The sequence below is a fragment of the Pseudorca crassidens genome, chromosome 3, assembly GCF_039906515.1.
Source record: "Pseudorca crassidens isolate mPseCra1 chromosome 3, mPseCra1.hap1, whole genome shotgun sequence".
NCBI classification, from domain to species: Eukaryota; Metazoa; Chordata; class Mammalia; order Artiodactyla; family Delphinidae; genus Pseudorca; species Pseudorca crassidens.
The window spans coordinates 28,787,909-29,031,300 of NC_090298.1; the positions used below are offsets into that span (position 1 = coordinate 28,787,909).

Below are 243,392 nucleotides of genomic sequence, written 5' to 3' on the forward strand. Positions count from 1 at the left end.
TATCTTATTTCAAAAAAGGAAAAGAAAAGAAACCTCTTTTCTACCTCCGCAGATTGTATCAAGCCCTGATGCATACAAGCAGCTACACAGAAGAGGTTCTCGGTGAGAGAGGACAAGTCGGCACAGACCCTCTCCTACATCCCTGTCGTTGGCTCACTCAACAGTAACAAAGACTCAGGAGCAACAACCTCATCATATCCGTTTGTTATTTTTTACCTTCCTTTTTGGGGTTATGGATGGAAACTATTAGAGTTAGGGAAATGACTGAAATATTTTTCCCCAGTCATGAAATTATTGTCCATATGAAAGTTCCAAGAACATTCAACGGCCTCAAAGCTCACCACGGTGGTGAGCCAGAACTTACTTGCTTTTGAAACATAAACAAGGATGGTTCTTTAAATGTAACTTCTCACTGTGCCCAGAAATGAAAAATTCCAGCTTGTCACTGATCTCTTACAAAATTTGGAAGAAGCTGCTTCTTTTGTAGGCAGGAGTCACATAAAACCGCCCAACTCAGCTCTCATTCCTTCGTTCGCTCCATGTTTGGTTATAATTAAGTGTTTCATTCTAGAAGTCCTGTATCCACAGAGCCTCCCTGTAGAAGAGTTATCAGAGGCTTATTTCTGCCTTTGCAAAGCAGGGGAGAGGGCACCCCTCCGCCCACCTCTGTCTGAACATTAAATCAACAGGAGCTAGAAGTTGGAAGGGGCCCCACTTTCCAATCCTTTGATATTCCTTCCAGTAACCCAATGTCCAAGACACCAAACCCAGGAAAACTGTATGTAATTTTTTGAATCACTGTTGTTTATTTAATTGGTACCTATAAGTAGTACTTCCTTCTTCAACTTTCCTCATTTATGTTAGACCTCGGACAGTCGAGCAATGTGTGGAAGAAAGAGCATTGTGAGAAAATCAAATATCAGAAGTAACTTTTATTTTTGGAAGTTTTGAAAATAAATAGAGGAGAATGAGATACACCCAGGATGGAGATCAAGAAGGAAGATCTGGAAGAGATTGAGTATTTTCCTCATTTAGGGAGAACAGTGTATCATCATGACTTGAGTTGGGTGTTGTGACTCTTGTCTGGGAGATGATGGAACATGGTTGACTTAGTCAAGCAAGTGGGTCACCCTGTGGAGAAGAGGAAACTTGGTTTCTTCCAGTGGCCTCCCTTACAGGTCCTCCCTCAGGAGTGCTGGTCCCACTGTCCAACCCAATCCCATAAAAATGGAAGAAAGGGTCCCAGAGCAGGAGATTGAAATGCAGAGATGAGAGATGCAGAGATGAGAATATCACTACTATATCATGGTCCAAAATTAGGTTATGAAGTGAACTCAGGCAACCATTTAAGTGGTACGATCGTAGGGACTCAGAAAAACAGCCTGTCCTCACATCAGCCCAAAATTCTTACCAAGATTCTCTTCTGTGACTTAGCTCATTCTAACTTCCTGGCAAAAGGTATGAGCTGTCTTGGAGGAGTAAGCATGATGCTATCATTGCTCATCAGAATTTTAGTATGACTTGGTTTCCCACACGAAGGCCATGGGAGAGAGTGTAAGCAAGAGGACAGTGGACTCTGGCATTTTGATAATAACAAGTAGGGATGGTCAGGGGTGGTTTGCTGCAGGAGAGGACCTGGGACAGACAGGGACTGTCCTACTCAGAACTTTGCATGCTGCTGGCCTGAAAGATGAGCCCTCTCTCCTAGGATTCACAAATCAGTCATTAAGCACTTCCTGGGGGCCTCTTATGTGTCAGACACTCTACTGTGCACCCGAAGAGTATTGAAGCTACATTCCTCAGGTTAACAGATATTTAGGACACCACGTGTCTGCCTAACTCTGCATTCGGTGACACCATGATAGGCAGGTAAGTGCAAAAGCAGAGCTGTATGCAGGGTACCATGGGGACCCAAGGAAGGGTGCTTAGCCCAGCTCCAAGAGAGAAAGAGAAGATGGTTGGAAAGGCATCTATTTCCGAGGAGGATGGAGGAGGTGATAGCTGAGCCAACAGGCTTTCTGTAGCGGAGATGATTCTAAGATGCGCTGTTTTCCACATTGTAACATCTCCCAAATTGAGATCTGTCTCATAATCGATGGAGGCATAGTAGCTATAGACCAGGCAAGCTGTCATAACATAATTGTCATTACCGCACAAGAACAACCTTGGTCATTTTGTCATCAGTTTGTCTGAGTTATTTGCAACATTTAACGTGGAGTTTAATTGCCATTTAAAATGTCTTCTAGAAATTACATGTGATTTGGTATTACAGCAAGAAGCTATTGTCTACATAGAAGAGTATGGGAACAGAGTAAAAGACCATACATTGGACACAAAGAAAGCAGATATGTATCATTGGAAGAATGACCACAGTTCTATATTTTCTCCCAAAAAAGCAAGTGTTTTATAGGACTCAAGAAAAAGAGATACAAGTAAATGAAGCTCTGTTACATTTTGTTACTAAGATACCAAACAAAGAATCATCTATCACACACCAAGCAACACAGCTAAAGGCAGGATAAATTGCTAAAACCGGAGAAATAGATACAAGAAATTGTCAAAAGAGCAAAGGCTGGTGGTCCTGATTCATGCATGGCACAGGACAGCCCTTAAAGCCTCATGGCATAGTATTAAAAGTAGAGTGTTCTTTTCTTTATTGATGATAAATAAACTAGCCGATAAATGATGTCTTCATCTGATATAATATAGAATTCGGTTGCAAGGAATGGGAACCCACCTACTTTAGCTTAAGCCCAAGGCAATAGTGAGCTAGAGCCAGCTTATACAAGCTCACAAAAGGCACACCTCCCCCACTCTGCATTCAGAGACATCATGGTAGCTTGAAATAGTCCACGGTGGGAGTATTTACACCTTGGAAATTGGCAATCGCTATAAATCAGGACTTTGTTGTTTGCTTTTTAAGAGCTGGTTGACCAGCATCTCACTGCCAAAGTGGGGATTTGTGGATTATACAGGAGTATCTTGTGGAAGCTTTGCTAGGGTTTGGAGCCAGGTAATGTAAAGTTACCAAGAACAGAGATCATTTCTGTGTTTTCATCAGTCTTTCCAGAGCCATGTGGCCTCCTATTTCTCCTTAGGCCCACACATCTCTTCATTTTTCTCTCTCTCTCTGGATTTCATGGTCACCTCTGGTACGATCAGGCTCAGGGGAAGTCAGGTAGTGTGTAGACCTGCCTTTTTGAGAACTATGGCTAAGGTAAGTTCTCAGGAAGGGTATATGGGGGCAGGACAAAAATGATGAGCATCTCAGGCTCATTCTTAAAGGAAGTTGGTTTGGATGAAACCACTAAGATGGAAGGATATGAGAAGAAGTAACTGCTTTTAGAGTTGCTGGAACAAAAAGTGGAACCCAGGCATGGTAGAAGACGATGCTGAAGAGATGTACAAAGGCCAGGCGTGGGGGACCTCGTGTATTCATGCTAGGCGGGGGGGTTGGGGTTAGTTCTACACATGGCAGAGTTTCAAAGTCCAAAAGTATCCAGCCTGGGAGAACTGAAGTCTAGACAGTCCTGTAGGCATGCAGAGTCCTGAGTGGCATCCAGCTCGTTGGTGGGAAGAGTATCGACAAGGCAGTGGAAAGCTGGAGCTGTAGATGTGTCCTTTGACTGACACCTTCCATAGCTTGGGCAAGTCACTCATCCTTCCAAAGCCTCCGTTTCTTTATCTACAAAGTGGAGATAAATAAACCTACCCTCTGACTACCTCAAAGGGTTGCTGGAAAGGCAAATGATACAGCTATATCATTTCCCTAGGAGGGGAAACCCTCCTAGGACTGTAAAACAAGGTCCAAGCATATGGTATTTACTCATCTGTAAAATGAGGGGGTTGGCCTAGATGGGATCTAATGTTCTACTTTTAAAGTTCTACAACTCTGTTATTATCTTTATTATCTGACGATTATGCTAAAATTATAGGTTTTATGGGCATGAAACACCCTTCTCTCATCTTGCCAAGAAAACTTAAGGCGAAGCTCTTAGGCTGAGAAATACCACTTCCTAGGTGGTTGTTTCCACAGAAACACCAATAACCATAAACTTATGCAGGAATGTGAACTGTTTGGGTTTAAATAGGAAGAGGAAATTGATTTATAAATAGAACCAAACCCCTAAAAAAGAATAGAGTTTCTTTCTGTACATTATATGTAATTTAATCCCCCATTTTAAAAATACTGCTTTTTAAACATCTGCTTTTTAAAATATTGCATATTATTACGCTACTACTGAAATGCCAAATGATTTAAAAGTGGTTTTAGAAAACTGTGGATAAAACTTAGAGGTTTAAAATGATGAGGTCTGGAGATATTTTTCATTCCTAAATAGCCCTTCAGCCACAGTGTTTAGTGTTCAATAACTCTCTTGTGTTTTAGAAAGGAAAGAGGAAACGTCATCTTCTTTCTGGAAATATATCACCAAAAGCGGTGCAGTTAATGACCGATAATAGATTAGAACCCCTGCTGACACTCACAGAGGGTTTCCTATGTGTCAGGCGCTGGGCTGAACAATTTACTTGCACCTTCTCATTGAATCCTCACAAAATCTCTGGTGAGGCAGGCACTCTTTTTAGTCCCATTATACAGATGAGAAACCAAGGCACAGGGAGACAAATTGCCTTGCTCAGGGTCCCACAGCCAGCAAGCGGTGGTCCTGGGATTCAAAGCCGTAGACCCTAGCTCCAGCCCTTACCCTTGCTATCACTTGTGCTAGCTTGCATCTGACTACTTAATATGATTTTTTAAAAATGGTTTTCCCAAAGCAAAAGATAGCCTCATTCTATATATTGAGGGGTGATTAGAAAGAATCTCATCTGAAATAGAGGCTTGGTGATACTTCATTTATAAGAGTTAAGAGTGAGTAGTATGAGGCCACTAAAAAAAAGAACAAAATTTTGCCATTTGCAGCAACGTGGATGGACTTGGAGGACATTATGCTAAGTGAAATAAGTCAGACAGAGAAAGATAATTTACTGCATGATACCACTTATATGTGGAATCTAAAAAATACAACAAACTAGTGAATATAACATAAAAGAAGCAGACTCACAGGGCTTCCCTGGTGGCGCTGTGGCTGAGAATCCGCCTGCCAGTGCAGGGGACACGGGTTCGAGCCCTGGTCCGGGAAGATCCCACGTGCCGTGGAGCAGCTAAGCCCGTGCGCCACAACTACTGAGCCTGCGCTCTAGAGCCCATGAGCCACAACTACTGAGCCCACATGCCACAACTACTGAAGCCTGCACGCCTAGAGCCCACGCTCCGCAACAAGAGAAGCCGGTGCACCACAACGAAGAGTAGCCCCTGCTCGCCACCTCAACTAGAGAGAAAGCCCACGCACAGCAACGAAGACCCAACACAGCCAGAAACAATAAATAGATTAAATAAAATAATAAAATAAATAAATTTATTAAAAAAAAAAGAAGAAGCAGACTCACAGGTATAGAGAACAAATTAGTGGTTACCAGTTGTGGGGGGAGGGGCACTTTTGGTGGGGGGAATGGGAGGTTCAAACTATTGGGTGTAAGATAGTCTCAGAGATGTATTATACAACATGGGGACTATAGTCAATATTTTATAATAACTGTAGATGGAAAGTAATGTTTAATAATGTTATTAAACTTTTTTAAATTTTTTTAAAAGAATGAGTAGTATGTTCAGTGTTCTCAGAACATACAAACAGTCCATGTTTTCCAGAATGGCCAGCCTAAAGCATTAGAGGCATCATGTCTCAGGAAAGGCTCAGACTTTCAAAATGCCTTTTGTCCCATAAATAAATGGGAGGATTCCTTATCTCAACCAGCAGGGATTTGGAGAGAAGGCAGGAATTCTTCATCCAAAACTTGGCCTCTCCTTAGCAGTTGACCAAATCATCAATTGCAGCTCTTTCTTCCTATAGTTCGGAATTGGTAAAACTTGTTGAAAGTGAAGGAGACCCTGTGGAAAAGATTCTGTCCCCATTTTCCAAGCAAAATTCTTCAATCAAGTATCTTTCTGCACATGCATTCAGACTTTAAAAATCCACTTAGAGAAAACCAAAAAATTGCATTCCACTCTCCTTTTCTTAGGTTAACCATAAATGTTTGTGAGGCACAAAAGTGCATAGTGGGGAGGAAAATAATAATCCAGCTCAGTAATAGACTTCTATTTCTAGAACATAATTACCAAGGAGAGCGATCAAGGGGCAGGCATTTATTGAGCATTTACTAAGTGCCTCAATGCGTGGGATTGAAAATAAGAGCAGTAAGATCTTAATTAAAAGATCCCTGGGAACTAAACATTGTAAAAACAAAAAGCACACAAAGTTTCCATATAAACTGTGCAAGCAAAGTTGCCTAAGGGAAGGAAAAAACATTAGAGGGATGAGGAATCATGAAGCTGATCGTTTTTTGCCAGGTCTCTGGGGCTCCTTTCCCCCTCAGGGGAGAAATATCTTCTCTCAAATCTCTTCACGTTCTCTTCCACTCAACACACCGGTGGGCTCCCTGCATCTCTGGCTAGAAGCTAGGGATGCAAAGAGGAACTAGATCCCACGAAGAAGTTACGATTCTAGCCAGGATTTACACAAAGCCTCTCACTCTCTGCCTCTCCCCACCTCTCCAGACAAAACAGAGTATGATCATCACTCACACTGATACTTGGATTGGCCAATGACAGTTCAAACAAAGCTCATTCACACTAAAATGTGACCTCCATCGTGCTTTTGCATTTTAAGTCTGTTTCTTCCAATTGTGGATAAGGAGTTTCAGATACGACTACAGAGGTTTTAAGAGGAAGAAGGGAAACTACTTAAATGTCCATCGACAGATGAATGGATAAAGAGGATATGGTATATTTATACAAAGGAAGACTTATGGCTGCATCTTAATTCATCAGGATGAGGATGTATAACCCTCTCAATATTTGTGGGAACTTTATAATTACCTATAATTATTCTGTAAGTACTTGTGTTAAGAGGAAAAGTAGTGGATTAGGATCAGGGCCGTGGGTACTAATCCCAAGGAGAATTGGATCCACAGGACTTAAAGCCAGAATGAGTGGCCTCTTTCCTGAGTTCTACCCACTGAGGTACTCTGGGAAACGACAGGCTCCAAGTACCATTGTTTTTAAAAAACCAATGGAATCTGAGATAGGCTGCAATATTCTATCAGATATGTAACTAACTTTAACATTTAAAACTCTATTGAGACAAAAATAATCTAGCAAATGATATCAAAACAATACTCAGGAATTTAGAACTTTCTGAGTTGCTTAACATGGGTCTGTAGCTCTCAAGGCTAAAAACGCTCTCCCCAGGTCCAGCTGCAGCGGGAGCGCTCTGCATTCCTTCCTGGATGGCAGCAGGCCTCTGGTGCAGAGCAGAAGAAATGTTTGTCTCCCAAAGTTTCCATATCTGGGGTGGGGAATTGTCCGGCCTGGGCTTTCAGCGTCTTATTCATCTCACTTCTAGAAATCAACACAAGCCCTAGAGCCAACAAACTGAGCATCTGGGGTGTAGTTGGGGCAGAGAGCAGCATCATGGCACAGCTGGGGAAAATCAGTCTTTTGCTCTTTGGGAGTCCTGGGTGAGAAAAAGAGCACAAGGAGGAATTCTATGGAAAGAGAGGAGGAAGATCTTCAAGGATCTCACTCGGGCCCAGGACTGAACTACTTGCTGGTGCAGAGCAGCGCATGGGCATCCTAGGGGAGAAAGAAGGGAGTATACTTTCTGTCACTTACCCAGAAGATGAATTTTGACCCAGAAAAGTGAAAATTTCATGTCCAGTGACAAAAAGCAGAGCCTGTTGATGAGTGTTACCAACGGAGGGAAGGCATGCACCGAAAAGAAAAAAGTGGGCTGTCTTAGTTTGCTAGGGTTGTCATAACAAAATACCATAGGCTGAGTGACTTAAACAACAGAAATTTATTTTCTTGCAGTTCTGGAGGCTGGAAGGCCAAATTCAAGGTGCTGGCAGGATTGGTTTCCTCTGAGGCCTCTCTCCTTAGCATTCAGGTAGTCACCACCTTCCTGCCTCTTCACGTGGTTGTCATGAAGTGCATACACACCACTGGTGTTTCTCTGTGATGAGGACCCACCCTAATGTCCTTATTTCAACTTAATTACCCATTTAAAGTCCCTTTCTCAAAAAATAGTCACATTTTGAAGTACTGGGAGTTTAAGACTTCAACATATGAATTTAGGGGAGACAGTTCAGCCCACAATGTGGACTCTTAGCAGGTATATTAAAAATACCTGAAACTCCTCACCCTGCTCAGATCGATAATGGATATTGAGTATGACTGCCCTGAACTTCCTGCCTTTCACTAAATCTCCTCTGGCAGAACCTCCCCAACACTGTGTGTGTATACATATGTGTGTATATGTGTATCTGTGTGCAACTCAGATGTATTCTCAAAAACAAAACAAAAAAGAGGGGTATGCAGAATGAATGGCTAGAATCTCAAGATAAGCACAGTGTCATCTAACATAAGGAACCTATCAGCCTGAATACTTTTTAAAATGTTACCAATGTGATAAAATGTAGGTACAGCACTGTCCATACTTTTTATGACCATGGAGATTTGAATGATATAGAGACAGGCATAGAGAATCCCCTGAAGAGGCTTAAGAGTTCCCAGCGTATGAGGCTATCCTCCCACATTCTTCTGAAAATGTCTTTTTTTGCCTCATGTCCTAGATGATAGTTTAGCAGGGTATACAATTCTAGGGGCAATTATTTTCTTTCCGTACTTTGAATTGTCCCCCTGGATTCTGAATTCTCTTGTTGCTGTTGAGAAGACTGGTATCTAATTATTTTTCCTTTTTGGGTAATCTCTTCTTTATCTCTCGTTCTTTTTATGATTTTTTTCTTCCTTTTGTCATTTTGTTTTGTTTTTAGTTTTCTAAAGGTTCATTATGATGCTTGTAGTAATGGGTTCATTTTTATTTATCTTGCTTCAGATTTGATATATTTCTCCAATCTAAGAATTCAGGTCTCTCACCAATTCAGGCTTTTCATTATTGTTTTGAATATTGCCTTTCTTCCATTTGTCTATTGTCTCCTTCTGGAACTCCAGCTAGATATATTTTGAACATCTGTTTTTTTCCTCCACATCTCTTAGCCTCAATTTCATAGTTTCCATGTCTTTCTCTCTCTGTACAGCATTATGAAGTGATTCTTCATCCCTCTCTTCCAGTTTAGTAATTCTCTTTAGCTGTGATATACCTGTCATTTAATCCACCCATTACATTTTAAATTTCAATCATTATATTTTACATTTCTAGAAATTCTATTTGGTTCTTTTCAAAACTGCCCATTTATCCTTTTTTTTAAATTTGAAATTAACATTAATTTACTTTTTATAAGCATTTTATTTTTAAAAATTTTTATTGGAATATAGTGGCTTTACAATGTTGTGTGTTAGTTTCTCCTGTACATCAAAATGAATCAGCTATACGTATACATATATGCCCTCTTTTTTGGACTTCCTTCCCATTTAGGTCACCACAGTGCCCATTTATTCTTGATGGTCTTTTGTTCAATTCTTATGGTTACAATTCCCTCTGTTACTTCATAAATATGTTAAGCACACTTATTTTACATTTTGTATTAGATAATCCTATGCCCAAAGTTCTTGCAGGCTAATTCTGTTCTCCATTGTTTCTGCTGAGCCCAGTTTGTGGTGGCTCTTTTTTCATGTGTCTCTTATTTTTACTGTCAGTTCAAATAAGGCTCCTCTTAAATGTAAGAATCCTGAAGACTCTGGGTTGAAGCTGCGTCCCTCCTAATACCAGGTGCCTTGGGGTGTTATGAACTAGATGTATTCTTTAAATAATTTTTCTACCTGGAGTTTCCTGGACCATGCAAGTAGAGTAAATACTAAATCACCATGATGTCAGGCTTGGGATTATAAATTCACAGCCAAGACCTACTTTGTTTTCATTTTTCATGCCTTTTACCAAGGCTGAAATAAAGACATTTCCTGGTTGGCTTTCTTTCTGCTAGAGGATGGATTTTTTTTCCCTAACCCAACTTTTGACTTGAGAATGTAGATGTTTGAGACCCTAGCTTTCTCCAGGGTCTCAGTTCTCATCCCAACAGGCCTGTAGTCCCCCCACAGAGAACCAAGCTCCCTGGATCAGCAGATGCCCCAAGCAGCCCCATTCTTCAGGGTCTGCTAGCCACTCTGGTTTCAACTTTTTTTCTTGCTGCCTGTGAATCTCACTTTCTTACAAGTTTAACTGTGCTTTTTAAACCAAATGCTTGGTGTATAGTACCCGGTGTTTCTACGTGTTTGTAGGGAAATTTTTTTCAGAATTTCCCATCAGCCATGTTGCTGGAGGCCAGAGTCCATTCCCCAGCTCTGTAAGCTGGGGCTTCCGCAACCACCTAGGCCTTTCTCAGTTATGCCTGAAGAAATTGTGCTCTTGCTTCAGTTTAGTGGGACGGAGTGCCCTTATCCTTTGGGTGTCTATGAGATTCCAATAATCCATGGAAATATTGTAGTGTAGCAAACAGATCAAGGGGTCAGGCCTCAGAGAACTGGGGCTCTAGCTTTTTTTTTTTTTTTTTACTCCAAGGAAGGTTCAATTTAATGGGAAACTGCAACATGGACAACATAATGCCTTCACGTACATATGCTACAATTTTGTTCTCTTGCGGTTTAAAGAGACAGTGTAATTATCTTAAATTTACACAAAACATTATGAAACATGGTAGTTGTTCATGATTAAAATAAAGCAGCAATGTCAATTAAGTTAACAGTGTTAAATATATTCACATGATCACCACTGTAATTCAAAGTGGCCACGAGAGAAGTTACACAGCGATCTATGCACACAACATCTGCCACAACGGTGCTTGCCAGTCTGACTGCTTTGCAGACCAGGTAATTTTACGAGACAAATAATCTTGCATTGATTCTTTCATATGTTGAAAGCAATTAAATGTTGTAAGTAGTTTCATTCCTCTGGGGGAGGGGGAGGGGAGGGCCTCTAAAAAGTCAGTGCAAATTGAAGAGAGGTCTCCCTTCTTGAATATTGGAACTTGTTGACCAAGATACGATTCCTATAAGCTGAGGATAAACAAATCTTAAGATATCAAAGAATCTCATAACATTGTCATCAGCGTTTAGCAGATACTTGCCATAAAGAGGAATCCCAGTCCTATAGCAGGGCCTTCTGAGAGTACGGCTGCTGGGGCGGAGGTGGCTGATAGCTGCCTCTGGGCTGGGGCAGCGCTGATGTGAAAGTATAGTTCGGCACCTGGGACAGGCTGGTCCCCGCGTTCTGGCATATCATGACGACGGGGGCGGCAGCGGCGGCAGGAGGACTGTCCACTGAAGCCTGGCTGGGCTACGTGCTCCCTTGAACAGAACTGCCCGTTGTGTTGAGGTAGGAAGCCTGGGCCTGCTGACTAGGAAGGGCCGGGCTCGCGGGCAGTGGCACTGTTCCTTGGCTGAGAGAAGACAGCTGCAGGGGAAGGCTGTAGCTCTGGAGCTGGCCCATCTGTGCGTTCCCTGTGACCGGGTAAGCTCCACGCTGAGGAGGGCCTGGGTACACCTGAGGACCAGAAACACCAGGTGACTGAATATAATACTGCTGATTCTGTAATTTTGCACACATGGAATACCTTGGATCTTCATTCCTTAACTTGGTATACAAGGACAGGGCCTCCATCACTTTAACATTGAGTTCTGAGAGCTCTGAATGTTCTCTATCAGTATCTTCCAGCTTCTCATCAATGAGAGGTCCCATCTGGTGACACATGGCTTCAAGATGAAGGAACTCTGGCAGATCTGGTTGATCATCACTGGGATCCGTACTTTGCAACATCTGCAGCAATTGGCCCATTTTATCTTCATCCATGTAGGCTTGTTCTGGCTCTGGTTCTATCGTTTCTACCTGAACATCATCACTAAATTGTACCATCTTCTCCGTTTTAATCATTTCTGGTTCAGCAGTGAGATCTGCAGTCACAAAATTAGAGGGGAATAACCCCAGGCCTTGATGGGTTTCACCTTTCCACCAGTTGGGGTCACTGTCATCAAGAACTGTAACAGGGCTTCGCTGGTGGTGCAGTGGTTAAGAATCCGCCTGCCAATGCAGGGTTCGAGCCCTGGTCTGGGAAGATCCCACATGCCGCGGAGCAAATAAGCCCGTGCACCACAACTACTGAGCCTGCGCTCTAGAGCCTGTGAGCCACAACTACTGATCCCGCGTGCCACAACTACTGAAGCCTGCGCACCTAGAGCCCGTGCTCCACAACAAGAGAAGCCACCGCAACGAGAAGCCCGCCCACTGCAACGAACAGTAACCCCCACTCACCGCAACCAGAGAAAGCCCACACACAGCAACGAAGACCCAACGCACCCAAAAATAAAAAAATTTAAATTAAATTAAAAAAAAAAAAGAACTGTAGCAATTTCTCCTACTCTAAAAGTAAGTTCAACATCTTCAGCAGCTTCCAAGTCGTATACAGCACGAACTTTTTGGCCTTCGTGTTGGTGGTTAGTTAAGAGATTAGATGTGCTTGGATACAAACTGGAAAGGGTGGTTGACTGCTGCCTTTGTTCCTTCAGTGACAACTCAATGGCTTTCGCTAGATCTTCTTTTTTGTTAGCCACAGTACCAGGATCTTTGGCTACAAGAGCTGGGCTTGCTTTTGCTTGTTCCGCAGCCTCAAACGGAAGGCAGGATCGTGTAGTGGAAGGAACACTGGACCGAGAGTCAGGAGGCCTGTGTCCTAGTTCCAGCTCTGTCAACTACTAGCTGTGGCCCTGGGCAAGTCACTTAGCCATTCTGGGTCTCAGTATCCTCACCTGACAGCCAATAGCTGGAAACGTTAACACCTTGTTCCTTAAGGTTATTAACCATTGCTGAGAGTCGACTAAGCTGTGGATGATTCTTAAATTCATCCATCCATTCAACCATAAGAGCCTTTAATTTTTCCCACACTTCAGGGTGACACTTGTTTAATCCATTGCTTACTTCACTAGCAAAATCTCTTGAACGTACTTCTAAGTGAAACATGTTGCCACAATTTGGTACACATACTCCTAGAAAAGTCAGAGCCTGCATAGCAACATGAGGATCTTTATGGTTCACCCTCCTCATAATAGACCGTAGGTCTGCATGGTGTCCACTGAGGTCAGCTGCCCACAAGGCTGGACGAAAAGCGACTGAGAGCTCTACGTTAAAGGGCTCCCAGAGCTCACACAGCTGTCAGAGCTCATACCAAAGTGGCCAGTCCTTGCAGCAGAGAGTTTAGGCCTTGGTGATGGGGCTACACCATCCCCAAAGACTATTCTAAATCCATCCAATAACCACCAGTGCGAGACTGGCCGGCTTTATCACAGCTATCCAAAATGAGGCCCCAGTCCTCAGCAGTATTCATCTCACCAGTTGCTTTCTCGACATCCTGATCGAAGGGATTGGTAGCAAAGAGAGGCATCTCCACTGCGTGCTGAGGTGTCCTCAGGGACTCCCCGTCGACACCAAGGGAGTCAGGGTGCGACCGAGGAAGGAAGGGTCCTCAGGCAAAAACAGCGACCGAGACGGACTCTCCGGGCTCCGCGGCAGCTCGTCCTCTCCCCGAGCCCCAGCTACCGCGGTGGCGGCAAGCGCGGAGGAGCGGGGGCTCCAGCTTTGAGTCTGCTCCTTAGACAAATCCCTAAAACTCTGTGTAACTTAGTTTTTTTTTTTTTTTTTTTTTTGCGGTACGCGGGCTGTACCCGGTATGCGGGTACTCTCAACCACTGCGCCACCAACTCAGTTTTTTTATTGCACAATAGGACAGTAATTATTGCCTTACTTATTTTTTATAATGGGGGGGGTAAAAAATGTGACAAGTGGGTGTAAAAATCCTTTGTTAACTCTAAAGAGTGGTATCGATGCCAGCCACTGTGTAGCTAAGAGATAGTATCAGGCTCCGCTTTGCAAAGAGAATGAACTTTGCTCCATACGCCTCCCGGGGCGGGGCGTCGGGGGGATCTGCCTGAGGAAGGTATCCAGATTCATTTGCAAGGATTAAAAATGTACTTTTCTGGGGAACTAGCACATAGCGTATACTACCAGGATCTTCCTTCTGCGTATAAACAACATAAAACCACAGCAAAAAGCAAGGGTTGGGGCTTCCCTGGTGGCGCAGTGGTTGAGAGTCTGCCTGCCGATGCAGGGGACGCGGGTTCGTGCCCCGGTCCGCGAAGATCCCACATACCAGGGAGCGGCTGGGCCCGTGAACCATGGCCGCTGAGCCTGCGCTTCTGGAGCCTGTGCTCCGCAACGGGAGAGGCCACAACAGTGAGAGACTCGTGTACCGCAAAAAAAAAAAAAAGCAAGGGTTGAAGAAAAAACCACACACAAACTCTTAAAATACAAATTGTGTATTTTCGCACCTTAGGAGATCAGCCTGTCCAAATATTTGTGTTCATTCAGTTCCATTGATTTTGCACCATCTGACTCTTCTGAGTTTCTTCAAGCTCTTTAACGATGGTCTGAACTCCTCAGGCCGGATTCATTAGAAAAACACCTTCATCACTCTATCCTGTTGCACTTGCCCATCAATCTCACCTTGACTGGGGAGCCTGCTCTGGATATCTCTAAGCTCCCTCTTTTGCTACTGCGTCTGTATCTTTTATCAGTGACCTGTCCCTTTGGAAAGGGCAGTGATCTTCTGTCTCTCCCACAGATGCGCCGAGGGTACCCCTGCCTCCACTTCCACTATGTTTGTCTGCCTCCCTATGTTACAACCCAAAAGGGTTTGTTTTGGTTTTTTCCCTCTAAGGTTTTTAAAGCTTGGTTACAAGGTGTGGGGCTTGGTTCTTCAGACCAGCATCAGGGCTGGGAAATTGTTAAAAAGGCAGAATTTCAAGCCTTTCTTCAGATCTACTGAATCAGAACCTACTTTTTCAAGAGATCTCAGGGGATTCAGATGCACATTAAAGTTTGAAAACCAGGGCTTCCCTGGTGGCGCAGCGGTTAAGAATCCGTCTGCCAATGCAAGGGACACGGGTTCGAGCCCTGGGCTAGGAAGATCCCACATGCCGCGGAGCAACCAAGCCCGTGCGCAACAACTACGAGCCTGCGCTCTAGGACCTGCGAGCCACAAGTACTGAAGCCCACACGCCTAGAGCCCATGCTCCTCAACAAGAGAAGCCACCGCAATGAGAAGCCCGCGCACTGCAACAAAGAGTAGCCCCGGCTCACCGCAACTAGAGAAAGCCCACATGCAGCAATGAAGACACAATGCAGCCAAAAAAAATAAAAGAAAGAAAGAAAATAAATAAAGAAAAATTTTTTAAAAGTTTGAAAGCACTGTTTTAAAAATCGTCATACTGAAAGAACATTTTTAAACCAATAATTTGCAAATGTATTGTGTGTAAGAGTCCCTTGGGATGCTCCTTAAACATGCAGATTTTCTGATCCACCCAATGGAGAACTGAGTCAGTATTTCTGTGGACTAGTGCAGAGGCCACACTTGGAGAAACTCACTTTCAAACAGAAAAAGTAGAGCATCTTCACTGTGCTTTTCATCAGTGGAAGGTGTTTCTAGCATGTTAGGGTGATTCGCTTCTGACACACTTGCCGAGGTATAAGGGCAGTCAATTTCGGGTTTTTTTCCCTTTCAGAAACCTCCTAGATTCCTTCATCGAGGCTCCTAGGTGTTCAGACTTCTTCCTCAAGTTTTCCCAGGGGCAACTGTAGCCACCCCAACTTTACCTGGCTCACGTGTGCTTTCACCTCTGCTTTCCGCAGTGTGTACTTGGGGAAGAGGGGCCCAGCGTGCGTTAGACCACCTGCCCAGAAAGCAAGTGAGCATCTCCTCAGTACAGTCCGTCCGCCTTGACTCTGACGGGCAGGGATATGTCACTCTTCTCTCTGCACCTGCTACCGGAGAGGATGAAAGATAATGGTATTTAAAACACGGGGGAAATCTCTTTTAAATGGCTGTTTTATTAGATCCCTGTCACTTGATTTCCTCCCATCTTACTGAAGCCAGAATGTGCTCACAAACCCCTGTCCAAGCTGAATATTCAGGTTGGGTTCAAATTCCAGCCCTGGTGTTTTCTTACTAGGTGACCTTCAGCAACTTTCTTAAGCTTCCCTGATCTAGTTCCTCACCTCTAAATGGAAATAATAAGAGCATGTACCCCAGAAGGTTGTTGTGAGGATTTTCAGAGTTAATGCTTGCCAAATATTGTTCTACGCTTGCTGCAAAATAAGCATTGCTAAATTTTAACATATTATCAAAAAAGATGCTTTGGCAGAGATAGCTAGATGCCTACCTACGGTGGACTGGTACTTTGCTCGTCCCCTGTGAACCCTGCTTCCTGGATTTTATGCCTTTGTGTAATTGCTTCCCACTTTGACTTTGGATTCGGCCAGGCCATGAGCTTTGGCCAATGGGACCATGGCAAGCATGGTGTAAGTGGAGGCTTGATAAGCACTTGCACACTGAGGTGCATGCCCTCAGAACGTTCCTTCTTGGAACCCAGCCACCAGTCCATGAGGAAGCCCAAGACACCACGTGAAGGAGAACCAATGTCTCAGCCAACAATCCCTAGCTGACCTCCAGCCAGGAACCAACACTAACCACCAGCTCTAGGAGTGAGACCATTTCAGGTTATTTGGCCATTCCAGAACCACCTGGTCAACCCACAGAATCATGAGAAATAATAGATAATATTGTTGTTGCTGGTTTTTTTTCCTCTTTTTTTAAAAAATTATTTATTTATTTATTTATTGGCTGTATTGGTTCTTCCTTGCTGCGTGTGGGCTTTTCCCTAGTTGCAGCGAGCAGGAGCCACTCCCTGCTGCGGTGCATGGGCTCCCCACCGCGGTGGCCCCCTTGCTGCAGAACACGGACTCCAGGTGCACAGGCTTCAGTAGTTTGCAGCATGTGGGCTCAGCAGCTGTGGCTCACGGGCTTTGTTGCTCCGTGGCATGTGGGATCTTCCCGGACCAGGTCTCAAACCCGTGTCCCCTGCATTGGCACGCGGACTCCCAACCACTATGCCACCAGGGAAGCCCCTGTTGTTGCTGTTTTAAGCCACTAAGTTTTGAGGTCGTTTGTTTCACAGCAACAGATAAACCCAATATCCATTCTCCCCGTTTCCACATTAGCAGAACCCCAATTTTATTTCATGTACAACGTACCCAGCAAAAAAGTCTGTATTTCCTTCCCTTCCTTTCAGAGGGGGCTGGCCATGTGACACAGTTTTGACCAATAAAATTAAGAAGTTGAGTGGGGCTTTCAGAAGATCTCCCTAAGAGGGGTAGGCCACACTGGCTGTCCACTCTTCCCCTTCTGCCTGCCTGGAACACAGAATGGATGCTATAGGCAGGTAAGCTGTCTTCTGACAATGAGGGGAAAATCTAGAGAATCACAGAGACCTCAGACCTGACAGCCTTGAGCCACTGATCTAAATAAAGCAACTTTTCAGAATATGAGAAAAACAAGCCCCTATTTTGTTAAAGCCACTGTTACCTCCTAACAGTCCCTGTTATCACTGTAACAGGCAGCTGATTCCAACGCTCATGATGTTTCAATCACATTATTTACTAGCACGGAGGCTGCGTAGTATAGTCGTCTTCAGTCCAGGCTGCACTCTAGAATTGGAATCTCTGTGGGTGGAGGTGAGTTTACTTGTATTTTGGTTCCCATAGCACACTGCTTCATAATAGTTCAGCAGAATAGTACGCCTTGCGTTTTCAAGGGTACAGCTTGCCTGGCAACATGGCTTGGCAAAACCACAGAATAGTGCTGAGGAGCTAGAAAGCAACATGAAGGCCTTTGCTGTTTTCTTTTCATGACTCTTTGTCCATGTATGCCTAAGATCATCTCTTCAAATAGGTTGGAGGTCAAGGACATCTCATATTTCTTTTTACTATGTGTGCTCAATGCTGTACCTTACATATTAGCCAGTAATTTTCCATAAAGATTTAGCAAATTGTGCCCTAGGAGTGTTTAAACTATATCCTATGACCATTTTTATGTTAATTTGTTTGTTTGTTTGTTTGCGGTACGCGGGCCTCTCACTGTTGTGGCCTCTCCCGTTGCGGAGCACAGGCTCCGGACGCGCAGGCTCAGCGGCCATGGCTCACGGGCGCAGCCGCTCCGCGACATATGGGATCTTCCCAGACCGGGGCACGAACCCGTGTCCCCTGCATCGGCAGGCGGACTCTCAACCACTGTGCCACCAGGGAAGCCCACTCTCAGCCTTTTGATAACCAACCCCCTCCTTGATGTTTGTGAGCTCCTCACAATGCCCTCCTCCACTGCCTCAATGGCAGATACTTTCTGGAATTTCTGACACGCACAGCAGAACAACCAATGTGGCACATGGATCGCTCTTTGGATTACCTTAAAATGCTCTTTCCAAGAAAGGAGAGGCCAAGAAGATTGAGCTTTTGGTATTTGTTCCAAGGTGATGACACCTGGGTTCTCATCTTCTCTTATCCAGTCCTCTGCCAGAACAGGGAGAAGTAGTGAGATCAATGTGAGAGTTGTTTTTAAACAGAGGTGGCCTGAAAGCAATATGACATGGTGGTTACGAGGACCTCTCTGGAGTCGGGCATCCCACACCTCCATTCTTGGCTCCATTCTTTCTGGTTCTAGGATTTGGACAAGTTGCTGGATCTATTTAAAGCTCAGTTTCTGCACTCTAAAAACAGGATAATACTCTGTCCAAGTTGCTGTGCGAAGTAAGGAAAACGGCATCTACTAAATCCTCTATCCATACTTAGCTCTTGAGCAGACAGTGGTGCACAGCAGTTAAGAGTGAAGGCTCGAGAGCTGGACTGCCCTGGTTTGAATCCCAACACTACTACTTCCCAGCTGTGTGACTTTGGGCAAGTTACTTAATCTCTCTGTGCCCCAGTTCCCTCATGTGCCCAACGGGGATGATAATGGTACTTATAGGTTTGACGTAAGGATTAATTTGACCTAACATCAGGTGGGCCTGACATCTCAGTTTGCTCAGGATAGTTGCAGTTTATGCCTTTTGTCCGGTATCCTGGCTGGTTCAGCATTCGCCTGCCCTACTTCACTCTCAGAAGTGTCACAGGTTGTAAAATTAAGTATATATCGCTTAGAAGAGTGCCTGGTACACAGTAGGCGCTAAATGTGTGTTAGCTGCTGATATCAGCCCCCATAGCAGTGCTATGCAATAGAAATACAATGTAAGCCAGATAGTAACTTGTCAATTTTCTACTTAGCTACATTTTAAAAAGCAAAAAGAAATAACTGAAATTAGTGTCTATAATATATTTAACCTAATATATCCAAAATATCAGCATTTCAATGTGCAATCAGTGTAAAAATTATTTGTGAGATATTTTTCTTTGTTAGTCTTTGAAATTTGGTGCGTATTTTGCATTTGTTGCACATCTCAGTTTGGACTAGTGACATTTCACATGCCCAGTAGCCTAGTAGAGTAGTGACATTTCAGGTGTTCACACGTGGCTAGTGGCTGCCATACTGGACAGCGCAGTTCTGCAGACTTTCCATTCCTCATTGGAGATGATGGGCCAGACGGTCTTAAGACCTTCTCAGGTCTGTAGTGTCAAGGTTCAGATGCTTAGCTTCTCTGCCATACTCCTACAATCGGGGCTCTGATGCAGGGCTGCGGAATGTATTTTTACTAAACATCTTAGCCTTCCCTCCCCATCGGGTGCCCAAGTCACTGAGAAGGAAAGGGTAGTAACCTACCCTTGGAGAAATTTCTGCTGGCTTCCTGGCAAGTGGAGAAACCATGGGCTAATCAGTGTTTGCACGCTACTTATTTACTATGGTCTTACTCAATTATGAAAAGCAATGCCACACGTATTGATTTCTCCCATGTCACAGTTTCCTCCTATTTGGAAACATCGTCAAGAAAACACAAAAGGTGGTTTTGCTATGAACATTTGGCCTTTTCCCCGTAGACGATCTCTCTCCAAACTTCTGATTGTGTTTTTGTTCCATTCTCTGGACTGGGTCCAACATCACCACATTCCTCTAAATTATGCTGCCTCTAACTAGACCCAGAAATGCAGTCAGATCCTGACCAAACACCAAAGAGTGGAGGGGGACTTTTTGATTCTGGTACTTTTCGGCTATCTCTATCTCCTCCTTCAGGGACAGTTTCTTTTTATCCCAACAAGTCTTAGCTTTGTTTTCTCAAACGTAAGAAGATTTTAATCTGGGGAGAACTGATATTGGTGAGAGATGGAGCAAGAAAGAAGGAATGTAATATTATTTAATTTCAAAAATGAAAATTGAGCCCCACCAATCGATGAATCTCATTTATGGATCCTAAGTACTGGCTAGCAACACTATTAGGACCTGCTAGAACAGACCCTTTGCCATAACATGTGGGGACAACGTTGCATGTGAAGGCTCTTCAAACTAAGAGAATGGTTTTAGGATGTTAGAGGCCATGTAATTCAACGTTCTCTTTTACTGAGTGGGAAAGTGGGCCAGGTGAGATTCAAACACGTGGTGCAGTTCAAAGGGCAAGTGAGTCAAACACAGGGGTCGGGAAACCTGGTCCCCTGGCTCTTATTACTCTTAGTATTGCACATCACACCACAGTTGCTTTGATTTGGGATACTTCTCCTATTGAAATTCAACATGCTGTTGATCCCCAAAAGGTTCTACCAACTTTATGCAGTTTATATGGTCATTTTATCCTTGCTTCCACATCTCAAACCCTTTCACGCGGTTCAGCTCTCCATCCAAGGGTGGTGTTCAATGTATCCTGAACCCAATTAGCACTTTCTAAAAGGCCTGGGCAATAACACCACTTGGTGGTCAAGCATGGGTGTTCAATCCCATACTTGACCACCAATCTCCCTGCAGGTGGCAGAATGTCAGCTGTGGTCCGAGCAGGTGGTTTGAGTTTCAACGGAGGGTGGGAGCTGGTAAAGGGTCTTGGCACAAAGATTAACTATGAATCCTTCCCTCCACAACAATCTCTCACCCAGACTAATGTAGATGGTGGGATTATAAATCAAGGAGAATAGTGGCGGGGTGGTGGTGGTGGGATGAATTGGGAGATTGGGATGGACATATATACACTGATATGTATAAAATGGATAACTAATAAGAACCTGCTGTATAAAAAAATTCTAAAATTAAAAAATAAACAAATAACTAAATTAATTAAGGAGAATAAGCACACAAGCCACCTATGGGAGCCACAGGGCTGACAGGGGCCTACCAGCCCCCAAGCAGGTAGCTGGGACAGGGCCTGGCCATGTAGAAGAAAAAAAAAAAAAAGAAGAAGAAGAGGGACAGGGTTCCTATGAATAAAAGGCTGATGACCCCGCCTTACACAGTTTTGTCTGATATTTTAACTCCTTCAGCTACAGAATACACACATTAAGTTTCCAAAGCAGCACGGTACACCCTGTACCCCGTTCCAATGCCCACCCTGCCAGCTGCCACCGCTTGAATGACACTGACCTGCTGAAAGGGGAACAGAAAACTCACACGTGGCAGTATTGTTCCCGATAAACACCCTACGCCACACCATTCATATGAACTGCAATGAAAAACCGTATTGTGGAAATCGCCAGAACTAAACCAAAAAGTTTACCAGTTCCCGTGTCTTTCAGAGGGTGATTTGAGAGGGATAAAAGACCAGAAGAGGAGTGTACGTCTTGCTTTAAACCCGCTCTTCCTCACTTCTCTAAGGAATCTCTGACCTATGATTTAGGAAGGGAAGACCATGCAACTAGTTACACAGTTTTTGCTCTCTGTTTGATAAGTCACCTGTTACAGCTAAGACAGGCTGTTCCCTTGGCTTGGCCATGGGTGGGGGAGACAGGGGTACAGATGAAGTCTGACCTGGGGTCATGGAGATCTGACCAAGACATTATAAACTGAACTCAGGTTAATTTCAGTTTTGTTGGAATTTAAAAAAAAATCAATTGATTGAGTCGATCTCACCAAAAAAAGGACTCATACCACTCATTTATTCTAGAAAACTTCCTGCCCTGTGCAAAGGACGTAGAGTTAACGGGGGGAACACAGGGGCTTTGGTGATTAAAGACTTTTCTTTTTTTAACATCTTTACTGGAGTATAATTGCTTTACAATGTTGTGTTAGTTTCTGCTGTATAACAACATGAATCAGCTGTATGTATACGTGTATCCCCATATCCCCTCCCTCTTTAGCCTCCCTCCCACCATCCCTATGCCATCCCTCTAGGTTGTCACAAAGCATGGAGCTGATCTCCCTGTGCTATGTGGCTGCTTCCCACTAGCTATCTGTTTTACACTTGGTAGTGTATATATGTCCATGTCACTCTCTCACTTCGTCCCAGTTTACCCTTCCTCCTCCCTATGTCCTCAAGTCCCTTCTCTAAGTCTGCGTCTTTATTCCTGTCCTGCCCTTAGGTTCATCAGAAGACTTTTTAAGCCACAGCTGGTTAACATGATCAAAATGAGTGGCAAAGCCGTCCCAAATTTAACGGGAGGTGGAGAGCTTTGAAATCCTTGGAACTACAGGAGGAGCCCATCACGATTCAAACGCCGGGCTCAGCGGGCTGGGGAAGAGAGAGGAGCTGTCGGCGCCTCCTTTGCATCCCAGACCCTGCGGGGAGGGCGTTCCCCATGGTGCCTCTCAGTTCAGACGGTAGGTTTCTCCTTCCTAACTCTCCGAGCAATACTTAACGCTGGTAGTTTTCTCCTGCCACCTGATGAGCGTTACCGAACATATTCCAACCAACTGGTTCAGTCCAGAGACTACGAGCATGTTCCAGTTTACTTTCTGTTCAGTAATTTTGGAAAATATGACCGATTTGATTCTGGTTAGAAAGCGCTTGGATCAGCGACTTTAAAACACCCCACGACCGCAAACGACTTTGGACGTTAACCAGAAATGCATTACTATTCAGGATCTCATCCGTCCTAAACCCTGGGGTCAGAGCACCGGTGGTTTCCATTAACTTCAGGTGATGATGATGAAAGATCCACGGGGGAGAATCCCACGATCCGTGGAAAACTAAAAGCAAGCCGCGGACGCCCAGGGCGCGCGGGCCGGGAGTACCTCCCGCAGGTCCGGATCACCTGACTCGCGGAATTTGGGGCCGCGCGGGGTGGAAGGGGAGGGGAATGGTTAGCACCTCCCTTCCCGCTCCCGCGGGATCCGGGTCGGCGGGGGCCGGCGCCGGGCGGCCACGTGGTGGTGCTGCCCCCGCCCCGCCCCGCCGGCCCAGTCCGGGAGCCGCGGCGCCCACTGACCCCCGCAGCGGGGGAGGAGGAGGGACCGAGGCGCAGGAAGCTGAGCAGGAAGCGAGCCCGGCGTCCGCGTTTTTCCTGGGGAAGCGGCGGGCGGGGTGGCGCAGCCAGCGGGGCCCGGGAGCCGCCGCCGCCGCCTAGATGGGGTGAGTGCGCGGCGCCGAGAGTCGGGAGGCTCCCCGGAGCGGGCTCGCGGGCTCCGGTCCCCGCCTTTGTGTCTGGGGTTCGGACGAGGGAGGCGGCCAGATAGGCGCGGACGACGCGCCGGCGGAGTGGCTCGGCGGGCTGGCAGCGAGGGTCCCGCCACCAGTCCCTTGTCCCCGCCGGCCGCCCGCTGTCTGCAGAGGGCAGACTGGGAAACACAGGAAGAGGAGGATGGTGGGCGTCAGAGCAGAAAGGGAGGACGAGCCAAGTTAGGAGCGGGGTTTTCTCCTACCGGCCCCCGCGACTCGCAGGCCGGCTGGGGCAGGGGTGGGTGCGGAGGGAGCGCGGGTGGGAATGAATGACCAGTCCCCGGCAGGGCGTTCTGGGTGCCCCGAGTCGGCTCCCCGTCCCACCTGCCTGGCCCGCCTGCGTCTGGCTCCCCCCAGTCCCCGCTTCAGGGCTCGACCCGCCTCCGCGCTGAGCTTGGAGGAGCTGGGGAGGAAGGCGCGAGCGGGAGACTCGGGGGGCTCGGCGACCGAGGGTCCGCTATTGTTCTTTTTCTGACTCCGGGAGCCCTCCGCTGGCCCAAGGGTGCTGGCAGGGCCACTCCGGGCCTGCGACTGACCCCGCTCCCCGTCCTTCCTGTCCGTTTCCCCACCACAGCTCCGAGGAGGGCCGGGAGGAGAGATGCTGGAGTTCGGGCAGCCTTCGGGCAGCTGGGGCTTTGGGAGGAGGCAGGATGTGGAGCCGCGCGCGAGAGGGGCGCCCGCCCGCCATCTATCCCAACCTCTGCCCGGGAGGGTGGGTACCCTCCCTAACCACCCCCCCTTCGCTGCTGGCTCGGGCAGGTTTTTGTGCCTGCGGTTTAGTTTCTGCAGTTTGCAGAGTACATCTGCTAACCCCGGGCTCTCGCTCTCCTTTGAGTTTGGACCTCGTCCCCTGCTTTTGTGGAGGGGGGTGGGCCTCAGGGCCGGGAGAGACAGCAGACGCGGCAGACGGAGCCCAGGGGAAAGTGGAGGCGCTGCAAGTGATCTCCCAGCGCCTGGGCTCTGTAGCCAGGCTTGGGCTTCTCCAAGGAGCCCAGCTCAGCGCAACTTTGTTTCCAGTGATTGGGGCAAATCTGCGGACTTAAGGCCGCTCACCTGAACCAGCGGCTTCCCTTGGCCACAGGCTCACAGGTGACTTAGATGGGTTTCTCTTTTCCTTCCGCGAGAGGAGACTACCGAGCGCCCTGCCAGTTCTCTGGAGAATGTCATCTCAAGACCGTCAGGGCCTGGCAGAGGGAGAAATTGTTTTACTGATCAGTGAGACTTAAAAGAAGCTCATCTTAGCGAGGAGCGTCTCACCTCCTTGAGGTCTGAGCAAAGTTGGAAAAGAGAGAGTGTATCACAGGGAGGCTGGATTTTGATTGCTCTGTCCCCAGCCTGCAGAGTCGTTTACAGGTGTGGCTGGGAATTTTATTACTGATGGATGTAATCAGATCATCCTTTCTTAATGATGCTTACTTAACCAGTGTCATATTTTTTCCCTTCCGCTTGTAAGATAATAGATTTTATGTGAGGAAATGTATCCAGTTCTTGTAATTTTTAACCAGTGCTTGCAGAACTTGGATTGGGAGAGGTGCTCCCATTCTGGGCTGTCTCCATTCATCGAAATGCTTCAGTAATGAATGTATTGTATCATTTACACTCCTTAGATGTGTTTTTATGGCTTTTTGGGGGGGGGGTAGGGAGGGAGGGTTATAACCCTGTTGAAAAATCTTATTACTGTTATCTGTGAAATTGAAATAAAGTAATGGATGCTGGGCCTTGGAGATTCAATGGGGACGTGATGTAGTGCCCCTGTCTGCTAGTAGTGTATCTGACAATGAAGTTCTGTCTCCAGACTGCCACTTCTATAGCATCTTTGAGGCCGGCACACCTAGTATCACTCACCTTTTAAAGGTGAAGAACCTGAGCTTTGCAAGTTCGGGGAACTCGGCCTTGGAGTCACTGGAATGTGATGAAGGAGCTTTGTCTGTCTCTCTGTTCCTTCCTTCTAGCCTTCCTCTTTTTCCAAATAAAAGTATGAAAAATCTCAAACGTACCTAAAGAGAACATAGTAAGGCTTCCATTTTTCCACGACTTATGTTTGAGTTGCTAATCTTTCCATATTTGCTTCATACCCCCCCACACCTGCCCCTTAAAAATAAACTGTAACTGAAATATTTTATCCATCCTTCCTCCTCTGCCTCCATCCTCAGGTAACCACTAACGTGAAGTCAGTGTACACAGTGCCCAGAGGTGTTTGGTACTTCGGTATTACATATCCGCAAACTGTATCTGCGAGCTTGTGTGTTTAACATTTTATTTAAATGGCATAATTCTATATACACACGGCTTGCATTTTTAAATTTGTCATTATGTGTTTGAGGTACATGTAGATCTTATTTACTTTAGCTGCTACAGAGAACTCTAGTGTAGGAATAAATTATAGCATACGCTTTTCCTCACCAAGAGAAAATTTGAGTTTCCACTTTTTCACTGTTATACTTTTTCTTCAGAGGACAGTTGATCTTTCCCACTTTTTTTACTGTAACAGTGCTGCAGTCAACATCTGAGGCATGTTCCCTTGAGTAGTTTCTTTGTTACACACCTATACATTTGATTGCTGGGTAGTGAGATCTAGGTAATGATGCATTTATTATTTCTTCCTCAGCAATATGTAGGGTGTATGTAGGGTCTCTCCTGGTTATTTGCTGAATGAAAAGTGAAATTGATCCATTTTTAGCTCTAAGAGTGTTAGTTGGCTGGATTCTTTAGTTTTTTCAATTAAAAAAAAATAAGAGTGCCTCTTAATTATAAAGTTGGAGCATCAGACAGAAGTGTGGTGCTGAGTTTGGGATACGTGTGCTGAAGCCTTTTCTTGGCCAGTCACTGGTGGTGTAACCCTGGGTTACTCACTCTACCTTCTCGTCCTCATTTCTTCAGACTTGGAAAGATTAAGGGGCTTGAGTATGCATGTACAAAGGCACATTCCTGCTCTAAGTGTGTATGAAAATATGGCTGTGTTCATGACATTTTGCCCTGAATCGTAACCTCTTAATCTGGAAGCAGTTCAAGGCATTTAAACCCATTGGTTTCCTCATTATTCCTTCAAATTACCAGGCACACTCCTGTCTCAGAGCCATCGCGTTTACTGTTCCCACTCTCTGGACTGCTCTTCCCCTAGATGTCTCCAGGGCTGAGGCCCTCAACCCCTTAGCTCTTCACTTAGACATCACCTTCTCAGCCCATCTTCCCTGGCCGCCCCCTTCCAGCATGTCCTGCTGCTCTTTTCTCCTTTATTTGTTTGTTTATTTATTCATCCATTTACTTATTTATTTTTGACCAGGGGTCGAACCCGGGCCCCCAACAGTGAAAGCACCAGTCCCTAGCCACTGGACACGGAGAGTTCCCTTTTCTCCTTTATTTTCTTCCACGGCACTTAATTGCCTTCAAACTTGCCAGAAGTTTGTATTAGTTTGGTTCATATCAGTAGTCTGTCTGTCCTTACTAGAATATGTGCTCCAGGAAGACCTTAGGGGTTTTGTCTCTTTTTGTTTACTGTTGAATCCCTAGTGTCTAGAACATTGTTGACGTACCGTAAGTACTCACATGTTTGTTGAATGAAAGAATTTCATGCTTTTTTGTTGTGATTTTTCTACTTAGAATTTCTCTTAGCACATATCGGATATCCTAAGTGGCGCTGGCTGTTCTCCCAGCTGTATTTGAGTGCCCCAGATGTCGTATTTACAGGTTGCATCAGGATAAAAACACAGGTTCTTATACACAAAGCACTTCATTTAAGTCTGTGTGATCTATCCCACAAAGCACTTGTGTCTTCATATTTTTCTGCAGCATTTACCTAAACCTGAATTCAAAAGAAAACATAAGTAACACGATGCTCAGAAGCACACCCATCTTTCCTTTTCTTGGTACCTTCGCTTTCCCACATTTTAAATGTGGAAGATGTATAACCAAGTGATGTTCCCCCTCCATTCCATACAGGATCCAAACAGACTAGAAACGGTCTCGAGTAACACCCACCACACTGAATTTCTAAGAATAGAAAGTGCATTTCTCAGGATTGTTGCAGAGGGTTTACTCATCATTGCTCTGATTTTGTGCATTCATCCTGAGGTGTTGTTTTCTTTTTTCTGTGGTTGAGGGGAACGGTGACCTTAATCTGAAGATCCAGGAGAAACCAGTATATATAGTAGTGTACCCAGAAATACTTAAAAAACTGTCACATCATAAAATCCTTAACTCGTGGTACTGAAAACATTCACTGTTAGTGCCGTGCATTATTTTGCTAAAAGCCAACTGGATTTCCTCTACGTAGGAGAAATGATGAATATAGGAGTTGACAAAGCAAAGCTAAATATATCAAAGGCCTCTTGGGTATGTTTTAAATAGGTGATAGGGAAAAGGATTCTAGATTTTTTTCCCCCATTATTTATTTATATAGGTATATGATACTGATGGTATCTTTTTAAAAAAATCATTAAGATGCTGCATGATCTAGAGATTATTTCTTTTTGTTTTATTGCTACCCACGAGCTGAAAAGTGTTGGTTTAATGAAAGAGAAATGTTGTTAATCAAACCTCAGTTTCCCAACTCTAGCCATCTACAATGAACAGACTGCTCTAGCCTTTGATATCAGACTCACTGGTTATTAGTCAATTTAGTCAATATTTTAATAAGTAACTGTAACTGTACAGACTTAGCCATGTGTTTTAAAACAAAACATTTTTCTCTTTGAAGTATGCCTCATTCTTCATGCTTATATTGTGTCCAGTAGAGTATCTGTCACATAGTAGGTGGTTAACATTGAACTACACACACACCCCCACACACCCCCACACACCCCCACACACCCCCACACACCCCCACCCCCACCCCCACCCACCCAGGGCCATATAGTCCTTCAGGGTGGCCATCAGATATTGAGCTTTCGGAGGCTAGAGGAGAATTTAAACAGTAATCAAAAGGCCGAGGAGTAGAGGTAGTTAGCAAAATGCTAAGGTTGAAGTTCAGAAGATGTAGTTCTTTCTCAGGCAAGTCACATCACCTCTATAAGCCTTGGTTCTCTTGCCTATCGTTAAGAAACCCCTTTCTGCCCTATCCACCCTTTGGAGCAGTTACTGTGTCTTAACTGCTTCACCAGCTGGTTTTGTGTGATGGGTCTCACCTCATTTAACCTTACCTGGGATCTTGTCCAGTTCTTTCTGTAGTAAATGGCATTCACTGGAAATAGTGTCTTGCCTTATAAATTCCACAACCATTGGTCACCCCTGGGTAAGGGGCAACCTTTGGGAGTTCATGACTTATCCACCCCTGCTTCTAAATGAACGGAATCCAGTTGTGAGAAAAGTTGGTTGTAGTCCAAGAAGTTTATTCTACAGTGGAAGAAAATATATACTCTTTTCCTTTATTTTTTTCTTAAATTGACATTTAGTGAACACCAAAGTTTATCATCAAGTAACCAAACGTAAGCAGTTCATCCTCTACTATATCAGTTTCCCTCAAAATCAATTACTACTTTTAAACCTCAATTCAACTTTTCTTATCCCTGATAAGTATTGCAGTTGGTAAGAGCAGTATCAGTATTTTTCTTTTTTTCTTTTTCCTTTGCTTACTAGATGAAGTCAGTTTGCTTAATCCAGAGTGTTTTCTTTTTAAAGAGCTAAATGACTCTAGAATTAACAGCCCAGCAGCATCTCTCTCTCTTCACTTTCACTACATCTGTCCAGTTCCCTTTGCTGGCTGAAGTGACAGAAACCCAGCCAGGAAAAAGAGCTCTGGCAGAGCTCACTGGTGGGGAGTAAAAGGCTGAGCAGCTTCCTTTGCCCTAGGGCAGCACAGAGTCAAGTGTTTTCCTCCAAGAGGAGTTCATCCTGCAAACCGAGGCGGGCCATCTAGCAGTGATTCTTCAATATTTTTGAGTCAAAGATGGACACTTTTGCAAATTGGATGCAGGTGTTGGACCACTTTTCCTAGGGGGAAATTCACTTATATGAAATGATGCTGTACACTTGTAATCCTTGTCAGTTTCAAGAGGCTCATGGAAGTCCCTGTGTGTGAAGCCCAGTTATGAACCTCTTTGGAATCCCCAGGTTAACGCAAGATCTATCAAATGTACCTAGAAAACCTTGTTGCCTTTGTCCTGTTTACCTTTAACAGCCACCGCATAAGGATCAGGAGTGCAATGACAGGGGGTCTGTTTTCTATCATGTGCCACTGTTCCCCAGACCTGATAACCTATCATACACGAGTGAAAAGTAATAATTGTGGGGTTTATACCTTCAGTAGGAAAACCAGTCTCTAGTCGCTATACTAACCAGTCTACATACCACTGACCATTTTTAGGAACTACTTCTATTGGATGCGGTAAGATGCTATTTAGAAGTAATAAAAAGCGAACCTGTCGTATGACTATTTCGCAGAGATGTGATGGATTCTAAGGCTGGGTCATGAGTTCCTCACCCCAGGGGCAGCATTTCTTGGTCTAGCATTGGACCTGTACCGTTCTCTGCTTTCCAGGCGACAGCAGTTTCCTCCCTTTGCTGTTACGGGAGGGAACTGAGATGTCCCTGGGTCCAGCCCACGACACTTCTAAGCTCACGGGGGTCGATCTCTGACTGCTCAGCCGGGTGGGGGGAATATCCTGACTGGCTCTCTGTTCTGTGCTTCTCATCTCGGCCTCCTAGCCTACGGGGCTGCCTCCAAAGGGACTCGAGGAAGTCAGGGCCACGTTTCCTAGTTGGGGAGCTGGCCCTCAGCTGGAAGCCTGCTCTTCTAGAGGAACTCGCCCTTCTGTGGGAGGTAGCAGGTGCTGGGAGAAGGTACTGCCATTGTCGACCACGCTCAGGAACTGTTCTGTCCCTCCATCTTAGGCGACATTCTCCATCTCTTCAGCCAGTAATTGGGCCAAAAGGGACGCGGGCCTACGTGTAACAGGGTGAACGATGCAGGTTCTTTCAACGAGTTAGTTGGTTTAATTGAATCGAGCGCCATCTTTGCTCCAGTCACTTTGCTCCTCGGCTGGCAGCTTCCGGAGGTGCGGGCCGTCTTACGCAGTGTCCGATCCCCCTTGAGCAGCACGTGTTGGTGGAGTCGTTGGGCAGTAGATAGAAGATCCAGGGATGAGCAGCAAGGCCTGCCTTCATGGAGCTTCGAGTTTTAAAGAGGTTAACACATTTTCATTCCACTGGAGCACAAGGCTCCAGTGGTTGGAATGGGATGGTGGCGGGAACACATTTTACAGAGGAGGCTGAGCTCTAGGAAGAGAAATGATCCCTTGGAAAGTGGCACAGTCAGTAAGAGGCAAAGCTAGATGCGAACCTTAGTTCTGCCTGCTCTTGGCACAAGGCTTCTAGATGTTGTCCATTTCTGTTTCTCTCGGGTTTAGACAGTGACCTTGGGAGCCCCACATGGAGCTAATTATAATTGTTTAGCAGTGAAGAAGACTGGTGTAGACTTGGACAAGCTGTGTTGGAGACTAGTGGGGAGTCCTGGGTGGGGCAGATGACATTGAGCAGTGACATGAAGGTTGGAAAAGGAACTGGAACCCGGGCCCCTAGCATCCAGCTGGGCGAGAACCACATAAACAAATCTATGTGTCAAGCTTGTCAGTGAGTTAACGAGTTCTGTGCTGAGCCTCTTCGTTTGATGAGAATGCTCCCATAACTTGACCATCACCTCCTACGAGAGTTGAGCTGCTGGTGACTGACCGCTTTTCAGAAGTGAAACGGAGTGCTAACTTTCAGTGGATGCTTTGACCCATAGTCATTTCACTGGTGGGAGAATCAGCCTGTTCACAGTAGCCTCCTCCCAGCTACCCCAGAGGACGTGGGAACTGGTGAGCCACAAGGCTCATGGACTTGTGGGTTGCTTTTTCTTTCTTCCTTGCCAAAGGCAGCCAGAAGGAAAACACAGTTGACCCCTGAACAGTGAGGGAGGTTAGGGGGATTCCCCCTCCCACCAAGTGGAAAGTCCATGTATCACTTCTGACTCCCCCAGAACTTAACTTCTAATAGCCTACTGTTGACCAGAAGCCTTACTGATAAGGTGAACAGTCGATTAGCACATATTTTGTTATGTATATTAGGTATTGTAGTCTTACAATAAAGTAAGCTAGAAAAAAGAAAGGTTAAGGAAATAGTGTAAGGAAAATACACTTACAATACTGTACTGTATGTATTGATACTGTAACTTTACGTTGTCTGTTTGTATGATGAATTGTCTGTCGGTATCTACATCGGTATTGTCGTATGATACAAAACCCTGTAGATGTTATACGTATTACTAACACTAGACATCAAAAAAGAAAATCTGTGAAAAAATTCATATTTATAGGAAGAAGCAGCAATGTGATTGCTTTATGGTAGCCTAGTGTAGTCGATACAATTGCTTCATGGTAGCGTAGCCTATACACTAATGAATGAACCTTGATAAAAGTTTATGACATACGGTATTACAGTCATATTAATAATGCAGTATTGGAAACATCGTTCCATATTTTAAAAAAACACTTACCTGTGATGATAGGCTGATATGCAGATTCTCCAGTTATGAGAGACACAGGCACACTCTACAGTAATATAACTCTTTGACAGCAAAGTTACAAAACAGTAAGAAAACGAACACATTTATTTTATATTAAATATCACTCACGTTATGCCTATGTAAGGATGCACTAGTATCTACACACTTTATGCATTCATGACATAGCATTTAAACATTTTTTTATATTTCTAGGCTGCACGGTTCATTGGTGGGTTTTTTCAAACTGTCGCAAATCTCCCCAAATTCTTCCAATCCATTTATTGAAAAACTTTCACATATAAGTGGACTTGCACAGTTCAGACCTGTGTTGTTCAAGGGCCACAAACATATATAGGGCCCTGAGGTCCCGCACTGAGCCATGTCAGGAAGGCCTCGCCCAGGGCTGGGTGGGGGGTAGTCTACCATTCTCGCTCAAGCTGAATCGTATTTCAGGCCCAATCCACATTCATCATGGATGCAGGCTGCTTCGAATACTCTCAAAACCTTCTTGAATCTTTGTTTAAAGAAAAAAAAAATCCTTAATTTTCTTTGGGGCTGTATCATTTTTCTCTTTTGAGAAAAAAGTTTCACATTTCTTTCCTATGAGCTTTTTATAAATTGGGAAACACCTGAAAATATAGGCGTGGAAACCAACCAATATCTGTATACCATCCAGGATTTCCTAGGAGGTTTTTGTTTTTTTTTTAAAGAAAAGACTCATTTCTGCCACTAACCTTCTGTATACATCCAGTCAGCAATCTTGATCAACTCCTCAGTAATTAGATTCTTTCTGTGCTATACAACTTTACACCATGTTGGTGTGCTGTTTGTTGACTTTTTCTATCGCTTTTCCTCTGCAGTCTCAAAGCTAGAACAAGATTTCTTCAGAATGACTCCTGTCCCAGCCTGTCTCCTGGCCAATCTGTTGACGGCTGCTACTGCTGGTGCCTTGTTTGGCAACAAGCTTGCTTTCTTCTTCTCCTTTAAAACAACCCCTGATTATTTTAAGTGCATACTGCTTGGAACAAAGCGCATTTGATTCTCATTACATTGCAAGTGGGTGTTTATATCCACGGTGGCAAAAGAAAAAGAAAGAGTAGCTCACCCTATCCTGGTGATATCTGAGGTGGCAGCCTGCCGGCGGGGTGCTTCTATGTGTGGCTTCCAGAACAAATGTCACCTGCCCCCCCCCCGCCCCATTAGTGTCTCACTGGTGATTGTTTTAAGATGCACTTTTATTATGATATTGGTGCTTTTCATTGTCTTAAAGCATTGTAGTATTTCATTGTTTTATAGCTTGGAGAGAGGTGTTATACAGGACATTAGAATAATTTCTTTCTTTTTTTTTTTTTTTTTTTTTTTTTGCGGTACGCGGGCCTCTCACTGTTGTGGCCTTTCCTGTTGCGGAGCACAGGCTCCGGACGCGCAGGCTCAGCGGCCATGGCTCACGGGCCCAGACGCTCCGCGGCATGTGGGATCTTCCCGGACCGGGGCACGAACCCGTGTCCCCTGCATCGGCAGGCGGACTCTCAACCACTGCGCCACCAGGGAAGCCCTAGAATAATTTCTTAAGGAACAGAAATGTCCTAATGATGGGGAAGCATCTAAATATCTCGAAGTTCTGCTCTTCCATATTGTTGCTAAACTATGGAAACCTCCGCCATAATCTGTAGTTTGCCAGCTCAGCTGAGTATAAAACTAGCCGCTTCACTTGTCTGTAATTATCTTCACATTTTCTGTTATTGTCTCGGTATCTTTAGCAAAGCTATATGGAAAAGGATTTTTCTGACTGGTGAAAAATTCATTAGATAAATTCATTAGATTTATTCATTATGCACATGCTCCGCATGTTAAAAGGACAAAGAAATAAAAATGCCACCTTTCCCCGGAATGTTGTGAGGACAAACAGCCAGAAGGAATGCCTTTTTTCATATTGGTCCATTCAGACTTCCTAGGGGGAGCTCTGTACGTGCCAGCGGCCGATCTGAGGACTGTTCCACTTTTAAAGGCAACTAAATCTTTTTGAAGTTGTAAAACGGTTGGTTTGTTGGCCAGACTTTTTTTTTTTTAATTACTAGTGTTGTCTAATACGCAGCCCAGCGTTGCATTTTGGGCTTGGGAGCTGAATCTGAATCCAGCCTTCTCCATTTTTAAATTGTGCCACTTTGGCTAAGTAAACGTTCCTGGCTGCAATTTCCTAATCTTGAAACTGAGAATAAAAACAATAGCATCTAATTTCGAAGTGGTGTGAGCATTAAATGAGATAATACTCACTTACAATCAAATAGTAAAACAATAAAATGTTGCAAAGTAATCATTTAAATAAATGATAGCTATTGTGGCTGTTATTACTATTGCTAATGTTATCATGTTCCTTATCATCCTACCTCTGAAGAACTGCTGATAGATTGGCTAATATGACTGTACCTGCCATTATAATCTATAGCTATAAAGACGGGTTGCCCCCGTATGTCACTGAAACACATCTGCCGGGCATCTTCTGTGTAGTTCAGAACTATGTTTCCCTGTGTTGTCATTCCTCCATTTAGTCCTTCTTTATATCCTTGGGTAATGTGGACAATGTAAAGACACATTTCCTTTAATCATGACCAGTCCTCTTCCCAACTGTATTAACAAATTCCTCAGTCTCACCAGACAATTTGCCTTGTTTCAGTCATCATCTAGCCACGGAGCAGTAGCATTGTGGTTAAGATGAAGATGGTGATACTTAGAATGAAGGAGAAGTTAAATTCCCTGTTGAATCCTTTGGAAAATTGTCCAACTGTTGATAGAGAAAAATAGATATGTTTTCTGAACCATATATAACAGTAATAGTTTGCACAGAAGTCTGTCAGTTTTGAAATAAAATTGTTGATTAATCATTCCTTCTTCATGTGGCAGAGTGAATCTTTTAAACTAACTTCCAACCATTATCAGCTTGCAGGATTTACTAGATCTAAGTTTTATGATTTGGTAGTAAGTGAATATTAAACATGATAACGTACATTGTTTCTTAATTTTGTGCCTGCCTTGTAAGTAATAAGTAAATGCTGTTATTGTTAATTGGATACTGTCATCAGTCTTTGAAAGGAAGATCTAAATCATCACTGTCTAATAGAATATAAGCAAGCCACAGATACAAGACACCGTAAGTCATTTAAAAGTTTCTAGGGCTTCCCTGGTGGTGCAGTGGTTAAGAATCCGCCTGCCAATGTAGGGGGCAGGGGTTTGAGCCCTGGTCGGGGAAGATCCCACGTGCCGCGGAGCAACTAAGCCCGTGTGCCACAACTACTGAGCCTGAGCTCTGGAGCCCTTGAGCCACAACTTTTGAGCCCGCATGCCACGACTTCTGGAGCCTCGTGCCTAGAGCCTGTGCTCTGCAACAAGAGAAGCCACTGCAATGAGAAGCCCACGCACTGCAACGGAGAGTAGCTCCCGCTCGCCACAACTAGAAAAAGCCCGCGCGCAGCAACGGAAGACCCAACACAGCCAAAAATAAATAAATTTATTAAAAAAAAAAATTTCTGGTAGGCACAAAAAGGAAAGTGAAGCAAATGAAATTAATCATAATAATTTATTTTATCTAGGCTATCCAAAATACTATCAACATATATTCAGTCAACCTATTCATGATATAGTTGACATTCTTTTTTCATAGTAAGTCTTTGAAATCCGTTGTGTATTTTCCACTTACAGTGCGTGTCAGCTTGCAGTAGCCACGTTCTAAATGCTCAGTGGCCACGTGTGATTGATTAATGACTACAGTATTAGACAGCACTGGTCTAAGTAATATGTCATTTTGTAGGTCCCGTAACCCCAGTAACCACCGGACACCTAGAATGCCCTCAATAGACGCATGCTTGATTAAGCTTCCCTGCATCTCTACCCAGTTATCTGGAATTTGGCCCTTAGCTTTCAGTGTTTCCTTAGAGAAGTACAGTAGCTCAAAAGCTTCATCACAAACTGATTACACATGGAATAATGGATATTTGTGTTCTTGGTTTACTAGTCTGTCTCTCTCTGCTGTCATGCAAATGCATTCATCTACATGGACCTTTTTTTCTTTCTTGTAGGCAAGGATTGCGTATGGGCCACATTTCTGCATCCCCTATGTACTTGGCCCAGAGTTGGAATTCAGTGTATATGAGTAAATAAAACAGTATAGGTTTCTTATTTTTCCTCTTAAATTGCAAGCTCTTGCGTAGGCACGATATTTTTACTCTGTAGACCCTCGTAGGATCAGATGCAAGCTATGTGAGTTTGTGGATATGCGTGGCGCCCAGGGTGGGTGTGTTTTAAATCTTTGTTGCAGTTGACGGAAGCATTCCCCATCCTTTATGTTAATGCTGTTTTCTTCTTATCCCTAAACACAACAAAGCGTTCAAAATTGAAAGGTAGAAGGTCCAGGGTATCAAATTCAGTCAACAGGAGTTCGTGTTTGCTGGGCAGGCGGTTCTAGGCACCCCACAGAGCACAGGCATGGAGCAGTCTGGAGCTTCTAATGGAAGGGATCTGGAGGGCTTTTCCATTTGCGCTGCCAGGACAGTAGTGTGGCAAATCCAGGTTGGCATAGCCCCTGGGGAGTGATGCCGCGGTGACTGAGCCACTGCGTTGGGCTTCTCTTCCAGGTGTCTTGTTTAGAATAAATTAGGGTGAGTGAGGGATATTCAAGGATTAACTGCTCCAAGAATTATCCTTGGGCCCCGAGGTCTCCTGGCCCAGCTGAACCCCAGCGTTGCAACCCCCTACTCCAGGGCAGCTTCCCCGCTGTCTGCCCCTCTCTCCCTGTCCCCAGCTGTCCTGAAGTTTCCGTCTTCATCCTTAGCCGCAGCACTGGGTCCCTCCAGGGCCCAGCTGTTTGGATGGCTTTTTATTTCGTGAGGGTTTTTGAAAGTCTAATGCTATTCATTTCCAGTTACTCATGATTGTTTTCCTTGTTGGCTGGTTCCTGTAGGAGAGCCAAAGAGCTATTCATATTTTCAGGATGGAAGTAGCCCAGAAGGTGGGGCTTGCTGGCCAGGTCTTCTGTGGTGAAGAAAGAACGGAGTGCTTGGAGGTGGAGGCGGTGAGGCGTTGCTGCCAGTTCAAGGAGCACCTAACAGCCAAACAAATGAGTGACCAGTGTGCCCTCCCTAACCTGTGGGTTCCGAGGGGCCCTCATAGGCCCCCTCGTTGTACTCAGCCCAGTTAAACTCTGGAGAGTGTGTAGTTCAGTTCTGTAGGTCCATGGAGTGGATGGAGCTACTGTCTTCAGAAATGCAAGCTGCAGCAGTGCTGCTGAGGTCCTAGGCCCCTCTTTTATGGTGGCATCTGAGGTGACAGCCTGAGCAAGGTCGACTAGGTGAGAAGGCACCGAAGGATTGGTCAGTACTCTTAGATCGCAGGTGACGGAAACTCAACTTGAACTAGCTCGGGAAAGAAGGCGGAGTGCCTTGGCTCATGTGACGCCAAATCCTGTGCTAAAAGGGTGTAAGGGCCTCTGGGATCCCTGGAGTCAGGGGCCTTCCTGGTTCCCTCCCTCAGACCAGCTCTCTGCACTGGGTTAGGATTGAGCGTTGGGCAGCCGCCAGGCTCACATTTTTCCAGTTTCTCTGCCAGAGAGGAAGGTCTTGTCTTCCCTTTTTCTTCCCCCTTCCACTCCCTTCTCTTTTCCCTTCCTCGTATACTTGCCCCTCCTCTTTCCCCCTCCTCTTCCCCGCCCCACCCCCAGAAATCCCAGGGAGGGTGTCTGAATAGCCTTGCTAAGGACACATTCCCATCTCTAGGGAACAGCTACAGTCAGAATATAACCTGGTTGCAGTGGTGATGGGGAGGCAGGGGTAGGAGGACAGTTTTCTAGAAGGAGTGCAGTTATCAGAAGAAGGCGGGCACTGAGGGTCACAGGTCAGACAGCGTGCATGGTAACACGTTATGTTAGAGAAAATGTGGAGACCTGCCTTCAAGTGAGCAGGGACCCCGTCCCTGTTGGACTGGAGATGAGACTATATGATTTATGAATACACGATGTTCGAATGACATCCAAACATGGTAGCTGGGGCAGCAGAAATAATCATTGTGTTTTCCATCTACTCTGCCACTCCTGCCCCTAGGGTATCAGAATTCACAGAATCCATGTTATTAACTTATTTATCCCTTATTCTCAGAAGTATTTGAGGCACTGGATGACTGGGGAGGGATTCATCAGAACCATTGTGATCATCGTAAATGACATTTCCTACATTCTAGAATGTGGAGAGTCCAAGTTATCCCATTTTAAAACCGAGTCAGGGCTTCCCTGGTGCCGCAATGGTTGAGAGTCCGCCTGCCGATGCAGGGGACACGGGTTCATGCCCCGGTCTGGGAAGATCCCACATGCTGCGGAGCGGCTGGACCCGTGAGCCATGGTCACTGAGCCTGCGCCTCCGGAGCCTGTGCTCTGCAACGGGAGAGGCCACAACAGTGAGAGGCCCGCGTACTACCAAAAAAAAAAAAAAAAAAAAAAAAAAACCGAGTCAAAGAACCGATGACGTCACGGTAAGCCAACATTTGGGAATCAAATATAACCATCCAGGGAGCTACCCTTTCACTCTAAAGATGTTTCTCACTACCTAACGACTTTGCGTATGGACCTCCTTTTGACTTTTTGTATTTCATCTTTTTAAAAACAGCTTCATTGAGGTATGATTTACATTCCACAAAATTCACCATTTTTAGTATACAGTACTGTTCAATTTTTAGTAAATTTATAGAGTTGTGGAATCATCACCACAATTGAGGGTTTTTTTTCCACACACATGCACTGTATTTTATTTTTACAAGAGATAAATTGACACCAAGCATTGTAAATGGATGACCACAACAGAAGCAACAATGATTGCAATTACCGAATACGAAACAAATTCATACGATGTCATAATATTGACATTCAGTCAAGTAATCCTCCACTGTAACAGCTCCTTTACTTTGCAGTGAAAATTGATTCGTATATTTTTTGCCTCTGAGTCCTTGTGGGATTTTTTTTTTATTCAAAGTCACAAAAATTATAATCATCCTCATCAGTTCATTCAGTCCCATGTAATTAATTTTTTTTTCAGCTTGATCTTTTGTTAGCACTTTTATGAGTTCATCAGTTTTCCATTAGAATTCTGAAAATGCTTATTCATTCAGTTCAGCCGTATAGTCAGTTACCAGAAACATGTACTTGTCAGAGTCTTTTCCATGAATTCCTTGAAGATGAAACCCTTTTATAGGAACATTTTTGCAAAAGCATCAGAGTACACCCAGAACTCTCTGTAAATGACAGAAGACTTAAAAATGACCACGGTTAAAGATTTGATGAAAGTTCATAATAATGCAATTGACAAGGAAATTTAGTTATTTCTGAGACATACATTTTAGAGTAATAACTAGAATGATGACTTATAACATTATACCAGAATATATAAGATTTTTCAAAATTTCATGTAATGTCTGAAACATTTATATTAACATACTTCCATACAAATAACCCAAAGAAAGTTTAGTATTAGTTTTTTTGTTTGTTTTATACTGCAGGTTCTTATTAGTCACCAGTTTTATACACATCAGTGTATACATGTCAATCCCAATCACCCAGTTCAGCACACCACCATCCCCACCCCACCGCAGTTTTCCCCCCTTGGTGTCCGTACGTTTGTTCTCTATGTCTGTGTCTCAACTTCTGCCCTGCAAACCGGTTCATCTGTACCATTTTTCTAGGTTCCACATACATGCGTTAATATATGATATTTGTTTTTCTCTTTCTGACTTGCTTCACTCTGTATGACAGTCTCTAGATCCATCCACGTCTCAACAAATGACTCAATTTCTTTCCTTTTTATGGCTGAGTAATATTCCATTGTATATATGTACCACATCTTCTTTATCCATTCGTCTGTCGATGGGCATTTAGGTTGCTTCCATGACCTGGCTATTGTAAATAGTGCTGCAATGAATATTGGGGTGCATGTGTCTTTTTGAATTATGGTTTTCTCTGGGTATATGCCCAGTAGTGGGATTGCTGGATCATAAGGTAATTCTATTTTTAGTTTTTTAAGGCACCTCCATACTGTTCTCCATAGTGGCTGTATCAATTTACATTCCCACCAACAGTGCAAGAGGGGTCCCTTTTCTCCACACCCTCTCCAGCATTTGTTGTTTGTAGATTTTCTGATGATGCCCATTCTAACTGGTGTGAGGTGATACCTCATTGTAGTTCTGATTTGCATTTCTCTAATACTTACTGATGTTGAGCAGCTTTTCATGTGCTTCTTGGCCATCTGTATGTCTTCTTTGGAGAAATGTCTATTTAGGTCTTCTGCCCATTTTTGGATTGGGTTGTTTGTTTCTTTACTATTGAGCCGCATGAGCTGTTTATATATTTTGGAGACTAATCCTTTGTCCATTGATTGGTTTGCTAATATTTTCTCCCATTCTGAGGGTTGTCTTTTCGTCTTGTTTATGGTTTCCTTTGCTGTGCAAAAGCTTTGAAGTTTCATTAGGTCCCATTTGTTTATTTTTGTTTTTATTTCCATTACTCTAGGAGGTGGATCAAAAAAGATCTTGCTGTGATTTATGTCAAAGTGTGTTCTTCCTATGTTTTCCTCTAAGAGTTTTATAGTGTCTGGTCTTACATTTAGGTCTCGAATCCATTTTGAGTTTATTTTTGTGTATGGTGTTAGGGAGTGTTCTAATTTCATTCATTTACATGTAGCTGTCCAGTTTTCCCAGCACCACTTATTGAAGAGACTGTCTTTTCTCCATTGTATATCTTTGCCGCCTTTGTCATACAGTAGTTGACCATAGGTGCATGTGTTTATCTCTGGGCTTTCTATCTTGTTCCATTGATCTATGTTTCTGTTTTTGTGCCAGTACCATATTGTCTTGATTACTGTAGCTTTATAGTATAGTCTGAAGTCAGGGAGTCTGATTCTTCCAGCTCCGTTTTTTTCCCTCAAGACTGCTTTGGCTATTCAGGATCTTTTGTGTCTCCATACAAATTTTAAGGTGATTTGTTCTAGTTCCGTAAAAATGCCATTGGTAATTTGATAGGGATTGCATTGAATCTATAGATTGCTTTGGGTAGTATAGTCATTTTCACAATATTGATTCTTCCCATCCAAGAACATGGTATATTTCTCCATCTGTTGGTATCATCTTTAATTTCTTTCATCAGTGTTTTATAGTTTTCTGCATACAGGTCTTTTGTCTCCCTAGGTAGGTTTATTCCTAGGTATTTTATTCTTTTTGTTGCAATGGTAAATGGGAGTGTTTCCATAATTTCTCTTTCAGATTTGTCATTATTAGTGTATAGGAACGCAAGAGATTTCTGTGCATTAATTTTGTATCCTGCAACTTTAGCAAATTCATTGATTAGCTCTAGTAGTTTTCTGGTGGCATTTATAGGATTCTCTGTGTATAGTATCATGTCATCTGCAAACAGTGACAGTTTTACTTCTTTTCCAATTTGTATTCCTTTTATTTCTTTTTCTTCTCTGATTGCCGTGGCTAGGACTTCCAAAACTATGTTGAATAATAGTGGTGAGAGTGGACATCCTTGTCTCATTCCTGATCTTAGAGGAAATGCTTTCAGTTTTTCCATTGAGAATTATGTTTGCTGTGAGTTTGTCGTATATGGCCTTTTTTATGTTGAGGTAAGTTCCCTCTATGCCCACTTTCTGGAGAGTTTTTATCATAAATGGGTGTTGAATGCTGTCGAAAGGTTTTTCTGCATCTATTGAGGTGATCATATGGTTTTTCTTCTTCAATTTGTTAATATGGTGTATCACATTGATTGAATTGTGTATGTTGAAGAATCCTTGCATCCCTAGGATAAATCCCACTTGATCATGGTGTATGATCCTTTTAATGTGTTGTTGGATTCTGTTTGCTAGTATTTTGTTGAGGATTTTTGCATCTATATTCATCAGTGATATTGGTCTGTAATTTTCTTTTTTTGTAGTATCTTTGTCTGGTTTTGGTATCAGCGTGATGGTGGCCTCATAGAATGAGTTTGGGAGTGTTCCTTCCTCCACAGTTTTTTGGAAGTTTGAGAAGGATGAGTGTTAGCTTTTCTCTAAATGTTTGGTAGAATTCACCTGTGAAGCCATCTGGTCCTGGACTTTTGTTTGTTGGAAGATTTTTAATCACAGTTTCAATTTCATTACTTGTGATTGGTCTGTTCATATTTTCTGTTTCTTCCTTTTTCAGTCTTGGAAGGTTATACCTTTCTAAGAATTTGTCCATTTCTTCCAGGTTGTCCATTTTATTGGCATAGAGTTGCTTGTAGTACTCTCTTGGGATGCTTTGTATTTCTGTGGTGTCTGTTGTAACTTCTCCTTTTTCATTTCTAATTTTATTGATTTGAGTCCTCTCCCTCTTTTTCTTGATGAGTCTGGCTAATGGTGTATCAGTTTTGTTTATCTTCTCAAAGAACCAGCTTTTAGTTTTATTGATCTTTGCTCTTGTTTTCTTTGTTTCCATTTCATTTATTTCTGCTCTGATCTTTATGATTTCTTTCCTTCTGCTAACTTTGGGTTTTGTTTGTTCTTCTTTCTCTAGTTTCTTTAGGTGTAAGTTTAGATTGTTTACTTGAGATTTTTCTTGTTTCTTGAGGTAAGCTTCTATAGCTATAAGCTTCCCTCTTAGAACTGCTTTTGCTGCATCCCATAGGTTTTGGATCGTCGTGTTTTCATTGTCATTTGTCTCTAGGTATTGTTTGATTTCCCCTTTGATTTCTTCACTGATCTCTTGGTTATTTAGTAACGTATTGTTTAGCCTCCATGTGCTTGTGTTTTTTACGTTTTTTCCCCTGTAATTCATTTCTAATTTCATAGGGTTGTGGTCGGAAAAGATGCTTGATATGATTTCAATTTTCTTAAATTTCCTGAGGCTTGATTTGTGACCCAAGATGTGATCTATCCTAGAGAATGTTCCATGTGCACTTGAGAAGAAAGTGTAATCTGCTGTTTTTGGATGGAATGTCCTATAGATGTCAGTTAAATCTATCTGGTCTATTGTGTCATTTAAAGCTTCTGTTTCCTTATTTATTTTTATTTTGGATGATCTGTCCATTGGTGTACATGAGGTGTTAAAGTCCCCCACTATTACTGTGTTACTGTCGATTTCCTCTTTTAGAGCTGTTAGCAGTTGCCTTATGTATTGAGGTGCTCCTGTGTTCGGTGCATATATATTTATAATTATTATATCTTCTTCTTAGATCGATCCCTTGGTCATTATGTAGTGTCCTTCCTTGTCTCTTGTAACATTCTTTATTTTAAAGTCTATTTTATCTGAGTATAGCTACTCCAGCTTTCTTTTGATTTCCATTTGCATGGAATATCTTTTTCCATCCCCTCACTTTCACTCTGTATGTGTGTCTAGGTCTGAAGTGGGTCTCTTGTAGACAGCATATATATGGGTCTTGTTTTTGTATCCATTCAGCAAGCCTCTGTCTTTTGGTTGGAGCATTTAATCCATTTACATTTAAGGTAATTATTGATATGTATGTTATTATTACCATTTTCTTAATTGTTTTGGGTTTGTTTTTGTAGGTCCTTTTCTTCTCTTGTGTTTCCCACTTACAGAAGTTCCTTTAGCATTTGTTGTAGAGCTGGTTTGGTGCTACTGGATTCTCTTAGCTTTTGCTTTTTTGTAAAGCTTTTGATTTCTCCACTGAATCTGAATGAGATCCTTGCTGGGTAGAGTAATCTTGGCTGTAGGTTCTTCCCTTTCATCACTTTAAGTATATCATGCCACTCCCTTCTGGCTTGTAGAGTTTCTGCTGAGAAATCAGCTGTTAACCTTATGGGAGTTCCCTTGTATATTATTTGTCATTTTTCCCTTGCTGCTTTCAGTAATTTTTCTTTCTCTGTAATTTTTGCCAATTTGATTACTATGTGTCTTGGCATGTTTCTCCTTGGGTTTATCCTTTTATCCTGTATGGGACTCCTGCGCTTCCTGGACTTAGGTGGCTATTTCCTTTCCCATGTTAGGGAAGTTTTCGACTATAATCTCTTCAAACATTTTCTCTGGTCCTTTCTCTCTTCTCCTTCTGGGACCCCTATAATGAGAATGTTGTTGCATTTAATGTTGTCCCAGTGGTCTCTTAGGATGTCCTCATTTCTTTTCACTCTTTTTTCTTTAGTTTGTTCTGCAGCAGTGAACTCCACCATTCTGTCTTCCAGGTCACTTATCCGTTCTTCTTCCTCAGTTATTCTGCTGTTGATTCCTTCTAGGGTAGTTTTCATTTCAGTTATTGTATTGTTCATCTCTGTTTGTTTGTTCTTTAATTCTTCTAGGTCTTTGTTAAACATTCTTTCATCTTCTTGATCTTTGCCTCCATTCTTTTTCTGAGGTCCTGGATCATCTTCACTATCATTATTCTGAATTCTTTTTCTGGAAGGTTGCCTATCTCCACTTCATTTAGTTGTTTTTCTGGGGTTTTATCTTGTTCCTTCATCTGGTATATAGCCCTCTGCCTTTTCATCTTGTCTATCTGTCTGTGAATGTGGTTTTTGTTCCACAGGCTGTAGGTTTGTACTTGTTTTGTTGTCTGCCCTCTGGTGGATGAGGCTATGTAAGAGGCTTGATGGGAGGGACTGGTGTTGGGTAGAGCTGACTCGCTCTGGTGCGCAGAGCTCAGTAAAACTTTAATCCACTTGACTGTTGATGGGTGGGGCTGGGTTCCGTCCCTGTTGGTTGTTTAGCCTGAGGCAACCCAACACTGGAGCCTATCTGGGCTCTTTGGTGGGGCTAATGACAGACTCTGTGAGGGCTGACGCCAAGGAGTACTTCCCAGAACTTCTGCTGCCAGTGTCCTTGTCCCCACGGTGAAACAGAGCCCACCCCCGCCTCTGCAGGAGACCCTCCAACACTAGCAGGTAGGTCTGGTTCAGTCTCCCCTGGGCTCACTGCTGCTTCCCCTGGGTCCCCATGCGCACACTACTTTGTGTGTGCCCTCCAAGAGTGGAGTCTGTTTCCCCCAGTCCTGTCGAAATTCTGCAGTCAATTCCCACAAGGCTTCAAAGTCTGATTCTCTAGGAATTCCTCCTTCCGTTGCCGGACCCCCAGGTTGGGAAGCCTGACGTGGGGCTCAGAACCTTGACTCCAGTGGGTGAACTTCTGTGGTATTAGTGTATGCCAGTCTGTGAGTCACCCACCCACCAGTTATGGGATTTGATTTTACTGTGATTGCGCCCCTCCTACCATCTCATCGTGGCTTCTCCTTTGTCTTTGGATGTGGAGTATCTTTTTTGGTGAGTTCCAGTGTCTTCCTGTTGATGATTGTCCAGCAGCTAGTTGTGATTCTGGTGTTCTCGCAAAAGGGAGTGAGAGCTCATCTTTCTACTCCACCATCTTGGTTCCTCCTCTCCCACCATTGAGGTTTTTTTTTTTTTAACATCTTTATTGGAGTATAATTGCTTTACAATGGTGTGATAGTTTCTGCTTTATAACAAAGTGAATCAGTTATACATATACATATGTTCCCATATCTCTTCCCTCTTGCGTCTCCCTCCCTCCCACCCTCCCTCCCACCACTGAGTTTTTTTTTTTTTTTTTGCGGTATGCGGGCCTCTCACTGTTGTGGCCTCTCCCGTTGCGGAGCACAGGCTCCGGACGCACAGGCTCAGCGGCCATAGCTCACGGGCCTAGCCGCTCTACGGCATGTGGGATCTTCCCGGATCGGGGCACGAACCCGTGTCCCCTGCATCGGCAGGCGGACTCTCAACCACTGAGCCACCAGGGAAGCCCTAGGCAGAATTTTTTAATGGAGTCAATGTGAGTTTTAAAACACATCTCTCACCCCCAAAAAGAGCACTCATGCTCATTTGCAGTCCCTCCTTGTTACCGTTCCCAGCCCTAGACAACTGCTAATCTACTTCCTGTCTATAAATTTGCCAGTTCCGGATGTGTCATACAGATGGAATCTTACAGTATGTGGCCTCTGTGTCTGACCTTCACTTAGCACAATGGTTTTGCGCCGCATGTATCAACACTTTGTTCCTTTTTGGTGCTGGATAGTCCTGCATTCCACTGTGTGGAAATGCCACGTTTTGTGTACCTGATTGATGGATAGTTCAGTTGTTTCCACTTTTTCACAATTATGAACACTGCTGCTACACGTGCACGTACAAATCTCTGTGTGGACGTGTGTTTTCATTTCTCTTGGCAAGATGCATAGGAGTGTAATTGCCAGGCTGAATGGTAAATTTATACTTAACTTAAGAAGCTGCCAAACTGCTTGCCACAGTAACTGTTTGCTTTTTCCACATTTTGTATTTTAACTAGTAACGTTTGCGGGGTGGCCCTGTCTTTTTTTTTTTTTTTAATATAAACGTATTTATTCATTTTTGGCTGTGTTTGGTCTGCGTTGCTGCGCGTGGCCTTCTCTAGTTGCAGCGAGCGGGGGCTACTCTTTGTTGCGGTGCGCGGGCTTCTCGTTGCAGAGCACAGGCTCTAGGCACGTGGGCTTCAGTAGTTGTGGCTCGCGGCTCGGTCGTTGTGGGTCGTGGGCTCAGAAGTTGTGACCCACAGGCTCTAGAGTGCAGGCTCAGTAGTCGTGGCGCACGGGCTTAGGCTCCGCGGCATGTGGGATCTTCTGGAACCAGGGCTCGAACCTGTGTCCCCTGCATTGGCAGGCGGATTCTTAACCACTGTGCCACCAGGGAAGTCCCATGCCTTGTCTTTTTAAACTTGATTGGTTCTTTTGGATCTTAAGATGGGGAAAAGCCATGGAATGGACTTGAGATGAAGAAGGTAAGGTGCTTAGCACATATGCTTACCGTTTCGGGTTGATTACTAGGTGTGTGCAGGGCGGCCTTTTTTGCTTGAGAGATGGACACATGGTGTGTTTCGACAGAGCTGTTGACACCAGCATTAAAGATTTGGAAACGTACACTAGGAACGGCATTTTAGAGATCATCTTAAAAAATAACCTCAGGGACTTTCCTGGTTGCACAGTGGTTAAGAATCTGCCTGCCAATGCAGGGGAGACGGGTTCGAGCTCTGGTTTGGAAAGATCCCACATACCGTGGAGCAACTAAGCCCGTGGGCCACAACTACTGAAACTGCACTCTAGAACCCGTGCTCTGTAACAAGAGAAGCCACTGCACCGAGGAGTAGTCCCCGCTCGCCGCAACTAGAGAAAGCCCGCGCGCAGCAACGAAGAACCAATGCAGCCAAAAAACAAATAAATAAATGAATTAAAAAAAAAAACTCAATGTGAGGGATAATCACATGGAATTTCTTAGTCCTAGAGTGATTTTTATATTCCAGAGGTAGCTTGTTTTGATTAAGCCCATGCTTTTTAAATTGGATGGATTTAGGACACAGGGTAACCTTGGGGCTTTCCTTTGGTAGGCTTATCAGAGCATGTTAGCAGCGATTTGACAGCCCAGATAGTAGTGTTACCAGAGCCCTGGCCAATTTCGTACCAGTGCTGGTGGCTCTGACTGATTCATGGACCAAGATCGGTCCTGGTTGATGGCAGGTTTTATTTTTAAAGAAGAATGATGTATTTGTTTCTCAAAAGAAATGTCATCCCCGAATAAAGGCAAGTTGTGGATATAGGGAGGGAGATTAATGTTCTTAAGAGTTTTACTTCATGATTATTATGATACAAAATCTGAATGGCATTTACAGTTTTCAAAGAACATGATCATATTTTGGAGGGAGGAAGTAAGATATTGGAGTATTTTAGAAAAGATTCATTGCCAAAATGAAACAATTGCTTATGTCTTTTTTTCCCCTTACCTTTCCCTCTTCCTTATCATCTGGGCAATCTTTTAACACACCTGCACCTTAGTGAATTCATAAAAGAGATGACATATGTGGAAGCATCTAGCCCATAATTAATTCTTAGTAAAGTTTGCATGTGTGTTGACTCATTCATTCATTTATTTATATGTATCTTTGCTGAATAAATGAGACACCTAAGCTGTGATCATAAAGCAGCTTTGTTTGTGTCCCACTGACACTTTAAACTTTTTCAGTGAAGTGAGTCTATCTCTTGCTTCTCGATGAAATCTGTAACTTTTCTGATTAGATTTTTAAAAAGTTCTACAGTCAGTTTCAATTGCTAAATACTCTTAGTTTAGAACTTGGAATGCCTGATTTCAAATAAAAATTAAAATTTCAAATGTGATTTAAAAGAAAATATCTTTCCTTTTCTCTCTTTCCCTGCTTTCTCCTCCTCTTCTCCTGTCTTCATCTAATGGTCACGTTTTGTTCCCACCACACCCCCCCAGGGTTGCAATGGTAAACCGGGGGTTGGAGTGGGGAGATGCGAAGTAATAGGGATAAGAAAGTTCTTACTTGGGCTTCCCTGGTGGCGCAGTGGTTGAGAGTCCGCCTGCCGATGCAGGGGACGCGGGTTCGTGCCCTGGTCCGGGAGGATCCCACATGCCGCGGAGAGGCTGGGCCCGTGAGACATGGCCGCTGAGCCTGCGTGTCCGGAGCCTGTGCTGCGCAACGGGAGAGGCCACAACAGTGAGAGGTCCGCGTACCGCAAAAAAAAAAAAAAGTTCTTACTTGATGGTACATAGCAAGATAGTGCTGTGCTCTCTGAACCTGATAGATGTTTTGAGCTGACTCTCGCTCTTGGGGTCTTTTGGGGGGAATGATGGTTTGGATTTTGTCCTCCTAAAATTCATATGTTGAAGCCCTAACCCCTAGTACTGTGGAATGTGACTGTATTTGGAGATAGGGTCTTTAAAGATGTGATTAAGGCAAATAGGGTTATATGAGTGTGACTGGTGTCCTCATAAGAAGACATTAGGACACAGACACACAAAGAGGGAAGACCATGTGAAAACAATGGGAGAAGAAAACCACCCACAACGAGGGAGCGAGGCTTCAGAGTAAAATCGAAATCAGCCTTGCTGTCACCCTGATTTTGGACTTCTGGCCTCCAGAACCGTGAGGATATAGACTTCTCTTGCGTAAGCCACCAGATCGTGATACTTTGTTATGGCAGCCCTAGCAAACCAGTCGAGGAGGGCTTTGGAGATCCCTCTCCCTTTCCTTTTTCTGCTCCTGGACCATCACCGGGGACCCCTCTGATTCCCTCGATGCAGGTGATATACTCACCTCTGCTTTGCTGCTTCTCTATCTGGGAATCAGTTTCTCCTGCTCTCTTCACCCTCTAATCCACTGTGTTAGACAGGATCCACAACAGCTTACTACCGTCTCTCATGAATTGTCTACATCTGGTCTACAGGAGGCGTACATCTGTGCTCAGATAAACTCCAGCGTCAGGCTGATCACAGCCCAGCAGCCGCCGCTCCTTTTTTTTCCCATTCTCACAGCTTAGGCCAGTTTCTCTCCCACCTTTTAGGTTTTCTAGGCAAGGATCAGACCCCTGTCCAGTCTCTCCAAGGGGTCCTGTAGGCCTTTCTCATGAGGTTGAGTAGGCGTGACGGCAATCATTGCATAGTTCTCTCTGAAGAAAGATCTGCCCCCATACTCCACGTGCTCTGCTCCTTTTAAACCCCGGACGTGAGTGAAGGTTTGAGAGTTCTGTTAACCAGTTTTCAGCTAAATCCTTTGAAACTATGTGTGCTGGACTGGCCGCTTACTTTGGAATGAAATGTCTGTTCTATCTTCGTGCTTGCAATTTGACACTCAGTGCTTGATCACTCATCCTTTCTCTCGGCCTCAGTGAACTTCTGCTGAGTATGGACCACGAAGAGAGTCCTGCTGAGGTTAGTGGTGAAGACTTGGGCATGGCCAGGATGGACTCTTTCCTTGTTGAGAAGCTCCCTGACTGGAAGTGGTAGAATTTCATGCAATAATAATAGACCAGGCATGTAGATTTGGGGGAGTCCTTGGCCTGCTTTGTATCAGGCTGATAAAATCTCTGTCCTAAGCGCTTGCCCCCAGGATGCTAGTGGATGGTTCTTGCTCTCTGTTGACTCTTACATTCCATTACTGGAATGGTCAGCTCCCTTGGCCGAGCTCAGCATGTGTTTAGGGAGATGCTGCAGGAGGAGCACAGCCAGGAGAGAGGAGAGGCAGGCAGGAGGGGAAAGGAGGGCCAGCCTGGTAAGATTCATAGGCCAAACGAGGTGGTGGTTTTGGTTGGTTGGTTGGTTTTTAACTTCTTGGTGTTTTCACATGTAGATGTGAAAACTGATCACGGAGTTTACTCAAACCCCAGTACAGCTAACCCAGTCCATTTGGGACCAAAGAGAGCCTTGCTGAGGTCAAAGGCAAAGTCTAAAGGCTACCCAGGCACCTGACCTGTATCTTTGTCCTACACATTCCTTCAGGAAACACTTACCGATTTTATGCCAATGGCTAGCACCCGAGTAATGAGCAAAATGAAAACTCTACCCTGAAAATCCTCCATTCCAACGTAAACAGCCTGAGATGTACACTTTCAGATTTGTCAAAAATTGGTATTGGGGCCCTTGAACCCCTCGCTCACATCCAAGGTCTAAAAGGGCCAGGGTGTGTGGAGATTGGGGGAGGATCTTTGGAGAGAACTTTGCAATGATTCCCACCATACCTACACAGCCTTCTGAGAGAAGCTTCTAGGACTGAGGGCAGAGCTTGGACAGGTGTCTGACCCTTGCCTGGGAAACCTCAGATGGGTGTACCCGATCTTGTGGGAAAGGCCTGACAAGGTGCCCTTTTCTCATCAGCTTGCCCAAATCCTGAGTTTCCTTTATAGCCACTTAGACCTTACCCCTATGGTGAACACGTCTCTGATGCTGTGAAAGGTCTCTCCAGATAAAGATGTCCCTGACGAGAGAGCCTGTCATGCCATCCAAACTGCTCCTTGGGGAGTTACCTTTTATAGTGTTTGTCTTGCCAGATTGAAAGCATTGAGCGTTCATAGCTTTTGGTTCAAATTCCATGTTTGTGGGAGAGAGATGATTGAGAAAACAGGTACTTGAGGGAGAATAGGTGGTAGATGCTGGCAAGGAGAGAAGTATTTTAATTTTAGTTTCTTGCATTGGTTCAGTATCCTCTTCAGGGCTTTGGATTTGAAGTCTGATGTTCTTTTCACCTCTAATGCTGTGGTGATTCACAGGGAATTGTTTTAAACCACTGCCCTTGAATCCTGGGATATGGCATCTTGGATGCCAGTACATTCCTGTGATTCAGGAAAATGTACATGTGGGTACCACTGCCATCTGCCTTTGCGAGTTCATATCGTTTCTTAGTGGCCATGGGAAACCTGCTAGTTTCTCTCCTAGATTTCAGTGTAGAGGGCTCCCCTCTCACCCCACACAATATTTCGAAAGGTTCAGTCAATGCTCAAAAACGTGGGTCTATTATATCTACTCATACAATGTCTCTAGATTATCTTTAGTGAAGGTGTCAATCATAGGTATGGTACCACTGAGTCTAGAACAGTGGTTCCCAATCTAATTGAGCATCCAAATCACTCGGCAAGTTTAAAAAAAAGAAAAATGACAGATTTCTGAGCCTCACCTCTGATTACAGAATCCAAATACCTGGCTGGGGCTCCAGGAGGACCCTTATGTGCTGACATAATTGCCAGTGTTGTCTTATGAGATAATCTTTGCGTCATATGTCGGGATGGAAGCGGGGGCGGGTGGGAGAAGGAGTGGTTGGAAGATAGAAGACAGGAGCGTTTTTTTCTAACCGTTTCAGCTGGGGGTGGCTTATGGTAGAGAAATGGTTAAATAGAATCTAGGGCTTCCCTGGTGGCGCAGTGGTTGAAAGTCTGCCTGCCGATGCAGGGGACGCGGGTTTGTGCCCCGGTCCGGGAAGATCCCACATGCCGCGGAGCGGCTGGGCCCGTGAGCCATGGCCGCTGAGCCTGCGCGTCCGGAGCCTGTGCTCCGCAACGGGAGAGGCCGCAGCAGTGAGAGGCCCGCATACCGCAAAAAAAAAGAAAAAAAAAAAGAGAATCTAGGAGCAACCACATGTTAGCACTAAGGGCACTGCTTGTTAGCCTTTGTTCCTTCGAAGTTCATTTTCAGTCAGTCCAGACGTTTCTAACCTGGAATTTTTTTAACCCTAAGCATCGGAGAGGTAATGGAGATTATTAAACTTTAAAAAAAAAAACGATAGCTTTGTTCAGTCGCATCCTCCTCAATTTGCCCATTTGAGTTATACAGTTGAATGGCTTTTGGTGCGTTCACAGGTTGTACAGCTATCATGGCAGTAAATGTAGAACATTTTTATCACCCCAAAAGGAAACTCTGTATCTATTATAAGTCATGCTCCGGACGTGCAGGCTCAGCGGCCGTGGCTCACGGGCCCAGCCGCTTCACGGCATGTGGGATCTTCCCGGACCGGGGCACGAACCCGTGTCCCCTGCATCGGCAGGCGGACTCACAGCCACCAGGGAAGCCCTATTATAAGTCATTTTTAATACTCAAAGAAGTCTAACTTATTAGTTCATACTGTAGCCCTATAGGCTAATATCAAGCTTTTTTGATTCAGGCTAGAATTATATCAGATAAGGTAGCTCATGTTAAGCTTTGATTGAGAGTTACATTATTTTTAAAGGGAAAATGGATTAACAAACCCTGTTCGTTGGATCTAGTATTTCAGATGAGAGGGCAGCACGTTTGTGCATCTCTGCCCTACTCCATCCTCCGCGATGGAGTGACATCACGTGATGACGGGTGACGAAGCTGTGTTTCAGTGACTTATTCTGGGTTTGCGCAGGCAGCAAACTGACTAACATTTCTGCTCAGTGAGTAGACATGCTTGAAAGGGGAGAATGTGATTCAAACACCCTTTCCCATATACGTGAAACATTTCATCCTCTTTTTGAACCATTCAAATGAGACTCCCGTGCAATTAATTTGGCTTCACCGCAGCTCTTTTGATCTAAGCATCTTGATTAAGTGACTTTTCCAAGGACTGCTATTAGTGTAGCCTGGCTAAATTGATAGATATCACTTTATCCAGTCTGGCTTTTGGAAGTTTGAATTTGGGAATTAGAGCTGTAAGATTCCAGCTGACCCAAGGAAGGCAAGTCACTCATTGACTCCTGGGTCCTCTTGGGGAAGAGGAAGAGGTATTGAGGCAGAGGGAGCCCAGCATCATTTCAGGGGCAGGTGACTTCTCCCAGTCCTGGCTTCCAGGGGTTAGGTTCTTTTACCAATACTGAGAAAGCTGTGATCTGTTACTAACTTGAATTACCCCCAGCTACAGTTCTTGTTTCTGAAGTTACTATTCTGTGGGTTTCCAGAACTTCTTTACCCTTGACCCCTATCTCTGTCATCCTGGAGTTATACTCTTGGACCACCCAGTTCTCACACACCCAGAGCCTTGATTCCAGGAAAACATTCACTTCACAGTTAATTACCTCCCCCTGGGAATTTTTGGAATTACTTGCTTTATTTACTTAATCGTCTTAATTGTTCCTTTGCATACTTCTCACTGCCATGCTGGGGGTGGGTTGGGGGGCAGCAGACACGAAGACAAACACCCCAAAAAACTGGCACCATGCCCACGAACACCCCCCCACCCCCACCCCAACGTGACCTCAAACAAAAATCCGACCCAACTTGGTCGCCTAAGACATTGCGTTCTTGCCTGAAGGAATGCTTTGGGTGGTTCCACCTTGGTGGGCTACACAGTTTGTGGATTATCTAAGCCTGGGTTTCTCTTTGCTTCTTTTCCTGCTGCATGGATTTGGCCTCTTTTCTTGGTTATTAGCACTTCTCCCAGAGGGTGGACGGAATTGAACTGAAAGGGCGATTTCCGTTTTCTAGCTACATTTGATGGAGAACCATGAGCCAGTGACAGGTTGGGAACATCTGATTGTCATTATTTCTACTTGGATTCATCAAACGTGGTTTGCTTTGACATGAAGACGGGCTGTTTTATAAACCAGCGCAACTTTGATAAGGATAGTTCCTGTTTCATGTACCTTATTTCTAGGTTCTCAAACTTGTATGCCAAGTAAATATTCAACCAAGGAGGTTCCTGGGCCCTGGTCCTGAGATTCAATTTCCATTGACTTTTGCATTTAGCAAACTGTCCCCAGGTCCTTCTGATTCAGATTAAGGAGGGGGCCAACTTCCAGAAACACTGTCTGGGAGTTGGTACTTTGCTGTCCAGGTCCCAGCCCAGCCTTCCCTGTGGTTAAATATGTGGCAGTTAACAAGGTGTAATTACAGTGTGTGTGGTTTCCAAGGCAACACACATTCTGTCACCCCTGCTGAGGCTGGGAAGATTGAAAGGGACCACAGGGAGGCTGCCTAATGGTGTGGCCTCCAGATTAATGTCATCGAGGTGCTTTATGATGACCGGGTTTTGGTACCATTCGCCCAAGGGCCCTGCTTAAGGGCAGCCGCAGCAATGAAAGTAAACAGATTAGAAGCCAGGCAGCTGCTAGACCACTTCTGGAGGTGGCGATGAAGACCTGAGGAGGGATGAGTCCAGCCTTTCAGTTGCTTGCATTTCCCCTGCTCTGTTTCCTCAAATCGGTTTAGTCCAGAATGATAAGGATGGTGGAGAAACATGATGACCTTGAAAGGCTTTTGAAAAATGATGGTCAACTGTGGTCAACATCCTACCACCCTTCCTTAGTCCTCAAATGGACAGGACTGTTGATGTCCCCTGTTCTCATTTTGTCAACTGAGGCTTGAAGTTACATTTCCGGAGCACTTACGAGGTGATGGGAACTTGCACAAAGATTTTTCGGGCCTTTTTGACCTGAACGGGAGGGTTCCACACTGTACATTTTCCAGGTTTAAAGATGGAAAAGATCAAGTTCGTACCATATTTTAGCACAGCAGTTTACTGTTGGGTTTTAGTTTTAAAGCTGTAGGGCAGCGGAAAAGGCATTCAACCGTCAGTCTGACTTTGGGGTCTGGTTTTGACTTTTATCATTCAGAGGTTTTGGGAATGCACACAGGTTTCTTCACTTCTCTCAGGAGGCTCTGTCTCGACCTCTGGAAAATGAGGGGCTTAGACTAGATCAATAGTCTTACCTTTTGGATGGTGACAACCCCCTTGCAGAATCTGATGAATATAGGAACTTTCTTCTCTTAAAAAAAGTACATATATACTGTCATTCCAAAAATTACCTTCACTTTCTGAAGGGACCACAGACCCCTCCTAAATGAGGTGGTTTCTTAAAACTTTTCCAGCTCTGGCTCTGAATCACTGGGTCCCACGACGACCTGGGGGGAGTCTTTCACTGTTTTGAGTGGCTTCCTGAGGAATGATGTATTCAGTGAGGGAGGTTTTGTTGTTTCTTGCATTTTTCACTCATTGCCCTGTGCATCTAGGAGGGGGAAGGAAAGAAGCCACACTGAGAAAAATAAATAGGGAATGAATGGCATCTGGAATATGAACTGTTTTCCTTATCATGCTTCACTACGGTGGCCCTTCCAGAGGAGGTTGAGGGTATAACTATAATGTGAAGGATGTGGAGAGGAGTGAGTTAGGCACATGGATACTGTATTTTGTGCAGTGACAGGTCAGCAGTTACTTAAGCTTTTTCTACTTTGAATGGGAAGTTGGGATAAAATTTCAAGTTTCGGTTAACTTGAAAATGTCAGAAGGTTCCAGGTAGTATCACGAACGGGAATAACGTATGTTCTTTACCACTTCCCAGCCCTTAACTCTGACCAGCTTCCTGACTCAACCCCAGTCGCCTACCCATGGCCCGAAGTCCTAATCCATTCAGGAGGGAGTATCTATAGTGTTTGTTTGGGAACCTAGATACTTAATTTCTTCTTTTCTTCCTCTGGTTAGGTGCTGAAAGTCTCCTCTAGAGCTCTGGAAGGCTGAATGGACTAAACATGAAGAGCTTGAAAGCCAAGTTCAGGAAGAGTGACGTAAGTAGTCTGGCTGTTCCCCCCACGTTCCTGGGGCTGCAGCAACACCCTCCCTCATACCTTGATAAGGTGCTGGGTTAATCAACTACAGAAGCCAGAAGCACTCTGGGGCCCAGCTCAGGGTGGCTTTTGTGAACGGCGTGTTCTAGGTTCTTTGCTCTATGTGTGTATAGCTTCCGAAAATGACTTTTTTTTTTTTACTCCTGGTATCTGTGCCTTGGAGAGAAAGGAACAGTCAAATTAAACATCTTTTTCCCCCCCCTTGATTCCCGATAGAGTGCCAGAGTATTCCTTTTAAAATTCTAATGAGACTACTGCTCAAACCCTCCCCCCTCCACCTACCGGCTCTGCATCTCACTTGGAATAAAAGCTAAAGTCCTTAAAACAGCCTACCAGTTCTTACATCGGCCGAAATTAAACATCTTAACAAAAAGAATCAGTCAAATGCCTCAGCATCGTTAAAGTCCCCCCAGATCTGATTCAGAATGTCATTCTTAGAGGAAGCTAGTCTCATGAAAGTGGTTAGGAATTACGTGTTAGCAAGGTTCATCTTGGGCATTTAGAAAACTTTTAAATTCTGTTAGGCTCTTGTGGTGAAACAGCAATATCTATTGCTGCCTGCACCTTTATTCTCCCAGCATTCCTGGGGTTCTTCCTCATTTGTTATTCATCATAAAAGACTGGATTGGAGGAACCAGTTATGATGTCAGAATTACGAGACAAAGTCTCCCAGAGGAGAAAATGGAGAAAGATAACATAGCAGCGGGATTATACGTGATGCTATCGTAACAAAAGGTCACCTTATAAACGCTGCCGAGGTTCCAGTCTTGTACTAGTTGCACTCCAGATGCTTGGAGCAGAATGGTTGAATGGGAGAAATTCATGGAAGGGTGTGAGATGGAAGCTCAGAAGTGTCACCCTCCTACTGGGTTTGCTTGGCTGTCGTTTTGCATTAGGTAGTTAAAGGTGAACCTGGATTTTATTTCTGTGCCATGAATTATATGACAGCTTGGTACAGCCACATTTTTGCAATAAGTGGAGGCCGTGTCTTTTATGGCTAACATCACACACACACATACACACGCACGCACACGCACGCACACCCACACACACCTCCTTTTGGCTGAAGCTTATCTCCTGAGGCTGCATCATGACATGTAACTTACTGCCCTGATAAGGCCCAGACCAGATGAGATGCTTGTGGGATGATTGCAGAATCTTGTCGTGCTGAAAAGAAGTTAGAGCTAGAAAGGATTTTTAGGAAAAAGTGAGCCTCTCCTCATTCTTCAGGTAAGTTAACTACAACTCAGAGAATGTGAAGAGACTTGGCTGAAGTCGTCCACCTAGCCTTTGGCCGGAGTGAGAGCCTTGGTCATCTGACTTCCTTAACCCCTTGTCCCTGCCAATCCCCAGAGAAACCCCCTTCAACCTCCTCATTTGCTGGCCCACTGATGCTACAACCTGCAGACCTCATTGGACTTTCAGTTAAGAAGGGAAAGGCAATTAAATGGAAAATGTTGCCCAGTCGAGCAGATGCGGGTTTGTAAATTGCGTGACCAGGTTAACAAATACCTTTTCCATTCCAAGGGAATTTGGGCACCTTCCATTTGCACAAGTTGAGATTGATTTAGCAAAATTTAATCAGTCTAGAATTCCATGGTATATGAACAGGGGCAGGGGGAAATGATAGCGTACACTTTTGGTTTAAAAATTAAAAACTGGTGGCCTTAGAGAGGGTGTTGCTGGAATCTAGTTTTTTTAAATAAAAACTGAAATATTTCCATGATTTAGGGAAAAAAGTCACAGTAATAACACTATTAAAAGCATCTGGGATTTGGCCGCAGAAAGGCTGTGGTTTTGGCAGTTAGGACAAAGGGGAAAAACATTAGAGGAGCACGCTTGGGGGAGGAGAGCAAAAGAAATTGGTATTATGGGGCCAGACAATTTCAGATGGCTCCCCAGTTTCATCCCAGATTGCTTCCCAGAGTGCCATCACTGTACTGTGAGACGTAGGGAATAAAAGCAAAAAAGAAAACCATTTCAAACCCCAGCTTGAAGAGCTAACCATTGTGAAGTATTTACTATATGTCAGGCACTATGCCAGGCTCATTACGTGAACTTCATTTAATCTTGCCACAGACCTGATGTGGTAGGTATTATTGTCAGGCTCATTTTCCAGATGAAGAAACTGAGACCCAGGGAGCTCCAGTCCCTTGCCTGGGCCTGGGTTCCTCTAGCTCAAAGTTGTATAGCTAGTTTTTGTGCCAAAGTAGCCTGATTCCAGAGCCCAGGTTTCCTGAAAGAGGAAATTTGGATGGAGGTTTGATTTTATGAAACAGAGCAGTCCAGGCAGTAGCTTGGAAAAGTGACTTTGGACCGAGGTCCGTGGCCTTGGGCAAGTCTCTACCCTTCCCTGAACCCCCAGGTTTCTCACCTGAAAAGCGGAGAAAATAGTATTAGCCTCATGAAGTTGTTGTGAAGGTTAAAATATGCTGATGTCTGTAAGGCACACATCTTAGGCCTGGCACTCAGGAGGTGCTTGGTAAATCTTTCTTCCTCTTTCTTAATCAGAAACCCACGATGTAGTTCAGAGGACTTCAGCGCTGTGGTTGGCAGACAGGTTCAGACTCACTACAGGTTTTCCTCGGGAGGGTTCCTGCCTCCTGCTTGGGTATCGTGAGGGGTCTTCAGAGCTCAAGCCTGGGCAGTGAGGGCCTCCTCTCTCTTACAACACGTATTTCTCCGTTTAAGCAGTAGATTTGAGATGAGACCGATACCCGAGTGCTTGTGGCACGAAAGAAACAACTAGAGTTCTCTCAATTCTGTTATTCTGCGTGACCATTGGGAATTCTTATTTGTGTCTAAAATTTAAAATAGTCAAATAGGGCAGACTGCAAAGTCACATTTTTGTTGGTGCCAACTTTATTTCCTGTGTGAAATATTTTACTGACCTTGAATATTTTTAAAATTGAAAATTATTTTAAAATTGCTAATTTAATTGCTAATTAAAAGTAAACCACGAGTCAAGAGTATAATTAGGGTTTTCAAGAAAGAAATCCACGATGAAAAAAGTAGGCTGAAAGGTGTATGTGGTCTGGAGGGCGGAATAATCTGCTAACACTTGCTGCCTCTGAGGAGGGATTCAGAGCTAGGAGTGGGTGCGGGAGGGAGTTTTGCTTTTCACCGGGTGCCTTGGGGTTTGCCTTTTTCGGTATACGTGTATGCGCCCACGTGTACCACTTATTACAAGAAAAACAAGTCTTAAACTGTTTATATTCAGTTCAGTGAGCCAAACTATAATCTCCTTTACCTGAAGTGAGTGGTCTCTCTCAAAGAACAACCGTAAACCCTCGGCCATCAAATATTCCTGCTTGTCTTTGTGTGAGGCTGAAAGGAGAATGGGAAAGAAAGGGCCCTTTGTGTTTCTGGGGGGTAGGAAGAAGAGGGACAGCAGATCATGTTCGTGCTCTCATAAAGGGAAGGCAGGTGACCCGCGGGCGTGATCATGTTTCAGCCAGCCTGCGTCTGGGAGGTCTGCAGCCAAATGAGTTTGTGGCCATTGAGAGCAAATCCCAGGAGTGAGGAAGGACAAGTGTGGCCCAAAGGAGCCCCCCGTGGATGGCCTGAAGGTCATTGTGCCGCACCAAGCCCATCGTGCGGGTAGAGATTTCCTCCGAGTGTCCTTTCTGGAACCCTTGACTCAGACAGCTGCTAAGTCAAGGGTGGGTTTATGTGTGTGACCTAGGGGAATGGGCCCGATTCCCTGGGCTGTGGTTAGATCCTGTCCTTGTCTCCTTGCTTTCATCCCTAAACGTGATTGTGAGCAGATAATCCACAGAGGCCAGAGAAATCCTAACGTGGATGACATTTTCCAGTTCCCATTGCTAACTTGATTTTGGGCATCCTTGAACTTGGGTTAGATACTGGAAAGGATACGGGAGAAATGTGAGGGATGGTTCTTGTCTTGAAGAAGCTCATAAGCCCAGGTGGGAGGAGAAAAGCTACACACAGGAAATAACTAAGGCAAAATACTGACCATGTATAATATAGATAGTAAAAGGATCTCCAGGATGATAGAACCACTTGTTGAATTGTGAGACCTGGATGATAAATGCTATAGATTTTCAGAGAAGGGTAAATCACTGGAAATGGGAAAACTGGGGGGAGCTTTATGGAGGTGAAGCTTCTTCCAGGCCTCAGGGGTGCATAGGATTTGGAACGATGGTTAGGAGAGGAGCAGAGGAAAGGGTAATGCAGGGGAGCCGGCCGTGAAGCACAGTGGGTAGACTCAGTTTCCAAAACTTGCCCTTGCTATGCAGAACAGTGAAGCTTCAGGAGCCCAGGAAAGTGCCCATGGCGTGGCTCTGAGTCTTTTAGCAAGAACACTATAAATTTTTCATTCTAGTTTTAAAAATGGATGTACTTGACTTTTTACGCTTATAAAGTAAGCACAGAGTACTAAATCATCATTATTTACTTCTTTTATGACTAGTTTGAAAGTAGCTTCTTTACCTCTTTAAATATTTGCAGCAACTAGTACGTGGTTCCACATGGAAAAATGAGCTGTCATCATGAGAAATGAGGCCAAGTTGGGATTTCCCTTTGCTAATAAAATGCTCAGGCTTCTGGAATTTCTTTGTAAATGCCAATTTTTAGTGCCTTGAGTGAAATGGGTGGAGGCTGAGGGATGGGAAAAGGGGTTGAAAGATCTTTGTAACAAATCTTGAGAACTGCCTTTCAAACATGATCGAGGCCTTCAGAGTTTACTCTGTGGGTGTGTGTTTAATTTTATGAAAGATTTGTTCCCAATTCTGTTTTCCATTATAATAGGGAAGCAGTGGACGTGCCATTTAGGGAAACAAACAAAAGATAAAGGCAGCCAGTTGAAAATGGCTGGCTCCACGAGAGGTTAAATTGATGGTATTTCTTTCTGTAGCAGCTACTAAGGACTGCAGCTTTCAACCAAAGAATGCACATACCCCGTGAACCTTGAGGAGCCAGACACATCCTGCTCGGACAGGAGTTGGAATTTGTTGCCTGTTGAGAGAATAGCTCTCATGAAGGTCAATAATCGACACCTCCGCCAAGGTATTTTTTTCAAGGAGTTTTTCGTCATTTATGATAAGTTTTTACAGATGCCCAAGACTCCCTCCCCTGCCATACATGCAAAAAATAATGAGAGTATTTAAAATCCGAGCCTCTTGACGGGGGAGCCTTGGCCAAATCTATTGTAAGGCTAAGCCTCTTCGTTTTCATCGACATAATTTAAAAATACATCGGAGGTGACCTTTTGGGATGGAGGGCTGAGGCTCTTGGAAACTTCTGCAGAGAATTTGGTCAGGTTCGTGTCAGGCTACATAGTTTCTCCAGGTCTTGTCAGCCCGTCTTAAGTGGGGAATCTGTTTGCTGCCTGATTTCACCTTGTATAAGTTTCCTAGGGCTGCCGTAAACACACATTGAGTGGCTTCAGCAGCCATCGTGTATTGTCTCACGGTTCTGGGGACCAGAAGTTTGAGATCAAGGTGTTGGCAGGGCTGCTTCCTCGTGAGGGCTGTGACGGGGAATGGGATCCACGCCTCTCCCAGCTTTGTCTGGTGGTTTGCAGTCATTGGCTTGGAGATGCGTCGCCCTGATCTCTGCCTGCATCTTCACATGGTGATCTCTGTGTGTGTGTCTATCTCTCTTCAAATTTTCCTTTTTTTATAAGGACACCGGTCATATTGGGTTAGGGCCCACCCTGATAATGTCATTTTGATTTGATTATCTTTGTAAAGACCCCATCTCCAGATCAGGCCATATTCTGAGGTACTCAAGACTCCAACTTATCAGTTTTGCAGGGTGTGTGTCAGGATGGGGCACACAGTTCAACCCAAAACATACCTCCATCCTTTTCTATCTAGAGCAGTTTCTTAGGAGCCCTGGCACTCCCCCACTGAGCATGCGTGCTCATAAATCTTAGCTCCACAGTTTCTTCATCTTTGGACTATTTTCAGTGTCTAATAGTGAGGCTAGAGTACCACATTTTTTTAGTGGGTGTCAGTGCCTAATACATAATATTAATCACAAGGGTAAACACATAAGATTAATCACAAGAGGGCTTCCCTGGTGGCGCAGTGGTTGAGAGTCCACCTGCCGATGCAGGGGACACGGGTTCGTGCCCCGGTCCGGGAAGATCCCACATGCCGCGGAGCGGCTGGGCCCGTGAGCCACGGCCGCTGAGCCTGCGCGTCTGGAGCCTGTGCTCCGCAGCGGGAGAGGCCACAACAGTGAGAGGTCAGCGTACCGCAAAAAAAAAAAAAAGAGTAAACACGTATTGATCGCTGACCTACTGCAACAGAAATTAGGAGAAGAGGTCTCATTGATTGAATGCTTACTGTGTGCCAGGCACTGTAACAAACCCTTTACGTGTAATGCTTACAAAACTGTATCCAGTAAAGACCATTACTGTAATACCAATTTACAGAGGGAGAAATTAAGGTTGAGGGAAGTTAAGTAACTTGGACAAAGTCGCACATTCGATAAATGGCAGAGAGATCTGAACCCCGGTTTATCATGATGCCAGAGCTTGTACTGGCAACAGCTGTACACACTTGTTGGCACAGGGCATTCCCTTTCCTAAGTTCAAAAGCTGCAAACTGCAGGAAGTGAATTCTGCTCTGTTGCCCTAAGCAAAAAAGACCCATAGAATGACCTTATTATTATCAGTGCTCTCTACGGTGGCAAATCCTTGGGTTGCTTCCTGAGAGGCAAATGCACTTCAGACTGAACTTTTAAAGCAAGAGAGGACAGATGCTGCTACTTTCTGCTCTTCTGCTGCAGTTAAGAAAACCAATTCTGATTCTGTATGGAGCCCTATTGCTGGCTAACTGGACCACAGCCTCATTCTATTGTGTTGGCCAAAAAGTTCATTTGGGCTTTTCCATGAGATGTTATGGAAAAAACCCGAACAAACTTTTTGGCCAACCCAACTAGTTACCCCAGACTATAATTGCAGGAATTCTTGGTTAAACCTGATACCATTCCAGCTGCAGCTGGAGACCAATATGAAACTCAGAACCTGGCCCCTAAACTTGGGGAAATCTGATCGTCTACATAAGCAGTGAATCATCTAGCTTATTACCTATTATCTCTTTATTCTGAATTAATTATGTAATCATTTCGAACTATTGCTGACCTCGATGTTTTTTGCTTGATAAATTCTTGTATGTAACTTTTCCTTTGGAGTGAAATAGGAATTGCTTCTGAATTCATTCCGTGGAGATTTTCAGTTGTGTTTCTATCCACAGATCTTTGCTGTAAGAGGTGGTTATTTTCATTTCTGTGGCAGCAGGTGTTAGCATGAGTCGAAGGCCCAGTATCTATAAAGATGACATTACTGGGACTTCCCCAGTGGTCCAGTGGTTAAGAATCCGCCTTCTAGTGCAAGGGACTCGGGTTCCATCCCTGGTCAGGGAACTAAGATCCCACGTGCCGCAACTAAGACCCGACGCAGCCAAAAACATAAATAAAAAAATAAAAATAAATATTAAAAAAAACCCGATGACGTTAGTGACAAGTCTTGACTTTCCTTTTGAGTCCCCACCTCCTTTTAAACAAGGAAAGTCAGTGTGTTCTGATTGACTTGGTTATCTAATTATTAGGTGTTATCACGTGAAAATATTTTCACTTTTTGAAAAGCACTGCCTGAAGGATCTCATTTTTGGTTTTCTCAGGAGGCTGAATGATACGGTCTCTCCCTCCCTCCTTCCTCCTGGGCTGTCCAGTGGGCTGACTGACCAGGAGGTGTAGAGATTTATAATGTGGGAAAAAGAACAAAAAGTCTGAGGAACGACATGTTCTCCTGGGATGGGTTTATTTTGAAATGTATTTCTCAATGCTGAGAATGTTTCCTTGGTAATCTTTCAAACTTGGGCTACAGTTTTGGAGGGTTTTTTTTTTTTTCTCCCATGGGAGCCGGTGTCCATTCTTTGAAGGGATGTTTCATAACTGAGAAGCTGCAGGGTCCTTCAGTGAGACCCCAGAGAACGTATTTATTATGATATGGGGTGAGCTGTGGTAACAAAATACCCTGGAATTGAATAAGATAGAACTGTTTCCTTAAGTAAAGGTTTCAAGCACTCCGGAGCCAGCAGGACAGGTCTGCTGCATGGGCTCACCCAGGGGCCCAGGTTCTTTTACAGTGTCCTTCTGCTGCCCTCCAGAGCTGCACCGCACTGCAGTAGCCAGTTGCCACGCGTGGCTCTTGTGCATTTGAAATGTGGCTAGTCCAAACTGAGATGTTCCCTAAGTGTGAAGTACACACGCGTTTCAAACACTTAGTACCAAATAAAGAATGTAAAATACCGTATCAATAATTTTTTATAATTACACATTGAAGTGCTAATATTCTGGACATGATGGACTAATAAATAAATTTAAAATTCACTCCACCCGTTCCTTCTTATTTAATGTGGCAACTAGAAACTTTTAAATGACTTAGGTGTTGCATTGTCATTCTGCTTTCAAGTCTTATGGAACCAGAAAGAGGGAGGATGAATCCCAAGCATCTTCCTTTTTTAAAGGATGTAACCCTGAAAGTGCACAAATCATTGTTCCCTTGCGTGGAACTGACTGGAGCTTAGTCACATGCCCCTGCCTAGCTGTAAGGGAAGCTGGAAGACACTCTCTAGATGGCAGCCACGAAATCAGCTAAACCTCAAGGGGCAGGAGGAATGGGTCCTGGAGAAGATGAACTCAGTGTTATGGGTTGAGTTGCTACCCATTCCCCAAAAGATATATTGAAGTCCTAGCCCCTACAACCTCAGCATGTGACCTTATTTGGAAGTTGAGTCTTTGTAGAGGTAATCAAGTTAGAATGAGGTCATTAGGGTGAGCCCTAATCCAGTATGACTGGTGTCCTTATGAAAAGTGGAAACTTGGACGCAGACCTGCGCAGAGGAAAGACCATATGAAGAGACACAGGGAGAAGAACACCACAGGAAGATGAAGGCAGAGACCCGGGTGATGCACCTATAAGCCAAGGAAACACCAAGGATTGTCCTCAAACCACCAGAGAGAGGAGAGAGGTGTGGGGCAGATCCACCCTCACAGCCCTCGAAGGAACCAGCCCTGCTAACACATCGATCTTGAGCATCTAGCCGCCAGAACTGTGAGATAATACATTTCTGTTGTTTTAAGCCAGTTAGTGGTACTTTAGGGTGGCAGCCCTGGGAAACAAACACACATGGCCACAGGCAATTTCCACAGTGAGTCTCAGCTGAAAGAGTTAGGTGATAAAGGTGTGCCAGATGTTCTATGGTTTTTTGATGCACAGGCTCAGCGGCCATGGCTTACGGGCCCAGCTCCTCCGCGGCATGTGGGATCTTCCTGGACTGGGGTACGAACCCATGTCCCCTGCATCGGCAGGCGGACTCTCAACCACTGCGCCACCAGGGAAGCCCAGATGTTCTATGTTTTGATTACTTTTACCCCAGAAGTGAACACTTGTTGCCATTTGCCCAATTTCCCATTGTTCTGTTGGTGGACGTGCTGTTCACGTGAAGTTAAACGCCTTTTCCATGTTTGAAATGGAAACTGCTCCTGAGTGTTGCCAGCTGGTGAGATTAGGTTATCAATCAAGCTTCTCCTTTTAGTCCAGGAATATGTTGGGTTTGATAAGAAGTGGGATTAACAGGGCCTGTGTTAAGTATACCATTTACGGTCATCATTTTGGGATTGCTTACATAGATGGGAACTGTGGCGACCTGATCCCACACCTTCACAGAAAAGTTTGAGAGTGAGGTCAGCCTACAATTATACATTATAAACTTAGTTTTAGGTTACGCTAAAGTGCATACATTCATTCGGTCAGCATGCAATCTATGAAACTGTGAAATATGAGGAGTCTTAATTATATCAATTTCATTTGAACATATATACCAGTTTGACTTACTTTCAAATTGGGACTTAGAATTCTGAGCAAAACATTAGATTTGTTGCAAAAGAACTTGGAATAGTGGCATTTCCATTTCCCAGATGTAGCTTTATTACTATAACCTGACATAATATTAATTTTTTTTAACCCACATTCCCCTCTTCAATCATACTCTGTACTGTTGTGTTTTTTTAAAATTTATTTTGTTTATTTTTGGCTGCACTGGGTCTTCATTGCTGCACACGGGCTTTCTCTAGTTGCTGCGAGCGGGGGCTACTCTTCGTTGCGGTGCGGGGGCTTCTCATTGTGGTGGCTTCTCTTGTTGCGGAGCACAGGCTCTAGGCATGCGGGCTTCAGTAGTTGTAGCATGCGGGCTCGGTAGTTGTGCCTCGCGGGCTCTAGAGCGTAGGCTCAGTAGTTGTGGCTCACGTGCTTAGTTGCTCTGAGACATGTGGGATCTTCCCGGACCAGGGCTTGAACCCATATCCCCTGCATTGGCAGGCGGATTCTTAACCACTGCACCACCAGGGAAGCCCCCATACTCAGTTTACTGTTGATTCTTTTCTTCCACTGTTGCTTGCAAAGCCCTGTCATTCTCTTTGTGCGCTTGCACTGTTGGATATTTGAACCCAAATGCAGGACACTATGTTTATCCCAGTTAAATTTTATTTTCTTAGTTAAATTTGTTCAATAAATCTGTTGCTCTGATTCTTGCATTAAATTCTGACTCATCATAATCATATTGAGTCATCCACAAACGTAGTAGGGGCATGCCTGTTTAATCTAAGGCATTAATGAATGTAATGTACAGCTCTGTCTTCAGATACGGATATAGACTCCAAAGAATGAATTAACTCATTGCCCATTTGGAAGGATGTCAATGGTTATTTCATATATATATACACACACACACACACATACATATATGTATATATGGCATTGTCATATTATATATATATCATGTACAGGCATACCTCGTTTTATTGTGCTTTGCAGTTATTGCATTTTTTAAAGATTGAAGGTTTGTGGTAACGCTGCGTCGAGCAAGTCTATTGGCACCATTTTTCCAACAGCATTTGCTCACTTTGTGTCTCTGTGTCACACTTTGGCATTTCTCACAATATTTCAAACGTTTTCATTATTGTTATATTTGTTTCATTGTTATATACATTGTTTTTTTAGACATAATGCTATCATATACTTAATAGACTACAGTATAGTGTAAACATGACTTTTATATGTACTGGGAAAGCAAAAAGTTCTTGGCTTCGCTTTATTGCAATATTTGCTTTATTTGCAGGTCTGGAACTGAACCCATAATATCTCTGACGTATGCCTGTATGTGATAATTATTGACATCCTTCCAAATGGGCAATGCCTTAATCCACATTCTTTGGGGTCTGGTTACAGCTGACCCATTATACTATTTCTCAGCCCTGTTTCTCTGTCTTGTCCCAGTTTTATCTATTACTATCTATGCAATACTGGACAAGTTACATAATCTCTCATCTTTGGCTTTCTCGTCTGTAAACCAGGGTGATGCCAGCACCTTCCAGCATCGTCGTGAGGATTAGGATAAAATGTGGCACACGGTACATTCTTGATAAATGGTAACTAATGATACCCATTACCCTGATGCCTTGCCTGTTGCCTCACATTAGTAGGTCTTTAGTAGTGTGTGATGAATGAATGGACTCTACGTTTATTGTCTAGTTGAGATACTGTGCTTGACATGCATGAAACAGGTACAGCAGCACAAGGCTTGTGTCATTCAAAACAAAATCAGGCATCCAGGCGATAAATACTATAGGAGTTTAGGGAGGGCTTCATTGGAAAGGTGAATTTGAGGCTGGGCCTTCTTGACTTGTAGGTTAGAATTAACAGAGGAAACCAGTACTGGTGAGGGAACGTCCAGAGTCAGGTGGGGGTGAGGAGAGACCAACAGAAGAGGGAGATGCACAGAGTTATCAAGTTAGGTGGGAGGGATGGACTTCTGCACAGCATCGGAAGCTGGGGGTGGGTGATGTGGGTAAAACGGAAGAATTGAGGTTTGAAGATGATCGCGCTTGGGGCGCTAGGATGATTTGGGGGTTTTGAGAGACTAACTGGAGGAAAGGGCCAGGACTAGGGCCGAGGCTCAGGTGGTGGGTGCCGTGGGGTGGGAAAGAATGAGGTGCCTTGAGTGGGTGTGGGATGAAGAGCAGGGAGGAAATCGAGATTCCTGTTGCTCCACAAAGGCCACACCCTGGCCTGGGCACCCAGCCAAGCGAGAGAGCTCCTGCATCTCCCGAGAAATCTGGCATGGGCTGTTATCACACTCGCCTTTTACTAAGCAACTTGGTGGGAAGAGACATTAGGAAACTTCAAGAGGTTAAAAAAAAAGAGTGAGAATCTTCTTGATTAGAATATTAACCTTCAAATGCACTTCTCTGCCAGGCATTATTCTAAACACCAAATTGTAATCTGTTTATTCTCTCTGTTAGAGGAGTACCGTTCTTATCCCCATCTTACAGATGAGAAAACTGTGACATAGTTAACTTGCTGTGTTAGTTTGCTAGCAAAGTGGTCTAAGTGGAGTGGTTTAAACAACAGAAATTTATCCTTTCGTATTCTGGAGTATGGGAGTCCGGGATCAACGTGTCAGCAAGTTGGAGGGCTGGGAGGGAGAGTCTGTTCCCTGCCCCACCTCCTCGCTTCTGGTGGTTTGCGGGCAGTCTTTGGCGTTTTCTTGGTTTATACATGCATCTCCCAGATTTCTGCCTTCACCTTCACATGCATTCTCTGTGTGTGGGTCTCTGTTCAAATTTCCCCTTTTTATACGGACAGCAGTACTACTGGATTAGGGGCCCACCTTTCTTCAGAATGACTTGATCTTAGCTAATCACCTCTGCCGCCACCCTATTTCTAAATAAGGTACTGGGGGTTAGGACTTGAACGTATGAATTATGGGAGGACACAATTCAACATAACACTTGTCCAAATCACAGAGGCAAAGCAGGAACCTGGACTTGTGCCTGGGGACTCTGGCCCCTGAAGCCACGCCTCCCCCAGTCTGTGATGGCCGCTGTGCACGGGTGTTTGCTGTCAGAGATGCAAAATATGATTCCAGCCAGCCAAGTAGAGGCCTGGAATTTCAAATTCTTCTTTCCATTGTCCAGTGGCAACTGACTGATGATAATTACGGATAAACTATGACCAGAACATGTTTCGGTGAAGCCCCCTAGCCAGATTCACACTGATCCGGTCTGACTTTGGTGCCAGAGATAAGAGGTTGGTGGAGAATATGGAAAGCAAAGCAGTTAGACCTGTTTTCTGGAAGGATCGGGCAGTGGAAAGGAGGACCTAAAATGCGCATTGGGACCTGAGACTTAAGTAATGTTTGTACAGCTTTCTGTTTTTAAAATAACAAAGGGCAGCACTTAGACTGGCCTGGCTGTGTTTGTGACTGTTTGGGACATAGTTGTCCCCTGAGTGGTGGATGTGGCACTGGGACAGGTCTTAGGGCATCAGCCCGTGCCCCGTGAATAGCTGGAAGATGGGTTGTCTGGTAAGTTCTGGTGAGTGTTCGGCACGTAAGTCTTGCAGTCAAGGGACTCTGGTACTGTAGACTCCTGCCTTTTCCAGTGCATTTGCAAAGCCATCTCTACCCTTCCCCTGCAGTGAACTGATGCGTTTGGGTGACAGGAGGCAGCTGGGTCAAGGCAGGCAGGATGAGATCGTTTTTCTTGCTCTGTCTGCAGCATCCAGCCCAGCTTCCTGCTCCAGGGAGTGTGATGAATGAATGAATGCTGAAAGCGGCAGGGAAACACTGACAGTTCAGTGTCACCCCCTCATTCCTCCGGCCCTTCTTTGCTCAATATTTACTGCTCTCCCCATGTCATGGGTGGAAACAAAAGGGCCTAGGGGTTTTCTGGGTGGGTTTCCTTTAGAGTGGTCTGAATGTCCTCTTGGCCACCTCTGGTTGTGTTATGTGACATTAACAAGCATCATCAGAGGGCCTGGCTTGTCATGTACAACCTACCTGGGTTTTGTATCCAGGCTGTGAAATTATTTGGTGTCTGTAGCTCATTAGCTGAAGTGGTTAGAGAACCACATCAACAAGACCAGTCATGAACTTGGACCTGGTGTAGGCTAATTAGCTTGTGTCCTATGGGCAAAAATTATCTAAATTTAGACCCAGCTTACTGACTTTGTCTCTTTGGTCATGAGAGAGCCTGACTGTTATTGATTAAGAACACGGCCACTCGCTACCAGAAACAAAACAGTGCTTAGGTCCAGGTTATGATGGGGCAGCTGTGCCAACCTCATTTAAAGGAAACCCATAATAGCATTATTGTTCAATTTTTTTTACATTTCTGCGTCATTTAGCCAACGTTTGTCAGAAAGAGTCTGGACAACTTGCTCCTCGCTGGGGAGGAATTCTCTAGAATAGTCTAGTAAGCCCTCAAGACAGACACAGGTCTCAGTTCATGGCTCCAGGTATAATGGTGGTGAATGCTACTTATCTTCGAGGCTTTGATATTTTCAAGCCCATTGTGAGCCCTGTTCACACATTTCATTTCTCTACCATAAAGCTGTTTTATGAATAATCTATTGGGTTAGCCACTGTTATAATTTTTGGCCCACTTAAGGGAAGCTATGTGAAGAAAAGAATCTAAAACATGGAGTTTTTTTGGTCGTATTATTTACATTAATAAAAAATGGAGAGTAACCCATATTTTGGAGGAGTAGGCAAATAAATTATGTTACATCCACAGAGAGGAATGTTCTAGAATTCTTAAAAATACTAAGCTTAAAAAATTATGTAGCAACTGGGAAAGTGCATTTAATAAATTAAGTGGAGAGAGATTCAAGTTACAAAATTATATTACGTTATAATTATAACAAACGAAAAGCAAATGCATATGGTACATATCAACACTTAGAGTAATACTTAGGAAATAAGGATGGGCAAAAATATTTAGCCTTAAGGATATTCACCTTGGTGATACTCTTAAACTAGAAAACACTTAAGCATTATAGTAAAAAAAAAAAAAAAAAAGATTGGCTGAGTGTATTTTTGGGTACATATTACAAAGCCATTAAACATGTTGCAGGCATCTATTAATGAAAGCTGTTTTGTATATTATTATTGAGTGATAAAAGCAAGTTCTTAAACATATTTGTGATGTTTAAAAATTTTTAATGTTTTTCTATTCCTAGAAAAAATCTGGAAGATATGAACAGGGTAAGAGGCCTCCAAGGACAGATCCAAGTTTTGTGGAGCCTGAGGTTTATACCAAAATATATGGGAGTCCTCCTTTTAAAAAATACCCAAAGATTTTACTTTACAAATTTTACAAAGACAACAAACAAACAAAAATATACGTACATGCTCTGGGAGCATATTGCCCCTTGCGAGGGACCCATACAAGTGAGGGGTCCCTGAGGTTTAAGCCTCAGTAGCTTCTGGATAAAGCAGCTCTGGGGCCTCGGTCTGCATTTTGGTATCTTCTGCTCTGAAAGTAGGAGGCTACAACTTGTGGCATCCAGCACATCTCAGATTCCAGCAGTTGTCTTCTAGGCCCTCCGCTGATATGATCCCGAGCCTAGTAAATTGCCCTACAGAACAAGGTTCTTAAGAAAATTTGTGGTGGTTCTTTTCTTTACCTCATTTAAGTGCATTTTTCTTTCTTATAGTTCAGTCAGTCTTTAAATGCAATGCCTAGACGTCAGCATCAGCATTCCTGGGGAACTTGTTAGGGATGCAAATTTTGGGGCTGCCTTACTAGAAATTCTGGGAGTGGAGACCAGCCAAGCCCCCGACCCCAGGCAATTCTGGTGCAAACTCAAGTTTGAGGTCCAATCGGGCTCTGTAGCTGTCAACCCTCACTGTACATGACAACCACCCAGAAAGCTTTGCAACTGCTGATTGCTAGGACTCACCCCAGGAGATTCTTTTGTCCTGTGAGAGAGAACGTTGCATCACCACTGAAAGTGAAGGATTGTTAGTTTATGGCACTTTGAACAAAAATGGAGAGCTGTGTAGATGAACACTTCAAAACACTTCATCAGTGTGCTCTGTCTTTCCTAAAATCTACAAGGGAATCAGTATCCAGAATTACTTGACTGGCTGGACAGTGTTTTGTATACAGAATCCATAAAGTTATCTCCTAAGAGTTAATTTCATTCATTAGTTAAGCCCAGTTTCTGTGCGCTTCACTTACTAGCTCTAGCCTCTCTGAGCCTCTGATTCGTATTCAATAAAAGGGGAATATGAGAAAAGTACCTCCCTCCTAGGATATTGTGAAGATTAAATAAGATTAAAAATGCTCAAGATATTCAGATCCCTTTTCCAAATACTTTCTAATTTTGTTCCCAGGAATAAACTCATCTATCAAATCTATTTTTTAAAACATTTCTTCCATTTCTGTACTCCGTAAGCTGAATTTCATGATGGTTTTGGATAATGAAGGAATTATTTTTTTCTCCCTATGGACTGACATTTGCTTATTGCCCAGCTTTTATATTCCATGGGAAGTCGGAAAGAGAAATGATTCCTGTGAGGGTGGGACAGGGATGTTTGTATGAGACCTGTGTTGTCCCCTCCTGTAGCCACTTGAAACATGGCTAGGGTGACTAAGGAATGGAATTTAAAATTTTATTTTTAATTTAAATTTAAAACTGGTTACTCATTTGAGATGTTGGAAACTTTTCAGTTTGGAACAACTTAAGTTTGTGAATTTACCTGTTCAAGAGTAAATTTCATGAAATCTAAATACACATCAAGTATTTCTGATAAAGTAGCATCGGAATTGAGATGTACTGTTAATGTACAGGATTTTGAAGACTTAGTATAAAAAAAAGAATGTACAATATCCTGTTAACAGTTTTCATGTTGATTTCATGCTGAAATGATAATATTTTGGTTATATTGGGTTATATGAAACATTATTCATTTCGTCTGTTTCTTTTTACATTTTTAAAAATTTGTTTGGCTTTTTTTTTTTAGTTTGTTTTTGGCTGCACCGTGCGGCATGTAGGATACTAGTTCCCCGACCAGGGATCGAACCTGCGTCCCCTGCATCGGAAGCGCAGAGTCTTAACCACTGGACCGCCAGGGAAGTCCCACTTTTTACATTTTAAATGTGGCTCTCGGAAAATATAAGATGTGGCTTGCATTATATTTCTCTTGGACAGCACTGTGTTAGACACTAACAAGAAACAAAAGAATTGAAAAAGCAAGCCACACACCTGGAAGACAAGTAAAGTGATAAAACTGGTCACCCAAGCCATTTCTTTACATTAGCACAATCAGCTCTGAGTCTTCACGCTTGGGAGCAGCACCCCGCTCACTTAAATTTGCCTTTGTGGGACCGATTTACAGCCCCTCTCCTTTCTTCTTTTGATGTATGCCAACAACCTCTGTGTTTGAAAAAGTCATAGCCTACCATTTGCCCTCCAAACTTAAGAGGAATTTGAGTTGTAGCTGCTGGTTTAGCCACACTAATTTCAATGCGGAGCATCTCAATGAAATTCATTTTTTATTTTTATTTTATTATTATTTTTTTAATGCATTTTTTAAATACTGTGATTTTGGCCTTTGTGTGTTTTCTCTGTTATCATAGGAATGTAATTGTTCTGCCCTAACATTTTGCTCTGTCCATACAAGGGAGTTACCATTCTTGGAATTCAGATTTATAACCACTTCCTTATTTTTGTAATGCCTCCTAATATACTTTTTAAAAGGGACTTGACCTTCATATAATTCATATTTTTCCCTGAAACGCTAAATCACCCACTTCAGCAGCCTTGGCTTTATGACCCATGGAATGTGTGTATCTTCCTGTATTAAAAGCTGCTCATTAAACTGAGCACGATGAAGATTTCTTATAAAGTAAAAGTAAATATAATGCCTCTTAAGGATTATTTTCTGCCTTTATATGGCTTTTGTCCTATTTGGAGGTCCCTTTTACTCAAAATATCTCTGGCTGAGTAATGGATTTGAGGCTGATCTTCAGACACTAATGTTGACAGTTTAAAGATGACACTTGAGCCATGGAGTTCTGAACTCGGGGAAGAAATTTTTATTTTGGAACATCATTGCATTGATGTTTTGCTTGTTGTATCGTCATGCCACAGCACTAGGTACTGTAAGCTTTTTCATCCTGATCTGTGTGCTGTACTCTTTGTTGGTGTCTCAGCTTGAAACCCTAGGTTATCTGTGCCATCTTCTGGGCACAGAAGTAATGCTTGTGCCCCCTCTGGATATGCCACACATGGTTCTTTGACCTTGAATTTTTGTACCGTGAATCGCTTGTCATGAGAAATATCCTCTTTCCACTCCAGAAAAGCTTTTTATCTTCTTAACAAGAAGCAGTAACTCAATCAAGACCTCCAGCTCTCACCACCGCCGCCATCAATTATAGCATATTAAGAGATGATAAATATTGCAAAACATGAGGCCACAGAGGCAAAAAGGGTGTTGGCTCAGCGTTTTACTGTTTCTTCTGAATGGCGTCAAGACTGGGCAGCCAATTTGGTGGACAGAGCTGCGGGCTGCATTTACTGATCTTAGCTCTGCCAGTTCCATGTGTGAGACTCCTGCAAAACAGTTCACCTCTCTGGCTTCCCACGTGGGTAAAATAAGATGCTCTCAAAAGTCCCATTAAGCTTTAAAGTTCTGTATTTCCTGTTCAAGTCTCTTTCCAGCCCCCTCTGCTCTCGCATTCATCTCTGCATCCACTGGTAATTGCTTCTGTAAGAGAGTCGGAAAGCAGTACATTTATTTGTACTGGAGTTGCGCAAAGTCCCACGGGCATCTGGAGAAAAAGAATGCACATCTTAATTGAAGTGTGTTCAAGTCTCCCGCAGTACCTTGTCAGAATGTACACGCTTCTTCCTCTTGCCCGTGACATTTCTTGTAATCTCTACTAATTAAGAACAGGGGAAAGAATGTGATCCTATTGTATATAGTGATTATAATGACCTTCTTTTGAAATATGCAGGTCTTTTTTCATGTTTCCTTAAGCACAAAGCAGAGCCTTAGACAGGAAATCTGTCTCTGACCTTGTCTCCAAGGGACAAACCAAAGCTTTGAAAAATGGCGAAAGAAGAGATTGAGATAGGAAGAGAGAGAGAAAGGAAGGAAAGGGCTCTTTATGTCTTAGATGTCGACTGTATTTATGAATTTGTGTTGTTTCTGAAGTAGAATAAGGAAAGGTTATCTTGTCCAGAAAAAGCTCAGCTCCTCCTAAGTTTTATCTACATGTAATTGAAGATATAATTTAATACGCTCTTTAGAACCATATTGAAAGTAATAAAGCAGCTAAGAAGACATTTAACAGTTCATTTAACATTTAACAGTAGAAAAACATTTAACAGTTCTTAAGAAGTCTGTAGAGTTCTGATCAATCGAGTAAACATGCCAGCTGCTGAACAGTTGTCAGCGAGTTACCTTGCCCTTTTCACCAAAGCGAAAGAGAAAAAACTTTTCTTAAATGTATTCAGGACCTATTTCATAAGTGCTGGGTAGCTTTGGATTTAGATATTTTGCCAACTTGCAATAGTGAAAGTATCAGTAGCTTGAAAAAGAATTAAGATAAAATTTTTACTTTCTGTTAAAACTATGGAGGGTGGGATTGAATATAAAGGACGCTTATGCGCCACAGATAAAATTGGATGCCTGAGAGCCTGCCTGGAGCCATTTGGCCAATCAAACCGTGATGGAATAATTATTCATATGGAAATTGATCTCTAAAGTCAGCCTTCAGAGTCTGGCTACTGAGTGTGAATTTCCCACAGGATGGGTTTTCCTAATTATGTCTGAATTTTGGACGCCCACCCCGACCCCAGCCACTGATGGAAAGAAAGCATCACTCCTGTAATATTGGGGCGTCGTTCTTAACTCCCTCTGTACATTAAAATTACGTGGGAGCTTAAAGACACCCAAGCCCCAGACTATTTCTGCTTCTCACCCCCTGCCCCTGAACCAACTGAATCAAAACGTCTGGAGAGGAGCCTGGGCTGGGTGAATGTCCTGAGCAGAAAGTGTTCAGAGCCACTGATCCAGGATAGCAAGGGGTCATGTAGCAAGGAAGTAGTATGGTAGATATTCCTCATCTGAGAGGCATCACAATGAATCCCCTCCATCTTCACCCACTACCTACCCCCGCCCCCCACCATGATAAGAAGTAGAAAAACCTGGTCTTTTTTCTGGAGAAAGCAAATGCAATTGAACGCCTACCTTTAGATGCAATTTCAGTTATTTTCAAATGGACTTTTGCAGAGTTTTTTTGTTCTGTTTTCAGACTGAGTTGTGCTGGCAGATAGCTTCAGTCTGACATCAGGGACATTGAATTTGACCTGAGTGAAGAAATACATTCTCACTAACCAATTCCATTTGTTTGCTAGGGCTGCCATAACAAAGCTCCGTAATCAGAGGGACTTAGAACAACAAAAGTTTATTGTCTCACGGTGCTGGAGGCTAGGAGTCTGAAAGCAAGGTTTGCCTCTGAAACTTGTCTCCTATGTTTCTTCCTGGTTTCTGGTAGTTTGCAGGCAATCTTTTGCATTCTTTGGTTTGTAGATGCCTCATTCCATTCCTCTGCCTTCCCTCCAGGTGTCTGTCTCTGTCCACATTTCCCTTTTTATAAGTCCAGTGGATTAGGGCTCACTCTGTTGACCTCAGTTTAACTTAATTACCTCTGGAAAGACGCTATTTACAAATATCGTCACATTCTGATATACTAGTGGTTAAGACTTCAATAGGACTTTTTCTTTGGAGAACAGAATTCAAACTGTCACACCAAAACATGAAAAAGAATCTTCCTTTAACATGTTTATTTCATTCTTTTATTCATTCTAAAGGTATAATTCTTCACTCATAAAGAAACATCAGACTAAATGTGGGTTGGAATCATTTTCCTCTGTGGAAAGGTCGTGGCAGATAGAAGCAGTTTCTGGTGTCATTTAGGGCCCTCCACCTCAGCAGATTTTTCTCACTATTAGCCTGGGTTAGATGGCAAATGAAATCAGAATCCCCCATCAGTCCCAGGGTTCATTCATGACAGCAAGTGTGTCCTTGGGTCCCCCTTGGTTCCAGAACTACCGGGATGGTAGAATACATGGTCCTTAGTACATTTGTTTGGAGGAAATAAATGTCGCAGTGGACAGGGAAATAGGAGTACAGATCAGGAATAGCTGACTTCTAAATGTTAGAAGTAAGTGAGAGTGCACTCCACCTTTGACCTGTAGCTTTACTTTGATCCTCAAAGAGAAACCCATCCAGTCATAGGCTAGAGACCTTCAGCCAACTTCAGGCAACCTTGCTGGAGCTTCCGGATTCACCCCAGGGCACCCCGGAGCCTGGGAGGCTTTGACGCTTGTCAGACTTAGTCCCAGTTGGTAAAGTATGATTGAAACAATCAGAGAACCATCCTTCTAAAGCTTTCTGTAAGGAAATGGGCTGGTTTTATATGATCGTGTTAAGACACTAGATTCAGCCAGGTAAATTTGAAGATCTAATTGGCTTTTTTAGGTGATTCATGAATGGGTAGCATCCCATCCAGTAACCAGAAGGGTGCTCCGAGGGATTGTACAAAATGGAAGGTTTTTATAGGAGGAAGGGGCAGGGGGCTATTAGCCAAGGAAAGAAAGGATGATTATTTTTAGGCCAGGACATCATCTTAGGGAGGGAAAAGGGAAGGGCAGGGTCTTTATCATACAGATTGCCACCCCTTCTTCCTCTGGGGGTGGGGGTGGGGGTGCTGAGAGAGGGCCCAGGTGGCACAGATGACCTCGTTGGTGCTGATCAGAAAATTCCAGACTGGTTGATTAAGGTTACATTTCTGGTGAAAGTCGAAACTGCTGTTAGGTTAGTATTAAATCTAAGTTTGGTATTATGGGCTTTAGCACAGGTGACACCATTTTTAGGCCTGTGGTTTTTCTCTTTAGCAATCATATTTGTTCACGTGATAGAGCTGGTTGGTTAAGGCACTTGGTTGCCCAATTCATAATTACTTTGGTATAATTCCATAACGGTGAGGCCCCCTCGGGTTCTTCCTGTTAGGTTGGCTCTTTGATGGAAGTTGTATCAGTTAAGAGGAAGGATGTCCATGTCTCTCGCTGCTCAAGGATGGACTGACTGCCTCTGGAGCGCCAAGGCTCAGGAATTTGCTGAGACTGCCAAGTTGGGTGGAAGATTAGATTTCAGTGGTTCCCAAACTTGCTTGATAAGAATCACATAGAGTGCTTGTTGAAAACAGGGATTCCCTAGGTCCTCTCCCTGGAGGTTCTGGTTCAGTAGATCTGGATGGAGCCTATCCACCCCTCCACCACCACCCCACACACATGATTCTTATCAGTGAACTTGAGAAACACCGACGAAATGGCTTCTGACCAGCATCCTAAGATAGTAAGATTCTAACATCGTATTCCTTCTTCTTGACAGAGATTGCTAGTGGACTACCCAATATCCATTTTCCTGTTCTTTCTTAGTAATAGAGCTTCGTTTTTAAAATTTGGGATTCAGTGTGCTCAGCCCAAATACCACATTTCTCAGCCTTCTTTGCGCACTTCTTTCACACAGTTTTGGCTGTGTGACCAATGAGAGTTTGACATGGGGGTCTGGGGAAATTCTACATAGGGGTCTGACCACTCTGCTGAAAGCTACATGTTTTTTGCCTATTCCATCATCATCTTTTGTTTTTCTGCCTGGGATCAGGACTTGATGGCTAGCATTCCAGCTGCCATTTTGGGCCCTGTGGTGACCTTAAAGATGGAAGCCTTGTATTAAGTTGGTGGAACTGATAGAGGGAGCCCCAATCTCAACTGTCTGTGGGGTTCTCTTGTCAGCTCTGGACTGACTCCTCTCAGACTCTGTTTATATGTAGACACTTGTATCTTGTTTAAGCCACCGTTATTTGGGGTTTTCTTTCATATACAGTTGAACCTAATTCTTATTCATGTATCTCTAAATTTGGAACTTTGAGTTTCCTGTAAGCTAAAATCACATTACTGACCAAGTCACCTAATTTCTGTGTGTCTCTGAGGTAGATTTCCTGAAACTAAAACCTGCCTTTTTTCCCCCCCAAGGGTAAAATGAACAATTTGGAGTTTATATCTAAGGACCCTCTCAGTTCCAAGAAGTGGGAACAAGTCCCTTTATGGGAGAAATAAGTTGTCACATTGTATCCTTAGTGACTCAGAGTCCTAAAGGAAAGGAGTTTTCAGCTGATAGATGCATGAAGGAAGGAATGTGATTGAAAACTCGAGGGGGTTGGAGGAAAGGAAGACAGAGTTTCCCTTCTTTATAATTTCCTACTATATAAGTCTGTCTATTGAGGGAGTTCAGTCATAATAATGTGTTGAAAGTGCCTTGTAAACTGTAAAATGTCTCACATATGTTACTTACTGAGCACTTTATATACAGAATGTTGTTCCAGATACTTCAGGACAGTTTCCCCAAGTGGCACTGCTGAGTTTTAACAGGCGTTATAAGCAAGAAAAGTTTCCTGTGTCAAATAAGTTTGGAGAATGTCCCGTTCAGCAAAATAAATAGGTTTCTTTATTACAGGACTGCTTGGTGCCTTTAAGCTGTTAATGTACATTGTAAATGTCTAAGAAAGGGGAGGGTTGTACGTGGGGTGGGGGGAGTATGCCACATGGTAATACTCTTTGCTTCACAACCCTTACGGCTGCAGCTTGAGGCACAGAACAGCCTTGGAGAAATGCAGCTTTGTAGAGGAGAGCACATAATATGTCAGAACACACATTTAGTACCTGCCAGGGGCAAGGTCCCGGATCCATACATAAATTGGGAGACATGGTTCTTGCCTTTGGGGAACCTGCACTTTTCACCGGGGGGGACAAGACATTTACATGTAGAAGAGTATTCAGACCAGAATCTAAGTGCAGCATGAGTGATGTAAAAGACTTTAAAAGTTCAGATGAAGGTACAGTCTTTGCGAGGTGAATTTTAAGGTGAATATAAGTATTTCAGAGCACCTTCAGTGAGTACGCCAGAGGATGCTAAGGTGCTCTATTTGAATTTTATTTTCTTTTTGAGTAGTGAGTTTTAGTTCTATTAAAACTGTTTAAATTCTTCAGGTCGATTTCTAACTTTCAACTATAAAGTCTCCATCACCAGATTTCTCTATCATTTTTTTTTTCTTTTCTTTTTTTTTGGTTGTGGCATGTGGTATATTTAGTTGCAGCATGCGAACTCTTAGTTGCAGCATGGGGGATCTAGTTCCCTAGCCAGGGATCGAACCCGGGCCCCCTGTATTGGGAGCGCGGAGTCTTAGCCACTGGACCACCAGGGAGGTCCCTCTACCATTTTTAAAGCATCCATTAATAAATCATTTTAATCCTCTACTTGATGGTTTCTGTTCCTCAACCTGTGTTCTTTAGACCAGCTTTAAAAGTCACATTAAACACAATTGAGGTTTGCAAAATAATTTCAGATTTTTAGAGAGGCAACCGTGTGAATGTGGCATTGGGTTAATTGGGATGGGAAAGTGGAGGGAACCAAAATTAAGTATATGTACTTCCTAGCGGACATTCCAGCCGAGAAGCCGGAAAAATGATTTTCTGTTTGATTTTCAGGGCTGAGTGGTTTCACTCCTTCCTGGACTCAAGGTCATACGATTGTGAACACATGTTGCCATAAGTAAGAAATATTGGCCTCTAGTTATTGGACAGGAAAGGAAGCAACACCCAGCTTAAAAAATCTAATAACATATAATAATAATTTACCCTCTTTTGTTGAGTACAGGAGCCAGTAGTGTTTAATATGCAATTAGCAATACTGTGTCCAAATACCTTCCTGGCATTGTCAGAAATTCTCAGCCTTAGGATTTTGTTTTTCATTTACTATTTCTGTCCACCTCTCGGATAGGGGGCATGGATGGTGTTTGCTGATTCTATTCAGATTAGAACTTTAGTAAACCAACCTTGAAAACGACACACATGTAATGAAAGTCAACGCCATCCATCAAAGAAAAGGTGGGCCAGAGAAGGGGACCTTAAGGCCATGAAAATTCTCCTGGCGTCGCCCTGCAAGAATGTTGTTGTATTGGGGGTCAGGGAAATTTGGGTTAAAAAAAATCCTCTTTTATCTTTCGTTAAAAAAGTACCCCGGGATTGTAATAGGTGCTTATATATAGTGTTTCTACTTTTGCAGTGAAGGTATTTATTATCCCCATTTTACAGAAGAAGCTGACACTCAAAAATTAAAACTTTTCCCTGAGGTCACACAGCTAGGAGGCGGCAGAGCTGGAGTTTGACTCCAGGCCTGTCTAATGCAAATGCCCTCATCTCTGTGTCACATCAGCAAAGCATAGTAGTTGTATCTTCAAAACAGGTCCACAGACTGCCTGCCTCTCATTGTCCTGACTTAACAGAATTGGTCGCAAGTGATCCTTTTTGTCACTCTGTGCTCAGAGTCCTTCGGGTGGCTTCCCAAAGGTCCTTTCCAGGTCTGTAAGCCTCCCTTGCGTTTATTCTGCTCCAGGCTTGCTTGTAAGTTCCTGAGCCCACCCAGCCTTTCACGTGCTGTTCCCACCCTGGAAGGCTTCTCCCCAGGCATCTGCAGGGATCCCTTCCTCCAGATCTGTCTGCTCAAATGTCACCTAGAGACATCTTCCCTGACCCCTCCCCCCTCAAATCACACACTCCTGTCACTTCCTATCCTCACTTCCACTTTTTAAACATTTATCACCCGTGACATGATACCTGCATCTTTGTGTGGGACCTGTTTCTTCCCTGAGAGCAGCAGCAGCCCTTTGAGGACACAGGCTTTGGCTAGTTCACTGCTGGATCCCCAGCCTGGCACATAAGAGGTGCTCAATAAATCTCTGCTGAATGAATGAATAAGTGGATGAATGAACCACAGTTACCTCCGTTATAAATTAAGAATGTTATCATCCATCTTCCCATTAAAAAAAAAAAAAAGATTTCCTGGCAGAAATGTATGTCTTTGTATGCAATATTCGGGTAATTGCGGTACAGTGCAAGAAAAACAACCGTATTTCCTGTCCTCTAGGAATCTGTAATCCGTAAAGAACTCTGCCCTTGGAAGTGCCTGATAGTACACATCTGGAGTTGTCTGTGACAAGCGGTGAGGCAAACAGGCAAATATTCTGTATTTATTCTGTATTTATAGGAAAGGCATAGGTTTTAAAGGATAAGTATGGGTGGATTCACGGGGCCCACGTCTTTTGAGATAATAGGAGTTTGGACGTGATAATCCCGGTGAAGCAGAAGCTCCTGGCTTTGGCCAGTTCCCCTGGGGGCCCTGCAGCTCCTAGATCAGTGATCCTACCTCCATTCAGAAAATAAAGTGAAAGTCAGAAACGTCCACAGCTTTTGTCATGTGGCTAGCTAATTATGAATTGGGGGTTAATTTCTTAACCATGTGGCTAGCTAATTATGAATTTGGGGTTAATTTCTTAACATATCTTCTCTCCCACATCTTCTACCCTTCCACTTCCTCCGCTTGCTTTCTAGGTTCTTTTAAAAGGAAAGGGAGAGAGCCTGGGTAGACCAGATACCTACCTGGGAGACTGTCTTTCCTTGCTGCCTTCTGCCAAGGATGGGAGATTGATGAGGTTCTAGGAGAGAATGGAGGACCCTTCGGGCTAAAGCTTCTTCTCTGTGGTTGGGAGATATGTTCTCTGACTGTTGGTGACCAGTATGTGAATCTTAAAAGTGTGTGTGTGTGTGTGTGTGTGTGTGTGTAATGGATCCTAGTTGTGCACGTAAGATGAAAGACATACATTTCTTTCATTTATGAACGAAGCAGTGGTTAATTGGTAGTTCATTTTAAGACTGTTTAGTTTGAAGAGTTACCACCAAAAAAAATCCTTAAATTTGAATTTCACATACGTAAAGTTAATGATAATAAGAAAGTGTTTTCAAAAATCTTGAGTCTTATTTTCTTTTTTTCCCCATTTAATCAGAGGTGAACAGCTCACAAGTAGAAATCACGGGTTTTGGTATATAGGCACATAGTCTTTAAAAAAAAAAATCAAAGTCTTTAAAAAAAAATCAAATCACATTTAATAAAATGTGGTTTTATGAATTGGAATTTCTTTGTTGTTTTGGCACCAACCAACTTCATTAGATACTGTAATTCCCCTCCTTTACCTCCCCCTTTTGGGGAAGAAAGAAATCCTTGTGGAATGCAGTGATCTAAGAGTTTAGGGCAGGGGAGAGTAGCCTGGGGGTGGTCACATGGTAGGACTTGCCTCCCAAAGCCAGGTCTTCTTGAGGGTATGAATGCTGATGACTGCAGCTAAAGAAAAGAGTCCTGGGAAGAGAGAGTGCATCCCACCCACCCCGTGCATGTCCATTTTTCGAAGGCTGGAGGTGGCCCTGTGTGCCTTACTCAGAATTCCATGTGAATGTGGCGGCAGAGGACTCTGGTGAAGTTGCCTTTCTTTTCTGAAAGAAGCCTTTCTGTGGCACATTAAGTACCAGCATTCTTGCCTCTTTGGCACAGATGTGAATGGAGCGGGCTCCCGTTTCTCAAGGAGGCAGTGAACTTGCCCTACATTCCTGATGGGTAATACAGTTGTTCCCCCATCTCTTACCACCAGTCCCTTCTCATCCCAAGGGAAGCAGATGCCTGCTTAGGAGGATACACTGAAGGACAGAGGCAAGGCGAGGCCAGGACCCAGACAGGTCCATTCTTCTCTGCCCGCCATCCCTGTCACGTGCCTGTGTATGGAAAGTGGGAAGGCACATACATCATCATTAGCTAAAGACAGAATGCTGGCCGGCGCTCAGTGGGAGAACGGTTAGCAAATTTTTTTAAAAAGATACATTTATTTATTTATTTTTGGCTGTGTTGGGTCTTCGTTGCTGCACACGGGCTTTCTCTAGCTGTGGCGAGCGGGGGCTACTCTTTGATGCGGTGCGCGGGCTTCTTGTTGCGGTGGCTTCTCTTGTTGCGGAGCATGGGCTGTAGGCACGTGGGCTTCAGTAGTTGTGGCTTACGGGCTTGGTAGTTGTGGCTCGCAGGCTCCAGAGCGCAGGCTCCGTAGCTGTGGCGCACGGGCTTAGTTGCTCCTTGGCATGTGGGCTCTTCCCAGACCAGGGCTCGTACCCTTATCTACTGCATTGGCAGGCGGGTTCTTAACCACTGCGCCACCAGGGAAGCTGCACAATTAGCAAATTAATGAATTGTGGCTGAGGGGACCCTCTCCTCTCAGTGCCCACTATTTAAGAACGATCCCTTGGTAACCACCTTCATTAAATCAACACAGATGGAATGTTGGTCATTGGCAACTCTTGAGTTTTCCCGTGGTAACACAGTTGTCCAACTTGCCAGGCATGAATGTGAATTCTGTGCACGGAGGTGTACGGTTCATGGTTCCCAATGTTTTTAAGTATGAAAACCCTGTCCTAATATATGTGTAAGAAGTTTACAGACTTTTAACTTCTAGTAGCTATTCTGTTATCATGTTAGTTGAGAAGATACGTAATCAGTACCAAAATCATAATAAAAACCAAGATCAGTAATGTATGAAATGAATTTGAATTGTAGTTATTATGGAATTTACTGTATTTGAAAAGTGTGTGTTTGTGGTGAGGGTGAGAGGGTGTATGACATACAGTGACTGCTGCTCATGGATTAACAGAACTTTCTCATTGCCACTAAATTGAGGCTTCTTCCGCTGCTGCCCCCCACAACCCCCCGCCCCCACCCAGGGTCAAGGCTTCCAGGTTGGGCTCCACTGGGAGAGCAAAAATATTGTGAATTTTAGATTCAGGCAGATATGGGATCAAACTGCAACTCTACCACTGCCTGTATGATCCTGGATAAGGTACTATACCTTTCTGTGCCTCAGCTTCCTCATCTTTAAGTGGAGATCACGGGCTTCCCTGGTGGCGCAGTGGTTGAGAGTCCGCCTGCCGATGCAGGGGATGCGGGTTCGTGCCCTGGTCCGGGAGGATCGCACATGCCGCGGAGCGGCTGGGCCCGTGAGCCATGGCCGCTGAGCCTGCGCGTCCGGAGCCTGTGCTCCGCAATGGGAGAAGCCACAGCAGTGAGAGGCCCGAGTATCGAAAAAAAAAACGAAAAAACAAACAAAACAAAACAAATGGAGCTCACACTTAAACCTCATGGGGATTTTGGAGCAGTTGAAGTTTTGAAGTTTTCTCGTACTTGACGTGGTACCTGGCACAGGGAAGGTAGCACTTAAATGCTTGTGTTTCTGCTTCCTGCCTACGCTTTCCTACCTACAAGAAGACCCAAAGCCAGACATGTATAAAATCATATTAATCAATGAATTCTTTCTGCCTCTGGGTATTAATGTACATTCCAGTTACTAGGGCTGTTTAACAAATGACTACTAAATTTAGTGGCGTAAACCCAACATTTATTATACTCACAGTTCTCTGGACAGGGTACACTGGGGCAGCTCGTCCCTGATCCATGATGTGGGAATTAGCAGGGGAGATTCAAGGGCTGGGGGTGGGAATCACCTAGTGGCTCATTCACTCATCGTCTGATGGCTGATGTAGGCTTACACCAAAGACCTTCACTGAGACTTTCAGCCAGGACATTTCTGTCCCCTCCATGTGGCTTGGGCTTCCTCACAGTATGGTAGCTGGCTTCCAGGAGAAGCACCTTGAGAGACAGCTGGACAGAAGCTGGATCACCCTTTATGACCCAGCCCTGGAAGTTACATGGTGTCACCTCTGCTGCATTCCATCAGTTGAAACCATCACGAAGTCTTGCCCAGATTCAAGGGGAGGAGAAATAGACTCTACCTATTGATGCAGGTGGCAGGGTTCTGGAAGAGTGTATGGGACCAGAAATCTTGCAGTGCCATTTTTGGAAAATATAATTTGCCTCGGTATATGAGCAGTTTATAAGCTTATAGGCAGAAGAGCTCCCAGAAGATTCTAGCACTGGTGTTCATTGGGTTACTGCATTAGCACACCAGCAGGTGCACTTACCAAAAGCCAAGACCTGAACATAAGAGCCTGGACTTTGAACTCTGTCCCAGGACAGGTATCACCTTCCAGCTTTGAACTTGAGCCTGGGTTTTCATGTGAAAGCCACTGAAATGTCTGGTTGTCAACGGCGTGTTGGTAACTGAACTCAAAGGTGTAAGACACACTCAGGAAGCCAGGGACTGACCTTTATCCCAGTGCCATAACCTTATTTTATTTCCAGCCAAGAGCTGAGTTACCTGTATCCTACCTCGTCCCCATTGATAAGAGTTCATCAACTTTTTTTTCCTGAGATTTATTTTAAACTCATTTAGATTTTTCTAGAAAAGTTGTAGTGTTTGGAACCTCTGGAGGGGGAGAGTTGACTTCTACTTTGGGATAAGAGTTCTTTCGAGTATTATCACTCTCATTTTTCCTAGTAAATAGTCACGTATCTATCACTTTTCTCTCAGAACTTGTTTGCAAGAGAGAGATCTTTAAAGCTAACCAAACCGAGGTCTCAGGAGTATAAAGCCCAAAAAAGAACTTTAGTAGAGAAAGCGTGAACACAGAATTTGAAAAACACATATAAATCACATAGTTTGATTATGTACGAACCAGAAAGCTTAAGGGAGGGATGGTGGGGGTGGAAAAAAAAAAAAAACTGTAGTTGTTTATCATTTCTGTGGAGGAGCGTTAGTCTGTAAAATGTTCAATTGCTTCCAGTCTCAGCAAGTCACTTCAATGACTCCGTCTCAGATTTTTTTAAGTTTGTCAAATAAAAATAATAGTTCTGTCAACTGAAAAACATTACGCAAGCTAAAATTGAGAATTATGTTTTATTCGGCAGACATCTGAGGACTTCAAGCCCAGGAGACAGGAGTCTCAGCTAGCTCTGAGGGACTGCTCCGAAGAGGTCAGGGAGGAACCAGGAGATACAGGGGTTTTTGCAACAAAGACCAGGCAGTCGGGACATCAAAAGATGACTGTTCATTAAAGAAAACCAGTTATCTGAGGTTAAGGAATTATCGCTTTCTATGTATGGGAAGGTGCAAGAGTCTGGGCTCACTGAAATCATGCCTTTGATGTGCACCTTAGCTATCAGGCCAGGATCCTATTCTTCCCCATCTGAGTCCCCTCAGGGCTCACCATCGGGCGGCTGTAGTGGCTTGACGGCTGCGACATCCTTTGTTTTACGGATACGGCAGGAAACATTTTTCATTCACAGTTCCATGAGGTCTCACTGGGCTGTTTGGGGTACATGAGGAATAACAGAGGTGAAAATTCTTTGGAAATGTACACGTGCTATTCTTATGAGAAGCTCTGGCATTTTTCGTTATTAGTCAGAGGTGGGACCTGACATGGTGCAGTGCTACTGAGAGAGGAGGGACAAAGCCCCACCTTCCCACACTGTTCCTTTCCCATTTCTTATCTTTTCCCTCTTTCTTCCTTCCTTCCAGCCCCTTTCTTACCTCTTTTCTTCTTTGTCTCCCTACTGCCATTTTTTCTTCCTCTGTCTTCTCTAAGGCCTTCGGTCTCCACTGCTGCCTGCTGATGTCGTTAGATTAAGCACCGAACAACTTATGGTCAAAACTGTGTCTTTAATATCATGCCTACCACATCATTCCTGGCCCCAGGCTTAAGAGGGTTTGGTAACTGATTTTATAATTACTGTCTAGCCTGTGGGGAGACTCAGTAGGCGGGCTCAAATAACTAAGTCCTTGCTGTTTTCTACCCCTGAGCAAGATGTAATATATCATCAGTGTGACGAATCAGTGCCTAAAATTCAGTGTCTGCCTTGATGCCTTGGATTTGGGGCTCTTCTTTATTTTATTATTATTATTTTTTTTTGCGGTACGCGGGCCTCTCACTGCTGTGGCCTCTCCTGTTGCGGAGCACAGGCTCCGGACGCGCAGGCTCAGCGGCCATGGCTCACGGGCCCAGCCGCTCCGCGGCACGTGGGATCCTCCCGGACCGGGGCACAAACCTGTGTCCCCTGCATCGGCAGGCGGACTCTCAACCACTGCGCCACCAGGGAAGCCCGCCAATTTTTTTTTTTTTTTTTTTGGCGTTCGCGGACCCCTCACTGCTGGGGCCCCTCCCGTTGCGGAGCACAGGCTCCAGACGCGCAGGCTCAGCGGCCATGGCTCACGGGCCCAGCCGCTCAGCGGCATGTGGGATCATCCCGGACCGGGGCACGAACTCGCGTCCCCTGCATCGGCAGGCGGACTCTCAACCACTGCGCCACCAGGGAGGCCCGGGGCTCTTCTTTAAAATCATCTCTTTATTTTCTCTGCCAACCAGTGTGGACATATATTTGCATGTTTTTTCCATTGGACACTTCTGACTGATCTAGAGGAAGGCTATCCCTAAATTGCTTTCCCCCAAAAGTGAGTTTTACATATGCCGTGTAGGCTAATATTAAATCAGATTTGTTTCAGATAGACCCTCTGTTATGGGCTGAATTGTTGAAGCCCTAGCCCCTAGAACTTCAAAATGTGACTGTATGTGGAGATACGGCTTTGAAAGAGGTGACTAAGTTAAAATGAGGCCTTTAGAAAGGTGGGCCCTAACCGCATCTGACTGTTGTCAAAAATTTGGACCCATGAGGAGACACCGGGGATGCACGCACACAGAGGAAAGACCATTTGAGGGCAGTGCACGAAGGCGACCACCTGCCAGCCTACCAAAGAGGCTTCAGAAGAAACCAAACCTGCTGGCACCTTGACCTCTGGCTTCCCAGCCTCCGGGATTGTGAGAAAATACATTTCTGTTGTGTTAGCCACCCAGCCTGTGGCATTTTGTTACAGCAGCGCCAGCAAGCTAACAGGCTCTCTAACTTTAGTGAAAAATTTGTAAAGCCAAGTTTGTATGACGTGGGAACAACCAGATAGATATAAACTTAATTTCACTTTTATAGCTGTAGAGTGATGGTGATGGTGTGTGTTAGTTAGGGTTCCCCAGAGAACCAGAATTGATAGGATCGCTCTTTCTCTGAGTATAAATGTGTGTATACATGTCTGTGTGTATATAGATCTGTCCGTCTCTCTAGAAATTCTAAGGAACGGGCTTACATAGTTGTGAGGGCTGGCAAGTCTGAAATCTGCAGGTCAGGCTGGAGACCGAGGGAAGAGCGATGCTGCAGTGCGAAGTCTGAAGCCAGTCGGAAGGCAGAATTCCTTTTTGGGGGAGATCTCAGTCTTTTTAATTTTATCGAAGTATAGTTGATTTACAATGTTTTATTAATTTCTTCTGTACAGCAAAGTGACTCAGTTATACATAGATGTATATTCTTTTTCATATTCTTTTCCATTATGGTTTGTCACAGGATGTTGACTATAGTTCCCTGTGCTAGACAGTAGGACCTTGTTGGTTTTCCATCCTTTATATAATAGTTTGCCTCTGCTAACCCCAAACTCGCAATCCTTCCCTCCCCTACCCCACCTCTCCCTTGGCAACCACAAGTCTGTTCTCTATGTCTGTGGGCCTGTTTTTGTTTCATAGATATGTTGATGTATATTGTATTTTAGATTCCACATGTTATATCATACGGTATTTATCCTTCTCTTTCTGACTTACTTTGCTTAGTATGATAATCTCTAGGTCCGTCCATGTCGCTGCAGATGGCGTTATTTCATTCTTTTTGATGGCTGAGTAATATGCCACTGTATATAAGTCTTTTATGGTCTTCAACTGTTTGGATGAGGCTCCCTTACATTATGGAGGATAATCTACTTTACTCAGTCTACTGATTTAAATGTTAATCACATCTAAAAAAAATACCTTCACAGCAACATCTAGACCGGTGTTTGACCAAACAACTGGGCACCAGAGCGTAGCAAGTTGACACATGAAGTTACCCATCATATGGCGGTAATGCAAAAGTGATACCCTGGGCTCACTGTATAAGAAAAGTGGGACTTCAGAAGCTAATCTAATAAAAGCTAACTTTCAAATGGTATTATTATTAATGATGTGCTTTTGCCGCATTTGATCCTTTCAACCAAACTTTTTTTCCCCTTCCAGTTTTATTGAGATATAATTGACATACAGCAGTGTGTAAGTTTAAGGTGTACAGCATAATGATTTGATTTACCTACAACATGAAATGGTTACCACAATAAGTTTAGTGAACATCCATCATCCGACCTCTTGATTTAATACACGTTCAGTCATAATGTACTCATTCCCCTAAACTTCTGTTGATGATTACAAGCATTAAGTGTGATATCAACTGTGGGCTGGTATTTACACAACGCTTCAGCATTTCAACACTCTTGCTACACTTGTTTTTTAAATCACTTAGTCTACGCTTTTTTTTCTTTTCCCCCGCCTTGGTGTCTTAAGCAGAGTATAGAAAACTGGTGAGATGTGTAGCTTAATTTTCCTTGGTACTTTGCATCATAATCCAACTTTGCTACCGTGGGAATTCCTGCTTTAAAAAAAAAAAATCTAAGCTGTAGTTGAGGTAATAACTTGAGTTTTACTTTTCTTCTGTTACTCCTACTGGCCATTCGATTGAGGCTTAGAAAAGTAGCCGTCTATTAATTGAAGCTGCTTTTCTGAGAGGACAGGCTCTGGTAGAAAGGAGAGATGGGGTCTCCTAGGTAACCAAACTTGTGCAGCATAAATTCCCTCCTTTTAAAAGGGTCTGGGTCTATTTAAAATGTGTTGGTAACTGTTAAAGAAGAAACCATTAACCCTACCCCACCCCCCAACTTCATTGTGATTTAAATTAATCCCTGCTTTTCATTCTTGCAAGGAACTAATTAACACCCTAATTAGTTAGAGTGCTTTAAAACCAGGTGACAGGGCTCCCCTTTCTCTAGAAGGGATTGGAATTTTTCTCTGGGAGCAAGTGGAAATAAATCTATGGGTAGTTTACCAAGGGATTCAAATCATGTAGAAATATATCACTGTCATAAAAACTCCATTCTCTTTCTGTGTCTGTGACGTAGGGGTCATGGAGATAAATTCTGGGGTTTATACAACCTAAATAGCTTTCTGAGTATATGACCTGAATGTACTTAACAACGCAGATTACTTAGACAAACCAGAAGAAAATAGTTTTGAATATTCATTATATCTTTGAAGGAAGGGAGAAATCCTGAGCTTAGAAGCAGTAGAAGGAGTCACAAAGTATGCTTAAATTAGGAAGCTTAAGTTCACTGGGTAGTAGATGGACATGAGGGCAGACTGCCTCACTCCAGCTTCCATTAGTAGGTGAATAACGGACTCAGAAAATATTTGTAACAAAAAATGGTCATCAGTTTTTATTATTGTCAACCCATCAATTTAATTCTAAGCAAGCAGAGGACACCAGAAGGTAATTCACAGCCAGTAACCAAACACAGTAGAAATGTTCTCACCCACCAATAATCCAGTGCTGCAAATTAAAATCAAATGCACAAAATATCTCATAATACAATGGAGGAAATGGGAATATTGATCAGATATTTGATATTAAAGAATTATTAAAATTCTTAGGTTTTATAGTGGTTTTTTTTTTAAATCACTGTCTTTTAGAGATATACACTAAAATACTGAGAGATGAAATTATATGATGTCTGGGATTTGCTTCAAGTTAGTGTAGGTTTGGAAGAGAGAGAAGTGAGTGAGGGTGTGGATAAAATAGAACAAGGGAGAGGGAAGCCAGTGAGTTGTTAAAGCTGGGTGACAGGTACATGGGATTCTTTATATTCTTTTCTATCCCTTTGTTTGAATTAAAAAAAATTTTTTAAATTGTTTATAATGTTTAAAAAAATGAACCCAAAGAAAGACTCCACAGAAAGAGGAAACCAGACATTTTGTGCCTTCCGATGGAAGCACCTTCTATGAGGTATTTACTGTTTCCAAAACACTGAACTCGAATCTGATCAAGCCTTTATATCCTCCTGCGGACTTACAGGAAGTAAGGAGATAGAGACACATGTTATAAATGTCATTATGAGATGCAGTCAGTACAAACTCTGTAGGACAGTTGACCTCATTTCTTCAAAAAGTAAATTAAAGAAAAAGAGAGGTGGGGAGGGAGGGGAACCTACAGATGAAGAGACTGGAGAGATGGGGCTGCCATTTACAACGTAAGGACATTATTTGTATCCTGATCCCAGCAAACCAAGAAAAGTTTACCAGCCAGTTGGAAAAATTTGGATGTTGACTGGATATTTGCTGTATTAAGACATGAGTATAATTTTGTTTTTAGGGCTCGAACCTGAATATTCAGCTTGGACAGGGGTTTGTGAGCACCTTCTGGCTTCAGTAAGATGGGAGGAAATCAAGTGACAGGGATCTAATAAAACAGACATTTAAAAGAGATTTCCCCCATGTTTTAAATACCATTATCTTTTATCCTCTCCGGTAGCAGGTGCAGAGAGAAGAGTGGCATATCCCTGCCCATCAGAGTCAAGGCAGAAGGACTGTACTGAGGAGATGCTCACTTGCTTTCTGGGCAGGTGGTCTAGTGCACGCTGGGCCCCTCTTCCCCAGGTACACACTGCGGAAAGCAGAGGTGAAAGCACACGTGAGCCAGGTAAAGTTGGGGTGGCTACAGTTGCCCCTGGGAAAACTTGAGGAAGAAGTCTGAACACCTAGGAGCCTCGATGAAGGAATCTAGGAGGTTTCTGAAAGGGAAAAAACCCCGAAGTTTACTGCCCTTATACCTCGACAGGTGTGTCAGAAGCGAATCACCCTAACATGCTAGAAACACCTTCCACTGATGAAAAGCACAGTGAAGATGCTCTACTTTTTCTGTTTGAAAGTGAGTTTCTCCAAGTGTGGCCTCTGCACTAGTCCACAGAAATACTGACTCAGTTCTCCATTGGGTGGATCAGAAAATCTGCATGTTGGGACTTCTCTGGTGGTTCAGTGGTTAAGAATCCTCCTGCCAATGCAGGGGACACGGGTTCGAGCCCTGGTCCAGGAAGATCCCACATGCAGCAGAGCAGCTAAGTCCGTGTGCCACAACTACTGAGCCTGTGCTCTAGAGCCCGCGAACCACAACTACTGAGCCCATACGCCACAGCCTCTGAAGCCTGTGTGCCTAGATGCCATGCTCCGCAACAGGAGAAGCCACCACAATGAGAAGCCCGCACACTGCAACGAAGAGTAGCCCCCGCTCACCGCAACTAGAGAAAGCCTGTGCACAGCAACAAAGACCCAGTGCAGCCAAAAATAAATAAATACATTTATAGAAAAAACCCCAAAATTTGTTTTCCATAAGGGACGCCAGCAAAGTATGAGGGCACTAGGTATCATCACTGTAGAAAATGTTTACAATTATATAACAACGAGCAAAAACTGGTATTTTTTTATGGAAATATTTAAACATATCCAAGAGTAGAGAAAATAATTTATACTCCTCTTCTATGACTATCAACTGGTGCCTGTCTCCTTTCACTTATCCTCCCATTTTAAATACTTTCCTCCCCAGATCATCTGAAGTAAATCCCAGACTACATAGCATAGCTTCAATAAATATTTCAGCATATGTCTCTAAATGATAAGAACTTTTTTTTAAGAACACAAGCACAATACCATATCACATCTAAAAAACATTACACTAATGCCTTAATACATTAAATATCCAGGCAAAAATCCAAATTTTGGTGACTGTGCCACCAGGGAAGTCCCTATGGAAAGCAGTTTTATCCGAGATATTTTTGAAAGCTGTATGCACAGATACGTTTCTAGCTGTGTTCTTTATGTCACTTTCCTGAAAATATAACCTAAATACTAAACAACAAAGGAATGTTAATTTTTTCAAAATAATTTAGGGAATTTTCTGTATCCTATAAAATCACAATGTATTGCTCTATGAATTTGCTTCTAATACATTAGTGTGAAAGAGGGCAGGGCAAAAATCAGTTATGCTAGAAGGAAGTGCTTAGGAAAATTGACTAAAATGAAATAAAGCTAAATGTTTGACCTGATTTTTAGCAGAGTATCAAATTATGGGAGTGGATGTTCCTCTTGTGTGTCTCTTTATAATTTTCTCTTATGTGGTTATATTTTGTTTTTAAAACCATAAGGTAAACAGATTAAAATGTATAATGTGAGCTGAGAAAATATACTCCCATACGTATATTTAAACTACACTATTTATGTTCACCTAAAACAAAGATACTGTATTTAAGAAAGTAATATCTTGGGGGTTTATTTTATATTTTAAGTGAATGGTAAATTATTTGGCAATTATATGCCCTAGAAAATGCTTCTATAAGATGTTTATTTATTTGCATGTTTGTACATTTACTCATGTATTTTAGAATGGGCAAGAGTGAGTAGCCTTGGTACTTTCGACCTGTGGGAGGTTTTCGCATTTTCTGTCCCGGTATATGGAGGCTGTTGGCAAAGCTGTCTTACACATTGCTCTTCCATTTTCTAGTTTCTTGGCACCCAGCTACCTAAGTGCTTCCCTTTCGCAGGACCAAAAAGAAAAAAAAAAAAAAGGGAAATAGCAAGTGGTATTTTGTAAATAGTTTGGGGGAAAAAAGAATTTAAGGAAATAACTAGTGAAGTTGCTGATAAATGTTGTCATCTCAGCTCCTGTTTTGATAGAAGACAGTTGAAAAGCATGGGATTGCACCGGCTGGGTGAAGTTTACATGGATTCAAAGCAGGAAAGTGGAGGATTAACCAGTGACCGATGGCCTGACGTTCCCCAAGTCCAGACACAGCCAGGGTGCATGTTGTACTAAAGCACTAAGATTGGGGGGGATGGTGAAGCACTGCCTCATCCTCCCGCGACCTGTTTTCTGCCTGTAAAGAAAGGAGTGAGGCAAGGAGTGAATCCCAGGCCCCGGAGTGGAAGTGGCCCCTGGAAATGACTTAGTAAGAAAAGCCAGAGGCTGGGGCCCAGCCTGGGTGTGCTCAGGAGCCGCCAGCCCCCCAGGGATTGCCCAAGAGCCTGTGACCTGAAGGCACAGCCTGCTGGGGCTGCCCCACTGCAGGAAGGTGGCGTTTGGCCGTGTGGTGGGTTCTCGTCTGCTCTGCAGTGATGCTGAGCTACCGCCCATGGACCAGTGCCCAGGAGGGGCCTGACTCCCTTCAAGTACCCAGAAGAATCTGGCTCATGGATTTGATGGTATATACAGACACAGCCCTAGTACTAGATGTGTTGAATTACCAGTGCTAATTTCACCAAGACAGTTCTTCTTTGTTTCTCCCACCTTATAAAAGTACCAGTCCTTACCATTAATTTTGCAAAATATATACCCTGCTGGGTAAAGTCATTCATATAGATTTTTTGGCACTTAGAGGACATTTTCCTCCTTATATCTAGAAACAGTGGTCATGAGGCTAGAACTGACCCACAGGAGGCGAGCTGTTACTGGCCTCCCTCCTGCAGCCTCTTGCCCTCCTCCACTTTGAGAGCCTGGAGTAACTTCTCTGCGTGACTTGCGCTTGGGTTTCTGAAACACAAGCTGTTCATCTCAGTTTCGCTGCCTAAAGTGTGTTGCTGAAGTTAAAAAAAGAAAAAGATTGTTTTATTATAGTTAATTTCCAGGATTCTTAGAAATTTATTAAGGAGGCAGAAGGTTCAGAGAGTTTCCCAGAATCGCATATTTTCCTGGAATTTAACTTCCCACGGCACGGGGCTTTTCTGTGGGTCTCGTTCACAGCTCCGTCCAGTGCACTGGAGGTGCTCAGTAAGTATCTTCTGAATGAATGAATGGGCCAAGCCAGGATCTGAGCCCAGGCTTGGGTCAGTACTGTAGTGCCCCTGTAGAACATGTGTGTTTTACCCTATTTGAGCTGTAATTGGTCTATTGAACTGACTCGAGTCCGTGAGGTGTAAAAGTGAAAGGGTCTTTATTTCTCTTCGGTCCTTGCCTTCCTTCAGCCATGCCCATGCCATCTTCCTTTCCTGTCCCTTCACAGCGTGCAACCTCCATACACTTCCAGAGATGAGTCCCGTTTGAAAAATCAATTTCCAACGTGATTGAAATCTTCTTTTCTCTTTCCCCCAGTGCGGCTTGCCCCTGTCTCGAAGCACTGGAAGTAAGGGAGACGTGGAGTACTCTGCCCTTTCACTGTGGCCCCTTGCTCTTTGGGGATCGAGCCCCCATCCCCTGCCTCCCCCCCTGCGTGGGGCAGGGACAGGGAAGAAGCACGGGGGTGGCGGGGAAGGTGAACACCTCTATATGTAGCCAGGTGCGGCTGCTGCCCTCTTCTCGCTGGTCAAGGCTGTTTCTCGCCAACAGCTCGCTCAGAGCATGGCCCAGGTCTCAGCACCCTCACTCGGTGGGCTCTGCCTCCAGCTGGCCCTTTTCTATCCCCCCTCACTACCCTCTTGCTGCTGGCGTCCTCTCACCCCAGGACAGCCATCTCAGTCAGGGTACCAGCAAGATGGCTCAAGTAAGGCTTCATAACGTGGTGTCCAATTAAGTCCCAGGAAACTCACAGGTCCTTGCTTCTCCAAGCTGTGGGTGTGTCGGCAGCTTTCCTGGTGCTGCCTTTCTCTTCTTCTGCCCCGCCCCTCCTTCTCTTCATTTCTCTTCTCTCTTCTTCTGTTGCTCAGGACACAGCGAAATCAGCCAGTCCACTGCCTAAATAGATGGGCAACCAGTGGAAGGGATGTTTTTTTCTTCTTGGAGGCATCCCCAATCTCTGCAGGATTCTCTGGATACCCCACCAGTTGTTACGGATGGGGAGTGAGCTGGGCAGCTGCGGTGCCTGGAAACATGCGCACTGCACTCCCCTCAAGGGACTCTTGTTCTCCCCCCTCCTCTAGTTCTAATAGAGACTAGGAAGCTGATGTTAACAGGGCTGGCTCTGTTACCTTTTTATTAACTTCTGGAGGAAGTATATAACCCCAATTATTTTTTTAGAAGTTTGGTCATTTAGTGGTTTTGTTTTGTCTTGTTTTGTTTTTTTGCAGTACTCGGGCCTCTCACCGCTGTAGCCGCTCCCACCGCGGCGCAGGCTCAGCGGCCATGGCTCACGGGCCCAGCCGCTCCGCGGCACGTGGGATCTTCCCGGACCGGGGCACGAACCTGCGCCCCCTGCATCGACAGGCGGACTCTCAGCCACTGCGTCACCAGGGAAGCCCCTAGTGGTTTTTTTAATCCTCATCAGTGGGCTTTGTCTTTAATGCTGAGGCAATAGGGAAGATCATATCAAGATTTTAGGTGTCAAAGACATTTGGGTAAGAAGGAAGAGCGCCTATGTTGAATGATACCATTAATGGTCTGAAGGGCTAAAAAAAACCCTGTAAACTTACGAAGTGGGGCATTAACTGGCAGGCTGGGAAGATTCTAGCAGTATTTGTGCCTTATCTCATTTATTCTTGAAATCACACTACGCTATACAGACATGAATGTTCAAAGATGTTCAAGCCAGAGCTGTTTATAATCATGAGAACCTGGTCACAACCTAGGTGTCATTACCATTTCAGCTGTAAAAACTTTTGCCGTGGCTCGTTATTGATACGAGAAAATGTTTAGCATATATTACCTGGTGAGAAAAGCAGGTCATAGAACAAAATATTTGCTTTATGCATAGAAAAAATATGGACTGTTACAAAAATGTAACAGGTTTGTTATTCTTGAATGATAGGACTGAAAGTGATTCTGTAAGTTTTATTCTTCTTAATTTTCTGTAGGTTTTGAACTTTTCTGCAGTGAATCTGTTTACATATATAAAAATGTTTTTTAAAGAGATTGTACTATTAGCTTAATGAAAAGCTAGAATACATACTTGTCTCAGCTCTTTTGTCTTTTACATGTCCTACATCCTTAATTACTGAAGAATTTATATATTTCTTATAATATCTGAACTTTGAGGCTTTAGTCAGTTTTTCTCTTACTTGGTCTAATAACTATTACATCATTCCACAATCTGGCTTATATTTCAACAACTGAATGTCCTAAATATTATTTGGCATTTATAAAGGTACATGATAATTTGGAAAAACGCCTTTATTACAATATAAATCTTCCAAGTAACTTTAAAAATGATGTTGTGGCCTTTAGTTTGAAGACCAGAAAATGTGAACACTCTAACTTGTAGAAAGAGCCTCCAAACGCTATTTGTCTTATATCTTGACTATTCTGTAATTTATGCGGATCACTGAAGTGTTTCAGGAAAATTAATTCCACAGGGTTGACTTAAGTGCCTAGGGCTTAATAAATTAGAATGGAGTTTGAGCAGGCAGAGAAACGTTGCGTCATGGGTCTGCATGTCTTCAGTCTGTAGGAGTCGAGCATCAGCCTGTAAGCTCTGTGGGTTAGGAACCTGCCTATGGGTCTAATTTCTTGTGGCCCCCCCGGGCCTGGAAAAATGCATGGTACATGATACAGGTGGTCATGATAAGAGCAAACATTCACTCATCTCTTGATGTGTACAAACCACACCGCTGTGTGGTCTTCATGCACTATCCTGTTTAGCCCCCAAAACAACTCTCTGAAGAGGGTGATTTTTAATCTTTTCTGAAGGGAGGGGGGCAGGTGCAGAGCTCGAGTGTGTATAGAGCGATATATGAGAAAAATGCCAGTAGTTTGGCTGCCAAGCTGGCCTCAAATTCCGTAGTTACAGACACACCTTCGAAAGCCTTTTGATTAAGTTAAAATTCAGGTTAAATTAGACCGTTTTCATAAGAGTCTCTGTACAAAGTGGGTTTGCATAAATTGAGATAACAGAAGGCACAAAAATTCTTCAGTGTTACGAGAAAACGTCGTAAGAATGGTCTTTTTAACGGTTGCCACAGTTTACTTTATTATCTAGAAATCTGTAGAATCCGCCTCTGTGTTCTGAGTGCTGTAATCGGTATAGTTAGGATACTAAACAGCAATCCAGAGGTAAGGGGACGTAGTGCAGGATATGTTGGGGGTAAAAGTGGTGGCACTTAAGCTGGTCTTGAAGGGTTTTTGACACGTTAAGGAAGGTAGTACTACCAGCATAAGATTTTGGAGGCAGATCCTGAGAGCGGTTTGGTTTTTTAAAAACAATCTGGGGAATTGTGCAGTTATTTGAATGTATACCTGGCATTCATTCCAAGAAGATCACCGTCTCCCAGCAGGATGCCCTTTACGGAAGGACGGTGCATTGGAGGAAAATATGCTGTCTTGAACTTTGAAATGTCAAGTCTAAATGTTTAGAGCGATGGCAATCAACACTGCATTCTCGTTTTCAGGTTCGAAGATTATCTGCATCTTCATTGTTTTATAGCCACATTAAGCATTTTCTTCCTTTTGCTGCACAAGATTTATGTCAACCAAATTTCCTAGACTTGGGGGTTCTTGTATTGATTCGTTCCTTGGTCAAGGGGACCATGGCTTTGAAAACTTCGAGCGAGCATTTAGGTAAGGGCATACTCGTGCTCTGGGTGTCTGAGAACGAATTTCTGTTTTCCGCACACCTGAAGGACAGTTTTGTCAGATAAAATTGCCACAGGATGCTCGGTTCCTCTCAGAACCCTGTTGGTGGTGGGCCACTGCCTCCTGGTGTTGAGTGTTTTGGAGAAATCTGAGCCAGCCTGATTGGGGGAGCCTTTGAAAATAACCTGTTTTCTACCTGGATACCAGTAGCATTTTTTTCTTTATCCTTCAAATTAAAAAAAATGTCAACAGAATGTGTCTCAAGATACTGGTCTCTTTCCCCCTGCTCCCCTCTCTCTAATCCTAGCCACAACTTGGCGAGTCATTTCATTTTATAGGCAAGCTTTTCTTCAGCTCAGGGTAGTTTTCTTTTATTCATTCTCTTATTCCTTAACTTGGCTTAGATTTCTACATCATATATTGCCTGGATCCTTTTTTCCTTTCCTTTGTAGTGTCTTTTTTCTTTTCCTTTGAGTTAAACTTGTCTCTTACTTTAGCTCCAACTTTCCTAGATTCCTCAGTCTGTTGTTCACTGTTGCCAACACGTTTTAAATATGGCATCTTCACGTAGTCGTCTTTGATTCCAGATTGTTCTATGGAGCAGTTTCTTAGACATATTTTTCTCCTGAATCTAGTTGAAAAAGCACATATTAGAAAACCTCTCTGGTTTCTTAAAGAGTAATTCTGTTTCACAGGAACAAATGTGCTCTGATTCCTCAAAGAAATTCGCCTCTTTTGGACTTGCTGGAGCTGTTCTCAGGACCTGTGCTGTGCCGACAGCTAATAGTTATAGGACGGCTATGCTCATCCAGAATTGCGGGAAGGATGGGTTCTATCAGATATGATAAGATTCCCTCTCAAATATTTCAATCCAGAAAACAAGTACAAGGAGATCTATGGTTGTCATTCTGTTCTTGGCCATTTCAGAAGCCTAGCAGCCTGAGGAGTGTGTGAATCTGAGGTGATTGTAGCAAGAAACCCTTGTCTGTGTTCAGTGTCAGGGGCAGCCTGGAATTCACTGGGGCAGCACCCCTTTCTGGGCTAGCCACACATGCCTGCACTGTTGGCCTCCCATGTTTTTCAGCGTCCTGTTGTCATGTGGTGCACTTTGTGGTAACACGGAGGGGTCACCCTCACCATCTCCCTTTATCCCTCTGAATTAGGCATCATGAATGGAGTTTGTTGGAGTCTCTTCCTGGCATCTTCCTGACAGGCAAGAGGGCAGCTGTCATCATTGGTCCAACTGGCCGTTCTTCAAACTTGTCCCATCTGACCCAAAACTATAAGAAATTCCCTGAAGTTTCTGGCTTGTGGCTGTCATCTCTCCATGGTTTCCTGTGCAGATACAAGTTTTCTCTTAATTTTATATTCTGCAGCTCATTTTAATGGGGCACTGATAAATTGGTCAAGATATTTAAGACATTGTTGAATTTTCCTGAGGTCCCAATCAGTTTAGTAGCTTAGCTGAGAGTTGCAGCTGGAGCTTCGGGACTTGTAGACAGTCTCACATGTGCTGTAGCCATCAGTCAATCTGGGATTGGCTATGGGAGTGGATTGTGAATGTGGACATCAGCCAGTAATCCTAGAGGACGAGAACCACTGTTCAAAATAACAAAGGGCATTCCCTTAGGAGTGTGAATAATAACCATATTAGCAAATTCATCCTGAATGCTTACTGTATGCCAGACCATGTTCTAAATGTCTTGCAGATATTTGATTCACTTAATTCTCACAATTACTCTATGGTAGAAGCGACTCGTACTATCTCTTATTTTACAGCTGAGGCACACAGGAGTTACGGAACTTGCCCAGGGTCACGGGGCTGGAACTGGGCTGTGACCCCAGGCTGTCTGGCTTCCGGGTCCATGCTTTAAAGCACTGTATTATACTGCGTTTCAGTAAGTGCCCATGAGATTGGGGATCTGATAGAGAGAAGAGTTTGGATTTGTTAGAATAGATAGAAGGGAGTCTGTTGATGGCCGGGAGTCTAGGGAGGTGTCAAGATGAAAATGTCAAGATAATAACTTTTAAATAGTTGCAGCGAAGAGGGAAGACTACCTTAGGAGAATTGTGAGGGCTGGCTACTTCCTCAGTGATTTTAGTAGCAACACTATCTTTTAAAAAGCCCAGTGCTTTGCTGGAGTCTTTCACTCGGGCAAACATTCATTCACTTGATGAACATGTATTCATCACTGGCCACCTGTCGGCGCTGGTGCGAGGTGCCTGAGATACAGATGTGAAAGTCAGAGCCCCTGTCCTTGAACTTCACAGTCTGTGGGCCACCACTAGATGTACACCCAGCAACTTTCAGTAGAAATGGACTGTGAGTGACAATAAGTTGTGTGTAACGTGCCCTGGAAAACGGAGTTTCAGAATTTCAAAAGCATCTGCGTTGTCTATTTCTATTTCATTGTTTTACCAGTAGACTCATTCATTTCCAGTGTGTATGTCCAAACTGCAGATTCCTGACATCTATATTAGACGAAGGTCAAAACCCATAGCCCAAGACCACACATCAGAGTTCCAACATTGCTTGACTAGAATTTTCCTTCTTTTGGTGCCTTTTGTCTGTGTTTTTTTGGCACTCGGCATCTAGCTGAATCATAAAACTCGAAGACGAGACATTTTTCTGGGAATCCCTTCTGGACTCTAAAAGGATAATGAATGAGGCTTTACATATGGGGACTTTGATGAGTTTTCCAAAGTTCTTTGTATCTGTCAGTGTCCTTGGTTTTGGCTTGTCTGTTGTGCTTATTAAGAAACGTGCAGTTACGGGCTTCGGTCTTCTTGGGCTCTCCTCGGGGGCCCTTTGTCTTGGGGGACCGGGGAGACAGTGGTGCAGGCGGGCCATCTGTACACATGCTCATGGGAAGCCTCAGACAGATCAGACCGATGATAAACGTCATGGCCCCTCGTCTTGTGTTCTTAAAAACCGCTGCCCTCTGCCTTCAGACGTCAGGCAGAAATAATTTCTTGGAACAAGATTTTTCCCCTGTGGGTGGATATTGGAGTTTATTTTGGGTTGGCTATTATCGGAGTGTAGAAAAGCTATAACATCTATGCCCTTTCTTGAGAACTACAAGAATTTTGTTGTAAATAAATCAGTGGTATCTCTTGCCTAAAATACATTGAAATATCCAGACTATTTAAAATTAACCTCTGATAACATTAGACAGTGCGCTTATGTGTGTGTAGTGTTTTGATTATTTAAGTCACCTTCCAAAGCCAGTTGCAGCATAGATAGAAATTTGGAGTGGTAGTGGTGAGGTGGGGCCCTGGAATGTTTCCTCCAAACTGGAGAAGGTTTATTTTAATGTATTGATTCATTAAAAAATATTCAGATAACTAACAGGGGCAGGGGGACTGTGGAAGAATACGAAATTTTCTGCCATCAAGTACAATCTGTTTGGGGAGTCAAATCTTTTTAAATGTGCTGTTATCTTCCATTTTACAAATAAGGAAACTGAGGCGTAAGGAGCTAAATGGCTTCTCCAGGCTACACAGCTAGTAAGTGGTAGAGCCAGGGTTTGGATCCAGGAGCCCAGAATCCAAGCTCTTAGCCCTGCACTCTATCTTCTCTCTGTGAGACGTGAAATGGGAAAACCATACACTTCAAAGGCTAGTGTAAAACTTTGTTAAAACAGAAGGCAGGGAGCAGCTTTACGCCTCCTTGGCACAGAGAGATGGCAAGATAGAAATGAGAGAGGAAAAATTACTTGAGTAATTTTCACACGGAAGGGGAAAGAATAAGTTGGATTCTGGAGCCCAAGAGCTTGGCTCAAGTGGAACGTTTGTGTAGGGCCATGGCGGGGGCCAGAGGGAGAGGTGGGCAGCGTGGAACTGAAGGTTTGAAACTGGATTAAGAGAAGCCTTCCATTGTATGTGTGTGTGGAGGGGCGCTAAAGAGTATTGGGTCTCTTGTTGGCCATAGACAGCCATGGGCGATTTTGTATACGAAAGTGAACCAGAGCAGAAGGCAAGAACATTTAACCCCCAGGGAATTTGGCATGGGAAGAAGGAGGGCCGCGGTGGAGGTGGGTGGAGGGTGCGGGACCGGAGGTAGAAAGGCCAGTTAAGAGGCTGTTGAAGCGTCCCAGGTAAACAGTGGTCCGTGTCAGAACCTCTTCCCTGGTTCTCCAAGTATCTGTACCTGTCGGTGTGCCCGAAGAGGAGGGCCCCATCTGAAGTGTCTAGCATGATGCCTGACAAAAGCATGTGTTTGTGGAACTGGACTGGATTAGTTAAAGGCATTGGCTGTAGGATGGAAAACAAGTCAACACAAGGGAAACCAGAGAAGCAGTTGTCAACAGTTGTTGGTGAGTAATTGGCTGGGGAGGTGGAGGGAGAGAAGAGCCAGGGTCTTTGGCTTGACTGACAATATGATTCTAGTACCAATTACAGTAGGTGGGGTTTTCCACACGCCTTCAAGCAATTCACTGACATCAGCTGGGTGTCGTACTCTTCAACCCAATTCTGACACTGTCTACCTGGAGACAACATCAGATGACACAGGTTAGGGACTCAGTCCCACAAGACTGCCCCCACTTTAGATGTCAATCGCAAGTCCAGATCCTCACCTGTACCTTTGACTGTCCGGCTATAAATCAGAGGTTCCCACAACCACCTCTTTGGGTTTGATGAATTTACTAGAGCGGCTCATTGAACTCGAAGAAACATTCCATTTACTAGATCTCTGGTTTATTTATAGAAGGAGATGACTGAGAATCCGCCAGATGGAAGAGATGCACAGGGCGAGGTATGGGGAACAGGCGCGGAGCTCCCATGCCCTCTCTGCACCTCCCGGAAGCTCTCTAAACCCTGTCCTTTGGGTTTACACGGAGGCTTCCTTACCTAGGCATGAATGATGAAATCATTTGCCATTGGCAGCGGATTAAACTTCAGCCCCTCACCCCTTCCCTGAGGCTAGGGGCACAGAACTGAAAGTTCCAACCCTCTAATCACATGATTGTTTCTCCTGGCAACCAGCCCCCATCCTTAGTTGTGGTCCACAAGTCACCTCATTAATATAACAAAAGACACTTTTTTTTTTTAGGAGCTCTGTGCTGGAAATGGGGACGGATATATATATTCGATATATATATATTTTTTAATAAATCACAATATCTCAGATGAACTTACCGCTAACCAAGGCACAGGCATCGGGACAAGGGACCCGTCGGAAGGAGGGTGCAGTGAGTTTGGTTAAGGTCCTCTTCTCTCTGTGGGGCATCTCGACTGCCTGTTGGGACTTACGCCGTCTTTATGTGCGGAAAGGTACGGAATGTTCAGATTCACCCTCTCGACTAGTTCAGCATTTTAACAGAGACAAATGCGGTTAATATCAGGCTAATGTGTCATCTTCACGGTTGCCCAGGGAAGAACAGTTCTGGCTCACAACAGAATCACGTAGAGAATTTTTAAAAGTTAACGCTCGTATTTTTTCCAACAGACGTAGGTGATTCTATTATGTAGCCACTTAACCATGCTCTTTGAAAGACATTGGGTATAAACAGGTATATTATTATTTTTTTAATCATAAAAAGGTTTTCCCTCTAAAAATTTTGAAAAACTTAGAGAAGTCGATTTTTTAAAATTTGGCCGTCCCACCAGCCTTGAGATAGACGCTAGGTACAGCCACCTTACTGCAGGTTCCCCATGTCTGAGTCTGTACCCTGCTGGCTGTGAACAAACAGGAACTGAATCAGTGTCATCTGTGGGTCCCCCAGAAGGTTTCTGTTGACCCGCAGTCAGCGGGGATGGAGTCCTGTGTGGGCCATTTTGTGCTGGTTAAGCAACCCTCTTTCCGTGGGTCACAGTCTTAGATTCCTAGGGCTACCACAAACTGGATGGCTTAAAACAGAAATTGATTCTCTTACAGTCCAGGAGGCCAGAAGTCCACAATCAAGGCCCAGGCAGGATTGGTTCCTTCTGGGGGTCCTGATGGAGAAAATGCCCCATGCCTGTCTCCTACCTTCTGCTGACTGCTGGCACTCCTTGGCTTGTAGACACATCACTTTAATCTCTGCCACCATCTTCACATGGCCTTCTTCCCCGTGTCTCTGTCCTCACTTCTTATAAGGAAACCAATCATTGGATTTTGGGCCCATTTTTATCTCAAAATCCTATTTTCAATTAAGGTCACATTCTGAGGTTCTAGGTGGATATGAATCGACTCACTGTAGTCACCTGTGACTTGCATATGCTTAGGGGACACTAAGTAAGGGGAGCTGCCTTGGTCTCCTACCCTAAACTTGAGGTTCTTAAATATTCTTAGTCCCCAAACAAGAAAACGAGTCCTTGGCAATGGAGATATCCTGATTCTGGGTCGACATCTACCCCATTGAAGATCCCAGCTTTCACCTGCTGAACTGACTGGTTCCAGAAGGAAGAGTATGGGGTGGGGTACCAGTGCAGGGAGTGGGCAGGGGGAGCAGGAAATACAGAGCAGAGAACGCTCGTAGAATTTGTAACTTCAAGGACTGTTTCCTATTCTCGTAGATTTCTTTAGCTGTCATTTTGTCCCGCGGTCATCATTTAACATCTATAAAGGGCATGATGCCTGGGCATGAGCAGGGCAAGGGATCCGCCCCCCATCCTCTTCTCTGACCATTTAGGCACTGAAAGTGCACTCACGCATTTGGCTTAAGACCTTATGGATGAAATCGTTTCGTCTGGATACTTCATGTGAAATCTATATTGTGCCCCTTGGGTAAAGAGCAAAGCTCAGGGGCTGTGGCTGCCTATTATGCTCAGATGCATGCCAGAAATACTTGGCACGTGGCGTGTGCTTGGATTATAGCCAGACATGTCCAGAGGTGTCCTGTCTGTGTGCAAGGAAAGCCTTGCTCAGGCCTTAAGATATTCATTGTTACACATGTATCTCCCTTTAAGTAATGAACATTCTTGGAGTAAATCAAGTCTCATTTACATATGATTCATAAATAAATATATATATATGAGCTTACTACTCAAAGAGACCTTACTGTGAATATGCTTATAAATAACCATACTTCAAATGCTTGTGTATAACCATGAAGTTCATGTATCATATTGAGTTTGCTTTAGTGGGGTTCCTGCTTTTAAAAAGGATTTAGAGCTTAGAGTTTCCCATCTTAGTACCACCAGACTGAGGTGTGTCCCTCTGCCTCACATGGCCCACCATCTGTCTTCTACCTGGTCTTCCCCAGTGCAGTGAACATACGTGAGGGGCAGGACTGTACAGTGGAAAAGGTACAAAGGTCTGGGGTTTGAATCCTGATCCTTTTACTTTCTGACCTTGTAACTTTGGCCAAGATACTTATATTTTTCTGATCTTCAGTTTCCTCATCAGTAAAATGAGGATAATAATAGGTATCTCACTGGATGGTGTATTAATTTCCTAGAGCTGCCATAATAAATACCATAAACCAATTGGCTTAAAACAACAGAAATCTATTCTCTCACAGATCTGGAGGCTAGAAGCCCCAAATCGAGGCATTGACAGGGCCATATTCCCTCCAAAGTCTCTAAGGAAAAATCCTTCCTTACCTCTTCTAGCTTCTGGTGGTTGCCAGCATTCCTTGGTTAATGGCAGCATAACTCCAGTCTCTGCCTCTGTCATCATGTGACCTTCTTTCTATTTCCTCTATGTCTTCATCTGTCTCTCCTTGCAGGGACACCAGTCATTGGGCTTGGAGCCTACCCTAATCCAGAATGACCTGCTCTTAACTTGATTACATGTGCAAAAACCCTCTTTCAAAATAAGGTCACATTCTGGGGTTTGTGGGCGGGCGTGACATTTGTAGTGATACTGTTCAAGCCGGTACAGGTGCTTAGACTGAAATGAAGTCAATTCTTGAGGGCACCCAGAAGGGACTGGTACATAGTAGAAACTCAAGTTAAGTCACAGGAAGCCATTTTTATATTAAGGCTTGTGCCATTTGCTCTGCAACCTCATCACTCCTTTCTCTGTTGACAATCACTCTTTTTGGTTATGCTGGGCACCCTCATCTCGCTTTCTTCATCATCTTTTGGGGGCTCTTTTTCTAGGAATTTAGCTGCCAGCTCCTACTTTTCCTTTCTGCTATCATCACGGGAATTCTAACATTCGTCTAAATGACCCATCTGACACCCTGCCTCTGGTCTATAGGACTATGTCCAGACCTTACCCTTCTCTGCCCTGATCCCATAGTCGTTTCAAATACCTGTTCCCTGGTACCTCCTGTCCTCTTGACCCTGGAATCTCTGCTTTATGTGTCTTCCCAGTCTCCAGGCATGGCTCGAGCTACCCACGCCTTGCTCCCATCCTACCTAATGCTTCTAGTGAAAAATCCCACACCACCACTAAGTGGTTTCTTTATGGAGTTATAACTCCTGCTCTCAGCTGGACCTTCAGGGCTGCTTGAAAACCCCTTTACTCATTCCAAGTGGGTTTCCTTTCTCATTTCCCCCAGGAGCTTCTGGGAACATTTCTCGAGCTCCTTAGCCCACCCCTGACCCTGCCTACTTTAGCTCCTGTCTCCCCGAGAAAACAGAAGCTATAAAACACAAACTGACGTCCTCTCTACCACAGAGTCTCTGCTTGCCCTCCTCTTCCTGCTTTCTGTCTCTGAGCCGTAACATGAGTTAATTAGTCTCTCACTCACAGAGATCAGCCTTCTGCCTGGGCTGAATCCTCCCTTCCTCCCCCCACTCCTTATGCTTTGCACTCCTCCTTTCTCCACTGACCCCCTTGCTTGCCTCAGTCTGTAAATACGCTTAAATGTTGCTCATCCTAAAAAGTGTCTTCATTTTCTTTAAAGTGAGCTGCTTGACCTTTCTTCTCTTGAGAGAACCAAGAGTAGCTTTTCATGCTTCTTAACCTCTCGGTGCCTGTTTTCTCATCTGTCAAATGAACTCACGATGGTACCTGCTTCATAGGGTTATTGTTAATATTAAATTGTATTTATATTCTTATGTGGTTACATTTTTGTAATATTAATGTAATTACAATTATGTAATATTAAGTAGGAACTGTAGTACAGTTCCTAGAACTATGCGATTTTAGCTGTTTTGGGTGTAATAGCATCCTCTCTGGGCTTCGGTAGCACTCAGTTCTCAACACTGGCTGAGCACTGACAGATGATGATGTAAGTAGTTATTGGGTGTGTTTCTGTCCTCAGAAGTACATGAACTTCTTCAGTGTCCACATTACTTCATATCCATCTTTTTATCCCTAGGACTTGCCATGGTACTGTGTGTGTGTGTGTGTATGTGTGTGTGTATATGTATATACACACATACTCCCCTGTTTGTTGTATGTATCTAAAATAAACAAATACTTGAGCCCAACTGAATTGGATGGAACCATTTTCCTCCCTGAAGGGTAAAGTTGGTTTGACCTATTTCCAGATTTATCTCTGTTCCCTTGAGACTGTTTTTCCCTGATGTGACGTGGTTTTAAGTATAGAATAATGTTTTAAACTGGTTAGCATAGTCAAAGGAAGGAATTTGATAGGATTATGGAGCCTTTACATGCATTTGTGAACTGAGACAAAGGCGTCAATGGAGAAGATACATCAGTGCTGGCTTCCGAGGTAGAAGGAAGGAGAACAAAGCTGTTGGAGGATCAGCTCTGAGTTGAGCCCCTACCATCTGGCAGGCAGTGGACCAGGGCCCAAGGCCTTATGATGAGCAAGATAGATGCTGGCCATTGGCCGTGCCCTGGAGACCCCAGTCCAGTGAGAGGTTGACTGGCCGGTACTTGAGGAACACTGTGTAATTATAGCTGTGCCAAACGCCGTGGAAGAGAAGCACGGGAGAGCCTAGCCGGGGGAGTGACCGGTCCAGGTGACCAACAGTGAGTAGGGCGGTGTGTGAAGTGGGTCTGGCAGAGGGACTAGCCTGTTTCTGGGTGGAGGTGTAGATAATTATGTGTTAGGTCCGTGACGCAGCATTCAGCATTTATGTGGGATCACATAACACAGTCTGTTGAAGGGACGCTGGCAGGTTTCAGGGTGATTCACAGAGACACTGGAACCTGCATGTGTGAATAATCTGACGTAAAAATGCGGGGAGAGGGAAACTCATTTTAGATGAACTTACGTTTTGGTCTGAAGTAACTGACATTATATGAAGCTGCTGGGCTTGTTAAAGACAGGACAATGGTCAGATTTTTAAGTCCTGGTCTATTGGTAATTTCCTGGGTGTTCCACGGATGCCAAAGAGGACAGTCTTGGAAGGCCTCACGTGGATCAGCTCACTATTTACACTCTTCTCTAAATACATCTTGCATTTTTCAATTGTTGTGTCTTCTTTCCATTAACCTAAATGTTACTCATTGCAAGATCTAGTTCATCATCCAGTCAAAAAGCCTTCCCTTCCTGCCCAGCTGAAAGTCGTCCCTCCCTTTCATTGGACTGATTCCCCATTTCACTCCTTTTACCACTCTGAGTCTTGTCTTGTATCGTTGGCATATTTCTCATGTTGCTATGTTTTGTCTCAACTATATAGAAAATTCAGTAAAGACTATGCCAATCATGTAAAAGGCACCGAGTTTGAATGAATGAAAGAACAAATACATGAATGTTAACCTCTATAGAATTTCAAATATTACTTTGTACCCAGTAGGTAGATATCTAATAAGCGCTGGCTGGTGCAGTCAGCAGGGGAAGGTATCATCTGGCCCCAGGCTTGCCAGTTTCTTGTCCTCTGTCTTAAAATAGGAGGTGTGTGCTCTTTTTTTTTTTTTTTCCTGGATGGTGTGAATCTGAAACCTTCCCCGTGGTGAAAACACTGTCTACTTTGTCTAATGTTCATTTTAGCCGAACTGATTATTTTGGCAAAACAGTCTACTCTCCGTAAACTAGAGAGAGAAAGGCAGTCTTGCCAAAGATAATCTCTCAAATAGACTCCTCCGGATGGCCGCTCAACCTGTGTCCAGCAGGAGCTCCGTGAGTTTTTGATCCGTAGGGTTTTTAGCATTTTTCCTAAAGGAAGTCAAAGAAACTTTCTCTTCCTGGATCGCTCTGTGCCTCTGGATTCTTTTGGTTGGGTTGGTGTATTCCAAAACTCAGACCTGCCCACTAGCCAGATGTCTGCGACCGCTGAGTTTCCACTGGTTTTTCAGTTCCCAGTGATTAAACCAAGAGAAAAGAAGGTGATGCCACGTCTGGCCAAGGGCAGACGTCGCCAGTTGCCAAAGCCCCAGTGTCCATCGCGTGGTTGACAGGGTCTCTGCAGCCCTCGCAGGAGGCAGGCAAGTCTTTCAAAAGGGCCGAACTTCAAGGAAAAGCTCTTAAGTAAGAGTGTCATTTGGAAATGATTTGACGAATAGGACACTTACCGACCAGCCATTGAAAATCCCATTTGTGATATATTAGCAGGAATGTTTGGAGCCCACATGGAAGGTAAGGTCTGCCTTTCCCACATGCTGCCCTTCACAGCTGACACATTACACGTCTCCAGAGCGTAACATATGGCTTCCTGAACTTGCAAGTGGGGCCCAACGTGCTCTGTTGAAACAGTGTCTGTTTAAACAGTCTCCTGGAGAAGTGAGCCATAGTCACTAAAATAGTTAATTTCATGTCTGTGAGTGTTGTCTCTAGAGCCCTTTAAAATGTGATGCTTAAGAAGCATAGTAGAAAATTTGCAAATTTAAGGCGTTATCCGCCTCCGAAAGGGCAGTGGACCATCCGTCCTAATTTGTACATTTTGGAAGACTCAGCATAAACCAAAAAGGGAGCCATGCAGATCATCTAGTTTAAGCCTAACCATAATCACCATCTTTTTGGTGCCTAATATGTGGCAGGCCCTTTATGTACATTGCATTTAATTCCCAGGCTAATGTGCAAGTAGGTAGCGTTTCTCCCATTTTACAGATAAGGAAATAGAGACTTAAATGTGGATGACCTACTCCAGACCACCTAAATGCGAGGTGGTGGTGCTGGAATTTCAACTCGGCAGCGCTTAATATCTGAAGGCTCTTTCTTTCTCTATGCCAGGCATTCTTAATTTAGGCTTACAGATGGGCCTAGGGGTAGGGGTTTACGCTGCTGGAGAACCCTCTTTGAATAATCTTTTTTTTCTTTTTTTTTGGCCGAGGTGCGAGGCTTGCGGGATCATGGTTTCCCAACCAGGGATCGAACCCGGGCCTCCTGCAGTAGAAGCACCCAGTTCTGACCACTGGACCACCAGGGAATTCCCCAGAGAACCCTCTTTCGTATGCAAACGTTTGTGTGTTTGTGCATTATTCTGAGAAAAGTCCATACGATAATCAGATTCTCCAGGGGCTTTGTGAGGCCTCCTGAGAGCCACATTCTGGCAGCAGGCCGCCTTTATTTTAGAGACGAGGAGACAGCAAGCGAGAATGCAGACTGTCCAAAGGCACTTGGTCTGGTGATGATTTGACCAGAAAATCAACCACAAGACTTCTTTCTAAATTCCGTGCGTGTGTGTGTGTGTGTGAAATAAATCACGTACAGAGAAGAGTGCACAAAACAAGAACGTAGACTTTAACAAGTGAACATCTGTAGAGGCACCAACCAGGTCAGGGAACTGAGCCGGACTCTAGACTGCGCCCAGGTGTCCCTTCCAGATCAGATGCCACACCCACCCACCCCAGCCAATATCCTTGTTCTTTTCTTTATGGTTTTATCATCTATATATGCATCCCTAAACAATACGGATCCGTTTTCTCCGTTTCCATCTTTATATATGTGCAGTCGTACTGTTGTGTTCTTTTGTGTCTTGCTCCTTTCACCAATATTGTTTTAAATATTCATCCGTGTTCTTGCATGCAGTTGTGTTCATTTTCACTGCTGTGTGATATTCTGTTGTTTTATTATATTGTAATTTATTCATCCGTGTTCTGTTATTGGATGTGTGATGATTTGTCATTTTTGCCTATTATGAACAATGCTTTCATTGACATTTCATACATGTCTTATACATAGGTTGCACATGCAACTCCTAGAGAAAGCCTAATATTTATTAAGCTTTTGTAGGAAACAAAATACCTAGTTCCGTAAGGAAAAAGTGAAGAAGAATTCTCTTCTCCCATCCCTGTCCTTAACGACGCCTTGTGGGGGAAGAAAATTCTTTCAAGTAAATTCTCTACGTAGCCTTAGCATGGGTTCCCATTGTCCCCAAACCTGCAGTCCAAAACAGAGCAGTCATTGAACCTGGGTCAGTCCAGGGCCCTCTGCCCACCCTACTCCCCAGATCGCTGGGACCAGAATCTCTCCAGGATGGGACCCGGGAGTCTGTGTATTTAACCAGTTCACATGCGGTTCCCCTGACTGGGGGACACTGGTTTCACCCTGATGGATTGATGGGGCGTGGATCCTTGGTTGGGAAGAGATTTGGAGGAAGTGTACCTAGGATTAAAATCTCGGAAAAGTGGCCTCAGAAGAGTTAATGGAGTAGAAAAGCTGAGGGAGCTGGATTTGTTTAGCTTGTTTAAAAATAAAATCTGAAACATCATTAAATAGTTGTTTGCAAAAGGATGAAAGAGTTTCAGAAATGAAGAAAGAAATATTTGCCAAGTCAGAGGTTGGAGCTGATCAAGAGGAAGAAACTCCTACTAAAATCAGACACTGAGCGTTTACTAGGCACCCCGGGGCTAAGGAATAAAGGCTGTTGTCCGTGCCTTGAGGGAGCTGGAGACCGGGAGACAAAACTAGCACCCGCTGAGCTGGCGCACAAAAGCCGGGACGCGGTATTTCATCAAGTCTAGACTGTGGGCTTCAGTGGAGGTGAGTGGGCGGGCCCTCGGGGACTGACATCGGCGAGAAGCCCAGAGAGGTCACCTGGAAAGGCTTAAAGAGCCTGCAGGGTCCGTCGGGCTTTAGATGTCAGCCGTTCCAGAGGCGGATGGGATGACTGCCTTCTGAAGCAGTGGCATCCATCGTTTTTTATTGTGATTCCCCGGTAAGAAATATATTTTATATCACCACCCACTACACACTTAGAAGTTTCATAGAACGTTAACCTTATTAAATATTATGCATCTGATGTTTAAAATTTTTTTTCTACTTTATTTTTTTTTTTTGATGTTGGATTAATCCACTAGGAGGTTAAAAACACTGTTCTAAGGGAACCAGGAGCCCAGCGTGGAGGCAGAGCTGAGCCTGCCCTGTGGAGGGAGTGCCAGCAGGGGGAGGGGGTTTATTGATGTGCTGGTGGTCTCCGGAAGCCTTCCTTGATTCCAGAGTATGAGTGAATTACTTTGGAATGTTATGGCAAGACTTCACACTTCATCTGTCCTGTGATCTACTTCTGACACTGTTACCCGAAAACCGGATCCACCTCTTGGTGGATGTCGAGCCAATAGACACAGCCAGGCCGAAGATCAGGAAAAGGAAGGATTCCTTACTTCCAGTAAGGAGAGCCCCGGGGATCTCCCCCGAACAGCAAAGTGGGGGAAGTTTTATGCTCAGGTACATGCATATTCATGAGGGGCCCTGAGCAGAGGAGAATTCAGCATAGAACTGGGGCACAGGTCAACTAGTCCAAGCTTTAGTTGATTGAAGTCAGGAGGGTCAACATCCATCCTCCTCCTGGGTGGGGGCCTTAGTTCCTGCAGAACTCAGAGATATATTATTATGTCTGTCCCTTGAGGAGGAACTAGGGCTCTGCTTTATCACTGCACTGTTGTTTGACTGCCTTTTCTCTGTTTCCGAATTCCTTTGTTCCCTTGGGATCATTAATCACTGAGACCTGTTCAAGGGCAAGCATTATGGCCAGGCTTACATCACAAAATGGCTTAGGTCAGAACGGCTTCTCTTATGTCAGGAAAGCCATTCCTGGTTCTCTTTCTCCGGGGACCCCCTAACCTGTCTGCTTACAGCCCCGGATGCGGGCGGGGGTGGAGGGTTCTGTCATACCAACACCCAGCTCTTCAACTTCCCTGACAAAGTGGGTGTCCAGCGATGCAGTTCAGTTCTGACCCTAATGCCCTGGAGTTAGCATCTGACCCCACAGGTTAAGGTCTCAGTCCCACAAGAGTGCTCCCACTTCAGATGCCAGTTTCAGGTCCTGGGCCAACCATGCTTCTCACTGGCCAGCTATAAAGTCCAAGGGTCCCACAACCCCCCTCCTCAGGTTTTTGTTTGTTTGTTTAAAACATTTATTTATTTCGTTGCACCTGGTCTTAGTTGTGGCAGGCAGGCAGCCTCGCTGGCTCCTTAGTTGAGGCATGCAGACTCTTAGTTGCGGCACGTGGGATCTAGTTCCTGGACCGGGGATCGAACCTGGGGCCCATGCATTGGGAGCGCAGAGTCTTAGCCGTTGCACCGCCAGGGAAGTCCCGCCCTCCTCAGGTTTGATGATTTGCTTGAACGGCTCACAGAACTCAGGAGGGCACTTCCCTTACTATTGTCAGCTTATTATAAAGGATACCATTCAGGAGCAGCCAAATGGAAGAAACGCATAGGGCAAGGTAATGGGGTGTGTGTGCGCATGCGTGTGGGAGCTCAAGGCTTCCATGCCCTGTCCTCGGCACCTTTGTAGCCGAGCGGGGACCCTGGACCCTCCCCGCGACAGACCCCTCTCCCGTATCCTCTGCTGTAGCTCCTCTCTGAAGTACTCAGATAATGGTATCTCCTACACGTTGCCTGGGCTTTTCAGATACTAAGAAACCACCACCAAATGGAAGAACTGCTGGATGATCTTGAGCACATAGCCCCCAGACCTTCTGGTGCCTAAGCCGCCCATCGTCCAATCAGAGAATCGTGCCCGAGCTGATCACATACCCTGGGACGCCACCACCCCGCCTCCGCCTTTAAAAATGCTTTGCTGAAACCCTTCAGGACGTCCAGGGTTTTGGGGGGCACGAGCCACCCTTTCTCCTTGCATGACCCTGCAATAAACCTTTCTCTCCTCAAACTCCCGACATTTCGGTTTGTTGGGCACGAACTCGTGTCCGGTGACGGATCCACGCGTAACTAATTTTAGAGCGCCCCTGCAATCAGATTTTTCTCTGCCGGAGTTGAGGGCCTTAGCGGCGCTGAGAAGGAAAATCCTTTCATGTGGCCTTTCTTTGCTTAGGTGCTTTCAGTCAGTCCTCTGAGATTTAATATCCTTTTGATCTGCCCAATCCAGTTTTAATTTGGTCAGTTTAAATTAGGGAAGGATTTTAAAAGGCAACACTAATAATAATGCTGCGTTTGGGATAATGTAGGTAGGAGTAACTGGTCCGAAATGTGCTTCAGTAAAATTTTTTTGTTTTGTCTGTGGCTAGTAAAATGCAGTGGGGGGAATACGCTGATCTGTTTCTTGGTGTTTGCTACGTTTTGTTGTTAAGTAAACCTTGCTATTCCACTAACAAATGCTTGTGCCTTGGGCAGTATGTTTGTTTCTTCCCCTTCAATAGGAAGCCTGATTTGTAATTGAAGAGAAAACCTAATGTCTTCTTTGTGAGTAAATTGATGGTTGTAGGAGAATTGGGGATGATTTGGCCCAGACACACTCTTTCTTTGTTAAACAGTATTTAGAGAGCCTTCAAGTGAAGCTGTTCTGATAGCCCCTAGCTACTGGCACTTGAAGTTTAAAATTAAAATTAAAAATTCAGTTCCTCAGTCGCGTTGGCCACATTTCCACTGCTCAGTAGCCACGTGTGGCTAATTCGAGACTGGCGTTTGGGGCCAGATAATTCTTGGTTGGAGGGAGGGAGCCATCCCATGCATTGTAGGGTGTTTAGCAGCACCCCAAGCTCTACCTACTGGATGCCAGGAGCGTTCTCTAGTCATGACAGTCAAAACTGTCTGTTGAGATTGCTAAATGTCCCTTGAGGGGCAGAGTCACCCCTGGTTGAGACTCACTGGCCGAGTGGCTACAGTTTTGGACAGTGCAGATATAGAACATTTCCATTATCACAGACAGTACTGTTCTCGAATAATTCCTAGCACTGTTTGGTGTGGCACATTTTATAGATTAAACCTTTCAAGCTTTAGAGGAATCCCAGTGGTCATCCAGTTCAAAGCTTTGGGAAACTGAGGCAGAGAGGTGTTTTTTTTCCAGGTGACTTCAGATCCATAGCATGTAGGTGTCCATCTAAAGTTCTGGACTTCACGCAGCCTAGAGGACAGACTTGTGATTTTCATTCACACCTTCCTCATGCTTGCTGTGTGCTTGCACTCAGTGATGGCAAAAAGAAGGAGGATTTCCTCCTTCATGCGGCAAGGAGGGAGTCCTGAGAAATGGAAGACACCCCGCCCTGAGACTCTCAGAGAAGCAAATTCCTGACTTGAACCCTGGGTTATACCTGTTGCACTCCTCCCCGGCCTGTGGCTTTCTGTAAAGCCCTGCCTCTAGGCTAGGGTGGGAGGGGTGCTGGGGACATCTGGTGGCCTCACCCTTGCTCTATGAGAGGGCACAGTCCTGTTGGGTTTCCCAGTTCCATGAGTACAGAGAGACGTGAACACGCTTCTGGCCCATGGAAGACTGCGGTCCTTTAAGAGTCCCTCTTGCTAGCTTTTAAATCTCCAGTCTCCTCGCGTCTTCCTGGAAGTAGCCTGTGGCAAAGCCTTCAATATGAATTACTTGGAGATTCTTATTTTCGGGGTCACAGGGAAGCAGCCAGCCCTAGAGACCTGTCTACAGAAAGCATTGGGGAGGGAAGAAGATTCTCTTTCAGGGTGGTGGTGTCCACAGCTGGAGAGGCCAGAAAGTAGGCTTAGCAAAGGCTGGGGTGGGGATGTGTCTGGAGGGCAGGCTGGGCCTGCAAAGTTTCCCAGGGGCTTTGATGTGTCCCAGGATCTCCTCCCCCTCGATGAACCCCCCCATGCTTCACGTACCTCCTATTGACTCTTCTTCCATCACCGAGTTTATTCTCTCCTCTGCTCTAAAATCTTCAACGGCTTGCTGCTGCCTTTTCACGTTGGACAGTTCTTAGTACTCAAGGCTCTTTTTGCTCTTCTATTATCTTCTTTCCCTTCTAAGAGTAGAAACTGGTTTTTGTGCAGCTGAAAGCTTTACTGTTACTGCGGTTTGCAGAATTATTCTCTTGGGGCTGAGGGTCCACGGTGGCGGACACTTTGCTCAGAGCTATTTGATGTGGAATAGTTTGCTCAGGAGGAAGTTTAGTTTCTGGTGATACTCTGTTGAGTCGGAGGCCTAGACAACTACTAGAAAGCAGCATACAACTCAAAATTCCAAGTCCAGTAAACAGGCCAGAAGCAGACGGGTGATCGCATGTGTAAATCCTCAGGGAACCTTGGGCTGGTGGCTGGTTGGTCCTGTAACATCAGGAGCCCAGTGAGCTGCTGACCAGGTCCAAGGTCAGTGCTCTGCGGTGGCACCTGTCAGGTTTAGCTGGAACTAAGCTAATGTGTAAACTGGCCTCTTGGTCTTTTTAAGTTGCTTCATCTTCCCCGTTTCAGTTGAAAGAAGTTGCTTTTCTTTCAGAGTTTGGTGACTGGCTGCTCCTTCATCGAATTGTGGATGTTTTCTTTTGGGAAACCGGTCTTTTTGGGTGTCTCCATGGTGAAGGGAAAGGTATTTTTAAAGTCGTGCATTTGGGGGCAGGTTCTGATCTGAGCCATGGGAGGCTTGGGGAGTGGGGAGGACCAAGGTCCCGCCGGCTGCATGGCCGTGGCCGCTATATTGCTCACTGGCTCTGCATCTCCCTTTTGCTCCACAGACCAACGAGTGGAACAAGAATGATGACCGGCTGCTGCAGGCCGTGGAGAACGGAGACGCAGAGAAGGTGGCCTCGCTGCTGGGCAAGAAGGGGGCCAGCGCCACCAAACATGACAGCGAGGGCAAGACCGCGTAAGCTAAAGAGATTGGCTTCTGACGGCCGCCTCTGGGTTCTCAACCCGTTCTCTGGAATTCCCGGGGTCCCTGGGGGAACTTTGCCAGTGCATCTATGGGGACTTTGTGAAATTACTGCCTCTACCGCATCCCGCATGTTAAAATGTATGAGAGGATATTTTAATCCAGTTCCTTTCTCTTCAAGGTCCAAATTACATATTTGGGCTTTACCTTGAATGGCCACATTTGCTCCCAGGTGTGACCGGAGATTTTGCCAGAGAAAACATAGCACCAGGCTTGCAGCCAGTTAACTGACAGGTGGGAAAAGAGTTCTGCCCCAGATTAGAAACAGCGTAAAAGAGAAAGTAATTTTTTCATAACCCTCAAATCTTATTATTTATAGTATTATTTCTTATGAAACCCCTTCCTTCACATAGACCTGTAATTTTGTATAAATTTTGCTTTATGATTTGCCATATGTGGTACTTTTGTCCACCATAATTAAAACTATATATTTGTGTGTGTGTGTGTGTGTGTTTGTGTTTGCTTGTTTGTTTGTATCCATCCTTACTCTGGTCGTACTGTAGAGAGATCTTTAGACTTCTAATCTGGACTCTATCACTTAGGAGTTGTGTAGTCCTTGAATTTCAATTTCTTCATTGCACAGTGGAGATGACAGTATTCAACCGCTAGGGCAGTTATAAGAATAAAACAAGATACTGACTTTGGTTGGGTGCCCCCAGGAGTAGGCTGTGAGGTGAGGATTTGAGTGTAAGTAGTTTTTATAGCCCGTGATCCCAGGAAGTGCACGGTAAGGGAATGAAGCCGCTGTAGCATGTTATTGACGCCATACTGCTCTGGGCAACCGAGACTCATTTCCACTAAGGACCTCTGGGAATCTGTTTAGATTTAGAGCAGGGTGTGGCCCACTGTCTTTGTAAATCAAGTGTTATTAGAATGCAGCCACACCCATTCATTCAGCATTGTCCTGCTTCTGCACCACAAAGGCAGATTTGAGTGGTAAGACAAGGACCGTATGGCCCACAAAGCCTGACGTATTAACTAGTTTGCTTACCCCAGGCTTAAACTATGCCCAGAGTTATCCCACCCGAGGGGTAAGGAAACTGGGGTATCTATTCCTGACCTCCTGTCCCTCCCAAGGTTGAGTGCCTCTCCTAGGGGCCGTAATGCTCGTGGCCAGAACACTTCCAAGACGTTGAGGAAGGGGCACCGACAGCCACAGACACCGTGTGTAAAGAGCTGCACAGTGCCCAGCCCACAGCAGACACTTGATAAAGCCAGCTAGCTGCCTTCCTTTCTTGTCCTAGATGAGTGGTTCTCAATCCTGGCAGCTCCTGCATTAGACTCTCCTGGGGTGCTCTTCAAACATGTTGATGCCATGCCCACCCCAGATGTTCTGAGTCGTTTGGTCTAGGGAGAGGCCCAGGAATCAATATTTTTTAAAGTATCCCATGTAGGTTCAACCAGAGGGAACCATTCTCTGGAAACTAAACTAGATTGACTCTAGATTGAAGGCTAAGTATCAGGCATGACTGGAAAATTGTCAGGAGAAAATTGTCACATTTTAGCATACTTTGCCAGTTAACCCTCTTCCCAGCACCCATGGGATCCCGTAGTGTAGACTCTGACCCTGTTGTTTTGGGAGCCGCAAGAGAGCTTAAGGGGCTGAGCTTTGTGTAGAGACCAGGCTAGTTGGTACACAAAGAGAAGAGGGATGCGTTGTCACGCAGGTCGGAGTCTGGTCCTCTAGGAGCTGGGCTTGTCCTCCGTGCCCGTCACCCCAGGTTGAGCTCCACCTCACAGCCTGTTTGACTTCCTCCTTGGCCTGTCTCAGGTGTGAGGACAGGGCCATACCCCGTGAGCTCTGACTCGTTAGGATGCCCAGTAGTAGGTGGGCTTTGGGTGTTGGCTAATATTTTGTTGCATCAGTTGCCTACTTGGCCTTGTGTAACTTTTAGTTCTTATCACTCTTGCACTCTAGGTTGTAATTTCCTTGCTAGAAGGGACTGTGACCTTGTAGTTCACGGCTATAATTATATCATCCAACCAGCTCAGTTTGTAGTAGATAGTCAATAAATATTTGTTGGATGAGTCAGTTAGCCTTTTCCTGTGATGCCACATTTGGATTCCGTGCTCTCTGAGCTACAGTGGCAGAGGCCATACTCCTAAGCCCGTCCTGAGGCTTTTGGCTATAGGCATGGTGCTTTCGCATTACCCTTTGTACCACTCTACAGCTTTCCTGGCTCCTGTCCTCCTCCCAGTCTGGCTCTGCAGGTGTCTGCACGAGATGAACTTTGTAGCCATCTGAGAGAAAGGGGAGGGAACTGTTCCTGATAGTTCTGTCCAAGACAGTACTCACTAAAAGAAGATTAAAAAATTTAGATTAGTGGTTTCGCCACAATTGTGATCACCTTGATCCCTTTGTGTCTTTTGTTAATAAGACATTTATTATGTATAGAATAGATGGCCAGACTGTTATTTTCTATTCCCTCTCTTTTTTAATTGTAAAATATACACATCATAACATTTACCATTTTAACCATTTTAAAGTATACAGTTCAGTGACATTAAGTACCTTCATAATGTTGTACAACCATCATCATCTAGTTCCAGAAATTTTTCATCACCCCAGAAGGAAACCCATACGCATTAAACGGTGACAGTCCTCGACTTCCCCTCCCGCTCTCCCTGGCAACCACTAATCCGCTTTCTGTCTTTAGGAATTTGCCCATTACGGATATTTCACGTAAACGGAATCATACCATACATACGGGGCCCTTTGTCTCTGGCTTCTTTCACTTAGCATAATGTTTTCAAGTTTCATCCTCATTGTAGCATGAATCGGTAGTTTATTCTATTTTTTTCAACTGTAGAAATGCACACAGCAGTTATAAAAAATCACCACCTCCATTTGGAAGCTGATAAAACTAAGGCCCACATGATACATCTCTCCCTGAACTAACCCTAGAACCAGTTCTAACATCTCTACCTTTGCACTTACAAGCCACTGTCGTTCCCTTCAGTGACACTGAGGTAGAAAACTAGAGGAACTCTATGGAAAAGGAAGAGAGGAGGTCATTAAGTTTTCTGTGCAAGATTTTCCATAAGTCATCATCTGCTAACGTTTAACTTTTCTACTTGGGCTATTCCTTTTGATGATTAAAGTTATCAACGGATAACTATGAGAATTTAATTTTCAAAGGCACCATGGAATTAAATCTATCTGGCTTCATATTTTCATTCACATCTAATGGCCCTAGTATTGAGAAGGAGGGGTGCGCTGCGGCGTTGGAAACCATCTCTCCTGTCCCTTCTGGACCTCGTCATTCTGCACAGCCAAGTGCTCTGTTGTGAGCCCCAAGCAGTGTTGTTCCCTTGGCTTCTCACCTTGGAAGTCTGCACTTTGGGATTTGGGTTAGTCCAGTCTGTGCGTTCCTGCCCGAGTGTACATGTGTCTCCCTCAAGCTGCGGCGACTTTGCAGTTCATGCGCCAGTTCTTTCCCACGGGCATTTGGTTTGGTAGCAGGTGAATTGGGAACCTCCTAGGAGCAGTTCTAACTTCACGGCGGGCCAATGCAGTGTGTCCCTCCTGCCAGAGGTCTTGGCTTCACCAGCCCCGCGGAGCTCGCAGGGCCAGCATTTGTCGGTGGACGCGTGTGGAATGTACTGCATTTGTCTCCAAAGGGTAAGACTAAATCACACACCTAAGGTTAGGTCCTCGGCAGGACTTGGCCTCATTCTCTGCCCGCTCATTAGGGTTTACCCTTTGATTTATACACACCTCCATATCAAAATTAATTTGGAGGCATATTTTCTAGGTAGCTTTTGTGATAACCCGTTTTGTCATCTTGCTCAGTGATGCACCATGTTTTCCTATTGCCTGACAGCCTAGAGTCCCGATTTTGGCTTTCAGGGGCCTCCCCATGACCCTGCCCTTACTTAGCTGTTTTCTCACACATTCCTTCTGCTGGAGGTGGCGCTGTCTGCTCCCTGCCCTCCCCTCCCCTCCTATAAGACCATCCAGGTGTTGTCCCAGGTTCTCTGGTCCAGAATGCCTTCCTCCCTGATATTCTCAGTCCTTTTTTTTTTTTTGATTCTTCTTCTCTTTGAAATACTAGAATCTTGCTTTAGAACTTGATATTGTTACAACAATAGAAAAGTCTCTACAGCTTAAATAAGATCTGTGTTTTCTGAACGACTTGAATCCTGGTCGCTCGCGTTACCCCCTGACCATCCCCACACCCTGTCCTGTGGAAAAACTGGCTTCCATGAGACCGGTCCCTGCTGCCAAAAAGGTTGGGGACCGCTTCCTTACAACACAGAAGGTCCCTGAGGACAAGGATCGTATGATTTTAGTGTTTGTGTCGGTCTCTCCCACTGTTCCAGGCATAGAAGAGGCATTTGGCTGGTGTTTGTGGATGTGAACTTTTCAGCATGGTTCTAATGGAGAAAACACTCTCTTTCTGCTGGTACTGTCTCACGGGTAAAGTTATTAGGGGTGAGTTAACTTGGGGGTTCGAGAGGCAAAAAGCTATCCTGGTGAATGTCACAACTTGACACTTGTCTCTCCCAGCTTCCAGTGAACTTTCAGTAGAGAAATACTCAGCCTTCATTACCTAGAGAACCAGACGACCCAGAAAGTCCCAAGAATGAGGCAGCCATCTCGGCAGACATTCTCCAGAAGCCTCCATAACCCAAGGTCAATAACCAGATGGGTGGTTTGGTAATTCTTCAGACTTTTCCGTTCTTGCTGGAATATTTCCTTTAGGGAGAGATAAGAAACCTTGTCTGAAAATTTTCTCCCTCTAAAACTGATCAAAGAGGGGTTAAAAAAAAAAAAAAGCTGAATGACTGGAATTCACTTTGTGAAGAGTAAAAGCAGGGTGGTGTCTGGGGTCAGAAGAGAACAGAATAGAGCAGGGCAGAGAGCCACGGCTGCAGGCTGTGTTTGTGGAGTCAGGCTTGGCTTCCTGCGACCCCTCCATTCTCTTTCCACCGTGGAGGTGAGGAAGGGGGAGGATGCCATTGCCCTAAAACCTCTCACCATAGAGCAGTCTAATTGTTTCAGGATGGTTTCCCCTACATTTGGATGTGCATTTCATTAAAGTTATGTGTGTTTGTTTTAGGAACAACCAGACTAAATAAAATCACTGCTGGGACTGTAGTATTTGAAGAAATACCACCCAGCCATGTGTGTGTGTGTGTATATATATATATATATATATATATATATATATATATGTTGTCGGTATCCATAGCCCGCGTTTCAGAAACCTGATCTTTTTGGCTTTGAAAACAAGAACTTGTGCTAGTACTTTTAGATGACTCTGTGGAACTTACATGTAAAATAGGGGAGGTCGTCCTTGAATTCTGCAAGTCAGGACAAGAAGGGGCTCCTCTGGTGGGTGACTTGTTGTACTTTTGACTCTTCCTGTTTTCGCAGAATAGGGATGGATACAGGGTTTTCTCAGTACAGTCTTGGAAATCAAGTCATACCACCTGGTCACCTTCCTCCAGTTCTTCCCACACAGCTGTCAAATTCATTTACCTAAAACTGCTGTATATTTTATGTCATTGCAGCCTCCTTCCCAGCAAAATGACCTTCCAGGCAAAACCACCCTGTGTCTTGTCTAAATCTTGTTAATGTTTGGCAGAGGGATGAACTGAACGCTATAATTTCTATATAGCATATCTGCTCTGCTTTTGGTCAAGTAGATTTTCGAAGGCGACGTAACGTCTGTTCCTGTCTTGCAAATGTGCCCAGACGTTTGCTTCTAGTTGGGAGGTACTAAAATGTGCCAAACTCTGTTGTCTGAAATGCTGCAAACTCTATCGTAAGCACGTACAAAAGAAGGAGAAAATATGGTCCTTGCCTACAAGATGCATAGCATCTGGCCGAGAAGACGAGACCAATGGATGTACTGGAGAATAATTAAGTGCTGAATCATAAAATACTAACTTGTAAGGGGTTCAAGATGGGAAGAGGTGGTTAGGCACAGGAGTAGCGAAGGAATGCTTCCTGCCTGAGGTATGCAGTGTGATGCAAGGTGGACCTGAGAGAATGGATTGGGAGGGTGTGGGTGGGGACAGAGGAAGTGGAGGACAGTGTGGGTGACGTGATGGAGGCCATCCCGAGTTGAAAAGGAAAAACAACACAGTGCTCACTGTTTCCTTCCCTTCCTCCGGAGTTATCATAGCAGTTCAAGGTCAGGGACCCACTTGACACTGGATCAGTGGTTCTCAACTCCCATTAGAAGCACCTGGACAACTTTGAAAAGTGCTGTGCGGGGTGTCACCCTCTAAGATACCTATGTAATTGGTGTGGGGTGCAGTCTGGGAGTGGGGCTGTTTAAAGCACCCAGGATACTTGAATGGTCAGTCCAAACTGAGAACCACAGCGCTGGACACTCTTCAGTGAGACCCCAGGCTTCTTAGCCCAAGGCTTCTCGACAGGTTTTCCCCATGACAGGTTACAGGTAGACTGAGGAAGGCCCACGGAGCCCAGGTGGAATTTTTCCTAGCATACACGCACATACATATATGTATATATAATGCTTGTGCACAGAATAAAATTAAAGGTAAATTTTGGCATAAAGTAAATTATGTTAAACTAATTCACAAGGGTTTTAAAGGGAAAAATGGTGTTGTAGGTTAAAGCTGAACAGATCATGTTGCAAAATTGTGCTTTGGAAGGAACACTTGTAACCAGGGAAGTGGTGCAAATTGAGGAGAATAGATTTGGGGATTAAGAACTGCACTGATTAAAATATTGGAGGGATCACAGGATTTTTCATTTTAAAACTGTTTGCAAAGCAGGATTAAGTATATTGAGAAGGGAGGATTTTAAACACTCAGTTGGCTCACTGTTGCCCGGGGTTGCAGCAATCTGGCTTTTCCATGCCCTCCGCTGGCCCGGACCTGCCCCCGCATGCGGAGGTCAGGAGAGCCTGGGAAACCCCAGCTGGCTGTGTTAGAGGGCGGAGCAGGGGCGGGTGGCCGGCAGCACAAGCAGGCAGTGACCTCCACTCAGCCTAACCCCGCGAGAGGAGGGGGCACCTGGGGCGGGAGGTTCTCACGCTGGCAGTCACCAGACAGTTCAAGGGTGGAGGCGCATGAAATCACTCGACACGTGCCTGTCCTTTAGAAATACTCCTGCTTCCCTGAAATACACGCCTTCCAAAATGCTGCCGCCGCCGCCCCACCACGCTGCTGGGTCATTCGAGGTCCAGTTTTCCGTCTCATTCATGAAGCCTTTTCTAAATTCCTAAGGGGGTGAGCTCGATCTCAACCACTGCCTCTCTTAAAACACCTACGATTTGATGAGTCTTGGTTACCTATGTACTTATCTTATCCCTGTTATTCGACTATCGGGGTCAGAGCCCAGTCTTATCCAATTAATAAGAAAGGAATTGTTATTAATCGTGTTAATATTGAGGGCCCAGCACTGGGCTAGGGGCTTTCATATGTGTCATGCATTCAACAGATAGTTGATTCTTTCACCCATTTTAAAGACCATGTCAGTTTCCCTCAGGTATTTCTTATCTGATGCTCTCAATTACCCTGGAGTAATTTGTGAAGAGGAAAGTGTGGGTCAGAAAGGTTTGGAAATTGGTACAAATCACCCATTCTGGGTGGTGGAGTCTGGGGGTCTATTCTGAGCACAAGAGATGAATCATTTGCCCTAAAGAGATTTCATACTGCCCAAGTGCTGTTTTTCCTACTGCATTTGTGAAACCAAACAATCCCGAAGAAAAAGAGCTAACTCTCAGCTTAAGTGTCGCGGGGTTTCTTAGCTCTGAGTATGTGATCTTTCTTCTCAGCCTCTCCTCCTCCTGTCCCCAGGAGATCTCTGTCCCCAGAAGCACGGCTGATTCCATTAGCACATCGTGGGCACTTAAAGGACAGGAATCCTATTTTTACAGCCTTTATTTCTTTTATGCCAGTCACCATTTATTATATCTATCTGAAACGTTTAGCAGGAGAAGGCCACCAGTGTTCCCATTTCTCAAACTGTCTGCCCCCTCAGTCCCTAACGGGGGCAGTGATCAAAGTCCCTGTTGCAGCTGCCTTTGAAATAGCTGAAGGCCTGGCAGCCCTATTACTTCTCTGCCAGAGGCGATTTCTCTTAGGCCCATAGGGTTGATCCCAACTAGTAGAGTAGGATTCGTTTTTCAACGCCTTTTTGACTATAAGCTATTAGACAGTGATGCCTTCCTTACCCTTGGATTATAATCTGAAACGGGAATCCAGGTCTTTTAGGATTAAGGTTTGTCCCGCTGAAATACTTGGGTGTGTGCTAAGCCTCTTTTGAGCTCAGTGACCTCATTAGAATTTAGATGCTGCAGCAAGTAAGTCCCAGTAAACAATTGGTAGGCTGGGCTGGAATCGTAGACTTGAGAGCTGAAAAAGGCTTCAGTGGTCGTGTGGACCAGATGAATAAACTGAGGCCAGTGAAAGTGAGCGACCTTATCGTTCCATACTTGGGGATGGCAGAACTGCGACCAGAACCAAAGAATACTGAATTTTAGTTCATGCTTCTGCCTCCTATGCCAGTGGTCCTAAAAATGGGACGTGTATGAGAATCACCTAGGGGGCTTGTTAAAACACAGATTGCTGGGCCCCTGCCCTGTGTCTGGGCAGGATCCTCAGAATCTGCATTTCTCACAAGCTCCCAGTGCTACTGATGCTGCTGGCCCAAGGGCCACACTGTGAAAACCACCATGTGACATGATGTTGGGAAGCAAACTAAAGCTTGTAATAACGACATAAAGGACACAGCCTCTCCCTTAAGAACTTATAGTACAACCTGAAGAAAACATGGTCATGCCAGTTTCTGGGTGTGCCTTGGTTTAAGGAAATGCCAAATAGAAACTTCAGATGGAAAAGGCAAATTCAAAACGGAAGACTTGCATTCTCCCCCCGCCCACCCCAGACCACTTCTCTGTGCTAGGAAAATTGCAATAGGCAAGACGAGATCTCTGCCCTCACGGAACGTATGGAAGGTATAGTCTAACGGGGCACTCAGACAATAACCACATGCCTCTTTCATGTAATATCAGGTGCATTGGAGAAAAAGCAGCAGCCAGGGGCCACTTTGAATAAACCTGGGCAAGAAAGGCCCCTCTGAGCAGACACCTTCATTTGAGCAGATTCCTGAATTAGGATGGGGTGCCAAGCCTGCTCTTTTCTAGGACTGCTGTCCTGGTGGAGGGAACAGCAAGGCGAATGCTCTGAGGCGGGAGGGTACTTGATGTGGCCTCAGCAAACCAGGAAAGAACTAGAAGGTGAGATCACAGTGGGAGCCAGGACCTCCTCATATAGAGCCTGGTGAGCCACACGAAGGATTTTGGATTAAATCCTAATTCCAAATACTTAATTTCTCTGATTCATTTTTATGTGACTTAATATCATTTTTTCCCCCTCCAGAAAGATTGTCTTACAAAAGCAATGCAACTGAAGTATAGGCGACTATAGGTGTTGGGAAATGCTGAAGCTCTCAAGGGATTATGAAAAGTTGGTTGTTACCGTGAAGTATTTCTGAGTCACGCCAACCATGGTGATCCCTCTTGTAAATAAAGGGCTTTCAAAGGAAAGAAGGAAGAGGTGGGTTTCGCAGGGAGGAACTGCTCTCAGAGTCAGGGCAGTGAGCTCGAGTCCTGATCTTCTGCACATTTCCTGACCTCTCTGAGCCTCAGTGTCTTCATCTGTGAAGTGAGGATGTTGGGCCAGCGTATCCTTCTGGAACCTTCTAACACGCTGGGATTCTGGGTGTGTCTCGTGCTGGTAGGGTTTGGTGTATGGGTGTTTCTTTGTGGCTTGATTGACTTGGGGATTGAAAAGTCGGTTGCCGAGGCTGCCAGTGGCCAGCCTGTTGCGTTCCCGACCTCACCCGGCTGGCCAGCGCTTTTGGTATCGGGAGCTGGGGTGCTCGTCAAGGGCGCAAGAAAGAGTTTGGTTTGAGTGAAATCTTCTGTGAATGAATATGCCTAAAAAATCCAAGTCTTCTGAAAGTAGCCTTGTGAGTTTGTGTCTCCTCCAAGTATGTGCTTCAGCTGGCAGTCAGAAACCAGAAGAACTCTGTTTGTTGTTACTCTGAAAGATGGAAGGAACTTTCCCAGCCATCAGTCATGGGCTTTTAAATAGTAATAGTTCAAATCCGCTTCGGGTTAAGGGCCTTGAGAAACATCCCGGCCTTGTCTCGAGGCATTGAAGGCTTGTACAACTTGCGGAGCGGTTTTGTAATAAACGAAACCTCTGTCGCAGGCTCTGTTTGCTGCAGTGCTTGGATTACACGTCTTTCCATTGGAGACCACTGGCGACCCTAACCAGCCCCAATGAGAAGCCTGTGTTTGCTTTTTGGCCAAATACTTAGTTTTTTGTAGTTTAAACTTTGTTTCTTAAAGAGCCGTACAGCTAGTAAGTTATATTATGTGGTATTTCACAGTTTGCAGAGTGATCTAACAAATAGTGCAGTTTCTCAGCATGGTGTTGAAGGGCCAACTCTGCACGCAGAATGCTGAAGTCAAATCCAGGCTCCCCTACTTACTGGTTCTGGGACTTCGGGCAAGCTTACTGGACTCCTCTGTGTCTCAGTTTCCTCCTCTGTAAAATGGGGATGATGATAATTACCCCTCCCAAGGCTGGTTGGGGGGTGTAATGAGTTAAAACGTATCTAGTGCATTGTATTTCAACAGATAAGCTGCTATTATTATTGATGCTGATGTTTTTTAGTTGCCCAAACATGGTTTAGAGGTGAGGGAACTGAAGTTAGGTACCTCAGCCATGATGACACAACAACAGCGCAGCAAACCCAGCCGTGGTATCCGGGCCTCCTCACTGGGTTTCTGCTGGTTCTTCCTCTGCACCTTCAGGATGCCATCCAGCTGCTGTCCTGGGGCTCTCAAGGTCATCTTGGTCTTCTCTTGGGAGTGGGAGGGAGGGAGGAGGAAGAAGAAGGGGGGTGGTTGGTGGGGGAGAGATCGGGAGCCGCAAAACTCTGAAGCACAGAAACCTTGGGAACTTTCCAAGTGACAAAAACAGAGAAATTCCAAATATCAATAAGCAGCAGAGGCATCAAAGGATCACGATGTAAATCTTCAGGCCATTCTGCCTTTTAGTTACCCCTCTGTGAAAGGGCCCAGCTGAGTTTTATAAGCAAAGCTAAACATTGCCTATTATAATGAAACTTAAAACAGCATCGATTCCTTTTTTGTGGGATATATCAACAAGATTGCTTTCAAGGCTTAAGGGGATTATGTTTTCAGAAGCGGTTTGAAACAATAGGTACCTTGGTAAAAAGGATGGTGTGGGGTTCTTAACTCATCCTCCATTTAGAGCAGCGCTTTGCAAACAGTAATGTGCACGGGAGTCAGCTGGGAAACTTGTAAAACACAGCTTTTGGGGCAGTGATTGGGGGTGGGGTCTGAGAGCTTCCATTTCTAACAGCTTCTGGTCTGTGGTTCACTCTGTGAGCATCCAAGACTTTTAGGCTATTGAAGTGCGCTCACTTCGGCTGCACTAGAATCTGGACAGCCACCCTGCTGTATCCCTGGGCAGTGACGAGTGTCCTTGTCACTGGGCCTGGAGTTAGAGGGGTGGATAAAGGATTTTATATCCCTCCCTCCTCCACTGAATTCTGAGACCTGTCCAAATGAAGAGGTAAACAAGCCAATAGAACCTCTCATAAAATACATTGCTATTGACTCTTGAATGACATTTCTTGTCTTTAAGAGGAAGGGCCACACTTTTTAATTAGGTGTAAAAGCCTACAGAGACAAAGCCAAAGGATGTTCTGAATTTGTTTTGCATTCACTCTTCTATTCCTCTAAGGGGAAAGTTCAGCTGATAATTAGCTGAAATAGCTACCTCAAAGCGCTCATTAAGAAAGACTTAAATGTTTCTTCTGTGGAAAATTTAGGTGCAATTAAAATTCTCATCACTTAAAATTTGGCAGACAGTAACAAGTCCTGGCTGGGATGTGGACAGATTGGAGCCCTCATGTCGTTGATGGGGATGTAAAATGGTGCAGCAGCTTTAGAGAACAGTCTAACATTTCCTTAAAGACGTCAACATGGTTACCATATGGTTCAGCAATTCCACTCCTAGGTCTGTACCCACTAGCATTGCAAACAGGTGTCCACGCAAACACTTGTACACAAATGTTTTAGCAGCATTATTTGCAATAACCAAAAAGTAGAAACAACCCAAGTGTCCATAACCAACGAATGGATACACAAAATGTGATATATCCACCCAATGGAAGGAATAAGGTACTGGTACGTGCTACAATGTGGATGAACCTTGAAAACAGGCCAAATGAAAGAAGCCAAGCACAAAAGACCACATGTTGTGTGTGATTCGATCTTGATGACCTGTCCAGAATAGGCAAATCCATGGGTACAGAAAGTAGGTTAACGATGGCCAAGGTAGGCATGGGAATGGAGAGTGAATACTAATGGGTACAAGGATTTTTTTTAAGCTGATGAAAGTGTTCTGGAATTAGATAGTGATGTTGGTTGCACAACTCTGTGAATATCCTAAAAACAACTGAATTGTGCATTTTTAAATGGTGAATTTACGTACCTTAAAATATATCTCAATAAAAAGACTGAGATCTGCTCATGATGTTTTTTCAGCCTTTGTTTAACTTGTCTTAATAGAATTATATCGCAGCATCGTGTGTTTGTATTAAATGGTTTATCCCAGAGATCCTCAAGCTGGGCACTATTGACATTTTGATATGTTGATGTTATTGACATTTTAGACGAGTCAGATAATTGTTTATTGTGGGGCCTGTACATTGTAGGATGTTTAGCAGCATCTCTGGTCTTTACACGTTAGACACCAGGAGAATCTACCCACCCGCAACCCTGTGAATAATCAAAAATGTCTCCGGCTGTTGCCAAACGTCCCCTGGGTGGGGCAAAAATCACCCCCAGTTGAGAACCACTGGTTTATCTTTAGTCTTCCTACTAAAAGCTTAGATCCATGAGGGCTTTTTTTTTTATTCACCATGTGTTTCTCAGTGCTTAGAACAGTGTCTGGCACGTAAGTACCCCAGTATAGTAAGTATATGAGTGAATTAATATATTTAGCTATAGCAATTTATAAAAATATACAACTATAGAAATACCGAAATTATCCCATGCTTGGGTTAGGTCTAATGCCCTAGAATTAACATTGTCAAGAACAGTCTCTGTTTGGCGGCGAGGGGGGCCTGTTAATCAGCCTACTACTTTGCCTGCCCGCCTCACCCCCGTCTGCAAACTGTCTTTATCTAGAGGTGTGTTGTTTTACCAGCTATCCAGGGCACGGGCCATTAAAGGCCACCAGCCATGCTCTTCATTAGTGGTGTGCTGACCTGGGGTGCCATCTGCTCCCTAAGCCTGAGGTAACCCCACAGATGCCCATCTGCAGTCCAGACCAGCACCCACCAGTCACAGGGTCTGCTGCCTTGAGGGGACCGCCGCCCTGAGGGGACCGCATTTATCAGTCACTGCAGAGGAAGGGAAACCTACTCGCTGTCATTTACAAACCTAGGTTCTGTCAGTGACTAATCGTGTTTTCCCACCCAACTGAACCCAACTTTCCACTTGAGTATCTTATTAAAAGTTGGCTCTGCTTCTGGTTCACATTCAGAGGCTAAATGCTAATGACTTGTTGCTGCCAAACCCTGCTTTGGGGATTATCACTTCTATGGAAGGCGCTGGAATGTTAGCAGCTCAAGTGTGAGCATTAGACAAGGCTGGTCTCAGATGGCTTTCTTTTTGGTCATCTGTGACTGTCTACCAGTCTCTCTTTCTTGCTTTCCTCTTCCTCCTTTCTTTCCTTCTTTCTTCATTTCTTAAGCAATGATGGTTCTGACCTAATTTCTGCTAACCTGTCTTTTCTGAACACTGAGACAAATCCTTTTATTAAGCAACATGTCTCAGACTCTGTGCCTTGTCTTGTGTCGATGAGGCTCTGATAATTGGTGGTATTTTCTTGGATGTTTACTACACGCTTCACGTTTTGCTAGTGCTTTTACACATACCTCATTGATTCCTCACAGCCCATTTAACAGGTGTGATGATGGTACTGTTAGCACATTTTTGCAAAGAGCTATTTTATTTTAGAAATACATTATTGAAGTATTTATGAATGAAATGATATGACATGAGGTCTGCTTCAAAATGATGGTAAGGGTGTAGATGAAACAAGGTTGTTTCGCATTCAAGTTAGACATGGTATTGGATACAAAGGATTTCATTGCATTATTATTTCTCCTTTGTAAAGTGCGTATCTTTTAAGTATATGTGTAGAAAAGTTCAGAGACAAAAAGATAATGAGATTTGCCTCAAAATAATCCAGTTGTGGCAGGGGAGGAGGTAGAGTGGATGAGTTTATAGATAAAGTAAGATCTGTGACTTTGAGTCATTGTTTTTGGTTTTCTGTTTGCTTTCTTTTTGTTTTAGCTTTAAAAAAGGCACTGTTTAATTCTTATCCTCTACTCATAAATAGGTCTTTTGCCTTGGCCAGTATTTTACTAAACTTCTTTATGATGTTATTACGCATGGCCTGAATTAAATAAAAAATTCATAGGAATAAAACGACTAAGAAGTAAAAATATCTAGTTGTCACTTTTTTAATACATTTTTTAAAAACTGGATGTTTGTACCTTCTGACTGCCTTCGTCTAGTTCCCCTTCCCCCGATCCCCTCACCTCTGGTAACCATAAATCTGATCTCTTTTTCTATGAGTTGGTTGGTTGGTTGGTTGGTTTTTGAAGTATAATTGACCTACAACACTGTTAGTTCCTATTACGCAACACAGTGATTTGATATTTCTGTACATTCCAAAATGATCACAGTGATAAGTCGAGTTACCATCTGTCACCATACAAAGATGTTACATAGTTATTGACTGTATTCCCCACGGTGTACACTTCATACCCCTGACTCATTTATTTTGCCACTGGAAGTTTGTACCTCTTAATCTCCCTCACTTATTTCTTTCCTCCCCCCACCCCCCCTCCCCTCTGGCAACCACCTGTATCTATAACTGTTTCTGTTTTGTTATGTGTGTTCATTTGTTTTTTAGATTCCACATATAAGTGAAATCATACAGTATTTGTCTCTGCCTGACTTATTTCACTTAGTGTTACTACCCTCTAGGTTCGTCCATGTTGAAGCAAATGGCAAGATTTCATTCTTTTTTATGGCCGAGTAATAGTCCATAATATATATACATACCACATCTTTATCCATTCGTCTGTTGATGGGTAGTTATGATGCTTTCATATCTTGGCTATTGTATATAATGCTGCAGTGAACACTGGGGTGCATATATCTTTTCTAATTAGTGTTTTCATTTTCTTCAGATAAATACCCAGGAGTGGAACTGCTAGGTCATATGGTAGTTCTATTTTTAATTTTCTGAGGAATCTCCATACTGTTTTCCATAGAGTCTGCACCAATTAATATTCCCACCAGAGGTGTGCCAAGATTCCTTTCCTTTACATCCTTGCCAGCACTTGTTACTTGTTATCTCTTTGATAATAACCATTCTGACAGGTGTGAAGTGATATCTCATTGTGGTTTTGATTTCTATTTCCCTGATGAGTGATGTTGAGCATTTTTTCATGTATATCTCAGCCATCTGTATATCTTCTTTGGAAGAATGTCTGTTCAGATCCTCTGCCCATTTTTTTTTTTTTTAATTTTTTTTATTTGCAGTACGCGGGCCTCTCACTGTTGTGGCCTCTCCCGCTGCGGAGCACAGGCTCCGGACGCGCAGGCTCAGCAGCCATGGCTCACGGGCCCAGCCGCTCCGTGGCACGTGGGATCTTCCCGGACCAGGGCACAAACTCGTGTCCCCTGCATTGGCAGGCGGACTCTCAACCACTGCGCCACCAGGGAAGCCCCAAGCATGTGAGATTTTGTGTGAGCCTTTTAAGAGTGGAGTCTCTCTTTCCCACAGCCCTCTGGCTCTCCCGAAAGTAAGCCCAGCTGACCTTCAAAGCCAAACATTCTAGGGGCTCATCTTCCTGGTGCAGGGCCACTGGGCCAGGGAACCCAGTGTGGGGCTTGGACCCCTCACTTCTTGGGGAGAAACTTTGCAATTGTAATTATCCTCCTCTTTGTGGGTTACCCACCCAGGGTATGGGTCTTGACTATAGCACATCTCCGCCCCTCCTACCTGTCTCGTTGTGGTTCCTTCTTTATATCTTTGGTTGTAGAAGATCTTTTCTACTAGTCTTCTGATCTTTCATTAATAGTTGCTCTGTAAATAGCTGTAATTTTGGTGTGCCCATGGAGGGGAGGGTCTTTCTACTCTGACATCTTCTCTAATCAAAACATTTTTTAAGGCTGAATTTGCCCTTATAAATATTAATCTGATAATGTGCACAGAAACCTAATAGTTCTTCCTGTGGGTAATCACACACAAAATACCTAACACTGGTATCATTCAAGGTCCCAGTAGGAAACAGGTAGCACTCACACAGGATAACTGATGGGTGGTTAAGAAAGGAACTGTTTATACACATGTGGTCAGATTAAACCAGCAAGGCTGGAAAAGCAGCCCTGGCTAGTAACAGTGGGAAATATTTCACCACCACTGCTACCCACACCTGAAGAGGCAAGGAGGGAAATCAGTGACCAAAACCCAGAAAGAGCTGCAGCTGTAACTTTGGAAGAGCTGGCCCACAGAGCTGTGAACTTCACAGAGGAAGTCGAGGGAGGCAGCCAAGTCATCCACAGAGCATGTCGTGTTCGTCAGAGCACATTTATCAACATGCAGTGGTGGCCTGCACTAATGCTTCGTTGCCACATGTGTCTGCAATTTCAATCCCCTATTATTACAGTGTGCAACCCAGAGGTAATCCAGGAAGCCTTGGAGTAGAAGGAATATAAATATTACAGGGGGAAGAGGGTTAGTAACTCAAAGGGGCACACTGAAGAGATTCTGGGTTGCTAGCAGGAGATACGAGGAGGGATTTTGGGTCTCTGGCCAAGTTCTGTTTCTTCAGTATCAGAGTAAAAGGGGCACGTTCCATTTGTGAAGTTTTAGCAGGCTATACAGTTACGGTGTGTGTAGCTTTCTTTATATATGTTAAACTTCAATCAAAACTTCTGTATCTATACATACTTTTATGTTTTTTGTGTGTGTGCACGCGTGTGCATGTGTGTGAGTGTGCTAATTACTAATCCTGGTACTTTTATCTTTAGCAAAAGATATGGCTGTCCAGATCATTTTGATTGAGTTCTCCCCGGTCATAGGAGATAGAAGAATGAATAGCTTAGAAGCAAACACATAGATATTAAGAAGATAAATATTAATAAATATTAGAGCTTAATAATGCGGGGCATTTAGATTCATAGCCTTGAAAGCAGAGTTCAATAATTGAGGCTCTTAATGGTAATATCATGTCCTCGAGAGCAATTTAATTATGTAACATACACTGTTACTAAAACTGGGGAGATTTTAGAAACCTTCCACTGTGATTGAGCAATTCACTGCTTAAAGATGAACTTTACTTATTGTAAAGTTGTTACCCCAACAATACTGAAAATAGAGGTATTATTGTAGTGCCTTTTAGGGAGGTTCTTCGGGTTAAGCCGTATTTAATGAGGAATTCCATTTAAACAAGTCACCACGTTCCCAAGTCATTCCAGATGATCAGAGTTTCACCGTAGTGTGTAATCACCTACAGAGTGGATTTTGACTGTAAAGAAACGTTACACATAAACTGCTGCACAAATGCAGAAATAGTTGGTGTGACCAGAGCCAGGTAAGCTTTCGTTATCATTTTAAAGAATGTTAGAGCCAGAGGGACCATCAGATATCATCTGAGTCAATCCCCACATTTTACTGTGGAGGGAATTTAAGCTCAGAGAGGTTAAACTGACGTCCCAAAGATACATAGCTGACGTATGGCCGATTTGCAACCAGGACTGACCTATCCCCAATCGCTGACCTGCCCACCTTTACAAAGCCTCGTTCTCCAGAGCAGAGGTGCTGGGTCAAGCTGACTTGGGTTTGAATCGGTTTAGCTCTTGGATTTGCTAGTTGAGGGTGACCCTGGGCCCCAGTGACAGGTCCTGTCCTGTGAAAAAATATTGCCTGGGTATTAATTCAGAGGTACAGACACCAAGGTGCTGCATGGCAAGTATCTTGAGAAGTTAAGTCCCTGAGATAGGGCGGAGGAGAGCTGGGAGGCTCCTTAACCTCCTTCTCTAGGAAGGAGGCTGTGAAGAGGGAAGACCTCTGCAGTGGAGACCTTCCTGGGGTTTTTGCCTTCTCAGCCTCTGGGCCTGAGTGCCCAGTGGAACTGTGCTTTCCTTCTGCTTGTAGAAGTGCACTTTACTCCGGGATCTGTGGGGACGATGGGTGCATTTGTGGACCTTCTCTAATGCTGTTTGCACCTGACTGAGTGTAGACACCTGCCATCTAATGGAGATGGTGTTAGGACTCACCTCAAAAGGCTTTTATGAGAATGAAAAGAGGTAATGTATCAAACTGAGTAGTTGGCACACATCAGCCACTTAAAAGTTGTGTACAACTATTGTTATTCAGCTAGAACACAACAATGGATTTGACCTTGATGCTGTTCAAGAACCTTGACCGTTGTTTGACTCAGACAAATTTCCCTTCATAGAGCGTATTACTTAAAAATAATGGCTTTGGTGAAAACACTAGACAGCAGAACAAAGTTGATAAATTACTTCTTATTTAGGAATCCGATCTAGTTGGGACTGGCTCTTCTTCCCTAAAGGGACAAGGAATGTAGTTGTGTCTTACTTTTTTCAAGCTTTGTCTTTACGTTGGAAGACCTAAGATCTAGCTCCTAATCCATTACTTAATAAAAAGTGTCAATGAGCAAATTATCAGACCGCTTTGAGCCTCCGTTTCCTCCTCTTTAAAACGAGGTTGATAATAATACCTACTCACAAGATGGTTGTGGAGCTTAAGTGAGAGAAAGTGTACACAAAGAGGCAAAAACATGGTCAGAGATGAACTCTGAAGAGTGGAAATCTTCAGGAGATTATGTTACCTCTTTTCCAGTTTTCATCTTGCTGCTACAAAAGGACACGTGGAATGCCTCAGGGTCATGGTTACGCATGGCGTGGATGTGACAGCCCAAGATACTGCCGGTATGTAGTCTTTTTCTCTTAAGTCAACAGGCCAGCAGGAAAGTAGGTGTCACAAAAGTGATACATATTCACTGTGGAAAACTTACAATCTATACAGATAAGCCAAAGGAAGAACATAGAGTCTACTCCATTGACCAAGCTCTGACATGGTTTCATTATTCGTGCCTTTACGGGTGTTTTCATCTTATATGTGGTTAGTCAACTAGAGACTGTATGCTTTTTATCCCCCATTAAAAATTTTTATTTTCTAAGATTATTTGTATGGACCAAGCACCTTTCCCTAATTTTTGTTTTTATGAACCATGGTATGAAGTGCTGAATGGAATGAATTGTGTAGGCGCTCATTTTGTCAACTAGCTGAGTTGAGCTCTGTGGACAGAAGCCAGGATCCTAATGTGGACCAGCTGCCCATGGTCTGCACCCCTTACTGTGGTTTAGTGTATCTGAATCACCTGGGAACTGGAGGGGAGGAAGGGAGGGAGAGAAAGGGGGAAAGGAGAGGAAAGAAAAGAATAAACAGTGCACGCACACAGACACACACAAAACCCCACACATAGATACCCAAACTCTACCTTCTGAAATTCAGATTCCATTGTCCGAACGTTTCCAGCCAATTGGTATTTTTTGTAAAGCTCCGAGGTGATTCTAACGTGAAGCCAGTGTTGTTAAATGATGATTAAGGCAAATAGAAGAGGAAGTGTAGTCTTGTCTTTCACGAACGTTGTTTTACAGGAAGGAGCCCCTGGGGTCTCCAGCCTGGGATTCTGCCCCTGTTGGCCACACCAAAAGATCAAAGCAGCTACTGATGGCTTTTCATTTCTATATTGTACTTGAAAATCTGTCTTCTAATAGGCTTTTGGTGGTTTTTACTGGAATATAAAATCAGTCTATTTCACAGTCTTTATTTAGGCTTTTCATTAATCGTAATGGATCACTTTCCCTTCCCCAAAACACTGACACCTCAGAGTAGTCATCTTGGGGCAGATTAGTCAATCGGGTATTGTGAAAATATAATTTTTTCAAAACATGACTGGAAAACTGGTGTTTTGGAATTGTCTTCATAAAGGCTGTGGCATTAAAAAGAAATCATCTCAGTGTTTGGGAACCTTTATTCTTTGAGAATAGATTCGTTTTTTTAGGACAGGCCAAGAGCCACTTGACGTCAAGTCAGATAAATGAAGTGTCAACCTGGTAAAACCATTTTTGGTCAAAAATAGTGAGTGACTGAAGCAACCGAATGATTTTCCTGAGCAGTGCCACAGAAAACTCCAGAAAAATATTGTGAGAAATGGCAATACGAATAGAAGAAAGAACGGTTTCCCTAAGTGACCACCTTGAAGGAAACACTAATCTATGTTGCTAATTAAAATCATCTTTAATCCCAAGACCCAGTTATTTTGTTTTTAAAGTTTATTGTTACTACTTTTTAAAGTTGTACCACATACACTCAGGGCAGTATGAGTGGCTACAGTCGCCTTGATGAAACATATGTCCTCTTAAGTAGACAGGGTTTCTTCTCTAAGAAAATCATAATCTAGAAGAATTTTCTTAGACTGAATATATTTGAGCTGTAATACAGTTTTGTTTAACTGCATTTGATGTTAAAAAATAGATTAGACAGGAATCTGGTTATTTCCATCATAACCAAACATCTCTCCCCCATATTTTTATTAAAGGGAAAAAATGTTTCTGGGCTTCCCCGGTGGCGCAGTGGTTGAGAGTCCGCCTGCCGATGTAGGGGACACGGGTTCGTGCCTCGGTCCGGGAAGATCCCACATGCCGCGGAGCGGCTGGGCCTGTGAGCCATGGCCGCTGAGTCTGCGTGTCCGGAGCCTGTGCTCCACAACGGGAGAGGCCACAGCAGTGAGAGGCCTGTGTACCGCAAAAAAAAAAAAAAAAGTTTCTTCAATACGTGCTCATTGTAGAAAATTTGGGAAACACAGAAAACTACCAAGAAGATAACGAGTGCTTCTACTCCAAGAAGAAAAAAATTTTACCGTTTAGGTATATTTCCTACCAGATTTTTCTGGCACATTTTTACATAGTTGAGATCACATTATATAATAAACTCTAAATCCTGCCTTAAAAAAAAAAAAAGATTACCATGATCATTTTCTGCACTAAAAGCTTTTAAGAAGCATAGTTTTTTGTGGCCATCTAACACCACGTGGGTGGAGTTTGTATTTACTACCAGAGCCCTCACTCAGTTTCTGAGAGCCTGGGGAATCGGGCAGTGAGACCTGGACACCCCAGTGCAGTTCCCTCTTCCTTGCCAGCTGAGATGACAGTGCCCTCCAAGAAGCTGGAGGGGAGGACTTCCCTGGCAGTCCAGTGGTTAAGACTGCGCTTCCACTGCAGGGAGCATGGGTTCAACCCCTGGTCGGGGAACTAAGATCCCACGTGCTGCAAGCCATGGCCAAAAAAAAAAAGAAGCTGGAGGGGACACTGCAGACCCATCCTGGATGCTTCTCTGGGCTGGTCAGTGGGAACTGCCACAGCCCATTTCTTTCAACTCTGATGGAAACTGGGAGAATCCACAGCACTTTGTAGCCCCAGAACATGGTCCAAACATCCCATGAGTTGGAAATGTCTCAGAGCTGCCGGTCACTTCCCTCTTGCCTGACGTTTTAAACAATGAGGTCAGCACTCTGGTCCTTGGCCTTATTGTTTTTACTTTAGTCTGAGTGAGGCACTGACTTCTTGTGATTTCTTGAAAACATGCAAAGAGAACACAGGAACAAAAGAAGGAAAAGCGGCATGGATATAAAAGTGCATAGAGAGTCTGTCGTGTTATGTAGAACAACACTTCTCAAACTTTTTTCTGTTACAGTGAACCAGGTAAACGTGATGGCCTTTACTGCTCACGTCCCTCCTGTCGGCTCTGTCACCCAGTCCCATCTCTCCCTCAAGAACACGTATCAGAATCCAAGGGAAGGACATTAGTCACTGTGCTTTAGTGGTCGTCATTTGCCCAAAACATTTGACGAATGAATGAATTAAATGGCTCCGCTCTCATAGGTGCTGTCTTTTCAGTAAACCTACCTGAAGTATTGCCATATTATTTCTAAGATATAGTCGTCTTCAATCCCAACAGCCACTGAGAACTCATATGAAAATCTGTTACCATAAATCCAACTGCTCTATAGAGTTTCTGGAAAAAACCTGCTTTCAAAATATATCATTACACTAACCCTTTTAATTCTTTTTATCCACAAAGTCTACAGGATGATTTTAAACTGGTGCTTGGATTTAAGTTCAGAAGCAAAGGGTTTTTAGCATCTATTTCTTTATCAACTATCCTTCCACATAAAATGCTTGGAAGTCCGACCAGAGACTTTTTAATTTATTTTATTTTATTTTTATTTTTAGCTGCATTGGGTCTTCATTGCTGTGCGCGGGCTTTCTCTAGTTGTGGAGAGCGGGGGCTACTCTTTGTTGCAGTGCGCGGGCTTCTCATTGCGGTGGCTTCTCCCGTTAAGGAGCACGGGCTCTAGAGCGCGGGCTCAGTAGTTGTGGCACACGGGCTTAGCTGCTCCGCGGCATGTGGGATCCTCCCAGACCAGGGCTCGAACCTGTGTCCCCTGCACTGGCAGGTGGATTCTTAACCACTGTGCCACCAGGGAAGCTCCTGACCAGAGACTTTTCATAAGTGCTTTACAGACAATCTTAGGAGCAGAACACTGTCAGAAGATAAGGCCTTGGGTACAGTACAGTACATCTCAATCATCATTTTAGATAGCCTTTGAGGCTTAGGTGAGATAATACGTGTGGGCATCTTAGCGCCCAGCACACAGTGAGTGCTCGCTGCCTTTGGCTCCTATTTTATGATGATTATTGCTACTTCATCCACATCACCTTTATTCTCTTTTACACATCAGGCTTTTGCAGAGGTTTCACATCTTAAAAAAAAAAAAAAATTGTGATCATCCCCAAGCCAAATACTTTCATAGTACAAATCAGAAAAAGAAACTCCAAAACTGGCAGAAGCTCATGACTCATGTTTTTGGTTTGGGGGGGGTTCCCCCCATTCCTTATTGCCTGTTTGCCAAACAACGCCATAGGCGTATATATAGCGATCAGCTGGGAAAGTCCACACCTAAACTCATAGCGCTGACTCTGAACAGGGCCTGCGTAATTGTCCAGCGCCTCTCGTTGCTTTGTTTGCTCTTGTTCTTCACTGATGTAGGAAGTGGCATTTCTGTCTGTTTCTTTAGAAATCACTTCTCCCAGATTTCTAGGCTTATTTATTATTATTATTATTTTAATGGCTGCAGTTAACACCTGGGAGGATGAGATTGGATTAAACAGAAGCATTTACAGAAGATTGAAGAAGACCAAAGAATCTTCTGTTTGTTTTCACTGCTCATCTGAAGCATGAGCTTTCGGACTCCCTTTATTAGCAAGCGTATGCATTTGACACAGTGTGATCCAGTGGCTTAAACAAGATAGACTTTTCTGTCTCTCAGTTGAAAGTCCCAAATTGGTATGGCAGCTTGGCTGCACACCAAGGGACCCAGACTCCTGCTGGTCCACCATCCAGGGTGTTGCCTTGGTCCTAATGACCCAGGATGGCTCCCCCTGAGTCTGCATCACAGTCACAGTGGGCAGAAGGGCAAGCCCAGCCCACAGAGTGATCTGTGGCCACACCTGGCTTTAACGGAAGCTGGGAATTCTGGGCAGCAAATTAGCCAATTAAAAATATAGAAGGTTTTGCTGTAGAAGGAGATGGAAACAGATTGAAGGATGATGTGCAGTTTCTGTCACGCTCCCATATCTAACGTTTTCCCTGATTCCTTTGCACACAAAACTTCTTTTCTCATAGAAGAAGAGAGGCTTAGGAAAGTGAGAACTGAAGTATGGAGATACCCTAATGCACAGAGGTCTCAGGAGGGGGGCACTTGAGAACCCTTACTCTTTCCTAGGGTTTCAGGTGCTGGTTTAGCTTTTGTTTGGATTTCTGGGTGGCCCTCCATTCCATTATGCCCCTAGTCCCACTCACATATGACACCATGTGAAGACACAGACGGTAATATTCATCTTAAAATTCAGGCACTTGAGAGAATGGGTCATGTAAAATGTTAATTGCAAATTATAGCCCACTAAGTGTATTTCGTATTTTCATTTGGATTAAAGGCAAACCAAAGAACGATTGTATGATTTATAGTCCTTTATTTGCTGTTCACGCATGTGTATGGGATGTCAGGAGGGCCAACCGTATAACCTGGCCATGAAAATATTTCAGGTGATACACCCACACACAAAAAAATCTTTTGATTCTGTATAAAACAGTATGCAAATCTACTTTGTGGAGATTAAGGGATAATTCAAAACTATTTAATAGTAAGAATGGTTATTAGAAATCTCCTCTATATATGTATGTGTGTTTGTGTAAAACTGAATCACTTTGCTGTACACCAGAAACTAACACAACATTGCAAATCAACTATACTTCAATAAAAAAAGACAGATTTTTTAAAAATTATTTTTTATTGAAATATAGTTGATTTACAGTGTTGTGGGGTTTTCTTTTGTTAACTTTTATATTGGGGTATAGTTGATTAACCATGTTGTGTTAGTTTCAGGTGTACAGCAAAGTGATTCAGTTATACTATACATGTATCTATTATTTTTAATAAATAAAATTTAAAAAAGGAAATACATCTTTTATACCCTGATCTCGCCCCTGGAACTATAACTAGGTGAATAGACTTATGCTTCAATGATTAAAAACTTGATGTAAAGATAAGCATTTCTGAGGACAGAGTTGTTTAAATATATTTGAAGTTGTAAATAAGAAACAAATTAATTTACACTTTTATTGTTTATATTCAGCATTCTGAAACTCTGGTTCTTAAATAGATATTTTAAACCTTACCTAGTCGAGTATCATTTAATTCTCTTTCTTTTTCTAAATGTCTCCATGTTATAATCTGGAACTATAATTTCTCAAACTTCAGCCTTTTGGTGCTTGTTCGTCATGTCTTTGTGTCTTATGACCTCATCGGTTTAAAAATTTGTCACCTACACTTGAAGACTGTGTTCTCAGTGCCATCAGTAGTAGTTCCTCCACTCTATGAGTGAGTTCTTCTCTGTTTCAGCAGCTCTTAAATCACTGAATAAATGGTTGTTTTCTGAGGTGGGTTGGAGGATGGTGTTCATGGCTACAATGGCTAGGTCATCCTTCTTAGACTCTTTCAATAACAGGATTCTTAAACCACCTGGAATAGCCCACGACTCTTGACTTATAAATAGCCCTGGTCTGTTCGCTTATAGAGTTCTGCTGAGATGCACTTGAATTAGGGTTGCCCTGTTATTTTCCTATAGGGAAGTTGCTTCCTGATATTCCAGACAGATCCACAGCTGAGTGGGGGCCAGACTTATGCACTGGCTCGTTTCAGTGAGGTTCTGTCACTAATATAATATACTCTCCAGAAAATTTTGCATTTGGAAAGAGAATTTTGTTTTAATGGTAGCAGTGAGAGACATCTCACTCCAGTGTAATGTCCAGGGAATGATGCATCATTTGAATTTTGAGACTTTTAAGTGAAAAATGCTTTTGTGCTCCTGGTTAGGAAAACACATCACAGGGCCAAGGAATAAGAAAATTTTGTTTCTCTAGAAACACAGCGTTTACTTCCAGGTATGACTAGAACACTTGGAGTGAAAAATAAAAGCCTGTTATTTATTTTATGCTGAATTGTTTCAATCTCCCTCCCCTCTTGTCTTTGGAGAACTGTGCCTTTTTCCAGTGGGTGCTATTTATGTAGAAGAGCTTTTGTCCACAGGGTAGACAAAAGTTAAGGCATTGCATACACGACATAAACAGTCTTCTACTTACAATCAGGATGGGTTCCAGAAGTTCATCTGTAAGGCATTTGTTTAAAACACAGAATGTGCTTGTCTTTAGAAACACTGGTATAAATGATGGTTGAGGGCCAGGCTAACCCACCAAAACCTATTTAACGCATAGTGTAACTGAACTCACTATTGTGTGTTATACATCCTGAAAGGAGGGGGTCTCCTGTGGTAAAAGGAGGAAGGGGAAGAGAAGATCTTTTGTCTTCCTGCTTCCAAGGGTCTCAGTCCCTCATCTCCTGACCTTCCTCACCCTCATCCACTTGGTAGGAGGTCAAAGGATTCCTTGCGTCAGTGTTCTACCCCCATCAGTTAACTCCCCTCACACATACCCAGAAAATCTCTGTGCAGCTACTCAGAAAAGGAGGAATCTGATCTTTTGACCTCACACATGCTTTTGTGCCGCTCACTGTGGTCCTAAAACCCTCTAATTTTAAATATGGTATTTCCTAGCCATATGATAACCTAATAATTAGTGGATTTCTGGTCAGGGTTATTATAAAGACTAATTCAGAAAGGAGAAATGGTATTTGGAGACTGGACCACCATATAAAAGAGGGGTCCTGGACCACCATATAAAAGAGGGGTCCTCTAAGCCAGGGGTTCTCAACCGGGGGTGATTCCCACCCATCCAGGGGATATTTGGCGATGTCTGGGGACATTTCTGATTGTCCCAACTGGACGTCCAGTGGGTAGAGGCCAGAGATGCTACTCACCATCCTATAGTACATAGGACCACCTTCCACAGCTTCAGATGTCAAAAGCAGTAAGGCTGAGAAACATGCTTTAAGCCTGTTCCAAAGTGTGGGTTGCTTACAGGTGTTACATTGGGGGTATCTTGGTCAAACAGTTTACAGACGCAGGACTTAGGAGTTTCCTAGGTGTATTGGGTTGGCTGGCAGTGGTAACTTTGGTTCCCTCCCTCCAAATACCACTCTGCAGACATCTGTAGTGGACATACCCTCTAATTCAAATGAGCAAATGTGTATCGAGAGCCTATTATGTGCCAGCAGTGCTGCAGGCTCTTGGGATACAGAGTTTATATTCTAGTGGGGAAAGAAGAGCAGTTAAACATAAGAGAGTGCGTGTGTGTGTGTGTGTGTGTGTGTGTGTGTGTGTGTGTGTAGGGAGAGAAAGGAGTGGGGTGGAAAGGGAGAGTTGAGGGTGCTGGGTGCTATGAAGGATAAAAGAATGAAGGAGGAAGTAGGGATAAAAGAGGTGGGGGAGGAACTGGAATTTTAAGTGGTGAGGTCAGGAAAGACCAGAGATGCTGGTCTGTGACCAGAGATGAGGTCAGAAGACTGTGTTTTGGTGGCATCCGAGGGAGGTAAGAGGGCAAGCTGGGTGGTCATCTTAGAGGAGGAGGGTCCAGGCCAAGCAAAGAGTAATTTGCCAGGGCCCTTGGGTGGGAGCCTGCTGGTCTAGTAGGGCTGCCTCTAAGCCCCTCTTCCATAGAAACTCTGAGGCCCATTCGGTGGTAGCGGGGAGGGGCCTGGGTATAGCATTAAAATTTCCTAAAGTAATCTGGCCACAGAAAGGTCAGAGAGTCTCATGTTGTAATGTTCTGTGAAGGGAGCGTGAAAAGATGCTACTTTGCTAGTGTGTTGTTTTTATATAACCCTTTTCCTTCTTCCGTGTAAGAACGTGGGACATCTGAACTCCAGGTAATTTCCACACAGAGCTGGAGCACATTTGGGGGAGGGAGAAACGAGAGGTGGAAGTGGGGTTTCGTCCGGTGTTCGGTGTGCTCCCTGCTGGCTCGCTGGCTGCCTTTGCTGGGTTCCTGGGCCAGTGGCAGTCGTGGCCTGGTGTGACTGTTATGGACGTGGGGCGTCTGGCACCCGTGCTGACGGCTGAAAGCAGAACTTCCAAGGTGCATACCAGGAGTCCACCGCCAGCTTCTAGCCCAGAGCTCGATTGTACCCCAAGAGGACAGCAGCTGGCATGGCCTGTGAATGTTATCCAGGGGACAGGATGCTCTGTGTTCTCCCCACTTTTGTCACACTGAACTTTGCGGAGAAGAAGTTGAGGCCTCATTCTCAAGAGTAACAATTCCCTCTTTGTTGGAGAACAATTTATTTCCTCATAGTTGTCTTCATTACAGAGATGAGAGATTTAAAAAACAATTTTTTTAATTCCATTTAGGACACAGTGCTTTGCACCTTGCAGCTAAGAACAGCCACCATGAATGCGTCAAGAAGCTCCTTCAGGTAAAGTGGAACAACAGAAAATTATAAACGTGTCATTTTTAAAATTTGAAAGTAACCTTGTGGGTGAAAGAACAAACACATACACACGTACTCCTTCAAATATTATCCCAGAACCTGGGTTTCCTAAGAAGCTTCATTATAGCCAAGGAGAAGATTATTTCCATAGCAGTTGCGCTGGTAGAGAAGAGGATCCTAATCAAAATTTGGAGTGTCTTCCTGGGATCCAGCCCTTTTCTCTGCTTTATTCAGCTCTTTTTTCCTTATTGGAAGAACTTGTACCCTTTACATAGCTTGAAAAAATTTTTCATGCTGTTGGAGATCCTTATAATACAGGATCTCCAGTATCCTAGTATTTATTCTCTCTCAATCATTAGTAGAATGCAGCTTTTCCTGATAAGCGAAATTTCAGCCACTGTTTCCTTGTATGTAACTTGATGAGCCTTTAGTTCTTAGTCTTTGTTCAAGTTCTTGGTTTTATTCTTCTTTATAATTTTAGGTGAACTCCCTGGTTTGATAACCTTGCCAGGAAGTTTATAATGATTGCTTAGGGTGACTTCCGTATTTCTTTAAAGATGAATATTTCGCGAAATCCCAACAGCAGTTTGTACAGTAACTTCCAGCTGATGCCAGTCAAAATGCAAGCTGGCTGTTTTCAGGAACAGCACAGAGCAATAAAGTATGTGTTTGGAGTAATGTCTGTTCTCTTGAGCTGTTGTCTTGGCCTTCCTGAGCATCGTTTGGGACCCAGCATCTTGCTTTAATTTGGCTTTGCAATTCTAATGCAGCAACATGGGCACATTCTTCAACTTGTCCTGGTCTGTTGATCACATAGCTTCTTGTCTTGCATTACCTGATGCAAGCTACCACCAATACCAGCAATGCTTAACCTTAACAGGTCTTTGAAGTGAAATTCAAGAAACGTAGATCAACACCTGTGATGATGATGATGATGATTTTTATTCTGAGGCTTCTCTCTAAAGACAGTTACAATAGAACTTTTCTTCCCTGCCTCCACACCCATGGCCTTAACCTTAAATTTTTGTTTAACTTATTTGTATTTTAAATTTCCATTCCCGTCCTGGCTTGGCTATCCAGACTTTGCATCTGGCTCTGATTTGAAGGAAGAATGAACTTGACAAGCTGGAAATCCTCATGGGCAAGGACCAGATATTCTAGCCTCTAATGTAATTTTATATCTGGTTATGCAAATGGATTGGTTTTTCCCTGGAATCTTTGAAGCCTTTAAACAGTTCCTTGTGCTGTTCTAAAATTAGGCCAAAACATGGTAAGCTGTAACATGATCTCTATTCTTCTTACCACTGAAGGGCAGACAAACATTTCCACCATTGCCTGCTCTCTGCAAACTGTCTGAATTCTGTTCCTCTTTCTGGATAGTTGTTAAAACTGGAGGCTTTGACGGCCTCCTAATGGGCTGCTTACCTTGGGTCCTGCACTCCTCTGGTAACTGCTTCACTCCTCGTCTGGGCGACCCACGCCCTCCGTGATGGGGCCACTGCCATCTCGGGCCGCCCCTCACCCTGCGCCCTCTCTCTCCGGCCTTTTGCTCTTACTGTCTGTCTGCTGGAGAGACTTCCCTTCTCCAGTGGCTACCATTTCAAAGTTCCACCTCCTTAAGGCAATGGGCACAAAGAGAGCCTTGTGAGAGTCTTCAGATGAACTCTCCCGCACTCTCTCTTGTAGCAAGTGGTCCCTGGGCACCATGCGCTCTGTCAAGCAGCGAGTATTTACTCACAGAGCAGCCCCTATCCTGCTGGAGCTTGGCTTCTGGTAAATGAAGACAGAAATACACATGACCGATTGCACATCACTGAGAAGAAATCTAACAGAGTATTGTCAGAGGGGAGTGAGGAGGGATGTTCAGGAAGGCCCCCGGGGAGGAGGTGATATTTAAGCTGAGAACTCAGCTGTGCCAAGAGCATTCCAAGCAGAGAGAACAGCAAGTACAAAAGGCCTGAGGTAGGAAAGTCACTAACTAGCCAGGGAGGAAAGAAAGCCAGTGGGTGGGCTGGGGGCAAAGCCAATGAGGAGCAGAAAGAAGGGCCCAGGGGGCTTCCAGTGGTTGAGACTCTGCGCTTCCACTGCAGGGGGCGTGGGTAATCTCTGGTCATGCCGTGCAGGGAGGCCACCAAAAAAAAAAAAAAGAAGGGCCCAGGCTGCCTTGTGTGTCATGATGGGCAGACAGTGATTCCTCAGAGTACAGTGTGGAACTGTGGAGGACTTTGCAGTAAAGAGCAACACTGACGGTTTAGAAGTTCACTCTATTTGTATAGAGAATTGACTAAAGAGCTGAGGACGGCCAGGTGGCCATCAAGGCTGTCCAGGTGAGCAGGTGTTGGCTCAGACCAGGTGGTGACAATGGAGGAAGGGAGGAGAGTAGATCGGGGTGTGTTTTGGGGACAGAATTGACAGGACGTGGCAGGAGGAAGAGGAGAAGAAATCAAGGATGACTCGGTGGTTTCTGGCTCAGTGACTAGACTGATGATAGCACTGTTGACAGAGGCAGGGACGGCTCGGGCTGCGTGGCGGGGAGGGGAAGCCAGAAGTGTTGGCTGTGCTGCGTTTGAGACATCAGGCGGAAATGTGAAATAGGCTGTGGGTTGTCAAGCCGGGGGCTCAGAGATGCCATCTGCTGTGTACAGATATGGACACTGGCTGTAGCCCAGCCTGTCTGGCTTTGAATCCTGGCTCTGCCACTTACTGTGACCCGAGCAAATTACTAACTTCTTTGTACCTCAGTTTCCTCATCTGTAAATGGGGGTAATAACAGTATCTAACTAGGATTGTCAAGAGCCTTAAAACAATTCTTTGAACAGTACCTGGCACATACTAATAGCCAATGCTTACACAGTACTGTTGTCACTGTTAAGATATACACTAGGGAGGCATTAGCTTCTAATGGGATTTCGAGCTATGGGTGTGGTTGAGATTACTGAGGGAGAGAGCTTAGAGAAAGAACACTTAGGAGCCCCACAGTTTTATGTTTGGCTAAAGGGGCAGGCGTGGCCAGAGCAGTGGGGGGAAAACCAAGATCGGATGGGCCAGGCAGGGCTCTAGGGGCTAAAGGAGAGAGTGTTTGGAGAAGAGGGAGTGGATTGCCGGGGAGAGGTTGGTAAGAGGAGGGCAAGCATGTTTGCCATCGTTGGAAACACGAAGGTGGCTGGCCACTTGGATCAGGGCCATCCCTGTGGAGTCTTGAGGGCAGACGCCCAACTGCAGTGAGTCCAGGAATAAATGGGAGACGAGGAAACATGGCTTGTGTGGGACAGTTCTTAACAGGAAGTTGGTTTTGTGATGGCGGATAGAGAATTAGGGCAGGAAATGGGGGGAAAGGTGGGATCGAGATGAGAAATCCTAGAGCATGTTTGTTAGCTGGTGGGGATGATCTGTTGGCAACAGAGTTGATGGAAGAGAGAGGGGACGGTCAAAGCAGCCAAGAGGTGACAGTTCACCTGTGTCATGATTACTTGGAGATGAGTCTCCCTCCCCATGAGACCCTGGGCCCCTGGAGCACAACAGTTGGGACTTATTCATGTTTATTATACTTTTCTTAGGAAGTTGCATCATACCTTGCAGGAAAAGGATGAACTGAATTTTATTCTACGTGTTTATTGATTTTTGTCTTACAGTCTAAATGCCCAGCCGAAAGTATCGACAGCTCTGGGAAAACAGCTTTACATTATGCAGGTAATTTTCATTCTCTTATTTGTCTTCTTCTGCCATGAGAAACAGTAAGTGTTCGTTTTCCTTATTTAAGCCATTAACCTTGCCATTGTTATTCCTGATGCCGTTTTCTGTCGTCATTCGTAGACATCATTCCCATTTTCCTCAGTTTGCAAATTGTGTAGGGTTTTACGGAGGAATACAGCTAGAATTCGTCAGTCGCCTGCCAAACAACTAGTAAAAATTGTCCTGGTTATTATATTTTAATTAACGTCAGGTTCTTGTTTAAGAGATATTCATGAGCATTTGTAGATTTCAGGTAATGTGTGGTACAGATTTTTTTTTTTTACTTGGGGATCAAAAGGAACATCAATCAGTTTTATTTATCAACATTTGGTTTTACTATCTGTCACACAGTTTCAAGTGACGAAACATTGGTACTGAAGTCCAGGATGATGAGATTTGCTAATTTCTTTTAGTGCTAGTTGAGGAAAAGCTAAGTCCCACGAAAAGCTAAACCAAAGGTTTGCCTAAAGGCAACAACTGGCAAGCACTGCCTTTAGGTCTGGATGACACCGAAATTAAACAGTAATTTAAAACACCACTTAACCATTCTGACATCGTTTCTCTTCAATGCAACGTATGCAAACTGGGTGGAAGGTGAACTTTTCCTTCATAGAAGTGTTTGATGCCCCTGGCTGTGAGAGTAGCTTTGTGATTGGCTGTGGTTTCTGTGTCTTCTTTCTCTCAGCGGCACAGGGCTGCCTTCAAGCTGTGCAGGTTCTTTGCGAGCACAAAAGCCCCATAAACCTCAAGGATTTGGTAAGTACCAGGTGACCACTAGACGTGCAGATGGACACTGGTGTCTAGAGCACCATGGGCTACTTCTGGGAGTCACGAAGACCTTAGAGACCCAAGCATTTGGTAAAAGTCTATTGCTTTCCGACCTAGATCCTCTTGTGCAAAACAGATTTAAGTATTATCCCCGTTGGTCCTTAAACCGTTAATAAAACGTTTTGCAGCATGCACTTCCTCTGTTTGCTTCTAAGGATAGACACGTGGCTTACCAGCAACCTAAATACGAATAAGGCTTAATTTCTTGATTTTTATAAATAAAAAATAAGTCTAAATAGAAGTTCTATTATTTTCTTTTTGCACCCCATATATTACCTTTGGTACCAGGGTTTTCCGATTTTAAAGACCACTTGTAGCCGATTTTGACCTTGCTGGGCTATTTTGAGAATAAACTGACATGCCTACGGCTCCTGATGATAGGGTTAAATTTCCTGCTGTAGCATGGGACTTGGCATGTGTAAGTTATACCTGATGGGGACATTGCGAAGTGAGCATTGAGAATCTGTAAATAAATTCACGCTCCCTGAATCTCGGTACTTTATAACCAGAAAGTATTATAACTTCACAGAGATAATTTTCTAGAAATTCTGAAGTTCGACTTTGAGTGGATACTTAATCCTTAAGCAGCAATTGTATTTTTAAATATCCCCACGTTAAAATAATTGGATATATTGTAACTTTTTTTTTCCTTTTCCTATTTGAATACGTCCACCTTAAAATTACTGTCGACCCCATTTGTGGGGTATGTTCAAGGCAAGAGCAGAATAAAAGCCTCTCTTTATGGTTTACATAATTTGAGTCAGACCCCACTTTAAATTAAGATTCTGGAAATTGTCACCTATAAATTCTAGTATTTTTTTTTCATTCGTTTCTTACTGTAATGTTGAGATTCTTAATCCATTTTACATAGTTTGTATGAGTTGGGATCTAATTCTTTTTTCTAAAGGAACTGCCAATTGTTATATTAAACAAATCATTCTTTCCATCAGTCCCTTTATCTAGTCATGTGTCAGTAATGAACAAATGAACTCTTAACATATGTTTCGATACCTAGTAAGATTATGAAAGGGTATGCTTTCTGAGAAGACTGGTGGCATGGCAGGATACTAGGATATGTGTAGTTCACTAGAAGAAACTGCTTAGAGCAGTGGGACCTACAAATGCCATATGGAAACAACGCTTCATTTCTCCAGAACCATGGAGAACCATTTCTCAATAAACATGGTATACTTGCCTCGAGCCTTTACCTACTTGGCGTTCCACTCTCTCTCACATCATAGTTGCAACAAGCAGCCCGAGAGACCGACTCCTGAGGAAAAGCCCACAGTCAGTGGGATTCCATAACAAGGGTAGTGTTAGGGTGTGACGTTGGCCTATTAGGGGGCAGACTACTTTGGTGGGTCAAATGTAAGACCAGCAGGACAAGTCAGGAATAAATGTAGAAGGAATAAGGACCTTTGCAGTTCCGGCATTTGTCATCTAAGTTATAAATCTTAATCTGAATTTGTCTCCTAGGATGGGAATATACCACTGCTTCTTGCAGTACAAAATGGCCACAGTGAGGTCTGTCGCTTTCTCCTGGATCATGGAGCAGATGTAAATTCCAGAGACAAAAATGGAAGGTACCACAGAATTAGAAAGCATGTTATTTCAGTGATATCCACATTCTGAGAAGCTTTCAAAATATCAGAGATGTATTTTGGATCGTTTGTTTTAAAGCAGTTTTAATTTCTTTCTTTTACTGATTTCTGCCTTTTTGGATAATTAAGAATCTGTTTTGGGTTTCCCTGGTGGCGCAGTGGTTGAGAATCTGCCTGCTAATGCAGGGGACAGGGGTTCAAGCCCTGGTCTGGGAGGATCCCACATGCCACAGGGCAACTAGGCCCGTGAGCCACAACTGCTGAGCCTGCGCGTCTGGAGCCTGTGCTCCGCAACAACAGAGGCCGCGATAGTGAGAGGCCCGTGCACCGCGATGAAGAGTGGCCCCCGCTTGCCACAACTAGAGAAAGCTCTCGCACAAAAACAAAGACCCAGCACAGCAAAAATAAATAAATAAATTAATAAACTAAAAAAAAAAAAAAAAAGAAGAATCTGTTTTGACTTAAAAAATATTTTCCCCAGACCTCTGGGAGCATCATTGCTGACTGTGTCTGTGATGAGATTATTAAATGCTAAAATGAATAGGCCGTTTCCTTTGCCTTTTCATGCAAAATAAAAGTAAACATATTGGTTGTTTTTTAAAAACAGTCTTAATAATGTTATAGGTTGTTTAAAAAACTTGATTTGTAAAAAAGGCAAGATTTGTGCCAATCGTATTAAATTCCATCATATTTAGAAGATTATGTCTATGTTATTTGACCTAATATTTAATGTTCTGATTTAATCTGAAGTTTTATAAAACAGCAACCCAATTTTATTTTGATAGCATTCCACTTTGAATTTCCTAGAAAATTAAGTGTAGTACAGGTTTAACTGCACTTAGTCTTCTTTCCTCTGTTTTTAAGACAAATGAAATGATTTCCTAGCAACAAGTTTTCACATTTTGTGTACTAATTTTTTGTCTCCTCATTCTTTAGAACTGCTCTCATGCTGGCTTGTGAGATTGGCAGCTCTAACATTGTGGAAGCCTTAATTAAAAAGGGGGCAGACCTAAACCTTGTAGATTCTCTTGGACACAATGCCTTACATTATTCCAAACTCTCAGAAAATGCAGGAATTCAAAGCCTTCTATTATCAAAAATCTCTCAGGATGCTGGTATGTGAAAGAAAATAGCCAGTGTTGTTTTAAATTTATCCACTCCATTTTCCCCAAAGGTTAAAGGAATTTGTGCAATATATTTTATTATTCTTTTAAATATATTTCTGGAGAAAAATAGTGTTGAATATTGTGTATGTTGTGTGTATGGGTATGTGTGTGTGTGTGGGTGTGTGTTTATATACCCCGCCACCCAAAGTGCATATGAGTAATTATGGTTCTTATAGGTTTTTTTTTTCCCTCACTTTTCTTCTATAGATTTAAAGACACCAACAAAACCAAAGCAGGTATTTATCTTTGGGGATGGAGATTCTTTTTCATCATTGCCTGTGGGAGTTTGAACATGTTCTAATTAAACCACTCTGTGGTCCATTAGGAAAGTGATAAAGACTATGCTGAAACTACTTAAGGAGTAAAATATCTTTGGAATAAATGATTCATTGTAAGGTGGTAAATATTTTCTTAATGATTTACCCTATTTCCAAAGCATGTAACTTTAAACTTGCTACTTATATATTCATCTTTTTCTGAAATATACTAATATTTCCTACTGGTGTGAAAAGGTTTGATGTGATTTTAACTCTGAGAACAACAGTATTTTAACTACTTGTAATATCACAGGAATTACAGAACTCTGTCCATAGCCATGTTAGTTAATGAAAGTAAGAGATTTAGCATTTTCTTTTATTTTAATTAGAGCTTTTCTAAAATGTCATTCATTTTACACAGATAGAAATTGAGAAGTTTACCCTGTTACTTTGGAGTTTTTCCTAAAAACATAGTCACCTCTGTTTATTAATGAGATATATATTTGGCTGTTTTATTTATTTATACATCAAGGTTCTTGAAAAAATTATCATAATCAGCAAATACTTGATAATGAATTTATTTTGTACCAATTGTGTTATATTTATCCATAACCTTCAGAGCTGAGGTTCTCCCTTTTTTCCCATATTTATGGTCATTCCTTGGTATCTGCAGGGAATAACAAAATCTGCAGAAGCTCAATTCCCTTATATAAAATAGTGTGATACAGTTGGCTCTCTGTATCTGGAATTCTGGGATATGCAGATGGTTGAATCTGGATGTGAAAACTGTGGATATGGAGGGTCAACTGTATACTCTTTAAGAAAAGGACTGGAAGTAATGAAAAGGTCGGGGAAATACCACTGCTTTGCATTAAGATGGAAGCTATACTATGAATGTATTCTGGGTTCTAAGTTGTGGTAAACAACCCCTTATTCTCTACTTTCCCAGTTCTCCATACCAACTTAATCTGGTTTTGTCTTGTGTTTTTTATTTTCTTGCTTTAAAGCATGGGCTGCTAGAAGAAAACTTGGAGCATGCATATTACTTATTTTTATGTTGGTAGCAGATTTCAGATCTTGATAAAGTAAGAAATGCATGAACTGTTGAGGTTTTTCTCATTTGTTTGATGAAGCTATTTACTCAGACTTTACTAACCTAACTAACCCACCTCCATTCTTTGGACTGTGACAACTTTCAGCATGATCAAGTCTCTAAAATAAGCTCAGAGAGAAGTGGAACTCCAAAAAAACGCAAAGCTCCACCACCTCCTATCAGTCCTACCCAGGTAAAAATAAAAGAAAACCAACAATGAACAAACATATAACAACAAAGCCATAATTTTGTCATTTTGTGTTTAGGCCAAAAAGAACTGTTTTAAAATTGACCCTTAAATGCACATTTGAAATTTTCTGTAGTGGTTTTAAATTACAAGTAGTGGTATGAAGAATTTTGATTATTAGTATGGAAATAATGTTGATTCTTATTTCAAAACTGAAGAATTGAACCGTATCTTTTTTAAAAACCTCAAAATTCTTAAAATCCATGACAGGAACTTTTTCCTCGAGATAATGAGCTCAGTGTACTTTCAGAGCTTGTATTAACAGCTCTAGTAAAGTGGGGGAGAATGTGTAGCTGGTGAGGCGCTAGCTGAAAATGAATTTTAGTTGGTTTATTAAACGTTGTTACAATACATTTGCCTTTCCTGTTACACTTAAGGTTGACTAATATTAAAAAACAGCTTTCATTTCTGAGCTTATGGTGATTACTGAACAGAGGAAGAAGCTTGAATATCTATGAAATGGTAAATAAAAACAGGCCAGGGTTTGTTATTAAAAGAATCATAGGCCATAAAAAGAATAATCCATATCAAATATTTGAGCAGAATATCTCATCCAGTAAGTAATGTTAAATATGTTAGCATATTCATTAACAATATTCTTAATCTGCAATAGAAGTTTTATAAATTTTTAACGTTAATTCTAGTGAATATAGGAGTGAAGTTCCGTAGTTAATTCTACTGGGCAAACTTTCAAAAAGTATTTGAGGTAGCTGAATTACACTGAAAATATGTTACCCTTGAATTAATTGAAACTAAGGATAATTATTGTTAGATTTTATTTGCATTGGTTAAATAGGCTAATTCTTTGGCACTGTAGAAGACTTTGAAAAAGGACTCTTTATTGATGGTTTTCACTTTGTTTCTTTAGTTGAGTGATGTGTCTTCCCCAAGATCAATAACTTCAACACCACTTTCAGGAAAGGAATCAGTATTTTTTGCTGAACCACCCTTCAAGGTATTTCCTTTCTGTGTCCAACTTATTATTGAATTTTAAGATACATAATAGATTTAATTTAAGTTACACAACACTGGGCGAAACAGAATATATTTCTCAGTCATTGGTTCAAACCTTTTCATCATAAAGCACCCTTTGATTATTTTTCCTAGCATGGGCTCCATACAAAAAGAGTAGCATGAATCAATTATATTTGTTAGCTAATATTTAATTTTCTTCATTAAAAAAGGACAAAGATAAGACTTTAAGATCACCAGTCATCTTACCAAATTGAGTTGCTATAATACTAATCAAAAAGAAAGAAATGGTTATTCTCTGATGTCTTACTAAGAAGTAATTATATATTATTTTTAATTTATTTTTTTAATTGTATATTTTTAATTAAACTTTTTACTGACTATAAAAGTAATATGTATTTATTTTAGAATTTTAGAAAATCCATTAGGTCTTATTCTACCTGATTCTCTAGACTTGTGGTTGGAAAGTATTTTAAGGAACGGGAGGGTATTTCAATTTAATATCTGCTTACCTAACAATCACTAGGAAATTGTACTTGGAAAGAAAGTAAAATCTATAATTGTTAAAATGAAATTTCAATGGCATAATTGTTTATTCTTTTCTCCCTTCTAAGAATTACTAAAAATGAATTTTCTTTTAACTTGGATGCACATTGATGTGGAAAAGATTCTGTCAACCTATCACTTCCCTTGCTTTAACTAGATTTTATTAAAATACAAGGCAAGGAAAGCAAGTTATGCTCTTATAATTACCACCCTAGTATCTTCTAATGTGATGGTGGCTCAAAGGAGGCAATGCGTTCCAAAGAATAATATCACAAATTATGTTTTTCAGAAATAGGTGTAAAAAGACTTTTATTTCTTTCAAAAAAATCACAAAGAGATAAAAAGGACACAATTTAGAATAGCTAAAGTTTAAAAAGATTAAAAATACAAATTGTTGGTGATGACGTGGAAGAGTTAGAACTCTCATACTCTGTTGGTTGGATGTCAAATGGTACAACTACTTTGGAAAACCATTTGACAGCTTCTTGAAAAGTTCCACATACCTAACATATGATCTAGCCATTCACTCATAGACGTTAACCCAAGAGAAATGAAAATATATGTCTCAAAAAATCATATACACAAATGTTTATAGCATCTTCATTCAAATATCCCCAAACTAGAAAAGATCCAAATGTCCTCCAACAAATGAATGGATAAAGATACTGAGATACATACATATAATGAAATATTACTCAGCCATAAAAGAGAATGAGGTGCTGGCCAAGCAGCATGATGGATGCATCTGAAAACCATCATGCTGAATGAAAGAAGCCAGGCTCAAAGAAATTCATCCCCTCTGACATTCCATTTATAGGAATTCTAGAAAATGCAAAAAGGAGAGTAGTGGTTGCCTGGGAATGGCAGGGATTGGCTGTGATGAGGAAACTTTTAGAGGTAATGGGAATATTCTGAATCTTGATTATAGTGGTGGTTCCTTGGGTGTGTATCTGTCAAAACTCCTCAGATTGTAAGCTTCCAATGGATGTAGTTTACTGTACCTTAATAGAGTTGAAAAATAAGCATTTATTTTTTTAAGTGAAAATACAGCTTTTTTTATGATAAGCACTTGCCAAAAATGAGCCACTTCATTTTTAGCATTTGAGCCTTTCAAAAGTCTCTTTGCTGAACAGTTCTCTCTTTTATCATGGTCTGCGGCTCATCTAGATAAAACATGGCAATTTCTGGCAAGTGACTGTATTTTGTTTTGGAATGAGAACCTGGCTTTGAAGGTAAAGAATTTTTCCAATATGTTAATGGACAGAGATATTCAGGGATACACGTTTAGAGGAAATCTTGATGGGATCGTCAATCCACAGCCATAAGAATTTTTATTCCCTTATAAAACTACCTTTATTTCCTGTGACAGGTCTCCTTTACTATCATTTCCCTTAAAAATAATTAATAATAATATATTAATAGTTAATTTATGAAATGATAAAGCTGAAAAGTGCTTCTAATGTATTTTAATGTATTACCCAGTTAAGTGAAACTTCTATTTGACTCTGTTATGAAAGTAGTATTCACCATCTCAAGCTTTAAGCACGTAGCCCACTAAATTAGCTATTATTTAATTTTATTATAATCTTCAAAGATATTTGTAATATACTTACTGAAATTTCTGAAAAATATTTTGAGACTATACCCTCTGGAACCTCTAAGTAAAAATTGCACCTCAGGAGATAACTGTCACTTTTATTGTATTTTAAAATATCTTCTTTCCTGGAGATTATCTGTTTTTCTAGTAGGATAGCACCAACTTGTATAAACTCAAGGAGGAAAATTTGCTTGATTCTTTTGTAGAGTGTTCCATTCAGGAATATTCTTTTAAGTCATTTTTGTGTTCCAGCAGGCTGAGATCAGTTCTATACGGGAAAACAAAGACAGACTAAGTGACAGTACTACGGGTAAGATGAAGGGGCATTTTTGTTCCCTTGACCGATCTCTATTTCATGTTCCTCTAAGAGAGCAAAGGCCAAGCAGGGGTACCCTGTCTGGGGAAGTTGGAGAACCCAGGGTGCCACCCTAAGGCTGCCAACGGTGCACAGCCCGGTGTTCTCTACTTCAGGGGGCTTTCACCTAGATTAAGGAGTCCCTGAGCTTGGGTGTGAAATATATCTCTGTTTTCATCCGTTCCTAATTTAGCATTAGCACTTCCTTCAATTATGAAGATAGGCAATAAGCCCCAGTGGTATTAGCAGATCACTGATTCTGACACCAAGAAAATTCACAGATAATATCATATCCCCTCGCTGTTATTACAGATACCTTGAAAGATCATTTACAGTATCTCTGCTAGAAATTATGGCCGTTATTAGACCTGCTTTCAGATCTTGTTGTTTGGTGTGTTACAAAGGTCGCCAATTACTGTAACCTGTACATTCTATTTTTTTTAAACATCTTTATTGGAGCATAATTGCTTTACAATGGTGTGTTAGTTTCTGCTGTATAACAAAGTGAATCAGCTATACAGATACATATATCCCCATATCCCCTCCCTCTTGCGTCTCCCTCCCACCCTCCCTATCCCACCCCTCTAGGTGGTCACAGAGCATGGAACTGATCTCCCTGTGCTATGTGGCTGCTTCCCACTAGCTATCTACTTTACATTTGGTAGTGTGTATATGTCAGTGCCACTCTCTCTCTCCATCCCAGCTTATTTTATGCATCTTAAAACATCGTTTTGAGATGAGGTCCATAGGCTGTACGCTGCCAGCTAGCGGCCCTCCTCACAACTGGGCAGCAGGTTATTTCTTGAAGGGAGAGCCAACTGAGCACCTCCACGGCCGCCACAATCTAACTTTTCTACTTCTGACTTTTAAAAGACACATACAAAGAGTGTTAATGAAATCACACACTATCATATTGTCCTCACCAAGACACGGTTTAATTCATTGTATCGAGTCCATCCTGTTGCTTTATCCTCTAAGAATGTAGGACGGTATATGCAGAATCAATTTGAAATGTAGAGCAGATTACTTCAAAGGCCCCTTTTTGCTCCAGCATTCAGTTTCTTAGTCTGCTATGTATTTCACATGTGTTTGGAGCCCTTAACTTACAGAACTGAGAAATATTAAGAAATATTCCTGGCAGAGAACAATGTTAATATAACTGAACAGTTGTTACACTGTATACTTTAAAAGCCATCCATCATGGCTTAGAAGTAATTTTTGTTGCTTAGAATTACCCTCATGCTCCCTCCCAACCCCCTGGTTCATTCCAAGCTGACCAGACTCTTTGTCAAGAACACTCATAAAGCTGTGGTTTAGACACCAGACATGATTAGTAAGCATTTCTATGAAGAAATGTCATTTTGTATCCTTCCAAATTAAGATTAAAGTTTTCGGGCTTCCCTGGTGGCGCAGTGGTTGAGAGTCCCCCTGCCGATGCAGGGGACACGGGTTCGTGCCCCGGTCCGGGAAGATCCCGCATGCCGCGGAGCGGCTGGGCCCGTGAGCCATGGCCGCTGAGCCTGTGCGTCCGGAGCCTGTGCTCCGCAACGGGAGAGGTCACAACATTGACAGGCCCGCGTACCACAAAAAAAAAAAAAAAAGATTAACATTTTCATCCTTGCATTAAATGGCTTGAGAAAATTTTTAAGTAACAGTAGAAATTTGGATCAGTGCTATTCAGAGTGTGGTCTCTAAACTGTTGCCAATCTAAAATAACTAAGGAGTTTAGAGCAGAAAGTCATCCAGCCAAGCACACTGTTTTGCCCACCTGACAATTTTGTTTCCATAGGAAGACTTTCTGGATGAAGGAAGCAGTACATTGAGTGACATTCTGGAGGACGTTTCTTGTCTTGTCTCAATGAGAACTTTGAGTAGCACAGCTTTAAAGGTTATTTCAGCACGATAATCAGTAGAATCTCAAATAGTTCTGGTTTACCAACAGTGTTTACTGTGGGATTCAGAGAAGGCTGTTTCATGGTGGGTGGTCAGAGAATGTTTTAAGGAAGAGGCAGAGTTTGCCATGAGTCTTGAAGGATGCCTAAGCGTTATCTAGCCAAAGAGATGCTACGAGGGCAGTCGTACGCATGAGGAATTAAAGAAGCAGCCTTGTGTTGAGAATATAGAGGATGTGATGGAAGCGCTGAATCTGATGAAAATGGGATACTAGAGAAAAACATCAGGAGTTATAAACCTGAAAAAAAGTAGATTGGAGCCAGATCCTATTGGCCTTAATCCAGATGAAGGAATTTGGAGGTTATTTTTAGAGGGAGAGCAATTAAAGCACTTGAACCAAAGGAATGACCCTATCAAAGTATGTTTTAGGAAGATTAGTCTGACAGTGTTGTTGGTACAGGCTACATTTTCACTAGAGGAGAGAGAGAGAGATTTGTTAGGAAGCCATTTGTAGAGTTACCAAGTATGGTGATGAAGTTTGAACTAGAGTGATGGATGTGGGAATAAGAAGTGAACCAGATTCCAGAGATCTATCTGAAAGGATTCACAGAATGGGATGTATTAGGCATGGGAGGAACAAAAAACAACCAAGGTGTGGCACTTGATTAAGTGAACGGAAAATGTGTGACCGAATCCATCAGTTTTCAGATGTGCTTATTTGTATCCAGGCACCTAGTATATGTGTTAGGGGAACGCCAGTAAGGAAACCCCAGTACCTGAGAATTGCTATTCATCTATCCAGCTGCAGGGGGCTTTCAGTCATAGTCTGGACCAGGAAGAAGAACTGGATTGGGTAGAAAGTGAGTTTGTAAGAGGTCAGAGAAATAACAGTTTAATTTTTAAAATATTATTTTAAATTGCCTGTCTCTTTTCCAAGGCGCTGATAGCTTATTGGATATAAGTTCTGAAGCTGACCAACAAGATCTTCTGGTCCTACTGCAGGCAAAAGTTGCTTCTCTTACCTTACACAATAAGGAATTACAAGATAAATTACAGGTAGGTAAATAGATTGCCAACACAGTCTGTTCTGTAGGGTTCAAGCTATTGGGTTTTTCAGGGTTAGTCAGGTGATATTTTGTTTTAGACATTGACCTTAGTTTCTTCTTTTTAAAATTCGCCTTAAGCATTTTATAGTTTCAAATTATTTGTTTCTTGAGAGAGTTTATTCATTAACTGTTTTTGCAAATTGGTAAATTATATATGATTATATACACAGTATGATATATATGACAATATATATACATATATGTGCACACACATATATATGATTAGTCAGTTATTCACTTAGTAAAGTTGATCACTTAGCAGATTTAAGAACTTGCTAAGAAGTAGCTGTACTGACCCCATTGTCCCTCTTGGCAACTACAATAATATGAGAAACAAAGGAAAAATTTGAGTCAGAGGCTCTTCAGCCAAAACAAATCTCACATTTTTAAAGTGGCACACATAATCTGTCCTGAGAGAGCACAGAAGAAGCTTAGAGTCATTAGTCCGACTCCCGCGTCCCGGACCGTATTTTTTCACAGGGCAAGAGGACGCGTGCAGAGCCATCCTGCTGCTCTCCCACGTGTAAGGTTTGGAATCACTCTCTCATTGCCGTTGCTTGCTCATCTAACCCCACCTTTGGTGCTATTTCATTCTTGCCTTTTTTTTCCAGGCCAAAACACCCAGGGAGGCAGAAGCAGACCTGAGCTTTGACTTTTACCATTCTGCTGAAACTGACTTGGCCCCATCCCTGGGCAAACCTAGTGAAACCCCTCCTCCAGACTCCAGACCATCTCCATCTGTCTTAACACATTCCTTGAGTAAATCCACTATCGACAGCGATGTCAGAATCCAGCAACTACAGGAGATTCTACACGACTTGCAGAAGAAATTGGAGAGCTCTGAAGCAGAGAGGAAAGAGCTGCAGGCCGAGCTCCAGGCCAGAAGGACAGAGTCGGTGTGCTTAAACAACTCGGAGATTCCAGAGAACGGCTCCGACCTCAGCCAGAAGCTTAAGGAAACTCAGAGCAAGTACGAGGAAGCTATGAAAGAAGTCCTGAGTGTGCAGAAGCAGATGAAACTAGGCCTGGTCTCACCGGAAGGCGCGGATACTGACTCAGGCCTCCGTGAGCTGAGGATCACAGAGGAGGAAATAGACGTGCTAAAGCGGGATCTCCAGAACGCACTGGAAGAAAGTGAACGAAATAAAGAGAGAGTGAGAGAGATGGAGGAAAAGCTTGTAGAGAGGGAGACAGGGGTGGTTATGAAGCTACCTGGGGAACAGTACGAGGAAATGAAAAGCTCGTATTGCTCGGTGATTGAGAATATGAACAAGGAGAAGGCGTTTTTGTTTGAGAAATACCAAGAGGCCCAAGAAGAAATCATGAAATTAAAAGATACACTGAAAAATCAGATGACCCAGGAGGCGGGCGATGAAGCTGGGGACATGAAAGAGGCCATGAACAGGATGATAGATGAACTCAACAAGCAGGTGAGTGAGCTGTCCCAGCTGTACAAAGAGGCCCAGGCCGAGCTGGAGGATTACAGGAAGAGGAAATCTCTAGAAGACGTCACAGCTGAATATATCCATAAGGCAGAGCACGAGAAGCTGATGCAGGTGACCAGCGTATCCAGAGCGAAGGCTGAAGAGGCCCTGTGTGAAATGAAGTCGCAGTATTCCCAAGTGCTGAGTGAGCTGACCCAGCTCAAACAGCTGGTAGATGCGCAGAAAGAGAACTCTGTCTCCATGACGGAGCATCTGCAAGTGATAACCACGCTGCGGACCACTGCCAGAGAGATGGAGGAGAAGATAGGCAGTCTTAAAGAGCACCTTGCAAGCAAGGAAGGCGAGGTGGCAAAGCTGGAGAAACAACTCCTAGAGGAGAAGGCGGCCGTGACCGACGCGATGGTGCCCAGGTCTGCCTATGAGAAGCTCCAGTCGTCTTTGGAAAGCGAAGTGAGTGTGTTGGCCTCAAAATTAAAGGATTCCGTGAAAGAGAAAGAGAAGGCCTATTCAGAGGTTGCCCAGATTAGAAGCGAGGTCTCACAAATGAAAAGGGAAAGGGAAAACATTCAGACTCTCTTGAAATCCAAAGAGCAAGAAGTAAATGAACTTCTGCAAAAATGCCAGGACGCTCAGGAAGAGCTTGCAGAAATGAAGAGAGATTCTGAAAGCTCTTCAAAACTGGAAGAGGATAAAGACAAGAAGGTTGGTGAGACTGTACTGCTGTTGAATTTCGAGCTAGTACACGCTAGGACTTTCAGCCTTCACTTACTGTAGTTAACATTTTTACCATTTGTAAGCGCTGACCTATTGTGAATGGTCAGCGGCTCCACACATGACTCCCTCTGTCCCCAAAGCCACGTTAAAGATAGTAGGGTGGATATTTATTTAAAAAAAAAAAAACTCATCTTCTACTGCTTCCCTCATACCAAAGCATTTTCACATGTGTGGGACATGTTTTCCCTTTAAAAATTATTTTACAGAAGCCCTGCCAGGTGTCAGGGATCAGAAGTGAACCCACCAACTGAGAAGCATTTGTGACCCATCTTGAACTTCTACTCTGTTGGAATCCAGACAGATTCCTCTGTCATATGAAAACCCAATTACTCCCAGACTTGATATTGCTTCCCTAAACCCCACGAGCTTTCCTCTGAGTCAGTATAAAAACCCTCCCCGGGCCCCATTTTCAAAGGTGTACAGGATAATAAGGCGGGAAGTGTGAGGGGCAGGCGATGTGAGATGGGCTGGGCGGGGAGGAAGGAGGAAAGTAAAGGGAAAAGCGGATGATGCTTCCGTGCCTGGATCTGCTCTGCATTCCCGGTCTCCTGGGTCAGATGTTCTGAATGGCATTCATGAGAGCATTTTTTATCTTTTATTCCTTCATTATAATGAATGTTTCAAAAAGAGCTCCTGAAGCCAAGAGACGGGGTGGAGGTGGGCGACTGTCTTCACTCCGAGGCAAGATGCCCGAGATACCAGGGTTTCTAAACCTTATTCCTGACTGCCCACGTCAGCAATATGGAGCAAGATCTAGCTGTCTTCGAATAAGGAATACCTGAAATCCTGTTTCTGATTTATTTTTTCAACCGTCCCCCTTTTAAGGGTGAACGAAGGAAATCCATGTCACAGCTTTTGTTACCTTTTCAGGCCCCAAAACACAGTCTCTCATTCGGGGGGCTCTTGTCTGCATGGAATGGCCTTAGAGGGCTTTGTTTGGTTTGCCTGATTTTATCTGTTTTTATCTGATTTTATGTTTCATTTTATGGCTTTTCTTTTAAAAATAACAGAGGGGTTGCTGCAGTCCCAGAGGCCAGGAGAGGCTATGTCACAGGTTGAGAAATAGGTGGAGTCTTGCTTCTGCTGTCACGTTCTTGCCTACTGACAGAGCTTTCCTTTCTCGCCAGATAAACGAGATGTCGAAGGAAGTCGCCAAGTTGAAGGAGGCCCTGAACAGCCTCTCGCAGCTCTCCTACGCCACGAGCTCGTCCAAGAGGCAGAGCCAGCAGCTGGAGGCGCTGCAGCAGCAGCTGGCTGTGAGTGGACGTGTTTCTGCGGCCTGGCTGGGGGTGTGGGGAGACAGACGGCACACCAGGGGGAGCAGGGAGCCAGCGGGCAGACGCCCAGCCTGAAGGCGTGTTGCGCCTCAGTGAGCAGCTGACTACAGACTTCTGTGATGAAGGCCAGAGAGGGAGCGGATGGATTTCTCAGTCATCGCCTGCAGTGCGATGGGTAACACGTATCAGTGAGAAGGAAGGGAGGAGTCCACAGGACAGTGGGAGGAGGCCTCTTGTTCGCTCTTCCACTCGCTTTTTACCCTTTCTCCATTTTTCTGCCATGGTCGTCACTGTCTCTGGCAGCGGCGAGAGCTGTTTCTTATTAGGGGCCAGGATCTCTGGTAGTTGTATGTCTACATGTCTGAAGCTGCTTCTTGGCCTCTCTCCTGATTTCACCCAGGAAAGCCCTTTCATGTCTGTATTCGTTTCCGATGGCTATTGTAATACAGCGACACAAACTTGGTTTAAAACAACACGAACTTATTACTACAGTTCTCGAGATCCATACGTCCGAAGAAACCAGTTTCACAAAAGTCAAGCCAAGGTGCCAGCAGGGCTGGTTCCTTCTCGAGGCTTTAGGGGAGAATCCATTTCCTTGCCTCTTCCGGCTTCTAGAGTTTGCCTGAATTCTTTGGCTCGTGGCCCCTTTCTCCATCCCCAACGCATATCACTCCAGCCTCTGATTCCGTCCTCCCATCTCCTCCTTCCACCTTTGACCTTCTTGCCTCCCTCTTATAGGACCCTGGTGGTTACGTTTTAGATCCACCCAGATAATCAGGATAATCTTCCTTTCTATCTCAAGATCCTTAATCTGCAAGTCCCTTTGGCCTTATAGGTCACACTCCCAGGTTCTACGGATTAGGATGTGGGCATCTTTGGAGGGCTATTAGTCAGTCTATCACAATGTCTGTAAAGTTTTAGTCCTTGAGGGTATGTTACATTTTGCACGTGAAGGTTAGTCTATCCTGGACTGTCTCTAGCTTCCATTTACAAACAGGACCTGGATTTTGTGATTTCTTCAGTACAGACTCAATACTGGTGAATGCAGGTTTCTACAGTCCTTACTCCGGCTGGCCACAAAGTACAAAACCAGCTTTTCTTGTGTCGCCTGCTCTACTAGAGCAGTGGAGGAGTAGTCAGGGAAGGAGAAGTTGCTCTTGACTGTGTTTTGCAGGTCATTTTTCTGATCAAGTGATTATCACAGACTTGTAGATAAAGTACTAATGATTTATACAGTCATTCTTAGTTATTCAATATGCATTTAATGAGCTTTTATGTATCAGTAATATACAAGGTGCTGATGATATAAAAATGAATAAGACACAGTCCCTGCCTTCAGTGTAGTAAGCGTCCATTGATAGGTGCCCAACGTGCTGTGGGCATAGAGAGGCAATGTGCTCACCCAATCTGGGTGAGTCTCTGAAGGCTTCCTGCAGGAGGCGATGGTTGTGCTGAATCTCAAAGAGACGAGTAGGAGGCAGCAGGGACTGGGATGTGGCATTTAGATGGCCCATGGTAGCCATGGCAACCACAGTTCCAGTGGAGGGGTGGAGTATGGATGGCCAAGGCTGGCTACTAGAGAAGTGACTAAGGAGCTAGGCGTCTGCCGGGGCTGAAGAGTCACAGCAGGAGGCAGGGGAAGCCTAAAGCAGGTTTGCTGCAAAGATGGGAGATGGTGGTGAGGGAGTGGGATGCTTTCAACTGAGATCTCAGAGGTAATGACTGAAGCAGGGCTCTGACCATGAGAGCGGGTGGCTGGAAGGAGGGACAGGTCATGAAGCTGAGGTCGAGGGACTGAGAGGCCAGGGTGGTGGGTGGCTCATCCACGTGGATACTCAAGTCAGCCAAGTGATGACAGAAGCAGAACCGGAAAGGAAGACAGTGATCAGAAGACAAAGATGGAGTGGAGGCAACCAAGAGGTGGGAGGAAACTGCACAGAGAGGGCTACCAAGCGTACCTTCTACTGGCAGGAACTTCAAAGACTGAGGTTTCAAAGGGTTTCCTTGAATAGGAAGGACGCCTCACATCTGACACTGTTGGGGAGGAGGTGAAACTGGCTACTGATAGACTTCAGTAGATTTTTAAAGTGATCCATATGTGATAGTCTAAATTTCCATCATGACGTAGACAGAAAGGCCTCTTCTTAGACGAGTTAAGAGCTGAGTTGAGATCCTTGAAATAGTCACTAGGAGGAAATGGAATTATAGCTCAACAAGGAGAAATAAAATCATTAACAGCTGTGCTGAGGGACCATTTGAGGTTGGTGCCGTCACCCTGTTCACCTCCTTGGTACGCTGACAGCTAAATCATTGAATTCCCCAGGGATTATACACCACTTGGCTATATAGAAGGTGATCGATAACTCTCTTTAAAAGAATAATTTTTTAAATTAATAAATATTTGGTCATTGTATACGATAGAAAAGTTGGAAGATACAGAAAACTCTGGAAAAGCTACTATAAATTAAAACTGCCTATAATCCAACCACTCAGAGACAATAACTTTTTGCATTTGACAAAGTAGATAGTTCCTTGCACTGTTTACTTTGTGCAACTATATCTGTATTCTTTGCCTGAGTAGGTATATATATATATTTAAACAAATTCGGGATTATCATATCTACTTTTTACATGAATTTTCTTCTAGGGTTGACATACCAAGATGTGAAACAGGTAGTTTTTTTCCCTAAGAATATTGACAAGCATTCCAAACTACACAATCCTCTGAGTCCACAGCAATTTTGAAAGCTTCCTATGCTGGTTGGTGGAAGGAATCACTAGGGTAGCATTTGGCCGCAGCTTTCTCCTAGTTTTTTTGTTTTTGTTTTTAAAGGTCTCCTAAGCTCTTGAACAATGTCAAATTGTCTCTTTCTAGGAGTGCAAGAAACAACACCAGGAAGTGATATCAGTTTACAGAATGCACCTTCTGTATGCTGTGCAGGTATGGTGTCTGGGGACCCTAAAGAGATACCACAGCAGGTCTTGCCCAAACGCCCATCATGAAACTAGTAGAGCAGATGAGAATTTGAGAAGACAGCTGTTCATTGGAAAGCTTTCTAGAACACCTTCTGCTTTGCTTTGGATTTTGTGTTGGGAGCCCCGTGCCCTGTTAACCAGGAGCTGCCAGCTTTGTTGGGAGCTTGAAGGAGGGTGTGGGGGCAGCTGCCCATCAGGAGGAGGGGTCTAGGTGTTATTTTCTGGGTTTGATGATATTCTCAGAGCTATCCGTACCGTCTCACTACTGCAACTGTTGGTGCTTTGGCTGGCTGGGCTCACATTCGCTACTGAGATGCCAGAAACCCTTTGCTGAGGAGTCTGGTAGGAGACCCAGCCCCCTCATCCTCCGGAGGAAAAAGAGCAGGGTCGTGTCTTTGACTCAGCTCCTCCTAGAAATGTGGGAATGGGTAGGGCCAACATTTCCTTGAAGATCGGGGCGGGTGGGAGGGCAGTGGGAAGCCAAGGGCTCATCCCAGCCAGCCATCTCACTCCCCAGGTGAGGCAGTGCCAGGATTTAGTTTCTGAGTGTTGTTTTCTTTTGTTTTGGTTTACACCTTTTTGATGTTATTTTTCTAACAAGTGCTTTAGCTTTTCAGTGTTCAGCCCCCCCTCTACCTCTGTTGTTTTCTGCATTTTGAAGTTCCTGTGGGGCAACAGCCTCTGCCTTTTATTCACCTCCTTCCTCGCTCCCCCATGGTCCTGCGTGATTTGTGTCCAAGTCATGATATCGTAGGTTATTCTAATGAGTGTCTTTTGTTGGAATTTCCTAGGGCCAGATGGATGAAGATGTCCAAAAAGTACTGAAGCAAATCCTCACCATGTGTAAGAACCAGTCCCAGAAGAAGTAAAGTGGATTCCTTGGCAGGACACTGGCCCCTTGTTGTCCACCTTATGTTAGATCCGGAGTTGCTGGCAACCACTGCCATTGTTCTCATTCGTGGTATCACTGTGACCCTTGTAATAGAGCTTCTTCCCTTTCCAGAGGCTTCTTTCTGAGGATGGGTCCCAGGAGAAGACTGTCCTCCTCAGAACCGCTTAGAAACTTCGAAGCAGCAGAGGCGAAAGATGCTGTCATCCCTCCTGATTCCAGAGCTGGGATCGTCCACGCTGGTGGCAGGCATCCTCCTTGGTACCTGCCCAGCTGAGGGACTTCATCACTGAGTGACACATCGATGCTCCACGCAGCCGTGCTTCCGTTCCTACACTCAGGCTGTGCCGTTCAGCACAGCAGTGTTCTTTTTGCCTTTGGTTTCCTATCCCCCAAACATGACTTAATTTCTAACCAAATTAGTATGGCACTAGTTATGAGCTGCATGCTTTAGACCCTTTATCGTGATATCTTGTGGATTTAAAAATGCTAATTCCATCTTTTTCTTCCCCATCTGCCTTATATTTCTCACCACCCCGCTTATCAATCTTATAGTTTGATGAGCACTGTTAACTTAGATATGAAGTTTTAAAACAAAAGCAAATTGCCCTTAAAAGTTCTTTTTAATTAAACCGCTGACATATTGCAAATTTTCTATGCAAACTTGCCTCCTGCTGTTTCTTATGCACGAAGCTCAGGAAATCCAAACATTTGTGTTCAACGAGGGATAGTAAATTGCGTGTTTACAGCCAAAAGAAATGCCTCATCATTTTTAACCTCAATTTTTTAAGTGTTTTTTTTCCTCTACAATATTTTTATTGGCTCTTAAAGATGTTTTCATATCTAAATCCCTAAGTAAGTGAAATTTACATTAGACTGTATCAGCAAAATATTTTTTAGGTAATCATGTTTAAGACTTTAAAAAGTATATAACTTTTTCCTCCGGGTTTTCAGCTATAGCAGGAGGTGGTTCTGTATTCCAAACTCAAAATGAGCCGCCACCAACACCCCTAGACTTCCTGCCATCGTGTTCTCAGAGCTGTAGCACGTCTCTGAATATAGTAAATCCTCTTACCCACTGAATATTTCTGAATGCCCCAACTCTACCAGCACCTGTAAATTATCTCTAGAAGGGCTGTTAGTACCAACGAGTTTTTCAACTTTGAAGCAAAAAATCCTGGTAAACATTATGGTGCCTAGCTGAGGTCTTGGGAGAAAACATTTCTGTTCACTTTACTTTCAGGTTAACTTGCTTGCAGCTTCCCTTACAGCCTTGATCTTATTGAGAGATGTAAACTGAATTACGGAAATCTCTAAAGTATAGAACTGAAAGCATAGGCCGGCTCCGACAGGGCCGCCTGGGCTCAGAGGCCACTTGGTAGCACTGTGTTGGATGAGGACCAACGACAGCGAAGCAACACCGGCTTTCGAGCCTGGTGTTACCTTTCTTAAGTTGTTTATAGTTCGGCAATTTCGAACACCCTCCAAAGAAAACTGTGAAAGGACTTTCTGTCACAGCACTTAAGAAAACACAAAACCAGCCCCCTCCCAGCTCCACACAGAAATGCTGCAGAGTGTAAAACTTGAGACATTTTGTAGGAAGCCTGACAAAGTGTAGCCTTTTATCTTGTTTCAGGATGCATATTTATTACAAGTACTCTGGTTAAATATTGAAAAGTTACATGCTGTAGTTTAGCATTTTGCCTTTGTAATTTACAGAAAGTATTGCAGAAAATAAACTTTTGTTTCACTTTGCATCTCTGTTGTTGATTTGGGGCACCTTCGCAGGCATGCCTGTACCGCTTCTGAAGTTCAGCTAACTAGCATTTCGGGGCAAAGGTTTTTATACCGTGTTGTGCTCCACCGGTGGCCGTTGTCTGCAGTCTCTCACACAGTGTGTCATATCATTTCGTCCCCTAGCTCCTGGGGTCACCTTGAACTCTACCCCAAGCAACACCCACTTTTGGGCACTTGCATCACAGTTCTTTCATTTAAAATTGCCTCTCAGTTGATCTGTAGTCTTTTTTTTTTTTTTAACTATTTAAAAGCTTCCATTAGATTTTTTTTTCTCTTTTTTTTCTTTGCTTTTTTCAAAAAGTAATACATACACGTGGTTTTTCTTACATTATCCTATCACATTACAAGGTTAATTCATTCCTGAAAAAAACTCCTGTAGGGTGAATTCTTCCAGGTTGAAAGCATAATTAAAACACCAGATGACAAATGAAATGGGTGCAATTATTTAAATAGCTAACATGGTCCTTCATAACACAGCATAACGAGGCCATCTCCCTTCATTAAGGCCATTTCCCTTGCGAACAATACGATTCTACTGCCTCGCTCTCAGCTCCTGTGGCCAAGGCATACCGTACATACTCAACTGAACCCTTCCTCAAGCCCCACCTCTGGGAAGAAAAAGGACAAAAGATATCAATGAAAATAATGCAAATAGTGTCTGAGGTTATTACTATTTTAAATTATCGAGTGTGCACCCTGAAAGGAGAACTCACCTCAAGAGAGGCCAACCATTCAACTCAGAAGATGATTTCTTTTTTTTTTTTTTTGGCCACGCCTCCCAGCATGCGGGATCTTAATTCCCACAGCAGGGATCGAACCTGCGCCCCCTGCAGTGGAAGTGTGGAGTCTTAACCCCTGGGCCACCAGGGAAGTCCCAGAAGATGATTTCTTGGTGACACTCAAATGAGCACTTAACCTAGATAAATCCAAACCAGACTTCTTAAATGAAAAGAACTGCCTCATATGCCAAAGGCAGGGTCTGAAAAGAAACTGTCATCCTGCAGCAGTGGTTATAGATCATGGGATATAATTGTAGGATAAATGAGATAAACTGAAAATAAATCTCTCTTCCTGATTCTTAGTTTACCACCCCAGAAGCAACAGCTGTTAAGTTTCTTGAATGACCTGACACATTCTATGTCTGTATGTACATGTAGGCATGTATTTTATTTTCCCCTTTAAATATAGAAATTTCTGGACCATATTTTTTCCACTTAAAACATCCTGGAGATTGTTCTTTGTCAGCACACACATCCTTTTTAACTGCTGCATAATGTTTCATAGTACGTGCTTTTTTTTTTTTTTTAAACTAACTCCTCATTCATTGATGGGCAGTTAATCTGCTTCCAGTATCTTACAGTCCTAAAAATGATGTGATGACTATGCTATGTAGGCATATGTGTGAGGACCATTTGGATAATTTTCAAATTGCCCATTTTCACACTAGCTTCCATCATGTGATACAGGAATGCAGAGGATAAAAGTAGAATAGCATATGGGTCATCACAGTGAGTGGGCAAGAATGGCCTTTTTCTTCACATTGGTTACAGAAGGGTCATCAACTTGTTTTTCTTACATACACTTTCAGACTGACTCCAAAGCCTTTAACAATTAAACCCACCAATCTTAAGATAAACACACGATATGCCACGTGAGGAAAATGCTCCCAGAACATGTCGATGCACAACCTTTTGCCACGTGGCCTCACTGTGGAATGCTGGGCGCTGACAGCAGTAGAAACACCATCCAGCAAAGATGGGGGTGATGCAAGGTTTAAAAGGCAGACTGCAAGGCAAAGAGTGAGCTGGAGAAAGTAACAGACGGAGGCATTCACAGGAGCAATTTCTGTTCACCTGTTCAGGGCACAGAACTGTCCAGCATTCGGGGAGTGTGTGGCATATCTGTGAAAGAAAGGACAAAAGCTCAACTACGACGGTCGCCATAATTGGGTCAGAGGACCTGGTTGAGGGAGCAATCAAAGTGGGTTCCAGGAGATGGAAAGGCTCCCTTGAGGAGTAAATCCCCAAGAGGTGGAGGCGAGTAGAAGAGAAGGAAAGAGACATTTCTGTACATTCAGTATAAACCAAGCCCTAAAAATGGGAAGAAACAATATTTCAGGAACGGTGACTGGATGTACCAGATTATTAGTGGAGGATGTGGAGGGGGGAGAGCCAAATAACGTAAGCTTTTAATAAAGGAGGGGGGTAGTAAGAGTTACCTATCTGTCACCTTCAGATGTTTTTAAACCTATACTTTATTTTTCAAAAAAAACCTTGAGGAAACGTTATTGAGATCAATACTTCAGTTTCAAAATCACAGTAAAAATGGAGAGTTTGTTGTTCCAGTTTTGAATTTTTCAAATTTTAGGAACATTTTTAAACAAAACTTGAAAAGAGTTTACACTGAACACTCATGTGCTCATCACCTAGAGTCAAGCCTTAACATTTTACTAGACTTGCCTTGTATGCATGTCTATCCACTTATCTATCCCAATTTCCATCCATTGGTCTATGTTTCTTTTTGAGACATTTTAAAATAAGGACAGAACATCCACACAGGCTACCCTGAAAATTTCAGTACACATATCATTAACTAGGTTTTAGTATTTGTTTGAAGTTCTTTCTAGGTAAAATTTACATAACAATGAAATGCATAAATGTTAAGTGTACCATCTGATAAGTTTGGACAAGTAAATATGCCTGGGCAACAAACCCTATCAAGGTATAGAACGTTACCATTAGCCCAGAACATCCTCTCATCCTCCTTCCTTAAAATTAGCAAAGCCTGAAGGTATATGGGACAAAATCCAGTAGAAACAAGGCACACACTTCCAGGTGCCCTCTTCCAGTGGAGTTACATGGATATAGCTAATTGTCCCAGCAGTGATGTGTGACAACACTTCGGAAGTCTGGCCAGTCAGATTAGTCCACCCGAGCCGGGGTATCCAGGACTTTATTGGGGATCTATCATGAAGGCTGAAGTACCTGCATAACAATTTCAGCTATTCAGATTCCAGACCCCCCAGAGCAAAGACATGCATTCATCATACATCACATTTTAAGAATGAACTATTTAATCGGATTTGTACCACTTGGCCCAAAATGTCAAGCGTACAAAAATGTTCTCAGACAGAATATTCTAATGGATCAGAACTCATTTCCCAGGAGCCAGTCTGAGGCCATTCCTGAAGATAGGCATTTTTAATGAATATGCAGGTTTTGAGCAACCCAGACATGTAAATTAATCCTTTAAACCTATACATTTAAATCAAGTTAAACACTCTGGTAGGCAGAATAACACTCCCCCAAAGAGGCTCATGTCCTAATTCCCTGGAATTTAAATAGTTTATGTTATATGGCAAAAGGAGAATAAAGTTCGCACATAGAATTAAAGTTGTTATTCAGCTGACCTTAAAACAAGATTACCCTGGGTTACCCTGGTAAGGCCTGATGTCATCAAAAGGGTCTTTTAAAGCAGGAGGAGTCAGAGATTTAAAGATGCTACACTGCTGGCTCTGAAGATGGAAGAAGAGCCATGAACCAAGGAAGGCAGGTGGTTTCTAGAAGCTGGAAAAGGCAAGAAAACAATTCTCCCCGAGAGCCTCCAGAAAGAACCGGTCTTGCTGACACCTGATCTCTAGGCCAGTGATGGTCATTGCAGACTTCTGACCTCCAGGACGAGGAGATAATAAATTCTTGTTGTTTTAAGCTGCTAAGTTTGTGATAACTTGTTACAGCAGCAATAGGAACCCAATATACACAGAGAGGCCAGAATCTCTACTAATGGAGAGTTCCTGAAGCTTACTCAGTTTCTTAAGTGTTATTGAGCACTAGTAATAAGCCAGGCACTGTGCTGAACGCTAAAGGCTCAGTGGTGGATATAAGTCTGCTCACAAGAACCTCACATCTGGTCAGACAGGGCCTGCCACCCAGCAGATATTCAGTATTCACTGGGTGGGTGGGTAGGTGGAGATTTGGATGGATGGATTGCCCATAAGGCCCTGCATGACCTCCTCTTCTGCTGACCCACTCTCCTGTCTCTCTTTTCATTTTTTTTTAAATTTTAATTTAATTTAATTTAATTTTTTGCGGTACGCGGGCCTCTCACTGTTGTGGCTCACAGTTGTGGAGCACAGGCTCCGGATGCGCAGGCTCAGCGGCCATGGCTCACGGGCCCAGCTCCTCCGCGGCATGTGGGATCTTCCCGGACCGGGGCACGACCCCGTGTCCCCTGCATCGGCAGGCGGACTCTCAACCACTGCGCCACCAGGGAAGCCCGACTCTCTTTTCATTCTTAATTGAAACTTTTTCTGTTCTTGAATCCATTAAATCTGCTCCTGCCTCAGGGCTTTTGCACTTGCTATTAACATCTTACAATGCTCTTCTCGACATTTGTGTCATTTGCTCCCTTATTCCCTTGTGGTCTCTGCTCAATGCTACCTTGTCAGAGAAGCCCTTCTTAACTACACTGTATAAGCCAGTATACCCCTCCCCACATCCACATCACTTTCCAGATCCCTTGCCTGACTTTATTTTTCTCCATATAATTTGTTACTTCCATGTCAGGTGGTTCATCCCTTTCCCAAAGCTGGACCCCTTAGCAGCGGCCTGAGACTGGCTGCAGGAAGAGGCGTTTTCCTAATTCACACAAAGTTGCTGCCTATTCCCTAAGCCACCTGCCTTTTTCTAACTTGCAGAGATGTCATATTATTTACTAGCAGCCCTGGTAGAACAGAAGCTCTAGGAGAGTGAAATCTTTGTCGATTTGTTCGCTGTTGCTTTCCCTAATGCTTAGAAAGAACAGTGTCGGGCACATAGCAGGTATTCAATAGGTATTTTTCCTTGGATGGATGGACAGATGCATGGAAAAATTCAAAAGTAAATGGAGTGCCAAGAGACTTGTGAGAGTCATTATGAGACTCACAAGTGGATGGGATATCGTGGGAGCTCAGAAAGAAGGTATCTAACCCTGCCTTGAGAAGCTGGAAAATGTGTTTTAAGAAATTACACAGTCCAGGGACTTCCCTGGTGGTGCAGTGGTTAAAAATCGTCCTGCCAATGCAGGGGACACAGGTTCAAGCCCTGGTCCGGGAAGATCCCACATGCCGCAGAGCAACTAAGCCCACACGCCACAACTATTAAACCTGCGCTCTAGAGCCCATGAGCCACAACTACTGAAGCCTGAGCGCCTAGAGCCCATGCTCCACAACAAGAGAAGCCACTGCAATGAGAAGCCCATGCACCACAAGGAAGAGTAGCCCTTGCTCACCACAACTAGAGAAAGCCCGTGCACAGCAACGAAGACCCAACGTGGCCAAAAAAAAAAAAATCACACAACCCAAGAGAAAGTTTATTTGCATTTCCTTGTTCTTAGGTCTCACAGTCCTTGAGTTTGGAATCATTTGGAGCTAATCCCATTTGATTGGGGGTTGGAAGAGTCTAAAAGTACCCTATACACATGATTCCTCTGTGTGATTTCTGCAATAGCAAAGCTTACGGTAATCAGGATCAAAGGAGAGTACGTGAACCCGCTGTAAAAGCACTGTCCCCAGATTACTAGCATTCCATTCCAGAGTTAGTGAACAGAACTCAAGCACACTTACCATTGAGACTGGAGGGAAAGCAGCAGTATACAAATGCTAGATAATGAAGAAAGGGGGCAGCTGTTGGGACGTGATAAAGACTGGCTGGAACCAGCTGAAAACAAGGTGGCTTTGAGAACAGTCCAGTCACTGACCTTTAGCTCATTATACCTTCATTGTAATCCTAAAAATCACTCTCCGTTATGCCATGACGGTTCCGAGGTAGACCATAAAATGCCAAATAGTGGGCAGTGATCCACTTCCTGGGAAATCCCCACCCTACCCCAAAATAGCGAGAACATTCCTCCCACTCATTAGCCTATGAAATTACTTAATCCATAAAAACCTAGGACCCCAGGCCCCAGAACCACTCGCACTTTCCAGGATGACCCCATGCCCTGGGGCTGCTCTCACTTTCTAAAGCAGTCTGCATTCTGCCTATTGAATGTGTGTCTCTCTCAATAAATACCCATTGCTTTCCCTTTACTCTGGCTTACTCTTGAATTCTTTCCTGCAGGAAGCCAAGAACCCTCCCTTGGTGATCGGTCCTAAGGACACCTGCAGGTCCCAGGTTGTGACATTTTCCCCCCTGCAACTCTATAACTAACTTTACATTTGCAGCCAGGGTTAAGATGTAAGGAAAGAAAAAGTGTCACAGAGGTTTAGAACTCTAAAAGTCTTTAAAGTTCTTTTCATTTGATTTCTAATTTTACAGATGAGCTAATTAAATGGAGGTGAAGCCAGAGTGTTGGCTTTAGGGAATGGGAACTCAGTGACTGTTCTGGTACCACATGTCCCCCTCACAAGGATCAGCAAAGCAAGTGTTCAGGAAAGAGAAGTTATATTTAATACACTTAGAAACAACTTCATAGCCATTTCCTAGAATGACAGAACATTAAAACTTTCCATTTCATTGAAGACCAACTTGTAACAAGGATAAGGGAAATAAGTGTTAGAGAACAGGAAACCAGTTCTGCCCTTTATCCCCATACATGTTAAATATTCATATTAAATATTCAATATTATGTTCATAGAATCATAAAAATCTGTGGTTTATCCTCACAGAATCCTGGAACTGGAAGGGGTTCTAGAAAGCAAGTGGTACAAACACTCTCAATGTACTGGCAAGAAAATTCAGTCCCCTAGGCTGTGACTTGCCCCAGGGCACACAGTCCGAAGCAGAACCCTGACATCCTGAAGCCCAGCTCAATGCTCTCATCATCCTTTCATGCTGAGGGTTCTTTTAGAAAACAGAGAATAAAAGGGGTGGGGTCTTTCTAAAATTTTGGCTCAGGAGTTTGAGGGTACAGATTTAAACTTTAATAGGCCATCCAGGTTTTAGTTAAGAGATATTAAAGCAAACTCACTTAAATAGCTCCTCCAACCTAACTTCAGAAAGGCTACCTTGGCAGTCTTGGATCAACCGCAATCAAACTTCAGCCTCGGAACTGGAAAGAACAAACACTGAATGTAAACACCACCTGTCAAGTTCTTGGTAAATATTTTCCTTCTTTTTCTACTGAGCCTGCTCTTGTTTGAAAAGGAGAGGGACATACCAGTTCCAACTTGACTTGTCACAGCCCCTAATTCATTGTGGGGTTCATGGCAACACCCTGAAACCCGAGGCTGCTTGAGCCAGTGATGTTCATTTGGTTATTAACCACAATTGCCCCTGTACCTGTCAGATCTGAGTTACTGTTACCACTGTGGGTATTTCAGGCCACTGAAGATGGGTAGGATAAGGATACATGGTGCATAACTTAGGGCTATGTGGTGTTTGCCAAATGTGCCCTCTACCCTCGAAAATATTCTCTGAACTGCTAATCATTAGCAGAACTAGTGGTCCATATCTTAAGCTACTCACTTCCTGCACTCCGCTCCCTTATCCATGCGTAGCTCTAATCTTACCGGGAGTGGCAACACAGACGGTGCCAGCACCGTCAATAGTTCTATCTGAGCCTTTCCTCGCGGGCCCGGAGGACCTGAACACCTGGGCAACTGTGAGGGTGCAGGGCGCGCGGAGGGGCACGCGGGGGCGAAGAGTGTCGCCGAATACAGCCCGGTACGTCGTCGCAGCTTTAAATTGGTAAGGTCGTGGAGCCGGACGCCCCTTTCCATCCTTCGATGGGATTTACCTTCTCTTCCGGCGTCGTTATCTCCGAGAGGTCCCTTTAAGAAAAACAGTAGTGGACCGTTCAGCCGCAGCAGAGGGAAGTGTGGGGACGAAGCTAAGGTCGCCCGAGTCTCGCTTGCGGGGACCGTTAAGGCAAGGGTGCGGCGGCAGCTGTGGTTTGGGGGGATGGCCTGGGATTCCGCTGGGCCGGAAGTGCCCCTCGTCGCCAAGGCTACAGGCGCGGGCGCCGCCCGCAACGTTCAGTTTCCATGGTAACCCCATTGTCTCAGTAGCCAGAACTCCGGCGGCGGGCGGGAAAGGTGGAGCTAGGTGAGCTTCTCTCTTCCGAAAGGCAACCTAACGGTGCCTTGAACTAGGTCCGAAGAGGCCGGTACACTGAAGCCGCGGGCGGAAGCCGAGCCGCCAGGCTGAGGGAGCCGGGAAGTCTAGTTTTGGGCCGTGGCTCCTCTGCCTTCGGCCAGGTACGCCGCGTCACGCTTGCCTCTCGGCCGCCCTCTCCCGCTTTTCGGGCTAGAGCCTCTGCGGCCGGGGCACCGCCCACAGGAAAGAAGGCAGGGGAAGCTCGGACGTTGCTCGGAATGTGGTGTTAAGGTTTACAAAGTTAAGGCGAGACAACGGCAGAAAATAAGGAAGCGATTTGCACTTGAGAGAGGGGGGCGATAGTGGGGTTACAATTCAGGGCCATGTGAAACCGCACAGGAACAGAATTTAGGAGGTTGAGACGTCAGAACCCCTCGCCCTGGCCACAGTTTTGAAAGTAGAGATGAGAAAGACAAATTAGTGAATCTTCCCTTCTAGTCTTTGGATTGTGAATGTTGTGGAGTCTGAGTCAGAGAGCTAGCTCCTCAGGGCTCAGGTGGGAATGAGTGACATTCTGCAGGGTGAAATGAGGAGGGACTTGGTGGGTACCAATGTTCAATAAATAACTGCATTCGAGTTCGATTTGATTTAAGCGACACGGATAGCCATGAGGGTTAAATTTAGCAGATAATTACAAATCAGATTTTTTGCCATTTCCCCCATCAGCTAATGACAGCAACCAAAGCAGACGCATGTGTTTTGGCTCCTTAACTAGGATCACCTTTCAAGTAGTGAGATGGCCCAAGGGACACGGAGAAGAATTAACCAACAAATACGCTGTTAGTAGTGAGAGCGGGTTACCTGCAAAAACAGTATCTGACTTGAGTAGGAGATCATAGTTTTGTTGATTCAGGAGCTGTTAATGTGTTGGCTTAAGGGGTAAAAAAGGTAGGGGATTTTGGAGGTAATGTGAAGTAAAAATTAGAGGAAGGAAATTTGATTCAGGGATTTAATTTGGCAAATGTCTTTAATTTCTGCTTTCCACGGTCTCCATACATGAGTGTGTGTGTATAGTCTATTTGTGGATTTAGGATGGGTTATGTATTTGGGCAGTTTCATTTTAATGCCGATAGCATCCAACAAAGGGAAAACAGAACAGACTTCTAAGCGTTTTCTTTCAAAGCTGACCTCACATGTGATTCTTGGTAGGAAGAAGATGCGAGCCAGCCCCATCCGCATCCCGACTGTCAGCAATGACACCGACTGGGACTTCTGCTTCCATCTGTAAGTATCATACTCACTCAGTGGCCTGAAACATTGGGACCTCCACTTAAGGCAAACCTTGGTGAACTTTGCATGCATATTATATAGTAGAGAAGATTGAGCTTCTGTGTTGTATGCTAATAATGGTTCTGCTCTAATGTCCATTTGTACCTGTGCAACCTATGCAAGATGGAAAACAAATGTTTTTTCCTAACTTAAGGGAAATTTCAATTTTTTTTATAAAGATAGATTACTTATAGCAAGATTGGTAAAGTCATGGAGAATTAAATATAGAAAAATTAATGAGAAATTGAAATTGTTTAATGAAATAAAGAGACAATAAGTAAATTAAAAATTTCACATCATAACAGCTAATACTTATTGAGCAAATACTATGTGCCAGGCACTGTTCTAAGTACTTATGCATATTAACGCAACTAATTCCCCAAAACTCTGTGAGGGAGTTACTGTGATTACCCCATTTTTTAGGTAAGGAATATGAATTAAAGAGAGGTTAGGCAATTTGCTCAAAGTCACACAGCTAGTAAATGCTATTCAAACTGGGCAGTCTGACTCCAGAGTCCATTCCTTAACCACTCCTCTATACCAGGGTTTCTCAACCTCGACACTATTGACATTTTGGATCCGATTATTCTTTGTTGTGAGGGCTGTCCTGTGCATTGTAGCATCCCTGGTCTCTACCTATGAGATGTCAGTAGCACTGTCCCAGTTGTGACAAGCCAAGATATCTCCAGACATTGCCAAATGTCCCCTGAGAGCAGTATCACCCTTGGTTGAGAACCATTGCTCTATACCAATGCTGTCAAGTAGAAATATAACGCAAGCCACAAATGTAATATTAAATTTTTAAGTAGCCATATTAAAAAATAAAAATAAACAAGTAAATTTAATTTTAACACCATATTTATTTATTTCAGTATATCTAAAATATTACATAACGTAATTCATGAAATACTTTTTCTTCAATTAAGTCTTTGAATTTCGGTGTGTGTTTTACACCTGCAGCAGATCTCAATTCAGACCAGACACATTTCATGTGCTTAATAGCCACGTGAGACTAGTAGTTAATGTATTAGTGTAATTCTATACCATCTCATAAAATATCTTAAGGTTAAGGGTTATACAAATATAAAATTGAAGTTAAAAATGTAGAGTTTACAGTAGAGTATCTTGGAGATAATCAGATAATTCATATTTAATTTTACTAGTCAGAATTCACATTTATGATGGCAACATGTAGAATAAGTTAGAAACCTAGCAGATCTTTCATTTAACTGGCCTAATTATTTTATTCTGACTATCCTTCCAGATATCTAACTGGTCAATATTCTCCAGGCATGTCTTTTACCTTTCATAGCAAAATGTTCAAAGCTAGTTCAGGGCTTGGCAGTCTCAAGTCATTTGTCAAGACCTCAATGTTTCTACTTCCTTTGAGGCCCTGCCGTTGAAGCTTGCTCCCTTTGGTCTCAGCTTAATTTCATTCAAGGCTGAAATTTAAATATTTAGGGCTTATAATTTTTTTAAAAAAATTATTTATTTAAATTTATTTATTTATTTTTGGCTGCATTGGGTCTTCGTTGCAGCGCACGGGCTTCCTCTAGTTGCGGCGAGTGGGGGCTACTCTTGTGGTGTGCTGGCTTCTCGTTGCAGTGGCTTCTCTTGTTGTGGAGCATGGGCTCTAGGCACGTGGGCTTCAGTAATTGTGGCACATGGGCTCAGTAATTGTGGCTCGTGGGCTCTAGAGCGCAGGCTCAGTAGTTGTGGCGCACGGGCTTAGTTGCTCCGCTGCATATGGGATCTTCCCGGACCAGGGCTCGAACCCTTATCCCCTGCATTGGCAGGCAGATTCTTAACCACTGCGCCACCAGGGAAGCCCCTGGGGCTTATAATTTTTAATATCCAAAATTAGTAATCTCTTTGGTGACCCCAGTAGATTGAACTTCTGCTTCAGGTGGGTGAAATATGCAGCCTACGCGAAGCCTTCTATTGAGGGACTGAGCTTTCTTTCCGTGAGTTTTCTTGAGTTATGATCTCTTGTCACAGATTTCCTCCACCTTCAGTCTTTTTCAGGTATCCTAAAGGCCTTACACTTTCTTTTTCCATTCATTTGTTCATTATTTAACCAGCCATTATTTGTTTTTACTGTGAGCCAGGTATCAGGGTTTCTTAGAAACAAATGAGACTCAGCCCCAGCCCTGGTGGAGTTAACTGGCTAGGAAGCAAAGAAGACTCCGAAACAAAAGCAGATTTTGAAAATGAGACTGTTGCGTGATTCGCACTATAGTAGAAGTTGGAGAAGACTTTTGCAAGCCCTGCAGAGGGTGTTTCTACTGCTACTCCAGTGCTAGACTTCCAGCAGAGGTGACATTCGAGTTGGAGGAGGAGTACAGAATTCACTAGGCAGAGAACAGGCAGGTTTAGCACCTGTCTCCTGATTACAGTGCTGCGCCAGCCTTCCCTGGCTTTTCCATTGAACCTTTGCATGTCTTCTGAAAGCACACTTCTGTTTGTGGGCAGAAGGCAGTCCTGCTGGGCCCTGGGCTTGGGCCTGAAGAAACGTTGCTGTCCTGTCCACATAACCTGGTTTGCCCACATGCCTAAATAAACATAGGTTATTTAGAACAGGGCTCTGGATGGGTATTAGGATGTCATTTATTCGCACCTGGTGTAAAAGGTTATGCTTGACATTTACTTTCCTTCTAAATTTTCCTCTTTTTGTTTTTCTTACAATGGAAATTCATTACTTATCTAATCAGTGGAAAAGGAAGATAAATTTTGTTTTAAAAACTATACTATGGTTGAACTTTTAAAAGCTATCGTGAATACAAAGGTGATTCCTTTGGGGGAACTTATTAATAATTAAAATTTCTGTTGTTGCTCTTAATATCTTAGAATTCTATTTCTTCTGGATCACTTTATGATGTCTCTGGTAGAGTTAGGATATGGTTATCTTTTTTGTTATGTAAGATTAACTCTTTGGGCTTTTATCTTTATCATACCAATTACCCATTCATAATTATGTTCAGCATAATAGTCTGAGATCTGCATGGGGTGTGTGTGTGTGTATAAGGGGGTGGGCAGGGGGTGCTGGGGAAGAGGGAGATTTTCAACCCACTCAGCTCTTTCTCAAACACGTTTGTTTTTTTGTTTTGTTTTTTCTAACATAATTGAGAAGGTCATTTCTCTTCTGAATCTGCACTTGACCCAGTGTGGGTTCTCTCCCCTCTCCTTGGTGGGACCACATCCTCTTTAGTTACTATTTATGTTGAAGCTTTTAAGAAATATGAAAGAAGACACATGAAGTTCTGACCTCAAAATGTTAGTTCCCTTTACCTTATTTCATTATGTCCATTTTCCCCCCTGGTTTGGATCAGAATTTTAGAACATCAAGGCTCTTGGAGATCTTCCAATTCAACATCCTCACGTCATGGAGCTCATAAAATAAGAATACCTAATGTTAAAAGAGCACTTACTAAATAGCAGGCTAAGTGATTTATGAGTATTATCTGATTTAATCCCATAACCTCATCAGGTGGGTATTCATATTGACTTCATTTTACAGTGAAGCAAACCAGTAACTTACTTAGGGTCATGTGGTTGGTAAGCAGCAGGGCTGCGACTCTGCCATAGGTGGGAGGTTCCCTAAATCTGTTTGATTGGAACCACTACATTGCCGTTCTAATTCTTGGCTTTTCAGGTGACGTGAGTTCACCACCTAGCTTTACTCTACAGGTTTATTTTAGAGATCATATTCCTAGCCCCCAGTTGGGAGGGCTCTGTCCTTCAGTGCTGCCTTGTTTGAGATATGCAGGGTTAAACCTGACTCCGTGTCCCTCTCTGGTACCCACAGGTCACAGCAAACCAAGATCCCAGAGCATCAGCAAACAGATGAGTTGTATCCCACTAGTGGGTCTGGAGAGAGCGAACAAGATGCTAAAGCCAAGGAGGAGAAGGCCATAGACCGTATGTCTCTTCCCAAAGAGAAACCGGCCCAATCCCAGAAGAACGTAGCTCAGCTGATTAAGGGAAAAATGATAATAAAACAAAAAACTCACTGGGTTTTCCATTTAAAAATACGTCCATGACTAGAGAAGTTCTTCCTTAATTGCAGATCGAAGGACATGAAGTAGAGGAAGGTGTTATATTTCTCTATAAGTGGAAGAAAAGAAAGCAGAGCATAGTCGGTAGCCAGCCCGCCTTCGGGCTCCACACGTGGGTCACTGTGCATACCTCCTTGGAGTGTTTGTGCTCCTAGCTTTAAACTAAAACTTGTTTGCTTCTTCCTGTTGCTGTTTGATTACGTTAATTAAAAAATCATCTTTTGATTTCTCCTGAAAGGTTTCAGCATAATATCTTTTGGGTAACAAGAAGGCCAGGATAGTGAGGCAGGAGGCTGAGAACAAGGGTAGCCAGACAGAGTCTAGGCTCAGACCTGGCAAGGATACGGTGAGATGCCTGTGGTTACAGTGGAATCATAAGCAAACCAAAGGACCGGAAGTGGGCGGTAGCAGCAGGGGTCAGAGAGTGTAGGTATCCATTTTCAAGAGCAAAGCAAGGACTTGGGAACTGGGACCTCAGAGCAAGCGTTTAGCAAGAGTGTTCAAAATGCGGGAACCCGAGAAAGCATGTCAGTGACCCTCACGATTAACACACAGGCACCGACCTGCTCCCAGAGCATTACTTATCAACAAAGGAGTTCATGTGCTGACTTCCTGACTTCCTGGCCATTCCTGGCTAAAGGAAAAAATGATCTTAACGTACATGTGTGAAAAAAAAACCTCTGCAGATGGCTTAGGAAAGGCTGAGAGGCACTTCAGAGGGAGATGATAGAAGCTGATACTTCCCTAGATGGATGTATTTATAATATAAAGTTACCTCTGTAAAGTACCCAGAAACTTGCAAAGGACCATCATCCTGACCTGGATCCAATAGTATTTCATAAACCCAGGCTAGAGTGATCACTTCTAGAAAGACAAGTACCAACTGCTGTGGAATGCAAGTGTGGGCTTTTAAGACTTGACAGCTCCTTGGGACTTCCCTGGTGGCGCAGTGGTTAAGACTCCCAATGCAGGGGGTCCGGGTTTGATCCCTGGTCTGGGAACTAGATCCCACATGCGTGCTGCAACTAAGAGTTCACAATCCACAACTAAGGAACCCGCCTGCCGCAACTAAGACCCAGCACAACCAAATAAATAAATATTAAAAAAAAAAAAAAAGACTTGACAGCTCCTTGACCAGTTTGGTTAATGACAAAGATTTAGATTTAGGAGTTATATCTAGCCCAGCTCAGCGCTCACAGCCCTGAAGGACAGGAATATTGGTGGCAGGAGCAGCAGCCCTGGATTGACCTCTAGAGCCCATACTGGTTGTCTCAGTTTCCCCAGGGCGGGAAGTGTGGGGATGAATGAATACAGAATGTCCAGAGCCAGGACAGAACTCAAGGCTTTGGACTCTCATTCCAGTGATTTTTCATGATGTTATGCTTCTCCCTCAGAATAGAACTTAGTATTTACTGTGCGTTCAGCCCGTGCAGAACTCTCAAAAATTCTGACTGAATGGATGTTTCTAAAACACGAGGGGAAATGTCGCTCTAACACTGTTTGCGTCTGTGTGTTTGAACTGGGAGGGGTGAAGCATCAGGGTAGGAAGGAGATGGGGTGGGGGGACGGGAATCATGGGGATCGGAAGGGAGCAGTCCTTGGACCACTCTGTCTGTGTGTTACTCTGTAAATGGTTACATGCAGATAACACGTAACAGATTCGGATCACTTTGATGTTGACTCACTTTCCCTACAGTAACTCCATGAGGTAGATGGTATAGATTTCCAGATAGAAAAGGAAGCTGGGACTCAGGGTGATCTTGCCCCAGACATCACAGTCAGTAAACAGAGGGTTGAAACTCCAGGCTTTTGAGTCCTTGAAGTGCCGTTTTCACCTCACCGGGAAATGAATGCCTGACTTTGTCAGTTAGCGCAGCCAGTCGATGACTGTGTTTGTAGAGTTACTGACATCTGTGACCTGAAGGTGCAGTTCTCTGATTTCTTAGAGAGCTCTGCCTGTCAGTTCTACAGAGCCAGGGGCTCTCTCCCCGCCTCATACTTATCTTTGCCAATCGAGAGATGATTTATTCAGCAAATACTGAATGTGCGCCTCCTCTCTGCATGGAGCATACAGCAGTGAACATGAGAAATAAACTGTTCTTTTATTTATTTATTAAATTTATAAATTTATTTATTTATTTTTGGCTGTGTTGGGTCTTCATTGCTGTGGCGAGCGGGGGCTACTCTCTGTTGCGGTGTGCAGGCTTCTCATTGCGGTGGCTTCTCTTGTTGTGGAGCACGGGCTCTAGGCACGTGGGCTTCAGTAGTTGTGGCACGTGGGCTCAGTAGTTGCGGCACGCAGGCTCTAGAGCGCAGGCTCAGTAGCTGTGGCGCACAGGCTTCGTTGCTCCGTGGCATGTGGGATCTTCCCGGACCAGGGCTCGAACCTGTGTCCCTTGCATTGGTGGGCAGATTCTTAACCACTGCGCCACCAGGGAAGCCCCAGGAATAAACTGTTCTTGAGGAACTTACTTTCTATTTGGGGAGACAGATCATAGACAAACAAAATAATAGTTACTGCAATATCAGAGAGAGTGCCATGAAGAAAAAAATCAGATAGGCAATGGGATAGTAAGTGATGGGGTGAGAGTCTGCTTTAGATAAGGTGGCCAAGGAAGGCGTGTCTGAGGTGAATGCAATGAAAATGACAGAAGAGGGTAACGATGTGTGAGAGTGTCCCAAGCTGGGGGGGCAACAGGTGTACAAGCCCCAAGTTAGAAATTAGTTTGCTATGTTCAGGAACATCAGGTTTGTTTAAAAATCCAGATATGTTTATTATAATAATAATAAGAAGAAGAATGATAAATAACTAGCTATTTGGTCACCATTGGAGGATGCTAGTGAATGAACTCATTATTTGGAAAGCTGATAAATAAAGAGAATGATTAAATCATGTATCCTGTCCTTCTGATACGAACTGTACTATTGGGTAACTAAGAAGGAGATGAGAGGAGATTTCTTTTTATAAAGTTATTCCACCTAACATATGAAGAGGGAATGATAGAATTAGGATATCAGCGTTTTATAATCTTTTATAGATTAATTCATATAGTTGTGCTTTTAGCAGAAAGAGACAACCCAAGGTTAGGTGTCTTCTGATGGTAGAACATATGAAGTAGTTTTGCTTAAAAAAAAAAAAGCTAAAGGTAACCAAACTTCTAAATCAACCACCAATATAAAGGCAGAATGGAGACTGGAAGGACATGTTGAGTGACACCATAAAGATTCAACCAAATTTCCATTTTGGGGAAACACTATAAACCAAATAACTCAGTTTCTTCAATAAATAATTTGCAATGAAAAGAATTAGAAATGGAGGTGGAACCCATTGATGAAAAGAGACTCATGAGACTGATCTCAGTGTATGGACAATTAAACTGTAAAAGAAATGTTAGCTTTATGAGGTAATTATTAGGTTTATGAGACTAGGTATTTGATAGTAAGGAATCATTATTAATATTTTGGTGAGATAATGATTTTGTGGTTATATTTCTAAGTCTGTATCTTTTGGAGATACTTATGAAATATGAAATGATTTAATATCTTTGCTTTGCTTCAGAATCGTAGAGGGAGAGGGTGGATGCTTGAGGAGCATAGGTATGAAACCAGATTGGCTGTGAGCGATGAAGCTGACTCATTCTCCATGCTCTTTTTGTATACTGTTAAAGTTTTTCACAATAAGAGGTTAAAAGAAGTCACTCTGGCTAGGATGTAGAAAATAGACTATGGGGGGCAAGAGTGGAGGCAATTAAGAGGGGCTGTGTTCACCCAGGTCAAAGATGAGGGTGGCTTGGACTAGGTACACGTGGCAGAAATGAGACGTGTGTAGCGTTAGAACTTAGGAATAGGGTGGAGCCAAGAGGGCTTGATGGATTGGCTGTGGTCTGGGAAGGGGGGAGGAGAGAAAAAGTTGACAGTGGACGCAGTCCTGCAATCCAGTGATAAGATACAGGCTGGAGATTTTCCTCCTTTCCACAAAGTGTAATGACTTGTTTGCTCTCTGCAGAATACCCAAGCAAATGAGGAGCTGATTCGCTGTGTCATCCTTTCTCGGATTATTTTTGGGGAAGAACCCTGGAAATGTGCACAGGCTTTGGCCACCCTGGCTTATGGCTACGTGACACTGAGAGGTACTCGATTTCCCCGGCTGGGTCTGGGGGAGCCAGCCACACTGAGCCCACACAGAACCACAGTCGGGGGGGGCGGGTTGCCCAGGGGAGGGTCCATCCTGTCCCCAACTCACACCTTGTCAGGAAGCGGGGAAGTCCATGGATGAGGCGGGCTGTGTGACAGGGATCGTAAAGGTAATAATGAGGGAAGGAAAGCAGAGGACAGAAGCCTGGAGGACAAGAGCGTTAGGATTGGGTAGCGGAAGCGGAGCCAGCAAGGAAATAGAATCAGGAGGGGCCAAGTCATGGAAGCCAAGGGCGGAGAAGGGGCTTCAAAAGGAAGTGCAGTGTGGTTTCAGCAGAGTCAGATGGCAGAGAGAGGTCAAATGAGGTGAAGGCCGAAGACAGACCCATGGATTTGTCAGTTGGCAAGTCATTGACACTTGGTTTGGCACCAACAAGTATACTCCTTGGGCCCTGGGAGAGCCCAGATTCAGGGAGACCACTTAGGTAACTATTTTTGAAATTCTGACCTGAGGTGATGGCAGCTTGAACCTGAGAGGAAAGTACCAGAAGCGTTTGCGGGGGATGTTTGTCTGAACCGAGGGCAGGCAGACACGGCCTCCCTTTCTTTAGAGAGATTACTATGGTAGGTCTGTGGAAGGAGGTTGGCCTTCATCTTCTGAAATCAACCCTTTCTATGAATAGCCACAGTAGACTTTGAGTTTTGCTTTTCCAGTTAGATTCCAGACTAACTCAAGACAGGTAAACAGGTTATATTACAAAAGATGGCGGGAGCACCACCCTCTTTTCCCTAATTCACAGTTCTTCCTGCCGCATGAATGGAGAACCACATTTGAGTAGTAGGTTGGAGGGGAAAAAGTTTTCCTGTAAAAGAAGGTCTTTTTGTGTGTTTGTTTTTTCTAGATGGGAAAAACAACTTCCTGATTAGCTGAAATGCCCACATAATATAACAGCACTCAGTCTTGAACCCAGACTTTCTGAGGCCTAGCCTAGAGTTTTTCTAGAATAGGTTTTGATTATGGCCGTACCTTGAGAATAGCCTAGGGTCTCTTATTTCAGGTATAGGCCTTACCCAGTTTCTTCACTTTAACTTTTTTTGAAGTCTGTGGTCCTTCAAATAAAACAACGAAAGCTTTGAAAAATCACGGACCTTCACGAGGGATGAAGTGCTCGCTGAATTCCACTTAGTTTTGTTGTCATTAATCCTGTAACTGCTGCAAAATGGACAGAATTTATGAGCCAGGCTCCCGTGCGGGAGGGACGCATGCGTCTGTGTGTGCTCCCGCCTCGCTGCACATGCGCGTGCTTTATGGCCGGCAGACCTGCCTGCCTCATTTCCCTGGGAGCCTTTTCCAGCAATGGGGGAAGGGCGTCAAGCCAGAAGGCTGATTTCTCTCGATAAATGGTCTTCCAGTAAGTATTTAATGAGACACTTGTATATGTGAAATTCTTGGACGAGGGCTCTGGGAACTATAAGGGGCAGAAGGCACAGTCGTTGACTTCAGAGAACTTACAACCTCGTATGGAAGGTGAGCTACCCACGGACAACTGCGATAGAAGGCACTGGAAGGCACCAGAAGGCCGTGGGACTGGTTTAAATGCAGGGCTTTGGGGGTGCTGGGTGAAATCATTTCTGACTGAAGGTAGTAAGTGATAGATTCAGGAAGAGGTACCATTCAAGAAGGCCCTTTAACAATGAGTAGGGTTGGGTAGGCAGAAGAAGGGGTGGGCATTTCTGATGAAGAACAAGGCCTCGCAGACGCATGGAGGTGGGAAAGTGCAGCGTGTGTTTAGAAAGTAATCAGCAGCGCTGGCTAGATACGGTAAGGACCACTCAGATGAACCTGGAAAGGAGGGCGCTTTGGGCAGGCTGAGGAATTAGTCATTTATTTGGTAGACAAGGAGGACTATTAGAGATTTTCCAGCAGGGGGATGAATAAGTCAAAGTGTGCTTTTGGAAAGGTCAGTCTAGCAATGATAGCTAGAATGGAAGCTATCTCATCTAGCTGTTTACCTCTAGGTGTAAAACCAGGCTGGTGACAGGGGGCATGAGTGAGAAGGTAAGGATTTAAGAGTCTATGAAGGACAGATACCTTTACCTTTTAAGCCAGAAATCCCACTTTTGGGACTCTTTCCTGAATACACACTTAAATGGATGATATTATTCTTTGCAGCATTGTTTATGATAGTAGAAGATTGGAAACAACCAAGTATACTCATCACTGAAGGACTAATGTACACTATGTGGTATATACAGCCTTAGAAAGGGCTTACCTACCACTAGGGAAAGATCTCCTGGATACATCTTTAGGCAACAGAGAACGCACAACGCAGGACCGTGTTTGTAACATACCTCTTTTCAGGTAAGAAGGAGGGGAGAGAAATGAGAATATGTGCTTATATTCACATCAAGAAACACTGAAGGAAACACAAGAAAGAAACAAAAGTTACCTAGAGGCTGCTTGTGAAAGGGAATAGAATTTGAAGTGAGACCGCTCAACATTTACCTTTTCCTATAATGTTAACTTTTGAACCATGGGAATGTATTACCTATTCAAAAATGATAGTTAAAAAAGGGCTGTGAAGGAAGAATTGGCAGGACATGGCATTGGATTTGGGGTTGAGGAAAAGTGACGCCCCAAGATGACCATGAAGTTTCAGGCCCCTCAAGATGCCATCATCAGAGATAAGCCGGTCAGGAAAGATAGCGAAGTGGGAGAGGAATGGCGGGTCTGGTTTTTGATATATTGATTTTGAATTACAACGGAGAAATCCACAAGTATATTTTTACTAGGTGCTGGAAAGTTGGGACCAGAACTGGGGAGGAGAGAAGGGGAATCGTAAGCATGGAAGAATATTTGAGACCAGAACTAGGGAGGGGAAATGGAAAATTATAAGCATGAAGGCCGAGGTTGACGTTATAGGAGTTGATAAAACTTCTGAGAGGAGAGAGAAGAAAAGGAAGAAATGGAAAGACAGACCCTTGGAGAATGGACATATTAATGGAAGGGAACAGAGGACCCTGGTAGAGTGAGCAAAGAGTCCAATAGAGAAGGTTTATCAAGGAGAGCTGAGTTAGAGCAGTGCCTTGGGAGCCAACGGGAGAAGCCAAGCAGCCTAGGTGTCTGATGCTGCCATGAGATGGGGATACAAGAAACTGCGACTGCACTTACTCAGTACGAGGCCCTTGGGGACCTCGCGAGAACCATTTCTGCAGAAGGGTTGGAGCAGATGCCAGATCCCAGGGATGAGGGGAAGGCATGGGCCGGTAGCCTAGGCTGTGTATGCCACGTCCTGCATAGTGAAAGGGATGAGGGGAAACAGGAGGGTAGCTAGGGAAGGCAGAAAGGTCATTTGAAGCTAATTTTATAAGAGGAGGCGACCTGGGAACATTTTAGGCAGTGAAGAAGGAGCCAGATAGAGAGTTTGAAGGTTTTAAAAAATGGAGCAATCGATGCAGCGGGGTTCAGGAGTCAATAACAAAAAAACGCGAGGCCTTTGCGAAGCAGAGAGTGTAAAAGACTGATGGTTGGTGAAACAGGGTAAGGGACACTAGAAGTGGAACTCTGTCACCAGCTGACCTGGCGAGAACCTTCCCGAGCCTAGGGCTTCAGTGGTTGAGAAAAGGGCAGGTGGAGGTGGCTGGTCACCTTGTGACCACTGTTTCCATGTGTTCAGGAAGGAGAAGACAGTAACATGGGCAAGCAGTTTCCTGGTGTTTTGCCTATTATTAATGAAGCAATGAATTAATTTGTTAGCCTGTTATTACTGGGAACCTTCCAGGTATCTGGGGCTCTAAGTGTTGCAGAAATCTCGAAAAAGATGCATAAGTCATGAACCCTACCTTCTCTGTCTAGTTGGTAAAAAAGCTGGTACAGGAACAACAGGGAATGATAAAGAGCAGTTGGTCTGACCTGCAGGGAGCCTGGTACCTATCTGAAGTGAGTGTGCGTTTGAGAAGGAGCCTTTATAGAGATTCTGTAAGCAGCTTTATGAAGAATGTCCAGAGTACATAAGGACAAGTATAATAAATTGCTTAAGGGGAATGGACCCTGGTAGTAATGATGATGATAACGGGTAATATTTATTTAAGCTCATTTCATTCCTGTGTCAGGCACTATTTAATCCTTTTTCATAAATTAATTAAATTAATCCTTGCAACAACCGTACGAGGTGGGAGGTATTTTCATTGCCATCTTATAGGTGAATAAACTGAAGTACAGATAGATTAAGTAACTCATTCAAGTAGTAAGTGGCTGAGCCAGCTTCTGTACCTGGAAGTCTGGCCCTAAGACCCTGCTGTCTTAATCACTGTACCACGAGAACTTCTTAAATATAGGTGATGGTCAAAGGTGACAGCAGCAGCCTCCAAAGACTGAGTAGCTCCGAGAAGATTCTCTGTGGCCTGAGTCAGAGTAACAGAAATCAGTGGTGGAATCTTACCCCAAACTAAAGCAAAATGATCGATACATTTGGTGGACAACCTCTGGACCGCTTTTCCAGTTCATTAATATGCCCTTGTGATTTCTGAATCTCAGGCTCCAGGAGCAGGTCTTGCTGCCACCTTGATTTTTACTTCTATAGTTGCTGCCCTGTTGGTGCAGGGAGAAGGCTGGTGTCCCTGGCTGGGGAGGGCAAGTAAAGGAAAATGACGTGGTCTTGGAACAGACATCGGATTCAGGGAGGTGGGACTTGGAGTTAGGGAACAAGGTCACCAGTCTGTGAGCATCCTCTAGAGAGAGAGGAAATGAGTCTTACACAGACACATATATGCAGAGCACTATTTTTACATAAAAGAGGGTGTTCTTGCAATTAGTAAAAAGCAAATGCATTTCAGAATATTAGATTCTGACTCTTCATACTTTGTCATCCTGAATTTTCTCATGTAGGAAATGCTATAAAAATATTATCACAGATTTTTTTTTAATGAAAAAGGAGCTTTTTCATACTTGAAAACTTTAGAAAGCATTCGTCTAGAGCAGTGGTCTCTAAACTCTTGAGAATTAGCTCTCTTTTCACAAAAAATGTTTTGAGCACTCTCCATAAATATGTATTTATTATAAACTATGTACAATAGTATTAAATGTTATGTAATATTATATTCATAAAAATAGAAAACAAAAAAGATTGTTTTTAAAAGCAGAGAAATTTTAATTTTTTCCCCACATCCTTATGTCATCTTGCATACCCATAGGGGTACAAGCACTCCACTTTGGAGACCAGAGTGGATTCTGGGAAGAGTAAAGGAGTCATTTTTTTCTTTAGGGATGATTTTAAAGTTGAATGAGCTGTTTTAAATCGAGATCCTAGTTCAGTTTACTTTAGTCCATTGGTTACCAGCTCAGCTTTTTCATTAGAAGGACCACAGTGCGGGCATGGTGAAGGGGAGACAGGGAACTATATAATCAATTAGCTGCTGGGTTTAGAGGAAAAGGGTTCCTCTTGGGGATTTCACAGCCAGCACTGGACCCCTAGGGCTGGGGTGTGGATCTGAGGGGGCAGCCTTGCAAAGCCTCAGAACAACTTTAGGATTTGTTTTCTGTTTAGGAGCCCAGAAGCAATGTTGTGCTGATTTGGGGGTGGTTTTCAATAGCTCATCCAGTTTCACTTTTCTCCCTCCTGTGGACCCAGGGAAGCGTCTAAACGTGGTTCCCGCACTCATTATTGACACGCTCCCAAGGGCCCAAATGGTTGTGGAAAGTAATCTATTTGATAAAAAGACTCTCGGTTTCCTACTTTGGTGTCTTGGCCTGATTCCCTGGCAGAGTTTTCTGTCGCTGCTGCCTTCTCAAGACCTATGAAGACTCCCTGTTACCTAGCAGATCAAGTCCAGCTTCCTCACCTTGGCACCCAAGACTCCATTTTCTCCATCCAATTCATACATTATGTGTCTTTCAACTTAAACCTCCCTTCAGGCAGACTGGTCTTCTTACAGCCTTCCCTAATACTACAGTACCCCCCGACTCCACCCCACTGGTGCACGTGTGCACGAGTGTGCTCGTGCGTGCACGCGCGCACGCACACACACACACGCTTATTCTGTCTTTATGTCCTCAGGCTGTTTACTCCAAGTGGAAACCCGTTCTCGTTCTTCTCCATCAGCCAAAACCCTACCTACTCTTCAGAAAGGAGATGAGTCCCACTTCCTGTAAAAAGGCTTTACTAACTCACTGTTTCTCCAAATGTGGTCCTCAGACAGCCTACATCAGTATCACCTAAGATAGTTGTTATAAATCTGAATCCTTGGTTCTCACCTTAGAACTTTTGAACCGTAACTATGGGAGGCCCAGGAATCTGCATTTTAACAGGGTGCTTATGACGCGCCATGCAATTTGAGGACCACTGTCATCTGGTAGCTTGAGATGCAGCCCTCTCTTTCACCACAGAGTCCAGTTTTCTTTTCAGTTGAGACCTACAGAACAGGCATCTCCGAGTGTTCTACAAAGACTTCTCAGCTTCTGGGTCACTTTTAGGACTCTTCCAGAGAAACTGTGTTCCCATTGCTGCAATTCACTAAGGACCTGCACATCTGGAACATAGGAGGGCTGCAGGCATCAAATGCAAGTCCTTTCAAATTATCTCTGTTGCCACTGACTGCACCCATACTGTGAAAGCGGGCTCCAAGGGCCAAACGGAGAGCAAACTGAGGGCTGAGGTGTGAGCGGAGCATCAGAGGTACAGTGGGGCTCCCCACAGTGGCAGGGGTGAATATGTTTTTCAGACCCTGGGGGCTGCCAAGAGGAGAGCTGAAGCAGCCATGGCAGTCCTCAGTAGGGTGGAGGAGAACCCCTATGTGTTCTCTGCTGGCTTTTCTCTTTTCTCCAGAGTTTCCCTTTCCCATCAGGGATCACTAGACATGAGCTAGGCTAGAAGATGAGGAAATAGTTCTGTAAACTGAATACTCCTAAGTCTCCCTCTGTTAACTGGACTAATAGTTCAAGTAAGTGCCCGGAATACCAGCTTCATCTTGGATTGAAAAAAATCCCCAGATGGAAGTAATTGTATTCATAAGCCCTTTGACTTTATAGAATGCCTTTTCCAGAAAGCTCAAATGAAGCAAAGCAGTCTGTGGCATAGCCTAGTTCATTCCTGGACTATCTCCATGTGTTTGGTAAAAGGGCAGCTTCTATAATTTTGTTGTCATTTTGCATTTGGAGGATGGAGAAGCGTTGTGGATTGCAAAGGTCACATGGCATTAGCAGTGGACTGGGAATGTGATACTCAGCTTCCACTCCTGACTCCATCAGTGATTTCCAAACCGAGTCCGTAGACGAATGCCAGGATGGCTGCATAAGAAGCATTTGTGGAGTTAACTCAAAATATAGAGTCTTGGACACTATTCCTCTAGAGATTCCAACTCAGTACGTCTGGGGTGAGGGGCAGGATGGGGGGAGCCAGGAACCTGTATTCTTCACAAGCGTTCCAGATGATTCTACTGCACTGCCAATCTGGGGAACCAATACTAAAGGCCAGATGACAACCGCAATGCCCTCCTTCCCCTTCCCAGGAATGTCTTTGACTGAAAAACCTTTTTAATGTTTCTCATCTTGCCATCCACCCTCAAACTTCCCCAGGTCTCCCAGCTCAGGCCAAGAAACGTGCCGAGTCTGCCAAGAACACACTGCTGACCTGGAAGGGAAACACGACCTCAGACAAGGAGAGAAAGGAAATCCTGGAAACTCTGGTCATGCTCTACTGCACTCTGGGGGTGGCCTGGCTCCTACAGAGTTGATATCCTTCCCTTCCCAGCGGGGTCTGGAGATCAGGGCCAGGGGCCACGTGTGCCACATGGGTCGTCTCGCACAGGGTAAGAGGTGAAACCGAGGCCTCGTAGCTCCATTCTGACATCCAGGTCTTCCACAAGCCTCTGCTGTCCATCTAGAAAGTACGAATGTTCCTCCTGTGTCTAGTCATATGAGCTCTGAGTTAAGCCATGGGAGGGTTGTCACTGGGGACACATCCCCTGGCCAGCTGAAAGCTTTTGGAGCCTGTCCCGCTCCTCAGAGCACTCAAGACAGTGTTAGCAATGAGGACGCAGGTGATAGCGGTGGTGGCCATGTAGGAAGACAGAAAATGAATGGTAATTTAAAGCACTGTTTGTCAAAGTAGGCTGCACGTTGTAATCCCCTGGGGGAGCTTTCAGAATTATTGCTATTTGGGTCCCACCGCAGAGAGTTTGATTTAGTAGGTCTGGGGTGCATCTGTTCATTGAGATTTTTAAAAGCCCCAGGTGATTGTAACATACAGCTCAAAACCTCTGATTTAATGTACACATGATCATTTTAGTTTTTCTGAAATGCCGTTGAGAACACTGCCCATGAAACCAGAGGCCAAGCAAAATAGACAAAAGAAAGAGTTCTCCATATTTCCAGAGGGGAGCTGTTATATATGCCTCTCCTCAAAAAGCTTGTGATTTTGACAGCTCCTTTTGGTACCATCTCCACTTGAAAACTGTTCAGGGTCTTTCATGTTCATGAATAATCATAAGCCCTCTCTGAGCCCATGTGTCCCCAGTCTCTCCTCTCTACACATCCCCCTCTCTACTTTTTTGGTTCTGATGCTCAGCTTGCAAAATCTGATACGTTTCCTTCCTCTCTTATGCCCTTAGTGGAGGGCTATTGAAAATGTGGGATAGAAGGATATTTGGGAATTAAGGGGATTTTCTTTCCTGCTATTTGCCTCTCGCCCAAAACCTGCTTTGCTTGGACTTTCTAAATGACCCAGGAAGTCCCTTTCAGCAGATTTAGTTCCTCTCTTTTACAGAAACCCACTTGGGAAAAATGAATAATGGTTGTCATGCAGTAGATGCCTCTAAGGAAATCCAGCGTAATTTACGGTTTCCGTTCACTCCAAATGCTCACCACCCATCCTAGCCCTGGACTGCAGCAATACCACAGGACACCCAGGGCCCTGTTCCTTTTCTGAAGAATTCTCCCTTCTTGACAGCATATATATATGGAAAATAGAGAACACAGGGAAGGGTGCATTTTCAAATACTGCTTCGTTTTCCCAAGGGCCCCTTTTGTTTGCTTACCCACTGCTGCCCCTAATCAGTGTGGGGGGTTTGTGTCCCTGGCATTCTCCTTGACTGTTTCACTGGCAGAGAGGCTTATTTCAACCTGCAGAAGTCAGAGAGAAACATGGAGGAGCTGAAAAAATCATATAAGGGAGGTGCTTCTGGATTACAGGTCTCAGAGAAAGACCTAACAATTGCTTTGGGCAGGTAAGATCTGGGCTTAGACAAGCTTGGACTTTTATGGCTAAGGCCTGGAATTACATGATTGTCTTGTACTCTCTATATAAAGGGAGAAAAATATTCAGAGCCAAAGACCCAGAGACTCAAACGATAGTAAAAGAGGCTCGTATTTGCCAAACGCATACACCATGGTCTAAGCTTCGTGTGCTCTGTCCCATTTAATCCTCACAGCCACCACTGAGGTAGTTAGTGCAATGATTATGTCATTAGAGAGAGGGCAAAGAAACTGAGCTGAGGTTAAACAAACTATCCAAGGTGAAGCTTTTTTTTTTAATATATAAATTTTATTTATTTATTTTTGGCTGCGTTGGGTCTTCATTGCTGCGTGCGGGCTTTCTCTAGTTGCGGCGAGGGGGGCTATGCTTCGTTGCGGTGCACGGGCTTCTCATTGCGGTGGCTTCTCTTGTTGTGGAGCACGGGCTCTAGGCGCGCGGGCTTCAGTAGTTGTGGCACGTGGGCTCAGTAGTTGTGGCTCGTGGGCTCTAGAGCGCAGGCTCAGTAGTTGTGGTGCACGGGCTTAGTTGCTCTGCGGCATGTGGGATCTTCCCGGACCAGGGATCGAACCCGTGTCCCCTGCATTGGTAGGAGGATTCTTAACCACTGCGCCACCGGGGAAGCCCCAAGGTGATAAGCTTTAAGTGTTGGAGCTGAACTTGATCTGAACTTACAGACTGTTAGCCCTTCCTTGTGCCGCCTCTCATACTTACTGTAAAATTCCTTTTTTTCCTGAATTGCCACCTACTTTTGTCATCAGGTATGACAACTTAAAAGATGAGGAAGGAACAGTTAACGAAGACAGTTTATTGGAGGTCCGTGAGTTATGCATAGCGCGTGCATTTTAAGGGAAAGTTGTGTTCCATATGGAAACAAAGTTCCTGAAATTTGTTCAAGCCAGAATGAGACTTAACTGTTTCACAGTTGAGTTAGGGATCCTCTGAGAATCAGAATATTTAGATACGCGAGTGGGCCCATCAGATTATCAGAAGAAAAAAAAAGAATAATAAAAGGTTTACTATTCCCTAGAGTTTTCAAATATCTTCACATCCTTAAAAGCAATCTGTTTCCAAAACTGTAAGCACTTGGCATGGTAGGGTAGGTGACGGAATGGTAAGGAAATGACATGAGTCATGCCTGCCTCCTCTAAAAAGCCATGAATCTAGAAGTCAAATGGGAAATGGCAGGGAGATGTCCGAACGTCCAGAGTTAAATATGGAATTAAGTCCACAGGCCCATAAATTAGAGTCTAGTGAATGTCTACTGCTGTCACACGAGGCAGTGACTAAGGTTTTTGTGCTTATGTGAAAGATAGCCTTGTTCCTCTTTCAGAATAAATTTGAGTGCATATTTCATTCGTCCATTCCACACTGTTGACCTGTTTTGTACATGCACTGTTCTAAGTGTTGGAACGTTTACTAAAGTATAACTACATCCTAGACACTGTCCTAAGTGCTTTACATAATTTATTTCACTCAGTCTTATACCACAAGCATATGAGGTAGGTATTTTTCTGTTTAATTTACAGATAAGAAAATTAAGTCATGGAAAAATTAAGTAGCTCAGGGTGACAGAACTAATAGGAGAGCCAGCACTGGGTCGTCTGAATCCCTAGCTCACCTTCTATGACACACTGAGTTACGTCTGATACCCACCAAATATCTAGGAAGGGCAAATCCTTTTTCCCATTTGAAGGGTGGGGAAAATGAGGCCAGGTTGCTCAGGCAGGTCAGACAGCTTGGCTGATTATCCCCCTACAAGCTCTTGATGAAAGGCATTATCATTCTGTAACTTGTGCTCTTATGGTCAAGGGAAAGAGTGGTCTGATTGACAAAAAAAAATTTTTGTGTGTGTGAAGAATTATCAGATAACATGCCTTATATATTCTTTTGACTGAAAATTCTAATCTTCAGGGGAGGGAGAAACCTTCCAGCTTCAAATGAACTGTAACTATTGCAGAATGCCTTATATAAAATAATTTTATACACACACTTATATTTTTAATTCAACTTGGGAATACAAAGATGGGGGCATGGGGTAAGGGAGAAGAAATTGATTGTGTATCTACTATATGTTAGGCAATTTTACATATTATTTTAAATCTAATCTTCATAACAACCTTGTAATTTAGGTATTCTTAACCTGCTTTTATTTGGAAGGAAATAAAGACTCCTGGAGCTTGCCCATAAAGCTAATAACTGAGAAGTAGCTTTGAACTACTCATGTTCTTCTCTTTGTGTCTTGCTAACTCTAGAAGAGAAACCTAAATGAATGCTATTTTATTATCATTAAAAAATTATATTCCGAAGATGGCGGAAGAGTAAGACGCGGAGATCACGTTCCTCCCCACAGATACACCAGAAATACATCTACGCATGGAACAACTCCTACAGAGCATCTACTGAACGCTGGCAGAAGACCTCAGACCTCCCAAAAGGCAAGAAACCCCCCACGTACCTGGGTAGGACAAAAGAAAAAACTAAACAGAGACAAAAGGATAGGGACGGGTCCTGCACCAGCGGGAGAGAGCTGTGAAGGAGGAAAAGTGTCCACACACTAGGAAGCCCCTTCGCGGGTGGAGGCTTCGGGAGGCGGAGTGGGGGAGCTTGGGAGCCGCGGAGGAGAGCACAGCAATAGGGGTGCGGAGGACAAAGCGGACAGATTCCAGCGCAGAGGATCGGGCCGACCGGAACTCGCCAGCCGAGAGGCTTGTCTGCTCACCCGCCGGGGCGGGCGGGACTGGGAGCTGAGGCTCCGGCTTTTGTCGGAGCGCCGGGAGAGGACTGAGGTTGGCGGCGTGAACACAGCCTGCAGGGCGTTAGTGCACCGCGGCTGGCCGGGAGAGAGTCCGGGGAGAAGTCTGGAACTGCCGAAGAGGCAAGAGACTTTTACGTCCCTCTTTGTTTCCTGGTGCACGAGGAGAGGGGATTAAGAACGCTGCTTGAGAGAGCTCCAGGGACGGGCGCGAGCCGCGGCTAAAAGTGCGGAGCCCAGAGACAGACATGAGACGCTAGGGCCGCTGCTGCCGCCACCGGGAGGCCTGTGTGCGAACACAGGTCACTAGCCACACGCCCTTCCGGGGAGCCTGTGCAGCCCGCCACTGCCAGGGTCCCGGGAATCCAGGGACGGCTCCCCCGGGAGAACGCACAGGCGCGCCTCAGGCTGCAACGTCTCGCCGGCCTCTGCCGCCGCAGGCCTGCCCCACACTCCGTGCCCCTCCCTACCCCCGGGCCTGAGTGAGCCAGAGCCTCCGAATCAGTGGCTCCTTTAACCCCGTCCTGTCTGAGCAAAGAACAGACGCCCTCCGGCGACCTACACGCACAGGCGGGGCTAAATCCAAAGCTGAGCCCCTGGGAGCTGTGAGAACAAAGAAGAGAAAGGGAAATCTCTCCCAGCAGCCTCAGAAGCAGCGGATTAAAGCTCCACAATCAACTTGATGTACCCTGCATCTGTGGAATACCTGAATAGACAACCAATCATCCCAAATTAAGGAGCCCTGTGGATGAAAGGCTCTTGGTGCTGCAGCCAGGAGTCAGTGCTGTGCCTCTGAGGTGGGAGAGCCAACTTCAGGACACTGATCCACAAGAGACCTCCCAGCTGCACATAATATCAAACAGCAAAAATTTCCGAGAGATCTCCATCTCAACGCCAGCACCCAGCTTCACTCAACGACCAGCAAGCTACAGTGCTGGACATCCTATGCCAAACAACTAGCAAGACAGGAACACAACCCCACCCATTAGCAGAGAGGCTGCCCAAAATCATAATAAGTCTACAGACACCCCAAAACACACCACCAGACGTGGACCTGCCCACCAGAAAGACAAGATCTAGCCTCATCCACCAGAACACAGGCACTAGTACCCTCCACCAGGAAGCCTACACAACCCACTGAACCAACCTTAGCCACTGGGGACAGACACAAAAAACAACAGGAACTACGAACCTTCAGCCTGCAAAAAAGGAGACCCCAAACACAGTAAGATAAGCAAAATGAAAAGACAGAAAAACACACCGCAGATGAAGGAGCAAGATAAAAACCCATCAGACCTAACAAATGAAGAGGAAATAGGCAGTCTACCTGAAAAAGAATTCAAAATAATGATAGTAAGGTTGATCCGAAATCTTGGAGATAGAATGGACAATAGAATGGACAAAATGCAAGAATCAGTTAACAAGGACCTAGAAGAACTAAAGATGAAACAAGCAACGATGAACAACACAATAAATGAAATTAAAAGTACTCTAGATGGGATCAATAGCAGAATAACTGAGGCAGAAGAACGGATAAGTGACCTGGAAGATAAAATAGTGGAAATAACTACTGCAGAGCAGAATAAAGAAAAAAGAATGAAAAGAACTGAGGACAGTCTCAGAGACCTCTGGGACAACATTAAACGTACCAACATTCGAATTATAGGGGTTCCAGAAGAAGAAGAGAAAAAGAAAGGGACTGAGAAAATATTTGAAGAGATTATAGTTGAAAACTTCCCTAATATGGGAAAGGAAATAGTTAATCAAGTCCAGGAAGCACAGAGAGTCCCATACAGGATAAATCCAAGGAGAAATACGCCAAGACACATATTAATCAAACTGTCAAAAATTAAATACAAAGAAAACATATTAAAAGCAGCAAGGGAAAAACAACAAATAACACACAAGGGAATCCCCATAAGGTTAACAGCTGATCTTTCAGCAGAAACTCTGCAAGCCAGAAGGGAGTGGCAGGACATATTGAAAGTGTTGAAGGAGAAAAACCTGCAACCAAGATTACTCTACCCAGCAAGGATCTCATTCAGATTTGATGGAGAAATTAAAACCTTTAGAGACAAGCAAAAGCTGAGAGAGTTCAGCACCACCAAACCAGCTCTACAACAACTGCTAAAGGAACTTCTCTAGGCAAGAAACACAAAAGAAGGAAAAGACCTACAATAACAAACCCAAAACAATTAAGAAAATGGGAATGGGAACACACATATCGATAATTACCTTAAATGTAAATGGACTAAATGCTCCCACCAAAAGACACAGATTGGCTGAATGGATACAAAAACAAGACCCATATATTTGCTGTCTACAAGAGACCCGTATGCTAACACATATATATGGAATTTAAGAAAAAAAAAAAATGTCATGAAAAACCTAGGGGTGAAACAGGAATAAAGACACAGACTTACTAGAGAATGGACTTGAGGCTATGGGGAGGGGGAAGGGTAAACGGCGACAAAGCAATAAAGAGGCATGGACATGTATACACTACCAAACGTAAGGTAGATAGCTAGTGGGAAGCAGCCGCATAGCACAGGGAGATCAGCTCGGTGCTTTGTGACCGCCTGGAGGGGTGGGATAGGGAGGGTGGGAGGGAGGGTGACGCAAGCGGGAAGAGATATGGGAACATATGTATATATATAACTGATTCATTTTGTTGTGAAGCTGAAACTAACATACCATTGTAAAGCAATTATGCTCCAATAAAGATGTTTAAAAAAAAAAAAAAATTATATTCCCCATTTGTTTTGGAAATTTGAAAGAACAGACATACATGAAGAAAATAAAAGTCAATTGTAATGTCACCACCCAGACATAACTGCTATGAACATTTCAGTTATTTCTCTCTCTCTTTCTATATATATATATATATATATATATTTATTTATTTAAATATAAATATATGTGTATATACACACATATATAAACACACACATATATACATGTCAGGATTATATGTATATATTTAACATCTTTATTGGAGTATAATTGCCTTACAATGGTGTGTTAGTTTCTGCTTGACAACAAACTGAATCACCTATACATATACATACATCCCCATATCTCCTCCCTCTTGCATCTGCCTCCCACCCTCCCTATCGCACCCCTCTAGGTGGTCACAAAGCACCGAGCTGATCTCCCTGTGCCATGTGGCTGCTTCCCACCAGCTATCCATTTTTACATTTGGTAGTATATATAAGTCCATGCCACTCTCACTTCGTTCCAGCTTACCCGTCCCCCTCCCTGTATCCTCAAGTCCATTCTCTATGTCTGTGTCTTTATTCCTGTCCTGCTCCTAGGTCCTTCAGAACAATTTTTTTTTGATTCCATATGTATGTGTTAGCATACATTATTTGTTTTTCTCTTTCTGACTTACTTCACTCTGTATGACAGACTCTAGGTCCATCCACCTCAATACAAATAACTCAATTTCATTTCTTTTTGTGGCTGAGTAATATTCCATTGTATATATGTGCCACATCTTCTTTATGCATTCATCTGTTGATGGACACTTAGGTTGCTTCCATGTCCTGGCTATTGTAAATAGAGCTGCAATGAAGACTGTGGTACATGACTCTCTTTTTTTTGAAATTTTGATTTTTATTTTATTTTTTTATACAGCAGGCTCTTATTAGTTATCCATTGTATACATGTTAGTGTATATATGTCCATCCCAATCTCCCAATTCATCACACCACCACCACCCCCCTGCCACTTTCCCCCTTGGTGTCCATACGTTTGCTCTCTACATCTGTGTCTCAATTTCTGCCCTGCAAACCGATTTATCTGTATCATTGTTCTAGGTTCCATATATATGTGTTAATATACGATATTTGTTTTTCTCTTTCTGGCTTACTTCATTCTGTATGACAGTCTCGAGATCCATCCACGTTTCTACAAATGACCCAATTTCGTTCCTTTTTATGGCTGAGTAATATTCCATTGTATATGTGTACCACATCTTCTTTATCCATTCGTCTGTCGATGGACATTTAGGTTGCTTCCATGTCCTAGCTATTGTAAATAGTGCTGCAATGAACATTGGGGTGCATGTGTCTTTTTGAATTATGGTTTTCTCTGGGTATATGCCCAGTAGTGGGATTGCTGGATCATATGGTAATTCTATTTTTAGTTTTTTAAGGAACCTCCATACTGTTCTCCATAGTGGCTGTATCAAATTTGCATTCCCACCAATAGTGCAAGAGGGTTCCCGTTTCTCCACACCCTCTCCAGCATTTGTTGTTTGTAGATTTTCTGATGATGCCCATTCTGACTGGTGTGAGGTGATACCTCATTGTAGTTTTGATTTGCATTTCTCTAATACTTACTGATGTTGAGCAGCTTTTCATGTGCTTCCTGGCCATCTGTATGTCTTCTTTAGAGAAATATCTATTTAGGTCTTCTGCCCATTTTTGGACTGGGTTGTTTGTTTTTTTTAATATTGAGCTGCATGAGCTATTTATATATTTTGGAGATTAATCCTCTGTCCATTGATTCATTTGCAAATATTTTCTCCCATTCTGAGGCTTGTCTTTTTGTCTTGTTTGTAGTTTCCTTTGCTTTGCAAAAGCTTTTAAGTTTCATTAGGTCCTATTTGTTTATTTTTGTTTTTACTTCCATTACTCTAGGAGGTGGATCAAAAAAGATCTTCCTGTGATTTATGTCAAAGAGTGTCCTTCCTATGTTTTCCTCTAAGAGTTTTATAGTGACCTGTCTTACATTTAGGTCTCGAATCCATTTTGAGTTTATTTTTGTGTATTGTATTAGGGAGTGTTCTAATTTCATGCTTTTACATGTAGCTGTCCAGTTTTTCCAGCATCACTTATTGAAGAGACTCTCTTTTCTCCATTGTACATCCTTGCCTCCTTTGTCATACATTAGTTGACCATAGGTGTGTGTGTTTATCTCTGGGCTTTCTATCCTGTTCCATTGATCTATCCTGTTCCACTGTTTTTGTGCCAGTACCATATTGTCTTGATTACTGTAGCTTTGTAGTATAGTCTGAAGTCAGGGAGTCTGATTCCTCCAGCTCTGTTTTTCTTTCTTATGACTGCTTTGGCTATTTGAGGTCTTTTGTGTTTCCATACAAATTGTGAAATTTTTTGTTCTAGTTCTGTGAAAAATGGCATTGATAGTTTGATAGGGATTGCATTGAATCTGGAGATTGCTTTGGGTAGTATAGACAGTTTCACAATGTTGATTCTTCCAATCCAAGAACATGGTATATCTCTCCATCTGTTTGTATCATCTTTAATTTCTATCATCAGTGTCTTATAGTTTTCTGCATACAGGTCTTCTGTCTCCTTAGCTAGGTTTATTCCTAGGTATTTCATTCTTTTTGTTGCAATGGTAATGGGAGTGTTTCCTTAATTTCTCTTTCAGATTTGTCATCATTAGTGTATAGGAATGCAAGAGATTTCTGTGGAATAATTTTATATCCTGCTGCTTTACCGAATTCATTGATTAGCTCTAGTAGTTTTCTGGTAGCATCTTTAGGATTCTCTATGTATGGTGTCATGTCATCTGCAAACAGTGACAGTTTTACTTCTTCTTTTCCAATTTGGATTCCTTTCATTTATCTTCTCTGATTGGTGTGGCTAAAACTTCTAAAACTATGTTGAATAATAGTGGTGAGGATGGACAGCCTTGTTTTGTTCCTGATCTTAGAGGAAATGGTTTCAGCTTTTCAACGTAGAGAATGATGTTGGCTCTGAGTTTCTCATATATGGCCTTTATCATGTTGAGGGACGTTCCCTCTATGCCTACTTTCTGGAGGGTTTTTATCACAAATGGGTGTTGAATTTTGTCAAAAGCTTTTTCTGCATCTAATGAGATGGTCATATGATTTTTCTCCTTCAGTTTGTTAATATGGTTTATCACATTGATTGATTTGCATATATTGAAGAATCCTTGCATTCCTGGGATAAACCCCACTTGATTATGTCGTATGATCCTTTTAATGTGCTATTGCATTCTGTTTGCTAGTATTTTGTTGAGGATTTTTGCATCTATGTTCGTCAGTGATATTGGCCTGTAGTTTTCTTTCTTTGTGACATCCTTGTCTGGTTTTGGTATCAGGGTGATGGTGGCCTTGTAGAATGAGTTTGGGAGTGTTCTTCCCTCTGCTATAATTTGGAAGAGTTTTAGAAGGATAGGTGTTAGCTTTTCTCTAAATGTTTGATAGAATTCGCCTGTGAAGCCATTGTTGGAAGATTTTTAATCACAGTCTCAATTTCAGTGCTTGTGATTGGTCTGTTTATATTTTCTATTTATTCCTGGTTCAGTCTTGGAAGGTTGTGCTTTTCTAAGAATTTGTCCATTTCTTCCAAGTTGTCCATTTTATTGGCATATAGTTGCTTTTAGTAATCTCTCATGATCCTTTGTATTTCTGCAGTGTCCATGTTACTTCTCCTTTTTCATTTCTAATTCTATTGATTTGAGTCTTCTCCCTTTTTTTCTTGATGAGTCTGGCTAATGGTTTATCAATATTGTTTATCTTCTCAAAGAACCAGCTTTTAGTTTTATTGATCTTTGCTATTGTTTACTTCATTTCCTTTTCATTTATTTCTGATCTGATCTTTGTGATTTCTTTCCTTCTGCTAATGTTGGGTTTTTTTTTTGTTCTTTCTCTGATTGCTCTAAGTATAAGGATAGGTTGTTTATTTGAGATGTTTCTTGTTCTTGAAGTAGGATTGTATTGCTATAAACTTCCCACTTAGAACTGCTTTTGCTGCATCCCATACATTTTGGGTCGTTGTGTTTTCTTTGTCATTTGTTTCTAGGTATTTTTTGATCTCCTCTTCGGTTTCTTCAGTGATCTCTTGGTTATTAAGTAGTATATTGTTTAGCCTCCATGTGTTTGTATTTTTTACAGATTTTTTTCCTGTAATTGATATCTAGTCTCATAGCATTGTGGTCGGAAAAGATACTTGATATGATTTCAATTTTCTTAAAGTTACCAGGGCTTGATTTGTGACCCAAGATGTGATCTATCCTGGAGAATGTTCAATGAGCACTTGAGAAGAAAGTGTATTCTGTTGTTTTTGGATGGAATGTCCTATAAACATCAATTAAGTCCATCTTGTTTAATATATCATTTAAAGCTTGTGTTTCCTTATTTATTTTCATTTGGATCATCTGTCCATTGGTGAATGTGGGGTGTTAAAGTCTCCTACTATGATTGTGTTACTGTTGATTTCCCCTTTTATGGCTGTTAGCATTTGCCTTATATATTGAGGTGCTCCTGTGTTGGGTGCATAAATATTTACAATCGTTATATCTTCTTCTTGGATTGATCCCTTGATCATTATGTAGTGTCCTTCTTTGTCTCTTGTAATAGTGTTTATTTTAAAGTCTATTTTGTCTGATATGAGAATTGCTACTCCAGGTTTCCTTTGATTTCCATTTGCATGGAATATCTTTTTCTATCCCCTCACTTTCAGTCTGCATGTGTCCCTAGGTCTGAAGTGGGTCTCTTGTAGACAGCATATATATGGGTCTTGTTTTTGTATCCATTCAGCCAGTCTGTGTATTTTGGTGGGAGCATTTAATCCATTTACATTTAAGGTAATTATTGATTTGTATGTTCCTATTACCATTTTCTTAATTGTTTAGGGTTGGTTCTTTGGTATTGTAGGTCTTTTCCTTCTCTTGTGTTTCCTGCCTAGGGAAGTTCCTTTAGCATTTGTTGTAAAGCTGGTGTGGTGGTGCTGAATTCTCTTAGCTTTTGCTTGTCTGTAAAGGTTTTAATTTCTCCATCAAATATGAATGAGATCCTTGCTGGGTAGAGTAATCTTGGTTGTAGGTTTTTCCCTTTTATCACTTTAAATATGTCCTGCCACTCCCTTCTGGCTTGCAGAGTTTCTGCTGAAAGATCAGCTGTTAACCTTATGGGGATTCCCTTGTATGTTATTTGTTGTTTTTCCCTTGCTGCTTTTCATATTTTTTCTTTGTGTTTAATTTTTGATAGTTTGATTAATATGTGTCTTGGCATGTTTCTCCTTGGATTTATCCTGTATGGGACTCTCTGTGCTTCCTGGACTTGATTGACTGTTTCCTTTCCCATATTAGGGAAATTTTCAACTATCATCTCTTCAAATAATTTCTCAGTATCTTTGTTTTTCTCTTCTTCTTCTGGGACCCCTATAATTCGAATGTTGGTGTGTTTAATGTTGTCCCAGAGGTCTCTAAGACTGTCCTCAATTATTTTCATTCTTTTTTCTTTATTCTGCTCTGCAGTAGTTATTTCCACTATTTTATCTTCCAGGTCACTTATCATTCTTCTGCCTCAGTTATTCTGCTATTGATTCCTTCTAGAGAATATTTAATTTCATTTATTGTGTTGTTCATCATTGTTTGTTTGCTGTTTATTTCTTCTAGGTCCTTGTTAAACGTTTTTTGTATTTTCTCCATTCTATTTTCACGATTTTGCATCATCTTTAGTATCATTGCTCTGAATTATTTTTCAGGTAGACTGTCTATTTCCTCTTCATTTGTTTGGTCTGTTGGGTTTTTCCCTTGCTCCTTCATCTGCGGTGTGTTTCTCTGTCTTCTCATTTTGCTCAACTTATTGTGTTTGGGGTCTCCTTTTTGCAGGCTGCAGGATTGTAGTTCCTGTTGTTTTTGGTGTCTGCCCCCAGTGGCTAAGGTTGGTTCAGTGGGTTGTGTAGGCTTCCTGGTGGAGGGGACTGGTTCCTGTGTTCTCGTGGATGAGGCTGGATCTTGACTTTCTGTTGGGCAGGACCGTGTCCGGTGGTGTGTTTTGGGGTGTCTGTGACCTTATTATGATTTTAGGCAGCCTCTCTGCTAATGGGTGGGTTTGTTTTCCTGTCTTGCTAGTTGTTTGGCATAGGGTGTCCAGCACTGTAGATTGCTGGTTGTTGGGTGGAGGTGGGTCTTAGCGTTGAGAAGGAGATCTCTGGGAGAGCTTTTGCCATTTGATATTATGTGGAGCCAGGAGGTCTTTGGTGGACCAATGTCCTGAACGTGGCTCTCTCACCTCAGAGGCACAGGCCTGACACCCGGCTGGTGCACCAAGACCCTGTCAGTCACACAGCTCAGAGGAAGAGGGAGAAAAAAGGAGAGAAAAAATAAAATAAAAAGAAAGAAAGTTGTTAAAATAAAAAATTTTTAAAATGTTACAAATAAAAAAAACCTAAAAATAATTTTAAAAAAAGAAGAAAGAAAGAAAGAAAGAGAGCAACCAAACCAAAAAACAAATCCACCAATGATAACAAGCGCTAAAAACTATACCAAAAAAAAACCCCAAAACGGACAGACAGAACCCTAGGACAAATGGTAAAAGCAAAGCTATCCAAACAAAATCACACAAAGAAGCATACCTATACACACTCACAAAAAGGAAAAAAGGAAAAAAAATATATATCTACATATAAAAAAAAGAAAGGAAGAGAGCAACCAAATCAATAAACATATCTACCAATGATAATAAACTCTAAATAGTAAACTAAGAGTAAACATAAAAGCAGAAACCAGTCAGTCGCATACAGCAAACCCTAAGTCTACAGTTGCTCCCAAAGTCCACTGTGTCAATTTGGGATGATTCATTGTCTATTGAGGTATTCCACAGATGCAGGTACATCAAGTTGACTGTGGAGATTTAATCCGCTGCTCCTGAGGCTGCTGGGAGGGATTTCCCTTTCTCTTCTGTGTTCACACAGCTCCCGGGGTTCAGCTTTGGACTTGGACCTGCCTCTGCATGTAGGTCGCCTGAGGGCATCTGTTTCCACCCAGACGGGTCGGGGTTAAAGGAGCAGCTGATTTGGGGGCTCTGGCTCACTCAGGCGGTGGGGAGGGAGGGGTGAGGGAGGGGTACAGATGCGGGGCGAGCCTGTGGCGGCAGAGGCCAGTGTGACATTGCACCAGCCTGAGGCGCGCTGTGTGTTCTCCCGGGGAAGTTGTCCCTGGATCACGGGACCCTGGCAGTGGCGGTCTGCACAGGCTCCCGGGAGGGGAGGTGTGGAGAGTGACCTGCGCTTGCACACAGGCTTCTTGGTGGCGGCAGCAGCAGCCTTAGCGTCTCATGCCTGTCTCTGAGGTCCGTGCTGATAGCCGCGACTCGCGCCCGTCTCTGGACTCATTTAAGCGGCGCTCTGAATCCCCTCTCCTCACGCACCCCAAAGCAATGGTCTCTTGCCTCTTTTGGCAGTTCCAGACTTTTTCCTGAACTCTCTTCCAGCTAGCTGTGGCACACTAGCCCCCTTCAGGCTGTGTTCACGCAGCCAACCCAGTTCTCTCCCTGGGATCCGACAGAAGCCCGAGCCTCGGCTCCCAGCCCCCGCCCACCCGGGCGGGTCAGCAGACAAGCCTCTCGGACTGGTGAGTGCTGGTCGGCACCGATCCTCTGTGCGGTAATCTCTCCTCTTTGCTCTCCGCACCCCTGTGGCTGCGCTCTCCTCCGCGGCTCCGAAGCTTCCCCACTCCGCCACCTGCAGTCTCCGCCCGCGAAGGGGCTTCTAGTGTGTGGAAACCTTTCCTCCTTCACAGCTCCCTCCCACTGGTGCAGGTCCCGTCCCTATTCTTTTGTCTCTGTTTATTCTTCTTTCTATTACCCTACCCAGGTACGTGGGGAATTTCTTGTCTTGGGAGGTCTGAGGTCTTCTGCCAGTGTTCAGTAGGTGTTCTGTAGGAGCTGTTCCATATGTAGATGTATTTCTGATGTATTTGTGGGGAGGAAGGTGATCTCCACGTCTTACTCCTCTGCCAGCTTGAAGGTCTTACCAGGTTTAAATTTTAAGTATAGTTTTATAACTGTAGTTTGAACTTAGCACATTAAAATTTTTTCTCCACATTAGTCTAGAAAGGAAACAGGATTAGTGTCTGAAGTATCTTGTTGTATGGTGTGCCATGATTTAGCCATCCCCTTTTGGGGGGGGATTTACACTGTTTTCTCTATCCTCTCTCATTTTTAACTGAGGAGGAATAAACTAAACTAAATCAAACAAAGGAAAACCTCTGCTTTGGCCTAAAAGAGAGGCAGCCAGAGGTAATAAAATTTTATTTTGATTTTCGAAAGTGTTTGTTTATGGGTAAATTATCACATGTTATGAACTGCCATAGGCCATCTTTTCCCTTTGCTTTTTTATAAAATTAGACTATAGCATGATATATTAATGGGTTTGATGAATGGTAGTCAGTGGAATCTGGTGGGTAAAATGCAGCTTAGTAGGAGTTTGTTTACAACAAGGCTAGGTTTTGAGCCAGCCACTCACATGATTGGCCTATGAAGACCAAATCGTTTAGTTCTTAGAATCGGTTCCTTGTGCATCTGCAAAGCAAGTGGCCTCTCTGTGACTTTCCATTCTTGTCCCTTTTCTTATAAAGCCTCCTTGGCCAACCGCAGGTTAAACCTAGCTCTGGCATACTTTGAAAAGGCAGTTGACAATGTTATTGCTGCTAAGGGTGTTAGGACATCAGATCTGGTTGGTCTTTATGAGGAAATTGCTCAGATCGAGCAGCTGAGGAGGAACCATGACCAGGCCATCCAGTACTTGCAGCAGGTAGGTGGGTTGGCTGAAGCCCCGGCCAGGTGGGCTTGTTTGGCCCCAGGCCCAGTTCCCAGGGCCAGGGACACTTGGGCTTCTCAGAACAGGGGATGGGATTGATTTTCCTCCAGATCCACACAAGAGACCTTCCTCAACTTTAAATGACCTGGACAGAGAACAACGACTCACAGTGGGCCTATCCGCTGTGTGACCTGATTTAAGACAGCATTTCCCCTACCAGGCTTCCCTCACCTCTATCTGTACTGGGAAGAGGGAGCTGAGAAAGTCTACTCCAGGGAAGAAAGCCATAGGGGCAACTGAACTTAAGTCTTTAGCAAATGCAAAGGACTTTTTTTTTTTTTTTTTTTTGTGGTACGTGGGCCTCTCACTGTTGTGGCCTCTCCCGTTGCAGAGCACAGGCTCCGGACACGCAGGCTCAGTGGCCATGGCTCACGGGCCCAGCCGCTCCGCGGCATGTGGGATCTTCCCGGACCAGGGCACGAACCCGTGTCCTCTGCGTTGGCAGGCAGACTCTCAACCACTGTGCCACCAGGGAAGCCCACAAAGGACTTTTTAAATGAAAATTTATGATATTTTGGTGCAATGTCGTCATTTGTCCTTTAAACTAGTCTAGCTGATTGTATCTCAAAGTTTATGGTTAAACCACCATAAGTGTGTTTTGCTTGTACGTGAGTAATTTGACAAATGCAGAGCCTGTGTGTTCCCTGCGCCACCAGGGAACCCTAGACTTTTTTTTGATACTGAGCCTTTGAGAGGCTGAGCTAAAGTTATGACTTTATTTTTGCTATGAAATATAATAAAAGTAATCATAGCTAACATTTACTGAGAATTTACCATGTGAAGGGTACTGTGCCCAGTGTTTTACATGCACCATCTCATTTAATCTTTCCCAAACCCTAATCAATGGAAACTAAATATTCCTTCTACATATGAAGGTAAAATTACTTGCTCAAGGCTCACAGCTAGGAAGTAGCAGAGCTGGGACTCAAACTCATCTCTCGCATAACTCTATGATTATATACATATCAGCTTTCAGTCAACTAACAATTCTATGAGAGCTACTATAAAATCCACAGTGAAACACTGTCATTTGGGTACTTACCTGGTCGTGATTTTCTCTATTCCAGGCCTATTCTATCTGTGTTTCTTTGTTCACTGAAGTCAGCCCCCAAGCTGCAGAGGCGAGCACGTTACTAACCAAGGCTTATGCCATGTCTGAAGAGGCCCAACACAGGGGTAAGTAGAAGAGGTGGTTTTGCAGATATTAACATTTCCTGGTCACAGGAGGGAAGCACATTGGCAAATGGAATGGTCTATCTATCAATATGGACAGATTATAAGTAGCTATTCATGTCTGTGATGGAAAGATAAGACTGGATACCATTTTGTAGGAAATCCTTTATGCATGAATTTAGGCACAATCATATCTCCCCAAATTAGTTGGAACATCAAAACCAGTAAGATTGGCGGGCTTCCCTGGTGGTGCAGTGGTTGAGAGTCCGCCTGCCGATGCAGGGGACGCGGGTTCGTGCCCCGGTCCGGGAAGATCCCACATGCCGCGGAGCGGCTGGGCCCGTGAGCCATGGCCGCTAGGCCTGTGCGTCCGGAGCCTGTGCTCTGCAACGGGAGAGGCCACAACAGTGAGAGGCCCGCGTACCGCAAAAAAAAAAAAAAAAAAAAACCAGTAAGATCAACTGATTTCCATTTCCTTTATTCCCTTAGAGTCTCAGCAAAACTCACCTGCATAAAGAGTAGAAATCCTACATGCTATGAATGTGACCTGAGGTGTCTCAGTTAGTGAGGAAATCCAGTGATAAAAGAGAAAAACATTGGCTCCTCTCCTCACCTTCCTCCACTCTCAACCTCCTGGACTCTTCCTCTGGCTTATAAGAGAGAATGTTTGTAGCAGCTAGAATTTTCTTGATTTCTATTCAAAAGTGAGGTACTGGGGATTCTAGAGGAAAGCCAAGTCATGAACTCATCCAACAGTAGTCCTTCCTTAGGCAGAGTCATCCTTTTCAAAGTGGGTAGCTTTGGGAGAGACGCAAAGGAACTGGTAAGGGAGGACACTGTCCCATGCTCACCTGGCTTGATCCACTTAATGGACACTAATGTATTCAGTGGTTTATCAGGAGGAGTTCGGGATTTGTAAAGAATGTAACTTAAATATGTTTTAAATGTTGATTTTCTCTGCTTATAAAAGTAATCCATTTTGGTAGACATTATTTTCCAGTCATATATGAGAAAAAGAGAGAGAGAGGAAAAGTGTGTGTGTGTGTGTGTATATATGTGTGTGTGTGTGTGTGTGTGTGTGAGAGAGAGAGAGAGAGAGAGAGAGAGAAGGAGGGAGGATATTATAGGGAAAGTTTTGTGTCCTACTTTTTTCCACTCTTGTATTTCCCCATGTTATTAAATAAACTTTTGTTTTTTAGTTTTCAGAAGTTATTTGGATATTTTGAATATTGTTTACTTTAGCATGAATGTTAATTGAAGCTTCTTATTCTGTGTTTTCTAGCTAATCATCTTGCTCATTTAAAAAATGTCCTTGTGTATACTCACAGTATTTGTGCTCCATCTATATATTTGATTTTTTAAAAATTGGTGGGAATGTAAATTGATACAACCACTATGGAGAACAGTATGGAGGTTCCTTAAAAAACTAAAAATAGAACTACCATATGACCCAGCAATCCCACTACTGGGCATACGCCCTGAGAAAAGCATAATTCAAAAAGAGTCATGTACCACAATGTTCATTGCAGGTCTATTTACAATATCCAGGGCATGGAACCAACTTACATGTCCATAGACAGATGAATGGATAAAGAAGATGTGGCACATATATGCAGTGGAATATTAGCCATAAAAAGAAATGAAATTGAGTTATTTGTAGTGAGGTGGATGGACCTAGAATCTGTCATAGAAAGTGAAGTAAGTCAAAGAGAAAAACAAATACCATATGCTAACACATATATATGGAATCTAAAAAAATTCCATGAATGAATTTTTGGATTCATTCTGATGAACGTAGTGTCAGGGCAGGAATAAAGATGTCGACATAGAGAGTGCACTGAAGGACCTGGCGGGGAGGGGGAAGCTGGAGCGAAGTGAGAATAGCATCGACACATATACACTACCAAATGTAAAACAGTTAGCTAGTGGGGAGCAGCAGCATAGCACAGGGAGATCAGCTCAGTGCTTTGCTATACCTAGAGAGGTGGGATGGGGAGTGTGGGAGGGAGGCTCAGCGGGGAGGGGATGTGGGGTTGTATGTGTGCATGTGGCTGATTCACTTTGTTGTGTGACAGAGGCTAGTGCAGTATTGTGAAGCAATTACACTCCAATAAAGATCTATTACAAAAAATACAAAAAAAATTAGTTATGGTTATTAAGAAATTTAATCTATTTGTGAATATGTAAAATTTGTTTTTTATGAGAAAAAGTTTATGATTATAGAGTTAGGAGATTCCAAGGCCACCTTATTCTTTTCTTGGATACTAATTTTTAACTTTAAGGAAAATCTGGATTGTCACCTCCTAGCATCCACTGAATTCCAGATGGATTAATATTTTTTACATCAAAACTAAAAAATATAAATTAGCCAGAAGAAAGTACAGTACTGGAATGAAGTGTACTGAAGTTAAAAATTGGAGGAAAGAACTCTCTGAGCACAAAAGATATACCAGAAAAGAAGAGATTGATAGGTTTAATTATAAAAAGACCTAAGACTTGTGCCTGTCATGAAATACCATAAATAAAATAAAAAACAAACTCAACCAAGATGAACAGATAACCCAAATAGACCCTAATTATTAAAAAAGAAAAAAAGGATTTGTATTTAACTTTCTGAGAAGGAAATCTCCAAGCCCAGATGATTTCACTGGGTAATTCTACTTAACATTTAAAGAAGAAATAACACCCATCCTACATAATCTTTTCATAAAATTGAGGAAGAGGGATTACTTCCCAACTCATCTTATGAGGCCAGCATCACCCTGATAACAAAATCAGGCAAAGACACTGGAAGAAAAGACAAAACCAAAACAAAAAAACCAACTATAGACCAATACCTTTCATGCACATAGATGTAAAAAATCCTCAACAAAATATATAGCAATATATAAAAAAAGAATAATACACCATGATCAAGTGAGGTTTTTTCCTTGAGAATGTCAGGCTGGTTCAGTATTCAAACCTGAATCTTGCCAATTGATGCAGAAAAAGCATGTGACGGAATTTAACATCCTTTCATGATGGAAGGGGAACTTCCTCAATCTGACAAAAGGCCTGTACAAAAAACCTACAGCTCACATCATGTTTAACGGTAAGAGTGAATGCTTTCCTCTTAAGGTTAAGAACAAGGGGAAGATGTTCACTCGCTACTCTTACTCAACATAGTACTGGAAGTCTTAGCCAGTGTAATAGGCAAGAAAAAGACATACAGCTTAGAAGAAATAAAATGGTCTCTATTTGTAGATAACATGACTGGCCAAAGAATCTAGAATTCCGGGGAATCTACAAATCTCCTAGATCTAGTAAGTGAGTTTAAGCTTCGCAAGGTCATAGGGTACGAGATCAACACACAAAAACCAGTCATATTTCTATATTAGCAAGGTACAACTGGAAACCAAAATTTTTAAAGATATCCTCCCAAGTGAAACACTTAGGTATAAATCTAACAAAATATATACAGGATCTATGTCCTGAAAACTACAAAATCCTGATCAAAGAGGTCAGAGATGACCTAAATAAATGGAGACACACTGTGTTCTTGGATTGGAAGACTCAATATAGTAAAGAGGTCAGTTCTTCCCAAATCAGTCAATGGATTTAATGCAATTATGATCAAAATCCCAGCAGCAATTTTTGTAAATATAGACAAGCCGACTCTAAAATTTATATGGAAAAGCAAAGAAACCAAGAAGCTAAAGCAATTTTTAAAAATAGTACAGTTGGAGAAAATCACACCACTTGATTTTAAGACTTCCTCTAAAGCAACAATTAGCAAGAGTGGTATTGGTGAAGAGATAGACAGAAATCAGAATCATTGGAACACAAGGAGAGTCTAGAAATAGACTTAATTAATTAATGGCCAATTAATTTTTGACAAAGGTGCAAAAGCAATTCAATGTGTAAATGATAGTCTTTTCAGCAGATAGTATTGGAACAATTGGTATCCACATGCCAAAAAACCCCCCAAAACACTCTCATATTGTACATAAACATTGATTCAAAATGAATCATTGTCCTAAATGTAAGAGCTAAAATTTACATTTACGTTACAATAATCAAGAAATAATATATAACAGCAAAGATGCCAATTTTCTTCTATCAAATTGTCAACATTTTAAAAAGGGTAACATTTGTGATTGATGAGAACAATTTGATTACAAACTCCCTGAAGGGCAATTTGGCAGGATGTCACACATCTTACAGCTATATATATTTTAAAACTGTAATGAGATCAAGCTTTCCCCCATCCTATGTGAAAATTTTAAAAATCTGAAAATATCTAGCTTTTGCCAGACAGTGGGTAAACAGGTCTGCTCATTCATAGCTGGTGGGAGTGATAGTGTAAACTGATATGAAATTGGGGGACCAATTTGATATATCTAGTAAAATTGAAAAGGAAACATGTATAAGGATGTTCACTGTGGCAGTATTTGTAATTGTGAAAAATTAGAAACAACCTTATCAATAAATGAAAGGAAAATTTGGTATATTAACTAGATCGAATTTTGTAATGTTTAAAAGGGCTAGATTTGGGGAGTTCCTGCTGGCCTAGTGGTTAGGATTCCAGGCTTTACTGCCATGGCCCGGGTTCAATCCCTGGTCGGGGAACTGAGATCTCGCAAGCCATGCAGCGTGGCTAAAATAAAATAAAATAAAAGGACCAGACTTTTTAAATAAAGAGAAGGTTAATTTTAAAAAACAGCATTAAGGAAAAAATAACTTGCATTTTTAGGACACAGAAAATACTACTGTTTTTATTTACATATATGTAAACATGAAAAATGAACTGCAGAGTAAGTAGAACTGCATCAAAGTGTACATCAAAATGTAAACAGAGGCAGAGACTTCTGGCTGTGGCTTTGTAAAGAGGTCTGTATACACTCTCAACATACACAGCAAACGTACACACACAGACACAAACTAAATAAAATGATCAAAAACACCCATTTCAGGGCACTGGAAATAGATAAGCAACAAACAGATTGCAAATCATTCTCAAAAAACTGTTAGAGCTTTAGATAAAGAGAGAGTCTTTCTGGCATCTTGCGTGGGGCTACTCCTATCCATCCACTGCCCCAGCTTAGTCCTTGAGAATAGCAATTTTATCAGCATGGAACTAGGCAAGAGCACCAGCAGCTTTGCTGGCAGAGGAGGCTGCTGACTCAGTTTAGAGCAAGGGGCAAAAACCTACAGATTTATCAGATAATAGTGGCCAACTTAGTAGGAAATGAATTGGGGATCGCCTGATATTTGTTAGCCTGAATTTGCTGTAGTGGTTGGTGTCAGTCTCAGGCCAGTCATAAATTTTACCAGAGGAACCTTGAAATGAGAGAGCCATAGAAAGGCTAGATGAGCTTTCCAGCATCCCTGGCCAACTGGGAAACCACATACACATGCAGGGGACATTGGAGAGTCCAGCAGAAAGTAACAAGCAAAGGAGACTTGAAATGTGGCAGAGCTTTAAATGTACCCCCCAGTCTACATACAGGTCACTCAACAGAGGATGAAAGACATAGAGTCTGGAGGCATTTGAGCACAACCTCTTCCCAAGTCAGTGGGTCAACACGAAGCTATGCAGACACAGGGGTCACCCCCAGGAATCCAGACTAAACATTAAAATAAGTGTTAAAACCTGAGCAAAGACTTTCAGTTTCTGGTCCAGTATGTAGGAGCTTGGAAATGGTCTCTCCATCCTAACAGCAAGAAAAAAGCTGAACAGACTGAAAAATCAGTAACTCTTCTTAGATCTGTCAGAGAAGTGAGGTCACAGGGCAGACTGATGCCCCTGAAATTGGAGACACGGGTGAATACAGGTAATCACAATTTACCAGAACAGATACCCATCTTCACAGGAACCAGTACTGGGGTAGGAAAACCTGAACTGTAGTTGATGAATTTATGGAAGCTCAGTGTGCACAAGTCTGAGAGTTAAAACTTCTAAGGGTACTCAGTCACAGGGGAGCCCCTACACTTTAGTGTTTTACCTCCAGGAACTTGACCAGGTTCTCAAAGTGAATACTGGAGAAAAATCCCCCCTTGCTTGCAGCAGGGAGAGGGGGAAAGTCACCATTTAAAAATATACCAGAACATGCTGCCTAACAAGGCCTATCCTCAGGAGAAACTCTTTTATACCAGACCCTAACGGGTTTTTTTCAGAGCCTAACCAGCCTGAGAAAATGGAAATATCCAGCTCCAGCCTCCTCCATCCTGTCCCACCTGAGGAAGAGGGCGACTGAAGAGCACCTGTGTTCACAGTGCAGAGGTGTAGGCCCACCAAAAGACTGAGACCTCGTCATAGGATTATACAACATTGCCCTTCCCCCAGCACCGTACTACCACATTACTAAAGACCTATTTAGAGCAGTTCCTTTTACCCAATACATCATGCCCAGCTACTGAGAAAAAACTACAGGGCATACTAAAAGGCAAAGACCACAATTTGAAGAGACAGGGCAGGCAAGCATCAGAGCCATACTCAGATATGGCAGGGATGCTGGAATTATCAGACTGGGAATTTAAAACAACTATGTGTTATCCAAGGGCAGGAGATGGATTTCCCAGCTCAAGAAAACAGAGAGAGAACTCACCCTTCCTCTGCCTTTTTTGGGGTTGTTGTTGTTCTGTCTAGGCCCTCAATGGATTGGGTGATGTCAGCGCATATTGGTGAGGGTGGGTCTTCTTTACTCAGTCTACTGATTCAGATGCTAATGTCTCCGGGAGACACCCTCACAGACACACTCAGAAATAATGTTTTACCAGCTGTTTGGGCATCTGTTAGCCCAGTCAAGTTGACACAAAAGTAACCATCACAAATACACTCCTTGTCAACTTGATACCTGTATGCATCTCCTTAAACATAATCTCCAAATAAAGACAATAACAAGGTCATAATTCCACCTGACATGATACAACTATCCTGGGTACAACTGAAAACGCACGAATCCCTTCCCCAGAAGAGGAGGTAAAGACCTTCAAGGATGTTTACTCATCTTCTGGTATCCATAACCTGAAAGCTATGCTGTAAAATTAATGGTCCTTAAATGCTGATATAAAGTTAATACATCTTATGTAACATGATGAAATAAAATAGCAAAGAAAGCAAAGATATTTGTTTAATACACAAACACACACACACACACACACACACACACACACACAAACATATTTATAAAATAAGGAGGAAATGCTCATTACAATTATAGTCCTCATTTCTGTAACTGGTTATGTGGTCTTAGCTGGTATTTATAACTACCCTTTTCTGCTACCCATTCTATTTTCCTCTTGTTTTATTAGCACCTCAGCTGGTAATGGTTCTTTACCTGGTGGGGTGGTCCAAACCTTCATTCCTGAACTAATCTGGCCTGGATTGGGATGTTGTAGTTTTCCATTGACCTTAATCACAGGACATAGTAATACTAAGAGAAGCCCTAAGGGATCTCCTGTATTCCAGACATACTCTTCTTTACCTCCATTGTGGAATACTACTCCAGTTCTTCTTAGTGGTCAGGATCAGTCACCCCAGTCAGCACAGTAACTCCTTTCCTTGTCTGTTGACTCAAAAGGCATGAGGAACCCCAAATAGCCAGGTAGCAGTCTTAACTTCCAGTTCAATGGAATCATTGTTGTATCTCCTGGTGGAAGCACTCCTCCCTCTAGAACTAAGACCTCTAGGCCAGCAGAGCATAAAGTTATGGGAACAGGAAGAAAAATTTTGCTAGTGGGTCACTAGGGGTTATAGTGGCACTACTCATAGTTCCACCCCTTGATCCCTAGACCTGTGAATCCTGGCTACTGGAGAAACAGTACCATATACTGGATGCTGATTCAGAGAATATACAGCGTTCTGGAGAAGCTTGACCCAGCCTTGCAAAGTATTGCCACCTAGCTGACACTGTAACTGAGTCTTCAAAAGGCATTCCACTGTTCCATGAAGACAGCTACTTTAGGATGGTGGGTAACCATCCTAAAGTGGTGAATTCCATGAGCCTGGGCCCACTGCCACACTTTGCTGTGAAGTGAGCTCCTTGGTCTGAAGCAGTATTGTGTGGAATACCATGCTGGTGAATAAGGTATCCTATAAGTCCACAGATGGTGGTTTTGGCAGAAGCGTTGCATGCAGGAAATACAAATCTGCATCCAGCGTAGATACCTGCAGGGGCAGGACAAAACACTGCCCCTTCCATGATGGAAGTAGTCCAATGTAACCAACCTGCTACTAGGTAGATAGCTGATCACCTGGGGAATGCTGCCATACTGGGAGCTCAGTGTTGGTCTCTGTGCTGGCAGATTGGACACTCAACAGTGGCCATAACCAGGCGGGCCTTGGTGAGTGGGAGTCCAAGTTGTTGAGCCCACTCCTGGTACCAAAATCTGTGTTAGAGTTCTCCAGAAGAACATAACCAACAGTATATAGAGAGAGAGATATAAAAGAGGAGCTTTGGGCTTCCCTGGTGGCGCAGTGGTTGAGAGTCCGCCTGCCAATGCAGGGGACACGGGTTTGTGCCCCAGTCCGGGAAGATCCCACATGCCGCGGAGTGGCTGGGCCCGTGAGCCATGGCCACTGAGCCTGCGCGTCCGGAGCCTGTGCTCCGCAACGGGAGAAGCCACAACAGTGAGAGGCCCACGTACCGCAAAAAAAAAAAAAAAAAAAAGAGAAGAGCTTTATTATAGAAATTGGCTCATATGTGGTTATGGAGAATGAGAAGTACCACAATCTGCCGTCTGCAAGCTGAAGAACCAGGAATGCTGGTGGTGTAATTTAGTCTGAGTCTGAAGGCCTGAGAACCAGGGGAGCTGATGGTGTAAATCTCAGTCTGAGGCCAAAGGCCTGAGAACTGGGGGACGTGGGGGCCACTGACTTAAGTCTTGGCGCCCAAAGGGCAGGAGTAGATGGATTTCTCAGCTCAAGAAAAGAAAGAGACAAATCGCTTTTCCTTTGCCCTTTTTTGATTCTATTCAGACCCTTAATGGATTGGATAATTCCTGCCTATGTTAGTAAGGGTAGATCTTCTTTACTCAGTATACTAATTTAAATGCTAATATCTTCCAGAAATATCTTCACAGACACACCAGAAATTATTCTTTACCAGCCTATCTGGGATCCCTTAGCGCAGTCAGGTTGACACACAAAATTAACCATTGTAAGTACATATTTGGGGGCAGGGTTATATTGGAAATCTCTGTATTTTTCGCTCAATTTTGCTGTGAATGTAAAACTGCTCTAAAAAGTCTATTAATCAAAAAAAAAAAAACAAAAACAAAAACAAAACACCCAGAAACAAACGCACACAAAAATAACACCAGAGCAAAGACATTAGCCTCCAAGCTCCATGGGGGAGACAGATTTTGTAGTTTAAAAACAAAACAAAACAAAATCCCATAAAGATGTATCAGAATCTGTGATTGCTCCTATATATTATCTAAAATGTACAGTTGTCAGCAAAAAAGGGACAATACAAGGAGGCAGGAACCTGTGACTCAGAAAAATTGACTCTGGGGAATTCCCTGGTGGCGGTCCATTGGTTAGGACCCGTGCTTTCACTGCTGAGGGCCTGGGTTCAATCCCTGGTCAGGGAACTAAGATCCTGCAAGCCTAGCAGCACAGGCAAAAAAACTAAAGAAATAAAAATAAAGAAAAGAAAAAGAAAAAGAAAAAGAGGTTGACTGTAAGTGGGCTGGATGTTGGATTTAGCAAAAGCTTCAAAGCAGCTATCATAAATATGTTCAAAGAATTAAAGGAAACTGTTCAAAGAATTAAAAGAAAATATTATGAAAATCACTTAGTAAATAGGAAATCTCAATAGAGAAATATAAACTACTTTTAAAAATCAGCTAAAATGGAAATTCTAGAATTTTAAAATATAGTAACTGAATGAAAAATGTGTTAATGATCACATCAGATTTGAGATGGCAGAAAAGATAGAGATAGCTCAAAAGTAGGTCACTAGAGATGATCTAATCCAAAGAACAGAGATAGGAGATATTGAAGAGAAACGAACAGAGCATAAGAGGTCTGTGGGACAATAGCAGATGTACCAACACTCACGTAATGAGAGCTGCAATAGGAGAGGAGAAAGAATGAGGCAGAGAAGCATCTAAAGAAATAATGGCCCCAGAGTTCCCAAATTTGATAAAAATGTTATCCACAGATTCAGAAGTCTCAGTGCCAAGTAAGGTAAGCACAAAGAAAACCATAATTAGACACAAAGTCAAATTGCTGAATGACAAAGAGAAAATCTTAAAAGCAGCAGTGGAAAAACAACTCCGTACAGGGGAACAACAATAGGATTAGTGGTTGATTTTTCATCAGATAAATGAAGGCTAGAAGGCAGTGGAATAATATGTTCAAAATACTGCAATAGAATTCAACCAAGAATTGTACATCCAGCAGAACTATCCTTCAAAGATGAAGGTGAGATAAAGATATTTCCTGATTAACAGAAACAGGATTTGTTGGTAGCAGTCTTGCCCTGAAAGAAATACTAAAGGAAGCCATTAGGCTGAAAGAAAATGACAGCAGATGGTAACTCAAATCCACAGAAAGGAATGGAATTGGAACTAATAAGTATGCGGATAAACATAGTAGACTGTATACACATACACAAATATTCACCAACTTGTGAAGGTATAAATAAAATGTGATATATCCATATGATAGAAAACTACTCATCAATAAAAAGGAGTAAAACTAATTCATGCAACAACATGGATGAACCTCAAAAACAGTATGCTACATGAAAGAATCCAGCCTGAAAAGACTATATATTGTGTGATCACATCATGTATCATGATTATGTAACTATATAAATTTACTAAAACCTTATCAGACTGTATAATTACAATGGGTGAATGTGTGGTACACAAATTATACCTTAATACAGTGGTTAAAAAAAAATGTTAGTGCCTGTTCCTGAGTGATGTGTATGGAGATAATGTTCATTTTCTTTTTGCTTCTCTGCATTTTCTAGATTGATTACATAAACATCTATTATGTTTGGAATAAAAGACAACATGAGGAGTAAATTTTTAAACAATAAAAGCTGTATATTTAAAGTTCTTTGAAAATCAAAACTCACCCTCTCTCTCCACACACACATACACTGAACAGAAACCCCAGTAAGCAGTAATCGCCATCAGATTTTAATTTAGCTAAAAACATAGTCTTGCGTTGCACTTGGGAGTTTAATATGATGGTTACTTTAGGTCTCAGGATAAGACAGTTCAGACATAAGCTTTCTTTTCCTACAGAAAATCCACGCATTTCATCAAGAGAATAAAATCAGAACATCATCTGATATGCCATCAAGTTATATCTCAGACTTTTTGAGGCTTTTATGAGTGCTGGAAAGAGGACAGGCATGGGCTTTAAGCATGCAGTTGTCTAATTAATTTAGCTGAAGCTGAAATTAGACACTTGTAAAGGCTAGCCTATTGCCTTAAATAATTGTTTCCCTTTTTTGAAGATGCTGTTGAGATATATTTTATAAAAAGCATCACTGCATATCAAACAACATCGGGCCCAGAGGATTATGAAACACTGACGACCATTGAAGAATTTTGCAAATGGCTTGTTCAAAATGGGGAAAAACAGGTAAATGTTATCAACTAATAAATGTAATTGCTAGATTGTTTATTAGATTGGGACAGTCTTTTTCATCTCATAATTCAGAAACTGGAGCTCAGAGAAGACTCAGGAAAAGCCAGCAATAAAAATAGGGCTGGTGCAGCTTGCGATATTAGTAAAGAAAAAGAAGTATTTTTCTTGTATCTTGAAACATGAGGTCCTTCAAATCCTGGACACATATAATCTCTGGTCCTGTAAATTTAATATTTTAAGTCAAAATTGGCTTTTATCTTTGGATATAGCTGATAGTTTCTTTTTATTTTTACGTCTTTATTGGAGTATAATTGCTTCACAATGGTGTGTTAGTTTCTGCTTTATAACAAAGTGAATCAGTTATACATATACATATGTTCCCATATCTCTTCCCTCTTGTGTCTCCCTCCCTCCCACCCTCCCTATCCCACCCCTCCAGGCGGTCACAAAGCATGAAGCAGATTTTCCTGTGCTATGCGGCTGCTTCCCACTAGCTATCTACCTTACGTTTGGTAGTGTATATATGTCCATGCCTCTCTCTCGCTTTGTCACAGCTTACCCTTCCCCCTCCCCATATCCTCAAGTCCATTCTCTAGTAGGTCTGTGTCTTTATTCCTGTCTTACCCCTAGGTTCTTCATGACATTTTTTTTTCTTAAATTCCATATATATGTGTTAGCATACGGTATTTGTCTTTCTCTTTCTGACTTACTTCACTCTGTATGACAGACTCTAGGTCTATCCACCTCATTACAAATAGCTTCAATTTCGTTTCCTTTTATGGCTGAGTAATAATATTCCATTGTATATATGTGCCACATCTTCTTTATCCATTCATCTGATGATGGACACTTAGGTTGTTTCCATCTCGGGGCTATTGTAAATAGAGCTGCAATGAACATTTTGGTACGTGACTCTTTTTGAATTATGGTTTTCTCAGGGTATATGCCCAGTAGTGGGATTGCTGGGTCATATGGTAGTTCTATTTGTAGTTTTTTAAGGAACCTCCATACTGTTCTCCGTAGTGGCTGTACCAATTCATTTTTCTCTTGATATATTATTTCCTTCTCAGTTTCCGGTCTTGAATTCTTTATTAATCAAACTTTTGTTTTCACATTAAAAAAACAGTTAGAGAAAATGCTTTTGATTGCTGACCTTTTACTTAGAAGTCCCATGAGTCTAAACTGTTACTCAAAAACTCAAAAACTTTATGTACTGAGTTCAGCATGAAGGCAGTGAAGACCTTTATTCGTCATGAGATCCCATGTGACTTTGACCTGACCAAGCCAACTTTATTCTTCCTCAGGCATGTGAGAAACAGGTGTGGATCTGACATGGTTTTGTTGGCCATGTGAAAACCAACTTAAGAGTAAGTTTCTAGACACTTAATAAGTAAGAATTTTTTTTCAAAGAATGAAGAAAAAGCTTTTTTTATTCCACATTTGAACTTTTTTTTTTTTTTTTGCGGTACGCGGGCCTCTCACTGTTGTGGCCTCTCCTGTTGCGGAGCACAGGCTCTGGGCACGCAGGCTCAGCGGCCATGGCTCACGGGCCCAGCTGCTCCGCGGTATGTGGGATCTTCCCGGACCGGGGCACGAACCCGTGTCCCCTGCGTCGGCAGGCGGACTCTCAACCACTGCACCACCAGGGAAGCCCGACATTTTTTAAATGATGACATTTTCTTTAGTTCTATTTTAATTGCCACTTGTAGAAGCAAAAAACCTTGTGGTGGTTTGTGACTTTTTTTTTTTTTTTTTTACAGTGGCTGCAATATTTTCTGTTGGTTCCAAAGATTAATGTAAAGCCACAGATTGACCTAATATTTTAATTTAGTTTCCAAGAAAGTACTTGGCCAGAATCTCATAGCTTATCCTTGTTATGTTCTGGTACAGTGAACATCTTGACTCTGTGATAAGACACCAGTACCAATGCCTGACAGCTGTCTGCTTCTAACCGAGTGTACCAAGCTCCTAGACAGAGATGCAGAAGAGTCTTGAGTGCCAGGTGGCTCTGAATCTAAACCACAAGCAGGACTGTGGACAGGTCACCTTTACTACTAAGAAACACGCTCCATGAGGACAAGGGTTTTGTCTGTTGTGTTCACTGCAATGTCCCTAGTGCCTGAAACAGTAACTGGCACATAGTAGGTGCTCAATAACTATTGAGTTACTTTGCTGAATTTTATAACACATTTCCTGTGGGATAATTCCATTTTAAAAGGAGCTTTTTCTCCCAACCTCAAGCCTGAGATGAGATTCTCAGCCTGTTCTAGAGGACCATAACAGAAACTCAGATGATTTGGGAATTGTGTTCCCATGAAATATAACATTTATTTTTCAAACAGAGATTTAATCTGCCACTGATAAAAAATAAACAGGATCCATTGGCCAGAACTGCCATCTTCCAGTAATTCCTTAAAACGGTGAACACAAAGGGAAAGAGGAGAGGCATCCACTATATGTTCTCTAGGCCTTTTAGAAAGCATGGAGTTATTTCTTTGGCCATATCCTTGGGAATCTACAGGAAAGGTGATCTTGTATACAGTAAGGGAATGGGCATTGTTCAAAAAGGAATGTTACCGTGGCAAAATTGGAAGGGTCTACAGTGTTACCCAGCTTGCCGTTGGCATTGTTATAAACAAACAAGTTAAGGGTAATCCTCTTGCCAAGAGGATTAATGTACATATTGAGCATATTAAGCACTCTAAGGGCCGAGATAAATTCCTGAAATGCATGAAAGATCAGAAAAAGAAGGAAGCCAAAGAGAAAGTTACACAGGTTCAACTGAAGAGCCAGCCTGCTCTACACAGAGAAGCACACTTTGTGAGCACCAGGAGCCTGAGCTACTGGAATCAATCCCAATGAATAGCTAGACTAAATAAGAAAACAGAGAGAAGACTCAAATAAATAAAATCAGAAATGAAAGAAGAAACATTACAACTGATGCCACAGAAATTAAAAGGGTTATAAGAGACTACTATGAACCATTACATTCCAACAACTTGGATAACCTAGAAGAAATGGGTAAATTCCTAGAAACCTACAACCTGCTGAGACTGAACCATGAAGAAATAGAAAATCTGAATAGAACTTTAACTAGTAAGGAGATCAAATGTGCCAACAAGAAAAGCCCAAGATCAAATGGCTTCACTGGTGAATTCTATGAAACATTTAAAGAAAAATTAACTCCAATCCCCCTCAAACTCTTCCCCAAAAAATTGAAGAGGAAGGAATGCTTCCAAACTCATTTCATGAGGCCAGCATTACCTCGATACCAAAGCTAGGAAAAGACTACAAGAAAAGAAAACTACAGAACAATATCCTTGATGAATATAGATGCAAACATTTCAACAAAATACTAGCAAACTGAATTCACCAGCATATTATAATGACCACACACCATGACCAAGTGGAATTTATCCCTAGGATGCAAGAATGGTTCAACACATGAAATACAATCAATGTGATACACTACATTATCAGAATGAAGGATAAAAATCACATGATCATTGCAAGAATACAGAAAAAATATTTGACAAAATTCAACATCTTTTTATGATAAAAGCATTCAACAAACTAGGAATAACAAAGGTCATATATGAAAAGCTCACAGGTAACATCATACTCAGTGATGAAAAATTGAAAGCATTTTTTTCTAAGATCAATAACAGGACAAGAATGCCTACTCTTGCCCACTTCTATTCAATATAGTCCTGGAAGTACTAGCCAGAGCAATTAGGCCAGCAAAAGAAATAAAAGTCATCCAAATTGGAAAGAAAAAAGTGAATTATTTCTATTTGTGGATTATATGATCTTATATTCTTATATGTAGAAAACCCTAAAGATTTCACACACACACACACACACACACACACACACACACACACACACGAAGTGTTAGAACTAATAAACAAATTGCAGGATATAAAAGAATTTCAGGATACAAAATCAACATACAAAAATCCGCTGCATTTCTACACACCAACAATGAACAATCTGAAAAAGAAATTAAGAGAACACTCCCATCTACAAAAGTATCAAAAAGAATAAAATACTTAGGAATAAACTTAACCCAGGAGGTGAAAGACTTGTACACTGAAAAAATAGGAAAATCTACTTATATGCATGTTTTCCTATTCTGAAAAATGCAAAGATAATATAGAGCCTTGAGACTCCTAAATTATTGTCAATGTTTCCTGGAAAGCAACAACTGACATCCTTTTTATGTTTGTTCTGACATGCCACATATGAGGATGTTGATTACATATTCAACCCAGTTCCAAAGAAATGTTCTATTTATAAATGTCAACATAGTTAACACAGGCAGAGGGTGATGTGCTATTCTTGAGGATGCCACAGCAATAACTGTACCTCTTCACTCCCTCTAAAGAAAGCACATTGGGAAATCCAATGAGTACAAGCATTGTTGTTCTATAAACAACTTCCAGTGTGTACTTAATTTTTCTCTAAATCATATGCTGTATAGTAAGTAGTTAAGAGTGAGAGTTGAGCTGAAAGACAACTGGCCTGGACTTTAAAAAAAAAAAAAAGCCAGTATTATGAAAGGGCAGAACTGCTACAGATTAAAGAAGACTAAAGGATTGTGAAAACTAAATGCAATATGTGATTCTTCATTGGATATTAGATTTTGAAAGTTATAAAGAACATTATTGGACAATTGGGAAATTTGAATACAGAGCATATATTAATATTATATCAATGTAAAAAATTTTGAGAGTAAAAATGTAATGTAGTTATGTAGGAAAATCTTCTTGTTCTAAGAATATACATGCTTAAGTATTTAGGGGTAAAGTATCTTAAGTACAACTTATTTTCAACAAAAGTATATATGTGTATGTATTTATATATGTATATAAAAATGTTATCTATTACATATACATATAATTTTTTAAAGAGAAAGCAAATGTGGCAAAATGATAGCCAATTGGTGAATCTAGATTAAAATATTATGTGTATTCATTCTACTATTCTTTCAGTTTTTCTGAAGGTTTGAAAAGCGCATGGAATACAACCAGCATGCTCCTTCAGAATTACCAGGTGAATTAAAAATAGGTACATATTTTTTTATCCCCTGGGAGGCTTACAGACTGCTAAAGGCTTTATTGAAGTCTCAGGTCATTAGCTATGGTGACTGTAGTAAAAAAGTGGCTGAAACTTTTTATAACATGGGCAGGATCTGCTTTGCCAAAGGAGAGCTCAGAAAGGCAATTCAGCTGCTAAGGAAGGTGAATACTGGCTGGTGTTTCACATTTGCTCCCAGGCCTGTAAGCAAAATGTGAGGGGAGATGTGTGTGTGTGTGTGTGTGTATTTTCCCTTCCCTTCCCTCTCTCTCTCCTTCCTTTTTTTTCTTCCTTCTCTTTTTCTTTCTTTCTTTTTTTTTAAGTAAAGTGTTCTCTTTTGAAAATTCTTCACATTCTTAGATGTGCTAAGGGAGAATATGACTACAGAAACTTTTGTTGTGTCTGTGCCTGGACCAGAGTTTTAGAAGAGTAATACCCTAATCCTGGAAACTTGGTATGGCAGTAGCAGAATCTTGTGAAAGCACCAAAGGTTGTGTTGGAATAAGGAACACCTTGTCTAGCCATCATTACCCGAGCACTGATTCCCCTTCCAGGGAGCTCAGACAACCCTAGAAGTTCATTGCCTAGTAGTAGGATGTGGCAAGAGGTGTGCCTAACAGTTGTTCAGCCAGTCAGTATACTAACAGCCCAAGCTAAAGACTAGGTAAGATCAGTAGTGATGTCTCTACATAAAACCCAAATTAGTTCAGTTTCAGAGGAAAAGTTGGTAAAGATCAACTGATATTCAAGAGGGCAGAGTCAAAAGCAATCCACACATGGGAATTCCCTGGTGGTCCAGTGGTTAGGACTCTGCGATTTCACTCCAGGGCCCCAGGTTCAGTCTCTGGTTAGGGAACTATGACCCCGCAAGCTGTGCAGTGTGGCCAAAAAAAAAAAAAAGCATTACACACACACACACATATATTGGCAGGTGTGGAGATATTTTATCTCATTTCAGGTTAACTTAATGTAATAAGTATGAAAATAGTAAATAACAGAAGAATGGGGACTTCATTTTGAAGATTCATTTTGAAGAGGCCGCTATAGCTGGTCCTGTATAAACACAGGGCACTGTTCCCTCCAGTACCTTCAGATTCTTTTCTCAAGCCTTGGGCAGTTTTTACACCTCTGTGTTAATCAGTACTCTGCTGAATACAGTTGTCCCTCGGTATCCGCGGGGGATTGGTTCTAGGACTTCCCACCCGCCCCCCTCACCAACACCAAAGTCTGCAGGTGCTCAAGTCCCTAGTATAAAATGTTGTAGTACAGTCGGCCCTCTGTATCTGCAGGTTCCCAGACTGCGGGCCAACCGCACTTGAAGGGGACGCACTGCAGATATAGATATTCTCTTTCTGTGCAGCTGTCTCTCTTCTGTTACTCTGCCCTGAGAGTCTCCTGAGACTCTCAGCTCCGTATGCTCAATTCAGGGCGTCTGCTGAGCTCCACTTCCCTGCATCACAGCCTGGAGATGGTCTCAAAGCAGTAATCTGGGGCAATCATAGCGTTTATTTCACTTGCTTTCCCTCTCTCAGGGAACACTGTCCTTTGTTGCCTAATGTTCATTGTCATGAAGATCGTTCCAAATATATTTCGTCTACTTTTTCTTTTCTGGTTGTTTCATGTGGGAGGGCAAATCTGGTGCCTATAATTCCACCTTGATTGGATAGAGAGGTCAGCAATAAAATTTACAATGGAAAACTGCCTAAGAGTAAAGTTATGTAGCATGAGAATGCAATGCAAGTTTGGGACACGTACACTGATTTCATTTATATCTACCCATTTGGTTACAGCTATTTGGAAAATCCTGGTGGAAACCACTGTGGGTTTTAGGTAGGCATGCTGTCCATTTTCAGGCCTGTTACTTTGGTTTTCCACAGCCACATATGGTAGTGGAAGCTTCAGTGAAGTGGAATGATACAGGTACAGCACTAGGGGGACAGAGCCTTCGATTCAGACTCCTTCCTCCTTGGAAGGGAACCAGGAGGAAGAGTAGTACAGGCATCTGAAATGTCAACCTGTGACATCTCAGTTCCACTGGTGCTCTCCTGAGTTTGGTTTATAATGAAGGTGCTTGTTATTTGATTCTCTTTAAACTGTTAGGCTTCTCAACTCGCCTACAGTGTCTGATGATTCAAATCCTCATATATGGAAAAGAGCACTGTAGAAGCAGAGACACAGAAAACCTCCTTAGCCTAATGCAGAGGTAAGTTCTGACCCTGATCATCAACCAGGTCTTCAGTGTGGATATATGGATAGCATGGCCTCACCCAGCTTCATTCATTTAGGGGTGATTCACCTTGTTATTCTTGTTAGTAAGGCAAAATGCCAGCCTGTACTATGCATCTGGCCAAATCCTAAACTGGAGGTACCTAGTCAATTTCTAGTAGTCTCTCAGAACCCGATGTTACAGGGGTCTGCTGCAATATTATTTAGTATTTATGTCTCTTTCAATGCTGAGCATTATAACCAAGTCCTACAAGACTGTTTCAGCTAACAGCTTGTGATAGATACAAACTGGGTTTATAACAAAGCAAGTGAAGGAATTCCCTGGCAGTCCAGTGGTTAGGACTCCATGCTTTCACTGGTGAGAGCCTGGGTTCCATCCCTGGTGGGGGAACTAAGATCCCACAAGCCGGGGGCACGACCAGAAAAAAAAGTAAGTGAATACATTAAGCTTACTTTTCTTGCTAAACATACAAAATCTAAGTCCCTAAACATAAGGCAACTTTTGGGGGGAAACAGTTGTCTCCAAAGTTAAAAATAAAAGAGCCTCTTCAGATTCTTCTTAAAAAATGTTTCAGCCAAAGAAGAGTGTTTTGTGTAGACCTGCCCCCTTCTTGACCCTTGGCATATCATCGCTGTTTGTTCATCTCAGAATGATATTGATCCTGAACTGTTCTCTTTTGTTGAGTGTATACTAAATCCCTAAAACTGAGCTAGCTCCTATTCATAAAGTATTTAATTTTTACAAATACCCTACACGATAGCTCTCGTTTGACAGAAGGGGGCCTGATGTTCTATAAAAGAACATGCCTAAATTCACTTAAGTCTTGGAGGTTTGGACCCAAGCAAGTGTGACTCTGAAGGCCATGTGCTTTCCCCTTAGAGCCCTCTAACAAAGAGGGGTGTCATTATGTGGTGAGAGTTAGGACTCTGATTGCACTTCACTGGAGGTGCCTCACCGTTAGTACTTTCTCACTACGCTGGCCAGGTGGGAGACCAGATGAGCACAGAGAATACATCAGCCCATCCTGTCCCCATCCACCTCAGTCAGAGCCACACCTAGAGGAGGCCCAACAGCAGACTGTCTCCTGTTTGATCTTACCCAGGAGAGAATGTTCTCTAGCCTCTCTCAGTGATGCCCACGGTAGGAGGGTATATGGGGAACTTTGCCCTCTGCCTGCTGGTGTACATGAAAGTATGTTTTCTTAGTCAGTAACCATAACAGTATTAATAATAACTATAAGGTAGAACTTCTTCCAATCCCCTGATATTGTAACATACATGTATTATTTCTGATTCATAAATAACCCTATTCGGTAGGTATTTTATCTTACATGTTCAGGTGATGAAACTGAGACTCAGAAAGTTTGAATATCTTGTTTAAAGTCATCTAGCCAGTAAGTGTGGTAAGATTTGAACCCAGGACTGTCGTAGTTCAAAAATACACGGCCTTTCACTACATAATAGGGATTCTGACTTTTGAGGAATTTGAGACTGTATATGGGGACACCTAATCAGCAGGCAAGTCCCCAGAACCTCGTTTTACATATGGGGGAACTGAGGACAGATATGTTCAAGTTGAATTACCCCAGAGGAGGCAGAGCTGGGATGTGAACCCAGGTCTCTCTAGCTCTGGAACGTGCTCTCCGTGGGCAGCGTAGCTTACTCTCTGACGGCAGGCTGTCTGGATTTTAAATCAGGCTCTCTGACCTAGGTGAGCTTACTTAACCTCTCTCAGCACCTTTATTCATCAGTGAAATAACAGTACCTTCCTCAAAAAGTGGATTTTCTGAGAAATAATAAGATCACATATAATACAGCACTTAGATCAGGGCCTGACAGGTCTTTAGTACTCAATATATGTTGGCATAAGAATAAAATAAGAAGAATTATCTTTCTGAGATGCTGGAGATAATAGAATGTTTCGATAAGAAGCTTCTATATATCACGCTATTACTATTTTATATTAAGAGTGATGGGTAAAAAGTATATATTACTGGAGTCAGCCCTGTCATCTTAAACCTGCCTCTGCCACTTAATAAGTATATGACTTTGGAAAAATCACCTAACCTCTGAGGCTTGGTTTCTCCATCACTAAAATGCAAATAATAGCATATGACATAGAGTTGTTTTGAGTTTTCGATAAAATAACATATATAACATTCATAGGCCAGTGCCTGGCAGAATATGTACTCAATGAATGTTAGCAAAACACATTTCCTTCCCCCTTCTTCTACAGTACATGCCTTTTGCTTCCAGGGTAATAGGTCAGAATATTTGAAATCCTAATTGTGATTGATCGTTGGGCAGTATTACAATATGTTTGTATGTTTGAGAATTAGATTGAGAATTTGAATCTTTGAACATATCTAAAGTACATTTTGTACACTGAAGGTAATAATAATGAAAGTAAAAGTACAAAACATGTAACTTCAGACAAGAAATGCATGTGTCCTCAAAACTGGAACAAAGTTCTACTCAGCTTGTATTTAAAAAGAGAAACTTCAGAATAGCTGGAGTGAATCCATTTCCTCAGTAGCTTGAGGTTGCTTTTCCCTCGAGTTTTTTTTTTTTTTACTGTTCCTGCTTCCTTGTCCATGATTTGAAAAGAATGATAGGAGGAGGAGAAATTAGGAAGCATTGGTATAACCCAATTCAGGCCCCAGGTAGTATGAGTTTCTTTTGGTTCTTGGAGGCTAATTCTTCTCTCTAAATGACAGTGAGACGTAGACCTACCAAGAAAGCACATGTAAGGGGAAAAGAAGAGTCTTTTGAAGGACTCTGCTGTAGCAGAAGTCCAGTCAGTAAGATGTGAGTCCTGAAACAAGCTCATATCTCATTCCTCAAGAATTGCTGAGCAAAGCCATAGGCGTGGCTGCCAAAGCCCAGATGTCAAACACCACCACCACCACCACCAAACAAAAAACCCCACAAAAAACCCAGTACAGGAACTGTTCTCTTGGCTTGAGCATCTTGCTGGAATAATCAACCCCAGATGTCCTGGAACTCTGCTAGTTTCCTGATGTGCTCTTGTGCTTTCTACCCCACCTCCTCTGGAAACCCAGTGACAACATTCTCCGAACTTTCATTGCCAAGAGCCCAAATTCTTGGCTTTTGAAGCCTCTGCAAAGAAGTGAAAGCAGAACTGGCCCCATGAAATAGGAGTTGGTTTCCAAGGTTAAATGTTAGTTGCAAGAGCCTCAAATAAGATTTCAGTGTAAAGAAAAGGCACAGAAAGTCTCAGATTTGGAAGTAAACTTTGAGATTGTTTAGTCTTTTACCTAAATCACAAATGGACTTCAGTTTTAATCATTTACGTATCGAGCTCCCTGCAAACTCTAGAAATACTAAGATGTTTAAGATATAGTCCTTTCAAGAAAACAGACACACATGACCAGATTACAAGTTAGTCTGTAATAAAGCTTTAATAGAAATATAAACAGAGGACAAGTAATAAATTGTAGGGCTGGAAATGTAGGGGGAGACAGTGTGTACGCAACAGGCAGGTGGCTGGGTCTTCAAAGAAAAGTAAAACATCAACAGGTAGAAAAGCCAGAGGAGGGCATTTCAAGCAGCACAAACAACAGCACAGTGGCCTGGAGAGACTTGGTATTTCTGAGAAGCAAGCGGCCTTGAGTTGTTGTAGCTGGAGGTACCTGAGTAGGAACGTGCTGGAGATGAGTTTGGAAAGATAAATTGGGGTCAGATTATGGAATGTTTTATGTGCTATGCTGGTGAGTTTAGAATTTATTCAGTAGACAGAAGGTAACTATCAAAGGGTTTTGAGCAGGTTGTGCCACGATCAGTTACTGGCTTTGAAACATGAACTGTCAGCCATGGGAAGGATAGATGGGACCTGAGGAGACCGTAGAAGTAGGGAAACCACTTAGGAGGCAGATGCAATAGTGCAAGGGAGAGATGTTGAGAGCCTTAATTATCTAAAACCATAGTAGAAGGCACATGGAGGTTGGATTGAGAACAATTTGGAGTCTCAAATTGGCAAGACCTTAGAGCTGATTAGATGTGAGGTGTAATGGAGGCAGGGGCCCATTCAAAGGTGGCTTTGAAGTTTCTAGCTTGAGCAACTGAGTGAATGGGAGCATACTGGCAACAGGAGGTCATCTTGGAGGATGGCTAGGAGGTCTGAGGAAGATGAAACATTTTGGATATGTTAAATTTGAGGTACCCAGAATACGTCCACTTGGCAATGTCTAATAGGCTGTATGGACCAGAAATTCGAGATACATTAGAAGTTAAAGAAATGGATAAGAAATCCATGGAATATGTGTATGTTAAACAAGAAAACGTAGGTAAGAACTTTGGAGAACGTTTCCACTTATTTTGGAGAGAACATATGTGGTGTTTTTGAATCAAAATAGAGAGGGCTCAAGTGTGAGCTTTTCCACTTACAGTGAGACTGTATCTTCCTTTCTTCATCTAATGAAATACAAACAATAAGATTCTATTTTAAAGGCTTTATTTAATGTATGGCACATACTAAGCGTCTGTGAAATGTTAATTATTGTAATTATTATTATTGTATTATCTAGGGGTCATTCAGAAGGAGGACTGGGAAGGAGACTCACGAGGAGTCTTTAGAGAATTGGAAGAGTCAGGAAAAAATAGAAAGGAACTCATAGGAGGAGAAAGTTTCAGAGAAGGGAATGGTCATTATCAATGTCACAAAAGACATGAAGGGGCAGTTCAAAGAGGGAATGCAAATGTCCAATAAACACAAAACAGGATTTCCAATCTCATACAGAATTTACGAATTCAAAAACTGAAATACCATTTTCAACCTACTGTATTTGTGTTAATGAAAAATACAGGTCATATAAACCCAGCTCTGTCAAAGGTATGGGGAGATCAGCCCTCCCAGTACTCTGGTATGGAACTGTTGGTTGATATATATATATCCACAGGTGACCAGCTAGAGTTTTATATATCTCTATATACATATATATGTATATCTATATCTATGTATCTTCCTTGTAGATCTGTCTATTGTAGGAAAACTGGTACATGTTAATGGTCCATATAATATGGTCATTCAAAAGCATGAAGTAGAGCTTTGAAGAGTCATGGAAAAATATTCTAGATATATTATTAGAGGTAAAAACACACAAATAGATATTAGTATTATATATAGTATAACCCATAAATATATGTAACTATATAATTAAGGAGGGTAACAGTAATCTCTGGGGTATGGAATTATGGGGTCCTTTCAACTTGTGTTGAAATAATGTATATTATTTGACTTTTTTTTTAAACAACAAATATGTATTATACCTCTGATAATAAAAGAGAATAAAAATTTAAAAAGAGTATCACATACATGTCAAATATTGAGACAATATAATGTAGTGTTAAGAGAATGGACTAGAGCCAGATGCCTGAGTTACAATCAGTTTATTTATTAGCTGGGTGAGCTTGTCACAAGTCACTTTATTTCTGTTTTCTCACCTATAAAATGGGGATAATAATACCTACTTCATAAATGAGTTAATGAGCTAGTGTAAGTAAAACTCCTCAGAAAGATGCCTGACACACAGTATGTGCTAATTAGAAGTGATGATGATAATGATGACTAATAAGAAGCCATACAGGCAAATAGAAAATCATCACTGACATGAGAGTGAGCTGTACTGGTGGAACAGATTTTTAAGATTACTGTTTGTCCAGTACCTGTTTAAACACCTCCTCAAATCAGGAACTCACTCATTACCTGTCCAGGTGGCCCTTTCCATTACTGGACAGTTCTAGCTGTTAGAATACAGTAGTCAAGGTCATGGACTTTAGAGTCAGACAGACCTGTGTTTGAATCCAGGCTCCTCTACTTTCTGTGTGCCGTAGGGCAAGTTATCCTAAGCCTCAGGTTTCTCTAATGAGGATTAGAATAGCGTCTATAGTGTGGAAAGATAATAAAGAGTAAATGAGATTGTTCACATAAAGCACTTCGCATGGTATTTGGTATATGGTAAGTGCTCTATAGGTATTAGCTATTTTTGCATCTGTAGCCAGTCACCCAGACTTACGGGAAGTATGAAGGCGTGGCGCATTAGCTTCGTCTTTGTCCTTGTTAGACGCCTCTAGGACAGCTGCATGCTGAAAACTTATTTTGGTATAACTTTTGATAGGTCTTAAGCTGTAGGAGACAATAGAAGGAGCAAGGAAAACCATCCTTTTCTTTTTACAGGAGGGGGAAGAGGGAAGGTGCCTCAATGCCCATTAACCTATTAGTGATCTACTGTCTTCTTAGTCATATGAACAAAAATAGCCTTTTCTGGGCTGAGGGGCTGGGGAGAGAAAGCCAAAGAAAAGTAGGGTGGAAAAGGAGGATTTGGGGTGATTATTTCCAGAGAGAACTGCAGTTAAGTAGGAGAACAGGTGATACACTCAGTAAATTTTGTGTCAGCCAAACCAGTCTTGGGCAGGACCTCAGTGATGAAATTTATGACCCGTAAGCTAGATTGTTTCCAGGCTGCTGCACTCATATTCTTTCCTATCACTAGTAAATATTCTAACACTGCCTCTACAAAATTGAAAGAGAAAATATTTGCCAAACCTTCGTGTATGAGGGGGTGAGGAGCAAAATCTGCTCTAATATCCAGGTGCCACGGGGCAGTGGCTTTTCCAAATCAGGACTCTAGGAATGGCGGGCAACACTGGGGCAGACAGAGGAGTGAACATTTAGGAGCATTTAGCTCCCCCCCCGCCCGCCAGGGTCTCACTGAAGGGGAACAGAGGCTGCTAAGCCACAAAGAGCCAGCTCAGGGTACCTGGTCTTCAGCAGGAGAACAAGCATATTTTACCTCCTGGGCCCACTCTGCTAGTGGTTTCCTGGAGTGATGCTTGAAGTTCCAGAGCAAAAGGCTGGGTTTGGTGGAGCTGGGTTTATTATTGTCTGTCGTGGGGCATGGGTGGGGGAAGAGCTAAACTTCTGCCACAAATTTGCTATTCATGCCCAAAGAGCCGTATACCTTGAGTCAAGGCACCTTGTGTGTGAGTCCCACCTCTGCTATGAAATAGCAATGTAACCTTAAGTTGCTTAAACATTCTGAGCCTCTTTCCTCAACATTCCTTCAACACATTTATCTGGTGAGCTCCTACTAAGTGCTAGGTGCAGTTAGAGCTGCAGGTGGTAATACGATAAATAAAACACGGCCATTACTCTTAAGGAGACAACAATCTAGTGCAAGAGACAAATATGAAAAATAATGAAAATGTGAAATATAGATTCTCTAGTAGAAGTCTCAATGCACTCAGAGCAGCAAGGGGAGAGAATCTAAGAAGGCTGGAGAAGACTTCATAGACAGGGTTACATCTGAGTTGTTTCTTGAAGAGCGAATAACAGTTCATCCAGCAGGAGGAGACATTACAGGAAGAAGGTACTCTATGCAGAAGCACAGAGGCATGACAGAGGGCAGTGTATGAAAGAATGGTAGGCTACTGTACCAGGCAGCACTTTCTAAAGGGTATTTCAATGTTGAGTCCAAGGGATGGAGGAAGAAAGGCTCTGTGAAAGAACTGAGTTTAGGAAGAAACCAAACTGAATTAAACAAAGTGACACAGGTTTACTTCCTGAAGGACTTCTCAGAACTTTTTTTTTTTTTTTGCGGTACGCAGGCCTCTCACTGTTGTGGCCTCTCCCGTTGCGGAGCACAGGCTCCGGACGCGCAGGCTCAGCGGCCATGGCTCACGGGCCCAGCCGCCCCGTGGCATGTGGGATCTTCCCTGACCGGGGAACGACCCCGCGTCCCCTGCATCGGCAGGCGGACTCTCAACCACTGCGCCACCAGGGAAGCCCACAAATTAATTTTAAAAAAGCCACTGTATTTATATTTACCTGAATTCTTTTTAAAATTGTCAGTGATTTAAATTTTGGCAAATAAAACGTTATTTAGAGCCATAGAGAAAATATCTTAGGTCTGGTTTTATTTAAAGCAAAAGGTATGTAGAGCACATGTTTGAACTGAGGGTACAGGAATACTTGTGGAGTTTGGTAAAGGATTTGGGCCCCACTTTAGGACATAAGTTCTTTCTGAACAATGACTATCTCACCAATGAACTATTTTATCTGATCATAGAAACATGACTTCAACACATCCCTATGAACTAATTTTTCTTTATGATTCATGGTGGTTACGAGCTCTAGCTCTGGAGACAGACAAGCCTGCTCAAATCCCAGAACCACCACTTTCTGGCTATGTGTAATCCTGGTGTTCTCATCCATAGGATGGGGATGAGAATAGTACCTATCTCTTGGTGATGCTGCGAAAATGAGATAATGTATGTAAAGTGGTTATCATGTAATAAATAAGTTATTTTCATATTTACTGAAACCTGGGCTTTGACTTCATTACCTTCCAGCTACGCCACTGGCAATGAAGGAAAATGAGATAGGGGCTAGTAACTGTGAAAAGCTACCACTACGCTGGTGTGGAAAACATTTTGCTGGTTAATATATCAAAAGTGAGCTAGAGCTTAGCCCCTGGAAACATAATATCATAGACGAGGCAGTCCGATATAATTACTTATATGCAAAGACGATGATATATACACTATGGAAGTCAGTGTTCTTTCAGTAACCAAAGGTTTCAGGCAAGGGGAATTGTGCCACCTTGTGGTGGGAGAGAACTAGGCCCAAGGCTGTTTTCAACTTGCTGTCCCTAGCAGAGATCCCTCTCTGATCTTTGCCCACCCTTGATTTTATGAGACCCCTGGGCAACTGACTTAATTGGTGCCTATTTCTTCTTCAAATTTGGAATCACAGTATCTCTTGGTTTACTGACAAGAAAGTTAAAGTGCCAGATAGCTTTCTGTATTTTATATGGTCCAGTAGTAGAGAATGAATCAGTCTTCAGTGTGACTTACATGTAAAAAAACCTCAAGTTGCTCATAAAATTTTGTAGCTGATATTTCTGTGGAACAATTTTTTTTTTTATTTTTCAAACAGGGGCTATGCAAACCACACTGTTGCAGGCTTGTGGTCTAAATAGGAGGTAACTGAAGAACACTTAATAGAAACCGGGTTTCTGGATCAGTCTTTTGGACCAGACTATTTCTAACTCTTGCCCAACTTCTCCAGTATTAAGAAAATGGAGTATGGAAATCTTAATGGCTGGAAATGGGGATATAAGATCCTCTTTTTAGCATTTACAGTGCCTCCGGGCTGTAAATCTCTGTGCTCAGGAGAAGAAATCACCTGAAAATCATGAACACTATAAAAGGCCCTACATTTGATAAAAATTTTCAGCTGTGATTAAAAGCAATCCAGGTATCTTAGATATCCTTGACCTGCCATCTGAATCAAGCAAAGGGTTCCCTGTTCTTTAGGGAGAAAACCCAAGACTCTAGTACCATTTTGGAGGCCTATTAGCAGAATCAGCATTTTAGGGGGATGGTCACACGGTGAAATAGTTGTCTCAGACTGAGGTCAGCCTTCTAGGTCAATAAGGCAGTGATTGGTGCTAGCAGGAGGGAGAGAAGGCAAGAACCAAGAAAAATGCACAAAGGGTTTTCTCCTTTCCTCTAGGTCTTCTGTTAACAGTAGAGAGAAAACCTCTACACAAGACAGCCAACAATAAAGCCAACATTAATAAAAAAAATTCTGGACCACAAAATATATTTACCAACACTGAGAGCAGTGGCAGATCAAAAGCAGAACAAAGGACTCTGGGAAAAAAAAAGATCCACTTAGCATTACAGGTAAAGCACCCAAGAGCCATTAGAAACCAGGATCCTGTAACCTGGGAGAAGAAATCTTTAGACACATGCTTTAAGTTAGTTTTTCATGTCACTAGGACTCATATTACCTTCCATTTCCCTTTTTCTAACTCTACTTTCATTCTTTTCAGTCCTTTTTAAGAAAATTCTGCAATACCTAAGTATTATAGTTTATTGGCAAACATTTAAATATACCATTTGTAAGAATTTTTAGCCATAACCTGTTTGAGGTCATTAAAACTGCTTTGTGAGGAAATATTTGATCTTCTGAAACACTGGCCTGATCCGGTTTACTGAAGTCAGAAAGGCCATTTTGATTCTTATAAATGAAAAAACCAGGGATACGAAAAATTGATTTGTTCAAGGTCAATCTGGTGATTATAAAGCAGACTTCCTGAATCACAGATGATTACTCTTTCCATCCCACTATGCTGCCCCCACCAAACTGGATTAAAAAGGCTCGTTTTAGGAAAGGAATGCTCACCAAGGTTGTTAAAAAAAATCCTGAGCCCCTGAACAAGTGTATATCTAGGAAACAGGCAATCTCGAATCATATTCCTTTGTGTACCCAGGGACAAAGGAGAAGTCAGATTCAAGTTTATATTATAAAAAGCTTTTATTTTCCCCTTTTCATCGCTCCTCAGTTACCTGAGCTGATTTAATAGAGCTCAAACACCTGTGTCTTTGGGGATCCGAATTTGTCTCTGACAGCATCTCTATCACTCACTCAGTGCTGCTAGAGCCACATCTTTGTTCTTCATTTAAGAAAGTATATTTTCATTTCAGTCATTTGTCCAGTGTGTAAATCCTAATAATCAGCCAGTACCCAAGGTATTAGCAGTGAGCAGTGTTCTGCTGTGGCAGGAGTACACACACACACCAGTTAATCCAGTGGCTTGCCCTTGGGCTGCTAGGCTTCCTCTCCTTCCTGGCTGCAGCCACTCTCCCTCAGCTGATTCCCAGAATGCTTTACGCTTGGCACTCAGGACTGAGGTCTCAGGTTGCAGCCCTGGCTGAAAGCACCTATATTCCATTGACCTTCTCTGCAGTGCTTATGAACTGGTCACCTAGTCGGTCACTGCAGATTTTAGCCCTGTCTGGAGATGGGACTGCTGCTGTTCTTGCCCAGAATACTCTGAATTGACTAAGGCAGCCTCAGGAGAGTTGCTTCCATTTTCGCATATCCAGTTAAAAATGGATTTTCAACATTAACTGTGATAAAAACGAATTATCAGAAAGAAGTGGCCATTCAGACTCCGTTTTTGGGTGGCACTAAAATTTTTAAAATTTTACTATTTCGTGAGACTCCAAAGTCTTAACATCTCCAAACTGACAAACCTATATCCAGAAAACAAGAGCACGAAGTGTAGCACTGTAAAATAAAATGTTATGGTGTAACCCTCTTGTTTCATTTGAAATTATTTGTCATATTTCCAGTTTTTCTTTATTGACAGTATAAAATTGCTAACTGTCCACTCTCTGAGACTTTGACTTTAAAATGTTTTATGAAATGGTAGTAATAATGAATGGTAGTTATAGTTTTAATATCCTCATATCTGACAAAATAGAAAGTTGTCACCTATTTTGGTTCCAAAAGTTTTAAAATTTTACTATTTTGTGAAATCCCTAAGTCTTAAGAAACCACATTGGAAATGTTCAGCACAACACAACTCACTACAAAGTCTCACTCTTGGCAGACTGTAGATGAGAACTAAACTACTTTCTAAGCTCATTCAGTGGGAAGCAGCAATCTGGGTAACAGTCCAATCAAACACCCGATGTTTCTAGCTGACCCAGTCGATAAGGTCATGTACAACTTCTACATTCTTTTAAATTAGCTACGGGCCACTGAAATTTGAGGTAGATAAGGTAGGAAAAAAAAATCAAGCCCAGATCAACTGTCCCACATACAAATTTTAATGAACGTTCATTAGCAAGCATGCAAAGAGTTTATGCAACCTGTTTCATAAGCTCAGTAAAGCCTTACTTCTCTGTTTCGGCAGTTTACCCACCACCTTCCATGAAAGGTCCACTTAAGGCAAACCTGACAATATTCCAGAGATGGGATTGTCCTAATCCATTCAGCAACAAGCAACCGGAAATC

General features: G+C 43.1%; 3 protein-coding genes and 2 long non-coding RNA genes across 13 annotated transcripts; 2 read left to right on the plus strand and 3 right to left on the minus strand.

The window, feature by feature from the left end:
* Positions 1–10,872: 10,872 nt before the first annotated feature.
* LOC137220649 (signal transducing adapter molecule 1-like) lies at positions 10,873–13,601 on the minus strand. The gene is given in 5 exon segments (XM_067730052.1): positions 10,873–12,056; positions 12,404–12,667; positions 12,809–12,832; positions 12,834–13,117; positions 13,314–13,601. Coding segments are annotated over 5 exon segments (1,602 nt in total). The 5' UTR covers positions 13,441–13,601; the 3' UTR covers positions 10,873–11,153.
* A 1,598-nt stretch (positions 13,602–15,199) lies between these two features.
* LOC137221200 (uncharacterized) lies at positions 15,200–24,765 on the minus strand. Its single transcript, XR_010941921.1, has 3 exons — positions 24,500–24,765; positions 18,352–18,515; positions 15,200–15,875 (listed from the first exon to the last, which is right to left on the minus strand). It is a non-coding gene; the product is annotated as an uncharacterized lncRNA (long non-coding RNA).
* On the plus strand, positions 22,485–170,310 carry RAI14 (retinoic acid induced 14). Of its 9 annotated transcripts, XM_067730494.1 has the most exons (19): positions 23,199–23,359; positions 55,620–55,702; positions 117,455–117,585; positions 136,633–136,721; positions 145,722–145,786; positions 149,434–149,491; positions 150,219–150,289; positions 151,838–151,944; positions 152,899–153,077; positions 153,336–153,364; positions 154,585–154,671; positions 155,594–155,680; positions 158,093–158,150; positions 161,026–161,144; positions 161,806–163,341; positions 164,541–164,669; positions 167,566–167,631; positions 168,458–168,509; positions 168,670–170,310. In XM_067730494.1, coding segments are annotated over exons 2-19 (2,901 nt in total). In that variant the 5' UTR covers positions 23,199–23,359; positions 55,620–55,666; the 3' UTR covers positions 168,672–170,310. The 9 variants fall into 9 exon arrangements, with proteins under 9 accessions (XP_067586591.1, XP_067586595.1, XP_067586589.1 ...); XM_067730490.1 differs by lacking the exon at positions 23,199–23,359 and adding an exon at positions 22,485–22,608 and having other exon boundaries at positions 168,458–170,310; XM_067730488.1 differs by having other exon boundaries at positions 23,200–23,359; positions 168,458–170,310.
* On the minus strand, positions 159,856–178,513 carry LOC137221199 (uncharacterized). The gene is made up of 3 exons (XR_010941920.1): positions 178,069–178,513; positions 177,338–177,381; positions 159,856–160,932 (listed from the first exon to the last, which is right to left on the minus strand). It is a non-coding gene; the product is annotated as an uncharacterized lncRNA (long non-coding RNA).
* On the plus strand, positions 178,291–241,489 carry TTC23L (tetratricopeptide repeat domain 23 like). Its single transcript, XM_067730500.1, has 11 exons — positions 178,291–178,376; positions 179,577–179,651; positions 183,502–183,709; positions 187,758–187,881; positions 195,459–195,615; positions 196,982–197,107; positions 199,772–199,773; positions 211,247–211,422; positions 212,556–212,664; positions 224,124–224,251; positions 231,457–241,489. The coding sequence occupies exons 2-11, from the start codon at positions 179,584–179,586 to the stop codon at positions 231,541–231,543; spliced, it is 1,185 nt and encodes a 394-aa protein (XP_067586601.1). The 5' UTR covers positions 178,291–178,376; positions 179,577–179,583; the 3' UTR covers positions 231,544–241,489.
* The last annotated feature ends 1,903 nt before the right edge of the window (positions 241,490–243,392 follow it).

Bases quoted from the DNA above. Each gene is read 5' to 3' on its own strand.
- RAI14 (XM_067730490.1), top strand. From the start codon at position 55,667: ATGAAGAGCTTGAAAGCCAAGTTCAGGAAGAGTGAC. The intron at 136,722-145,721 runs GTATGTAGTCTT...AATTCCATTTAG, and splicing joins GACAGCCCAAGATACTGCCG to GACACAGTGCTTTGCACCTT. The intron at 151,945-152,898 runs GTACCACAGAAT...CTCATTCTTTAG, and splicing joins TCCAGAGACAAAAATGGAAG to AACTGCTCTCATGCTGGCTT.
- TTC23L (XM_067730500.1), top strand. From the start codon at position 179,584: ATGCGAGCCAGCCCCATCCGCATCCCGACTGTCAGCAATGACACCGAC. The intron at 183,710-187,757 runs GTTTTCCATTTA...TGCTCTCTGCAG, and splicing joins TAAAACAAAAAACTCACTGG to AATACCCAAGCAAATGAGGA. The intron at 195,616-196,981 runs ATATCCTTCCCT...TGACTGTTTCAC, and splicing joins GCCTGGCTCCTACAGAGTTG to TGGCAGAGAGGCTTATTTCA.